Genomic DNA, 243,793 nt, shown 5'->3' on the forward strand with positions numbered 1-243,793 from the left:
TTTACCAGCGGAAAAAAAAGAACAGCCTATCGCTAATTTTTACCAGTAGGTACATAGTTCGTATAACTGATAGACATTTGGGTCTCAAGGTGCTGGGATGGTGACCTCGCACCGGAAGACGCAGGGTTAGAAGACCTCCCAGACACGGACGACATCAGACGAGTCGCAGGGAGCCGCTGGATTTAGGTGGCGCAAGACCGTGGCGTGTGGAAGTCCCTATCAGTGGATCGGTTGATGATGATGATGCAGTCACGAGTCACAAGACGACGTCACGTGTAAGACAATGACGATCAGCACAAATCACCAGTTTACTCTCAAGAAAGTCTGTCATTTTTAAAGTTACATTGAAAAAAAAATTATTTAGGCTTTTGGTTAAAAATAAAAAATACACGTTTCACGATTTGAAAATACTGCTCCCAATGGGGTTAAATAGGTATCTATTTCAGGATTTTTGAAAATAATTCTACCCCCACACCGATTTTCTAAATTCCACCCGAGCGCAGTCGGGGCGGGTCAGCTAGTCGCATACAAAAACAGAGAGAGTGCTATACTAAGTTAATTGGGTATTTGACTCCAATTTTTTCACTACTTTATTATAAAAGTAGGATAAAAATAATGACGTAAACTGAAAAAGCTAATTAAATCGATCTAATAACAAAAAAGTTATAAGCATTTAAATATTTCTGATTAGGCAGAGATAGCGATATAGCATTTTGACGTCACACCTTACTAATGCCATAGTAGCTTCGTGCGGTTTCATACAAATTTTCGTTTTGCGAGAAAGGGATGGAGGACCCTCCCACTCCAAAATTAAAATGCCTGTAACTTTGTAAATCTTTGTTGGATTTTAATATTTTTTTCAGCGTACGTCATTATTTTTATCCTAGTTTATAGTAAAGTAATAATATTTATCAAATTCAAAAGTAGGAAAACACCCAAATTGGGTATTTTCCTGGGCTACTATATCTACCGTATAGTAGGTGAAGTAAGCTCTCTAACCAAAGCTTTAAATAATTGAAAACAGTGAAAGCGAAACGGGAATCCGATACAACCTATTTGTAAAGTAATTAAAACTTGCTCATTAGGGCTAAGGAATGCTCCAACTTATTTGTTTTCGATCTACCCCCTCAACTGTACCCCTAGTACAAGTTTGAATTGCTCGAAAACTTTGATGGTTTTTTTTGATACTAAAAACCATCAAAGTTTTCGAGCAATTCAAACTTGTACTCAACTGGACCCCTAGTACAAGTTTGAATAGCTCGAAAACTTTGATGGTTTTTTTGATACTAAAAACCATCAAAGATTTCGAGCAATTCAAACTTGTACTCAACTGGACCCCTAGTACAAGTTTAAATAGCTCGAAAACTTTGATGCTTTTTAATATATTATTTTATAGGTGATGCCCGCGACATCATCCGCGTGGGCTTGGGTTTTAAAAAAATCCCTTATGAACTCTTTGATTTTCCGAGATAAAAGTAGCCAATGTCACTCTCCATCTTTAACTATCATCATCAAGCCATCACCGGCTCATTACAGAGCACGGGTCTCCTCTCAAATGAGAAGGGGTTTGGCCATAGTCCACACTGGCCAAGTGTGGATGCAAACACCTTTGAGAACATTATGGAGAACTGTCAGGCATGCAGGTTTGATATGTCAGTACTTAATCAGTTTCTCATTTCATTTATAATATATACATAGATTTAAAATTGTATGTATGCACACTGTCGTTAAGTAGGTATAGTATATGTAATTAATGTACCTACAATTTTATTTATTGTTTATTTGTTGTTTATTTATTGTTAGTTGTTGTTTGTTGTGTCGTTCTCACATTTAATTTTTGCTGAATAAAAAATGATTAAATAAAAGTTTTTCTTCTGACTACAGACATTATAAATAGGACAGAAGGGCTGGCTCATTTTTTGCGCAACGGATCAGCCTGGCTGTCCAGCGCGGAAATGCAGCCAGTATTCTTGGCACCATTCCAGGCGGTCATGATTTATATAGTAATTAGATAAGGCTAGCTTTAAGTTTTATTGTAATAATAATAAATAAAAAAAAAAATAGGTCCTCGACTTCGAATTTCGTTTTTGAAAACTATAACAACTTGTGCTAGAAGTTCTGTTTCAAGTTAAATTACTTTCAAGGTAAATATTAAGTTTGTTTATTTCTTGTTTCGTTAAAGTTAATAGCTGTTTTAATAGCGTCGCCCGAATTCTGGATGATATTTAATTATAATATTAATTAACTTTATTAATGTATTTTGTATTCGGTTATCTTTTTAATCGTGCTACAATTTTTATAGTGTTTTTTATTTTTTTTAAGATAACATTTATCATATTATTATGTTATTTAACTTTTAAGCAATTTTAAAGCAGCAGTAGTAAGAGCAGTCGAAAGTTTTTAAACTCACTTGTTATTAAAAAAAAAATCAGAACCCATCCTTTTGGATTTGCCGTAGTCGGGTAAAAAGAATCCTCCTTAGTTCGGAATACTCATTAATTAGCCGTTGTATTTTTTTCTCACTATTCAATGAAAAATTTTGTTCCGTATCTTTATGACTATTCAATTCAATAACAATTAGGTCACTAAGAAACAGTGTAGACTAAAGACAGTCGCATGTTATATCGTATTTAAAGTAGTGATAGTTTTAACCTCAGAACACGTCATGTACTAAGCTAGTAAAGTATATAGGTATAGCACATAGCTGAGTAGGCTCCTGCGGTACGCGGTGCGGTGGCGGTGCGGGAGGGTGACAGTTGTCACAAGTTGACGAATCACTGAACTCTCGCGTCACGTCATCACACCCCTCCCGCACCGCTCCACTAACGCAGGGTCAGTTATATGCGTCTTTTTAAACCCCCCCCCCCCCGATAAAAGACGCCCTAAGCACGTCCTTAACGACCCCGATAATCAAATCATGACCGACAATGCTCCTTATCTAGTAGGGCTAAACAATTCAACCTTATCACTGCGTCTTTGCCGACGAAGCATGGTCTCCAATATCTAACGTCACCCGGACGTGGACTCACGCCACGGCCTCGGGGACGTACGGACTAACCAGTAGCCTAACAACTCCACCCATCCCAACGTCATCCTAAGCCGTGGTCCGAGCCTCACAGGAGGCGCCCTTAGGAGGACGTTGCCCCCCGACCTCTTAAATTATTTCTTCGAGCCCTAGGCCTCAACCGCAGGCGGAGCTTCGCGCTCGCCACCCTCCCCGGTGACGCTGTAGCGGCCAGTAGGGCCTACTCAGCATAGTCAATCCAAAACAACACACGCATCTTTTTTCATTAGATTTTAAATTCCGTGTGATGTATACCAATATTATGTTTAACTGGCATCAACGGATTTTTTGAATGAATAGGATCGTAATAATATGGAGATCTGCAGAGTTCGGGGAAAAATCTCAAAAAACTCGTCGAAAACAACGGCAACAACTTAATATTATTCAAAAACAATTATATATACAATATATATATTATACAAGTATTATCTGAATCTAATATTTTTTGTAATATTGGCCTCACTAAATTAAATAAGCATATAAATGGAAAAGGAAAAAGTGACTGACTGACTGACTGATCTATCAACACACGGCGCAAACTACTGAAAGGATCGGGCTGAAATGTATATGCAGTGACATAGCTATTATGATGTAGACATTCGCTGAGAAAGGATTATTGAAAATTCAACTCCTAAGGGGGTAAAATAGAGATTTGAAAATGTAGTCTACACAGAAAGTGTCCCTAAAAAATTGTGCTTTAGCTCTTAGGTCGGACAAGAAAACTTTATCAGCTGTGTGGTGGGAGGCTTTGGTCGTGGCTAGTTACCACCCTACCGACAAAGCCGTGCCGCCAAGCGATTAAGCGTTTCGGTACGATACCGTGTAGATCCCAAAGGGGCAATAATAAAAAAAGCTAGGATAAATACCGTTCCCGTTAAGTCTGATTTGTCGTACCTCAAGTCTATGCAGCCTTCAGATAATTAACTGTAGCTTACAACTGCTTGGAATACAGCAAAAACCAGTAATTAATCCCTCGACGCCGACTGCGGATCCTTGTTCGCGACAGTATTCAAATAAAAAAACCATGTTCCGCCCCCGACTTCGCTGGGACTTCGGTTGGCCAAGTTTTTTAGGAGCAACCGTAAAAACTTTGTAAGGAAGTGAATTTTAACATTGTTACATAAAAAACTTTGCTAATTAACAATTTAATTTTATGGTCCCTGATTTTGTAAGTAGGTAAGCACTTGGGTTTAAAAGTGTTACGTATGTAAGGCTGGTCGCACATTGGCTGCTAGAAATTCAGGAAAAAAGAATACTTTCCTTAGATCTGTGTGGTGGGTGGCTTTTCGGTATATTTGGTGGTTATAATTTTATAACGTTGGGGTCTCAAAATACTGGAATAGTAAACTCGCACCGAAATCGCAGCATGGAAGAGAATAGAATAGATTTTTTTTCTATTGAAATATTTTTTTTATAAGAAGAACAGCAAGACACATCCGCGAATTACGTCTGATAGTTTGACAGTTCTATAAACATACCAGAAGTGAAAGTTTTGCCTTTTATACTGCAACTAGCTTATGCTCGCGACTTCGTCCACGTGGACTACACAAATTTCAAACCCCTATTTCACCCCCTTAGGGGTTGAATTTTCAAAAATCCTTTCTTAGCGGATGCCTACGTCATAATAGCTACCTGCATGCCAAATTTCAGCCCGATCCGTCCAGTAGTTTAAGCTGTCCGTTGATAGATCAGTCAGTCAGTCAGTCAGTCATTCAGTCAGTCAGTCACCTTTTCCTTTTATATATTTAGATATTAACATAATTGCTATTGCAACCGCTCAAACAAAATGGCGACCTAAACACAAAAAGCATTTAATAGCTTAAAAACCATCAACCACCCGCGTTTACACAATCGACTCAAGATGGCTTTCTCAGCACAGATCACTCGACTTCCGTTTCAAAAGGCGGCAATTACAAGTGTGATAACAGTTCAGTGTTCATTTTATTATCTAGAACTAGATACCTATAAGTCACGGCAGTCAGCCGCATCGATAATTTGTTTATTCCACCATAGTACGAGTGTGTCAAAAAGCCTGACACTAAATCATGAGACGCGAGAAACTATGTCACTTGTCCAATAAATCATGTTCTATTAGATCTCTGTCGCTGACCCGCGTCAGAACTGCGGAGTCAATATGTGACTTTTATCTCTCGCGCGGCAATCTGCCACAAATCTTTGCACTCAGTAAATTGACAACCTTTCTAGCGTAGTGGTGAGCACTGTGGTTTTTGGTGAAAAGTTTTAGCTTCGATTCCCGACATGGGGTAGTTTGGAAAATAAGTTTTAAATTGCCCGGGGTCTGGTGGGAGACTGCCCATAGCTAATTACCACCCTAACAATATTGTTGGACGTTGCGATAGTACCTACATATTTTCATAAGTTAAGCAATTCTTACCCAAATGCGTAACTGGATGGGTGATCAATTTTTTTTTGACGACCGTAGTGAGCGCTCTTGTCTTATCAGTGAGAGGTCATGGGTTCAATTCCCGGCAGGGGAAAATTGATATTTTAATTTCTAAATTTTCTCTGTTCTGTCTGGTGGGAGGCTTCGGCCGCGGCTAGTTACCACCCTAGCGGCAAAGCCGTGGTGCTAAGTTCCGGTACGACGCCGTGTAGAAACGGGGTATGGGTTTAATAAAAACTGTCACACCCCTTCCAGGTTAGCCCGCTTCCATCTTAGCATCATCACTTATTACCAGGTGAGATTGCAACGTCGCTGGTGGGGGCTTCTCTAATTCATCATCACTCTGCAGTGTGTGGTATGCAGGATTAAGACGACAGTATTACGTCTAATGTCCATACGTCATTACAGTTAGGTAGTTTCCATCAAGTTACAATCAGGGCAAAGTCATCGAATAAAAAATAATTCAGAAACAAATGCTACTACGAAGTGGAGCCAAATGGAAAGGAAAGAAAGAAAAATAGCCTTTATTTCTTGTCACACTACCCGGCAGGAATCAGTTTTCCATTAGCTCAGTTGGAGTACAAACCGATTTGCCACATAAGCTAGGCGAAGGATGAGAGACAAAAATCACACGTTGACTGACCTCTACTGACGAGGGTTGGGGAAGTAATCTAATTGAACATGATTTATTGAACAAATGACGCACTGTTTTGACGACCTTTTTACGGCAACTCCTTATATTTTTAGGGTTCCGTACCTCAAAAGGAAAAACAGAACCCTTATAGGATCACTTTGTCTGTCTGTCTGTCTGTCAAGAAACCTTCAACCAACAGGGTACTTCCCGTTGACCTAGAATCATGAAATTTGGCAGGTAGGTAGATCTTATAGCTGATATTTGGGGAAAAATCTGAAAACCGTGAATTTAGGGTTAGATCACCTCCTACCTGTGCATTCTAAAACAGATTTTTATTTATTTTTATGTATCATATTTTTTGAATTATCCTGTAAAATGTCGAAAAATACGACTGTAGTACGGAACCCTCATTGTGCGAGCCTGACTCGCACTTGGCTGGTTTTTTTCCTAATCTTAAAGATCTCACGATAGTTTATACGCTGAAAGACTTCGTTCATTTCACGTTTTTTGCAAGATAAGATTGCAAAGATTCATCATCATCATCATCAACCGATAGATGTCCACTGCTGGACATAGGTCTTTTGTAGGGACTTCAACACAGCGCGGTCTTTCGCTGCCTGAATCCAGCGACTCAATTTTTTTTACTAATTTTATTATTTCGTTTTTTGGCAGTCGTGTTTTTTAATATTTTTAATTACAACTTATTGGGAAAAACCAAAATAATGAGTGCTTTTCAAAACTCATTTTTACAGCTCACACGGGGTTCGGAGTGGACATTTTAAAATGAATTTATAAATATTTATGGTGTTAACAAAGTTCGCATTGTTCTACTGTTTTGCAGTTGCACAATTTATGTGCATACATTATTCTGTACACTGAAGTGAAATTGAGGGTAGTTCACTTTTTATTTTTATTTTTGGTATAGTTAGGTACCTACTTTTTCAGGAGATAGGTTTGACATGTAGATAGGAAATCTTAAAGACACAAAATTGCGTAAAATTTGACTCCTCAGGCGCATTTTAACTTTTTGTGTCAAATTTTATCCTTATTTTAAAGGTCAACGGTAAACCCGGTGAACCGTACTTTTGACATGACAGTTATTTACCCACACAATTACTCTCGTATTTATCCCAAACGAAATCACTACCCTTATTGGGTAGTGATTTCGTTTGAAAAAATGCCTTACTATAAAATTAAATAACGTCCAGTTTTGAAGAAGTATAATATTAAATAAATTCAGATACAACAGTGTCAGCTTAGGGCCAGAGCAAACACGATGCTTTTAGCATCAGCGATCGGCGATTTAGTTGATTTTCGTGATTAGTCCACTTCTCACACATGTAGTACGCAACAGGTCGAGATGGCAATCGGGGAGGGAACGCCTCGCCTCATACCCCGATTGCCATTTCAACCTGTCACGCATTATACCTTCAATCTCCAGTCGTAGTGATCAAATGGATTTAATTTATTACTTCAATACAGCATCGAACAAATCGTTTACGATAGCCTTACACGATCTAGTTTACTGGTCAAGTTTGCAGCGGACTTAAAGCGGCGTCCAGTAAACTTGACGGTGTATGGCTATCAGTATGCATGATGTCATGCTCACTTGCACAGTGCATGACTATCAGTTGACTGGGTGCCGTTTCAAGTCCGCTGCAAACTTGACGGTAAACTTGATCGTGTATGGCCAGCGTAAAACTCGCAATTTCAATACAGCGATTAAACGCAGAAAGACGTCAAAACGGGATGCAGCATTAATGCAGTTGCAAAATTGCCGATTGCTGATGCTAAAAGCGTCGTCGTGTCTGCTATGGCCCTTACAGATTTCAGATTATAAACGCGCGGACAGTTGGACACCCTATTTAATAGTTCTGCTACCGGTAGATCTTGTTTAATCTCAAGGTGGGAAACTTCCTTTGTCTTATCACCTTGACTTTAGTTGCGGGACGGGTTCTGGAACAACCAAATTCAGTTTTGAGAAGTTAAGCCGAGTTTCTTGCTGGTTCTTCTCGATATTAACGGCATTACGAACCAGTGGTAAATTATTCTGACGATTTAAAAGCTTGTGAAAATTTCTTTGAAAAAAGATGTATTCTATTCTATTCTATTCTAAAACTGTCACAGAAATCCAAATTCATACTTCTATAAGTATTAATGTTATTCATAAATGCAAAAGTATGTCTGTCTGTCTGCTAACTTTATATGGCCTATCCGTTTAAGTGATTTTAAAGTTTGTATAGAGATAGCTTGCATCCTGGGGACGAGCATAAGCTATTTTTAAACGACTTCCGGCCCGTTTTTTAGGGTTTCGTACCTCAAAAGGAAAAACGGAACCCTTATCGGATCACTTTGTTGTCTGTCTGTCTGTATGTCTGTCTGTCTGTCCGTCTGTCTGTCAAGAAACTGTGTTTGTCTATAAGTGTCGTAGTTTGTGTTAAATTAATGTATTGTGTGTGTTCCTAATAAATAAAATAAAAATAAATAAAAAAAAAAAACCTACAGGGTACTTCCCTTTGACCTAGAATCTTGAAATTTGGCAGGTAGGTAGATCTTATAGCTTTAGGGAAAAAATCTGAAAACTGTTAATCTGTGGTCACATCACACAAAAAAAAATTAAATTGTGGTCATAAAGTAATAATTAGTATTTTCAATTTTCGAACTAAGATAACTATATCAAGTGGGGTACCTATCATATGAAAGGGCTTCACCTGTGGATTCTAAAACAGATTTTTATTTATTTTTATGAATCATAGTTTTTGATTTATCGTGCAAAATGTCGAAACAATGCGACTGTACTACGGAACCCGATGAGCGAGCCTGACTCGCACTTGGCCGGTTTTTTTTAAATGAATGTACAGCGATTTTTTCGAGGTTTCTGGACCGATTTGCAATTTTTTTTTAATCAACAGAGGATGTTTCTGTGGTGGTCCCAAAAAAAATTCAAGATTCAACTTCTTAATCCTGATGCTGCAGGGTTACTGCCCGCCTAAATTATCAAGGATTCAGGAAGTGATCATAGTGAATTAATATAGTGTGACGCCCCGTACAACCGCAGTCGCACCCGCAAGTGCACCGGGTTAGCGCGGGGGCTGTGTGGGTGCGCGGGGCATTCCCTCCACGATTGCTATCTCGCCCTATCGCATACTATATCCCACATCCTAGACTATAAGGGGTCTGCACAACATGTCTTCTTCTTCCACTCACTTCTGTCATCCGTCAAGCATTATCCAACCCTTTTCCTCTTTCACGCAATCCGTCCTCCTTTGTTTTGAATTTGGATCACTTACCTTACGTATCCTCTTTCAGATTTCGATGATATATGCGATTTTAATTTAGCGATTTTTTTCTTCCTGCAAAAAAGTTTAACATCAGTTATGATGGTTTTACTAGCCTAATTCTGAAGTCAATGAACGTTGCGTAAGTGGGCCATTCGGAGTCAAAACCACGTCGTAGGCGGGGCATCGACCCAAGTTTTTCACGCTATACATTGCGAGGTTGAAACTAAATCACTAAAACTACAAAATTTGGCAAATGGTTATTGGTATTGGATTGTGTTTAGGTAGTATAACAATAACGCTAAGTTTTTGCTAGCGTTCTGGTTACATCCTGTATAACTTGATGTTATATTTTACAAACTAGCTCGCGACTTCGTCCGCGTGGACTACACAAGTTTGAAACCCCCATTTCATCTCCTTAGGGGTTGAATTTTCAAAAATCCTTTCTTAGCGGATGCCTACGCCATAATAGCTATCTGCATGCAAAATTTCAGCCCGATCCGTTCAGTAGTTTGAGCTGTGCGTTGACAGATCAGTCAGTCCTTTTATATATTTAGATTTGGAGGCTTAGACAACGATTTTTGTTAGGAATACATCTGAGAATGTTCTATACAATAAATTGAATCTAACTTACTTTTGCGGGTAATGTATAGTAACTCCCATAGGCGTTATTTTTTGCTTGCAAGGTCCACTGTTGCCGCACGGACATCCTTTCATAGGTTTCAATTGGACAGGGTACGTGAGTATTGGACTGAAAAATGATAACACGTAAATAAACATAAAAACATACCTAATTAGCCAGTTTTATTTGATCTTTCATCATCATCATGATCAACCCATCACCGGCTCACTACAGAGCACAGGTCACTTCTCAGAGTGAGAAGGGCTTTGGCCATAGTCTACCACGCTGGCCAAGTGCGGATTGGCAGACTTCACACACCTTTGAGAACATTATGGAGAACTCTCAGGCATGCAGGTTTCCTTCACCGTTAAAGCAAGTGATATGTTAATTACATAAAAACGCACATAACTCCGAAAAGTTAGAGGTGTGTGCCCGGGATCGAACCCCCGACCCGACCTCCGATTGGAAGGCGGATGTCCTTACCACTAGGCTACCACGGCTTGGAATTTGATCTTTAGAAAATATAAACAACCACTTAAATTAACCTTAGAAAATATTAATTTATGCTCGACAGCTCCTCATATTATGACACTGTTAAAAAAACGTACTTCATCATCATCATCAACAACCGATAGACGTCCACTGCTGGACATAGGTCTCTTGTAGACTTCCACACGCCACGGTCTTGCGCCGCCGTCCGTCAGCTAAAAACTTGCAGTTTTCTTTAATTATCTTCCCTCTCATTAATTCTATTTAATTTTTAATAATCTCATTAACTAACTCTATTTTAATTGTAATTTAGTTTCAATTCAGGGGAGAGAATGGTCATCCATAGATAATTATGAGCTTCGTCCTTAAGATCACTATGCTAAAAATCAGTACCCTTATTATAAATGCGAAAGTGTGTTTGTTTGTTGGTTTGATGGTTTGTTGGTTTGTCCTTCAATGACGTCGCAACGGTGCAACGGATTGACGTGATTTTTTGCATGGGTATAGATAAAGACCTGGAGAGTGACATAGGCTACTTTTTATCCCGAAAAATTAAAGAGTTCCCACGGGATTTAAAAAAACCTAAATCCACGCGAACGAAGTCGCAGGCATCAGCTAGTTAGGTTTAAAAACATATTTTGCGGGAGCTTGAAATGTAAAAATTGCTCGGTTTGATCCTAAATCGACGATAATTATGTCAAATATTAGGGTACGGTGACAAGAAAAATAGGGCTGCTTTAGGGCTACCTGCGTCAGATGTACTAACATTAAGTGACGCCTGCCAGTGAAGTCGAAATCTCGACATTTTGTTACAAGGGTCGTGAACTGTTTACTTATTACTTAGGTATACTCTTAGTATACCTAAATAATAAGTTTTCTCTCAATGAAGGGTAAAAAAGTAGATGTACACGGATGATGTCTTTTGTCCTAGAGTTTTTATAAATTCTTATCATTACTGTAAAGTACCTTATAAGAAACAACCAGAGAGTAATGGATTTAGTTTGGTCCGAGCCTTAGGTATACAAGAAAATTACGGCCACATTTAATAGAAGGAAAAACTATTATGAGAGCAGCACAGATGTAGTTTATGCCCCCTAAAACAAAGTTATCCCGGGCATAACTCGACATGTGGCAGTATTGACGTAGTAGCGTCAGCAAGAAAGGTTTCGGTTATGATTCTATACAAATACTGTGTTGGTGTTAGTTTCACAGTATCCTCATCTATGTCAAAGTATTCGTAAGATTTAAAAAAAGGTATCGTTGCCTTTATTTTAGCGATGCAAGTGTCTTGGGCTATATGATATGACAAGCATGACAAAGCAAATAATATGGCGGATATGACAGACAAAAATTCAAAATTATATAAAAAATACGGCCAAATTTAATAGAAGGAAAAACTATTATGAGATCTGCACAGTTATCCCGGGCATAACTCGATATGTGGCAGTATTGACGTAGTAGCGTCAGCAAGAAAGGTTCGAGTTATGATTCTATATAAATAATATTATGTTAGTGCCAGCAAATAAAAATAAAAGCAAATCAATAACAAGCATTTACGGGTTTGTAAATGACCTTATCGTTTAGATCAGTACCCTTATTATAAACGCGAAAGTGTGTTTGTTTGTTGGTTTGGTGGTTTGTTGGTTTGTTGGTTTGTCCTTCAATCACGTCGCAACGGTGCAACGGATTGACGTGATTTTTTTGCATGGGTATAGATGAAGACCTGGAGAGTGACATAGGCTACTTTTATCCCGGAAAACCAAGAGTTCCCACGGGATTTTAAAAAACCTAATTCCACGCTGACGAAGTCGCGTGCATCAGCAAGTAATATTATAATCCTGTTTCAAAAATAGCTTAAAACGAAATCACAGATATAATAATATTATGGGAACAGGAAAACTCACTCTTTCTTCCGAAACATTTTCCATTTCGACTTATTTGAAGTAATTACGTATCGCAAATTGGATAAGCTGAAAATAAAACATGGTATTTAAAAATTCATACAAATAAATACGAATTTAATACAGAACTGTGTCTATCTGTCAATTGTTACTTTATCACGGGTCAAGCGCTGGACCGATCTTGATAAAATTTGACCCAAAGATAGCTTAAGGTATTCTACAGACGGATACAATACACTTTTATTTTCAAAAAATCACAGAGTTCATTGAAAAAAAGTTCAATACACGTAGACAAAATCGCGGACATCATCTTGTAAATAAATAAATTCACTGTAGCAGTCAAACTAGACAGTAGGTCTAGCAAACGTATTGAGCTCTTTACCTTGAATTGCTAGTAGCCGTGTCAATTTTCCTGCGTCTGTATTCCTTACTACCCGCGAGACCCATTGGTGATAGCTTCCGACCTTTGTATACCGCTTAAATGTTCATTATTTCATTGTGGTCATATTGAAATGTGATCTGAACGTGTAATGTAAGTTTGGTAAAGGATTTATTTATTACATTTTACACTTTTCCATATTATTGTGAATAACTGATAGGTTTCACTGGTATGACATTGCCAAGTTTATTTTTCTGATTTTATAAGTTCAGAAAAAGTTATTACTCTGGAATGTACTAAGTACACTGGACCTCTAGTGAACTAGAGAAACTGTAGAGAAAGTAGAGAACGAAAAAAAAACGGATTTTCTCGGACTCGAACCGAATGAGTTCGTAACCGCCGTAAGGATACAAGTTGTAACCACAAAATATACAATAACTAGCGACCCACCCTGGCTTCGCATGGGTGCAATGTAGATACTAATGTGGTGTCATTGAGGTGTCATTGCCTCGGAAACTCTCAAATGAGTTAGAGAGACCTAATTCACATTATTTCAATTTCTCTAAGGATCTCTAATTTTTGAGAATTAAACTATAGCTATAAACCTTCCTCTTAAATCACTCTATCTATTGGTGAAAACCGCATTAAAATCCGTTGCGTAGTTTAAAAGATCTACGCGTTCATACATACATACAGACGCGGGAAGCGACTTTATTTTATACTATGTAGAGATTAACCTATGCACAAATACATGTTAAAGGTAAATATAGTATGAAACTTTTAGGATTTGATGAACTAGTTATCAAACAAACTTTGACCTTTGAATCCTTTGATAATAAATCGTCAGTTAGGTTAGAATTTAAAAGCAAAATAATTCGTGGAAGTGAATTTGTTCAAAGCTGTTCTCGTAACTTTATATAACTAGCTGATACCTGCGGCTTCATTCACGTGGTTTTAAGTTCTTAAAAATCCCACGAGAACTTAAATTTTCCGGGATAAAAGTAGCCAATAGTCATCTCCGGACGCAAGCTAGCTTTGTATCTTTAATCAAAATCGGTTAGGTGGATGGGCCGTGAAATAGAAGTCAGACATACAGACACACTTTCGCATTTATAGTAATCATCATCATCATGATCAACCCATTACCGGCCCACTACTGAGCCGGGTCTCCTCTCAGAATGAGAAGGGTTTAGGCCATAGTCTGCCACGCTGGCCTAATGCGGATTGGCAGACTTCACACACCTTTGAGAACATGGAGAACTCTCAGGCATGCAGGTTTCCTCACGATGTTTTCCTTCACCGTTAAAGCAAGTGATATTAAATTGTTCTAACTCCGAAAAGTTAGTGATACGTACCCAGGATCGAACCCCCGACCTCCCGAAAAGAAGGTGGACGTCTTAACCACTAGGCTATCATCGCATTTATAGTAATACCAGTATGGATATGGCAAGGGAAAAACGTACGGAACTCCTAAAACAACAGGAGTTTGCTCACTGTAACTTTCCTATAGGTTCTACCCCGCTTTTTAAACGAGCACCTCAAACAAAAACCGTGGGCGCATATTGACTTACGTGGTAAGGAAACGGCCTTGAAAAATAATTGTTCATCAGAATGATCAACAGCCAAGAATGACACGTCTTTTAACCACCTACTCTTCCACTCATACATCAAAGAGCTGTTGACGGAATCTAATAAGACCCATGGCGTAATTGATTATGAAGCAAAAATTTCCTCATAAAGGTGATCGCACACATCCGTAAGAACTAAGACTCGCAGAAACCCCAAAAGCCACAACATCATCGATATAAATGACAGGACTAGAATAGAATAGAATATGTTTTTATTCAAGTAGACTTTTTACAAGCGCTTTCGAATAGTCGGGTAGTTTTAATTTACCACTGGTTCGGAATGCCGTTCCTACCGAGGAGAACCAGCAAGAAACTCGGCGGTTGCTCTTCGGCGGTTGCTTAAGACATGGTCAAGCGAACAAAATTTTTCACGGTTTTGGAACCAAATAAATCAGCGCCACCTCTTAGATACTAATGAACGACCCGTTCGAAATCCAGACGTCACTGAGGTTGCATTGGTGCTAAAGCACCACTGAGTCGGTGCCATTTTGTTTGTTCAATAGCCCTGTCCATACGAAGTAATGCACAACACGTGTATTTTATACTAAAACGTACGTGGCTACAAAAAAATTTGTGTCGTAAAGTTCGTGAACGTAGAAAAGAAGTCCCGCCTGTACTGACCTCTGCTGACGTCAACAATATTTCTTCAGAGCGCCCGATGCACCTAAATTTTTAACACGCATTTTCATTATTAATTAAAAAAGTTTTATTGCATTTTTTCCCCGTTACTATGTAGATAACAGAACTGTGATCTCACCTGGTTTTAAGAAAAGAGACAGGCAAAGATAATCTAGATGTCATTACTTTATTAATCGACTAGTTTATGCTCGCTACTTCGTCCGCGTGGACTACACAAATTTCAAACACCTATTTCACCCCTTTAAGGGTTGAATTTTCAAAAATCCTTTCTTAGCGGATGCCTACGTCATGATAGCTATTTGCTTGCCAAATTGCAGCCCGATCCATCTAGTAGTTTGAGCTGTACGGTGGTATATCAGTCAGTCAGTCACCTTTTCCTTTTATATATTTAGCTAACACGTTAGCCATCGACTGCGATCCTATATGATGATGCAGTGAAAATAGAAGCGGGCTAGCTTAGAAAAGATATGGCAGTTTTGTTGATACCATAGCCCTAATCGACTTCTACCTAACGTGACGTCTTATCCGAACATAATACCCATCTTTTACTCGCACACGAATCGCAGCGCAAAAGCCCGTGAACTGTGCGAATATTAACGTGTATATCCTGCTGTTCGGGGATGGTTCACATGCGTTCCTGCTATGATTCACGCGCAAATTTTTGTCGGTAGGTTGCTGGCTATTGAAGCCAGACAATTATTATTATTTTTTATTCGTTTTTTGCAATCAACAGCGATATATACAATATAATTTTATATATGCGGCTTTTGCAGCTCTGGTGTGCGATCACCTTCTAGGACAAAAATTTTCTTATAAAAATGGCAGCACCCAATTGTCAATTTTGCGAAGCGTATGTGGTACGTCTTTTGTCGTTATTGTCACCTGCGAGAATGATTGATACGCCACCCACATAATAGGCGTGTGGTACAAGTCACAAAAGAACGAGAAAATTAATTTATGCCTTATCTTACAGTTATTAATGAAAAAATTGTTACCGTTAAATGGACAACTTCTAAGCGTGACACTGGGAAAACGTGCCACTAAATTTGTAGGACTATGTGGCCATTTCATTGTACAATTATTTACTAAGCTGCATACAAAAAATCAGCTGGTTTTTTGTAATTTTTATGACCTCGTTATTTGGACCTACTCGGAGTGGAGGACACTCCAGTTATACCATCTATTTTGTAGGACAATTGTTTTTCCGAGTTTATTATCGAGTTATCTCAATATTCAAAAAAAAAACTGTTATTCATACAATTTCGACACCCTACCAAATCGAAATGTTTTATACCTTTGCAGCACAATAGCTGCCTATCTCTATCGAGAATTTTAACAGTGCAAAACTTGGGCGTCTCGTCGAACCGACCGGACGGACGGTCGAACCTACTCACGAACATTCAGCCTGTTATTAATCCCAAAAAAAAAAAACACATAGCGGCTGCTGGACTATTAGATTCCCTCTGAACGTAAGAGTATCAGTCACGTAGTTTACGTAGTGCAATGCTCTCAGCTCAGTAATTCAGTGAGCCGCCTTACTTCTTATGTTCATAATAGGGTATTGGACTGTTTTATGAAGAGTATCTCAACCCATGCATTGTTTACATAACTAAAATGCTGCTAATTATAATTTCCCGCAGAAATTATTCTATCGCCTTGTGACGTCATTGATCGCCTTCCGCACAGCGTGACGTTAGTAACAAAGAAAAATCATAATTTTTATTTAAATATTCTTGCTAATAATGAATTCTAGCCCCTTAAATCAGCGCTATGCAAAACATCACATCATTTTATTAATACAGTCTAAGGCCCTATCACTCATCAGTGCTGACCAGCAGCGTTATTCTGGAACTTGTTCAGTTCTGAAAAAAAAAAACAAATTAAAAAAAAAAACGTTGATGATTTTATCCCTATTAATCATGTCGTAATAAAAAAAACCTATTGTAAAATAATTTCCTGGAAATATTTCCTTCTTTTTTAAGTAAACCTACATTAAAAGTGCTATTAAAATAAAATTAATAGCCCAAAATCATTGATGTAGTCTGTCAAAAATATCTGTGCCTTAAAAGGAAAAAGGGAGAGATTTAATTTACATTAAATCGCTAGTTTCTTATCAATTACGAGTTTGTATTATTGTACGCCGATTTTTCATAAAGACTAACAAGCGTAGGGAAGAAATTTCTTACCTTATGTATGTTTATGAAGCTCTGATATCCTAGTGGTTAGTACCTCTGCCACCTAATTGGAGGCCAGGGGGGTCACCTTTAACTTTTCGAAGTTATAAGTCCCGAAGTTTCGAAGTTATAACATGGAACCATGTCTCATTAACATCAAAATGACGTCATTTTGACGTCAGCCGAAATAAAAATATACCATCAACTCGAAATTTCAGTCCAGTGCTGACGTCACTAAAATGGCGGCCACGCGCATTAGCAATTTGCGGGACTTATATGTGCGTTTATACGCACGTAACGTGTCTATGGTATTTATATTTCGATGTATTAATGTCATTGCCAAGATCTATTGTTCTTATAAAATGCCTTCCTATCATGCAACGTGATGTGGTGATAGCTTACGGGTAACTAGAACTACTAGATGTAGTCCACGACAGGTTGAGATGACAATCGAGGTATGAGGCGAGGGGGACGCCACGTACACCCGTACGTCACCCGCGCTCGTCAGCACAGGGTTAGCGCAGGGGCTGTGCGGGTGTGCGTGGCGTTCTCCCCCAATTGCCATTTCAACCTGTCGCGTACTACATGATATCATGACTAAACGTTAACAATAGCACGTCAAATCTGGAACATAGAATAGCTGAAACCTCTAAATTTCAATCGATTCAAAGCTCAAAGCCTCAAATACCTTGACGAGCCATAGTTCACTCTGACAGAACTGATAGATATTATATTCCATTGTTTACTATTATACAAATCTCAATGGGTGCAGTTCGGTGCTTTCTTCATACAAACGTAGGAGGGTAATTACTACAATTATTTGATATTGTATGCTCAAAGTTAAGTATTATATTGGTTTGTTTTGCCATTATCTAGGTTTATTGAAACATAAAATATTGAATTTAAAGTTACGAGCCTCGGAATATTCCTATTTTAACATTAAATTTATGACAACTTTGGGCGTAAATAAATAAGATTAGGAGTGAAAATTCTAAAACAATTTAACATAATATTTTTTTATTTTTTTATTTGTTGAAATATTATGTTTACTTTGCAAACATACATTTAGTTTTTTGTTTCTCAAAAACATTTTTCCTAACCCCTTTTCGCGCGCTTGATTTCGTTGAAAATCATCGTGCCTCTCACCTTTTTCATACAATGTCAGGTGAAAAGCAAACAGGTTACCCAAGTGCGCCGCCAATTTCGGTCGAGCGTACTGCGTCACCTTAATTTACATAATGCGTGGATCCCACAGCCAAATTCTAGACTTCTTATTTTACAGTTCTACGTTCCATGTTCACTGCAATAGACGTCTTAGGTTTAAAAAAAATAAGCACAAGCTTATCGGAACTGGGAAGAGATTCAAATTAAACTTTTTACCCGATAATAAAATCGGTGCGAACTTTCGCTTTTACGGGATAAATACACGGTGTAAGTGCTCTAGCGATGTGATGCGAGTGTACAGATGATTTTTATCTATAAAAACAAAAAATCTAAATATATAAAAGGAAAAGGTGACTGACTGATTGAAAGAAAGAAAGAAAGAAAACTAGTTTATTCATCTTATGCCTAAGGTACAAACAAACTTAAAATTAATGGTTAGTAGGTAGTGGTTAGTAGATAATAAGAAGTATTGACTGACTGAATGATCTATCAACGCACAGCTCAAACTACTGGACGGATCGGGCTGGGCATGCAGTACCCGTAGTACAAGATTTTACGTCTCACCAAACCAAACCAAATTCGAGAGTCGAAATACTTCCGCGTTACAGTAAACTGGATCTTAACTACCTTGTTTTAAAGCTCAAGTTTGTCTACACTTCTACAGCCAGCGCTCCAAGCGGAAACATTGCGAAATTAAAATCAGTGGCATTGAATATTTGACATCAATTCAAGGCTGTTTAGGTCCATTTTACTGTAACGCGGAAATATTTCGACTCTCGAATTTGGTTTCGTTTAGTGAGACGTAAAATCTTGTACTACGGGTACTGATAGCTATTATGACGTAGGCATCCGCTAGGAAAGGATTTTTGAAAATTCAACCCCGAAGGCAGTGAGATAGTGGTTTGAAATTTGTGTAGTCCACGCGGACGAAGTCGCGAGTTTAAGCTAGTGTTTTATAAAGTACCATTGTATTCTTTAGAAATAAAGGAAAAATAGCACTTAACTCCATACTTACATGGAAAAGAAAACAAAGATCGATACTTTGTGTTTTATTTCCTCGATTTAATTTGTTTGCACTGCAGGTTTCCTTTTGAGGGAAAAATGTAAGTAATTGTTCCTGAGATTGGACAGCGGTGGAGGTTCCCGATATAAGATTAAAAGTCTTGCTTGCTTGGTTCTCCTCTATTTGTGTTTGATCTGCTGTTGAGAATCTTGGATCGTCTTAAATGTTTATTTTTACTGTACACCGACCATATCACGTGATCGTTCTATTGAATGGCACAGTGGTAACCTAATATCACAAAACATCGAGGCTTCAACGTCACTGGCAGGCGTCAAGTTTTATCTACATTTAACGCTAGGTAGGCTATGAAACGACTGTTATCAGTACTCTTATTATAAAAAAGTTTGTTTGTTTGTTGGTTTATTGGTTTGTTAGTTTGTTGGTTTGTCCTTCAATCACGTCGCAACGGCACAACGGATTGACGTGATTTTTTTGTATGCGTATGGATAAAGACCTGGAGAGTGACATAGGCTACTTTTTATCCCGGAAAATCAAAGACTTCCCACGGGATTTTTAAAAACCTAATTCCACGCGGACCAAGTCGCGGGCATCAGCTAGTATTTGTCATATTTGAGAAATCGTCGATTCAGGATCAACCCGAGAGTTCCCTCACCCTAGTTCACTCTGGTATCGATCTTACTTTGATATACGATGTAGGCCAACCTGCGGGGCTAACTCAGTGTCTAACACCGAATGATATTCACCGAGCTCATTTGAGAGGCGGCGCCTGCAACCCAAAATCCAAGATATTTTTCAATTTTACCAATGTATAAGTCGCGGCACGTAAGTCTAGCGCCGAACAACACGTAGAAGCGATAGCTGGAACGCCCACGCAATTCCAGTGTACAGTGAATAATTGTGTTTATACTGCTGTTAATTTTTGTTGTTTTTTTGTTGTTCTTCCAGTGAGATGTTGTTTTTAGCTAAATACTATTAATTAATAAAAGAAATGAAACAAATCCTTACGTTAGATTATCAATAGCTAAATATTATTAATTAATTAAAGTAATGATTGTATTATAAGTACACATGCGCAGCTATCCCCCTCCACGTTTCGTTCAGCGCTAGACTTACGTGCCGCGACTTATAGAACGTATTTTTAGGGTTCCGTACCTCAAAAGGGAAAACGGAACCCTTATAGGATCACTTTGTTGTCTGTCTGTCTGTCTGTGTCTGTCTGTCTGTCTGTCTGTCTGTCTGTCTGTCTGTCTGTCTGTCTGTCTGTCTGTCTGTCTGTCTGTCCGTCTGTCTGTCCGTCTGTATGTCAAGAAACCTACAGGGTACTTCCCGTTGCCCTAGAATCATGAAATTTGCCAGGTAGGTAGATTTTATAGCTGACATTTGGGGAAAAATCTGAAAACCGTGAATAATATAATTAGGGTTAGATCACACAAAAAAAATTAAATTGTGGTCATGAACTAATAATTAGTATTTTCAACTTTCGAAGTGAGTGACTATATCAAGTGGGGTATCATATGAAAGGTCTTCACCTGTACATTCTAAAACAGATTTTTATTTATTTTTATGCATCATAGTTTTTGAATTATCGTGCAAAATGTCGAAAAAATACGACTGTAGTACGGAACCCTCATTGCGCGAGCCTGACTCGCACTTGGCCGGTTTTTTTATTATTATTCAATTAAACTTTTAGAAGTGCTTTTGAATCGTCACATGCAGTTACCAGTGGTTCGGAAAGAAAATAACACCATTATCTAGTAGATAGCTAACTTCCCAATTTGTTAGCAACTTGATTCGCTAAAGTAATTATACTAAAGATTATTATGTAGGTAGTTTAGTTTATATTCACACATTTACCCAGAATGTACTCTCGAGGCACCTTATCCGAACGATATATGTCGTAAATATGGAGTGTAGTGCTCTAGGTACACTTCAGTAGGTGAACCATGTTCATTAAATGATCCACAGGACAAAGTCATGACAGTTCTATTCAGGCGTAACTGCTGCATATCACAGTGAGGCCCATGGTGTTATCCCTGGTTTTCACCAGGGATGGCCTCGGTGTGATATGTGAAAGGGGTAATAGAGAGATCTATATAAACTAACGTGGACAGACGACATCAAAAGAATCGCAGGGTACCGCTGGATTCAGGCAGCGCAAGACTGTGACGTGTTGAAGTCCCTACAAGAGACTTATGTCCAGCAGTAGACCTCTATTAGTTGACAATGATGATGAAAAGCTAAGGTATAACCTTTTACCTAATTGTCACAAAATAAATACAGTAACTGGCAAGAAATATTGTACATTAACATTTAGAATGACACATAGATCGGCTTTGTAGAGCGTTGTCTCTGTCACTCATACCTATGTGAGGTTTCGTTGGTCTCAACGACTGAGACATCGCTCGACGAAACCGCTATCTCTTTCTAAAGGTCGATGGACAATATTTCCTGCGAGGCACTGTACCTTTTTCTATCCGCAAATTTTTCCTGAAACGTGTGGTATCACCAGTCGTCTTCACACGAGCATCCACAAAGTGGCCTCAAGTGATACTACTTTGTCTTTTGTCTACAAAACCTTTATGCGACAAAGAAAATTTTGTTCTACTTTTCCATTTTTAGCCATTTTTCCCCACTTAAAGATTTAATGATAAAAATGAAAAGTTTTATGATTTACTCCCGGCCTTGCCTCGGCTTGCGTAGGCTTTTCTATTCTATACAACATGACATGATTGTAGATCTTAAAAAAATTTCTCGTGAAATTTTCTAAATGATACTTAGCGAAAACCGCATTGAGGTCCATTAGGAAAATCTTTTTCCAAGGAAAACAAATTGGGGGGTTTTTAATAACTTTAAGTTATGCAAACCTTATAGGTATCTCGCTAACGTCATTATTACGTTTGATAGATTCAGATCCCAAATTGTCACTGCCGGGAATCGAGCCTATGACCTAAGACCGCGCTCACCACTGTGCCAGGGACGTCGTCGAAAGACGAGGTGATAAATCTAATAGTAAGATTGCCTGTTTTCATCTTTAGGACGAAGGATGCCAGCGGGACCTAAAACTCCGCTGTCCGTCTGTCTGTCTGTCCGTCCGTCTGTCTGTCAGCAGGCTATATCTCATAAACTGTATAGTCGTAAAGGGTTGAAATTTTTACAGAGTGTGTATTTTCTATTGCCGTATAACAACAAATGATAAGAATTTCAAAATGGCCGCCATGCAAATTAAAAAAAAAGTGTTTTTTCTTGTACGATTGTGCGGAACCTTTGTATGTGAGTCTGATACGCACTTGACACAACAACAATATGTAACAATATGTAACTAATTTACATATTAAAAATTACAAGCAAAAGCTGGTTCAATATCAGTTAAGTCTATTTGATAGAGCTAGTAATTCAAGCAAGTAGAATGAGTATGACAATAATTCAAAAGCGCACTACCTCATTACTGGAGAGAAATGGAGATCAATTTATATAAGACGCGATCAAAGACATTGCAATTGTTAGCAAGTAGCAAGTTGGTAGAGGATAAATGACGCAATCGGTAACTCGCAAAGTTTGGATTGAGATGCTATTTATCATAGAACAGCTTATATGATAGGTTTGAATCACATTTAGAAGGGGTAATATAAAAGGCAGTCACTGAAAATCAGCGTTGGGGCGTCTGGTACCTGAGATATTTTGCTATAGAGGTTTGTGTCTGAGGGGCCCGACGTCTCAACACAAGTTGAGTGGCCTACCTGTTTGAGGTGTTGCACTGCTGTACAGGACGATATTGCCTACACCATGTAGCTGTACCTATATGATACCTCGAATAAACATTATTCTATTCTATTCTTCTATGATAAAATTGCGAATTGCCGCTGGCTCAGTGCAGATTGGCAGACTTCACACACCTTTGAGAACATTGTGAGAAATCTCGAACATGCAGGTTTCCTCACGATGCGATGGTTTCCTTCGCTATTAAACCAAGTGATATTTAATTGCTGACGCACCTCCGAAAATTTAGAGGTGTATGTCCGGGAACAAATCCCCTACCTCCCGTATTGGAGACGGACGTCTCAACCAAACTATCACGGTTATTTTTTTAAATGTTTTATTATGGAACCCTGAAAATGGTATATGCTATTTTAGCGTTTAAACTATCGTTAGTGATTTCCATTATACATATCTCACACCCGGCTTTACTCACGTATTTAGTCGACGTCAGCCCGACTAGTTTCAGACCCATCCGGGGTCCTTTTTCACAGGGAAACAGCGCACGCGTTGCAGTTAAGACTCAACTGTGAAAAAGGACCCCGGATGGGTTCGAAAGTAGTTGGGCTAACGTCGACTAAACACGTGAGTAAAGCTGGGTGTGAGATATGTTTTAGCGTTTAAACTACCGTGAGTGATTTCCATTATACTGAACTAGCTACTAGATGCTAACTAACTGAAACTAGTCGGGCTAACGTCGACTACACACGTGAGTAAGCCGGGACAGATAGTATTTATAATGAGATATGTTTAATGGTATATGCTGTCATTTCTACTATCTTATTTCGAATTCTGTGGATACCTATTTATATGAGAAGCAATTGACGCCAGCCGGATTGTTACCAACTTGTTAGAGGATAAATGATCCAATCCAATCGGTAGCTCGCAAAGTTTGGATTGAGATGTCGTTTATCATTGCATTCCAAACGTGGAAGCGAAGAAATAGGGATTTATATACCTAGTGGAAACTTTTGGTTGACGTTCCATTGATATTTGTTGGAGGAACCGAAAAATCAGTACCCCAATTATCAGTACACCTATCATAAATGCTAAAGTGTGTTTGTTTGTTGGTTTATTGGTTTTTTGGTTTGTTGTTTTGTTGGGTTGTCCTTCAATCACGTCGCTATTCGATTCAATTTCGTTTATTTCAAATTCGTATTCAATGCACGGAGCAACGGATTGACGTGGTTTTTTGCATGGGTATAGTTTAAGACCTAGAGAGCACTTTTTATCCCGGAAAATCAATTCCCACAGGATTTTTAAAACCTAAATCCACGCGTACGAAGTCGCGGGCATCAGCTAGTGTCGAATAAAAGTATCCTTTTATTCTATTAAAATCAGTAATAAATTCAACGTGTTTTAACCAAAATGAACAATCATTTCGCAACCCGTATGTTACGAATAGATTACTTTTCGGTAACGTAATAATGTCGATTTATGATGGCTTTCTGAACACAGGAAATTAAAGAACGCCAATACAAAAATTCACATGCACATTATTTTCGTTCCCTTCCTGAATATAAAATCTAAGGGTGGGTTCACATCTGATCTTTTCTCCGATCACGATCACGTAACAAAAAAGGATTTTAATGGTGGGTTCGATCATGATCACGTATTATTGTATCGAAAATAAAGGGTCGGTCCCCACTTAATCTTTTGTTGATTACAATCACATATATTAATCATACCTACCAAAAATGTTTTTAAGTTTAACAGCTTATTTTAGCATGATCATCCGCCCATTCTGCCATTGATCGCTATTGTATGGCAGCTACAAATTTTTCCTGCTTTAATTTCACACACCTATCACGACGAGCACAATATCTGAAACGCGTTGATGATTGATCGAAAACGATCGAATTTTTGTGTTGTTCGAGCCATAGTCCATAACAGCTCATTAAACTGATCGTAGTAACTATTTATTATTAGATAGCAAACATTTTATTTGTCCACCAAATCATTCACAACAATGACGGTCACAAATGGGTAAGACAATTTTACAAATGAATAGCTCAACGTGAAACAAATAAGGTTTCCCATTCAGCACGTAGCTGCATTAAACAACAACCCTGTTTTTCACGCGTATTACAAATTGCGTCCAATAGCTTGGTTATGATCGCGGTAAGAATGCGCATCGGGATCGTGATCGACGAAAACAGTAGGTGTGGACTCACCCTAATAAATTGAGGGGAGTAACAATATAATATACTAGGCATAGTGTATGAGCATTTAATTTTGTAAAAAGGTTTTGTGTCCAAAGTGTTCATAATATTATTTTGCTTTTGCTTGGAATTTAAAAGAATAACGTTACTTATCAATTCCTGATAATATTTGTGAGTGAAGCACAAAAACTCATTTTGAGGTGTGCGCTGTGATTTAATGAGCATTATCACTTGTCAGCAGGTCTGATTGTAGCCCTCCCTGGCGCAGTGGTAAGCGCTATGGTCATATTAGTGGGAGGTCCTGGGTTCGATTCCTGGCAGGGATTTGGGATACTTCCTAAAATCGGTTAAACTATTGGGTCGTATTGGGTCGTGAAAAGCTAGCAGACAGACAGACAGACACACTTTCGCATTTATAATAATGGATTAATCATTATGCCGGCTCCACACGTTGGCCCCAACGCTTGCCCCAACATTGTTCGCCTAACACTGTTCGCTTCGTTGGCGAAGCCAATTGGCTTTGCCAACGTTGGGCGAACAGTGTTGTGGCCAGCGTTGGGGCCAACGTGTGGAGCCGGCGTTACAATATTACATATACTACACATTGAGTTTTTATACCAACCCGTAAAACCGGGAGTCAGCTAGTTTGTACATAAAATAAAAAGAATTCTAGTCAAGAGGTGGACGTAGTCCTCATACCCTGATCAAGGCTTTTATATTTATTCTTATGACACCGAGAAGCTGCCTAAGGACTATTCTGAGACCTTTTTTATTCGGAATTCGGAATAATGTTTCATAAAGGGTCATTTTATCGTCGGCCTTCCTTGAGTTTTAACCATCGATATAAATGACAAGATATGCCCAAGCGAACAAAATTTTTACGGTTTTGGAACCAAATAAATCAGCGCCACCTCTTAGATACTAATGAACGACCGATCTTTTTTGTAAACTGTCATTAGTGTGCAATAACGTATATACATACACACATACATACCCGGCTTTACTCACGTGTTTAGTCGACTTAGGCCGGGTGTGACATATGTATAATGGAAATCACTCACGATAGAACGCTAAAATATTCCATAAGTGTTTTTTTTGTCACTTTGAGTACGAAACACAGAATAGGTACTAAAAACATAATAAAAACTTGTAAAATATGACGCCATTAACAAAAGGCATACAAAAGGGGATTTTTTATTTGTGGCTGTGCAAAAAGGATCTTCGTTTTAGTCTGTTATGCAAACAAATGGCGGTAAATTAATTGTGGTACCGATTTTCCCAATAAATAATTTACCAACCACAGCTCGCTCGGGATATTTTTCTCTCCAAATATTGAAGTTTGGGGGCAATTCTTTAATTTGTTTTCTTTTAATTTCAATTACTATTGCTGAGCTAGCTTCAAATATTGGTAAACCATTAGGTTCCTGCCTTTTGTTTGCAATACTGGTGACTGACTGACTGATCTATCAACGCACAGCGCAAACTATGCGACGGATCGGACTGAAAGGCATGCAGATTGCTATTATGATATAGACATTCGCTAAGAAAGGATTTTTGAAAATTCAATCCCTAAGGTGGTGAAATAGGGGTTTGAAATTTGTGTAGTCCACGCGGATGAAGTCGCGAGCATAAGCTAGTCAAAATATAAATCGGATCAGTAGTTTGGGCTACAGTGGAAAATACATTAATACGTTATACATAGACTGATAAAATCACAACCCTTTCTTTTGGCTTTACCAAAGTCGGGTAAAATTAGAAATATAGCGGCCTCAGTGACTAACGTTAGGTAGGGTTAGGGGTAAAGGGTTAAATAGATTTCGTGAGCGGTTGAAATTTTCTTAACCAACAGATCTTGTTTCTAATGTGTAAACTTGCCCTAATATGTCTCTATAAATCGTACCCGTTGTGAGTTACTGTGAATTGCGACACAACTTTTTGACCCCACTCGGCCCTACTTTATAGTCGAATTAAGAGCTTCCGCCAACTTTACACTCGACCGTGGAAAGTTTCCCTAATGGCCCCTAAATATGCGTAACAACTTACATAATATATGTATACATATAACTACTCGACCCGCGTACCTACAGTCAGATTCGTTACCAAATAAATATCCTATCAATACCCATATTATAAATGCGAAACTCTGTTTGTTTGTTGGTTTGTCCTTCAATCACGTCGCAACGGAGCAACGAATTGACGTAATTTTTTGCATGGTTATTGTTTAAGACCTGGAGAGTGACAAAGGCTACTTTTATCGCGAAAAATCAAAGAGTTCCCACGGGATTTTTATAAACCTTAATCCATGCGTACGAAGTCGTGGGCATCAGCTAGTTAGAAATATAGCGGCTTCAGTGACTAATGTTAGGTAGTTAAGGGTTAAATAGATTTCGTAAGCTGTTGAAATTTTCTTAACCAACAGATCTTGTTTCTAATGTGTAAACTTGCCCTAATATGTATCTATAAATCGTACCCGTTGTGAGTTACTGTGAATTGCGACACAACTTTTTGACCCCACTCCGTCCTACTTTATAGTCGAATTAAGAGCTTCCGCCAACTTCACACTCGACTCGAAAGTTTCCCTAATGGCCCCTAAATATGCGTAACAACTTACATAATATATAACTACTAGAACCGCGTACCTACAGTCAGATTTGTTACCAAATAAAATATATCCTATCTCTATATATAAAAATGAATCGATAAATGTGTTGCTGATCCCAAATCTCGAGAACAGCTGTACCGATTTCGCTAATCCTTTTTTTATTATATTACGAGTACTTACGTACGTACTTAAAGTACGAGAATGGAAAAATTAAAAAATTTGAATCGGCTGTTAGGCGGTACGAAGTTCGCCGGGGCAGCTAGTTACTAATGATTTTAAGCTTATTTCGATAGGCGTTGGAGTCCCAAGGTGCTGGAATGGCGACCTCGCACCATAAGACGCAGTGTTGAAAGACCCCCGCTAGGTAGACGGACGACATCAGACGTGTCGCAGGGAGCCGCTGAATTCAGGCGGCGCAATACCGTGGCGTGTGAAAGTCCTACAAGAGACCTATGTCCAGCTGTGGACGTCTATCGGTTGATGATGATGATGATGATGTTGACATATTCATCGTACGGAACCCTCCCACGCGAGTTCATCTAGCACTTGTCCGGTTTTTATTTATAGGTGAGAAGAAAGCTGATCGCAAACCTAGGTATTGTTGAAAAATTACGCCAACATTTCGTGGGTAACTTTTCAGAAATGGAGTGTAAAGTTCGTAAAAGCCGCTAATTCAGCAAAAGTAGTTTTACATTCAGCCCGCGCTGAAAGTTGAGACGGAAATCCTGCTATAGTACAATGGGCACGATTTATAGAGACAGTTCATACTTTGTTAATACATTAAACTACCATGTAGTTAAAGCGATTTTCGATGTCCCTTTTATTTACCTTCTTAGATGACTATTTTTTTGTAAATAGTAAAATAACAAAATGGTGTAAGTAAAGTATTTAAGTATGTAAATGTTAAAGTAATAGTTAAAATTAATTAAAAGTAATTAATTAATTAGTTAAAAGTAATAGTAAAATTAATAGAAATAAGTTAGTCATTTAGACTTAGATCCGAACACATGCCATTAGGCAAGTTTAAACATTTAATGAGGAAAAGGTATTCTCCCAATTGCGAAGTATGTGGTAAGGTAGAAGATGTCTCGCACTTACTATTGGCATGTGTATACACACATAGTATTGTCATAATTTGAGAGAAACACTAACGTGTGAACTAAATTAAAATTTTATGAATATTGGTATTTTTAACTGTATTTTGAACAAACCTTCGAGCATTTCGGCAGTGAAAGTGTATAAATTTATTAGTGATTCTCTTAAATTGATATAGTTTTAGGTTTAATTATGTAGTTTGATTTTAATTTAGTTTGTAACGATGGGGCTGGCATATAGATTATCTGTAAAAGCCCCTTACAAAATAACAGATTAAAAAAAAAGACCAATTTTGTTGTACACAATGGTACTGATTCTGAGCACAATTAAATTTTAGAGCATTCGCATCCTCTTCTTACTAATATTATATGAAAAGGACAGACATAGTTTGACAGTTTTAAATTTAATTTAGAGCCGTCAGATCTCGTGACTTTAGCTGCCAGTCGCAAGCGTATCGTTTAAAGTAGCGTGCAAATTTAGAGCCTTTAAATGTAAAATTCATGTGCCGTCCTTTTTTAGCAATATTAAAAAGAAGAGGATGCAGATACTCTAAATTTAGTTTAGCGAAAATCAGCGCCATTTCTCTACATTTCTCATTATTTCAATTTATTCAGATACAAGTTAGCCCTTGACTGCAATCTTACCTGGTTAAGTGATGATGCCGTCTAAGATGGAAGCGGGCTGACCTGGAAGGGGTATAGCAGTTTTTATTAAACCCATGTCCCTTTGGTTTCTACACGGCATCGTACCGGAACGCTAAAATCGCTTGGCGACACGTCTTTGCCGGTAGAGTAGTAGTAACTAGCCACGGCCGAAATCTCCCACCAGACATAAGTTTACTCTAGTTCTCCTACGAATCTCTTGATTTCTAATTTGATCACTAGAGAAACTCCAAGCATAGCTCGCTCCATAGCTCACTGAGTAACTCTGATCTTTCTTATGAAGATAGTGGCACTGATTCTGAGCAAAACCTAATTTTAGAGTATTCGCATCCTCTTATTACTAATGTAATATGAAAAGGATAGACGCAGTTTGACAGTTTTTAATTTAATTTTTAGATGGTAAAACCCGTGATTTTAGCGCACAGTCGCGAGCCTACTGTTTAAATTTGTAGCGTGCACTAAAATTTAGAGTCTTTAAATGTAAAGTTCATGTTATGTCCCTTTTTAGCATTGTTAAAAAGAAAAGGATGCAGATACTCTAAATTTAGTTCAGAGAAAAACAACGAAATCGGTGCCAGTATTGTGTCAAATACATATTATGTCATCCCTCATTACTGACAACATGCACTGTTTGAAGAACACCCGAAGACTTTTATCTCATCATGATTAACCCATTGCTGGCTCACTACAGAGCACGGGTCTCCTCTCAGAGTGAAAAGGGTTTTGGCCATAGTCTACCACGCTGGCCATGTGCGGATTGGTAAACTTCACACACCTTTGAGAACATTATGGAGAACTCTCAGGCATGCAGGTTTCCTCACGATGTTTTCCTTCACCGTTAAAGCAAGTGATATTTAAATAATTAAAACGCACATAACTCCGAAAAGTTAGAGGTGCGTGCCCGGGATCGAACCCCCGACCTTCGATTTGAAGGCGGACGTCCTAATCACTACCCTATTACAGTTTCAACTTTTATCTCAAGCACTGTGGAATTACTTATTATGATTATGATTACACAAACCATATTGCACATTTAAGAAAAAGCTCTGGTTAAACAAACAATGGGCTTTTAAATTATAATCACGATAAACGAGGCCGTATTTTTATTATTCAGACGACCCTCGTGGCGTCGTGGCCCACTTTAAAAATGGCGCACATTACGTTTTTGTCAAATTAATATGACAGGTGAAAGTCATTCAAGTTTATTAATGTGGCATCCGGCGGAAAGTTAAATAAATTAGTTTCGGCCAAATTTGATTACCTAGCTTTTAAAAGCTTTATGAAAAATTGAACTAGTGAGAATTTTCCCAGTAGTTCAACTCTTAAAAGGATTTAGATGCAGTTGGACTACTGGGACTAAATAGTGTTTTTTTCCTTCTCTAGCAAACCCCCTGATAGTCCAAGATTTTGGAGTTTTGGAATTTTGGTTTTTCAAAAATCCCGTGGGTACTTTTTGGATTTCCGGAATAAAAAGTAGCCTAGGACTGAGGCACAAGCTTTCGTCAAAATCTGTGAAAAGGTACTTAGCAGACAGACCGACCCAGCCACTTTACACACAGATTAGTTCTGATAGTATGGAAATTCCCATATTATCCTACTTTCCCTTTAATTTATTTAATTAAGCCTCATCTGGTGACAGAAGGGCTGGCTCATTTTTTTGCGCGACGGAGCAGCCTGGCTGTCCAGCGCGGAAATGCAGCCAGTATTCTTGGCACCATTCCACGTGGGCATGATTTGTATAGTAATTATGTAAGGCTAGCTTTAAGTTTTATTATAATATTAGCTGAGCCTGCGACTTCATCCGCGTGGATTTAAGTTTTTCAGAATCTTTGGTTTTCCGGGATGAAAAGTAGCCTATGTGTTAATCCAGGGTATAATCTATCTCCATTCCAAATTTCATCCAAATCTGTTCAGCCGTTTTTGCGTAATTGAGTATAACAAACATCCAAACATCCATACTCTCAGTTGAAAAAGCAGCGTCCAAACATCATACCTACAGAAATCATGTTCTGACAACCTAAAACGCCCGACAAAGGGTTTTGAAAGGTGTTAAAAATTCAAAAATACAACTGACATGGACGGGTATGGTGAACATATTTTTAACAAATACCTTTTTGAAATTTGAACAAAAGCTATTTTAGCATCTGCATAATAATAAGAGGAAAATCATGACCAAGTTAGAAAAGTTTATATCCAAAAAAGGAAAAATTGTAGCTGCATCATCATCATCTCTTCAAATCGTCTTCTAAATATATAAAAGGAAAAGGTGACTGACTGACTGACTGATTGACTGACTGACTGACTGACAGATCTATTAACGCACAGCTCAAACTACTGGACGGATCGGGCTGAAATTCGGCATGCAGATAGTATTATAATGTAGGCATCCGCTAAGAAAGGATTTTTGAAAATTCAACCCCTAGGGGTTCAATCTCGGTCGAGCGTAGCATCACCTTAATAAATAACAGTACTTGCAACTTATCTAGGCAATGAGTTTGAAATTTATGTTCCAAAACTATACCTGACTATAATATTAGTCGGTACACCTACTAGGTACACTACACAATAGAGCCAGCTTCTATAACTAACCGAATTCAGCAAGTTCACGTAATTTACGATCAGAATGTATATAAATCCTCATGTAGCACGTTGGTAGAACACTACAATACAACAGATGCTGGGCACTGTGAGTTTGTTAATGGATTTTTAATGTTTGCAGTGGACTTTAGAAATGAGTTCAGAAATTAAGCTTGAAAATCTTACAATAGGTTGAATAATTTAAACAGACCTTTTTGTTCCATTTTTAGTCGGGACCTGAACTCGAGTGCGTTTCTAAAGAAAAATTCGGAATATTTTGTTAAAAACATATCAAACTTCAGTCGAGTGCGAGTTAGACTCGCACACGAAGTGTTCAGTACCATCGTTTAAGAAATAACACTTTGTGTATTTTTTAAATTTTCATGGCTGCGGCCATTTTAAAATTTTTATGTGTTGTTATAGCGGCAATAGAAATACATTTATTCTGTCAATACTCTCCCTATTAAGTATGGCTCACAGAGAGACGGACGGATGGACGGATGGACGGACGTACGATAGGGTTCCGTTGGCACCCTTCGGGTACCCTGATAAGTAGCCTTTTACCTACCCCATTGACTGTTTTTACTAGAAACTTTCTAGACGCAGACGTTACTAATTATAAATAACTAGCTGATGCCCGCGACTTCATCCGCGTGGAATTATATTTTTTTTTTAAACCGTGGGAACTCTTTGATTTTCCGGGAAAAAACATAGCCTATGTCACTTTCCATCCCCTTCCCCATCTATACCCATGCAAAAAATCACGTCGATCCGTTGCACCGTTGCGACGTGATTGAAGGACAAACCAACAAACCAATAAACCAACAAACAAATACACTTTCGCATTTATAATAAGTGTATTGATGATTCATACTGATTCTTGTACCTATTACAAGAAATATACGCGTTTTAGATGTGATGTCTCATGAATCGGCTATTTGATTAAATTTCATTTGAAACAAACTTATTAAGTATACAGAAAGAACCATTTCCCTAACACCACGAAAGTCAGGGATAAAAGTGGTTTTTATAAAACATTATCCCGGGTCCGGAATGAAAAGGGTCCCGAAACGGTCCTTGAGGAGACGGTTGTCATAGGAATAAATGCGTTTCGTTATGGTTTAGTGGTAAACAATGGATATGAATGGTTTTGGATAGGCGTTATTTTGCGCAATTCCATAATATACCTAGGTACAGGAAAATACTAACTTAATTTGCTACCCTTATTATAAATGCGAAAGTGTGTTTGTTTGTTGGTTTGTTCGTTTCCCTTTAATCACGTCGCAACGGATTGACGTTTTAAAAACCTAATTCCACGCGGACGAAGTCGCGGGCTAGTACTTAATATAATCTGTGATAGCCTAGTAGTAAAAAATTGTGGTAAATGTAATTCCGCTAATGTCATTTGCTATACTTGATATAAGCTGTGATAGCCTAGTGGTTAGGACGTCGGCCTTCTAATCGGAGGTCGGGTATTCGATACCGGGCACGCACCTCTAACTTGTCGAAGTAATGTGCGTTTTAAGTAATTAGATATCACTTGCTTTAACGGTGAAGGAAAACTTCGTGAGGAAACCACCTGCATGCCTGAGAGTTCTCCGTAATGTTATCAAAGGTGTGTGAAGTCTACCAATCCGCACATGGCCAGCGTGGTAGACTATGGCCAAACCCTTCTCACTCTGAGAGCAGACCCGTGCTCTGTAGTGAGCCGGTGATGGGTTGATAATTTTTATGTAGGTAAGTATCCAGATGAAACTATCATCTGCTACATAAAAATGAAGGCAAAACAGAACTCTGAGATAAAAATCTAGCTGGGGAATTATGGCTAATATAATTGGCACTGAGAAGGCGCCTTCTAAAAAACAAAAAACAAAAAAACATAAACGAAAATAGCTGTGCTCAAAATAAACACAATTTCCTTTCAATCCAAGTCCGGCCAACCATAATTGGTGTAAATCCCAAGAAAACAAATTTGATAATTGTGCCAATATTTGTTCAGATGCGAAATATTCATGGAAGATTTTTTCATTGTGGAATTACGTGTTGGAAAATTCGCAGGACAATTAATTTACGGCCCTTTGTTTGGCCGGCCGACAGTAAAAACGATTTTTGAAAGGGGCCGATTCGGGAGTGATTTATCGGTTTTTGTTCAGCATTACGGCTGACCCATCCCATCAGTTCAGTAAATAATGTTGTAGACAGAGAGATGTAACATATTATAACTACTAGAGGTGGTAATGTCTCGGAAAACGGCCTAAATTTGACTGATGAAAAAGCACAGATCACACCCTATAGACGCCTAACAAGCTTAGGCAGTTGTTTAGCAAAAATAAATTTGATAATTGTGCCAATATTTGTTCAGATGCGAAATATTCATGGAGGATTTTTTCATTGTGGAAAATTAATTTACAGGACAATTAATTTACAGCCCTTTGTTTGGCCGGCCGACAGTAAAAACGATTTTTGAAAGGGGCCGATTCGGGAGTGATTTATCGGTTTTTGTTCAGCATTACGGCTGACCCATCCCATCAGTTCAGTAAATAATGTTGTAGACAGAGAGATATTACAACTACTAGAGGCGGTAATGTCTTGAAAAACGGCCTAAATTTGATGAAGAAGCACAGACCACCACCCTATAGACTAGTAGGTAGTAGGTAAGTTTCTGTATGATTGTGTGGTGACGTTTGGTATGAGGTCTGCATCTCCATTTTCTATAACCCAATGGTGGTATGGAAGGGAGGAACCGAATTTTGGGTCTTTTGTCTTTTAATCGAGCGTTTAATATTTTAATTATCTGAGACAAAGAAGTCGTTTTCACTTTGAGGTTCAGGTCAGACTTATTTTTACTTGACGCCTATTGTAAGTATCCGGTAAGACGTTAGGCCACGATTACACCTGTAAGTTTTTGTCACGTAAGTAGCTTACGTAATTAATTGACAACAAACTTACTAAGGTAAATCTTCTATATATATAATTCACAGTCCTGACTGACTGACTAACTGACTTATATACCAGTGTAGGCCGACTTCAAACCCGCTGGACCGGTGCCGCTGACTTGAAAAAGGTGGCGGAAAGCGGTTGGATGAGAAAGGCGGAAGAATGTGTTTGGTAGCGCGCTCTTGAAAAGGTCTATGAAAATAGGTAATAAATTACACTTTGTGATAGTCAGTTGTTGCATTTGTAAGATGATGATATAGTGGTGATAATTTTTACCCGAACTTAAAACTAAAGCTACGAGGGTTCCAAACGCGCCCAGGTCTGAGAAGAGCCCACAAGAAACTTTTTATACTTTATTAGATTATAAACTTTAATCTATTCCATCAAGAGAGGTCTTTACTTATGCACAGACCTCTATCTACCCTTAAAAAACTTTTACCCTTAGAATAAATAGGAATACGTACCCAAAGATTCCTATATTGTAGTCAAACAGATTTGCACCTAAGTTAGGTGAATTCGTTTTCATATAAAAACCTGGGGTATACCGATATTCATGATCGCTCGGACATCCGCCTTGTAATTGAAGGTCGGATTTCAATCCCGGGCACGCACCTCTAACTTTTCGGAGTTATGTGCATTAAATATCACTTGCTTTAACGGTGAAGGAACACATCGTGAGGAAACCTGCATGCCTGAGAGGAGTTCTCCATAATGTTCTCGAAGGTGTGTGAAGTCCTATCCGCCCCTTCCCAACCCTCGTGTGTGTGTGTGTGTGAATGGATTATTTCAATGTTTCGATATCTTCCGTGTCACTATAAGAAAGTGTCTTAAGCTTATGATATTATGTTGTATTTATCTATATAAACCCTCTTGGCACCCTATCTATAATATAAAACTTCTTGGCACCATTCCACGCGGGCATGGTTTGTACAGTAATTAATGAGGCTAGCTAGCTTTAAGTTTTATTAATACATCTATAATATAAAAATGAATAACTAAATGTGTTGCTCATCGCAAATCTTGAGAACAGCTGAACCGATTTCGCTAGTTCTTTTTCATAATATCCCTTGAAGTACGGGGATGGTTATTACGGAGAGAAAAATTTAAAAAGAATCGACTGTTAGGCGGTACGCAGTTCGCCGGGGCAGCTAGTTTTCAATAAATATTTTTTTAACAACGTTTCTGTATTCGGCCGCAGAAGCAGCATTTTAGCGGCCACAAAGCTCAGTACAGTATAATGTATGCGCATACATTTGTAAGGGATGTCACCCTGCGCGGAGTCGGGTACTAACACGCGTACTCACATACCAAAAATATTTTTATAATGCCGTAAACAATTGATTTTATTAAACTCTCATCGATGGAGCTTATAGGGCTTTCTTTTTCTCTTTTTTGCGCATTTTTAGGGTTCCGTAACTGAAAGGTGCCAACGGGACCCTATAAATAAGCCTCCACCGTCCGTTCGTCCTTGCGTCAGTCTGTCAGCAGGCAGTATCTCGTGAACCGTAATAGGTAGAGAGCTGTCACATAATGTGTATTTCTATTGCCGTATCAACCAATAAAGAAATGTTCAAAATGAGTGCCATAAATATTTTAAAAAAAATCTGTACGATGGTACGATACCCTTCATGTGCGAGTCCGACCTGAACCAACTGAAAAACTATTTATTACAAAAGTTGCCACTACCAGATATCAACCCCAGGGTCTTCCACTAGTTTTAAGCGTCAATAGCTCAACTGGTAAAGGAGTGGACTGAAAACCGAAAGGTCGACGGTTCAAACCCCGCCCGTTGCACTATTATCGTACCTACTCCTAACACAAGCTTTACGCTTAGTTGGAGAGGAGAGGGGAATATTAATCATTTAACATGGCTAATATTCTTTTTTTTTGAGTTTTGTTTTTTCGGCAAACCTCCTGATTTTTATATTTCAATGCCCTTGAGGGTAGTCGTAAGACCACAGCAAATATATTATGTCGTCAAAAAGCATATTTGAATAGTCCTATGCTCTAAACTATATTTAGAGAACTGCAGTGCTTTCATTTCCCGTATACATATCCCAGTTATATACACAGACTAATGTGTATCACAGACACGCTGCACATCATATCTCGTAATCGGACAGTCGGAGGGGAGAGCAAACAAAGCCGTCCGGAAATGGAATTTTCAAGTGCACTCTGTTCTGTATGGTTCTGTAGCTACTCTGTAGTCTAGTGGTATGGTTTACAAGGTGCTTGTCGCTACATTAATAAAGAGGTTCCCCTGAAAGGTAGAGTTGTTATTGTGTTTGAAATATTACAGGATTACGGAAAAGTTATGATTTGTTTAAATGTATGCTTACCTGCGGTTTGGCAGCGTTCAGGAAGCTTCGAGATGTCTTCTTGTCCAAAATTCCTCAGTGCTTGAAGACCAAAGTCTTCGAACAGTGCGTGTTGCCAGTGATGACATATGGATCCGAGACATGGTCGCTAACTATGGGCCTCATAAGAAGGCTCAGAGTCACTCAGCGGGCGATGGAGAGAGCTATGTGCGGAGTTTCGCTACGTGATCAAATCAGGAATGAGGAGATCCGTAGGAGAACTAGAGTAACCGACATAGCTCAACGGGTTGCGAAGCTGAAGTGGCAATGGCCATCAGGACACATAGTTCGTACAACCGATAGACGTTGGGTCCCAAGGTGCTGGAATGGCGACCTCGCACCGGAAAACGCAGCGTTGGAAGACCCCCCCACTAGGTGGACGGACGACATAAGACGAGTCGCAGGGAGCCGCTGGATCCAGGCGGCGCAAGACCGTGGCGTGTGGAAGTTCCTACAAGAGACCTATGTCCAGCAGTGGACGTCTATTGGTTGATGATGATGATGATGATGCTTACCTGCAGGGTGATTTGCTAATTCGGTGTCTAACACTGAATGATAGCCATCAAGGTCGTTTATACGAACTATGTGTGCCCTGCCAATTGCCACTTCAGCTTCGCAACCCGTTGGGCTATGTCGGTTACTCTAGTTCTACTACGGATCTCCTCATTTCTGATTTGATCACGTGGAGAAACTCCAAGCATAGCTTTCTCCATCGCCCGCTGAGTGACTGTGAGCTATGAATTAGGACTAAAATATTACTATCATCAGTTTAATACAGCATAATATAATACAACCGCACAATACCGAGTGAGAGATGAACAAAGGCGCTAGGAAGTGAAATTTTCAAGCGCAAACTGCACGTTTTCTGGTTTTAGTATCATTTTCAAGTGCTTTAGACAGTGTGATATTGTTATGTTTATTTTGTAGGGGTTGTTTCTGTAAAGGTAGGTGTTCCTTGATGCATATTATATGAACGCAACATATTAATATGCTACATTATAAACACATCAAGCTACATACGCTGAAAGCAGCTTTAGTAATAGGTGCATTATCGTTGGTGCGTTTGTACTCAATATGTCATTTCGACACATATATTTCACTAGCTTATGCTCGCGACCTCGTTCCGCGTGGACTACACAAATTTCAAACCGCTATTTCACCCTCTTAGGGGTTGAATTTTCAAAAATCCTTTCTTATCGGATGCCTACGTCATAATAGCTATCAAATTTCAGCCCGATCCGTCCTGTAGTTTGCCCTGTGCGTTGAAAGATCAGTCAGTCAGTCAATCCTTTTTTATATTTAGATATTCACGTAAAATATTTCAATAGTATTTGATTTCAGCATTTGTAACTTTCACGAATAATTTTGGCCCAAATTGACAACCGTTTGGATCAAAACATTACTACCTAAATACATATTATAGCGAGAGATTTTTGAGTCGGATTACATTTTAAATTTAATTTTTTTCTTGCTTTTTAAACTTTAAGTATCTACTTAACTAAATAGACTCAAAAATATCACTAGAGCCAATCACAACCCTAATAATATAATATAAAGGATTTTCGTAGAATTTATACCCGAAATAATAATACTAAATGAATATACATTTTAATACCAAACTAAAACGTAGATATAATACAGCCAACAAAGTAGGCGTTATGAATTATTTATATTATGTCCTACAAGCTAATCCGCCCTGGGTTCACTCGGGTGGAATTTCTGAAAACCCTTTCTATTTTTTATTCCATTATAATTAACCCTTGACTGCGATCTCACCTGATGGTAAGTGATAAACCAGTCTAAGATGGTAGCAGGCTAGGTTGAATAGGTGTAAAGATTTTTACTACACCCATACTTCTTCGGCATAGTACCGGAACGCTAAATCGCTTGACGGAATGGCTTAAAATACTCATTAATTAATGGGACGGGGGTTTGTGCGCCTCGGACGTGCGGTGGGGGTCAGTGGGTCCGCGGTGGAGGGTCCGCCTCGGCGGAAGTCGCTGGCTGGGTCGCGGTTGATTGCTTCGGTGTTCCCGTGACCCAGTCGCCAGGCGACGCGCTGGGTTTTAGTGGGTATACTCTTAGTCGGCGAGCCCACATACCTTCCCTCCAGTTAGCTGGGTGGCTTGCTAGCTGGCTGGCTTCCAGGATGGGGATGCGTCCATGTTTCAGCGATAAAAAAAGCAGTTATATACAGTTACACCCCTTTTTTTATTTTTTTATTTTTATTCAGATACAAGTTAGCCCTTGACTGCAATCTCACCTGGTGGTAAGTGATGATGCAGTCTAAGATGATAGCGGGCTAACCTGGAAGGGGTATGGCAGTTTTTATTAAACCCATACCCCTTTGGTTTGCACACGGCATCGTACCGGAACGCTAAATCGCTTGTTTCTTATTTTTTCTTATTTAAAAATAAACAAACAAACAGACACACTTTCAGATAAATAATTATTTTATCACTATAAATATCAAAATAGAGTAGATTGAGAGAGTTCTGTTATGGTAATTCGTTGGGCCTTCTGGCGATAATTCCATTTTGCGAATTGTACCTACCAGGTCCCCTAGATAACGTACGGAGTAATGGTAGGTAGGGGGTAGAAAGGGGAGGGGGGGGGAGGGGATTAAAGCAATGCCGTGTTGTTTACTTTTATTACGCCACGGAAATTTCGAGTGCTAACACGATGTCCGAAAATTTGAATACGGTATATCTCATGTAAGCTGTGATAGCCTAGTGGTTAGGACGTCCGCCTTCTAATCGGAGGTCGGGGGTTCGATCCCGGGCACCTCTAACTTTTCGGAGTAATGTGCGTTTTATGTACCTACCCAATTAAATATCACGTGCTTTAACGGTGAAGGAAAACATGGTGTCTGGTGAGGAAACCTGCATGCCTGAGAATCAGTACCCATATTATAAGTGAAAGTGTGTTTGTTTGTCCTTCAATCACGTCGCAACAGAGCAACGAATCAACGTGATTTTTTGCATAGGTATAGTTAAAGACCTGGAGAGTGACATAGGGTTTTATCCCGGGAAATCAAAGAGTACCCCCGGGATTTTTTAAAAATCTAAATCCACGCGTACAAAGTCGCGGGCACCTGCTAGTAGGCCATAAACTACACATTATGTACCACGGACGAAGTCGTGGGCAAGAGCTAGTTATCAATATTAGCCGATAGATTTCAACTGCTGCGAGAGAGATCCGTCGTAAAATTTCCCTCTCAGGCTCCGTCGCTTCCTTTGCGGAGATCACCTCCTCGCAAAAGGAGGCAGCGGCATTTCAAGCTGTCTCGTTCCGAACCATCGCTTGCACGATATTTGAAAGCGAGAGACCATCACCACCGACTGCCGCATCGAGTGCACGGCGCTGGTCCGCCCAAGCTTTACACTCCTCCAGGGTATGCTGCGCCTTGTCCTCGAGGCGGTCCTCGCAATGGTGGCCATCGGGCGATTGCTCCCGACCTATACGATGCAGATACCTACCGAAGCAACCATATTTCCGCGGGCTGATTACGTAAAACGTTGCAGTAGCGACAGCAACGCGACAGTTCATTTGCTGTCTCTCTTTTTCTTCTTCCTATTTTGCATTGTGGCTATTGCTGTCTCTCTCTAGCCGCTGTTACGTGTGACGTGACAGCAATGATCGCGAGATTTGCGCCTGTCGCAAGCCTGTCGCGAAATACGTTATCACCCCGCAGGTACGGGTCCCTAAAAATACCTCATCCATTTGTAACATTGAAATCTAACTCGTTCGTACTTCACATAATTTGGCTGTCGCAGTAAACATTCAGTGGGTACTTACCTACAGTTCGCATTTCGTCAACATTTGTCAGCGGCCGCCGGTTTTACCGTAATTATATGGCTTATTGTATGCATATTATACACATGTGTATCATTGTTTGTTTGTTTGTTCTTCTGCTCTCGTGTGCCATATTGTAAGAGTACTCTCTGTCTACACATTTTGGGAATGAGCTTTTATTAATTTATGGTGCCGTTATACCTACATTTATTGCCCGACTACGGCATATGTATGGTCTGGGGTTTAAACCCAGGCACGCATCTCTAACTTTTCGGATTTATGCTTAGCCTTATCAGCCTGGCTGTCCAGCGCGGAAATGCAGCCAGTATTCTTGGCACCATTCCACGCGGGCATAATATTTTGCATAGTAATTAAGATAAGGCTAGCTTAAAAAAATGTTAAAATAAATATGGCGGAGTCTTTAATTTTTTTGGTATCGTATGAGGCGTATCGTATATAAGTCAAAATTTTGACTTCATAAAAATCACTGATATTGAGATAAATCGCTTCCCGTGAAAAATCGCAGAAACAAAATAGTTTTATATAATGAACCAGTAAGAAACACTCAAAATTTCCGATCCCTAAGTTTTTATCAGTAGGTAGAGTTTACTTCACTATCACGACTATCACAGTCATAAAAGTGTACAGAAACTCTATAATCCTTTAGATACCGCCATACACGAAATTTCGGCGCCCGATAAGGGAAATTTGCATAGAAATAAGCGGAAAATGATTTCCCCGTGTTATTACGAAACGATGTTGTGTATGCGACTTCACCTGTGCTATTTTCAACGGTTCCGTAAAAAGGAAAAAGGAACCCTATTGGATCATTTCATTTAACTGTCTGTTTGTCAAACTCAAAAACCCTTGTTGTTGGAACGCGTGGAGATATCAAGTTGAAATGAATATAAATGAAATTCAAAAAAATATTCAAGTCTATAATCCCGTGGAGCTGTGAAAAATTAAACTTCTATCAACTTAATCAAAAGATACGGCTGTTTATCTATATATATAAAAGGAAAAGGTGACTGACTGACTGACTGACTGACTGACTGACTGACTGACTGATCTATCAACGCACAGCTCAAACTACTGGACGGATCTAGCTGAAATTTGGCATGCAGATAGCTATTATGACGTAGGCATCCGCTAAGAAAAGATTTTTGAAAATTCAACTCCTAAGGGGGTGAAATAGGGGTTTGAAATTTTGTAGTCCACGCGGACGAAGTCGCGAGCATAAGCTAGTCTATACTAATATTATAAATGCGAAAGTGTGTCTGCTAGTCTTTTACGGCACATCTGTTCGATTTTGACTAAATTTGGTAGAGAGATACTCGTAGCTTGGATGCCAGGGAAGGACATAGGTTACTTTTTATCCCGGAAAAGCCAAGAGTTCCCAGGGGATTTTTAAAAACCTAAATCCAGGTGGATGAAGTCGTGGGCATCATTTAGTGCTGCATATTTTGACACTTGCAATGGAATCAAAACATTTAGGGTACTTTCCGTTGACCTAGAAGCATGGGCTGTGCCTTAGGGAAAAATCCAAAAAATGTAAATTGTAGTTAGACACCTAAAATTTTTGCGGTTACAAATTTCTTGCAACTTGTTATTAACTAGAGATAACAAACCTAATACATTCTCTACTTTTTTATATGTACGGAATTTGTTATGCGTAGCTTTGTTTAATAAAGCCCGTGTATATATTTTTTCCCATGTTTTATTAATACGTCAAAAGTCGTTACCTATGTGGAAGTTGGAACAGATTGGGTAATAAAATGTTAAAAGATTTTTATAACACGTCATGATATGTCCACCATGCTGGATATGCTATGACATAATAATAATAATAATAAAGCATATTAGCTGATCAGCCTGCCTTGACTCGGGTGAAATTTGAAATATATACAAAGCCACAACAAAGGTCGATGTCGACAGTTAAGGTATACCTAATGAAAGTCAATTTCGGGGCAACGAAGATCGATATCGAGGTAACGAAGGTCGATATCGAGGGAGTGAAAGTCGATATCTTGAACTAACTTGTGATAAAAATACTGCACTTTCTTAAAAATAATAAAAGAAGACTAAAATCTGGTTCAACTACTTCCTAAGAATCAAAGAAAACTTTGAGAAGTACACGAATCGTTATCAAAACTAATTTAAAAGGACCAAGCCTCAAGATAGATCATTAAAGTGCATCTCAGCAAGTGGTAACTAACAAGTCGCATCAATTAAAACTTTTTGTTACGGTTCACTTGAAATGATTTAGTAAAATTAGTAAAAAATATAAAAGCGCTTATTTTAAATTTAATTACTGGAAATAAATCTAACGAAATAAATCTCAGTGGAAATTCCACTGATGTTGGTGCAGGAGTGGTCATCATCATCATCATCATCACAGTCCATCGCCACTTACAGTTCTTGCATTTCACGAGGGCGACTAATTGGTCTGACATGCACGTACACTTAAGCAATAAGTATACGACGTAACCACAAGTAAAATTCATTCGCCTTCGTGAATTGCAAGAACTGTACCAGTAGCACAGTTCACGACAGAGGTAACTTCTAACAAAACGTTGAGGAGTCGACGTCACTGTGAGGTGTCAAATGTTATAATGGGTGTAACATTTGATTGACGAAGATACAGCCATAGCAGGTAGCCAGGTAGCACTAAAGTAGGCCATTTTTCCTTTGATTTTACGTCACCATAGCCTTATTAATTGACATATCGTCGATTCAGGATCAAACCCCCTCTATCTACTCTAGTTCACTCTGCCACTAGTGAGACACGCAGTCAAGGGCTATTTAGGTTAAATGTTAAAAAAAATTAGATTAGACCTATTAAAATATAAGCAACAAATATTTATTTTTAACCGATTCCGGAATGATTCAAATATTGTTCCATCAATTAAAATTCTCCATTGAAAATATAACAACAAACCCCTCTAAACGTAAAAACAATATTTGTAAATCTCTCGGAGAAAAATGTTGCTTTTCCGTTTTGTTTTTATGTCAATCTCTGTCACATTTTTACATTTTTTTAAACTGTGGAATGGTGAAGGATGACCATGAGTTTTGAATAACTAAGCCTAGTCCCATATTATAAATGCGAAAGTATATTTTGTTTGTTGGTTTATCCTACATTCACGTCGCAACGGAGCAACAGGTTGACGTGATTTTTCCCATGGGTATAGTTAAAGACCTGACGATTATTATAGGCTATTTTTTATCCCGGAAAATCACGCTTGAAAGAAGCTTTCACTTCAAAAAAAATACATTGTCTGATCCCGTAACTTATCCTTCTAGGTTAATAAATAACGGATATCAACTACTAACATATAAGTATGAAAAATCACTGATCTCTGGCTCCCTGCCAACCATTGCAGGGACAAGAATGGGACAAGCTATAAGTCATTCCTTTCAATATTCAATTTCGTTCTGTTTGCCGGCGAATGTATTACATTGACTAATGTTAATAATTGGGTGGCCATCATTTTGGTGTAAGTAGGACCAGTATCGTGTGTTTGAAATAAGTTTGAAGTAATTTTTAAAAGAGTAAGTATTACAAGGTACTATTATGAACAATGTGGTATTATATTGACTAATTTTTATAAAAATAAAATTGAATTCGAAGAGTTTTATCCACAGTTAAATTTTTTTTTGATCAGCCTCAACAATCAAAAATACTTTGGCCTATTTTTTCATTCAAATGTAGTTTTGACCGCATATTAGTTTTTGCTTTAACAATTATTTTTAAACTAGCAAGCCCGCAACTTCATCTGCGTGGATTTAGTGTTTCAAAATCCCGTGGGAACTCTTTGATTTTCCGTAATAAAAACTAGCCTATGCCCGTCCCCGGGATTTAAACTAACCAAATTTCATCAAAATCGGTTAAAAAGTTAGGGCCGTAAAACCTAGCAGACAGATAGATAGACTTCGCATGTCGACATTTCGATATTAGTATTATCATACGAATAGTTACACCATTTAAATAAAAACTTAAATCTTATTGTTTGTGCAATTTACCACAAATGTATTGTTATGCGATAATATACATAATTTCAGTGTCCATTATAACAGATTAGGCATCATAGTTACCCCACTTTCAGCAAGCCATTCATTGGCGTTTGATTAAGTATTGCTACTACTAGCACAATACCTCCATTTTGGACTTTATTCATAGTTAAATTAGAGTTCATTTTCGATAATTAATAGTCATTTACACCATCTAAACATAATCTGTACTAATGAATGCTAACGTCCTATAACTTCAAGTTTGAACTAAGCTGTCGATTTGGCTCGAAACGGGATTATATAAATAGGATATTGATGACTTGGCTGATGATCAGCGATATATGGAGGCTTAGTGCAGGTAAATCAAATTACCATACATTTTGAATAGTAGGTCAAACTTTAAGTAAAATTAATTTACCTACCTACCTACTTATCTAAACTATTACTATTTTATACATCGAATAAATAAACAGGTCTTACTTCTAAATAAGTATGCTCTTTGTGTTATGCTAATTCATCATCATGATCATCAGCCTGTGGACGTCCACTGTTGGATATAGGCTTTCCCTAGAGAGCGCCACCACACCCGGTCCTCAGCCTTCCTCATCCAGCCACTACCCGCCAGCCTTTTTATATCATCGGTCCATCGTGCTGGAGGGCGTCCCACACTACGCTTGCTTGAACGCGGTCTCCACTCAAGGACTTTCCGGCTCCCACGGCCATCGTCGCCTCTACGACAGGCATGACCTGCCCACTGCCACTTCAGCTTGCTAATAGCTTGGGCTATGTCAGTGACCTTGGTTCTCCTGCGGATCTCCTCATTTCGAACTAGCTATGCTAACGTTTTCCATTAATTATTTATATTGTAATTTAATTAGTACTTAGGGAAAATATTAGGGTTTTTTGATGGATAATAATCTTTCATAACGTACTTATTAATATTATTGTAAAAGTGAAAGTGTGTCTGTCGTCTGTCTGCTAGCTTTTCACGGCTTAGCTGTTTATTTTATTTTGATGAACGAGCTTGCATCGGTCCAGGAAAATCAATTTCCACGGAATTAAAAACAAAACCTAAATCTATTCAGGCTAAGTTGCGGGCAGCATTTAGTTCGATTCCTACTTATAAACTATACTATCTGATGCCCGCGACTTCGTACGCGTGGATTTAGGGTTTTAAAAATCCCGTGGGAATTCTTTCATTGTCCAGGATCAAAAGTAGCTTATGTCCTTCCCCGGGATGCAAGCTATCGCTTTACCAAATTTCGTCAAAATCGGTTAAACAGACAGACAGACAGGCAGACAGACACACTTTCGCATTTATAATATTATAGTATGGATAATTATATACTTATTTTAAATTTATAAATTATACTTTATTGTTTGTAATTGTATAATTAAACTAATTCGCCCCCCATTTTGCTTTCCCGTAGAAAATAAACAGCTCAATTACCCACCTAGGTTTTGTAATTAGGAATACAATTAAACTCAGTGTTCAACTTCGATTCGAGCTCACTCTTACCTACTTACCGGGGATCCGCAAATGACTTGATTGGGACTTTTACATCCAAAGAAAATCCTACTCTAAACCTTACAGGATAAAGTCCTAAATCAAATGCCACATGTGTTCACATACGTGGGATAACCTATAGCTCTTAATCCATGGTATTAAAGTTTATAATTGCACGGAATTGGTACGTAATGTAAGTAAACATGGCATTTGTCGCTTTTGATTTAAATGCTCTGAAGACTATGTTGAAAGGTATGTTTTATTGTTCCGTGTATGTTAATGTGATTGGTTTAAGTTGTTATAATAATATCATGCATCATAATATCTTACTGCATAATGACGTCACAAAGCAGTTTGTTGTTTTGATATGTTATTCACATGTGATTGGTTTAGATTGTTATTTATTCCTATCATGAAAATGAAGCATACCTTTCTGGTGGGCAGTTTGTTGTAATTAGTGATGTTATTATGTGACTGCTTTCAAGTGTTATATATCATGTGTGTTATATTATAATGATTTTTATTTATTTTAACTTTAATTATAATATAATGATTTTTGTTACATAATGATAGTGATAATTTAGTGTTATATAATGATTTTTATTTATTTTAACTTTAATTATTAACATCATTATTTTTTATTATAACATCGATTTTTTGACATAAAAATTATGTTAAAAAAATTGAAAAATATTATCGTTTACTCATTGTGACGTCATTATTCGCTCTCCGTACAGCGTGACGTTATTAATAATTAATTGTTTTAAAAATAAAAATAAAATCATGTTTTTTATGAGGCTAGAACTCATTATTAAAGATCTAATATATAATCTTTAATAATGAGCCTAGCCTCATAAACTACCACCATACAATACGGAAAGCGAATTATGACGTCACAATGCGTAAACGAAAAAAAAAAAATTTCTTAACATAAAAATAGAGTAGGTAATTAAGTATTGCTGGAAAATATTTTTATGTTAAAAAATATAAAAATATTTGTCGTTTACGCATTGTGACGTCACTTTCCGTACAGCGTGACGTAAAATTAATTTCTTTAATAATGATAGCCTTTAATGTGTATCACTTTCAGTATGGCTTTTATTATGGTTAACAAATAAACTATTAATAAACTTAAATCTAAAAAAAACAACATTAAATTAAAACTAAAATAAATTAAATTAAATCTAAAACCTCATCGAGACATTGTACCCAAGATGCTGGCAGCATTACCCCTTTGGATGGCCAAACTAATTCTTTGACCAAGGTAACTGCCAGCTCTCGGGTAACCTTTAATAACCTCATAAACTACCACTATGCATAAAATCTCATCATTTTATTAGTACCAGTGCAAGACCCTATTAGTCAAGTAGAAATAGCCCATAGTAGAATATACGATGCAAGGTAACGGATAATCCGGTTGATTGAAACCCAAACGTGCTCTACACAGTGTAAGGGGGATAAACATGTCGTTAAGACCGTATGAAGCGAGTTGCATTTACAAGAAATAGGTAGCTTAGAACAATGTATTTCTATCTTACCTAGCAGATCTATATTATACGATTATACCAAGAAGATTATAGAGACAGTTGCAAGCTCAGAACAAGGACTAAGTATTAGAAGTAGCCCTATTGTGACACTTACTGTTAGAGCGAGATAGGTAAATGCATTTAAGCTCTTATTAGAACGTGACAAAATGATTATGTTTTGTCCTTATCACCGTGGCCACTTTTTTTTGTTTGCCAAAATATAGGTATTTGTACGTGAGTAATTGGCAAACAACGTGAAGTGTAGAAGGAATGACATTTCGCAAGTAAGAAAATCTGCTTGAGCGAGAGGGACTGAGGCACGGTAAAACATTACCGTGAGGGGGCCACGCTAGTTGCAAATCTGGACATATCTGTGGTTGCAAGTACGTGGAATTTAATATTGCTAATCTACAATTAAATTGGAACTAGCTTATGCCTGCGACTTCGTCCGCGTGGCCTACGCAAATTTCGAACCCCTATTTTAGACAACTACAAAATCAAAAGCATACAAAATAGGGTAAAACTAATAAATATTAAACAACATAGAGTCATGAATAATTTCATCGCACGCCCTGACTAGCATTAGGCAAGAAAAAGGAAAAGAGAAAAAAAAACAATTGTATAGGTACTGAAAAACAATGATATGGTAATATTTGACGAATAATACACAGGGATGAAGTAAATAATTCATGTCGTATTAGAGACGCCGTATCAGACGATGCGTGTGATGAATGAAATCTTTATATAAATGGAAAAGGTGACTGACTGACTGACTGACTGACTGATCTATCAACGCACAGCTCAAACTACTGGACGGATCGGGCTGAAATTTGGCATGCAGATAGCTTCTATGACGTAAACAGCCGAGCTGTATAGTGAGTGTTCATGATCATGATCAACCCATCGCTGGCTCATTACTGACCACGGGTCTCCTCTCAGAATGAGAAAGAAAGTAGAAGACCACAGTCCACCAAGCTGGCCACTTGGCCAGCGGATTAGCAGACTTCACACACCTTCGAGAACATTTTTGGAAAACTCTGTCATGCAGGTTTCCTCACGATGTTTTCCTACACTGTTAAAGCAAGTAATACGCACATAGCTCGGGAAAATTAGAAGTACGTGCCCGGGATCGAACCCCTGACCTCCCGAATAGGAGGCGGAGGTCTTACCACTAGGCTATCACGGCTGAGCAGTGCGTGTTTACAAGTGAACACAAATTGTAATTACTTTGTAATCCTAGCTAATAACACAATGAAACTTTAATACCCGTAGTCTGTGTGCTCAAATCTTGAGACACTCTGTAATGTCACAATCAAACCCTTCTCAAAACAGCTGCCGGGAAGATTAATACGGCCAACGATAATAGGGTACTGTAGAATAGCTCTCCTTGAGTTATTAAGGAAATTCCTAGGAACGTTAAATAACCTTAAACAAACATACTATATTTATAACAACAGAAATGTTATCTATTATCTATTTCTATTATATAATAGCTGCCCTGGCGAACTTCCAGTCGATTCAAATTTTTTTAAATTTTCTCCCCGTAAGAACCATCCTTGTACTTCAAGGAATACTTAAAAAAAGAATTAGCGAAATCGGTTCAGCGGTTCTCGAGATTTGCGATGAGCAACACATTTAGTGATTCATTTTATATTATAGAAGATTTGACTCTCGCTCTTTAATCCTAAATCACAACCAAAACAGACCTAATAAACTAAAGTCGTATCAGGGTAAAATATGTTTTCTCCCCCCAAACGAAGGCCATTAGGGAGGGAAGTGGCTTCGATTTCCTTTATTGCGCCCCGTAAAGGTGTTAAGCCAGTAGTTGTTATAATAAACGGGGCGTTACGGGCCTCGTACTCACGTTTTACGGTGGAATAGTTTTTGTAATAAACACGTATGGGGAATAGGAATTGGTCTATTATACCTATTGTATTGTAATATCTGGACCTACTACTGCCACAGCTAGATTCGGGTTGAATTTCTGATTTTCGCAGATTTTTGTAATTGCTAGGTAACTATTGCATACCACCATTATAATGGTAAATACCCTGTAACCTGTAGGGCGATTGTCTAAAACCTGCATCAATCATTATTACAATCTCAATTGTTCTGATTGGCTGAATTTGTGCGATTCTTGTTGCAACAATGCATTGTAGCCAATAGTGAGCGGGCGTTAACCAATCAGAGGTGATTGCGATCGTGACATTGTAGCTGTCAATCTCCCGCAATCGCGCAGCTGACTGCTGTACCACCTATAAAACGTGTATTTGCAATAATAAATTATGATTATGATTATGATTATGATTATGATTATTTCTTAAATGAACTCCCTGCTCCGATGTCCCTTCATTCAGTTTCACTTATGTCACCTTTTACTTCTTCCTGCATTTCCTTACTTACTGAGGAGTCTACGTTGTACACGTATTTTTAATCAGATTCTTTAATTTTTTGGGTTCCGTACCTCGAAAGGAAAAAAGGAACCCTCATATCACATGTTTTGTGATGTAACCACAAATTCACGGTTTTCAGATGTTTCCTTTACTTGTGCTATAAGACATTGCTTCCTGCCAGATTTCAAGATTCTAGGTCAAAGTTGATCATCACACTTGATTGACACAACAGACTGGCAGACAGACAGACAACAAAGTGATCCTACAAGTGTTCTTTTTACCTTTTGAGGTAAAATCTGAAAACTCCGAAAAAATCCATACTAATTATAAATACTCAAGTGTGTCTGTCTGTCTGTCTGCTAGCTTTTTACGGCCCAACAGTTTAACTGATTTTGATGAAATTTGGTACATAGTTAGCTTGCATCCCGGAAATTGACATCGGCAACTTTTTATACCGGAAAATCAAAGAGTTTCCACGGGATTTTTAAAAACCTAAATCCACGCGGACGAAGTCGCGGGCATCATCTAGTATACCTATTATAATATTATTTAGCTGCATTACCAATGGTAGCAGTACATAATGTGAAGAGCAGTAACTAGACATTATGCAAATTGCCCAACTACATTTTGTACCAATGTTATTTACCTCGGACTGGTTTGCCTAATTTTGTCATTACTCAAATGAATCCCCGTTCAGTTCGCACAAAGACTAGGCATTTATGGGCGTTTAACAATTTAATCGTTATTGATTATGTCCGCAACGCTATTAATTATTTTGTGGGGATTTGTAATAGAATAAGTACCCTTATTATAAATGCGATATTGTGTTGTTTGTTGGTTTGTTGGTTTATCTTTCAATCACGTCGCAACGGTGCAATAGATTTAAGTGATTTTTTGTATAGGTATAGTCAAAGATCTGGAGAGTGACATAGGCTACTTTTTATCCCGGAAAATTGAGGAGTTCCCACGGGATTTTTAAAAAACCTAATTCCACGCGGATGAAGTCGCGGGTATCAGCTAGTAGGATAATAGAACTGTAGATTTTTGTATCTATCTAATACAATTTTTTTATAGCTGTGATAGCCTAAGTGGTTAGGACGTCCACCTTCTAATCGGAGGTCGGGAGTTCGATCCCGGGCACGCACCTCTAACTTTTCGGAGTTATGTGCGTTTTAAGTATAAATATCACGTGCTTTAATGGTGAAGGAAAACATCGCGAGGAAACCTGCTTGCCTGAGAGTTCTCCATAATGTTTTCATTCAAAGGTGTGTGAAATCTACCAAAACCCTTCTCACTCTGAGAGGAGACCCATGCTCTGTATTGAGCCGGCGATGGGTTGATCATGATGATGATGATGAAGCTTTTGGTTCCTTGTCCTAAATGGTTAAAAAATACCTCATCCACTTGTAAGTTATGTGCTTTTTATGTAATTAAATATCACTTGCTTTAACGGTGAAGAAAAACATCGTGAGGAAACCTGGATGCCTGAGAGTTCTCCATAATGTTCTCATAGGTGTGTGAAGTCTGCTATACAAGAAGAACAAAAAAAAATCTCTTATGCTACTTATTTTAGCGTCATCAGTATAAAAGCACTGATCAAGCCCATAATTTCCCAAGCTTCTAACCACGAACCAATATCGACTCATTAATTATTGCGCTTCCGAGAGTGCTTTCAAAATAATCCGCTTTATTTCAGTGTCTAAATTATGAATCAGATATGCTTGCTTCCTTTCAAAGTATTTTATTATGGAAAATACTTGTTAAGAGAAAAGTGCTCTATGCCTTAAGTGGCTTTTTTGTATAAGCAAAATTCGATAAAATGTTTTATACAATATTGTTTTAGGTCTCGTATCTATTAGAGCGCATTCACACCTAACGTGATGACTGTCTCCGATTGTAAGCAGGCTCACTGTGTGACCCAGTGTGAACGTCAAGTCATACTGCATTTTTCGTTCACGTTATTCTGACAATAAACTGTAGTAAAATAGCTAGTTACCGTCAAATATGATTGCTTCCTTTCAAAGTATTTAACTATGGAAAATACTTGTTAAGAGAAAAGTGCTCTATGCCTTAAGAAACTTTTTTTGCGTACGCAAAGTCTAGTATCTATTCATCATCATCATCATCATCATCATCATCATCATCAACCAATAGACGTCCACTGCTGGACATAGGTCTCTTGTAGGGACTTCCACACGCCACGGTCTTGCGCCGCTTGGATCCAGCGGCTCCCTGCGACTCGTGTGATGTCGTCCGTCCACCTAGTGGGGGGCCTTCTAACGCTGCGTCTTCCGGTGCGAGGTCGCCATTCCGGCACCTTGGGACCCCAACGTCTATCGGTTGTACGAACTATGTGCCCTGCCCATTGCCACTTCAGCTTCGCAACCCGTTGAGCTATTAGCCCTCCATAAAGCTTGCGCAACTAAGCGGACACCAATGAGTTAGACCCTCCATAGAGCTGTAGGTACACATTTTGTTGGTAGGGCGACTGATTGCGCCACCACTGGTGTCCTAGTGAGACAGTGCAATAAAACATTCACAATTATTTTCTTTGTGAAGAAATCGAATCAAAAGATGTCACAACAAAATTAAAGTAAGAAAATAACAAATTCCTTTTGTAACTTTGTGAAAGTCCCTTAAAAGCTTAATGAGACCCAAACTCAGATGGGAATTAAAAAAGGAAAAGGATCCGAAAATACCTCGCAAAGAACCTTTGAATAGGAGTTGTCACTTAGCTGTTAACAACTTAGGGTGAGAGCACATTAGCGACATTTTGAATCGAAACTTTTTGTCCTATTAGAGAAAATCCCACTTTCGCCAGACGTTACTCATTTATGTATTTAAAATTATTTAGAAATTTCCTTGAAGTGTAGGTAAAACACTATAAAAATTATAAAAAATTATGATATTATGTTTATGTGGCAAATGTGTATTATAATAAATAATAATATTTATATTATAAAAATTATATATTATGTATATTATAATATAAATATTATTTTTCTAAAATTTAATTATTTTTTATAATTTTTTCTGTGTCTTTTGTATTAACAAAAATCACAAAATTATCTTGCGACTTTAAAAGTTAATAGAAAATTGTAATATTACCTGATTTTTGTATCGATTTGGAGTCATTTGTATGGCAGGTGTCAAATGTATGATCACCTTGTCCATACAAATAATACTTAGGTACGGTTGTTAAACAGAATGTCTTTAGTGTGACCTTGCTCTTAGAGTTGTCACTTGTTAACAACTTAATTTGCGAAGCACGAATTTTCATAGATGCAAAACCCGAATTAACCCGTGGCCGGGGTAAAGAGGTCATTTTAAGAATAAATAATGAGTTACCCCGGATACCTTACCAGCCTTACCTCAATTAACGTGGTGTTCAAATTAATTTATTTTCATTAAGGGTTCTGGTAGAGAACACGAAAAAGTATTTGGCTACAGGTGTTTAAAATATAATTTATTATTTTTGTTTTAACTAAGTAATGATTTTGGGCTTATTTCGTGGTTTGACTACTGGTCTAAGATCCCGCTATAGAACGACCTTCACCGAGCTGGTTAATGGATGAAACGTATTTTATATTCAAATTAATATGTCAACAAATAATTATTGCATATGGGTTGCCTAAAAAATTTCAGTCCAGTATATGATTAATTAATAATTTAAAAAAAAAAAAAACATTTCACCGGTTTGTTTAACTGACAAATTCCATAGAATATGCAAACGTTATTTTTTTCCCCGGGTAGGCAAGTACAAACAGGTAAATCTATACTAGTAACTTGCACCACGTTAATGAATAAAAGTTAATTGAAAATAAACATTATTTCAATAACCTTACGTTTGCATATTCTTTGGGCTTCATACTTTCGATTGGTATGGAATTTGTGAAATAATAAAAAAAAATTTTTTTTATTATTATTTGGTAAATTAAAACTACCTGACTATTCATGAGCCCTTTATCAGTACCCTTATTATAAATGCGAAAGTGTCTTTGTTTCTTGGTATGTTGGTTTGTCATTCAATCACGTCGCAACGGTGCAATTACGGATTGACGTAATTTTTTTGCATTTCTATAGATAGACCTGGAGAGTGACAAAGGCTACTTTTATCCAGGAAAATAGAATAGAATAGAATATGTTTTTATTCATGTAAACTTTTTACAAGCGCTTATCAATAGTCAGGTAGTTTTAATTTACCATTGGTTCGGAATGCCGTTCCTAGCGAGAAGAACCAGCAAGAAACTCGGCGGTTGCTCTTTTTAATTAAAAAGTTCCCACGGGATTTTTAAAAAACCTAATTCCAGGCGGACGAAGTCACGAGCATCAGCTATTTTATAATAAGGGTACTGATTCCTATTCTAAAATCAGTGAATCCATCCATAATAATTTAACGCATAATCTTATCTCGGGGGTGTGCCGATATCAAACCAAATCCGACCCTTTCCCGCAAGATGCTACCAACCCGACAATATTCACTCCGGGGACTCTATTATTAACCGTTTTGCTAATTTGGAATCTATTATCTTTTATATTGTAAGCTATTTTATGGACCCTCACCAAGATAATTTACTTAGTAAGGATTTGTAAGTATATTGTTCCAGAAATATTGATTTTATCTAACGAGTTGTTAAGACAAGTTTCCTATTCCATTTTTTTTAAAGAATATTAGCCATGTTAAATGACTAATATTCCCCTTCCCTCTCCAACTATGCGTCAAGCTTGTGCTAGGAGTAGGTACGACAATAGTGCAACGGGCGGGGATTTAACCGTCGACCTTTCGGTTTTCAGTCCGCTCTGTTACCCGTTGAGCTATTGAGGCTTCACAAACAAATTCTATTAACAAATAGAAATGGAATAAGAATGAAAATTATTAATTTAATTACAATAAGGGTCATATTATAAAAACATATTATTAAAAAACATTCATGATGTATTAAAAGCAATAAATTAGTTTAAAACATTAATAAAATTACGTACCTACGTGTAGAAAGTTGCCTCTACGGCGTAGGACGCGTAGGCATCCTACAAATCTCTACGAAATCGGTCTCATCCTGTCGTTCGTAGCACATATCAATATAATATCAATCTCTTTCAAACACACACTTAGGTACATCATCATCATCATCATCATCGAACGTCCCGCACACCCGCACAGTCCCCGCGTTAATCCGATGCGGGCAAGCGTAGGTGACGTGCGGGTGTGCGCGGCGGCCTCATACCCCGATTGCCATCTCAACTGTCACGGAATATAGGTACCTTTGAGAATAACTCAACTATGCAATTTTACTAACGATGTTTTGTTTCTTCACCGTTAAAAATCTAGTGATAATTAAGTAATTGTTTGAAACGCACATAATTCTGATAATTTAGATGTGCGTGCCCGGGATCGAACCCAGATTAGGAGACCGACGTCTTAACCTCTATTGATCACCATAATATTATGTCATCATCATCATCAACCAATAGACTCCACCGCTGGACATAGGTCTCTTGTAGGGACTTCCACACGCCACGGTCTTGCCCGCCTGGATCCAGCGGCTCCCTGCGACTCGTCTGATGTCGTCCGTCCATCTAGTGGGGGGTCTTCCAACGCTGCGTCTGCCGGTGCGAGGTCGCCCTTCCAGCACCTTGGGACCCCAACGTCTATCCATAATATGTGCTAGTATGGAAATAGTAATACAGAAAGGCAGAAATCTTGTGCATTTGCAGCAAATCATAACTGGCAACAATACAGCTTGTATCTCAAGACGGATTGTAGTAATCATCGCGCTGTGCATTGCACTCGCTAAATTGATAGTCTGCCTACACACGAACGTCTGCAAAACATTTAATGCAAATTTAAAAAAAATTACAAACATAGTGGTATATCTTGACTACTTTTAATATATTATATAGATATAGATTTTTTTAAATCTCGTGGGAAATCTTTGATTTTATCGGGATATTTATATACTATCTATTTATCTAATTGTAACTGTTTGTCTCTCCAAAATAAAACAAATTAAATTAAATTAAAAATAGCCTTTCAAAAAAAATTACTTTATAAAATTTTATCAATTGGTTAAGCTGTTGGGCCGTGAAAAGCTAGCAGATAGACAGACAGACAGGCACACTTTCACATTTATAGTATGGACTAGTATGGATGACCGCGTCGAAAACAAAGTAAGTATACTCTGTGATTTGTAATCGATTGGTTTATTTTAGGAAAATGACCCCCTTGGGAATCTCTGACCGAAAGTAATTATGGTAAATCCTTATCATTAAAGGTCTTAATGTTTCAAAGCCACCTTTCTACGCTAAAGGTATGGACACACAATGCCCGACGAAAATAGAAATAACCACAGAAACTGTAATAGAAATAGAAATATAAATTGCTTTTTAAATATAAATAAACTTTTACAAAGGCTTTCGAATCACCAAGTGAATTTACCACCTCATTGCTCTCGTAAAAACTTCAATTTTTCAAATTTAATGTGCCATGTACATACAATTGTACAAAAAGTATGTACAATTATTTAGTTGAGGTCTTTATAAAAATCCCGGGGGAACTCTTTTATATTCTGAGATAAAAAGTAGCCTATGTCACTCTCCAGGTCTTTATCTATACCCATGCAAAAAATTACGACAATCCGTATCACCGTTGCGACGTGATTGAAGGACAATCCAACAAATCAACAAACCAATAAACAAACACACTTTCGCATTTTATAATAAGGGTACTAATAAACTTCCATTTAATATTAAGCAGTTATCAGCCATTCGTGGCGAAGTAGCTTTAAAAAAAAGTTGGAAATGAAGGTACAATTAGTATAATGCCGCAAGTGTGCAGGCAGCCTTAAACATAATTTACAGTGGTTGTATTAAATTATTACACGAATTATGCCTCAACACTACACACTGAATCTTAACTTACAAGGAAGGTATGCTTTATTTATATCCTAAGGCTTCGCGCACACGGGCCACACGCCACAGCCAGACGTGACTGACACCACTCTCACATTGGCACCGATTCCGTTGTCTTTCTCAAAACTAAATGTAGAGTATCTGCATCCTTTTCTTTTTAACAATGCTAAAAAGGGACAGAACATGAACTTTACATTTTAAGACTCTGTGCGCTAAAATCACGGGGCTTACCATCTAAAAATTAAATTTAAAACTGTTAAACTGCGTCTGTCCTTTTCATATTACATAGTAGCTCGTTTGTGCAGGTCCTTACAATTTAATTTACAGTAACTTTTTTTATTATAGGGGCTTGGTCTGAAGCGGTACAATTAAATAGTATCAGGAATATATATACGTAGATATTTCTATTTACAACGCAGTTAGAACCAAACTAAGTTTGTATTAAAAGCTTGCTAGACTAGTTTTCTTAACTTGTCATCGAATAAATAAATAAAACTAGCCAAATGCGAGTCAGGCTCGCGCAACGAGAGGGTTCCGTATTTTTCACTATTAATCCAAAACTATTATGCATAACAAAAATCTGTTTTAGAAATTACAGGTCTTCTTCTTACGGTTAATTAATTCACGGTTTTCGGATTTTTCCCTTACGTGTGTGCCTACCTACCAAATTTCATGATTATACATATCATGATGATTATTATTTCATGATTATATTTCAACGGGAAGTACCCTATAGGTTTCTTGACAGACACGACAGACAGACAGACAACGAAGTAATCCTATTAAGGTTTCCTTTTTTCTTTTTGCTGTATAAAAAATAGAAAAGTTCCTTGTTTTACGATCAAACTTTTAAACTTATCTTACTTTATCGCAACTAAAAAAAGAGCACACTGTTAAAAAGGGGGTAGTTTTAAAGCAATAATAATTGGTATATTTCAACGCCGACAGGGTGCGCTTTTTCCTCGCGACTTCGCAAAATGCAATCGGCAATAAATTTTAAATGGAATACGAATAAAGACAGGATGAAAAAGGCTGTACGTTAACTGCAGGATAGCTGCTAATATCTCTACGTCAGCTTGACAATACCATTTTTCAGCTGTTCATCCGTACACCGTTTATGGATAAACAGGGTGTAACCAGAACGCTAGCAAAAACTTAGCGTTATTGTTATACTACCTAAACACAATCCAATACCAGTAAACATTTGCCTCATTTTGTAGTTTTAGTGATTTAGTATTTTTCAAACCCGTAGTGTATAGCGTGAAAATCTCGGGGCAATGCCCCACTTATGACGTGGTATTGACTCCGAGTGGCCTACTTACGCAACGTTCGTTGACCTCTAGTGTCAGTCGCATGTTTTATTTGCAATATATCGTGAACTTTTACAAAACTTAAGTTTTTTTTTAATATTTTACACGTTTTTTTTTTGGTATCATAGCAGTAGTCATCAGTACAATCACCTGTCTTAGTTTTTGCTAGCGTTCTGGTAACAGCCTGTATACCCGTATTCCGTATATGCTTGGGAATTTCGTAAAATAACTGTGCGCAAGTACGTAGCGAATAATTATCTGAGCTTTCAGTCTATAAAAGAAAATATTCGCACTAAAATAAGATAGAGAGAAAAATCGGATGTAACCTACCCAATATTCGATTTTTCTCTATTTTAAATTGCTTTTATAATTTTTATTTTGAGAGATAGTTAGGTATTACATGAACTGTACAAGCTTTTATCAAGTTTATACTGATTAAGGCTTTTATGCACTGCATTCGATCCGAATCCGATCTGAATCCGAGTACTCCTGACCCGAAATAACTATAATATGGTCCGACAGGCTTCCGTAAAAATATGTAATAGGACAATGGCCACAACGCTTCTCACTCTGAGAAACCCGGGCTCAGTAATGGGCCGGTGATGGGTTGATCATGATGATACAATTCAATTCAATTCAAATCATTATAAATAAGTTAAGAAATTGGTTAATAAGTAAGGCATTTTATAATATTAGTGAGTATTATTATGAAAATTATTAGTGTATGTATATTATGTAAGTAGATAGAAGATAGATTTGAAAATTGAAATGTTAAAAATATTTTTAAATGTCAAATTTTTTTGCAAACTGTTAGGACTATTAAAATTTAGTATAACACCTGAACATGTACACAGTTATCGCAATAAAAAATTTATATTCTATTCTATTTTATTCAAAGTAGGTACTATCGTAGGTACCAATATATATTTTTTTTTTAATACAATAAAACTTAAAGCTAGCCTTATCTAATTACTATATAAATCATGACCGCGTGGAATGGTGCCAAGAATACTGGCTGCATTTCCGCGCTGGACAGCCAGGCTGATCCGCTGCGCAAAAAATGAGCCAGCCCTTCTGTCACCAGTTGAGGCTATTAATCGCGGTGAAATGTCTCGTAAAAAATTTTTTGCACTAAGACTCCATGGCCCCAGGGTCTCCACGGCAAACGGCACAAAAATGTAACTCTCTATAAGAGAGGCATACTTGCGCCGCTTGCCGTTTTCAGCTGTTTCTGCTGCGGCTCCCGGTCTTGATGCTGTCTTCCTGATATGACACGGGGCCAATGTGTCAACGCAAGTTGCGTCCCACATTAGCGCCCGTCCCCGTTCCCAGGGAACCAGCGTCAATCCATCAGGTACCTACTCTTTTGATGGTTGGGATACAGATGAAAGTGGTGATAATTTACTTACGTTAATTTAAAACTAAAGCTACGAGGGTTCTAAACGCGCCCAGATCTGAGGCTGAGATCTATAGAGTGCACACCACAGTGCAGTGTTGACTTTGCTCAGACTTAAGATTGAGTTAAAACAAGACAGATTTATGTGAGAGATATAGCTCTGTCTCGTTTTAGCTCTGTCTTAAGTCTATGCAAAGTCAGAGTGCGCTCTATAGATTTTACCCAGAGAAGAGCTCACAACAAGCTCAACTGATGGTGAAGGTTTTGTAATGTATTATGTAGGGATGTTTATGGTGGCTTGTTAAATAACAAAAAGGACTTTAATTACTTAGTAACATTTAACTTGCAAGTCGCGCTAAACTACTAAAGTATTTATAACCCCCGAATGAGCCAAATTCGCTACGTTACATTAAACAGAGCTAATTTCCTGTGCCATTAGCGTTGTTGGATTACTGGGTAACTATTTATTGCGATGTAAGGAGTTACAAAAAGTTATGGCCTCGGTTAATTGGTGTTTTGGCTCCAATAAAGGAGAATATACCCGAAAAAAAAGTGCACAATACGTATACTCAAACTCTGGCGTCTTTTTAGGGTTCCGTAGTAAACAAGGAACCACGTCTGTCCGTCCGTCCATCCGTCCGTCCTCGGTTAATCTCAGAGACTATTAGAGCTGGAAATCTGTAATTTGGCATAGGTATAAATATTAATCACGCCGACAAAGTGGTGAAATAAAATTGTGATAAATATTTTTTTTGGGTAGCTCCCCTACATGTAAAGTGGGGATGAATTTTTTTCTCGTCTACCCCATAGTGTGGGCTATCGTTGAATAGGTCTTTTAAAAATACTGTGGGTGTGGGAACATCATTTTTTGATTTCTAGATCCGTTTGTAAAATATGATGTTTTAAAGTCCTAATAAAATATTTTGCAAATCGGTCCAGAAAAAAAACGGGCCGTATTGAGAACCACCTCCTTTTTGGAAGTCGGTTAAAAAGTATTGGTTGAGAACAGCATTGACCATAGATTAAATAGAAGCAAGCAAAGCTCAAGCGTTGCGAACAGGAAATTAAAGTTTGCATTGTCAGTACACGCTACATAGAAGTTGTTTCTAGAAATACAGCTAAAGTTTGCTACAATGAGCTGTACAAAGTGTACACATTCCGTTTGCTTAACTCGTCATTATAATATGGGTATTGGGAACATAGAATAAATAGAAGCAAGCAAAGCTCAAGCATTGCGAACCGGAAATTAAAGTTCGCATTGTCAGTACACGCTACATAGAAGTTGGTTCTAGAAATACAGCTAAAGATTGCGTCGTACAATGAGCTGTACAAAGTGTACACATTCCGTTTGCTTAACTCGTCATTATAATATGGGTATTGGGAATTGGTATTGAGAGCAGCATTGACCATAGAATAAATAGAAGCAAGCAAAGCTCAAGCATTTCGAACCGGAAATTAAAGTTCGCATTGTCAGTACACACTACATAGAAGTTGGTTCTAGAAATACAGCTAAAGTTTGCGTCGTACAATGTGCTGTACAAAGTGTATACACTACGTTTGCTTAACTCGTCATTCTAGGTATTTTACTCAACTACGGGAGCTTTATGATTTAATCTGTCTGTGTTTGTTTTTGGTTTTTTTTTTTTCAAACTCAAACTAAAAAGTAGTCTATGTCACTCTCCAGGTCTTCAACCGTGCAAAAAATCAGGTCGATCTGTTGCTCCGTCGCGGCGTAATTGAAGGACAACCCAACAAACCAATAAATCAACAAACAAACACACTTTCGCATTTATAATATGGGTAGAGATAATATTATACCAAATCGCCCCCACCGAAAATCAACCCCGTAACCTCCAAAATACAAGATCACGGCACTCACCACTGTGCCAGAGAGATCGTCAACATGTACCGGCATGTATATAATCTACTGATATGTATAAGCTGTGATAACCTAGTGGTTAGGACGTCCGCATTCTAATCGGAGGTCGGGGGTTCGACCCCGGGCACGCACCTCTAACTTTTCGGAGTTATGTGCGTTTTAATTAATTAAATATCACTTGCTTTAACGGTAAAGGAAAACCTCGTGAGAAAACCTGCATGCCTGAGAGTTCTCCATAATGTTCTCAAAGGTGTGTGAAGTCTACCAATCCGCACATGGCCAGCGTGGTGGACTATGGCCAAAACCCTTCTCACTCTGAAAGGCGAACCGTGCTCTGTAGTGAGCCGGTAATGGGTTGATCATGGTGATGATGATGTATATAATTGATCGGAAATCGAACCTGCCATACCCTACTTGCAAATAATCGCATGCTAAGACATGTTATAAATATCGTTGCAGCAAGCGAAAGCAGCTTAAAGAACCCATTACCGAGGCACTGTGAGTTGATGCTGGCGCAAATGGCTGTTCCTCTGACACATTATACGCGAGTTCGTTTCCAAAGAGGAATTCAATTTGTGAGCCATCATCCTAACACCTGAGATAGTTAAACACTATTTTAATCACAGATAGGACTATGAGAAACGTCAAATAAGGATTAATGCTATTTGGCAACTTTAAACTAAGCATAAAAAAGCCGCGCGTGTAACGCTTTTTGAATAACTAGGTATATAAAATGCAAATGAAATCGCGACACGCGTCGGTCCCATAGATCGTGTCAAAGAAATAACGGCACCAGCTGTTAGAGGTCAGTACCTACTTATTATTTGCATTTATTTTACATAATTCTACATATTATGAGGCCCTTAAGAGAATTCGGATGACTATTGTAAATTTTTTCACCAGATTTTCATCAATTGAATCCTTTTGATGTTCAGACGTTGTTTTCAAATTTCTAATATGCCTTATCCAGTTCAATTTTTTTTCTATTTTAAATGCTGAAATGATATTTAAAATAAATGTTGGCTGTGATAATTTAAGAGTTTATATCATTTTAAAACTAACATTCGCTCAAGTGTGGTCTGGTCTTACTTTATCACTCTTACCTATCGCAAAGATGTACCTGTTAAACAATGTACCTAAAATTTATATAAGCATATAAACGCCGATTAAAGGATGATTTATGCTTGACCGTGCGAGGCACGAGCTGTGTACGAATTTTTCCGAGCCCCATACGTGCCTCACGTTCATATTACATCGAGTGTAATATAAACATGCACGTCCGAGCCACGTCCTAGACACCGACGCATCACGGATACGGCACGGTGAAGCATAAATTGCTTCATATAAAACGTTCGTGATGTTTTGAATCCGCGCCTTGGCATAAATCATCCCTAAGGGTATATGTTTAACGAAACTGCCATGTTACACATTAGCTTGCTTAACAGAAAAGAAAGCATAAAATCGCTTTGAAATTCCACTATTCATTGGAAAAAAAAATTAAAATAAAGTTTCCATTGCCCGCTCTGAATTTAAAGAGAATCTCTACGCAATACACCTTTGGATTCTGAATTTGCATATTGAAATGAGTTCCTCATTGTTAGTGAGGTTATTTGGGGAAGACGTGCAAAATTTAAATTTTATGAAAACTTTGCGAAATGGATCTTTTAGATCTCTTCCCTCTGCTTTGGTATTCGTTAAACGTTCACTAAAAGAGCAAAAGCTTTCTCAGTCATAAACAAGAAACAAGAATAACTTTTAGTGATACAAATATTTATGGAGTAACAAAGTTTTTAGTAAACAAGGTCGTCATTAAAGTTGGCTTAAATAGTCAATTTGTGTGATGGGAAAATTTTAGTTCTAACTTGGGAATACAATTTTAAAGGAGAATGCCCAAACTCCGTAGAAAAAAGTAAAAATCCAGCGTCGCGTCGGTCTAAATCTATACTAATATCGTAAATGCGAAAGTGTGTCTGTTTGTCTATCTGTCACCTTTTCACGGCCCGTACATTTAATCCAATTTTGAAATAATTAGTATAGCTTTATGGTACAGGTTTAATAGCTTACATTCTGAAGAAATTCAAAGGCTACTTTTTATCCCCGAAAATCAAAAAGTTCCCATGCGATTTTTAAAACATTAAGCATCAATTCAGATGTAGTAATTTCATACTGATACATAAATATGTACTTAGTTTCTCCTAAATACGTTTTTTTTGTGTAGCCCGTATACTTACTGTCCTCAATAGCTCAATGGGTAAAGGATTGGACTGAAAACGGAAAAGTCGACGCGCGACGGTTCAAACCCTGCCCGTTGCACTATTGTCGTACCTACTCCTAGCACAAGCTTGACGGTTAGTTGGAGAGGAAAGGGGAATATTAGTCATTTAACATGGCTAATATTATTTTATAAAATAAATAAAAATATGTTTTTATTTGTCGATATTTCAACCCTATTGCCCAGGTCGTGGTCACGACGGGACTGCGGTGCTTCGAGAGATAAAGTTCGATCAATATCTTTCTTGTTCTCGTGAAATCCAGCGAAAAGAACAAGAAAAAGGGTAGTTCGCTACTGCCCATGACCCATGCCCTGGCGGGGCATCCTCACCTTGATTGGCATCTCGACCTGTCGCATAATTTACATTTTTTTAAATATATAAACTAGCGCTTGGCTGCAATCAGACCTGATGGCAAGTGGTGATGCAGCCTAAGATAGAGCGCGCTTGCCTAGAAGATGCCTTTTCACTTTTGACTTGAAGGTACCCTATATTATAATTGGAGGGGAATACTGATGCTGGAAGGGTGTTCCAAATCTTGGCGGTTCGAATTAGAAATGAGGAGGCAAATCGCTTCGTACGTATCCGTGGAATTTCGACTACGTGCGGGTGCTGACATTAGCTATGCCTTGCGGTACGATAGTAGAAACGTGAAGGAGGAACCAGGTCAAAAAGTTCTTCAGCACACTCTCCCAAATATATCCCGTAAAAAGTCGATAGACAGGTAACTGTTCGCCAATTTTCCAAACTTTGAAGTTTAGAATTGACCAGCGCTTCGTCACCAATGAGTCTTCTAGCGCGACGGTCCAATGAATCCAACGCATCAAGCTGATACTTGGCAGAGCCATCCCATAAATGGCTGCAGTACTCCATGCACGGATCATACTTGGCCTCATTTGGTAGTTGACCTCATTTTTTTTTTATTCAGATACAAGTTAGCCCTTGACTGCAATCTCACCTGGTGGTAAGATGGAAGCGGGCTAACCTGGAAGGGGTATGGCAGTTTATAATAAACCCATGCCCCTTTGGTTTCTACACGGCATCGTACCGGAACGCTAAATCGCTTGGCGGCACGGCTTTGCCGGTAGGGTGGTAACTAGCAGCGGCCAAAGCCCACCAGACCAGACCAGAAATTTAGAAATTATAATAAAATTCCAAATCCCTGCCAGGAATCGAACCCGGGACGTCTCACTAATAAGACCACAGCGCTTACCACTGCGCCAGGGAGGTCGTCAAAATTAGGTAGTTGGCATCATTATAAATATAAATTACTATCCAAAATGCCTATACAACTTGTACACCTTTATTACAACTTGTACGGCCGATGACTATGAAAAAAAAATCACCCCCTGAACCCGATTTTGTATACATCTCTCACGTCACAATTACTAATGGGGGTGATTTTTGTTCTTTTGTCCAATTTTCAGGGTTCCCTACCTCAAAAGAAAAAAAGGAACCCTTATAGGATAACTTCGTTGTCTGTCTGTCGTGTCTGTCAAAAAACCTATAGGGCCCCCGTTGACCTAGTATCATGAAATTTGGCAGGTTAGGTTAGACGTTAAGGGAAGGGTTACATCACAAAAACAAATGTGTTCATGAATACATATTATATATGTCATTAGTAGGTATTTTCAACTTTTAAAGTAAGATTACTATACAAAGTGGTATATTATATGAAAGGGCTTAACCTGAACATTCTTAAACAGATTTTTATTTATTTTTATGCTTAATAGTTTCTGATTTATCTTGCAAAATGTCGAAAAAATACGATTGCAGTACGGAACCCTCGGTGCGTGAGTCTGACTCGCACTTGGCCGGTTTTTTATCACCGTGTCCACCGCGTAAACTGGGCCCGGTGATTATTCATAATTACCGCGTAATGGCGGACAGAATGAGAGGCTTTGTTGCTGTTAAACTGGGGCCTAAGGCGAGCGGAAGCGGAGGAGGAAGCGACTTGCATTATCATACAAAATGATTTTTTTTAAACTTTGATACAAGTTAGCTCATGACCGCAAGAGGCAGTCCTTACTGACTTTTCATACTCAGACATCAATCAGCAAACTTTAAAGTAGCCAATCAGAAGCCAATGTTAAAGTAGTGCAGCCCTGTATTTCACAAAATCGTAAAAAATCTCTTTGTAGAAGTTACAAGAAGTTTTTGTACCTGTCGTAATTGATAAAAGTAAGGTGCTCTTTTTTATCGAAATTCAAAACAGATTTATACAGTCAATTAATTTAGGTATATTATAAAAAAATATGTTTAACAAAGACCAAGATTCTATTTGGGTCATTATTTAGGTTTTAAAATCTAGTAAAACTCTAGGCTCTGATGAAATTTTCCACTACCCGCTTTCTCTCGTGCCTCTACCATGAGCTTTATGAGTCAGTATTATTAAAACTCTACCGTTCTGATTCAAACAGTGATTTGCTTTTAAAAAATGTACTGTAATATTTTCTTTTCATATTTTCGGATATTTCGTGGTCTTTAAAAGTATTTTATGATAAATTATTATAGTAATTTGTTATAAAAAATTACTTTTATATTTACTTCACCGTCATCATCATCATCATCATCAACCGACAGATGTCCACTGCAAGACATTCGGTCTCTTGTAAGGACATCCACACACCACGATCTTGCGCCGCCTGAAACCAGCAGCTCCCTGTGACTTATTTGATGTCGTCTGTCTACCTAGTACCAGGATACTAGGTGGTAGGTACCATGTACCTAGGGTCTTCTAACTCTACGCTTTCCGGTGCAAGATCACCATTAAAGAACCTTTAGATTCTAGAACTAGTGGACGTCTATCGGTTGACTTTGATGATGTTGAATTGAAAATTACCTTATTAGGTAGCTAAACATTATCATAATAATGTTGTATTATAAATTGTGATAATGTTTAAAATAATAGTTAATCTTAATATGTAAGTACTTCTAATTGCCATAATAACTCAAATGTAATTCTTGTGACAATATAATACCATAATATGATTGAATTGGAATAAAGGCTTTATTTATTTTTATGTATGTATGTATGTATATACTTTATTGCACCACAGAAACACAAATGACAGGTTACAAAAAGAAATCTTAATAAGTAGGTACAAAAGGCGGTCTTATCGCTAAATAGCGATCTCTTCCAGACAACCTTAACGCTAGGGAAAAAACGAACAAATGGACAATGGGAGGTGGTGTATAATAAACCTAAATAGCAATAGCTAAATAAACTAAACCATTATAATAAGAATATAAAATACATATTATTAGTACACTAATACATACAAATAAAATATAACAGACATACATAAGACTACATAGATATACATAATATATACACATATAGATTTAAATAATAAACTATGCCGTTACTGATGATAGCAAAGAGATCTATGATCTATGATCTTTTATTTTATTTTAAACATTATAATTTGCTTTCCAATTTATTACGTTGGTACCTGTTTAAATAAAGTAAGCCCACTGAGCCATTGTAACATCCAGCGGGACAGGCCGGGTCAAAAACCGGGGAGAATTAAATTATTCTATTTCTTTGCCCATCTGCGCACTTTTCCCCAAATTCCTAATTGGGAGTAGAATTTTTGATTACTTTTGCTCAATCTATATAGCGCTGTTAAAACCACCGTTTGAAATAATATTAAAACTTTATTGCGCAATTTACTAAGAATTTTCGTAATTGAGAGCGAATTTGTGAGGTTTTCAGAATGGATCTAGAGTGGCTACAACTTTTTAAGAGATGTGCGCTTCAAACAAATGTATTTTAGCTCCCATTTGAACCCCTAGTTATAGTATTCTGTGGTGGTACTAACATCTCTATATTTTAACATTCAAAAATTGCGTGTGACCTAATTTAAAGGGAACAAGCTCAGTAACAAGATACGAAGTACGAACCTTTATTTAATAAAAAGCAAATGCCTTTTTAAAGTCTAACAAAGTTTGCAATCTCTTTTGACAGCAGAGAGAATTATAAATTATTTATTTTATCTCATCACTTTCATTTCATTTGCAAAATTTAAAGAAGGTATACGCGAGACACGGCTTACTCAATTTTTTTTTTCATTTTTAGGGTTCCGTACCTCAAAAGGAAAAAACGGAAACCTTATAGGATCACTTTGTTGTCTGTCTGTCTGTCTGTCCGTCTGTCTGTCAAGAAACCTACAGGGTACTTCCCGTTGACCTAGAATCATGAAATTTGGCAGGTATAGATCTTATAGCTGACATTTGAGGAAAAATCTGAAAACCGTGAATTTAGGGTTAGATCATACAAAAAAAAATTAAATTGTGGTCATAAAATAATAATTAGTATTTTCAATTTTCTAAGTAAGATAACTATATCAAGTGGGGTATCATATGAAAGGTCTTCACCTGTGCATTCTAAAACAGATTTTTATTTATTTTTATGTATCATAGTTTTTGAATTATCCTGCAAAATGTCGAAAAAATACGACTGTAGTACGGAACCCTCATTGCGCGAGCCTGACTCGCACTTGACCGGTTTTTAGGATAGTCCTCGACAGGTCGTAATGGCACGAGGCAGGGGGAACGCTCCGCACACCCCCGCGCTTGCCCGCACCGGGTTAGCGTCTGCGTCATGGAAGTCGTATTTCTACGACACCCCTGATGCTGCTGAAGTCACTTGAACTTCCAAAGCTGAAAAATGCGACTTTTGCGGTTTTCGCGGCACTCGCAGTTGCGTTCTTTGTGCTCCAGTTAATCATCACCATCATGATCAACCCATCGCCGGCTCACTACAGAGCACGGGTCTCCTCTCAGAGCGGGAAGAGTTTTGGCCATAGTCTACCACGCTGGCCATGTTCGGATTGGTAGATCTCACACACCTTTGAGAAACATTATGGAGAACTCTCAGGCGTGCAGGTTTCCTCACGATGTTTTCCTTCACCGTTGAAGCGAGTAATATTTAATTTCCTTAAGCGCACATAGCTCCGAAAAGTTAGAGGTGCGTGCCCGGGATCGAACCCCTGACCTCCCGAATATGAGGTGGACGTCGTTACTATAAGGCTATCAGGGCTTCTGCCACTGCATCATGGAAGTCATATTTCTACGGCACCCGTGATGCTGCTTTTTTTTATTTTAGACTAGCGCTTGGCTGCAATCAGACCTGGTGGCAAGTGAAGATGGAGCGCGCTTGCTTAGAAGATGCCTACCTATTCACTCTCGACTTGAAGGTACCCATATTTTATTGGGTATTTGACTACATCAAAAATAAATTATTTCTCAGTGATGATTATAGAGAATGGAAGAGGTCTTCCAAAATACGTAAAATCCACGTCCTTTGTTAGTTTTAAGTGCCATTCTAAATTATCGATTAAACTAAAAAAGTACGTCATTTTGATGTGACGTCACATTTCAGTATTTCATAGAATATCGCATACTAAGTGCATTTGGAAGTTTGATAAAAAGTTACTGATATGACTAGTTGTCAAATACCGTATTGGAGGGCAAAACGGATGCTGGAAGGGTCTCTGCTAAAGTCACTTGAATTTTCAAAGCTGAAAAATGCGACTTTTGCGGTTTTCGCGGCACTCGCAGTTGCGTTCTTTGTGCTCCAGTTACGTAACTGAAAATGAACGGGTGAATTTTTTTTACACAGATAAAAATTTCAAAATTCTAAAAAATCGACAGCGTGATTAAGCGCACACGCTACTGGAAGGTCGTTATCTGGAATCTGGAATATTCCGGCGTTTCACCCTTTTTTACAAATCTGTACACTCGCCCGTATTTTATATCTTTTTTATTGCTTTTGGATCCGTAATGGTAATGGCGAAATGAAGAAACCATCTAAGTTTTAAAGCCGGAAAATAAATTTCGGCAGTATTGGCAGAGTGAACTATAGAGTGAGGGAACTTGGTGAGAGGCTTCGGCCGTGGCTAGTTACTGCCCTACCGGCACAGCCGTGCCGCCAGGCGATTTAGCGTTCCAGTACGATACCGTGTAGAAACCAAAGGGTCATGAGTTTTATTAAAAAAACTGCCACACCCCTTCCAGGTTAGCCCGCTTGCATCTTAGCCACCATCACTTACCACCAGGTGAGATTGCACTTAAGGGCTAACTTGTACCTACCTGAATTAAAAAAAAATAACTCTCGGTTTGATCCTGATTCCTGAATCGACGATAATATTATCATGTTCTCTTATTTATGATACCACAGCGCTCACCACTGTCACAGAATATAATATAATAGTGCTAAACAGATTTTCAAAACCCATCGATTAATATTCTGCGTCACAATCATAACCCCTCCCCACAAAAATAATACAAAACTATTTGTATAAATTATCAAAATATAAACGGAACCACAAAAAATGAATATTTACGGTCATGGTGGTTATTTCAAAAACATGTGGCCGCGCCGAATGGACCAATCGCGGCGAATTAGCATTTAAAACGAACTCTAATGAACGGCCGACGTGAAAAATGGCCGCCATGTATGTAGCGAAACCATGAGTGTAACGAAATATGGGATACACATTAGGGGAATGCTCTAAACATGTTTTGGAAAATAACTACCCTTCTTTTATAACTAACTAGCTTATGCTCGCGACTTTGTCCGCGTGGACTACACAAATTTCAAATCCCTATTTCACCCCCTTAGGGGTTGAATTTTCAAAAACCCTTTCTTAGCGGATGCCTACATCATAATAGCTATCTGCATGCCAAATTTCAGCCCGATCCGTTAAGTAGTTTTAGCTGAGCGTTGACAGATCAGTCAGTCAGTCAGTCACCTTTTCATTTTATATACTTAGATGTTTTAATGCGTAAGTGTGTCTGTCTACTAGCTTTTCACGGTCCAACAGTTGAACCGATTTTGATGAAATTTGGTAAAGAGGTAGCTTACATGGAAATCGGGGTATTAGGCGCCCCGCACACCCGCACGTCACCCGCGCTATCCCGCACTGGGTTAGCGCGGGTGCTGCCCCCGATTACCATGTCGACCTGTCGCGAGCATTAGGTACGAGCCAAAATAAGTTCAAAAGCTGCCGGAATACCATACCTGTGTAAGCAGGCTCAATGCCTATACCACATCCTCAAGAATCATGGCATAAAGAAACCATGGCAAGTTAAAAAAGACATGAAAAATCTCATTCACTGGAATTGATATATCCGGAACTACGGAAAACTCAATACAAAATAATCCAATACAATCATAAAACGTTTGCAACATTTCAAACAAAGTACAGCTAATCTTGATACTTGCTCCGACGAAAGGCTCAAACGCTCGCGATGCATCAATCGCTCATAAGCTCACAAACACTACGTATTAGTTCCGCTGCAGAATGCGGCGTGAAAAATTACTCATAATGTAAGACTGTATGACAATGATAGAACCAAATCCAATAGACATATCAAAAAAAAAAAGAAACAATAAAATCGGCCTCAATTCTCAGTTCTAAACAAACATGACATTTACTGGCATTGATATATCCGGAACTACGGAAAACTCAATACAAAATAATCCAATACAATCATAAAACGTTTGCAACATTTCAAACAAAGTACAGCTAATCTTGATACTTGCTCCGACAAAAGGCTCAAACGCTCGCGATGCATCAATCGCTCATAAGCTCACAAAGGACACAAACACTACGTATTAGTTCCGCTGCAGAGTGCCGCGTGAAAAATCACCGGCAAGTGCTACATTTTTCACCTTTCATACTGAGAAGAGTTCGCAAAACAAACACGTCGAACTAAATATACTGGAAGAGCTGGTTTAAAGGACTTATTTTTATTTGCTTTTTCATGTTTTTTTTATGTCAATTAGAATCTGCTACTAAATACTATACCTACTTTACTTTTAACTAGAAACCGTAATAAGCTTGCAACTCCTAACTTCCACCTCAGGAAAGTCCAAAAGTCATTAATTGTGGATATGGGTATAACCTTTTATAACAAAATCCCGCAAATTATTTTGGACCTGCCTTTACACAAGTTTAAAAAATCTAGCATTAAAAGTATGCTCCTGACAAAAGCATATTACACAATTGAAGATTATTTGATATTTGATATATTATATTGATTATCTAAATGATAAAAGAGTGTGGATTTGACCTGCAGCTCGTTCCAGCAACGCGCAGGACTGCAAATACTTTTCTTATACATGGCATAATATTGTATATCAAATCTTTGAAAAGAGCAACCGCCGAGTTTCTTGCTGGTTCTTCTCGGTAACAAAAGCATTCCGAACCAGTGCTAAATGCATCTGACGATTCAAAAATACTGGTAAAAGTTTAATTGAATAAAAAATATTTTTATATAGGTATTTATTTATATACTGAATACTGCTCTATGTAAATAAAAGAACTAGCTTATGTCCGACCAATTTGAAACCCCTTTTTTACCCCCTTAAGATACGAATTTTCAAAAATCCTTTCGTAGTGGATGTATAATGAGTTCTAGCCCCATAAATTACTACTATAGAAAAAATCACTTCATTTTATTACTACATCTACAGTCCAAGACCTTATCCTTGCCAACTTTAGTGCATGTCTTTAGGTCCGTGCAACACGCTGTGATTTATGAAACTACCGCCGAAACATTTCAATTAGAAACCCGACGAGTCACTCAATACCGTATTGATTTATCCCGCTGCCGCTTATCGCCTAATAACTGGCTCGATTATTCATCGCTCGTGGCAATGCCATTAGCTTGCAGGAAAGCTTTGGAAAGCTTCGGGAAAAGTCGTTTGTACGAGTAAGCATACAACGACGGTAAATGAAAAATGAAATACCGAAATCTGTATGCTGTTTTTTTTTCACATAACTTTTTATACTTACATAGTTATACCTACTTACAACTGTTTGCTTACTTTTTTTTTGTTCGTCCTTTCTCTCTGTATGCTGAGGGTTATGACCCCTTCCACACATCATCATCATCATCATCATCATCATCATCATCATTATCAACACGTTGCCGATATTCCTACTTACAACTTTTTACTTAGGTACTTTCTGTTTGGTCGTCCTCTCTCTCTGCATGCTGAGGGTTATGACCCCTTCCACACATCATCATCAATTTTCAATTTCAATTTCAATTTTCATTTATTGCATTTCCATAAACTACATCATATTAAGTATGTACAAAGTATTATGGATACCCAGTTTGGGTGTCGCAATTTGGTCCTTAGACATTAGTTAGTTATCATCAACCCATTGCCGACTCACTACTGAGCCACGGCTCTCCTCTCACCCTTTCAGGATTTGGTCATAGTCTACCACGCTGGCTAATTGCGGATTGGCAGATTTCTCACACCTTTGAGAACATTATGGGCAATTCTCAGGCATGCAGGTTTCCTAACAATGTTTTCTTGCAAAGCAAATGATACTTAATTGCTTAACTAACACAAAGTTATAGCACGCGACAGGTCAATCGGGCATGAAGCGGGGGGACGCCCCGCACACTCGCACTTTACCCGCACAGGGTTAGCGCGGGAGCTGTACGGGTGTGCGAGACGTCCCCACTCCGATTGCCATCTCGACTTGTCACGTACTATAGAGATGTGTGTCCGGGTCTTGACTTAACCACTAGTTATCAAATTCTTGTTCAGTAAGTATAGTCTTTTTTTTTTTTTTTTTTTTTTTTTTTTTTTTTTTATTCATTTTAGGCGCACGCTTGACCACGATCACACCTGATGGAAAGTGATGATATGGCCTAAGATGGGACGCGTTTGCCTAGAAGGTCTTTACAATTAATCAATCATAATCCATACTAATATTATAAATGCGAAAGTGTGTCTGTCTGTCTGTCTGCTAGCTTTTCACGGCCCAACCGTTCAACCGATTGCGATGAAATTTAGTAGAGAGCTAGCTTATATCCCGGGGAAGGACATAGGGTACTTTTTATCCCGGAAAATTAAAGAGTTCCCACGGGATTTTAAAAAGCTAAATCCACGCGGACGAAGTCGCGGGCATCATCTAGTCTAGTAATTTATAAATTACTGAAAGTGTTCTTATTAATCAAAGTATTGTTTATCTCCTGAGAAATATCAGAGACCTACTTTTTAATACAAAAACCAAATCTCTCAATTAGTGACAAAAAATGTAAGCAAAAAATGAAAAATGTAATTTCCAAAGTGCTTGGTATTTTGTAAGGAATTAATATCGAAACTGTCTAGGCAAGAAATTGTTTGACGCCACAACAAAAGGAGGCAGGGGTTATTCCCAGGCTAGATTTTTAATTAAAATCTGTATCTAATTATAGGGTTAAAACTGTGGTGTACAAAAACTTGTTTATTATAGAGCTAGTTTCCTATTTTTTTCGCTGATTATAATAATTATTATCAGCTTAAGCTAATGTATTTCAGCTGTGATAGCCTAGTAGTTAGATGGTTTTCATGCTTTTAACCCACCAGTGACTTTGAGTTTGACATTATTACTACGCATTGTGATGAAAACTTATATTACAAAATAGCTTATGCTCGCGACTTCGTTCGCGTGGACTACACAAATTTCAAACCCCTATTTTACCCCCTTAGGGATTGAATTTTCAAAAATCCTTTCTTAGCGGATGCCTACGTCATAATAGCTATCTGCATGCAAAATTTCAGCCCGATCCGTCCAGTAGTTTGAGCTGTGCGTTGATAGATCAGTCAGTCAGTCAGTCACCTTTTCCTTTTATATATTTAGATTACAATCCGTACTTTCATATTTAATATTATAAATGCGAAAGTGTATCTGTGTGTCTGTCTGTCTGTTGGATTTTCACCGCCCATCCGTTAAACTGATTTTAACGAAATTTGGTACAGAGATACCTTGCGTCCCGGGGAAGGACATAGGCTAATTTTATCCCGGAAAATCAAAGAGTTCCCACGGGATTTTAAAACCCCTAAATCCACGCGAACGTAGTCGCGGGCGTCATCTAGTCTCTGATATAACCAAATGTTACAATTGTGATGTAAATAATAAATTGTGTATCAAAATTACAGCGTGGACAGTAATAAGTAAGAAAGACACAGTTGGACTGTGGCCAAGTTTTAATGATCTAATTAATACCTGGTACAGATTGCTCTACTATTTCACTCATGTTGGAACTATTAGGGTAAAGGATATCACAATTAGTGAAGCAGCAGCGAAGGCCACTTTTGGACAGTGGCCAAGTTAAACTCAACCCTTAAAATAATACCTGGCATTTGACCTATTAATCTGCTCCGTTATTTGACTATACGCAAATTACTGTGTAATATCTGCCAAATACAGCTCCGTCCGAGTCCGGTTTTTGCTAAAACTGATGGAGCCCGAGTAAAACTAAATTTCAGTGTTTTTTTTTTCTAATATTTTGTGCTATTACTATACTATTACTATTGTGTAATTTTAGTGATTTAATACTTTTCACACCCGCAATGTATAGCGTGAAAAACTTGGGTCAACGCCTCACCTGCTAGCTACGGCGCGGCATTGACTCCAAGTGGCCTACTTACGCAACGTTCGTTGTTACCTCTAGCGTCAGTCAGATGATTCATTTGCAATATATCGTGAACTTTTTTAAAATAATGGGACTTTTTAGGATATTATTTTCATCATTACTTTCACCTGTCTTCGCTTTTGCCAGAGTTCTGGTTACACCCTGTATACACAAGCCTGACTGAAATCTATTTTTGTACAATGCGCATTGCGCAGTCTCAGCCTCGTGTTCAGATTTGACTATTTGTTTTGCGCGCACTATGGATGCTTGTTCTATTCTATTCCCTTTTGCCTATGAACACCCATATCAAGTAATTGGTCTTGGACGAAGACCAAGTTTATATTGGATTAGGTAGGTGTTGATATTAGCTGACCGTTATTATTTATCGTGTGAAGATTATCCTATGATAATAACCTTAGTAGGCAACTACTACAATTATTATTAGTAAATACTGATGGAACATTTCACATGTAGCATGTGAAAACTTACGGAAAAACCTTTTCATATAATATAACTAACACTACATTTGCTTAAAGGAGCCTGAGAAAATTCAAGGGCCCGAGCTAAGACACTAAAGAGAGAGAGAGAAAGAGAGTGGGGGGGAGAGAGTAGAGTAGAGTGTGTGCTGCGACAACATGACAGCTGCCCATTGCCACTTCAGCTTGTTAATCCTTTAAGCCACACGTCGGCCGCTTTGGTTCTTCTGCTAATTTTCTATGTTGTGGAGATGAAAGTGCGAAATTTGAAAAATAACTTTCCGGGAGAAACAACCTGTGAAGTCACAATTTTCATCAAATTAAAATGATTTCAAAGTAGCAATAATCCCTGTAAGTATGCCCATCTCTATTTGTATGGCTATACCACCTTATGTTATCACATTAGCGAAGTGTTGACGCTTCTGGACCATTGCCAAGTCCAAATCCGGCACTAAATATTACCTGCATTGTATGCAGTTGTAGTCCAGTATGTGGAATCGTCTACTATTTCACAATAATCATGATATAACTTTATTACCTGGGGTTATCACAATTAGGCCCCGCTTGGAAAAGGGCCAAGTTTCAAGGTAGAACGTTATCAGTACCCTTATTATAAATGCGAAAGTGTGTTTGTTTGTTGGTTTGTTGGTTCGTTGGTTTGTTTGTTTGCCCTTCAATCACGTCGCAACGGTGCAACGGAGGGCATCAGCTAGTTACATATAATTCAATGAGTAGAGTACAGTTTACGAGGACGTAGGTACAAGTTGCATTTTATTTATTTTTATTTTTATTTATTTTTTATTTAGACAAAAAAAAGCGAATAATTCACACCACACTTCCAGACCAAAGCACTAGACAAAAAGCCGCGACTGGTGTTGGCAGTTTGCAGCCCAAATAGACCGTAGTCTGTGCTAGGGCTGACAAAGTTCATCGACCTCATTCATACTATATTATGTTATATTAAGATTTAAGCGAATACAAAAATCAACCCGAACTCCAGATCTTCGAAAAGTGGACACGTTAGGCTACAAACAAGCAATAAAGAGCAAAATCAAGGATCTACCACGAGATGACATTTACGACCCCAATCTTGCATGGATCCGTCTGAAACAAGTGATTGAAGAAGCTGCTAAAGATAATGTTAAGCCTAGAGAAGCTATGAAGGACTTTATAACAACAGAGACGGCAAATGTTATCATTGCGAGACGGAAATTAAAGGAGAGTGGTCTAAGTACACAGGAAGATCAAAAGCGGTACTCTGAACTCAGCGCAGATGTGCAGCGTCGTTGCCGAAAAGACAAGACGGATGAAATTATAAAGATTTGCGAAGAATTGGAACGTCACTCGGTGAAGAACGAAACCAAAGACCTCTTTCAAAAAGTCAAAGACCTGACAAGAGCTCGCACTGTTAAAACATGCGCGGTGAAGGATGAACGAGGAGTGTTAGTAACGGAAACTAACCAAGTTCTAGAGCGTTGGAGGCGATACTGCGCGGCACTGTACGATAACCAGACTCCAGATACATTGCCCACAAGTTGGAACGTGGATGATCAAGAACCTAACATTCTTCCGTCAGAGGTAGATCTGGCAATAAGAACATTAAAGCTGGACAAGTCTCCGGGAAAAGATGCCATCCCAGCGGAACTCATTAAGAATCTTGGCTCAGAAGGCATTAACATAATGACGAAAATCTGTAACGCGGTCTGGACCACAGGACACTGGCCAGTGGATTGGACCGAGTCAGTCTTTATACCATTACATAAAAAAGGCTCCACCATGGAATGCGGCAACTACAGAACTATCGCCCTAATATCACACGCCAGTAAGATTCTGTTACACGTGATCAATCAGCGCCTAAAAAGTTATCTTAATCGGCAGATACCCGAAGAACAGGCAGGTTTTGTTAAAGGGAAGGGGACGAGAGAACAAATCCTCAATATCAGGCAGATTATAGAAAAGAGTAGGGAGTTCAATAGTCCTGCTGTACTGTGCTTCATTGATTACAGTAAGGCTTTTGACTGCGTGATGTGGAGCAAGCTATGGATGGTACTGTCAGAAATGGGAGTGCCTCAACATCTTGTTGGCCTTATCCAGAATCTATACTGCAACAACCGCTCATTTGTAAGGATTGACACCGAGTGTTCTAATGTGTTTCCTACGAAGAAAGGCGTACGACAGGGTTGTATCCTCTCACCTATGCTGTTCAACATTTATAGCGAGTACATAATCCGCAAAACAACAGAGAATTGGGAGAAAGGGTTTCCAATAGGAGGAAAAAGAATATGCAACCTACGTTATGCCGACGATACAGTTCTCATTACCACCACTTTGGAGGACATGAAAGAACTTTTACAAAAACTAGAAGCAGAAAGTATGGATTTGGGTTTGACCATTAACAGGAGTAAGACCAAGTTAATGATAGTTGATCGCGCTGGTAAGCTGTCCAACTGTAATATAATACCATCTGTGGATGTCGTGGAGAATTACATCTACCTTGGATCCCAAATTTGCAATGATGGCAGTTGTGTGCCAGAGATAAAGAGACGTATTGCGATGGCGAAAAATGCCATGACAGGATTAATTGGGATTTGGAAGAACAGAGGCATATCACTCAAAACCAAGACCCGTCTCGTTCGTGCCTTAATCTTCCCAATTTTTATGTATGGAGTAGAGACATGGACTATCAAAGCAAGAGAAAGGCAAAGAATAGACGCGTTTGAAATGTGGTGCTGGAGGCGGATGCTACGGATTCCGTGGACTGCCAAGCGCACAAACGTGTCTATCCTTTCGCAACTCGGGATCACTGCTCGACTCTCTCCTCCATATGTTACCAACGATTACTCTCATATTTCGGCCACATCATACGGCGGGGGGACGACAGCTTAGAAAAGCTCATAGTGACGGGCAACACTGAGGGCAAAAGACCGAGAGGCCGCTCACCAACTAGGTGGTCCGACCAGCTAAAGGAGTCCAGCAGGTGTGAATTTCATCACATTGTAAAAATGGCCACCGACAGAAGCCGATGGAAACAGATAAGCCATTCGAGGGCAGTTTGCCAGGACCACGATCTTCAGCAATGAAGGAACGACCGGAGAGAGAGAGATGTTATATTATACACTATACTATATTTATACTATACTATATATATATATATTCATACATTATAACAGAAATATAACAGAATTTGTAAAAAGATTTAAAAAATTGGCATTGGTATTGAAACAATATTTAACTACTTAATAAAATCAGCCTTGTACACTTTGCCGTGGTAAACAAATTCAGATTAAACAATTATACAATTTAATTATTTATTTCATTTCCTTGCAAGGATTATTAATAGTGTATACTAAAAAACTAAAATCTAAATTAAAAGTAAAATAAACTAAATTAAATCTAAAACCTCATCGAGACCACCGCAGCGAGGCATTGTACCCAAGATGCTGGCAGCATCACCTCTTTGGATGGCCAAACTAATTCTTTGACCAAGGTAGCGGCCAGCTCTCGGGTCCCCGGTTGACTCGATAACCCTTTTCGAAATTTCCTCAAAAAGAGCTCGAGCCCCCAGGCCCATGGTAAACTGAAAAGTAAATCATCATCATCATCATGATCAACCCATCACCGGCTCACTACAAAGCACGTGTCTCGTCTCAGAGTGAGAAGGGTTTTGGCCATAGACTACCACGCTGGCCATATGCGGATTGGTAGACTTCACACACCTTTGAGAACATGAAGAACTCTCAGGTATGCAGGTTTCCTCACGATGTTTTCCTTCACCGTTATAGCAAGTGATATTTAATTAGTTTAAACGCACATAACTCCGAAAAGTTAGAGGTGCGTGCCCGGGATCGAACCCCCGACCTCCGATTAGAAGGCGGACGTCCTAACCACTAGGCTATCACAGCTGTAAAAAGTAAATGCGGAGTAGGAATAAGTAAATAAAGTATTTATATATATATTATAAATGCATGTATGTATGTATTTATATATATATTATTATATATTATATATGTTGGTATCATGACGAATATCGCGATTCGGCTTTGCCGGCATGCCTTATGATTAAATATTACTTTTTACTAGAACTCAACTTTTGAGATGCTATTTTCTCTTGAAAAATGACACTTGATGAATAAAACATAATTATCTGTGCAGAAATCAATAAAATCCTACATTTTGAGTCCAATAAGAAATAAGGCATCAGGCCTAAAATGTAAATGATGCTTTCCAGATTTAGAGCTTGCACAGCATGAAAGCTGCAATTCTCACCTATAATATTTTAAACCTCTATTTCATACGTACCTATTACACATCATAATATTATTACTACGAACGTGAAAAATGAAAGGGGCTAATAAATTTGCATGCAAAATGAATTTACTTAGGGATGATGAAATACATAATAATATATAAATTATTTACAAGGAAATTGAGTCCGTGCGTCACTCCAATAATTAACATACCAACGTGGACGGTGTTATGCTATAAAGTAACAATTTTTTTAAATTGTTGCTTGTTGCAACTAAGGGTGTTACGGATATTTGCATCCGCATCCGCAAATGCGGTACATCCACATTAATTCAGACATCCGCATCCGCATCCATTAATGCGGAGCTTTTACGGATGCGGATCTCTATTTGGAACCAGAAACGACTTGCGAAGAAATTGGACGATGCCAGAATGGCGCATGCTTCGCGCGTGTTTCCTAGTTGGATATCTTCGTTCGCTAACTGACCAATCAAAAGCGTACAATCATGGTACGCAACAGGTTGTTACGGATATTCGTGTTATCTTATTTTGTATTTGGCGCCCTTTTGAAATGGAAGTAGCATGAACTATTCAGAATAGGCCGTCGATAATAGAATAATAGAGTCGATTGTATAAATACGGGTGGTTGATGGTTTTTAAGCTAGTCTCGTTCTAACTCGAGACTCGAACGACTATTACATGCTTTTTGTGCTTAGGTCACCATTTTGATTGAGGTTTGCAATAGCAATTGTGCCCTAATCAAGTTAATATTGCAGTTAGGTCATTATAAAAGCTAAAAACTCTCGATAAGCCTATTCGCGTCGTGTTTAATATTTAACTGCACTTCTGGTATGTTTATACTCGCATCCGCAAATGCAGAACGTTTGCATTAATTCAGATTTTTCAAAATTCTAAATCTACACCAATGAATTTGAGGGTATTATCTAGGTATTAAGGTGGTTTGAATCCAGCCGCGAAAATTCAAATTTTAGTTAGTTTTTAGGGTTCCGTACCTCAAAAGGAAAAACGGAACCCTTATAGGATCACTTTGTTGTCTGTCTGTCTGTCTGTCCGTCTGTCTGTCAAGAAACCTACAGGGTACTTCCCGTTGACTTAGAATCATGAAATTTGGCAGGTAGGTAGATCTTATAGCTGACATTTGGGGAAAAATCTGAAAACCGTGAATTTAGGGTTAGATCACACAAAAAAATTTAATTGTGGTCATGAACGAATAATTAGTATTTTCAACTTTTGAAGTGAGTGACTATATCAAGTGGGGTATCATATGAAAGGTCTTTACCTGTACATTCTAAAACAGATTTTTATTTATTTTTATGCATATAGTTTTTGAATTATCGTGCAAAATGTCGAAAAAATACGACTGTAGTACGGAACTCTCATTGTGCGAGCCTGACTCGCACTTGGCCGGTTTTCGAACATAGTAGACTGATCATACATCGAAGGGTTATGGTAATGAGTTTTACGGGTTTAACATTTATGCATCTACATGTTTTTCCATAAAAACTTTGGTCAAAAATACTCATTTACTTCATATTCGTGCAAATCTGGGAAAATTCAGAAAATTATCTTTCATAGAATAGAATAGAATAGAATGTTTTTTATTCATGTAAACTTTTTACAAACTTATGAATAGTCAGGTAGATTTAACTTACTACTGGTTTGGAATGCCGTTCCTACCGAGAAGAACCAGCAAGAAACTCGGCGATTGCTCTTTTTAATTTCAGGAACAAATATGAAGTAAATAAGAATTTTTCACCAAAGTTTTTATGAAAAAAACATAAATGTTATGCGCGCAAAACTCATTATCATAAGCCGTTGATGTATGATCAGTCTACTATTTTCGAAAAACTAACCAAAATTTGAATTTTTGCGGCTGGATGTATCAATCAATTGAATATTATTTTCACTTTATGAATTTCTCGGTCCTCTGCCGCATAAAGCCTTTACAATTAACAACGGTGTGACAAATTAATGTAGCCGCTGTGTGCTACATCAAACTTATGCAAAGGCGCGCCGCCATAATTATATTGACCACTAACTAATGTTTACTTTTTATTTACTTAGGCAACGCATGAACAAAGTGAAAGTATAGTACTAGTGCAACTTAAAGAACACAAGAACAAAGTGTTTTCTTCTAAAGATAAATCAATGGACCGATTCTTAGGTATAAGTACGTTTATAAGTTTAGGTAATATAATATTACTTATTAGCCTCGCTCATAGGCTAGATTGTAATCTTAGTTGAGTACTGCCGCCAGCATTTTATGATCAACTAGCTGATGCCCGCGACTTCGTCCGCGTGAATTTACGTTTTTCAAAATCCCGCGAGAACTCTTTGATTTTCCGGGATAAAAAGTAACCTATTTGTTAATCCATGGTATAATCTATCTCCATTCTAAATTTCAGCCAAATCCGTCCAGTAGTTTTTGCGTGATTGAGTAACAAACATCCAAACATCTAATCATCCACACTTTCACATTTATAATATTAGTACGATTACGACAGGAATACAATGAACCAAAAGCTTAATTTGCTATAATCCGCTGATACAGATCAAATCTGTATGGTGCAAAAATGCAGCATGCGATATACACCGCTCGCCCTCCCAACCACACCGCGCGCCACCGTAAGCAATTTCACCCTCACACCACCTGGGTGTCTGGTGCACTTCGACCTGCCATCGTGCCAGATCCTTCTTTCCACGCACATGCAAACTGTGGAACCAACTCCCAACAGCGGTGTTCCCACTAGATTACAACATGGGGTTATTCAAGGGGCGGACCAACAAATTCCTAAAAGGTCGGCAAAGCATCGACAGTTCCTCTGGTGCTGCAAATGTTCATGGGCGGCGGTAATAACTTTACATTAGGTGATCCGCCTGCTCATTTGCTCGCTATCTCTATCAAAAAAGAGTCAGGCTCGCGCAATGAGGGTTCCGTACTACAGTCGTCTTTTTGACATTTTGCAGAATAATTCAAAAACTACGATAAATAAAAATCTGTTTTAGAATGCACATGTGAAGACCTTTCATATGATACCCCACTTGATATAGTTATCTTACTTAAAAAATTGAAAATACTAAGTGTTAGTTCATGTCCACAATTTAATTTTTTTTCTGTGATGTAATCACAAATTCACGGTTTTCAGATTTTTTCCCGAATGTCAGCTATAAGATCTACCTATCTGCCAAATTTCATGATTCTGGGTCAACGGGAAGTACTTACCCTGTAGGTTTCTTGACAGACCGACAGACAGATAGAAAACAAAGTGATCCTATAAGGGTTCCGTTTTTTCTTTTGAAATACGGAACCCTAAGCAGGAAAAGCTAGGCCACCAAGCAAGCACCACCACGCAGCACCACACAAATCCCAAAACACACTCGACGCACGTTTTGTGACGTTTACTAAGTTACCTAGCAGTTTCGCTATATCGAAACTATCATGGCGGAAAGGTACTAGAGGCCACAGTTTGCAATTTTTCCGTCCGATTGTTTGTCTGTCTATCAGTCTGTCTGTCTCTTTAAATTGGGGTGAACCACTGATTATTATATTCAGGCATAATGTTACCTATTCAACAAGGTAACATAATGCCATGAATATACCACAGACTGAATTGGTAATTGCTACCAAGAATCGATTCACCTAAAGTCTTGTAACTATGAGCATAGGCTACATAGGCTAGCAATTGTACAGTTTGTCCTATGACAATCTCACAATGAAATTTTATTTTATTCGTTTATTAGTAATCAACAGCAATACAGACAATATAATTTTACATAATATCAGACTGAAAATAAGGCCAAATAGTTTATTTGGCCTTATTTTCAGTCTTGTTTTGCTGATTTATTAAATGCAAATACAAATATATATTTGTGTGCCATCAGTTACCTTATTATAAATGTGAAAGTGTGTTTGTTTGTTGGTTTGGCCATCAATCACGTCGCGACGGTGCAACGGATTGACGTGATTTTTTGCATGGGTATAGATAAAGACCTGGAGAGTGACATAGGCTTCTTTTTATCCCGAAAAATAAAAGAGTTGCCACGGGATTACTTAAAAAACCTAATTCCACGCGGACGAAGTCGCAGGCATCAGCTAGTATCATTATAAAGGTATTTCTCTACTGAATGCTTGCTACGCAGTGGTATTAGTGTCACGACTTGAGCGATATGATATCGAAGTATGGATATATTTGTCTTTGTAAGTAACCGAATCCATCCATCCATCCGAATACCCAAGAGATACAACTAGCGTAGAGTAGCAATTGGGTATTTGACTCCAATTTTTTTATTACTTTATTATAAACTAGGATAAAAATAATGACGTTAACTAATAAAATTAATTTATTTAAATCTGATTAGACAGAGATAGTGATATAGTATTTTGACGTCACACCTTACTAATGCAATAGTAGCTTCGTGCGGTTTCATACAAATTTTCGTTTTGCGAGAAAGGGATAGAAGACCCTCCCACTCCAAAATTAAAATGCCTGTTACTTTGTAAATCTTTTTTTGAATTTTTAATATTTTTTCAGCGTACGTCATTATTTTTATTTTAGTTTATAATAAAGTAATAATATTTATCAAATTCAATAGTAGGAATATTTTTCAATTATAATAGCGAATAAGCAAGCGAATAGCTAGTGAACGTGGCTATTAATTATTCACTGCTGCTCGTGCGATCTCCCTCCAGCGACTTGGGAACTCTTTAATTTTCCGGGATAAAAAGTAGCCCATGTCACTACTCACTATCCAGGTCTTTAACTATATCGTCGATCAGTAGTTCTGCCGCAGCGTGATTGAAGGACAAACAAACGAACAAACACACTTTCGCATTTACAATATGTGTTTCCTTCCTACCAATTACAACCCGGGTATCTTTAAAACAAGAGTGATTAGGCATCTTCTGGTAAACGCGTCTCATCTTAGGCTACATCATCACTTTCCATCAGGTTATAATCAGGTCAAGCGTTTGCCAATACCTTATGAATTAAAAAAAAACCGGCCAAGTGCGAATCAGACTCGTGCACTGAGGGTTCCGTACTACAATCGTATTTTATCGACATTTTGCACGATAAAACAAAAACTACTTACTAGATCTCGTTCAAACCAATTGTCGGTGGAAATTTGTATGGTAATGTACATCATATATTTCTTTTAAATTTAACATTCTCTTATTTTAGAAGTTACAGGGGGGGGAGACACATTTTACCACTTTGGAAGTGTCTCCCGCGCAAACTATTCAGTTTAGAAAAAAATTGTATCAGAAACCTCAAAAAATAAATTAGTTTTAGTTCTAAGTATGGGGAACCCTAAAATTTATTGTTTTTTTTTTCTATTTTTGTATGAAAATCTTAATGCGGTTCACAGAATACATCTACTTACCAAGTTCCAACATATAGCTCTTATAGTTTCGGAAAAAGTGGCTGTGACATACGGACGGACAGACAGACATGACGAATCTATAAGGGTTCAGTTTTTTGCCATTTGGCTACGGTACCCTAAAAAATCGTATGAAAAATTGTCCTATCTATCACCCAACGTTTAAATATCCCAGTCAGATCCCGCTTTGAGATGTTAGATCCACAGCTTAGGATAATGCTCAGATAAACATTTTCCATTGAACTATAATATAACGTAATATTGGCTATATTATGGCCATTCTAAAACTTCATATCTATTTGAGCAGCCTAACAGATCGATGGCTTCCCGCATAACACACAAACCACCACCTATAGACGCCTAATAGCCGGGACACCCCCGATCGCCAAGCTTAGGCAGTTGCTTAGCATAAAAGTCGACCCACGCCCGTTCGGTACCCTCATTCCGCACATTGTCTTGATTACGTCACTTTTGAGTCAACCAATCACAACAAAGCATTCTCCCCTGTCCCCCGCCAACATTTTACGATTTTGTTTTCATGCAAAACCTTGCATATTATGCGTACTCTATCGCCCTCGGCAACCTGGGCGGTCTACTCGGCTTCTGGAGCGAGCTTGGATGGCTGGAGTGAAGACTTGGAGGGGCAATGTACGCACAACAGACGGAAACGTTTAAGTGCGGAAACCAGCCCAGAGAGAGAAGAAGAAGAAGATGCGTACCCTTCAGGTTGAATTCTCTGTGGCCTAACATAAGGCATATATAGAGAAAAACCAGCCAAGTGCGAGTCAGACTCGCGCACTGAGGGTACCGTACTACAATCGTATTTTATCGACATTTTGACGATAAATCAAAAACTATGATGCATAAAAATAAACAAAAATCTGTTTCAGAATGCACAGGTGAAGCCCTAATGATACTTGATATAGTTATCTTACTTCGAAAATTGAAAATACCTACTAATTATTAGTTTATGACCACAATTTTTTTTTTTTTGTGTGATGTAACCACAAATTCACGGTTTTCATATTTTTCTCCGAATTTCTGCTATAAGACCTACCTACCTGCCAAATTTCATGATTTTAGGTCAACGGGAAGTACCCTGTAGGTTTCTTGACTGACCGACAGACATACAGACAGACAACAATGTGATCATATGGGTTCCGTTTTTCCTTTTGAGGTACGGAACCCTAAAAAAAACAAATTAGCTCAACCCACTAAAACTCTCCAAACAGCGATACAACCACTTAAGTATTAATAACCATGTAATAGGCCCGACTTTTATACCCCACGTAACGTTTACGACACGTCAATATTTTTGTATGTTTTATTACGTCATAACACTTTGTGTAACACAAATTTCGGTGCTGGGGCTTCTGAGTAAAATAATACCGTATTAGTGTCGTAAAAGACGGCCTTTGATATAAATATTTGTTGTTGCTATATACCGTTTCAGTCGACTTGTGTAACCAAACGTGGATATAGAATAGATCAACTAGAAAGGTTACAACTTTTCTGTTTTTTTTTTATTTGCTTGTGATACATACAATAAGAAATAAAATTAAATAAAATTAAATTTTTATTTGCAGGAAACATTGTACCTACATATGTATACAATATGTTTCGTCAATTGACATGCAAAATATGTTATGAGTTTATGAGTTGTACGGGTTCGTCTCTACTCTCTGCTAGCAAGAAACGCACATAAAACAAGGCTTGATGGCAGGGAGTGGACCCATCTCGCCATGGTAGCCATACGTCTGATTCTGAGCACGGGTCTCCTCTCAGAGTGAGAAGGGTGTTAGAAAAGTTAGACCAAAGTATACCACGCTGGCACAATGCGGATTGGCAGACATCACACACCTTTGAGAACATGAAGAACTCTCAGGTATCCAGGTTTCCTCAGGATGTTTTCCTTCACCGTTAAAGCAAGTGATATTTAATTGTTTTAAAACGCACATAACTCCGAATGTTAGAGGTGCGTGCCCGGGATCGGACCCCCAACCTCCCGAAAAGAAGGCGGACGTCTTAACCACTAGCCTTTGAACGCTTTTTTCAGAAATGAAAATCAATACCACTATTATAAATGCGAAAGTTTGTTTGTTGGTTTGTCCTTCAATAAAGAGAAGTTTTATACACTTTTATAAACTCACGTTTTGAGTTGGTTTTTAGTTGCAATCGCAATAATATTGTTTTAGTTGCTCCTTTAAGAGCGGAGTTTAATGCGGACGTGACCACAGTGATATTTGCTGGATATTTTAGTTGCAGAAATGTTCACAAACTTTCTTCTAAGTAATTATTTTATATTGCTTGTTGAGTGGAATTTAAAAATAATGTTGAGTTACTTATTTTAAATATTATTGATGGTGGCATGATAAGATAATGTGTTAAGATACGGGTTAGATTAAAAAATTCTTGGACAAACAGACTGACTGAGAGATGGAAAACAAAGTGATCCTATGGGAAAACTTTGTTTCCTTTATCAGGGAGGTACATCTAAAAATATATCACTTGTGAAAGTTCAAGTTGCAATATTTAATCGAACAGCGTGAGAAATTTTATGCAACTAACGTCTGAGTTGTTTTTAGTTGCGATCGCAATAATATTGTTTTAGTTGCTCCTTTAAGAGCGGAGTTTAAGGCGGACGTGACCACAGTGATATTTGCTGGATATTTGAGTTGCAGAAATGTTCACAAACTTTCTTCTAATTATTTATATTGCTTGTTGAGTGGAATTTAAAAATAATGTTGAGTTACTTATTTTAAATGTTATTGTAGTATGATGGCATGATAAGATACGGTTTAGATTTAAGTACTGTGATACTGATTTAAGTTAGGCCACAGGTGCAAACAGATAGCGTTTCAAGCAGTCGATCAAATAATCACGCAAGACAAAAGCCAAGAATGAAGCAATTCACAAGTAACCTTCTAGATGGCACCATGGGCACATGAGTAAATATCCATAATCTAATCGTGTACCATGGGTATGAAATATGAAACTAGATGGCGCAATTCAATCGATAATGTTTCATGACGTAATCCCGAACAAATGTACCGCCGACAATACTCGCACTAACGGAGTTTTCTGATATCTGCACTATACAGGGTGCACGTATCTAACATAGGTACTTATAATATCGATTTCCGCTAAGGAGTTTAAGCCTTTGGTCTCATGTCTCTTTGGTTTTCTCTTGGAAACGTGAGTTCACACTGAAGTTTGGGATTAAAGGGGCGTTGCATTGACTACATTTATGCAATACCGGTCGACTGCTGTCAGTCACAACACTGGCATGCCAAAGTGTAGCATTAATAGCTCAATGGTTAGGGAACAGACTGAAATCCGAAAAGTCCGTAAGATCGAACCTTACTCACTGTTTTTATTCCGTTGTACCCATCTATTACTAACGCAGGCTTTAATATGTCTATTTATTATTGAGCCTCAATAGCTCAACCGGTAAAGGAGTGGACTGAAAACCGAAAGGTCGACGGTTCAACTTCAAACCCCGCCCGTTGCACTATTGTTGTACCTACTCCTAGCACAAGCCTGACGCTTAGTTGGAGAGGAAAGGAGAATATTAATCATTTAACATGGCTAATATTCCTTTAAAAAAAATGTCTATTGTGCGCTGATATTTTATGAAATCCCTTGGTAAATTAGAAAATATGCATATCTAGACTTTAATTATATAAATCCATAAGAAGAACCTTAACTTTGAGAAGGGCGTATAGAATATTTACTTATCCCAGGCAAACAAAAGGTGACTACGGGATTCAAAACGTAACGAATAGAATCAATTAAAATGCGAGCACGCACCTAAACACCGAATTAAAATACCTAAACCACTTAAAATAAAATACCAATTATAATACCTTGTCTAAGCATAGCTACAACTTTATAAACTGATATTAGTTCGCCATTAATCCTTGCCAGATTTTTGTAAAATACTTTTAATGTGGTTAATTAATCAATTCAGTGTGTACCACACTTAAGCTTAGAATTCCTGTTTACAGTTTTTAATATGGCGTTACGACCACAGGATCCCATTGCGGTCAACTGAATGTCCTCAGAAATGTTGACCAACTGGTTTCCAAGTCACATCACTAGTAGAAAAAATCCCACATACAAATACAAACCTCATCTCTCAGCAATAGAATTGAAAATCGTTTGTCTGATAACAGGATTGTAGGACAAGAATAGTTTGCGGTTGGCTTATTCTTTATTCAGATAGGATAAGGATGGTTTTTGTTTGGCATGATGTTTTAGAAAATGGTGTTTAAAGTGATAATAAAGCGGATAACATCAAAGCTAAGTAGCGATTACTGTTTATAAGTTTGTTATTTCGTGTATCCAATTTCCTAATCTATTTATAACAAACTATTAAAGTTTAGTTACCTAAGTGTTCTAGATTTGTGTTTTGTGCTTTAGTTGTTACCTACGTATAAATTAATGAATTTGAAATCAATCTCAACTAGATTTTGCCTCTAGGTTTGTTTACGTCAAATTTTTTACTCATTCATTTCTAGCTACGGAATCTAAAATCTAACGAATCTAATTGAATTAAATTAAGTACCTAATAATGTCTCTTTCATTTAGGACAACCCCGATATTTCTAAAAACACAATGTGATCGTTTACTCAAAAATAAATATTCGTGGTTAAGACTTTGGCCTTCTGTTTGAAGGGTCCAGGGTTGAATCACGGAGATTTTCGGAAATATGCAAATCCTATCATCTACTGAATTTTAAAAACAAAGATTTTTTTGCGTGTTTTCGTACTCTTGGGAGGCTTAAATCTTGGTTTTCCCGCGAAACGATTTCATAACAAATTGTCGTACAAAAATAATCTTGGACGGTCATAATCAAGACCTTACCTATCAACTATCATACAACTATAAGAAAATAATGATGATGACAATGATGCTTTTCTATCTATTTCTTTTTAAGTATGATAACTTTGAATGATTATAGCATTTGATACATAATGCAAAAGTATAAAGTGTGCTGCTTTGATGACTTTTTAAACACTTTAATATGGGCTTAGAATGCAAAAAGATTCGATAGGTTTGAAATAAAACTTTAAACTAGCACTCTTTCTTTAAAAAAATATTTTTTCTATTGTGATACTTTTTATATTTATATTTTTCGTCTATTGTATTCTATATTATTTTTAACGGCCAAGTAATTTATTATTTTACCAGTAATTTGTATGTAATCAATTTTTTGCGGTATCCCTAAGTGACTGTTTTATCCAGTAATATTTATTTTCAATATTTTTTGTTAAATGCACGAAATGCCAAAAATATATGAAATAGAATTAAAGTTCCCTTAGAAATAGAAATAGAAAGATTTTTTATACAATAATCTTTTACAAGTAGGTATATGTACTTTTGAATCCTCAAAAGATCCTATACTACTATACCGAAAAGAACCAGCAAGAATCCTAACTTTCTATATGTTTTAAGTATATGGGCGTAAATCATCTAAAGCCTGGACTACACGAACTTAGTTTATTTAAGGAAAGGTGGTAGATATTAAAAAACTCAAAATATACTGTCACGTCATATTTATTTTGAGAACAATAAAAAATGGCAAATAATATTCGCATGCAAGGAACGAAAAACACTATCATGCAAATTTGTTTATACAATTCAATTTAAAAAGAAAATATTTATACAGGTAGATATTAAATAAGTAACATTTTTCGAATAAAAGAAATGATAACATAATATTATTACACACAAAATGATTCAATATAGATAAAAAATATTGGTTATTTATACGTGTTTAACTAAGACAATAAAATTTCATTAAAATTCTGTATCCTTAAGATGTTTAATAGTATTCAAAAAAATCGATACCAAGTTTTTCGATACGTTAACAGTTAGCTCCCCATTTATTAATCTAGAGAGAGAAATAAAACCATCCAAGTTTTGAAACTTATCTAAACAGAATATAGGTAGGTGTAGATAACAGAATAAAATATAGATACAGAATCTTCTTCATCGATATAACATCGATTCATACGAAAAATAAAAACAGTTATGAGTCTTGCTAAACTAATGATTGTAGGTCCTATGTCGTCAAAACTATTAGAAATGCATTTTTTAAAGATTCTTTGATTTAGTTAGATTATCACAGAATATTTTTCTTCTATTATTTAAGTGATTCCACTAAATTATTTACGCTATCTAATCATTATATTTAATTTTCGTTCAAAATTTCGATTTTTCGACGATTTTTTTTACAAATTCGTAGTAATTATCAATTCTATTTTTACGTTCAGTCTGAGACATTATATTTAATTATTTTGTACGCAAAACTTTAAAAACAGGAATAAAAAGCAAGCTTTCCACATAAAGCATTCTGAAAATTCTAGCTTTTTAATTTTTTTCAATTTGTTCTCATTTAATTTTTGTGTACAAAATAATCAGTCAATTATACCTACGAATAGGTTTTATTAAATCTAAATAGTATGGAATTACTGTACAAAATAACTAAAATTCGTTAAATGTAGGGGCTATACATAAAATTATATAAATAAATATATAAAATGAAATCAGCAAACAATTGATTTCTTTCTGTGTCATTAGCCCCTATTATTTTTGAGCAATACGATACACTTCTACAATATTATCTAATAGAAAATATAATATTACTAAACAAAATACAGTTTTCTAAAAAAAATTGAGACAAAAATTACTTTCCTATAAACGGTGGTTATAAACATGAAATATTTATTTATTTACATAAAACATCGACTTACGAATCCAACGAAAGCCGAACAGAAAGAAAAAAACAAAGAAACTTTTTTTGCAATTTTTGACGAAACTTCATCCGTGTGGGACGGGCCTTATATCTTACACGTGTGTACATCTAGCTATTTACACTTCAGTCACATATTATAGGAACTTAATATATTACAATTACAACTGTAACTATTTCAAATTCTTTAAAAGTCCACTTTTTACACAAGTCTACTATTTTTACACTTTTGCTATACATGTGTCGCCTGCGTCGTGTACGTTCCGTTACCTGCAAAAAAGAAAAATAAATTAAAAAAGTTGCATAAAAAATCTAGGTTATTATTAACCTAAGTAATAAGATTTAATCCTCGTGGTTGTATATAGAAATAAAAACAGACAATTCTATTAAATAAACTTAAATCTAAATTAAAACTTTAAAAAAGACTAGTTCTAGCATTATTGATACACACAAATAATAAGAAAGTCCAATTCATCGAAATGAAGAAAATCTAATGACATTTTTATAATATTAATTTTGTAAAACAGAAAATTTAAGTTATCGATATCATATTTTTAGAACTACAATTAAGGGCCGAAATGAATCAATTAATCCATTAATTGTAATCTTATAGGTGCTTAGCTTAGTAATGTAGTTATTCGTCAAAAATTGTGTGGTATTATAAACTCGTTTTCTTGTAAGTCTGCTTGTTTATTTGTCTGCCGGACAAAATATTGCCATCGATTTTAAACTAACTTCCCGATGAGCTGAGAGAGGTTTGATAAATATAGGTTGGAATTGGATAACAATACAACAAACTTGCTTTCTTGTTTGACAAATAAAAACGTTGCTAAGTTACTTATCGACAGATTACAGATATTATATATTATTAATTTTAGTCTTAAATCTTACGAGATAATGTTTTTGTTCTTGCGACCTTTGGTAACTCTAGCGGTACTACCACTCAAAAACATGTGACTTACTATTTCTTCTAACAATAACCAACGTTGATGATATCCTGTATGGTAAATTTCCAACTGTCGAAAAAAAACATACAACTTAAATATATTTTTTTAAATTTAGATACAAGTTAGCCCTTGACTGCAATCTCACCTGAAGTGACGATGCAGTCTAAGAAGGAAGCGGGCTAACCTGGAAGGGGTATAGCAGTTTTAATAAACCCATGCCCCCTTTGGTTTCTACACGGCATCGTACCGCTAAACCGCTTAGCTGCACGGCTTTGCCGGTAGGGTGGTAACTAGCCACGGCCGAAGCCTCCCACCAGACAAAAATACTCTGAAATGCATACAACTTTAAACCTTACCATTGCCTGACAGGTCGAAATCAGTCCACTTGACTTTGCTCAGACTTAAGACATAGTTAAAATGAAAAATATCTACTAAAACGAATATATTATATTCAAACATAAAAATATTTTATTTTATTCCGCAATTAATAATTTAACATACGAGTAACATGGGATTATTCAAGGGGCGGACCAACAAATTCCTAAAAGGCCGGCAACGCATCGGCGGCTCCTCTGGTGCTACAAATGTTCATGGGCGGCGGTAATCACTTAACATCAGGTGACCCGAGAGTAGTTTGAGCCCGTATAATAAAACGAATTGTATTTTACCCTAGCTACGGATTTGCAGTTATACCTATTGATTAATTATTATTCATACCACAAAATATTAGTATTATAACAGTTTTAGCATTATATAAAAAAATCCATGCATAATCATAAAATGCTAATTATATTATTAATTATTATCATTATGTCTATTGTATATGTGCTATGCACCTAATAGTTAGATTTATAATGTATAGAAAATCACGCAGAGGGAAAGTTCTTTCTAAAAAGGTCTCTTAAACGCAGAGGAAAAGTTCTTTCTAAAAGTCTAAAAGGAATAAATAGTGGATATCCAATGCATTCATCATCATCATCATCATGATCAACCCATCAGCGGCTCACTACAGAGCACGGGTCTCCTCTCATAGTGAGAAGGGTTTTGGCCATAGTCTACCACGCTGGCCATGTGCGGATTGGAAGACTTCACACACCTTTAAGAACATTATGGAGAACTCCCAGGCATGCAGGTTTCCTCACGATGTTTTCCTTCACCGTCAAAGCAAGTGATATTTAATTATTTAAAACGCACAAAACTACGAAAAGTTAGAGATGCGTGCCCGGGATCGAACCCCCGACCTCCGATCAGAAGGCGGACGTCCTACCGACTAGGCTATCACAGCTTTCATACCACATGCTTAATACCTATCAATGCATTCTTACCACATGCTTAATACCTATGTTGAAATAAAAACTTTTCAAACTATAATTAGTAGGTAAGTATTAATTTTGCGTGCATGTTTTCCAATGCATATAACCCGTATTTACCCATGAAATATAATATTACCTTTATATCTAATCTTAGTGCTATGGATATTATAGTATTGCGAAAATTCAACAGTAGTGTTAAGAAATACAATTTTTTTTTTTTTAATCCTGAATCTCAATAGCATCCTATCTATGTATACTACACAATACCCTCTGATAACCATACTGATTGTTATAAATGCGAAAATGTGTCTGCTAGCTTTTCACGGCCCACCCATTTAACCGGTTTTGAAGAAATTTGGTACAGAGATAGCTTACATCCCGAGGAAACTGGATTTTTAGTACTTAACCGAAATTTACGTGGAAGAAGTCTCGGGCGTCACCTAGTTGGCTATATAAAAATAAATAATGACCGTTTGAAACAGTATTAGTATGAAACTTTCATGCGTGATTACCAATGCATCTAACCCGTGCTTAACCATAAAATATAATATTACCATTGTAGCTATTCTCGGTGCTATGTACCTGGTAGTGCTACGGAGTTTCGCACGGAGGAATAAGGCGGTGGTGCGGGTGTGGCCGCCGGCTTAGCAGTGTGCACTTGATTGTTGTAGCCTGGGAGGTAAGTTTGAGATATAGGATAACATAAATAATGGTAAGGTAACATTGGTTAATCATGAGGTAAGTTTTTTTTTTTTTAATAAAGGTAAAAGAGTGATCGTGATAATCTCAATCTATGTACGTTATTTAAGAGGTAAGATGATAATGAATTTGAATATTACGATGATAAGCCGAAATAAATAAGGTGAAATAAGATTCAAACTTAAGGCAGTGGTCCGACCGCCGACGATGAACGAGAAACGAGTACAACTAGAAACTATAAACGTGTTGGCGATCAGCGGGAAGCGAGTTTTGATAGTTTTGTCGCCGGGCTATAAGCGAGTGTGCATGTGCGACGAGCGATTACTCGCGCCATTCGCCCGCGGCGCTCGGTCCTGTGCAAACCTGCGCGCGCGCACGTGTTCAAGCGAGCGAGCATTACTGAACGAATATCGCTGAGCGAGTTTATTTTTGAAGGCTCGTCGCTCAGCGACAAAACTAGCAAAGCGAGTCGTCGCCGGCAGTGTAAACAGTCAGATGCATCTCTTTCATTTACACGGAATGTACATTTATTGTGCGTTTCTTGAGAGAGAAAATCACTGATAGTTAGTCGTTTTCTCGCTGGCGGTCGGACTACTGCCTACTGATGGCTAAGAAGTTTGCCACAAGTTGCGTCGCAATGACAATATTATTTTAAATTTTCGATAAAAAAAACAAACAATAAAGACTCGACAGTATCGTGAGAGGTTTACTTCTCAACCACCAAAAAATTGACACAAACTATAGTTAAGTAATCATGTAGCTATAAATAACCTAAGTGAGACAAATATGTTTTAAATAAATAAATTAAAGATAAGATAGCATTTAACGAATAAAATAATAAACGAAAACATTAATATAATATAGATAATAATTATGATTTACCTATGGAACTGTTCCTGAGGTAAGGATTTCCATACGTAGCGGCGTATCGCAAGTCGACACCACTGTTGTTCTTAGGGCCCGTCTGGGCATACACTGGGACTTGTCCTTGAGCTTGTGGGCCTGAAGAAAAACTGCTATTGTACAAAATAATCACAGGAAAACTTAAAAACATACGTGATTTTTTAACTACTGAGAAAAACAATTGAACTTTAATCTACGGAAAATCAAACAGTCAGTGAAAATATTGAAAAAAAAGCTTGAAAATTCAGTTCAAAATAAGAGTTTTTTTTTGAAATAGAGATAGCGAGCAAACGAGCCGGCGGGTTACCTGATGTTAAGTGATTACCGCCGCCCATGAACATTTGGAACACCAGAAGAACTGCCGAGTTACTACTGAATTTATTCTTATTAATAAAATATCAAATCTGTTCTAGAAGTTTTTGTTTTTTTCCCCCTAAGAAACCCCTTGAAATATTTATGTATTTTGAAAAGTTTATTAAAGAGTAAATTTATGAGTGAAGCAGTTTTTTTAATTTTTTCCGTAACAAAACTGTTATTCCAACTTACCTTCCCCACCGAGAGGTAAGCCCAAATTATTAATTGCATCAGTTTCGTCCGGTTTGTTCGTTCGTTTTAAAGAATTGTTCTGCGATCCATTGCCCGTTGACAATGGAATAGTTGACGCGGTGTCGATACTCCGCGTCAATGAACCTTGAAGCGATCTGTATTAACAACAGATAAGTTTTTAATTATTGTGACATACTTAGTACTGTTTTTTCTATAGAGCAGCTTTTTTATTTCTAACAGACTGTGCGTAGGTAAGCTTCATTAAAATTATTATTAACATTAAACCTGTCGAAATATTGAAATAATTTACAATGTACAGACTACAGACTATATATTTTATGCTTAAACCTACTTATAGAGCAAATAACCAGCAACAATTTTTTTTAAGAATTAGCGAGCAAACGAGCAGGCAAGTCGGTCACCTGATGTTAAGTGATTACCGCCGCCCATGAACATTTATTTTCGTTGTAATTATTATCTTTGCGTAAAAGTAAAATTCTTACTACAGCTTTTCTTTACATTTAAAAATCGAATTTGATAATATTAATGATAACAAAAAATGGTAAGAAAACCAAATTTTACAGATTTTTTCAAATGATTGCTTCGTTAACTTAAAATATTACTGTATATTATTCTATTCATTTTAACACACAAAATTTAACAAGTTATTCGTTTCTACGAAAACCAGGCTAAATAAATTTATGTACAATTTCGCAGACAATAGATACAAAACTAGAAAATTTCTATTTTCTATTTTCGCGCCTACCCGTCCTGAATAATTACCTGCTTGTCGGAGGCACCTCAAGTTGCGTAGGCGATTGGACCTTGAGATGAGGGGGCGGTGCGTAGCCCTGTGGGTAGTCGTAGACATACGCGGCGGGGTTCTAAATTTAAAAATACAGAAGTTTGAAAAACAAATCGTAATTCATAATCAAAAACACGACTGCCCCGCTAAAAAACGAAATAAAAAGTAAAGAATAAAAACCGGCAAAGTACGAGTCGGACTCGCACACGAACGGTTCCGTACTATCGTACAAGATATTTTAACATTTTTATAAATTAAAATATGTACACGAAAAATTTCGTGAACACATTTTTTTGTGATGTAACCACAAATTCATGGTTCTTGGATTTATTCCTTCACTTGTGCTATAAGACCTATCTACCTACCAAATTTCATGATTCTAGGTCAACGGTAAGTACCTACCCTGTAGGTTTTCTTGGCAGACACGACGGACAGACAGACAGACGGACAACAAAGTGATCCTATAAGTATATTACATTACATATATTAGGTACTGTTTTTTTTTGTGGAATATTAATTTATTACTTACATTACTAGATTATAATATAACTACTTATTTTGATTTGAAATGGCAATTTTTTTAAAACCTGTGAGAATACTTAAATTTTAAAGGAACTTACCTTGAAATAAGTATCCGCATACGTAGGATCGGAATAGTCGTTGCTGTATCTAAATTGCAACATGGGGTCATCATGACGAATGCTGGGCAGCGGAACGGGACCAGCTAACGGAAGACCCGCGGGGTTCTTGGAGTCGGAACGATCGGAGCTCGTGTATTCCTGGACAATGAAACCATGTTGCATAAAGCTGGGCACATAACATAAACATCATAATCCCGACCCATGTTATCCCAAACCTTATATGATAGTAGCTTATGCTCGCGACTTCGTCCGCGTGGACTACTGCTGTATCTAAATTGCAACATGGGGTCATCATGACGAATGCTGGGCAGCGGAACGGGACCAGCTAACGGAAGACCCGCGGGGTTTTTAGAGTCGGAACGATCGGAGCTCGTGTATTCCTGGACAATGAAACCATGTTCCATAAAGCTGGGCACATAACATAAACATCATAATCCCGACCCATCACTACCCCAATTATAAATGCGAAAATGTGTGTGTCTGTTTGGTTTATTGGTTTGTCCTTCAATCACGTCGCAACGGTGCAACGGATTGACGTGATTTTTTGCATGGGTACCTATAGTTAAAGACCTCGTGCGTGACATAGGCTACTTTTCATTATGGAAAATCAAAGACTTCCCATTGGTTTTTTAAAAACCTAATTCCACGCGTACGAAGTCGCGGGTATCAGCTAGTATATTATACTAGCTTATGCTCGCGACTTCGTCCGCGTGGACTACTCAAATTTCAAACCCCTATTTCAACCCCTTAGGTTGAATTTTCAAAAATCCTTTCTTAGCGGATGCCTATCGTCATAAATGCTATCTGCATGCCTTTCCGCTCGATCCGTCCAGTAGTTTGAGCTGTGCGTTGATAGATCAGTCAATCAGTCAGTAAGTCACCCTTTTATATATTTAGATATACGAAAGTGTGTTTGTTTGTTGGTTTATTGGTTTGTCCTTCAATCACGTCGCAATGAAGCAATGGATAGGCGGGATTTTTTGCATGATTATATTTAAAGACCTGGAGAGTGACATAGGCTACTTTTTATCCTAGAAAATAAAAGAGTTCCCACGGGATTTTTAAAAATCTAAATCTACGCGGACGAAGTCGCGGGCATATATTATATTTCATGCAATACTAATAAGTTCTCATGACGTGTAATACCTACCTTGACAGCAAATTAGTTCCAGACATAATATTTACTCGGTACAACTAATGTTATTACGTCAGCTTATTACATTCGTACATGATTCGAACACAGATTTACGCTGAATTTGCAGATAACTTATTATTCGTGAGATGTTAATTTGGAAATTTCGTGAGATAACTTGTGAAAACTGATGCTATATTATTATCGTTTTCAGAATTAAGTTTTTTTTTTAAATGTATAAGTGTAAGTAGCCGTTAGTTAATTTAATAAATAAAATAAAATAAAATGAAAAATCATAACTAGCTGATGCCCACATCGTACGCGTGGATTTAGATTTTTAAGAATCCCGCGGGAACTCTTTGATTTTCCGGGATAAAAAAAATGTCCCTATCTATACCCATGCAAAAAATCACGTCGCAACGGAGCAACGGATTGACGTGATTTTTGCATGGGGATGATTAAAGCCCTGGAGAGTGAAATTAAAGAATTCCTGCGGTATTTTTAAAAACCTAAATCCACGCGGACAAAGTCGCGGGTATCACCTAAACATTATCTGCTAATAACTGTAAAACCTAAGAGTTGAAATCTTGTTCTCAAGTGAATTTAATACAAACTTACCTAACCATTTTTCATACTAATATTATAAATGCGAAAGTGTGTCTGTCTGTCTGTCTGTCTGTATGTCTGTCTGTCTGTCTGTCTGCTAGCCTTTCACGGCCCATCCGTTCAAACCAATTTGGATGACGAAATTTGGTAGAGATATAGCTTGCATCCCAGGGAAGGACATAGGCTACTTTTTATCCCGGAAAATCAAAGAGTTCTAACAGGATTTTTAAAATCTTAAATCCACGCGGACGAAGTCGCGGGCGTCATCTAATTACTTTTTTTATTTTTTATTTTTTTATTCAGATACAAGTTAGCCCTTGACTGCAATCTCACCTGGTGGTAAGTGATGATGCAGTCTAAGATGGTAGCAGGCTAACCTGGAAGGGGTATGGCAGTTTTTATTAAACCCATATCCCTTTGGGGTGTAGAAACACGGCATCGCACCGGAACGCTAAATCGCTTGGCGGCACGGCTTTGCCGGTAGGGTGATAACTAGTCACGGCCGAAGCCTCCCACAAGACTGAAAAACTATAAATTGAAACTTACCAAGTCATAGCTCCCGTCGCTCTGAGGTAACTGCAACTTCAAGTCACTTATATTCGAGCTTCTGTCACTCTCTTTATACATGTCTCCTGTAGTTACAGTAACGTCTGGTTTCTCGCTCATTTGCCGATTCTTCTTCCTTCTTCTTCTATGGCACATGACAAGAAGAATCACAAAGCCGGAGAAGACGATTATACCCGATGTCACTCCGATTAGTATTATGAAGAGTGGTAGTGTTTCTGTATCAAAAAAATTTTTTTTTTTATTACCAACATAAAGAATGTTTAACAAATCCAATTTAGACACAGCAAAAAACCACGAAGGTTTAAAAAGTGTGTCATTCCGTTACTTCTTAATACATAATAATAATAATAGTGTTTCTATAAACAATTTAAATTATGTAAGTTATTTTCATTTTTGTGTATATTATATTATAATATAACATAGTATCTATTTTTAGCGTTTAAGCTATCGTGAGTGATTTTCATTATATATGTAGTCAGATATAGTCAGGCTTTCGACTATACACGTGAGTAAAGCCGGGACAGATATAACAGTATCTATTATGTTCTTTTCATGAACAATTTTCTATTTTCTTACTCTCTTTACAACCTCTCGCACTGCTAAGGGTAGAGATCTCTCATAGAGATAAGTGCTTCCCTGTCCACTTTTACTCTCTTTTTCTCTTTATTGTAAATGTTTTTGGTACAAATAAAAAATAAATATCAAAATATATATATATTGATATTTATTTGAATTATATATATATATTATATATATATATATATATAATAATAAAAATCTGTCTTACTACTATTTGGTACTTTAATTCCTAATAATTGCTTATTATTCAATAGAGACTTATTTTTATTTAGAAGAAAAATATTGAGAGGAAACTTTTTTTTTTTTCCCCCGCTGGTAAAAATGCTGCAGGTCTGAGAGTTCGTATTCACATTCTCAACTATACTAAACTAAATCACTAAAACTATAAAATGAGGCAAATGGTTATTGGTATTGGATTGTGTTTATTTAGTATACCAATAACGCTAAGTTTTTGCTAGCGTTCTGGTTACACCCGGTATGTAGATGGTTCATCATGATTTAACTCTTAACATCATCTAAATATGCATGCAATCACACACTCCCACTTACACACACACACACACATACACACACTCCCACTTACACACACACACACAAGCACACACTCACACACTCATACACACACACACACACACACACACACAAGCATACACACACTGTTGTAATTTTATTATTGTATATACCTACATTTATTCTAAATCTATTCTGTTAAAATAGTTTTAATTATAATTTTAAGTAATCTCTTTTGGCCTTCTGTTATACCTAGATTTAAATTTAAATAATAATTATGTATTTACGCTGTTGATTACTTTCAAATAAACAAAAAATAAAAAAATAAAAAAAATTTGACGACCTCCCTGGCGCAGTGGTGAGTGCTGTGGTCTTAATAGTGGGAGGTCCCGGGTTCGATTCCTGGCAGGGGTTTGGAATTTTATCATTTCTAAATTTCTGGTCTGGTCTGGTAGGAGGCTTCGGCCGTGGCTAGTTACCACCCTACCGGCAAAGCAGTGCCGCCAAGCGATTTAGCGTTCCGGTACGATGCCGTGTAGAAACCAAAGGGTTTAATAAAAACTGCCATACCCCTTCCAGGTTAGCCCGCTATCATCTTAGACTGCGTCATCACTTACCATCAGGTGAGATTGCAGTCAAGGGCTAACTTGTATCTGAATAAAAAAAAAAAAAAAAAAAACCACCAGCTACAATATGGATGATGTACTCACTTAACGGTTTAAGAGTGATAGCAGCGTTAGCATTGCCGTACTCATTGGTGACACTGCAATTGTACAAGCCGAAGTGTTTGGACTGACTCGCCCGAATCACTAGACTAGACTTGACGGTCCCGTCTGGCAAGCTTTCTTCCAACGTAGCGTAATCCTGCGAAAGAAAATATGAATGAAAAATCTTTAGATAGTACAGCACGCAGCAGAAAGTAATGGCCTTATGACATTTCGGCTTTGTAGAGCGTTGTCTCTGTCACTCATACCTATATGACGTTTTGTCGATCTCAAAGAGAGACAAATGCTCTACAAATCCGGTATCTCCTTCTAAAGGTCCCTATACATTATTGCTGCGTACTGTAATTGCCTAGCTAACACCCACCGGCTTCGTTTGCATAGAATTTTTTAAAATTCATACATCTATATAATATAAAAGCTGACAGACAGGTCTGACTGACTGACTGATCTATCAATATATATCACAAACTACTGAATGAATTAGGCTGAAAGTGTAGTCCATGCGGACGAAGTCGCGGGCATAAGCTAGTCTTCTCTTCTCTATATATTATACTAGTCAAATCACTTACTTTTTATCAAACGTCAAAACACGCACATGTACCTATGCGATTTTCTATGAAATACTGGAATGTGACGTCACATCATAAGACATAACGACGTAAGTACTTTTTAGTTTAATCGATACCTACTTTAAAATGGTTATTATTCGCAAATCTCGAGAACAGCTGAACCGATTTCGCTAATTTTTTTTTATAATAATCGTTGAAGTACAAGGATGGTTCTTACGGAGAGAAAAATTTAAGTAATAAATTAAATTTAAAAGTATTAAAAAATATATAAAGAATCGTCTGTAAGGCGGTACGAAGTTCGCCGGGTCAGCTAGTTTAGTCTAGCTTTTTAGATAATACCTGGGATTCGAACCCACGACTCTTGGTAACGATTCACGCCTCCAACCTTTACACAATAACAGCTTGCAACAAGTTTTAAACAATTAATCTTGGAGGAGGATCCAGTAGCACATTATAAATTACTGCTTTAAATATCAATAGCGTACCCGAATTAACAAAAGTTCATGAATATGAAATGGAATAATATTCATGAACAATTACTAACAAAAGTACGTAAGAGCTTACAACATAATAATATTATTGTACCTAATTGTAATACAAAACATAAATAATTCCACCCACTCAGTTTAAGACAAACCCCCAAGGGTCGACTACATTATATGCAAGACGTGGGTAGTTAGATTCTCAGTAGTCATAAAGTAGTTACATATTTTGGTTGATAATTTGAATATTACCTATTACTAGCCGACTTCGTTCGCGTGGATTTAGTTTTTTTTTAATCCCGAAGGAACTCTTTGATTTTCCGGGATAAAAAGTAGAGTAGGTATGTATTAATCCAGGGTATAATCTATCTCCGAATTTCAGCCAAATCCATCAAGTAGTTTTTGCGTAAACGGGTAACAAACATACACACACTTTCGCCTTTATAATATTAGTGTGATAGTTATGGAAGTACTATATTATGATGCCCGCGACTTCGTCCGCGTGGATTTAGGTTTTTTTTAAATCCCGTGAGAACTATTCAATTTTCTGGGATAAAAAGTAGCCTATGTGTTAATCCAAGGTATAATCTAATCTCCATTCCAAATTTCATCCAAGCCGTTCAGCCTATACCAGTTTGAGCTGTGTGTTGATAGATCAGTCTGTCAGTCAGTCACCTTTTGCTTTTATATAGTTAGACTAGCTTCTGCTCGCGGCTTCGCCCGCGTGGCCTACGGGAAACATTTAATGGCATTTTTTTTAAACATAGGACTTTCTTATAACCTTTTAACCCTCATTTTACCCCTTTAGACCCGTAAGATTTTCGTAAGATTTTATTATTTGAAGCTGACGACCTAAAATATGTTGATTTCACGCTTCACGTCTGTTACTTTAAAAACATAGAACTTTCAAATAACCTCCCACCACCATTCCACCCGCTTAGGGAAGGATTTTCTGAAAACCGTTTCTTAGCTGACACCTAAGTCTTATAAAGAACCTACTTTCCAAATTTCAAGTTAATTGACAATAATAAAACTTTCCCATACAAACTTTCATCCCCTATTTTACCACCCTTATTGGCAAATTTTCCAAAAATTCTGAAACACGTATTTCTTCATTCGTGACCGAAAACCCAAATACCAATTTTCGTGCAAATTACTTGAAAAATGTCGGACTTTCATACAATCTTCCATCCCCCATTTAACCCACTTGGGGGTGGAATTTCAAAAATCTTTTCTTAGTGGATACCTACTATTTACAAAGAATAGGCCCTCCAAATTTCATGTCTTTAGGACCAGCGGTTTAGGCTGTGCGTTGATATATATGGCAGTCAGTCAGTCAGGACTTTGAATTTTATATATATAGAAGACAAAAAAGTTATTGCCCTAGGAATATACTTTTTATGACACTAACGTACAAGGCGTTGGTCTTATATAAAATTGAGCCCACATCGTTTTATGACAGGAGTGCCTGTAATATGATCTATTACGGTTGATTCTTTTAAATTGATTGGGTACCCACGCAAAGCCTCCTAAGGTTTCGTAAAGGGCAAAGACCGTCTATTGAGAGAAGAGTCGGTATATTGCAAGGCTTGTTATTGTAGATGAAATTAGGAATTGTTGCTAGGAGAGAAATCATTACAGTTACAAGATACCTTAATTAATATAGAAAGTGTGTTTTAAGATTTTTTTGTTAATGTATTAGTATATTATCCAATGTTTGTTTTTAGAGTTCCGTGCCTCAAAAGGAAAAACGGAACCCTAGGATCACTTTGTTTTCTGTCAGTCTGTCAAGAAACCTATAATGTACTCCCCGTTGACCTAGAATCGTGAAATTTGGTAGGTAGCTCTTATAGCACAATAAGGAATAAATCCGAAAACCGTGAATTTGTGGTTAAACCGAAAAAAATAATTAAAATGTGTTCATAAACAAATAATAGTATTTTCAATTTTCAAAGTAAGATAACTAAACTAAATGGGGTATCATATGAAAGGTCTTTAGATTCTTCCTGTAGATTCTAAAAGCGATTTATTTTTATTTTTACGCATAATAGTTTTTGATTTATCATGCAAAATGTCCAAAAAAAATACGACTGTATTACGGAACCCTCGGTGCGCAAATCTGACTTGCACTTGACAGGTGTTTTTTATTGAAAGATAGCTTTGGGCTTGGCGAGAATCATCCATACTAATATTATAAATGCGAAAGTGTGTCTGTCTATCTGTCTGTCAGTCTGTCTGCTAGCCTTTCACAGCCCAACAGTTCAACCGATTTTGATAAAATTTGGTACAGAGTTAGCTTACATCCCGGACAATGAGATAGGCATACTTATCCCGGAAAATTAGAGTTCCCACGGGATTTTTAAAAACTTCAATCCACGCGGACGAAGTTGCGGGTATCTGTTGTATAGAAGCAGGCGTTACTTTGCGGAAGTCCATGATATACAATGAACCAAAAGCTTAATTAAGAAGAGGTTAAAGAAACACTTACTTAGGGACTCTCTAACTGACTATCATGCTTCTTAATTATTTATTTGTGTTTTTGTGTTTTCTTTGGTTATTTATTAGTAAGTTGTTAGTATACTCAATTGTGTTAGTTTATCTTTTAGTGAAGTAGGTAGGTTTAAATTAGTATGTAGTACAGTTTTTATTATAAGAATAGATATAGGTGTATGAATAGCGTTAAGGAAATATAGTAGTAAGTTATGTACTTAGTATTAAGAGCGCCACCTCGCCAACAAACTGGCCCACCAGTTTGGCGAGATAGATATGTAGGAAACTTTGTAAAATTATTATGAATAAATAAATTTAAAAAAAAAAAAAAAAAAAAATTTGCTGTAATCCGCTGAAACAGGTCGAATCTGTATGGTGCAACATGCAGCATGCGAAATGCACCGCCCGCCCTTGCCATTGCACAATGCTTTGCAATTGTGCATTGTAAGGTCTATATCTCCTGAGGATGCTCCGGTGTCGGGGCGAAACGTGCGTCGAGTGTGTTTGGGATTTGTGTGGTACTGCGTGGTGGTGGTGCGTATTGCTTGCCTGGTGGCTGCTTCTGCTTGCATGTTTAGCAGTGGGAGGGCGGCTGGTGCATTTCGCATGCTGCATGTTGCACCATACAGATTCGCCCTGTTTCAGCGGATTAGAGCAAATCAAGCTTTTGGTTCATTGTATGTCGCGGTACATTGTAGAATCTAGTGTCTAATAAAAACCAATAATGAGGTAGGTTGGAGTGCGCTTCCTAGAAGATGCCTATTCACTTTTGGCTTGAATGTATTTAGGGTAAGTACTTACCGGATCGTGGATAGCGCTGATCTCCCGACCTTCGAAGAACCACCGGATATCGTCAGGTCTTGGTACTGACAACGCTTCACACTCCACCGACACGCGATCCCCTTCGGAGCCGGTCTGTGTCCTATTTGATAGAATCTTTGGAGGACCTAGACAAAGAAATACTAGTATTCAGAACTAGAATTATGATGTCCGAGAATTTCGGTTTTTTAAATCCTGAACTCTGATTTTCGAATAGTAGGCTATATCTATCTCCAGGATGCAAGCTATCTCTGTACCAAATAGGTGATGCCCGCATAAGCATCCACATGGATTCAGGATTAAGTAAAAACCTGAATCAACATGGATTCAGGTTTAAATAAAAACCTGAATCCATGTGGATTAAAAAAATTCTTATGGGTTTTTTTTATTTTTCGGCACGAAAATTTGCCCATGTCCGTCCCTCAAACATCCAAATCCGTTAAACAGATGGGCCAGCTAGCAGACAGACTGACAGGCAGATAGATAGGCAGACAGACAATATGTATGGCACTTGGGCATAATGTAGCTATCTAACAGTGACGACGTCCCTGGCGCAGTGGTCCTGGGTTCGATTCCTGGCAGGGATTTGGAATTTTATAATTTCTAAATTTCTAGTCTGGTGGGAGGCTTCGGTCGTGGCTAGTTACCACCTTACCGGTAAAGCCGTGCCGCCAAGCGATTTAGCGTACGATGCCGTGTAGAAACCAAAGGGGCTTGGGCTAAAAACTGCCATACCCCTTCCAGGTTAGCCCGCTTCCATCTTAGACTGCATCGTCACTTACCACCAGGTATCTAAATAATAATAATAAAAAAAAGTGAAAAAAAAATTCAGAATTGGATCTATAGTTCCAAAAATTACCTAAGTTCACAAACTTTACCTCTACCTATACAGGATGTAACCAGAACGCTACTAAAAACTTAGCGTTATTGTTATACTACCTAAACATAATCCAATACCAATAATCATTTGCATCATTTTGTAGTGATTCAGTATTTTTTAAGCCCAATGTATAGCGTGTAAAACTCAGGTCAATACCCCGCCTACGACACGGCATTGACTCCGAGTGGCCTACTACGTTCGTTGACCTTTAGCGTCAGTCAGATGTTTGATCTGCAACTAGCTTATGCTCGTGACTTGGTCCGCGTGGACTACACAAATTTCAAAGCCCTATTTCACCCCCTTAGGGGTTGAATTTTCAAAAAGCCTTTCTTAGCGGAGGCCTACGTCATAACAGCTATCTACATGCTAAATTTCAGTCCGATCCGTTGAGTGGTTTGAGCTGTGCGTTGATAGATCAGTCAGTCAGTCAGTCAGTCATCTTTCCCTTTTATATAAATATTTGCAATATAATATCGTGAAATTTTACAAAGTACATGATTTTTTCATATTTTTTTTTGGCGTTTTTTTGTGGTATAATATCACTTATCATCAGTAGGTACTATTACATGTCTTCGTTTTTGCCAGCGTTCTGGTTACACCCTGTATAGTATTACTATAGAATTCAATTTCCAACATAGGTACACATCATAATACCTAAAGTTACAATATTCCTAGGAAACTGTTGCTTTAATATAAAATTTTCAATGTAAAAATTCCTCGATGTATCTAATACCTAGCCGTATTTCAGGCACAGCACAGAATACCTTTGATAAAGATCGCAGCCTCTCTTTCGATCTCCGGATATCCTTGGACGATCGCTTTTGTAAAATATTATGTACCAGCCAGCAGCGCCAGGGTTTATTATAAAAAAGTATTTATTATTATCTCATAGTACATACATAGTATAAAATAAAGTCGCCTCCCGCTGTCTGTATGTATGTATGTATGAACGCGTAGATCTTTTAAACTACGCAACGGATTTTAATCCGGTTTTCACCAATAGATAGAGTGGTTGAAGAGGAAGGTTTATGGATATAGCTTAATACTCAAAAAATTAGAGATCCCTAGAGAAATTGAAATAATGTGAATTAGGTCGGAAAAAATCGTCTCATTTGAGAGTTCCCGAGGCGTGCGGTGCATAAATGGTCAAAGTTACACGAAAACAATGTATGATGAAATTGTTTCTCTTACAAAGTTCTACAAAAAAGTCTGCGATAGCATACATTTATCTTTTAAGGTTGGCTCACAATAATCGATTTTATGGTTTTCAAATGTGATCTGAAACAAAGCCTTACATTCGAGGGTGTTTTTACTAACATACTATTAATTCTTATCAAAATAAAATAGTTGATCATCTGAAATATTCAATTAAGACCAAAGTTGGCCTTCACACCATTTAATTTAGAATAATATCTTACGAGATATTACAAAATTAAAATAATATAAAATATCCTAAAATTAAAACTAACGCGCAACACAAAGAGACGTAGGCGGCTGTGCCGCGGCGCCTGTAATCTCCTCACTGCCACCACATATCTACATTGCACCCATGTGAAGCTGGGGCGGGTCGCTAGTTATTATTATAAAGGGTTGGTGGGGCCATGGTACGAGTAGGTGTTAAAACTTAGAAATATAATACCTTTGATAAAGATGGTAGCCTCGCTCTCGATCTCGGGATATCCTTCGACGGTGGCTTTGCAGATGTATCGGCCGGCACTGCGCTGGTCTACGCACACCTTCAGGTTGGGAGCCTTCCCCTTAACCTGCTGGAAGTATTGCACGTTCATGGAAAAATGTCGTAACTAGCACATAACACAGACAATTCAACCTTTTGAGTACGCATATACAAGGTTTTGCATGAAAACAAAATCGTAAAATGTTGGCGGGGGACAAGGGAGAATGCTTTGTTGTGATTGGTGGATTCAAAAGTCACGTAATCAAAACAATGTACGGAATGAGGGTACCGAACGGGCGTGGGCCGACTTTTGTGGTAAGCAACTGCAGCTTAGCGATCGGGGGTGTCTGGCTATGGCGTCTACAGGTGGTGGTCTGTGGCACACAACTAACTAATCATGATCACCTATTGAAATTTTGTCGGATTCAACGACAGAGACAACGCTCTACAAAACTGCTATCTCTTTGTAAAGGTCGATGTACAATATTTCTTGCCAGTTACTGTAAAATTGCTGTAAGCTGTGATAGCCTAGTGGTAAGGACGTCCGCCTTCAAATCGGAGGTCGGGGGTTCGATCCCGGGCACGCACCTCTTACTTTTCGGAGTTATGTGAGTTTTTAGTAATTAAATATCACCTGCTTTAACGGTGAAGGAAAACATCGTAAGGAAACCTTCATGCCTGAGAGTTCTCCGTAATGTTCTCAAAGGTGTGTGAAGTCTGCCAATCCGCACTTGGTCAGCGTGGTAGACTATGGCCAAAACCCTTCTCATTCTGAGAGGAGACCCGCGGGGTGATTACGTATCTTGCGACAGGCGTAAATAGAGAGACAGCAATAGCCACAAAGCAAAATAAGAAGAAGAAGAAGTGAGACAGGTAATGAACTGTCGCATTGCTACTGCTGTCGCGTTGCTGTCGCTACTGCAACGTCTTACGTAATCACCCCGCCATACTCTGTAGTGAGCCAGTGTGACGTTGTAAATTTTGAACTACTAACTAGCGTTTCGCTTTTAATTAAAATCTATTTTGTTCAAAGTATGTTGGTGCCACCTAGCATCAAGGTGCAGAACTACGCGTGGGTCGATGTTCAGAGTTCATTCGAGCCACGATAGATGGCGTTTGCTTCGTTGTCAATTGTCGTAAAAATAAAACAAAATAATTAAATAAAACCATAATATCATTTGTTTATTGTTAAGTCATTAACAAAACGGTTCTTATAATATATCCTTAGGTTCCGCAAATATTCAAAAATGAATTGGCTTCATGATCAAACTAAATGAGAGCGGCCACACTCGGGTTGCGTCTGGCAACACCGATTGGTGAGATTTAGAATTTTTCTGGAGTCAACATGTGAAGACGAATTTTTTCGTTCCAGGAAAATCTCACTCCTTTTCGCCCATGGCTTCGCCTGGGAAAATACAATAGTTATAAATTTAGTCATCCTAACGTATTTCAATGTTTCATCAATTATGGTGAGTGAAAAATCAAGTAATGTGGATTCGACAAAATGGCGGTTTGGTTAGAGAAAATCCTAATTTCATGATTTCCCTTTTCAGTTCCAGTTATTTTACCTTCCCAAATAAATGAGGATAATGGGTTGTGGGTGGACTCCTGAAAACCATTGGTGGCCAGGAGTTCAATAGGTGAGTTGTGTTTGATCGGGAAAATTCCACGTGTCGAAATTTTCACACAGCACAAATTATAATCTTGTTTTTCTTTGTTGCAGGGTTTCCGTTTTAGTTTCCGTTTGCGTTTCCGTTTTTAGTTTTCGGTTTTCGTATTTATTTCTTTTGCACATTCACGTTGGCAACTTAATTCTATGGATAAGACTTGGTGAAAATCTTTGTAATGAAACATTTCGGTTGTGAAGAATCAAATAAATTGAGTTTTGGATCTTGGCCGATGCCGTCCAGCTACCTTGCAGTCTTCGCACCTACAAGTAAGCAAATGTTTGTATCCTGGAACAGTTTAGTGAACCTTCTTAGTGTATGTGTACAGTAAGAACCCTGTCTTTACTACTGAGCTTTTATTTTGAAACAATTTTATGAATTTTACTGTGTCATTGTCTATTCCATGCCAATGGCATCTTAAATTTAAAACATAGATTTTATGTACTATCTACCTAAGGCATTCTAATGTATCTAAATTAAGTCTTGGCATTAAGCTAGAATAACTAAGCATTATTAGCCATCATTATGTATTAAGCGACCCCGGTAAAAGTTACATTAAAAACAATTTGCCTAACATCTAGCAAATTTCATTTATAACACCTCATATACATTACAAGGGAGTCGACGGCTAGCTTCTATTCTTTACTAGGTAGATAGATCAGTCAAGTAAATTATTTTTTTTTCCTCTAATCTTTGTAAGGTGGTAGATTATTCCGTATCCGGGTATATTTCTATTCCGCCCAATTTACCACCCTTACAAATGGCGCCCGAACGTTTTTTTATATAGTTATTTCAGTATATTTTGAGAAATTTTGTGAATTTTATGAAATGTACTCCGCTGATTGTACAATTTTCTAAGTAGTGACACATTGCAAAGAGCACTAAGCTGTTTTTATGGTTAACTAACTAAATAATAACTAATAGTTAGAAATTTTGTTTGATAGTTTAAGTAATTTTCTGAGTATAGTCCAACATTGGTTTTTTTTTTTCTTATTTAATTAACACATTATAAATGGTGCTTATGCCGTTTAATTATGTTATCGACTTACCTTGGAGGTGTATAAGTGAATGTTTGCCTTCAGTTTAGTAATAAACATTGCTTAACTGAGTTGTTGTTGGGTATTGCTTTCAATAGTAAGTACATCTTATGTTTGAAAATTCCGGTAACCTAGTATAATTAAAGTTTTGAAACGCTATGTCCTGTTAACTAGTTACACACATACATTTATAAATACTAAGAGTTACAACTTGTGAAACTAAATATATAAACTATATTCAGAGATTACATTAAGTTCAAGTATGAAGTTATGAACAATTTTTTTTTGTCAGTGACTTGATACTTCATTATTTTGTTGAAATTTTGTTTAGAGCTGTGTTAAGGTTATGATAAAAGCTACTTCACACACAAAACATGTTAAGTTTAATTGAATGCTGGTAGTTTAAAGTGACATTTAAAAACAGATTTTGTTGTATTTTAGGTTATGTGTTAAAAGTGTAAAGTAACAGCCATCAAACCATTGCACAATCTCTTTGTTTTTTTTTTTGAAAGATAATATGCTAGTCAGAGTTCATTGCAACTTTGTTGCCTGTTTACTTTTGTAATTGTAAAGGTTGTAACACACTGTGTACTCATAAAGGTGATACTGCACCTTACAATCATTTATTCAATTTTGGGAAGTTTTATTTTGTTATATTTTGTTTACTATAGTAATAATATGTGCTTGTATTATTAACAATATTTTGGAATAGGAACATAATTGATAAAATAGGTTAGGATAGACTTAAGAATATTGTTTTTGTTGTGTATTTTGCTTGTGTATATTTAATAGTTTAAATAACTTCTTTTGTGTTTGTGTTTAACCAATTTGTATAAGGCTAAACATAGACAGTTACACAAGCTCGATATTTTGTTAAATGTGTTTTGACTTAACACAATGGAACAGACTTTTGCCCAGTTTCATTCACTTTTGAAGGACGAATTGTGTTATGAGGTATCCATTCGTTCCGAAACTCCAGCACCTACAGTGCTAGGTTTAAAGAAACAGTTAAAACAATTAATTCAGGAAATTCCTTCTGAATCAATTTTAGAGACGGATTTCACTTCTGAAAGTGAGTTAGGGGTTATTACTAAAAAACTTCAAGACTTAGAAGATTTATTAAAAAAGTGTTCTGACACTAAAGATAGACATGCCCTCTGTAGGTCTAAAGCTTTAGCTTCACATTTGTACTTTAGAATTTTGAGAATACAGTGTTCCGAACTCAGCTTAATAAGTAGGAAGAGTGAATTACATACAAAGTTGCAGAGTTTGATTTCCAGATTAGATGCTGACAATGAGTCGTCTCACGACGAATCACTGGATTCCGAGAGTACCGCCGTTGACTGCACTGGTGATAAAAATGTTGCCAAGTGGAAGTTAAATTTCAACGGACAGGGTGATCCACGCAGTTTCATCGAACGCGTTGAGGAATATAAAAGATCTTATGGCGTTTCAGATGGAAAATTATTTGTTTCTGCATTTCATCTTTTTACAGGCCGAGCATTGTTATGGTACAGAGGCAACAAATGTCAAGTTTCGTCTTGGTCAGAATTGAAAACTTTATTTTTAGAGGAATTTGATGCAGTAGATTATGACTACAGGTTGCTAGGTGAAATTCGAGCAAGAACACAAGGCTCTGAAGAACCTGTGTCTATCTATTTCGCTGTAATGTTTTGCATGTTTTCAAGGTTGTCAACACCACTTTCCGAAGAACAAAAGTTACAAATTTTATTACATAATATTCGCCCTTTTTACTCAGAACAATTAGCTCTTGTTGACATTAAGTCTGTCGCAATGTTGAAGGAAAAGTGTCGCAAACTAGAGGCTGCGAGGCAGCGTTCCGCCTTATTTTCTGAGCCTACTAACAGTAAGGCAACTTTAAGTTCAGAGTTTGCTTACAAACAAGTGACAAAACAGATAAACACACTTTCAGTCACACCTGCACCTAAGGTTGATACAAGTAAAGGCACTGATTTTTCGAAAACAAATAAACAACTATGTTACAAGTGCGGCAAGGGTAACCATTCCTTTAAATTTTGCAGGACAGTTCCGAAATGTATTAGATGTTTTTCGTGTGGACGTCAGAACTTTACAGTAAAGACATGTCCAAGTTGTAGTAAAAAGGCGATTAGTAAACCCGCTCCGGACAAAAATTCAAAAAACTAATTAGTAAGAACTGTGCAGAGACACAAGTAAAGAACTTGGTCATTAACAACAAAACATCCCTTTTACCTGACACAGTTCTGTATTCAGTGGATAAACGAGACTTTAGGCCACATTTAAAGGTTTTTGTTGACGGTTTTGAGATTACAGGTTTACTAGATTCCGGTGCTTGCGCGTCAATTTTGGGTAACCAGGCGCACAAGGTTTTTTTGAAATTCGGTTATAAATTGCATAGCAGTATTGATACCACATTTTCAGTGGCAAATGGAGACAAACTTGATTGCATGGGTTATATGTTTATTCCGATTACTTATAATTCCGTAACTCACATAATAAAATTTTTTGTAGTACCCTCTATAATAGCGGATGTTATTTTTGGCTGTGACTTTTGGAAAACATTTCAGTTAGCCCCTGGCATTTTTGATGATTTAGAATTAATTAAGGCACCTTCTCAATTTTACAATATTTGTGCGATTGATAATGAACAAATTCATACCATCACTTCTTTTGAAAACTTATCATCTCAACAGAAAGAATTAGCCCAGTCTGTAGTAAATAAATTTTTAGATATTTCTTCAGAGAAAATTGGATTGGGTAGAACAAAATTAATTGAACATGTTATTGACACCGGTGATGCCTTGCCAATAAAAATAAAACAATATCCACTTTCTCCCGAAAAGAAGGAAGCTTTAAGTAAAGAGTTAGATAGGATGCTGGAAATGGACGTAGTTACTCCGAGTGAAAGCCCTTGGAATAACCCAGCAATTTTAGTGAAAAAGGCAAATGGAGACTGGAGATTTTGCCTAGATTGCAGGAAATTAAATTCAGTGACAAAGGGGGATTCATACTCAATACCGTACATTCCACAAATTCTAGATAGCTTGAAAGAGGCAAGGTTTTTATCATCGATTGATTTAAGTTCAAGTTTCTGGCAAATTCCGTTAGCTAACGACTCTCAGGAAAAAACCAGTTTTACAGTTCCTGGTAGAGGGTTATTCAAATTTAAAGTCATGCCGTTTGGCCTATGCGGTGCACCAGCACGACAGCAGAGGTTAATGGACCAGTTATTTAATCAAAATTTTTGTAGTGATATTGAAAATGGAATAGTATTTTGTTATATAGATGATATTGTTATTTGTTCTGCTGATTTTGAAACCCATTTAATTTTATTAAACAGAGTTCTGGATAAACTAAAAATGGCTCAACTATCCATAAATTTTGATAATGTAATTTTTTTCGAAACTCTTTGAAATATTTAGGGTATATAGTGGATGAATTTGGTTTACGCACAGATCCTGGAAAAGTTGCCGCAGTTTTGAACTTTCCGACCCCAAAAACTGCACAGGAGGTAAAGATTTTCCTAGGCACTTGTTCTTGGTACAGGCGCTTTATTAGGAATTTTTCAACCATCGCTGCACCACTCAATAGACTAACGAGTAAAGGAAAGAACGCACCTAAATTTGAGTGGAGCGAACAGGCAGAGGTAGCATTTAATACATTGAAGAATGCGTTGGTAACCGCACCTGTTCTTGCGGTACCGAATTTTGAAAAACCATTCAAAATACATTGTGATGCTTCTGCATATGGTGTTGGCGGTATGCTAACGCAAGAAACCGATGGTTGCGATCATCCCATTGCGTATGTCAGTAGGAGCCTAAATAAAAACGAAAGGAATTACAGCGCGACGGAACGCGAGGCTCTAGCTGTGATTTTTGCAGTGGAGAAATTTCAGGCTTATTTTGGTTCCAAGCCAGTCACAATTATCACAGACCATGCATCCCTAAAGTGGTTCTTAAATTTAGAAAATCCCTCAGGACGACTCGCCAGATGGGGTTGTAGATTATCACAGTATAATTTTGTTATCGAACATAGGAAGGGTTGTGATAATGTAGTTCCGGATACCTTGTCGAGACTCATACACGTAGATGTAGTTGGTGATCGTAATGATAACTCTAGCCAACAAGTTTTGGTAGATGACTGGTATGACAAAACATTTAATGGCTGTAAAATCAATCCAGCAAATTTTCCGAATTTTTGTATTTTGAACGATAAACTATATCGTTACAGTAAATGTAAATACCAGCTTCTCAGTGAGTTCGACTGGAAAGAGGTAGTCCACAAGAACGACATCCTTAGAATTATGCAACAAAACCATGCAGACGCAACTGCAGGTCATTTTGGTGTGTTCAAAACTCATCGCAGATTATCCCTCAGATATTTTTGGCGTGGTATGTATAAGGACGTGGTTGAGTACGTTAAGAATTGTGATACTTGCTCTGCGTATAAACACACGACATCAGCCACTCCAGGTCTGCTAGGGAAGCCTAAAGTCTGCGAGAGACCTTTTCAGGTCATTTCGGCTGATTTAGTCGGACCTTTGCCTAGGTCTAAATCAGGATTTACATTTCTTTTTGTGGTGACGTGTTGTTTTTCGAAATATACAATGTTGTTTCCGTTACGGCGTGCCACAGGTGCCGCTGTTGTTAAAGCGCTAGAGAATTTTGTATTTTTGAACCATAGTGTTCCAGAGACTGTGATTGTGGACAATGGGTCCCAATTTACAGGATCTGAATTCCGTAATCTCATTAAGCGTTATAATATTCCGAAATTACACTACACACCACTGTACACTCCGCAAGTTAACCTTGTTGAGAGGTACAATAAGGTTGTTATGACTGCTGTAGCCGCTTTTGTGAAAGATAACCACAGGTCCTGGGACGAAAACCTGTACAAGGTCCAGTTCGCCATAAACAGTGCGGTTAATGAATCCACTGGATTCTCCCCGTTCTTCCTTGTCCACGCTAGAGAACCGGTTTTAAATGGTTCCTTCTATAAGGACACGGATAAGGAGTACGAGGCCGGAATTCCAAGGGAGGAATACGCAGGAAAGTTTGGAACTTTGGAGGACATATTTGGTCAGGTTAGGAGAAATTTGTTTCAGGCTCATGCAGAGTATGCAACGCATTACAACTTAAGGCGTAGGTCTGCAAGCTATTCTGTTGGGGATATAGTGTGGAAAAAGACCTATCCACAAAGCGACGCTACAAATTTTTCGCAGCTAAGCTGGCACCTAAGTATGAAAAGTGCAGGGTTGTCAAGGTTTTGTCACCTTTGGTTTATGAACTAGTTAGAGTAGCTGACAACCACCCAATAGGCACTTGGCATATTAAGGATATTAAGAAGTAGATATTTGCCATTACTTAGTTTGGTCTAAACTGTTTGAATATTTAAGTTATCAATATTCAATTAGGAATTTGAATGAGTGTAGTGATGTTCTGAGTTAACAGTTACATTACCATGGTTCAGTTGAGGAGGAATGTAGTGGATGTATGTAGGGATGAATATGTGATGATTGGAATGCTTGTGGTAGACCAACCGGTAGAGAAAGTAAAAATGCAAATATCGTACTTTGGGGATAACGAAAAGGGGGGGTTTTGTGTTTTGTTTTCGTTTTCCTTCTAGATAATGGATCATTTCTGTTATTTTTCCGATTCTGTTCCGAGATCTATTTTCTAGGAGAGTTATTTCGTTTTTTTTTTCTCATATTCCGATTTTGATTCGGTTTTATTTTTCCGAATGGGATAGAGAACGGTTGCCATATCAGATGGACCCGTTCACAACCAGTTTTTTCCGTATTTGTTGAGTAACAAATATTAAGATGGTAGTTTAAAAGAGTGAACCACCGTAGGCCTAGACGCATTCTATCAGTCAGCTGAAGAATGATGCCAAGATGTTTCCACTCAAGTGTCTTAGACACCATGAAGTTTTTTTTGTATATATTCTTTTTAGAAGTTAGGGTTGTGTAGTTAAGTATAATGTATAAAACCTTACACTGTTTTCAGCATATTTATTTTGTTAGACAATTTTCCTTGTTAGTAGTAGATGTGCGTTCACGCGTAACTTCTGTGTTTTTTTTGTTTGTTTGTTTCAGGCAAATTGTTAGTAGTTGTTGGATGACGCTGAGGGCAGCGTGGTTCAACCTGTTGAACCTTTTCGTAGGAGGGGAAGTATTGTGACGTTGTAAATTTTGAACTACTAACTAGCGTTTCGCTTTTAATTAAAATCTATTTTGTTCAAAGTATGTTGGTGCCACCTAGCATCAAGGTGCAGAACTACGCGTGGGTCGATGTTCAGAGTTCATTCGAGCCACGATAGATGGCGTTTGCTTCGTTGTCAATTGTCGTAAAAATAAAACAAAATAATTAAATAAAACCATAATATCATTTGTTTATTGTTAAGTCATTAACAAAACGGTTCTTATAATATATCCTTAGGTTCCGCAAATATTCAAAAATGAATTGGCTTCATGATCAAACTAAATGAGAGCGGCCACACTCGGGTTGCGTCTGGCAACACCGATTGGTGAGATTTAGAATTTTTCTGGAGTCAACATGTGAAGACGAATTTTTTCGTTCCAGGAAAATCTCACTCCTTTTCGCCCATGGCTTCGCCTGGGAAAATACAATAGTTATAAATTTAGTCATCCTAACGTATTTCAATGTTTCATCAATTATGGTGAGTGAAAAATCAAGTAATGTGGATTCGACAAAATGGCGGTTTGGTTAGAGAAAATCCTAATTTCATGATTTCCCTTTTCAGTTCCAGTTATTTTACCTTCCCAAATAAATGAGGATAATGGGTTGTGGGTGGACTCCTGAAAACCATTGGTGGCCAGGAGTTCAATAGGTGAGTTGTGTTTGATCGGGAAAATTCCACGTGTCGAAATTTTCACACAGCACAAATTATAATCTTGTTTTTCTTTGTTGCAGGGTTTCCGTTTTAGTTTCCGTTTGCGTTTCCGTTTTTAGTTTTCGGTTTTCGTATTTATTTCTTTTGCACATTCACGTTGGCAACTTAATTCTATGGATAAGACTTGGTGAAAATCTTTGTAATGAAACATTTCGGTTGTGAAGAATCAAATAAATTGAGTTTGGATCTTGGCCGATGCCGTCCAGCTACCTTGCAGTCTTCGCACCTACAAGTAAGCAAATGTTTGTATCCTGGAACAGTTTAGTGAACCTTCTTAGTGTATGTGTACAGTAAGAACCCTGTCTTTACTACTGAGCTTTTATTTTGAAACAATTTTATGAATTTTACTGTGTCATTGTCTATTCCATGCCAATGGCATCTTAAATTTAAAACATAGATTTTATGTACTATCTACCTAAGGCATTCTAATGTATCTAAATTAAGTCTTGGCATTAAGCTAGAATAACTAAGCATTATTAGCCATCATTATGTATTAAGCGACCCCGGTAAAAGTTACATTAAAAACAATTTTGCCTAACATCTAGCAAATTTCATTTATAACACCTCATATACATTACAAGGGAGTCGACGGCTAGCTTCTATTCTTTACTAGGTAGATAGATCAGTCAAGTAAATTATTTTTTTTTCCTCTAATCTTTGTAAGGTGGTAGATTATTCCGTATCCGGGTATATTTCTATTCCGCCCAATTTATCACCCTTACACCAGCGATGGGTTGATCATGATGATGACTGTAAAGTTGAATCGGACTCCCAACCTCCCGCATAGCCTTCTATGCGGGAGGTTGGGAGATGGAACCAGCTTCCAACGTTTCCATGGACCATGGTAGTCACTTACCCCGATTCGACCAGGTTCGTGGTACAGCCACCGTATCTCAGGCCGAGGTTCGCCGTCGACGTCGCAGCTCAGAGTTACAGTCGCATCCTCCTCCGCCTCAATGTTTTGAGGTCGAGTGCGGAATGAAGGGGGATCTAAAGAAATAATCATAATAATCCTAATATATAAATATATAAAAGGAAAAGGTGACTGACTTACTGACTGACTGACTGATCTATCAACGCATAGCTCAAACTACTGGACGGATCGGGCTGAAATTTGGCATGCAGATAGCTATTATGACGTAGGCATCCGCTAAGAAAGGATTTTTGAAAATTCAACTCCTAAGGGGGTGAAATAGGGGTTTGAAATTTTGTAGTCCGCGCGGACGAAGTCGCGAGCATAAGCTAGTTATCATAATAATCATAATCATCTATATATATATAAAGGAAAAGGTGACTGACTGACTGACTGACTGATCTATCAACGCATAGCTCAAACTACTGGACGGATCGGGCTGAAATTTGGCATGCAGATAGCTATTATGACGTAGGCATCCGCTAAGAAAGGATTTTTGAAAATTCAACTCCTAAGGGGGTGAAATAGGGGTTTGAAATTTTGTAGTCCGCGCGGACGAAGTCGCGAGCATAAGCTAGTTATCATAATAATCATAATCATCTATATATATATAAAAGGAAAAGGTGACTGACTGACTGACTGACTGATCTATCAACGCATAGCTCAAACTACTGGACGGATCGGGCTGAAATTTGGCATGCAGATAGCTATTATGACGTAGGCATCCGCTAAGAAAGGATTTTTGAAATTCAACTCCTAAGGGGGTGAAATAGGGGTTTGAAATTTTGTAGTCCGCGCGGACCAAGTCGCGAGCATAAGCTAGTTATCATAATAATCATAATCATTTTAGCGTTTAAACTATTTTGTGTGATTTCCATTATACATATCTAACACCCGGCTTTACTCACGTGTTTAGTCGATGTTAGCCCGACTAGATTCGAACCCATTCGGGGTCCTTTTTCAAAGGGAGTCAGTTTGCGCACGCGTCGCGATTAAGACTTCAGACGCGGTTCAGAAGCGTGCGCGAACTGACTCCCTTTGAAAAAGGACCCCGGATGAGTTAAAAATTAGAAATTGTACCGATATATCGGTATTTTTTTGACAATTTTTTTTTTTTTTTGAAAAGAATATTAGCCATGCTAAATGACTAATATTCCCCTTTCCTCTCCAACTAAGCATCAAGCTTGTGCTAGGAGTAGGTACGACAATAGTGCAACGGGTGGGGTTTGAACCGTCGACCTTTTGGTTTTTCAGTCCACTCCTTTTACCTGTTGAGCTATTGAGGCTCTTATCGTAATCTAATCTTATCGAGGCTAATATCGATATCGATTCTTTTTTAAATATCGATTTCGATATATTATATCGATATTTTTTGCACTTCCGACTTCCCTATTCTCTACAACAGCCCGCTAACAGACGGACGGACAGAGGAGACTTTTAGTAATAGGGTCCCGTTAGCACCCTTTGGGTACGGAATCCTAACAACGGTGGAAGGACTTACATGTAACGTTCAGAGTAAGCGACGCCTCGTTCTTTCCCGCGGTGTTGCTCACTTCACACTTGACCACGGCCTTGTTGTGTTTCCGGGACACGTTGAAAATGATCTGAAACAAAAAATAATTTTATTTCTCTATACTCTACCCACGGACGGACGGACGGACAGACAGACAGACATACAGACAGACAACAAAGTGATTCTATAAGGGTTCTGTTTTTCCTTTTGAGGTACGGAACCCTCAAAATGAATCAGATCATGAAAGGATCGCTTGCAGTGGTCTACAGGTTCTAAAACTTGGCACTTTGATTCGCTCGTTTAAGGTGGTTTAATAGATCCAGCCGCGAAAATTAAAATTTTAGTTAGTTTTTCGAATAGTAGACTAATCATACATCGAAAGCTTATGGTAATGTTGAGTTTTGCAGGCATAACATTTATGCATCTATAACAAAATGACAGTTATTTTTTGTGCCGTTTCGAACTTCGAAGTGCCTCACCATGCTCTCGGCATTAAATTAAAACCGAAACCTAAGTGGTCAAAGGCGCTCCGGACGCAGTACCCAGGGGAAACGCAGGTTCGAATCCTGCCGCTCGAATCCTACAATTTTTGATAGTAAATATTTAAAATTATTAAAAAAAATCCTCCCTTGGGCGGTGGTTCCATTAGATTACAACATGGGGTTATTCAAGGGGCGGACCAACAAATTCCTGAAAGGCCGGTAACGCATTGGTGGTTCCTCTAGTACTGCAAATGTTCATGGGCGGCGGTAATCACTCAACAGCAGATGACCCGCCTGCTCGTTTGCTCGCCATTTTTATTTTTTAAAAAACCCCCTTGAAGTGCACCTACCTACGTAAAATGGTAAAACACTATCGTAAAAACTATAAACTTACCATTTCATCAGTATAGTCCCCAACAACAGGATTGCCATTCAGGTACCATCTGTAGACCTGAGCGGGTGGGTTTGCATCAACCTGACATCGAATCCTGGCCTCGCTGCCTTCGGGTATCTTGTCGTTTACTGTTGGTGTTTTGATAGAAACGTTGATTTTCGGAGCGTATTTGACCTGTCAACAAAAAATTTCATACAATCATCATCATGTCACACATCATCAACACATTGCTGACCCACTACCGAGCACAGGTCTCCTCTCGGAATGCAAGGGGCTTAGCTTACCACGAGGCAAAGTGTGGATTGGCGAACTTCCCACACCTTTGAGAACATCTTAAAGATCTCTCAGGCATGCCTATGGGTTTCCTCACGATGTTTTCGTTCACCGTTAAAGCAAGTAATAGGTATTTAATTGCTTACAACGCACATAAATCCGTAAAATTTAGAGGCGTGCCCAGGATCGAATCGCCGGCCTACCAAATAGAAGACTGGCATCTTAATTTAAAAAAAAAATATACATGTAAAACGAAAAGGTGACTGACTGACTGACTGATCTATCAACACACAGCTCAAACAACTGGACTGATCGGACTGAAATTCGGCATGCAGATAGCTATTATGACGTAGGCATCCGCTAAAAATGATTTTTGAAACGTGTTTTGAAATTTATGAAGTCCACGCGGACAAAGTCGTGGAGATAAGATAGTAGTAGATAATACTAATCCTTACCTCGATATGTACAGTGGCCATCCTATAAGCTCTGTCAGCGGTATTCTGGGCTTGACACGTTATTGTCTGGTTGTGGTGCTCCTTGTTAGGCACTAACCGCAACACTGATCTGTAACGACGCATCTGGTAAATATCTATGCTATGACATGCCAGTCGCGGCATAATATTGGTTCGCGGTTCCATAGTATTATTGTATTAATATTATTAATTGTTACTTAGAAAACATATATACATATATCGCACCCCTAGATCATAACTGTTTCAACTCAAAAACATTTTGAGATGGCCTCATTTTGTGACCCCTGGCTTATTTATAGTAATTATAGTTGCAATCGGATCGAATAAATCACAAACTTAAAAGCTTTTAAAAAAGATTTGGAAGATCTCATATCTTCAGCATCCAAAGCAACCTAATTCAGACTGTAGACTGTAGAAAAACATAATTTATACAAATATGTACGTCTATTATAACAATAACACTCGTATTCACAATCATTACTATGAGGTCTCACAGTGCGCTCGAACGCACAGTGTAGGTTTGACCAATCAAATTACTGTGTCACGTCAACTTTCAGTATTATGATTGGTGGAATCCACACTGTGCATCCAGGGGCATTGTGAGACCTCATAGTCATGACTCATGGTTGTGAATACAAGTGTAACGCACCACCACCACCATGCACTATTTCTTAGTATTCCTTACCTCAATGAACCAAAAGCTTAATTTGCTATAATCCGCTGAAACAGGTCGAATCTGTATGTTGCAACATGCAGCATGCGACATGTTGCACCATACAGATTCATTGTATATCATGGATTTCCGCAAAGTAACGCCTGCTTATATACAACATTTTCTTACCTCGTTCTATACCTCTGTTCATCTGGTAAAAGTTCCACTCTGCTCTCAACCTTTTTCTTTATGACTACTTGGTTCCCGTCGACCCAGGTTATCTGTACAACAATAAAATAATATATAAATACTTATTTATATTTAGGACCCAACGGCTTCTAATAGAAAATGAACAGAAAAAGTTTCCGAAATTCCAATTCATGAGCAAAATCATGAGTAAAAACAAGTTGTATTTAATAAAATTAACTAACTTTTGTCTCCAGCAGTACCCTTCTGAATTTGAGGTAAATCTATCATGTACCTAGCACAGGTTTTTGCGGACCCATTTCGATCATAGCTGAAGCAGTAGGTAGTTTAACACTGGAATTCAAGATAGGGGCTTCTTTAGAGGACGATTCAAGCGACAAAACGACAGGGTGTAACCAGAACGCTACCAAAAACTTAGCGTTATTGTTATACTACGTAAACACAATCCAATACCAATAACCATTTGCCTCCCACCTCCTCCTTCTTTCAAACCCACAATGTATAGCACACAAAACTCGGGTCAATGCTCCGCCTACGACACGGCATTGACTCCGAGTGCCCTACTTACGCAACGTTCGTTGACCTACAGCGTCAGTCAGATATTTTATTTGCAATATATCGTAAACTTTTACAAAATATAGGATTTTTTATTATTCGCGTTTATTTTTTGTTTTATTTTCGCGTTTTTTTTCTGGTGATATACCAGTAACCATCAGTACTATCATACTTGTCTTCGTTTTTGCTAGCGTTCTGGTTACAGCCTGTATTATTCAATCTTTATGCAATGCACTGAATTGTCCTCTAAAGAAGCCCCTATCTTGACTGTGAGTTCTGATGTTAATCTGACTACATAACAGTGCTTTGAACTGTGAAATTTTCACGTCAATCGATTCATTGGTTTATGTGTGATGTGCAAAAGCATATAAACATAAACCATATCAATTTTATTACAGTAGAGATACTAATATATCACAAACCTACGCAGGACTGAATTTACGTACATACTGACGTATTAATATAAAAATAATATTTTATTAGCCTTTATAGTTCTAAACTCAGACCCGCCCACTCCGAGCGTCATCAATCAAGATTATAAGAGCATTATTAAATTCTTCAAAATCTAGGAAACACGAGCTATGGTAAAATGTAATGCCAGATACATACTTGCGAAACGTCGTCGGAATTTTTGCACAGCATAGCTTCTCGCTTGTTATTTAGTTCCGCTTTATTTTTTCATTAATTAATTTTATTTATTTTTACAATTTGAAACTGTTTCTTATTCATTTTTTGACGATTCAAAAGCTCTTTGTAAACGTTTTTTCTTATTTCGCTCAACGGTTGAGCCTTGCCGTTCAGCGAGGTAATAGCGCCAGTGTTTTGGGCACAATGCCCATAAATGACCATTTGGACGGCGTATATTTTTTGTAAATATAAATTTTTTAGTGATAAGTTTTTCTGTATGTAGATACTATATATAGTTTTTTTTTTGTTTTTTTTTTCTTGTGATGTAACCACAAATTCACGGTTTTCAGATTTTTTCCCCTAATGTCTGCTATAAGACCTATTACCTACCTGCCAAATTTCATGATTCTAGGTCAACGGAAAGTACCCTGTAGGTTTCTTGACAGACCGACAGACAGACAGACAACAAAGTGATCCTATAAGGGTTCCGTTTTTCCTTTTGAGGTACGGAACCCTAAAAACTAAAAACGCAAATCGAGAAGAAGATACGTGTGTCGGATCGTAACTGTTCGGGAGACGAGTTATAACTTACAAGTATGATTTTAACTTAAACGGTAAGCTGGCTTAACCTGTTTTCATTTCACTATAAAAGCTTTCGATCATCCTTTTAAATGATTAAAAAGACAATGAATCAGCATTAAAAGCTCGCAGACAATTTTAATTTTAAACGAACAAAGCTTTGTTTGAGGTGAAATGTGGAGAATATTCTAAATTAAATTTGGATGCTAATTAATCAAACTTCTATTAAATAAGATTTTTGTGCTGATCACGCTATTAATTTTATAATAAGCCATTTATTGACTGAAAAATAATATACCTACATATACAGATTCTATTTTTCTAGTAGCTAGTACTCACAATTTTTACACTTACATTATTTTACATAAGTACTTAGTAATAAAAATATGAAAATTAATTGCGAAAGAATTAACAGAAAGAAGAAAAGAAACGCACAGAATACGTTCAGACGTACCTATCAGTTCTCAATAAAAAAAAAATTAAATTTTTCAGAGATTAGAAAAAATAAAATAAATTGAGACCGGTTTTAGTAACTACCTACAGTGGGCAAAGAAAAATTGTACATAATATAGGAATTTTTTATGAAAACTTCGAACTTGTTGAGAGACATCTCCAATATGTTTTCCGGTAGCTTATTTAGAGTCTATTTAATTTATTTCAATTTAGGCCAAGTTAAAATCGACTCGATCGAGTTACCTCAGCCGCAGGTTTTCCTCCTTCGGAAACGCACTCAATATCCACGGGTTGGTTCTCTATTGCATCTATGAAGGCACCTTGAAGAATCCGAGGAGGGTCGGGTGCCACAAGCACTGTCAGCTGCGCATACCGCGACCTTATAGCCGGTTCTCCTGATTAAAAAAAAATATTAATTAGAATATCAATCCGTATATGACTAATTAATTTAGAAGTGGAATATATTTAATTATTTGATTTTAATGACACCTAATCCATACTAATATTATAATTAATGCGAAAGTGTATCTGTCTGTCTGCTAACTATTCATGGCCCATCGGTTTCCGAATTTCATGAAATTTGGGACAGAGATAGCTTGTATCCTGAGAACAGATATAAGCTACTTTTTGTCGCGAAAAGTTAAAGAGTTCATTGGGATTCTTAGAACCTAAATTCTCCTAGACAAAGTCACTGGCATAATCTGATTGGTACAGAGATAATTTCAATCCTGGAGACTGGCATAGGTTACTTTTATATCGAGAAAAAAAGATAATAATTTGATAGCAAGTTTGCTCTCAACTGCGATTCAAAAGTTCAACCGTTTCCCGTGACGCTAGCCATTCACAAACAACCTTACCGTGAAGTTTGCAGCGAACTTAAAGTGGCGTCAAGTAAACTTGACGGTGTATGGGTATCAGTAATTGATTGGACGCCCGCTTCAAGTCCGCTGAAAACTTGACAGTAAACTTGATCGTGTATGACTAGCGTAACGTAAATTTAACCGCCTGTCATGCAACTGGCCGTTACAGTATTAATATTTCGCTAAAAATATCTTAAGCTAAAGTTAAATAAGTGAATCTTAAAATAAGTGAATCTATTTAGAGCCTCAATAGCTCAACCGGTAAGGGGTGGACTGAAAACCGAAAGGTCGACGGTTCATACCCCGACCGTTGCACTATTGTCGTACCTACTCCTAGCACAAGCCTGACGCTTAGTTGGAGAGAAAGGGGGAATATTAGTTATTTAACATTGCTAATATTCTTTTTTTTTTAAACTTACCATTAAGACCGGAGCTAACTTGACACTGGTATCTGCCGTCGTCTTCTAAAGTCACATCTCTTATGTCTAGTGAGTAATCTCCTGCAACAAAAAACAATATTTTTTAGTTTACAACTTCGTCTTCCAACCAATCCAGTGTCTGTCTGTCTGCTAGCTTTTCACGCCCCATCCATTTAACCAATTTTAACGAAATTTGTTACAGAAATAGCTTGCATCCCGGGGCTACTTTTTATCCCGAAAAATCGAAACGTACGGTACCCTAAAAAGAGTTTTTTGTTGTAACTTCAAATACCACAGTGGGGTAAAAATAACAAAGGAAAGGAATCGAAGTAAACAGAAGCCATATTAATCAAATGAATCAGAATAGGATCCTGTAAGTGAGTACATAGAGATGGACTATTTTCATACATAGCATGTGAAAAATCATGTGAAAGGCCTTTTCATAATATGTGCCTAGCACTTGTTTACTTATTAGATTTAATAGCCTGTGAAAAATCATTAAGATGCTAGAGATCGTGCGAGCGTACGACGAAGCGAGCGACAGGGAACATTTGTAAGTATTAATAAGAGGAAAACAACTACCTAGTCAAATTAATATAGCAAACTGTAAATACTAAAATTAACTTTCCGTGAAAAACCACCTGTGTGTTTCACAGCACTAATACGGTATTTGACAACTAGTCAAATCAGTAACTTACGGATAAAAATCAAACGTCAAAACGCACACTAGGTACGCGATACTCTATGAAACACTGGAATGTGACGTCACACCATGATGACGTACTTTTAGTTTCATCGATAATTTAAAATAGTTATAACACTTAAAACTAACAAAAGGCGTGGATTTTACTATTTTGCAAGACCCTCTATTTAAAAATAACTGAGTAATAATTTATTTTGATGTAGTCAAATACCCAATTGATCATAATTTCTAGTTAAATTAATCTAGCAAACGACTGTAAGTATTATAAATCGAAAAAAATCACGTTCCGTCAAAAATCACCTGTGAAATCACCAAATGAAAATCATTTAAAAGTAGCAATAATGCCCATCTCTGGTACTTATATTATGCTATCGAAAGACCATGATCCCTTTGACGAGGCCCGCCCTTTTATTGGGGAATAAAGAAATCAATTACTTAATTAGAAATAGCTCTTAGGCCTTTCAATACTCTTAATGTATTTATTTTCTTTTATTTTGTGTTGGGAAAAAAGAATATTATGTTTTGCGTTTCCGACCCCAATATTTTCTAGAGTTGCGTAAATCTAAATACATAAAAGGAAAACCTGATTGACTGACTGACTGACTGATCTATCAACGCACAGCTCAAATTACTGGACGGATCGGGCTGAAATTTGGCATGTAGTATCTGTCTATTAGAACCGATATTTCAAACTATTTCATTGATATTTTTCAAACCCGCAATGTATCACCTACGACGCGGCATTGACTCCGAGTAGCCTACTTACGCAACATGCGTTGACCTCTAGCGTCAGTCAGATATTTTATTTGCAATATATCTTGAACTTTTACAAAACAGAATATTTTTTTCGCGTTTTTTAATGGTATTATATCAGTGATCATCAGTATCACCCGTCTTCGTTTTTGCTAGCGTTCTGGTTACACCCTATATAAAAAACTAGCTGATCCCCGCGGCTTCGCCCGCGTAGATTTAGGTTTTTAAAGATCCCGTATAGCCTATGTCACTCAGGAATAATGTAGCTTTCTACTGGTGAAAGAATTTTTAAAATCGGTTCAGTAGTTCTAAAGATTACCCCCTACAAACAAACTTAACGACATTACCTCTTTATATAATATTAACGACATTACCTCTTTATATAATACTAGCTGATCCCCGCGGCTTCGCCCGCGTAGATTTAGGTTTTTAAAGATCCCGTATAGCCTATGTCACTCAGGAATAATGTAGCTTTCTACTGGTGAAAGAATTTTTAAAATCGGTTCAGTAGTTCTAAAGATTACCCCCTACAAACAAACTTAACGACATTACCTCTTTATATAATAAAATAATACAACGGGCCGTGCAGCAGAAATCGTAATATTTTAATTTCGCCATAACTTCAAAACCAAACGTCCAATTTTAATCATTCAAAGACCAAATATTATCTCCATAAACTGTTCTTAGTGATGAAATCATTTATTTTGATAAGGATTAATAGCATGAGTAAAATAAACGCGTTTAAATGTAGTCCAAAAAAAATTCAAGATTTTTAAATAAAAAAATGGTTGCTGTGCCTCACTCGACATAGATGGGTATAGTGTGTCGCGGACTTTTTTGTAGATATTTATAAGATCTACAATTAATTAGAACATTTTATGGTTCTATCTTTTATAGTTTAGGCAGCGTACGCAAAATAAGTAACTTTTCTGGTTGATTTTTTACACCTTGTGTCCGAAAAACCCAAATATCTTACGGAACCCTATTTTTTTCCAAAATAAAATATAGCCTATGTTACTCGTGGATAATGTAGCTTTCGAATGGTGAAAGAATTTTTAAAATCGGTCCAGTAGTTTTTGAGCCTATTCAGTACAAACAAACAAACAAACAAACAAACAAACAAAGTTTTCCTCTTTATAATATTAGTGTAGACAACGGGCCGTGCAGCAGAAATCGTAATATTTTAATTTCGCCATAACTTCAAAACCAAACGTCCAATTTTAATCATTCAAAGACCAAATATTATCTCCATAAACTGTTCTTAGTGATGAAATCATTTATTTTGATAAGGATTAATAGCATGAGTAAAATAAACGCGTTTAAATGTAGTCCAAAAAAAATTCAAGATTTTTAAATAAAAAAATGGTTGCTGTGCCTCACTCGACATAGATGGGTATAGTGTGTCGCGGACTTTTTTGTAGATATTTATAAGATCTACAATTAATTAGAACATTTTATGGTTCTATCTTTTATAGTTTAGGCAGCGTACGCAAAATAAGTAACTTTTCTGGTTGATTTTTTACACCTTGTGTCCGAAAAACCCAAATATCTTACGGAACCCTATTTTTTTCCAAAATAAAATATAGCCTATGTTACTCGTGGATAATGTAGCTTTCGAATGGTGAAAGAATTTTTAAAATCGGTCCAGTAGTTTTTGAGCCTATTCAGTACAAACAAACAAACAAACAAACAAACAAACAAACAAAGTTTTCCTCTTTATAATATTATAATAATAATAATAATATAGTGTAGACAAAAATAACCACCTAGTTTTTGTCAGTTTTCGACTGCGCGATCTGGTACCCACTACATCTCTACAGGTGTGATTACTGATTAAGTTCAATACCGGTCCATCGATCAATAGAAAAAGGCAATCTATTATTCGTGTCGATCAAATAAAGTGGTTCAAAGACCGGCGTCTTGTATTCAGGCTGTCAAGTTACTAATTTTTACATATCACTGCCATTTGACCCCCGCTACCTATTAAGAGCTTAACCGGTAATATTATTACCGTAAAAGGTGTTCGCACATTTACTCAGCACCGTATACACCATATCATCATCACGATCAACCCAGGGCCGGCTCACTATTGGGCACGGGTCTCCTCTCAATATGAGAAGACCATAGTCCATCACGCTGACCATGTGCCGATTGGCAGACTTCACACACCTTTGAAAATATTTTAGGTAGAATGACAGACATGCATGAGAACCGTGATAGCCGTGATAGAAGTGATAGAGGTAAGAATGTCCGCCTCCTATTTAGGAGGTCGGGGGTTCGATCCCGGATCACCTCTAACTTTTCGGAGTTATGTGCGTTTTTAAGAAATTAAATGCCACCTCTAACTTTTCTATGTTATTATTAAGAAATTAAATATCGCTCGTTTTAGGGGTGAAGGAAAACATAATTTTAAGTACTGACTATTTGGAAATCAATTATTTTTACCCTTCTTATTCTGAAGGAGACCCGTGCTCAGTAGGGAACCGACGATGTGGTATAATGATGATTACGATGATCTCATTTATCATGATTTATGATTTATCTAAGATGCTGTATATGCGATCACCTTAATACTTTAACTTTAAATAGACATCGATATAGTGGTATTTGCATAACCAGTTATGATCGTTTTCGATCTAAATGGGATGTGCATTAATTTGTAACGTATTTTTCATAACTAGATGATGCCCGCGACTTCGTGTGTTCCGTGAAACTCTTTTTCGTCATAAAAAGTAGTCTATATCCTTCTCCAGAATAATATAAGCTACCTCTGTACCAAATAGATGATATCCGCTATGTGAATTAAGGTTTTTTTAAAATCGCATGTAAACTCTTTGATTTTCTGAGACCAAAAGTAGCCTATATACTTCCCCGGGATGCAAGCTATCTCTAACGTTACGCCAAAATTGTTAAACGAATGGGCCGTGAAAGACTAGCAGACAAATAGACAGACATAATTTTGCATTTAGCATACCGTGAAGGTATGAATACTAGCTTGTGCAACCCCCTTTACTTTTATTGGTAGTCAAAGTTTAACTCTGACCTTACCGTAATTTTAACCGTCTGTCATGCAACTGGGCCTTAGTGGATAGAGGAAACAAACTCAAAAATGTTAAATTTTATCATCTACAAAAACATATTTTAAACTTTAGATAATATAGTGACTGAAAATTATAAAAATGACTTCGTTAAAGGGTCTCGAATCTCTTATAAAACACTTAATTTTAAAGCACTGAAACTACTTTCGCTTTCACAAACTTTAATCTGTCAGTAGCTTTAATTTTATTAATTACTCAAAAGTAGCTAAATGTTTATAGCACGAAAACTATAAAAAATCCTGTTGCATTTTTTGAACTTAATTTTTTTTATAGCGAAATGTAGAATTTAAAAAAAACTGTTGAATCTGAGTATTTCTCAAGTTTATCTAATTTTCTCAATACTTATTATGATACTTGAACAAATAGCCTAGCTAGCCTAGCCAATTTATGCACCTATTTATAAAATATATAGCCTATGTATATTGTATACATATATTAAATTTAATCATTTAATCGTGCATAAAAAAGCACGATTTTCAAAAATAATCCTGTCAAAATTATATATAATAATTGTTGCGGACGGGAGCTTCGAGCCACGCGCAGCGCTGGCGATGACTGACGCTGATTGGTCGACTGCCAACACCCCCGCTCCCCGCTACGCCTTCACCACCCGCAATCGCCTTGTCTCCCGCTCGGTATGACCGTATGAGCTTGCCGAGTGGGAGAATTAGATATAAGATCGATTTTGTTGTATAGAATCACTTCGCCTCTAACTTTTGAACTAAGAAGACCTGTAAGAACCTATAAGTACTGAACCTAAAGAACATTGTGAACCTGAAAATAGTGAATAATTATTGTGATCAAGAAATACAGTCCACTGAACCCTCCGAGGAATTTGATTTTGAATCCCTCCCCAACATCTTTGGTCCATCGTGCCGGATCAAGAACCAGAAGAACCGAAGCCTCAAGATCCGAAGCCTGAAGATCCGAAGTCTCAAGAACCGAAGTCTGAAGGCTCAAGAACGGAAGGCTCAAGACCCGAAGATCAAGATGGTTCGAACTAGGAGTCAGACCTCACAACATGAAGATGAACACGACGAGCACGTTGCGCCGCAAGAACCGATCCCTCGCGCGACGGACGCAGCTCGCCCTGTTCAGATCCGCTTCATGGAGTCGTCTCCATCAACAAGTGCCGGTCTACGGCAAGAACCCATTGTTGAGACACGAAGCACCTTGTTAGAACAGACCCATCGTGTTCGGCTTCCTTCACCGACGCGATCAACCCGATCTCAGCGCTCCACAACAAGCACAGCTGCCCGTATCAAGCAGGCAGAGTACGAAGCGGCAGAACGACTAGCTGCTATTAAAATGCGCCAAATGCAAGTTGAAGCTGAACTGGTGCAGAAAAAGTTAGAGGCTGACTTAGCTGCTATACAGGACGATGACCAAGGGAGCACACGAGGGCCTGAAGAAACAATCAGCATGAACTTGCGCACAGAACATTGGTTGCGTCACGCCGATCTTACACGAGGGGAGCCATCCACCGACCGGCTACCTGCGCGAGAGACCCGAACCCCTCCCGCCACTGCACCCCCTGTAAGACCCGGCACGAACATCACCGAACCCCGATCTGAACGTTGTTACGAAGATCACCGAACCCGCTCGCCAACGCCAAATCGCTCACGAAAACGAAGCATAGAAGCCCTGGTGGAATGCTTCAACCGAATGAGCCAATACGGACCACCACCACGATCATCTACGGAGCTACCTACATTCAGCGGGTCTGAGAACGAATGGCTGCCATTCAAAGCATCGATGCGAGATTCGACTCGGCTTCACAAGTTCTCACCGATCGAGAACATGCAACGCCTGCGCAACGCTTTGAAAGGAGAAGCCCGAGATGCCGTTGCTTCGCTTCTGTACACGGCTTGTGACCCGACTGAAGTTATGGAAGCTCTAGAACAGAGCTTTGGCCGACCAGAAGCCTTGATCGATAAGGCGTTAGACGAGATCAAGCTACTACCACCCTTGGGACCGACTACAACCGAACTGAACGTCTTCGCTGTCAAAGTGAGAAACATCGTGGCTACGATCACCAATGTTGAAGGCCTCGACGGATGTCTCCAGAACAGAATGCTCACCAGAGACATCGTAGACAAACTACCACCCGACCTAAGAAGAAGCTTCGCCAGATATGCTTCTGAGAACCGTCGCCCAAGAGAACCGCACATAGTGACTTTGTCTCGCTTTCTGAACAACGAGGCAGCTATAGGTTTAGAGTTCACCTACTCTAAACCGTCAGCTTCAGCGATGTTGAAGCACAAAGAACCACATCCGAGATCCGCAAGAACTGCATCCACAACATGGAAGAACCACGACGCCAACGTGTTCAGTGCCAATGAGGAGGAGCAGTGTCAGTGCTGTGGTGGCGACCATGAACCACCACAGTGCAAGAAGATGCAAGACATGACCGTCACAGCACGTTGGGATTGGGCCAAAGCAAACAAAGTTTGTTTCAAGTGCCTAACAAAGAACCACCTACGAACCGAGTGCAAGGCGAAGCAATGCGGTGTCGACGGCTGCATTCACTCGCATCACCCGCTATTGCACGAACGCAGCCCTTCAAGCGAGGCATCACATACGAACCACGATGCCTCACAGGAACAAGTGGAGGAAATAGTAGCCTCGACATCTACCAACACGAAGACTGGACGCAATGTTATGCTCAAGGTGTGCCCGGTCGTCCTCAAGAACTCCGACGGCGTCGAAATACACACCTACGCCTTATTAGATGAGGGCTCTACAATCACCCTCATCGAAGAAGATCTAGCGGACCAACTGAACCTTAAAGGGCCCGCTAATGCTGTTAACATCCGTGGTATCAACTCCACCGAAAATGAACAAAGCAGCAGAACCGTCCAGTTCCAGTTACGAGGCAAGAACACAAGAGCGTCGCACGTCATACGAGCCAGAACTTTGCGACGTTTCCACTTGCTGCACCAGACCATACCGCTAGAACTACTGCGGTGCCAACATCTTCAAGCACTGGATCCAAGCGAAGTGTGCTACGAGCGAACCCGACCACGCTTGCTTATTGGCTCCGACAACTGGCAGCTAATCGTGTCGAAGCAGCTGCTGACTGGAGATCGCCACGAACCTGCAGCTTCACGTACCGAGCTTGGCTGGGTCATACATGGAACTGCACCTCGAACCATGACCAGCAACGAAGAAGAGCTCGTTTTTCATCTAAGATACGAGAAATCGCCAGAACCAGTCAGATGCCAGCATCTCGACGCCTTAGTTGATCCATCAAAATCAACTTACGATCCGATCCAGAAAGAAGACGAGCGAACAACGACGAACCCCGTGGAAGAAACAGCAGAACTCCAACTCCCCCGGTATTGCAATACGAGGGGAGTACGATCCCATGAACATACTTCACACGAAGTCAGAACTCCAGCCTACGCTGCAATTATACCTCCGCGAACGAAAACCACGACGAGGAAAAAGGCAGCTCTCAATTTTCTACTTTGGTGTGCTCGACGATCCACACGATCAACTGCAAGCTGGTCACATAGCAAGCCCTGCGATCCGGTCAAGCGCACTGGTTACGATGGCGAAGAACTGGTTGAGAGCTGCATACCTGCATCGACTCAACGTGAACCTGCAGTGCATTCTGAACATCATAAGAATGTACACAACGTCGTTGTGAGAACCCAAAGCTGCTGGTTTCATCGATCCAAGAGGAAGCTCGCCGTCCTGACGAAGAAAAGGAAGCAATGCAAGAGCTATGCTGAGGGGAGAAATGTTGCGGACGGGAGCTTCGAGCCACGCGCAGCGCTGGCGATGACTGACGCTGATTGGTCGACTGCCAACACCCCCGCTCCCCGCTACGCCTTCACCACCCGCAATCGCCTTGTCTCCCGCTCGGTATGACCGTATGAGCTTGCCGAGTGGGAGAATTAGATATAAGATCGATTTTGTTGTATAGAATCACTTCGCCTCTAACTTTTGAACTAAGAAGACCTGTAAGAACCTATAAGTACTGAACCTAAAGAACATTGTGAACCTGAAAATAGTGAATAATTATTGTGATCAAGAAATACAGTCCACTGAACCCTCCGAGGAATTTGATTTTGAATCCCTCCCCAACAATAATCATAATAATTAGATATAAGAATTCACTGATTTTTAATGTTCTGTAAACGACAATATAGCGCGATTTGAATTACTGCAACGCCATCTATGTCATAAGTTAAAAGTGTTTCACGAAAGATGTGATATGTATTGCTGATGCTCGCAACTTATTTTGCATGGTTAAGGTTCCGTACCTCAAAAGGAAAAACGAAACCCTTATAGGATCACTTTGTTGCCTGTCTGTCTGTCTGTCTGTCAAGAAACCTACATGGTACTTACTTCCCGTTGACCTAGAATCATAAAATTTGGCAGAAAGGTAGTTCTTATAGCAGACATTAGGGGAAAAATCTGAAAACCGTGAATTTGTGGTTAGATCACTAGTAAAAAATTAAAATGTGTTCCATAATGTTATCAAAGTTGTGTGAAGACTGCCAGTCCGCACTTGGCCAGCGTTGTGGACTATGGCTTAAACCCTTCTGATTCTGAGAGGAGACACGTTTGAGGCCGGCGATGGGTTTCTAATATATTGCGTTGATAGATCAGTCAGTCAGTCAGTCACCATTTCCTTTTATATTATATTATTTAGATTTGCGGTTGTATTTGTTGCGATGTTACGTGCCGTTAAAACAATTTAAATCTAGGTTAGAATACGAAAAACACCTGTAGACATTAAAATATACCTAAAGATCAGCCATCGCGTTCCTAATGCGAGCTTTTTAAAATGTTAAGTGCTCCTTTTAAAAACAGACAAATGCCGCATTCAGAGCAGCTTTTGTTTTCCTTTGTTTCATAAAATATGATGATAATATCGCGTTATGAAAGAAAGAAATCTTGAAAGTTTTCTAGACAGCTTTCGAAGACTGTCTTTTGCTCGCAGCATTGCCTTCGTGAAATTTGGTTTGAAAATACAGCGTTGCCAGACGTCCTGTCCTGATTTTGTCCCGATTTTTCAAGTCAAAATCAAATGTCCCGCTTTTCGGGGATAACTCATGCAGCGTGCTGAGGAAAAGTGAGTGGGTGGCACAGACAAGCCCGGCAAGAACAAAATCTGTAAGATGTCTTATTGTCTTTAAGATATCTTTAGGAGTACTATTTTCTTGTTGGGAAGTGTGGACTGGCCGCCCGCCCCCGGAGCGTACCTACATAATGAAGATAAGCGCGCGATTTTTGTTATATATTGGGGCCGATTCTCTTGTACACAACCTCTAAACTAAACTAAATTAACAGGTCTAAATCTTGTGCTATTCTTTTCCGCAAGCACCATTATGAAAGGGATGTCAATAGATTTAGACGTGCCAGTTTAGTTTAGTTTAGAGATTGTGTATAATGGAATTAGCCACAATGTCAAGTAAACGTCATTTGAATTCTAATAAAAAGATAAATATTTAAAAACTTCTGATTATATGCGTTTTTTTAACATGTCCCGCTTTCGACGAAAGAATCCCGCTTTTTTCACTCAAAAAGTTCCAAAATCCCAACTTGGCAATTAAAAAAACTGGCAACGCTGTTCCATACCTCAAAAAGGAAAAACGGAACCCTTATAGGATCACTTTGTCGTCTGTCTGTCTTAGTCCACGCGGACGAGGTCGCGAGCATAAGCTAGTATAAAATACGTACAAAAACCTAGACCTAGACTTATCCACAGTCGCTGTTTTAGTAAAAAAATTGTTTTATGCAAGTCATAGGTTAGTATTTCCTCTTTCAGTTAGTACAAGACTTTTACGAGTATGTATTTACATTACGTAGATAGTTCATATGAAACGGAATATATAATTAGAAGTCACACGCGGAGGTCATTGCCCCCACATTTTGGCTCAGGAAGCTTTAGCGATTGTTTGAAGCATTTGGTATTCGAAACGTGCGCTCAAGGTTAGCTATAATATTTCTTTTGGCAGATAAACAATTGACCAATTTTAAATTGATTCAGGGAACTAATTGAAGACAGGACACATTTAAATTCAAATTATCATATTAGTAATTGACCCGCCTCGGCTTCTCCTAGGGTCAAGGGTGTATTATTCGACGTGCTTCGGTCTTAGCGTTAACTAAAACTGTACTGTATACCCAGAGGATTAAGCTGTACCCTGTATACTATTAAACGGAAAACAGAACCCTACAAGGGTTTTGAGGTACGAGACCCTAAAAAAAATTAAGGGAAAAGGTCACGCAGAAGACGCTGGGTCGCGGGGACGGACTTTCCGTTGCCTTTTTTTTCGCTGGGAAATGCTTTTACGCATCCTCAATCTTCTCATCCTCGAAGCAACGCAGTTGACCACGTTTCTTCCGGGGAGGTATGTGGGACTCACTGTAACACACCAGAATATCCACTAAAACCCAGCGGACCCGTCAACATCATGATGAGGCGGCACAGGAACGCAGTTTGCACACTACTAGGAATGTCGGAAGTGCAAAAAAATATCGATATCGATATTAAAATTTTCTCAAAAAAATATCGATATATCGGTACAATTTCTAATTTTTAAGTAGAAGTCTTAGATCATAGATAATAATAATTTTAAAGTGATGATGTCGATAGTTTTTTTTTACGGCTCTGGGATCTAGCCTTTTTGAGCCTAATCCGATCGACCATCGATATTTTGAATGAAAATAGATAGTAAAAGTAAAAAGTAGGTAAAAACCTAAGTCATTTTGTTTGTCGGTCCGAAAAAAATATAGACTTTTATACCTTTTCGATAGTTGAAATTTTATATCGAAAAATTAAATATCGCTGAAAAATATCGATATATCGAACAAATAATATCGATACAGCGATGTGTCGATATTTTTTCGACAAGCCCTACTATGAGACAATAATATGACAAGACACACACACTACTATGCCGGGACTTTCCGTTGCCTGCGCCCGCGTCGCGTGGAGCAAAATTTCAGAAAATTGAATAATTACTTATTACAATAATTAATACCGGTTAAATTTGGTTGACAACTGGTTGTTTCAACTGGTAAGAAAATATAATCAGTATACTGGAAATAATAATTATTATCAGTATAGGTACGTGATTATATTATTTTCTCTTGCTGAAACAACCATTTGTCAACCAAATACCGGCATTAATTTTGCAATCATAATAAGGTAGGTACCTAATTGCATCGACGACCCATTGAAAATCTGCAGGATCCATTATTTAAATTTGCATTTTTTTGCACTACCCATTATTATAAATGCGAAAGTGTGTTTGTTGGTTTGTTGGTTTGTCCTTCAATCACGTCGCAAGTGAGCAATGGATCTACGTGATTTTTTATGGGTATAGTTAAAGACCTCAAGAGGGACATAGGCTATTTTTTATCTCGGAAAATCAAAGAGTTCCTACGGGATTTTTAAAAATCTAAATTCACGCGGACAAATTCACGTGCATCAGCTAGTTTATTATAAGCGTCTAACTATGGGCCTCATAAGAAAGCTCAGATTCACTCAGCGGGCGATGTAAAGAGCTATGCTTGGAGTTACTCTTCGTGATCAAATCAGAAATATGGAGGTCCATAGGAGAACCAAAGTAACCGACATCGCCACAGCGGGTGGCGAACCTGAAGTGGCAATGGGCAGTGCACATTATTTGAAAAACTGATAAACTTTGGGGTCCCAACTCCCAAGGTGCTGGAATGGCGACCTCGCACCGGAAAACGCCTGCGTTCATAACCGGTAACCCCATGGTAAAAAAAACGGCCAAGTGCGAGTCAGGCTCGCGCAATTAGGGTTCCGTACTACAGCCGTATTTTTTCGACATTTTGCACGATAATTTAAAAACTATGATGCATAAAAATAAATAAAAATCTGTTTTAGAATGCACAGGTGAAGACCTTTCATATGATACCCCACTTGATATAGTTATCTTACTTAGAAAATTGAAAATACTTATTAGTTCATGACCACGATTTCATTTTTTTGTGTGATCGAACCCTAAATTCACGGTTTTCAGATTTTTCCCCTAATGTCTGCTAGAAGACCTACCTACCTACCAAATTTCACGATTCTAGGTCAACGGGAAGTACCCTGTAGGTTTCTTGACAGACCGACAGACAGACAGACAGACAAGAAAGTGATCCTATAAGGGTTCCGTTAAAAATTATCACGAACAGCGCAGGCCGAAGTCGACTGACGTAATGTACGGTGTTAAATCTGGTTGAGCCCTTATTTCGCTAGAAGCATACAAAATATCTAGGTAAATTGCGTTGTACATTTTATTTTCACTCAGTAATACGGTTACGACACTGTTTTTGTCTATCAGCGGTTTGTAAACACGACGTGCTCTGTGGAAACTGTTCCGGGAATATTTCTGAGGGAATTAACCGCCTCTTACACAACTGATACTGGTGAATTTTGAGCAATAGTAACAGATTCTATAAAACCGGCCAAGTGTGAGTCAGGCTCGCCCACCGAGGGTTCCGTACTACAGTCATATTTCTTCGATATTTATTATGCATAAAAATATATAAAAATCTGTTTTAGAATATGCAGGTAAAGCCCTTTCATATGATACCCGGCCGAAGCCACAAGTCCAGACTAGAAATTTCGAAATTATTAAATTCCAAACCCCTGCCAGGAATCGAACCCAGCGCTTAACACTACGCCAGGGAGGTCGTCAACGTCTACCTCATAAAAAAACTATCTGCATGCCTCAGCCCGATCCGTCCAGTAGTTTGAACTGTGCGTTGATAGATCAGTCAGTCACTCATTCAGTCACCTTTTCCTCTTATATTATACTAGCAGTTGTCCGCGTAAAATTTCTGTTTTCTCATGAGATCTGAAATTTTCCCGCTGCAAAAGGCCTCTCTTACTTACCTACTCACTCAGTCTCACCTTAAGGCACGGAACCCAGAATACCTAATTTTCATAAATCACTTATTTCAAAAACATAGGATTTTCTTTCTTAACTTTTCCCCCTATTTTACCACCCTTAAAAGGGGGAATTTCCCAAACTGACTTTTATTACAGATTTTTATTATTTAAACCTATTAACCTAATTATGTCGATTTTCACGTCTCTAACTTCAAAAACATAGGACTTTCATATATCCTTCCACCCCCCATTTCTCCCCCTTAAGGGGGTATGTTCTCGAAACCGTTTCTTAACTGATACCTACGTCCTAGAAAGAACCTACTTTCCAAATTTCAAGTTTGTAGGCTTTATAGTTCCTGAGATTTCGTGATTTCAGTCAGTGAGTGAGTGGTATTTCGCTTTTATTAGATTTAGATAAACTCACCTTCCTCGTCGCTCCCGATCATGGAGTACCGCTCGTAGCCGCTGAGGTTCCGATGGGTGCCCAGACCGAAGTCGTCCTTGGTCCATTGAAGACTGCCTATCTTGTTCTCCACACGACAGGGCAGGGTCACCCGAGAGCCGACTATCGCACTCTGTGGGATAAATGCATTGATGATTCTCTAGAGTCTAGATTGATGATTGATTGATGCTGTGAGAGCCTAGTGGTTAGGAGTTAGGACATCCGCCTTCTAATCGGAGGTCGAGGGTTCGATCCCGGGCACGCACCTCTAACTTTTCGGAGTTATGTGTGTTTTTTAATTACGTAAATACCTATCACTGGCTTTAATGGTGAAGGAAAACATCGCGAGGAAAACTGCATGCCTGAGAGTTCTCCATAATGTTCTCAAAGGTGTGTGAAGTCTACCAATCAAGTCAAGAACCAAAAGAAAGAAAATGTGCCTATGTCCTTCTCCAGGATACAAGCTATTTTTGTACGTTTAAAACGGCTAAACAGATGTGCCGTGAAAAGCTAGCAGACAGACAGATAGACATAAGTAATGGATAATATTATGGACAGTTACAAAAATATTGACCGTATAGGTACGCTACCTGACTGTAGACAAAAAACATTCTCGAAATTTGGATGGTTGTTTTACTATGGTTTTTAATTTATTTTGTACCACTAGAAACCCGGTATTTTTGTACTTTCGTTGTGTACTTACAAACAAAAACACTGGTCAGAACTACTAGAACTTTCCCAATCAGAAAGTGCAAGTTAGTTCTGTATTCATGCAATGTTGCGAATTTCGGCAATAAGCCTAACCTACTACACTACCTACCTAGTCTATAATCTATAATATTGTATAATTTGACTGAGTAATTTAAAATTGTAAAATTATATAAAATTTTAAAAACATTTATTTATTTATATATATATATTTACCTAACTTCTAACATAAATGGTGCAAATGCCCAAAATATTATAAACGAATACACTTCATTTAGTTTCATTCCATTTCCGTCAGTAAAATGTGCTTTGAAAAAAATTATAAATCATTTTTAGGGTTCCGTACCTCAAAAGGAAAAACGGAACCCTTATAGGACCACTTTGTCTGTCTGTCTGTCTGTCAAGAAACCTACAGGGTACTTCCCGTTGACCTAGAATCATGAAATTTGGCAGGTAGGTAGGTCTTATAGCAGACATTAGGGCAAAAATCTGAAAACCGTGAATTTGTGGTTATATCACGCAAAAAAAATTGTGGTAATGAACTAAAAATTAGTATTTTCGTATTTTCAATTTTTGAAGTAAGATAACTATATCAAGTGGGGTATCATATTATGAAAGGGCTTCACCTGTGGATTCTAAAAAAGATGTTTATTTATTTTTATGAATCATAGTTTTAGATTTATCGTGCAAAATGTCGAAAAAATGAGACTGTACTGCGGAACCCTCGTTGCGCGAGCCTGACTCGCACTTGGCCGGTTTTTATTAAATAGGTAGTTGGTATATAATTTTTAACTTGGATTGAAAATACCTTATAACCTTAAAAACGCAGGTGCATGACCTTATTCCAAAACCATGCATGTAATTTGTCCACTTTCCATACCAGTTTCTTGTTTACCACTTTATTAAGACACAGGAAATAATATAAAAATGTGTTAACATGCTCTCTAGTTATCACATTGGTTTCTTAAACAATCTACAGTACAACTACTAGAAAATAATGTACATCGACTTTTAGACGGATTTGTAGAGCATTGTCTCTGTCGTTGAGACCGACAAAACGTCATATAGGTATGAGTGACAGAGACAACGCTCTACAAAGCCATGTCACTCTAAAGGCCGATGTACATTACTTTCTGCCACGTACTGTATTTTTTTATCTTTTTATTCCTTAGTGAACTTGATTGAAGAAAAATATTGTAAAAATTTAACTGAGATATTTAAAATAAAAGCCCCTTTAGCTCACACACGGAACCGTTTTTTTACCCGACTACGGCAAAGCCAAAAGGAAGGGTTATGATTTTGGCAGTCTATGTATGTAGGTATGTAAGTTTATATCTACATGTATACCACTGTAATGGCTAAACTATTGAGCTGATTTTGCTGTCACCTAGCCTTTTTCTTTCATAAAATACAAAACTAACAAGCAATATCAGGTACAGTTCTTACAATTCACGAAGGCGAGTGAACTTTACTTGCGGTTACGTCGTATACACGGGCATTGCGTAAGTGTGCGTGCACGTCGAACCAATCAGTCGCGAGCAAGTGCTCGCAAACGCACACATTTACTGTACCTTACTTATACCGATACGACTTACACACAAGCATGAGCCACTAGCCTTCGTGAAATGCAAGAAATGTACTAAATGGTAAGAAATTAATAAATAATATTGAAAATTATCGGGCTATCAAATTTAATTACGAACTTTACCTGCTTCTAAATATTTTATCCAATCCATTACCGTCGATCTAATACCTACGCAAATTAACAAAATAATTAGGTATTCAAATTAAGACATTTCTAATTTTATTGGAGCTAATTTATAGACGGTAGCGAAAGTCAAACTATGTTTGTTTTTATAATCATCATAACTTAAAAGGAGATATTTTTAATTATTAGATTTTATATTTAATTACACTGAGAATTTCCTTATGATTTTCTCCTTCCAAAAGCGTTTAATTTCAAAAGAGAGCATTGTTCCTTTATCAATTACCTCGGAATCGGATACTGCCAAATTCCTACTAAAATCGGGAAAGGAATATTATTCCTATCTGAAAATCAACGCATTTAGAAAGAAAAAAAGTAGAAAAAACATCAAGTCTTCCATCAGTTTGGTTTGCAAAATTTTTGATGTCTTTTTTACTCGTATCCTTCAAAACAGCGAAAAATTCACTGTCATAATAGTCCAGCAGTTTCCGAGTAATTTTTTTTGTGATTAATAAATCTAAATGCTATACAAGCAAGTTCTGCTGCCTGTATGAACGTATGGTATACAACTCTGGGGGTGTACTAAACCGACCAATGTTCAAGTAATACAGAGATTCCAGAACAAAGTACTCAAGGAAATAACAAATGCACCCTGGTATGTAAGAAATCACGATCTCCACAGGGACCTTAAGATAGAGTTCGTAAATAAAATCATCCAAAAGTACGCAGAAGCCCACCAACATCGACTTCGCCATCATGTTAATTTGGAGGCTGTGAAGCTTCCAGATAACATGGACATCAAAAGGAGGCTCAAAAGAACCAAGCCGTTCGAATTAGTGTTAAAAAGTAGGTACATTAGGTACATAAGTGCAGCGTTTGTGTAATAGTGCTTGTGCTACTTTAGTTTTCTAGGTCACAAGAACATAGTGAACTGTAAGTACGTGTTAGAATAAACTAAGGACAGTTATTGGACTGTAAATTAGATTTAAAAATTAATCATAAGTAGAAGTTTAAGCTAGAATAATATTACTTATTAGCCCATAGGCTAGATGGTAGTCGCAATAAAGCTGCCATTTTATAATGGTGCTTTATGGTAAGAAAAAAAAATCTAAATGTCGACAAAATCTTCGTGAGTAGGTTCCGTTTGACGAGACGTCCGAGTTTTTCTCTGTGAACTTTACTGCGCAGGTATAAAACTTGTCGATTTGGTGGGTTGTCGAAATTGTCTGAATAACATAATCCTAATCCTAATATTAATATTATAAATGTGAAAGTGTGGATGTTTGGATGTTTGTTACTCAATCACACAAAAATGGCCGAACGGATTTGGATGAAATTTGGAATGGAGATAGATTATACCCTGGAATAACACATAAGCTACTTTTTATCTCGGAAAATCAAAGAGTTTCTGAGGGATTTTGAAAAATGTAAATCCACACGGACGAAGTCGCGGGCATCAGCTAGTTGGATAATAAACTCGGAAGAACAATTTGTCCTACGAAATAGTTGGTATGACTGGAGTGTCCTCTACTCCGAATATGTCCAAATAACGAGGTCATAAAAATTATGAATAACCAGCTGTTTTTTTGAAGGACAAGCGGTGTAGGCTGTGCATTGCTATATAAGTCAGTCAGTCAGGACTTTGAATTTTATATAAACAGACATACGCGTAGCGACACACTACATAGCTATATTATCGCGGGATTTATGCACCTTTTCACAGATTACCAGACAATCAATAAGAGTAATTTATTACCTATTTTGAATAAATCATTTGACTTTGACTTTGACTTTGACATTATCGTTGACAAAAATGTCGTCACGTTACCAGGGTTGGCAGGGCATTAAATACCGAGTACATGTCCCCTATTTTCGACGTACTATTTGAAAATTATTTGTAACACGAAAATTCGTTCAGCTCTCATAACTTGTACCCTACGCTAATTAATACCAGTGTTTATAAAATAAAACCGGCCAACAAGGTCGCTAGGTATATTAATAAAACGGAATTCGTAGATCATATTTTGCGACTATCTAGATTTCGCCGACTTATACATATTCATATTTCATACCTATTAAATACCTAGTAAATCTTCATAATCTGATACCTTGACGTTTGATATATTTTATGGTACACCTAACGAATTCTAGGCTATTTTATGATTTACCTAGAAATATTATAACTTAGGTAGAAACGTGAAACTATGTCAGTCTGCGTCGCAACAAACCGGAACACAGAAGAAAGCTAAAATAAGCTAAAAAAGCTAAAATAAGAGCCTCAATAGCTCAACGGTTACAGGAGCAGACTGAAATCCGAAAGGTCGCCGGTTCAAACCCCACCCGTTGCACTATTGTCGTACCTACTCCTGACACAAGCATTACGCTTAGTTGGAGGGTAAAGGGGGATATTAGTCATGATAAACATGGCTAATATTCTGATTTAAAAAAATAGACTTTACTAGCTGACCCCGTCCGGCTTTGCTCGAATGAAATTTTTGAAAAAAAAACAATGAGGTGGTGGAATTTCCAAAAATCCTGAAACACCTATCTACATTCCTTTTTTTGCCCGAAACGAAAACTAGATAGGTCAGTGACCTTATGGACCCACATTTGGACCCACACATAAACTGATACACGTCCTCGTTAAAAAGAACATAAAACTTAACTTTTATAACGACACTTTTGGGTTTACGTCTAATTGTAACGATGCAACGGTTGCGAAACCAAAGTAATGAAACTGCCCCCACGCATTTATACATAACATCATCATGATCAACCCATCGCAGGCTCACTACAGAGCACGGGTCGCCTCTCACTTCCCATCAGGTGTGATTGTGGTCAAGCGTATACCTATAATGAATTTAAAAAAAAAAAAAACTTGACTCCAACTCCATGAGTTACCATGCGAAAAACAAAGGGAGATTTTAACATATAAAAAAATATACAAACAAACCTGATCTTGCGGCTCCATCGCGAACCTCTGTTCCTGGTAACCATGACAACGGGCAAACAAGATGTCTGCCAGCAGGATCCAAATGCACGCATCCGGCCATCGCTTCCTGCGTATTACCGTTCTATTTTCGAATTCGGAACCATCCCTGTGTGCGCCCGGTTTCAGTTCTAAGTCCGCCATATTGGCTCATAAGTCATGAGTATCATGGTGTGATGTTTTATACATTTGTAGGTTGCTTCTCATGTAGCTATTCGCATTATCTGTAAAGAAGAGAAGGTATATTTTTATAGTACAACATAAAAAAACTGGCACGTGCGAGTCAGGCTCGCGCAACGAGGGTTCCGTACTACAGTCGTATTTTTTCGACATTTTGAGCGATAATTCAAAAACTATGATACATAAAAATAAATAAAAATCTGTTTTAGAATGCACAGGTGAAGCCCTTTCATATGATACCGCACTTAATATAGTTATCTTACTTCGAAATTTGAAAATACTAATTATTACTTCATGACCACAATTTAATTTTTTTGTGTGTGATGTAACCACAAATTCACGTTTTTTAGATTTTTCCCCGAATGTCTGCTATAAGACCTACCTACCTGCCAAATTTCATGATTCTAGGTCAACGGGAAGTGGGTTTAGTAGTAGGTTTCTGTAGGTTTCTTGACAGACCGACAGACAGACAGACAGACAACAAAGTGACCTGAACAAAACCTATAAGGGTTCCGTTTATTTTAAGGTACGGAACCCTAAAAAACGGGAACAAAATAATAAAAAGATCCTATAATTTTGTAAAAGTTTACGATACATTGCAAATAAACACTTGACTGACGCTAGATGTCAACGAATGTTGCGTAAGTAGGCCACTCGGAGTCAATGCCGCGTCTTAGGTGGGGCATTGACCCGAGTTTTGCACGTTATACATTGCGAGCTTGAAAAATACTAAATCACTAGAACTACAAAATGAGGCAAATGGTTATTGGTATTGGATTATGTTTAGGTAGTATAACAATAACGCTAGGTTTTTGCTAGCGTTCTGGTTACACCTTGTATAATTTAATACCATGTTAAATATTCAAGTTTAATTACAAACTTTGTAATCAATTAATTAGTAAATTCGTTTCGCACTCTAACGCTAATTGGCGGACTATTAACACCATGACCAATTAATTGCTGTAACAATAAATGTTTATTTTTAAGTTATATCTAAATAAATATTTGGTTTGGCCATAGTCTACCACGCTGGCCAAGTGCGGATTATCAGACGTCACACACCGCCGAAAACATTATGGAGAACTCTCAGGCCAGGCGAAGGAAAACATCGTGTCCTCAAACTCAAAGCAAGTGAAAAATTGTTTAAATTCAAAGTCAAAAAGTTTATTGAAAATAGGTAATAAGTTACACTTTTTGATCGTCGGTTGTTGCATTTGTAAGATGATGATAATATAGTGGTGATAATTTTTACGCGAACTTAAAACTAAAGCTACAAGGGTTCCAAACGCACCCAGGTCTGAGAAGAGCACGCAACAAACTCGCCCGGGTATAAATATAATAAAATGCACATAACCCCGAAAAGTAAGACGTGCGTGCCCGGGATTGAATCCCAAACCCCCTCAATGGAGACCGACGTCCTAACCATTAGGCTATCACCACTATTATTAAAATTAATTAGTAATTATGAAAGGGTAATGTTTCCATTAACGAATGGAGTTTATCTGAACACCATTATCTACGCTTTGTGAATAGTCAACAATAGCGCGTCACCCACATGCCTGCACCATGTGGCCACGTTATGTACAGGATATATTTCTATCACTAGATGTGGCGGCCAGATCTAAGCAAAAAATATGAAAAAGATAGGTTTATTTACAACTTGCTGATGCCCACGACTTCGTCCGCGTGGATTTAGGTTTTTAAAAATCCCGTGGGAACTCTTTGATTTTCCAGGATAAAAAGTAGCCTATGTCCTTCCCCGGTATGCAAGCTATGTATGTACCAAATTTCGTCAAAATCGGTTGAACGGATGGGCCGTGAAAGGCTAGCAGACAGACAGACACACTTTCGCATTTATAATATTAAGTATGGATGATATCCATCCATACTTAATATTATAAATGCGAAAGTTGCGAAAAAAGGATGTTAGTCGCCAAGGGATGAAAATAATCAAATTAGATAGAGTTAAAAAAAGATAAAGTTTTAAATATAAACTAAGCCAATAAAAAAATCAATTGTTGGACATTTTCGGAATTGCAATCATCCACATAATAAAAAAAAAAAAAAAAAATTCATCACCGTGTCCGACAAAAACTAATATATGGCATTAGATTATTTGGGTCAGTTTTCAATCGTGTTTAGATTTAAAAACTAATTTAGATTAAAAATGCAAAAAGCTCATAATATTAAAACACTAAAACTTTTATAAAGTAATTATTATATTCATAATTATCAAATAAAAACGTTTAAAAAATGAGTAAAGTAATTATTTAACTAAGTTTTGTAATACAAAGCATCATGAACAGTCATCAAAAAATATTATCATGAGCGATCGCGTAGAGACATTCTGACAAAAAAATTACCGTTTGAGAAAAAATCCATATTTACCTGTTCCTTTTTGATGTGAAATAAAATATTCATTTCTATACAAAACTAAATTGTTATTGGTGTGATTGAAAAATTGGTGATTTTTTGTTGCCATGGCAAAACGTTATTGTTGAGGTCCCAAACTGAACTGATTCTATTCCACCTACTATGACCAAATTGTGATAACGAGTATGGTGACTTGACTAAAATTAGCGGCAAACAGCTTTCATCTGCAAAAAAATATTGCCAATTTGGTTTATTGGAAAATTAATATTATATACACAACTCTATTATTACGTTGCATATATATAATGGTCTGCGTGGATTTAGATTTTTTAAATCATGTGTGAACTATAGTCATTTTAACTCTATGGGTCAACAGCTGTCATGTCAAAAGTACGGTTCACCTTTAAAATAAGGACTAAAATCGTACTTTTGACATGAAATTTGACACAAAAATTTACAATGACGCGTGAGGAGTCATTTTTCACGCGTTACCGATATATGATTTTCTGAAATAAAAAGGCGATAAATATATCCGTTTCCAGGATGCAAACTATATCTGTTCCATATTGATGATTCCTGTAATTACACCTACGTAGATTAAGGAAATATAAAAATTCCGGTGGGAACACTTTGACTTTCCGGGGCAAGATTGATATCTTGCCCCTGAGGAAGTAAAATAGGCGGTTGAAATTTATGTAGTCCACCGGACGAAGTCGCGAGCATAAGCTAGTAACTTATATCACTCAATTTTTCAACCTGAATAGTTCACTCCTTTCTTTGGGCAATCGTGTAAAAACTGAGCCCTGACTATTCCAATGTCCCTTCTAGCAACTCTATCATACCGTATCTTTCACCATGTGGTTTTAACAAAAATATTATTTTAACGCCTACGTTTTTTATTAATTTGTGTACTTAAGTTAATTATCGCAGTCTGCGGGCAAGATGGTGGACGGTTTCCCATGATCTTATGGTTTGTTTTTTCTATAATACCGCGACTTACTCAGACTACTACGTAAACTCAGTGTGGGGGTATACCGTATACAGATAAAAAAAAGTTAGACGGAGCAGCTTGTTATTTACTCTATCCACGGAAAGAAGTTAATGAAATGGCTATCTCTGTTACGTAATTCCATACAAATGACAGACGAAAATCTCAGTGGGCGTTAACCATTTGAGTCACCAACAAATCACAAACATGTTTTCAAATGACAAACCAAATTCAATCGAATCTAAATATATAAAAGGAAAAGGTGACTGACTGACTCATCTATCAACGCACAGCTCAAACTACTGGACGGATCGGGCTGAAATTTGGCATGCAGATAGCTATTATGACGTAGGCATCCGCTAAGAAAGGATTTTTGAAAATTCAACCCCTAAGGTGGTGAAATAGGGGTTTGATATTCGCGTAGTCCACGCGGACGAAGTCGCGGGAATAAGCTAGTACATGATAATTTTGTTCGTGATTGGTGCCGCAAAATCGTTAACGCAAAAACGTTAAAATGAAAGAAAGTTAAATATCCTACCTACTAAGTATGTATAACATAAGCATACATGTATGTTTGTATGTACAATGTACTGTGCATCTACATTTTTTTTAAAGAATATTAGCCATGTTAAATGACTAATATTCCCCTTTCCTCTCCAACTAAGCGTAAAGCTTGAGCTAGGAGTAGGTACGACAATAGTGCAACGGGCGGGGTTTGAACCGTCGACCTTTCGGTTTTCAGTCCACTCCTGTACCCATTGAGCTATTGAGGCTCTGACATTGTTATTAACTCGACAGCCAAACATACAAATTAAATAATAATTAATATCATTAATAAGCTATATCAAATATCCAATTAATTGGCATTGAAATATCCCCAAATATTTTACCGTACACGTAACATTTTAGTTAACTGAACTAAAATAATTAATAAATATCATTAAATAAACACAAAATGATATTATTATGTAATCGCGCGTAAAATTATCGCACCATATTAATTATCGCATAGATCACCTCAATTTGTTCGACGCCCACAAAATTAATGTTTGTGTCACAATTCGTGTGGTCCCCTATCGCAAAACGTGTCGGGTGACAGAACTGTGCCCCACTTGTGCTAATCAATTCTATGAAAAACACGTTTTAAACACCTCTCTAACTCTCTAACAGCCGTACTCAGAGTCGCTAATCGTTACTTAAGATTGAGTTAAAACGAGACAGAACTGTCTCGTTTTAACTAAACTTAAGTAACGATTAAGCTACTCTGATTACGGCTGTAACAGGGATGTATTAACTTTGGTAGCAAAGTTCCTGGATTCGATTTCTGGTTAGAAAAATAATTGAGAAAAAGATTTTATGTACCTAGTTCTTTTGTCAATATTACGGGATGAGTCATCGTCAGACGGTTGCGTCTCACTACTGAGCACACGTTTCCTCTCAGTCTCAGAAGGGTTTGGCCGTAGCCCATCATGCTGTCCAAATGCAGATTGGCAGAATATACACACCTTTGATGGAGAACTGTCAGGCATGTAGGTTTGCTCACAATGTTTTCCTTCGCCATTAAAGAAGATAATATTTTTTTTTTTTTGGCTTAAAACGCACATAACTCTGAAAAGTTAGAGGTAGAGCCCGGGATTTAAATCTTGACCTCCGGTATAGGAGGCAAACGTCCTAACCACTAGGCTTGTTTTCATTCTAGTCTATAATTACTAGTTGTATACCTATTGCTAAATACTAATTTTCTAAATACTAATTCGTAAAACAAATAATATAACATTGAAATGATTCTAATTAAAATTGATATAAGAAAGTTAATAGCGGAATATTTTCGAAGTAAACAAGTATTTCTCTTACCATCATTATCGGGAAAACAACATAATAATACGCGCTATCGGGCATTTGTTACTTTTCCACGGAAGAATAATTAACATCTGACCTTAAACTTGTTAACATTTTCAGCAATTTAAACACAATAACAAACACACAAACATCATATTATACACTGTTATAAATTAGGTATACTTAATCTATTTTCTAAGTCTAGTATATATTTTTTTCATTAAAATTTTACTAATCTCATCAGGCTTTATGTAACAACTTTTTTCGTGAGGAAATCCATAATGGATACGGCCACGGAGCACAATGGTTATGTCGGACTACTGCCGACAAAAAACCTCACGAAGTTCCATCTTACCGTTGATGATGGAGCACAAGGGACCAGCAACTCCTCGTTACTCCGTTTATGTAACACCTAGGTCCTAAACACTATAAAATATTTTTGTGAAAAGCTGTTGATTACGAATTTAAATAAATAAAATTAAATAAAAAACCGGTCAAGTGCGAGTCAGGCTCGCGCAACGAGGGTTCCGTACTGCAAGACAACAACAAAGTGATCCTATAAGGGTTACGTTTTTCCTTTTGAGGTACGGAACTCTAAAAATCACCATCATTTATTATTTTACTTGCGAATACGGGCGGGTCAGTTAGTTATGTCTAAGATAGTTCCAATCCAAGAGCAACTCAATGTTTGTATTGTTTTAATTTTTATTGTTGTAATATGTATATCATCATCATCATCATCATCATCATCATGATCAACCCATCACCGGCTCACTACAGAGCGTGGGTCTCCTCTCAGAGTGAGAAGGGTTTGACCATAGTCTACCACGCTGGCCATGTGCGGATTGGTAGACTTCACACACCTTTGAGAACATTATGGAGAACTCTCAGACATGCAGGTTTCCTCACGATGTTTTCCTTCACCGTTAAAGCAAGTGATACCTATTTAATTAATTAAAACGCACATAACTCCGAAAAGTTAGAGGTACGTGCCCGGGATCGAAACCCCGACCTCCGATTAGAAGGCGGACGTCCTAACCACAAGGCTATCACAGCTTATATGTATACTATAGATGTATACCATACCATCTCACAATATCACTTAAGTTCTTTAAAGTAAAATTCATTCAGGAAATAAGTTAATGGCCTTTTCTTTTAAATACTTCGAACACATTAGGGCTGAGTTAGAGAATAGACGCCGGCATTTCTTTGCTTCGTTTTAATTTTGTTTCCCATTCTCTGCTATATTTGTAAGACCGTTGAACCCGATAACTGACTGACTGTAATCTCTTCAAATCCTGAAGATTTTGATAATTTTAATTATAAATACACTAGCTGATGCCCGCGACTTCGTCCGCGTGGAATTATGTATTTTGAAAACCCTTGGGAAATGTCACTCTCCAGGTCTTTATCTATACCCATGCAAAAAATCACGTCAATCCGTTGCACCGTTGCGACGTGATTGAAGGACAAACCAACAATCCAACAAACAAACACACTTTCGCATTAAAAAAAAAAAAAAAAAAAAATCTTTTTTATTCGAATAAACTTTTACAAGTACTTTCGAATAGTCGGATGCATCTACCACTGGTTCGGAATGCCTTTCCTCCCGAGAAGAACCAGCAAGAAATATTTATAATAAGGGTACCTACTGATATCCAAAATTGCGGACCGGCAGTGAAGTGTAGGTAAAACACTATAAAAATTATAAAAATATACTGAATATCTTGGTTGAGAAGTTAGTTTTTTAGGGTTGCGTATCCGAAGAGTGCCAACGGGAGCCTATTACTGAGCCTCCGTCCGTCCATCCGTCCGCCCGCGCCTGTCTGTCAGCGGGCTGTAGGTATCTCATGAACCGTAATAGGAAGAGAGCTGAAATTTTCACAGAATGTGTATTTCTATTGTCACTATTGACCTCCCTGGCGCAGTGGTAAGCAATGGGTTATTAGTGGGAGGTCCCAGGTTCGATGCCCGGCAGGGGTTTGGCATTTTTTAATTTCTAAATTTCTGGTTTGGTCTGGTGAGAGGCTTTGGCTGTGGCTAGTTACCACCTTACCGGCAAAGCCGTGCCGCCAAGCGATTTAGCGTTCCGGTACGATGCCGTGTAGAAACCAAAGGGGGCGTGGGTTTAATAAAAACTGCTATACCCTTAACAGATTAGCCCGTTCCCATCATAGACTGCATCATCACTTACCACCAGATGAGATTGCAATCAAGGGCTAACTTGTATCGGAATATAAAAAAAGGTTCTTATATGGATAAGTTTTCCAGTTTAGATGAAGATTTTCGTATGTCAAGAAGTCTCGTATAAGTCCCGCAAATTGCTATTGCGCTGGAACCATGTCTCATTAACATCGAAATGACGTCATTTCGACGTCAGCCAAAATAAAACTATACGGCTTCGATCGATCTTCGAAGCTCAGCTCGAAACTTCAGTCTAGTGCCGACGTCACTAAAAGGCGGCCACGCGCATTAGCAATTTGCGAGACTTATACCTACCGCATATGCCTAAATTTAAATATCACTTGCTTTAACGGTGAAGGAAAACATCGTGAGGAAACCTGCATGCCTGAGAGTTCTCCATAATGTTCTCAAAGGTGTGTGTAGTCTGCCAATCCGCACTTGGCCAGCGTGGTAGACTATGGCCAAAACCCTTCTCACTCTGAGAGGGGGCCCGTGCTCTGTAGTGAGCCGGCGATGGGTTATTCATGATGATATAATGCGTAACAAAAACACAAACAAACGATTCAGCGTTCCGGTTGTATATAGATAATTGACTCACCGTCGTTTTAAATTCCACACGTTATGGCTTTGACCGAGCTTTACCTCATCATGACGTAGATATTAAAATCGAAATATTGTCTTTCTAGGCCAAATAGGCCCTTATGACAGGTTGAGACTCTAGGACACTTGCTACCATAGACGTTCCTTCGCTCATTGAACCGGCAGGGATTTTTTATTTATTTTTATTTCGACTTAATGAAAAGTGAACATTTTACACCACACTTTTAGACCAAAGCACTAGATAAAAATCGACACTGGTGTTTGCAAAGACTGGTGTTAGTCGGGATGATGGCAAGAGACCTGATGGATTGACGCTGATCCCTTGGAAACGGGGACGGGCGCTAATGTGTGACGCAACGTGCGTTGACACATTGGCCCCGTGTCATATCAGGGAGACAGCATCAAGACCGGGAGCCGCAGCAGAAACAGCTGAAAACGGCAAGCGGCGCAAGTATGCCTCTCTTATGGAGAGTAAAATTTTTTTTCCGCTTGCCGTGGAGACCTTGGGGCCATGGCCCCAACAATTTTTTTTTTTTACGAGACATTTCACCAACTATTCTATTCGGGGGGTCAGCGGTTTGATCCCGGGTATGCACTCTAACTTTTTGGAGTTATGTGCGTTTTAAGCAATTAAGTATCACTTGCTTTAACGGTGAAGGAAAACTTCGTGAGGAAACCTGCATGCCTAAGAGTTCTTCATAATGTTCTCAAACATGATGTGTGAAGTCTGCCAATCTCCACTTGGCCAGCGTGGTGGACTATGGCCTGAACTCTTTTCATCTTGGGAGGAGATCCGTGGCCATCAATGATGATGAGGCAATAGCCTCCTCAGAAGGGAGGGATATCACTACCCATAATTATAAATGCGAAAGTGTGTTTGTTTGTTGGTTTGTCCTTCAATAACGCTGGAATGGAGCAACGAATCGGTGTGACCTTTTGCATGGATATAGTTAAAGACCTGGAGAGTGACATAGGGTACTTCTTATGGCGGAAAATCAAAGAATTCCTACGGGATTTTAAAAACCTAAATCATATCAACGCGTATGAAGTTGCAAATCAGCTTATGGACCAACAAAGTGGGTTTGCGTGTTACTATTTCAACAATGTATCTCGAGATATGGCAGATTCTTAACGATGTTTTCCTCTACCATAAAAACCCATGATGAATTGATAATTTTTAGAAATATGTTAACTCTATATTTCACCATTTTCATCTTGGCAACACAACACTATTCATTTCAAATCGTGCCCCAAAAAACAAAAATAAAACTCAACTAGAATAGAATATAATAACTCAACAAAAAAACGTTAATCGTTCCGCAACTAAATACAAAAATAAAAACTCAACAAAGAAAAAATAGGAAATCAACTAGCAACTTATTGCTTACCTTATTCCGTGATCGTTCGTAAAAAATGTCACCGTGTAATTTTAATGTACACTTTCGATCATATTTTGTAACAAAAGCTTCGTTTTGGGGCACGGCGAGCCGGCCTCGCGGCGTGACTAACCCGACTGGCGGTACATTTAGATTATTCTGATGCGTATTATTTTTAGAATACGCCCCCTGAATGTAAGTTCGTTTTCAGCAATGGATGTCTCGAACCACGTGGACCGTTTCCGCCGCAAGGGTGGACTAAGTGATCTTTGGTGGTTAAAAATAACCATGTGTCTCCCATGTACAGTGGCGTGCACAGGGTTTGAAGCCAGGGTAGGCACTAGTTAAGTAGGAGCCTGTTTACTGGCAGGTCATTATGAAAAATATGCATTGAGCTATTCAACTGGGGTAAGCAGTGCATTTATGCCTCTATGACCTGCACGCCACTGCCCATGTACATGATATACCCTGTCCCTAACCTTTTTTATTATCATCATCATCATCATCAACAACCGATAGATGTCCACTGCTGGACATAGGTCTCTTGTAGGGACTTCCACACGCCACGGTCTTGCGCCGCCTGAATCCAGCGACTCCCTGCGACTCGGCTGATATCGTCCGTCCATCTAGTGTGGGGTCTTCCAACACTGCGTCTCCCGGTGCATGGTCGCCATTCCCGCACCTTGGGACCACGTTAAACCGATAGACCTTCTTTATACTGGTCGAAAAATAAGCTAATAGAAAAAAATATTTTCAAAGTCAAAACTCTGAGGAAAGTCCGTCATTATTCAAGTTACAACAATAATTGGTATTTGGGCTTCCGGGCAAAAATGAAGAGGTAAGTACCCATAGTTCGCGACAGGTCAAGATGGCTGGTATTAAATATCACTTGCTTCAACGGTGAAGGAAAATATCGAGAGGAAACCTGCATGCTTGAGAGTTCTCCATAATGTTCTCAAAGGTGTGTGAAGTCTACCAATCCGCACATGGCCAGCGTGGTAGACTAAGGCCAAACTCTTCTCACTCTGAGAGGAGTCCCGTGCTTTGTAGTGACCCGGCGATGGGTTGATCATGATGATACGTGAGTAACGGTAACAAAATACATATAGATGATGATGAAGGGATGATGCCCACGAGTTCATCCGCGTGGATTTAGGTTTTTAAAAATCCCGAGGGAATTCTTTGATTTTCCGGGATAAAAAGTAGCCTATGTCACGGTAATGTTATCTATCATACTGTGCCTATGTCCTTCCTTCCCCGGGATGCAAGCTATATCTGTAGTACCAAATTTTGTCAAAATCGGTTGAACGGATGGGCCGTGAAAGGCTAGCAGGCAGACAGACAGACAGACAGACAGACAGACACACTTTCGCATTTATAATATTAGTATGGATTCAAAGTTCGGCCATCCATCCAGTTACCTCCTGACTTGAGAGTTGAGACTATTGATTTCTTAACCAGACCCTCTAATCTTTCTGCCTCTTTTAATTTATAAACGGTAAAATAACCATAAAACTGATGTTCTATAAACTCTAAACAGTTTTTTAATGGTTTTAAACATTCGACGACAGTAAGTTGAGATAAGTATAATTTATGTGTATGTGATAGTAGCCGGTGAAGTAAAAGGAAATTAATTCGAATCAGTAATAAATATGATTTATTTAAGAGTATTTATGATTATTATACACATTTAGGTTTGACGAGAGATTAAGCGGTTTGTCAAAGAATTTAGAAGTGTAAAAATCGCTACTAATATTAGAAAGACGTAAAGTTTGAAGTGTGGATGTAAGAAGTGATCTCTAAAACTAATTATTCGATTTCGAAAATTCTTTGAGTGGTATATAATTTTTAAAACTTGAGCGGTAGGTACATTAAGAAATAATGTTGTTTAATCGTTTCGTTCGCTTTTCGACTCACACTAATTTTCAGTTTCATGTCCAGAAAAGTAGCGCCTGCTTCTATACAACATTTGAATTTATTTATTTCATAGAGGAGAAAAGCTTGTGCCACTTATGATATTACAAGCTGATACCCGCGACTTCGTCCGCGTAGATTTAGGTTTTTGAAAATCCCGTGGGTACTCTTTGATTTTCCGGCATAAAAGTAGCCTATATTGTCACTCTCCACGTCTTTATATCCACGCAAAAATCACGTCGATTCGTTGCGTCCCCACGCCTCTCTATCTGCCTTCTACACTCCTGTCCCTGCCGGACTGCCGGCCGACGCCATTATTTTAATTTCGCGATATCTCCTAAGATATTATTCTAAATCAAATGATACAAAGGGCAATTTGGGTCTAAATTAAATACTTGAGATAATGAACAATTTCATTTTGGTAAGGATTAATACTACAATAGTAAAAACACCTTCGAAAGTAAAGCTTTGTTTTAGACCATATTTCAAAATCATAAAAATGATTGTGCGCCTACCGTAAAAGATAGATATACATAATATGCTATCGCGGACTTTATTGAGAGCTGGCGAGCGCGAGTGACGTGTGGATGTTCGAGACGTCCGCGTCCCCCCGCATCATACCCCAATTGCCGTCTCAACCTGTCGCGTACTATAATAGACCCGCGCAAATCGGGGGCAAAGTTTAAGGTGGCGAATTACTTATGAGTGAAGAGCGGGCTTTATGTAATTGTAAGCGGAATTTACTCGTTATAATTTACATACGTTCCCGCGTACATGAGTCAACGTACGTAAAAAATTTCAGCGCATAGTGAATCATATCAACATGTTTTCACATGTATGAAAGATTATGAAATAGTTTTTTTCAGCTTGACTATGATCTCATCCGATAAGAGATAAATGATTTTTACGGTTCCGTACCCAAAGAGTGTGTGGTTTGTTGTTACGGATTGACTATGCTGCGTAGGCCCTACTGGCCGCTACAGCGTCACCGGGAGGGATGGCGAGCGCGAAGCTCCGTCTGGGGGTGCGAGGCCCAAAGAGTGCCAACGGGACCCTATTAATAAGCTTCCACTGTCCGTCCGTCCGTTCATTCGTCTGTCAGCAAGCTGTATCTGATAAACCTTTATAGGTAGAGAGTTGAACTTTTCACTGAATATGTATTTATAGAACCGCTATAATATCAGTACCTATATTATAAGCTAGCTGATACCCGCGACTTCGTCCGCGTTTGTTAGTTTGTCCTTCAATCACGTCGCAATAGAGCGACGGATCGACCTGATTTTTTTCAAGGGTATCTATACCCTTGAAAAAAATCAGCCTATAAAGACCTGGAGAGTGACATTGGCTACTTTTTATCCCGGAAAATCAAAGAATTCCCTCGGGAATTTTAAAAACTTAAATCCACGTGAACGAAGTCGCGGGCATCAGCTAGCTTATAGTATAGTTACTATAGTAATATAATAGTAACTAGTACGAATAAAGTACTCTCATCCTGAAGAGGATGTTACGTATTAAAAATTCTCTTTTACGTTAAAGTCCGTGTATAATTAACTCGAAATCCGAAGCAGAAAATAATATTATCACTACAAAGGGAAACTAAAACAAAGTGACCGAAAAATGTGCAAAAATACACTACTGTCTATTTTAATTCTGGAAATTCAGTCTTAAAAAAGGCAAAAAGGTGTGCGAACGTCTGCCCTCACTTTTTGCATGCTTTCGTTTCGACGTCCCGTTAACGTAGGAGCTACGAAAAGGGCGGTCGAGAAGCTCTTCTTTGTCTAGTTCTGTAGTAGAGGTAATTAATCATCATCATCATCATCACGTGCCTTCTTCGAAACGAAGTTTGGAGGTCATCATGCAAAAAGCATTCTCTATTTAAAGCCGCCTCTTTTAACTTTGGGTAACTAAGCCCTGTCCACCCCCTTATATCGTTCAACCATTTGCGTTTTTGGCGACCTGGAGCCCTTTTGCCTTCAATTCTTCCTTCCAAAACTAATATTGGAAATGAAAATTGGGCTCCTCTTTGTAAATGTCCAGAGAAAGCGAGCTAGTTAATAAACCACCTCTATTCTGAGTATTCGCTAATTACGTGTTGCTGGCCGCAAAAAACTCTGATCACACTAATATTATGAAGGAGAAAGTTTGTATGTGTGTGTATGTTACTCTTACACGCAAAAACTACCGGACGGATTTGGCTGTTTGGAAAGGAAAATAGCTTTTACTCTGACTTAGCACATAGGCTACTTTTATCCCGAATCATCAAAGAATTCCCGCAGGATTAAAAAACCTATATCCACGCGGATGAAGTCGTGGATTTCAATTTTTTTTGCAACTAGAGTTTTAGCGCCGAACTCTAGAGTAAAAGTACTGCGCAGTGGGCTGTTTGGGTCAAGATTCGAATTTGAAAGTAATTCAATATTTCTACTGTTTTTCAAGACGATGACGAGAGCTGCATTCTCGTCCAGACTTTAATAGAACGTCGTTTAGTTCTACGCCGAAATTTTTCTCATACGTTTCTTAAAATATAAAAATAAAGGCATTATAAACAAAAGAATTTTATATGTTGGAAAATATAGATTGAATTCGACAAACAATTTGAAAATCACTTTATTTGAATGAACATTTTCTTCTAAATCAAGCAATGCATCCGCCACTTTAGTGGCCTCGGTCTAAATTTGCCTGCAGTGGTGCGGAATATACTTTTTTTTTTAATTTATCCAAATGACACCGAGGTTTCACGGAAAAACTAACTCTATAAATTGTACCAATATGGTGCAAATTTCATTTCCTTTACCTACTGTGTTCGGAATACTACTCTATTGCACAGAAAACAAGGTTGTATTTTGATTAGTGGTTTATATATAAGATATCTAAATATGTGAACACGTGGTTTTTAGGGTTCTGTAGTCTAATAGAATAGAAGGGTTTGCGACTACCCAAAAATGGAGCCTAATATCTTTAGAGTCCAGTGTATGTACATTGTACATGCATAAATATAATATGTGAATTTCTTAATTCCGCCATAACCTTTTAAAATCTTTTCAAGATTTGGATGTATGGGGTATCAATAGAATCTTTATATCATTCCAAGCCGTAATGACTATAATTTTTTTGAAACAAAATCAATATGGCGGCTGCATGACGCCATTTTCAAATGTGAAATTTTTAAAGTATTTTGCTAACTATTCTCTCGAGTGGGACTTCGTTTCTCATTTACATGAACAAAAAATATACGTTCAAAACTCAAACCAAAAAATAAATATTCAAAACTTCACAATTTGTTCGTAATTTAATGTATCCCTCTTTAGAGTGAAAAAATCTCAGGAACTGCATTCCGAACTAGCGGTAAATTTAACTAGTTGACGATTCAAATGCACTTGTAAAGTTTACTTGAATAAAAATATATTTTATTTTAAACTAAGTGGGTACAGTTATGAAAAAATAGATGTAAGGAAACCTACCTTTTACACAGCCTGACTCACCCTTGACATCTAGTCTAGTTTTATCCCTTTGAAAGCATTCCGGCAAAGCATTTAATTCTGGTGGTTTATGATCTAAATTTGTCGCTATTCAATTTGTTTTCTCTCGAAAGAGGGATAAATTAAAATACGAATAATATATTGTGAAGTTTTGAATAAATATTTTTTTGATTTGAGTTTTGAACATTTTGTATTTTTTGTTTATTTATCTAATTTATTCAAATCAAAATCAGAGTGAGCATGATAGCCAGTAAACTCAACTATTGTTATGTGAACCGCTGCTGCAAGGTTTAACTATTTTCGCATTATTGCCTTTCTGATGAAACCGGTATGGAGCGCATCGGTTGGATGGTTTCAAAGATTATAACGGACACAAGTAGAAACATGTTTGTGTTTTATTACCTACAGACAAATACATCAACTTTGCTACATCAACCTTGATGAAAATTGGACTGTGAAAACGCGAGCAAAGTCGGGGTTTGAAATGAGTGTTTAGCGAGTATATTTACACAGAGTAAGCATCGCATAGATTAAACTAAGATACATATTTGAACAGCTGCTGAATCAGACTGCAAGTTCAGACGGGCTTAGTTGGGGGAACTGAAATAGAAGCAGACATTATGTTGAGTGCTTTTATTTACAACTACGTACCTACCTACTGGTAGTATTTGTACAGAATGATACGGCATAAACTAGTCTGCGCGCACGCGGTATTACTATTGGTTCGAGGTCTCATTCGATGTTTTCGAGTTTTCTCGATTGTAAATTTGCCATTTTTGACTCAAATATTTTATCAACAACAACAAAGTGATCCTATAAGGGTTCCGTATATCCTTTTGAGGTACGGAACCCTAATAAAAAATTGAGTGTTTTTTATTTCAACTTGTAATCCTTTTTTAGGGCTCCGTAGGTACCTCAAAAGGAAAAACGGAACCCTTATAGGATCACTTTGTTGTCTGTCTGTCTGTCAAGAAACCTACAGGGTACTTCCCGTTGACCTAGAATCATAGGCAGGTAGGTAGATCTTATAGCTGACATTTGGGGAAAAATCTGAAAACCGTGAATTTAGGGTTAGATCACACAAAAAAATTAAATTGTGGTCATGAACTAATAATTAGTATTTTCAACTTTCGAAGTGAGTGACTATATCAAGTGGGGTATCATATGAAAGGTCTTCACCTGTACATTCTAAAACAGATTTTTATTTATTTTTATGCATCATAGTTTTTGAATTATCTAATTGTGCGAGCCTGACTCGCACTTGGCCGGTTTTTGGTAATATTGTTATTCTAATTGAATTTGTAAGTCGATCGTCAAATGGATTGACATTTTACAGATAGATAGGTATACACTCAGGTAAAGATATTCAAATACATTGACCGGTGTTCTGGCCAAATGCCCCATTAGATAAGATACCGACCAACCTGTTATTTAAAAACAATCTGGGAACACATTGTAGGTTTTATCTTAATATCTCACTAAATCCCAAGAATTGGATAACGCCAAAAGCTGTGTTCACACCAAGCGTACGAGAGAATTCAACCTCAAGAGTACGCATAATTTAATTGCATAAAACCCAAGCGCTACTAGAACCAAGCTTTACAAACGCGACTGAAAACGATGACCGTTAATCATGTTGAATTACCTTGCAACTGATTTACAAGCTAAAACCAACCTAAAGTTCATACGGAACAAGCACCTTTACCTTTGAGCAGGTTATTCATTGCCAAGGCACAATTTTATTTTGATTGAGGCACGCACGCTTTGCGAGTCAACTTATGAAACAATCGGCTCGCGAGGAGCTGCCAAACACGGTATTTGACAACTAGTCAAATCGGTAACTTTTTATCAAATGTCAAAACCATCAAAACCCACACTTAGTATGCGATATTCTATGAAATATTGAAATGTGACGTCACATCATAATGACGTACTTTTTTAGTTCTCGATCTAGAATCGATCATTTAAAATGGTTATTACACTTAAAACTAACAAAGGACGTGGATTTTACGTATTTTGGAAGACCCTCTAATTAATAATCACTGAGTAATAATTTATTTTTGTTGTAGTCAAATACCCAATTAGCTAATGCGCTCGGTGTGAACACGGCTTTAGAACACATACTCGTTTAAAATAAAATGTTTCTTTAAATAATTGATAGTAGATAGATATTAATGAAAAATATTGTATAAAGCCTACTTTAAATCGATATAGGCGTTTTATATTAATAAGTTTAAGATCGGTAATTGCTTAATTTATTCATACAGAACAACTTTGTGGTAATTAATTTATATTAATACTTTTGGTTTGTTTGGTTTTTGGTAGATATTGAATTTTATTGGTGCGACTCAAATTACATGAGGTAGCGTGAACGATTTAAATTTAATTTTATGTACCTACTAGTTTATGTTCGCGACTTCGTCCGCGTGGACTACAAAATTTCAAACCCCTATTTAACCCCCTTAGGAGTTGAATTTTCAAAAATCCTTTCTTAGCGGATGCCTACGTCATAATAGCTATCTGCATGCCAAATTTCAGCCCGATCCGTCCAGTAGTTTGAGCTGTGCATTGATAGATCAGTCAGTCAGTCAGTCAGTCAGTCAGGCAGTCAGTCAGTCAGTCAGTCAGTCAGTCAGTCACCTTTTCCTTTTATATATATAGACTAGCTGATGCCCGCGGCTTCATTCGCGTGGATTTGGTTTTTAAAAAATCCCGTGGGTACTCTTTGATATTTTGGGATAAAAAGTAGCCGTTGTCACTTTCCAGGTCTTTAACTATATCCATGCAAAAAAAACACGTCGATCCCATTGCTCCGTTGCGACGTGATTGAAGGCCAACACAATTTCACAGTTATAATTGGGTATAGTGATTAATTTATTAGTATTACCGTCTAAGGCTAGCTTCCTGTACGGAGGTTGGGGGTCAGGGGTATCCCAGGCACATAATATGAACCCCCGACTTAGTTATTAGAGGACTTATATACCTCTTATATTAATATTTCAATATTATAAATAGAGAAGTTACCCTGAGGTTATTATTATTTTTAAATTAACCCTGTAGAATTAAATGAGTACCTAGATCTTTGACTGATGTCTAGACTCCAGCTAGAATAAAAAAGCTCAACTACTGCATTAAGACTACTTGTTTTACGCTTGTGGTTTCTCTTGGCTAAGCAAGTCCATGCCATGTACATCGATTATAACGACTGACAACCCATAATAAGATTAATTGGCATGTAGACATCACTTGACCACCATCTTGGGTGAATTCCTTACGTATCATGACTTGTATAAGGTAGAGCTTTTTGAAAGCAAAACAAAGTTAGGGATGCGCATTCAATATAATCTTGCTTTAAGGCCCAAGACACGGGTCTGCCCGCAAAATTCAAATTTAATTTGATTTTTCACAATTTGTAAACTAATGCGACAAAGTAGACTTATGGCATTCTAATTTCGCCCCTAGCAATATAATCTTCACAGGTTTATATAAAAATATTTACTTGAAAGTGTCCAGTTTAAGAATTTAGTCAAAATAATGACTAATTTGTGAGTAGCTCACGAAAAACTCATTGCGGGGAGAAACTTTCAGCTTTTATAAAAAATAACGAAGGTCTGGCACGTACTGGCTCTTTCTCTTTAACAGACAGATAAGCTTTCGCATTTTTTTTAAAGAATATCGGCCAAGTTAATTGCTGACTAATATTCCCCTTTCCCCTCCAATTAAGCGTAAAGCTTGTGCTAGGAGTAGGTACGACAATAGTGCAACGGGTGAGATTTGAACCGGCGACCTTTCGGTTTTCAGTCCCCTCCTTTAACTATTGAGCTATCGAGGCTCAATTTGTATATTAAGTAAATAATAGATGAGAAAATAAACAAACCAAACCATTCATTTATTAAAATTAAATTGAATGTAAAATAAAGCAGAACCAAAAATACCGAAAATAAATAATACAATGAATTATTTATTTCGTAAATGATTATGTTGTATTTAAATAACCGTAATTTATTGTCGAGTAAATATGCCTTAAGGCCACATCTGTGGGACTGGGAAGCTGGATCGGTCGGGAAAAAAGAGTTGTTTAAACGGATGCATTAATAACGCGCGATATGTGAATAAAGCAGACTGTATTTTAGAACAAAACTAGCTTATGCTCGCAACTTCGTCCACGTGGACTACACCAATTTGAAACCCCTATTTCACCCCCTTAGGGGCCGAAATCCTTTCTTAGAGGATGCCTACGTCATAATAGCTACTGCATTCTAAATTTCAGCCCGATCCGTCCAGTAATTTGAGCTGTGCGTTGATAGATCAGTCAGTCAGTCAGTCAGTTAGTCAGTCCCCTTTTCCTTTTATATATTTAGATAAATACAACATTAACAATTGTGTTATTTGGTCTCTTTGTCGGTGCTCGAGTTCGACTTGCACTTGGCAGGTTTTTTTAATTAAAGCTACTTACTCCTAGGTACTTATTTAGTTTATCATCATCATTATGAACAACCCATCACTCACTACTTAGGTACTTAATTCGATTTAAAAATAACGATCGATGTATACCTACTCATCCAATCTTCCATCAAATAAGTAGGTAGGTATATTAGCACAAACAGCAAAAACAGGTATTTTTTAGCATTATTTTTAACATAGAGTGAAGCGTCGTAAATTAACTAGCAGCTAATTATAAAACTTGTTTGTGGAATCCGATCGACTTTTTATAGGTTCGTAACTAGTCTAAACATAGAGGTTTTGGTAATTTAAGATGTATTGGAAAATATCTTGGAATTACCTAAAATGGCCAGTACCTGCGATGGGTTGATGATGATAATAAAAAACCGGCCAAGTGCGAGTCAGGCTCGCGCAATGAGCGTTCCGTACTACAGTCGTATTTTTTCGACATTTTGCAGGATAATTCAAAAACTATGATACATAAAAATAAATAAAAATCTGTTTTAGAATGCACAGGTGAAGACCTTTCATATGATACCCCACTTGATTTAGTTATCTTACTTAGAAAATTGAAAATACTATATACATATTAGTTAACGACCACAATTTTTTTTTTTTGTGTGATGTAACAAATTCACGGTTTTCAGATTTATCCCCGAATGTCAGCTATAAGATCTACTTACCTGAAAAATTTCATAATTCTAGGTCAACGGGAAGTACCCTGTAGGTTTCTTGACAGACAGACAGACAGACAACAAAGTGATCCTATAAGGGTTCCGTTTTTACTTTTGAGGTACGGAACCCTTATAATATTGTGATTAATTGAAAAGGCCACGACTTTCATCAATGAGGAATATAACGCACAGAGAACATAACGAAGCTTTTCGTAGCTGCAATATGCCCAAAATATAATATAAAGCATATTACGAAATGTAAATTGTATACGTGTGTAGCACTTTACACGTTCTACGCGAACGAGGAAGGCAAATAGCATGTCGTGAGCGGCGACACACGGGACTTAATTGCGTCGAGCAGTTTTTTTTTTTTAGCTGTACAAAATTACTGCCGTCCTTTTTATAAACTGGTGTAACTGCCCTAAAGAACTCAAGGCATAATATACGTGACTCGCTTAAATGCCCGCGAATTCGTCCGCGCAAATATTTCCAAACCCCCCCATTTCTAAAAATCTTTTCTTCGACGGATATCTGCGTCATAAAAGCTATGTGCGTGCCAAAGCCCGATCCGTCTAGTACTTTGAGCTGTGCGTTGATAGATCATCCAGTCAATCAGTCAGCTTTTCCTTTTATACGTCATATAGATTTTGGTGTGTAATTCTGTGTGCGTTTTCATAACTAATAAAATAAAAATAAATAAAATAAACGGCAATCAACTGCAGAAAATAGAGTTATCGTCAAAAAATAATGACCCTTGCAGGATGAAATATAGTAAAAGCTATTGAGTCTAAAATGAATTAAGTAATTAATTACAATGGTTGAATAATGGGAATCTGGAAAATTAATGTTTCTAAAAAAGTTCGCTATGTAGAAACAAAATAAAAATTCACAAACACCTTGGCCTTAACCTATCATTCTCTTTTAGGAATATCAGTTGAAAATTCCCATGTTTTATGACGATAATTCAAAAACTGCTTTTCTAAAACCGTGCAAATTAATCAATATGCCATAGTATCTTTTTACGAAGGGATGTGATAACATGAATGAAGCATCATCTAAATTTTAAATTAGACAGATGAATGCTAATCATGGCTCATCTAAAATTAAGTTTAATTGTTCCTTGATGATGTATACTTATTGCACTAAATCTATTTTAATGTATGTACATAAATTACAATCACACAATTAGTTTAATGACGTGTCGAAAACGCAGTTGTAACAATAACGTAATTTCATTGTGGAATATTCATAAACATGTTGGGTAATAAAATAAAAAGAATTTGTACTGGTACATAGTTTAATTCACATATTAGGTAGGTACTATCTAAATTCTAAATTAAGGATGTCGTTGGTGATACATAGTAAAAATTAAGCCTAACGGATTCTTCAATATTTGACATAAACCTTGAAAAAAGCTTACCAATATATTTATTAATTATAGTCTCTGATAAGATTTTAATATTATTACTTTTATCATTTGTCTATGACATTTTTAAAAAAATGTGTTAGAAGCAGTATTATACGTCCATTGTGCAATAGGTAATGTTTGAACCAACGATCTTTTCCATTACAATGCACTCCCTGACCGTAGAGTTATTAAGATTTCCATCCTAATCCATATTAATTCCATACTATTAATACTATAAATGTGAAAGTGTATCTGTCAATCTGCTAGCTTAACACGACCCAGAGATTTAATCTATTTTCATGAAATATCTTACAGAGACAGCTTGTATCCCGGAGATGGACACAGGCTACCTTTTGTTCCAGAAAATCAAAGAGTTCCCACGATAAAAAATCTGATTCCACGCCGACGAATTCGTGAGCATCATCTATTATTTATTTTTATACTAGTGACCCGCCCCGGCTTCGCATAGGTGCAATGTAGAAACTAATGTCATTGAGGTGTATTTGCATCGGAAACTCTCAAATGAGAGGATTTTTTCCGACCTAATTCACATTATTTCAATTTCTCGAGGGATCTCTAATTTTTTGAGAACTCAACTATAGCTATAAACCTTCCTCTCGAATCACTCTATCTATTGGTGAAAACCGCATTAAAATCCGTTGCGTAGTTTACAAGATCTACGCGTTCATATATACAGACAGCGGGAAGCGACTTTATTTTATACTATATAGAGAAAGCTCTATAAAACTGTTTGTACGTTATAATATAATAATACACTAACACATAATAAATAACTGAAGCGACATAATATCCCATAAAAGTGACCCTAACGACATCAATGTCAGTTTCCCCGCCCGTATGTTTTATTCATAATGTTTTTCTTCGAGCCAGGCTTACGTATCTATGCAAATTGTGTAACAAAGAGCGGCCGCTGCCATTTTGTTTTTACACAACAATATACCGCTTTCTTGTTACAAAAATTAAGCTATTTAGGCTGGAAGCACACTTTTTACTGACAATTTGCTCCAGCAATAAAGTCTGTTCGCTGACGTGTCGCTACACCCGCATTTTGCATTTACTATGTTATTTTTCACTGCGTTTGATAACTAAATGTTTACTATTCTAAGAATAATATGGAATACCATATTATTCTTATGGTTATTGTAATAAAATACGAATATCTTCTCTATAATATAAAAATGAATCACTAAATGTGTTGCTCATCGCAAATCTCGAGAACAGCTGAACCGATTTCGCTAATTCTTTTTTCATAATATTCCTTGAAGTACGGGGATGGTTCTTACGGAGAGAAAAATTTAAAAAAAATCCTGAAAAAGAATCTACTGTTAGGCGGTACGAAGTTCGCCGGGGCAGCTAGTAAATAATAAATAGATATAAGTTGCGACACTATGTTAGTGAACAGACTTTACGTGGGGCTACAATAATAATCTAAGTACATATATAAAACGAAAAGACTGACTGACTCACTGACTGACTGATCTATCAACGCACAGCTCAAACTACTGGACGGATCGGGCTGAAATTTGCATTCAGATCGCTACTATGTCGATAAGAAAGGATTTTAGAAAATTCAACCCCTAAGGGGGTGAAATAGGGGTTTGAAATTTGTGTAGTCCACGCGGACGAAGCCGCGGGCACAAGCGAGTTACTTATACATATCATAATATCATTGTAAAAAGAATACTTATTTTAAAAGAGCAACCGCAGAGTTTCTTACTAATTCCTGTCGGTAGGAATTTCGAACCAGTGCGGTCCGTACAGTATTTTGACGATTCAAAAGGACTTGTAAAAGTATATAGTTTACTAGCTGATGAAATATAAATAAGTATAATTATGTCGATGCTCAAACCCCAAGGCTCAGGTGTGGTCATAATTAAGTAAGACCTTTTTATAAGCAAAAGAACAAAATAAAACAAGCCACTATAAAAACTCGATACCAATAAGAAGCCATTCACGTTACCTGCGCTAAAATCTTATTAGTTGTAAAGGAGCACAGGGCAGCCTTACATATGCGCCTTGCCTTTTCTAAGACCCACGTTGTTTTTAGGGGTCCCTTTGACGAAAGAAAATTAATTAGTTTTATAATTTTAACGTTTAAGCTATCGTGAGTGATTTCCATTATACATAATATCTCACACGGCTTTACTCACGTGTTTAGTCGACGTTAGCCCGACTAGTTTCGAACCCATCCGGGGTCCTTTTTGAAAGGGAGTCTTAACCGCGACGCGTGCACGGACTGACTCCCGGAGATATTATATATAATAGTTTTATAATTCTTGGCATAGAATTACCTACTCAGTTTGTTATTATTGTCATAATCTATATTGTGTGTTTAATAAATAAAATAAATAAAATAAAATAAAACTAAATTGTACAAAAAATACCAAGTCTGGAGGGATTTTTTCTTCTGAGAGAAAAAAATTAAAAAGGTATCAGACGGTTATTCTACACCTCATTGTTTTACTATTGACAGAGTGAATTACAGTGAGGAAACTCTTGGTTTAAATCGACGATAATATTTTAAATATAATATATAGTGTGCAAAACTCGAGTCGATACCCCGGATACGACGCAGAATTGACACCGAGTGGCCTAGTTACGCAAAGTTCGTTGACATCTAGCGTCAGTCAAATATTGATTTATTTGCAATATAACGTGAACTTTTACAAAATGTAGGATTTTTTGAATATATTTTTTCGCGTTCTTTAGTGGTATCATTATTATCAGTAATCATCAGTACCTACTATCACCTGTTTTCGTTTTCGCTAACGTTCTGGTTACGTTACACAGCCTATATGTTCGGAGGTTCGATCCGGGGCACACACAAGCTTCAATAGTTCCTAAAAATCGAAAATCGGGCATACGGGCTCTTAACTACCTACTAGATAATCACCACTCCCGTTAATCCCATCTCAGTTATTCAAATAAATATTTTAAAAAATTTAAAAAACTAAATTCTACACTAAAATCGAAAGAAGCCTTACAACAGTATTTAAAATAGTAGTAGGTACGATTAACGAACAAAGAACACCTAGCGCGCAATCCCAACTCACACTTGACCTATATTTTTTATACGCAGCAAGAAATAATTGCCTGAAAGCGATCCAATTTGGATCAAAGTAGATCGACCGTGTTTACTGTTTACCAAGATACTTAGCTGTGTTAATATAGCTTAATCTCTTTGACTCTTCAACCTAACTACTAACTTTGTTTTGCATGCTCGTGTTAGTTTGTGAACTGACTATAAATAATCTGACCTAATAATAAATTGAGCCTCAATAGCTCAGCCGGTATAGGAGTGGACTGAAAACCGAAAGGTCGACGGTTCAAACCCCGCCCGTTGCACTATTGTCGTACCTACAAAGGGGAATATTAGTCATTTAACATGGCTAATATTCTTTAAAAAAAAAAAATTACACCCATCACTACCCATATTTTCAGTATAGCTGTGATAGCCAAGTGGTTAGGCTTAGGACATCCGCCTTCCGATCGGCCAGCGTGCTAGACTATGGCCAAAAACCTTCTCTCTGAGAGGAGACCCGTGCTATGTAGTGAGCCCTATGAGGTGATAGGTTGATCATGATGATGATGAAGATGAGTATGCGTGCATTAATATTTGTCTATCACTTGTAATAGACACCGGTATAACATGTCCGACCTTAGCGCACCAAACTGTAATAACATTTATTCAAGTTTTTAGAAATGGAGAAGGCAACCCACTGTAATACAGTGTTTACTAGTGCAGGGGTTGCCCATTCATACGTCTACTAGACCTAGGTCTACTTAATTATTACTTGTTTTTTATCTGTATTATTAGTTTGTTTTTTTTGTGTTCCTCATATGTAATTTAATATGTAATAATATCCAATAAATTTAATTTAATTTAATTTAATAATTTAATTTAATTTAATTTAATTAATGGATCCATCGAACTTATCGCCAGTGTTCTCATATCTTTCTATTTTTATAGTTCCGTGTATATAACCCATATTATAAATGCGAAAGTGTGTTTCTTTGTTGGTTTATTGGTTTGTTGGTTTGTAGGGATAACTGGAGGCATAAAGCCCATTTTATCCCGAAAAACCAGAGTTTCCAAGGTATTTAAAAAAAACCACGCTGACAAACTCACGGGTATCAGCTAGTACTAAAATAATATACAAACTTCTCTATCTGGTCGTATATTAAGGCGAGTCACGTTATGTGTTTCAAACGTTAAATTTGAATTTAATAAATTGTAGAAGTCCTGTTGAAAACCAAAATTTAGCAGGTTCTGTAGTACTTAAAGACAAATATTTCCATACAAAAATTATTTGCCAAGTCAGAAATTTTAGTATTAAATAATTCGTTTTAGACTTTTATTTCGGCTTATTTCAAGATTTTATTTGATCGAGTGAAGTACTTCCTATTGTGTATCAAAGTAGCACATTCTTTAGAGAATGTCTTTTAGTATATTGTATATTTTTAGCAAGGCCATTATTTAATAGTAAATACCTAAAACATTTGATCTAGCAAACCTATTTTTTCCGCTTAGCCTCGGTGACTCGCCTTAATGTGACAAATCATGTCGGCAGCTGAATGCAAAGCTGATTGTTTCCATGCGACTTTGTCATTCAAACAATAGAACAAACAGATATATCTACACATAATAGCGAAGTCAAAATTCTCATTTTATTATGTGGTCAGATAAGTATCGACTACAGATCTAACGCAGCCTCCCAAGCTCTCTCGAGAAGTCGAGACGGCAGGTGCTAGCGAACCGGATTTGCTTAGCTTAGTAAAAAAGGTTCCATTCCCGTAGGTTTAATTTATGAGTGGTTATAAGAATAAAATATATCAGAACCATCCATGGTGGTATCAAGAATGCTCTGCGTCTCTATATAAAAAAAAAAATATTTACTTAAGCAAAGTTATTACCTACATAAAAGAGCTAACATAAAAATAATCTTTACTTTAACTTAACGGCACGGGAAATTTGGAATTTTATAATTACATATTGCTAAATTTTCTCCAGTCTGGTTTGGTGGGAGGCTTCGGCCGTGGCCAGTTACCACTCTACTGACAAAGTCACGTGTGTTTAATAAAGACTACCATACCCATTCCAAGTTAGCCCGCTTCCATCTTACACTGCATCGTCACTTAACACCAGGTGAGATTGCAGTCAAAGGCTAACTTGTATCTGAATTAGGTATTTGACTCCAATTTTTTTATTAAGTACTTTATTATAAACTACGATAAAAATAACGACTGAAAAAACTAATTAAATCGATCAAATAACAAAAAAGTTATAAGCATTGAAATATTTCTGATTAGACAGAGATAGCGATATAGCATTTTGACGTCACACCTTACTAGTAGCTTCGTGCGGTTTCATATAAATTTTCATTTTGCGAGAAAGGGATAGAAGACCCTCCCACTCCAAAATTAAAATGCCTGTAACTTTGTAAATCTTCGTTGGATTTTAATTTTTTTTTTCAGCGTACGTCATTATTTTTAATAAAGTAATAATATTTATCAAATTCAAAAGTAGTAAAATACCCAATCAGGTAATTCAAAAAAAGAACCCTGTCCTCCCGAATATGAGGCCAACGCGACGTCTGAGCAGCAAAAAACCCCAAATAAAATTTAAGCAAGTAAATTCTTTAACAACAATTAACAATGAGAGCTGCTAAGCGTGAAGCGAGAGACAACAGTTGGAACAAGACGTAATCGATTTGCGCGCCCGTGGGAAACATCGCGAAGTAAAGGCACCGCCACATTTCATTGGAACAGTAATTTGTGACAGGTGCTCGATAGACCGGGAGTGTTTCATTCCTAGAAGGCCTTTTTTATCTTGTTATTATCTTTGTATTGAAGTCTAGTTGCGCGGATCAAACAAAATAAAAATAAAATCGTTGATAGCATCCAGCTAAAAATATACTAGGTATATATAAAAATCATGATTTTTTAAAATTAATGAATTCTAGCCCCATAAACTACCGCTATACAAAAAATCACTTAATTTTTTTTATTACTATATACAGTCTAAGACCCTATCAAATTAAATTTTAACAAAATATGTTCTACATAAATATAAACGGAAAAGGTGACTAACTGATTGATCTATCAACGCATAGCTCAAGCTACTTGATGGATCAGGCTGAAATTTGGCATGCAGATAGCTATTATGACGTAGATATCCGCTAACAAAAGGATGTTTGAAAATCCAATCCCCAGGGGGGTAAAATAGGGGTTCGAAATTTGTGTACTTCACACGGACGAAGTCGCAAGCATAAGCTGGTCATTTTATAAATTAGGTAGGTATAATAAACAAGCTACTTTATGACACAAGATTAGGATAAGCAAATTACAAGAGACTAAGTTTTAAAAGCATAATAAACATAAAAATATATAATTATTTAGTAAAAATAAAACAAAATATTCCGATCATAGTTTGGATTAATTACACTAAACAAGTATTAGCATCGAAGCATCAGTGCCAGTTTTTAGGGTTCCGTACCTCAAAAGGAAAAATGGAACCCTTATAGGGATCACTTTGTTTTCTGTCTGTCCGTCCGTCCGTCCATTCGTCCGTCTGTCTGTCTGTTTCTTTGTAGGTCCTATACGATATGCGGGGAAAAATCTAATAACCGTGAATTTGTGATTACCTACATCACAAGGAAAAAAAATGTGTTCATGAACAAATATTGCTATTTTTAACTTTCAAAGTAAGATGACTATAGCAAGTGGGATATCATAACTACGGTCTGTACATTCGTAAACAGATTTTTATTTATTTTAAGGCATAATAGTTTTTGATTTATCGTGTCATTGCGCGAATCTGACTCGCACTTGGCCAGTTTTTTTAATTATTCCAAACAAGTATCGAATCTACATGTACCTACCAGTTTTTGTACTGGACGTGAACCATCTGTCCGTTGCAACCTATTACGGGTGGACCAGTTACTCAGGTTATAAACCTTTTCTATTATTAAAGTTAAATCGATGGCTTGACTTCGACTTTGATGTGTTTAAAACATCGAGTTAAGATCTTGGAGCAACAAACCTCCGTCAAGCGTCAAAAAAACTCCCCCATTATGTATTCTGAGTACATACAAAAGACATAAGATTGAGATCAATAAACATATTATGTACATACCTAATATGTTTATCTCTTTTATTCTTGTTACATCACCGTAAGAGTAGCGTCATATGATAAAGATAGCGATATTACCAGATAATTTTTAAGATCTTTTTACAGCGTTTGGATGAAACTAATTATTTAGTTTTTTCATCATCAAATAGATATTATAAGTCAAATCAAATCAAATGGTATGTTCAAAATAGGTTATAAATTACACTTTTTGAAAGTCAGTTGCTGCATTTGCAAGATGGTAATAGTGGTTATAATTTTTACGCGAACTTAAAAACTAAAGCTACGAATAAAAGAAAAGTCCTGATTCGCTCACTGACTGACACATGCATCAACGCCCTGCCCAAATCCTTGGTTAAAAACAGCTACAGAACGCTGAAATTTTATACAGGGGTTCCGTATGTATAATAATGGATAAGGCTGGATTTTTCGAGATTCCTATGGGATAGAGAATTAAGTGGGTTTTTATTTTCGCTGAGAGAAGCCGCGGGTGGTTGTTTGGTAATTAGTAAAAATACTATAATGATAAATAGTGTAATCTGTAAACCTCAAACATCCCACTCCTCCTCAGCACATCGGCCATTAAACTGAAAAGTCCTCTGTGGAGGTGCTGGAATGGTGCTATGAGGCTCTCTCGGGCATTATAAATTGTTGGGATTAGTTGTTAAGTTAAGCTAGTAATAAGTACTATGTTCCGGTCTAACTCATAATAATTATGGGTTATGTATGCCTGAAATAAAAGTCTATTTATTTAAGTGCATTGGTTTTTTGATAAAGATGCCTTTGAGATAAGTTACGCTAATGATCGATTAATCTGGTTTGACCAAAATGCCATAGGCCAGTTTACCAGTGGCAGCTGTAATACCCATTAGCCCATTAGTAAGATCAAAGTCGAACAACAATGCATATTCAACGAAAATTCTTGACACAAAAATCTCAGATAAAAATAGAATGACTATAAGCCATTCCATCGGTATCATATGCTTTAAGTAAATTTAATTACAAATTGCTACTTATGGTCCGATAAAGAATATTAATTACATTATTTAGATAAGTTCACAGCAACTCATTAACATCGACTAGAATATTAAAACTACATGGAAATTTCGGAAACCAGGTGAACAAACCCGGATGGATTATACAAAATAATACAAGACTATATTACTTTGCTATAATCTGCCTGCAATAAAAGTCATGTGGTATTTAACTATACCTATTACTTAATATTTACTTATTAAGTAATTAACTATCACTTGCTTTAAGGAAAGAAAACATCGTGAGGAAATCGGCATATCTGAGAATTATCCATAATGTTCTCAAAGGTGTGTGAACTTGATTTTGTCGCCATTTTGGCGCTGATAGCAGCAGAGAGCGTCAGAGAGAGCGTTCTCGAAACTAAATTTTAATGAGATGTCTCATCTGTCAACACGAGGACTATTTGATAAAGTGTCAATCTCTATGGTGTCAATTTTAATTCCCGGTATGCTCGGTGAGGCGCTTCGAATCGGCACAAAAAAGTACTGCCATTTTATATGGCATTCCATATCTAGTGCTACATAAATTTTTTTTTTTTAAATAGAGATAGCGAGCAAACGAGCAGACGGGTCACCTGATGTTAAGTGATTACCGCCGCCCATGAACATTTGCAGCACCAGAGGAACTGTCGATGCTTTGCCGACCTTTTAGGAATTTGTTGGTCCGCCCCTTGAATAACCCCATGTTGTAATCTAGTGGGAACACCGCTGTTGGGAGTTGGTTCCACAGTTTGCATGTGCGTGTTGTATTGTAACTACGTTTTATAAACAAATATTATTAAAATTTAGCATATATTGTTAAAATTTAGGATTTTAATAAATAAATTTTATTGCAAATGTTGATAAAGACATGTAAGATTAAGATTACATTATAAAAGGTCAAAACACCCGAGTGCAATAAATACACCATTACGATTAAACCGTAATATGTGGGAGTGTCCTAATTTCCACGGTGCTTTACAGCATGCGTCGGAACACGATAAGGCAATTATGTCGATTGTCGATAAGCGAGGGATTGACTTGGACACGCTGTTATGTAATTATCGCAACTACCCTCCAGTGCAATGTTGGGCAACAAAGTTCAAAAGTCTCAGGTTCAATTAAACGTAGGTACAAACGAATAAACGTACAAACCATAAAAATAAGGGTACATAAGTAAAGAACAAAAAAAACCTATAACAACTAGGTTATGCCCAAGACTACGTCCACATGGAGGTGGACTACACTATAAATGCCAAACAGCCCGATCCGTCGAGTAGTTTGAGCTATGCGTTGATAGCTCAGTCAGTCAGTCAATCAATCTCCCTTTCCTTTTGTATAATTTTAAGATTATGTATTACTAGCTGATGCCTGTGACTGCGTGAAATTAGGAACTCTTTGATTTTCCGGGATAAAAAGTAGCCTATGTCACTCTCCAGTGGCCCTACCGCGATTGTTTGACAGCTACAATGTCACGATCGCAATCATCTCTGATTGGTTAATGCTCGCTCACTATTGGCTACAATGTATTGTTGCAACAAAAATCGCACAAATTCAGCCAATCAGAACAATTGAGACTGTAATAATGATTGATGCAGGTTTTAGACAATCGCCCTACAGGTCTTTATCTATACCCATGCAAAAAATCACGTCAATCCGTTGCACCGTTGCGACGTGATTGAAGGACAAACCAACAAACCAATAAACCAACAAACAAACACACTTTCGCATTTATAATAAGGGTACCTACTGATGTTGCATAACTTAAGTAGAGGGCATCACTTTTGGTGCTGCGATGCAACGCAAGAAAGATATTCCGGCCTTCCGGCATCGATTACCTTCCTGATCGGTGTAGAAATGATAATATGGTAATTACGTATAATTTTTTACGGAGTTAACTTTGCATAAATTATTTACACTAGTGTAACAAATCGAGGAGAGAGAGAGAGTACAGTAAAAAATTATAATGGGGACTAAATAACAGATAATTTTTTTCGTTATTTTAGTTAAGGAAATTGTACCGTCGTCAGATGAATAATGAGCTTTTTACACTTTCCGATTCAATATCGCCGCCGCGCCCGCGCCCGACGCACCGCTGTACGACATGCGCGGCAACTTCACACTGTTATGCCCGCTCAACAACGACAAGAGCCTGCAGTACGGTGTGGTGAGTGCCACTGCAGGCTAAATTAATCAGCCGAGCTATAGTACGCAACAGGTCGAGATGGCAATCGGGGTGGGAACGCTCCGAACACCCGCACAGCCTCCGCGCTAACCCGGTGTAGGCGAGCGCGGGTGACGTGCAGGTGTGCGGGGCGTACAACCGCCTCATACCCCGACCTGTCGAGTACTATACCTACTATGAGTGTTAACTTGGTTATGAATTATTATCATTAAGAGACAAATATCACATTAGCATAAAATACCAATAATATCTTTAAAATGTAAATCGGTTCAAAACACTCTATATTCAGCGATAAGTATCCGTTATGAATTTTAATTAGTCGGTTGAGGTAAGCGTGTATTCGGAACTAAATAGATTATTACATAGAAACTAAATAGATTACTATCATTAATTCAATATCTAATGAGTATATAATATCGTTTCGGTAAATGTAAAGCGGTCGTAAACCGCTGCAAATTAGTTACAAAACATCCGAAATTCTGCGATAAACACCCGTTACAATACAATTATTAATCGGTCGAGGAAGACCGTACTAGAGTGTAAACTTTATTAATCAGTACCCTTATTAGTAATGCGAAAGTGTGTTTGTTTGTTGGTTTATTGGTTTGTTGGTGTGTTGGTTTAACCTTCAATCACGTCGCAACGGTGCAACGGATTGACGTGATTTTTTGCATGGGTATAGATAAAGACCTGCAGAGTGACATAGGCTTTATCCCGGAAAATAAAAGAGTTCCCACGGGATTTTCAAAAAACCTAATTCCACGCAGACGAAGTCGCGGGCATCAGCTAGTAGATAATAATTATTATCATTGATTCAATATCGAATGAGTTTATAATACCATTATCGTATCGTTAAATGTAAATCGGTCGTAAACCGGTGCAAACTAGTTACAAAACATCCGAAATTCGGCGATAAGCATCCGTTACAATTAACCGGTCGAGGTACTAGAGTGTAAACATTATTAATAGATTATTATTATCATTGATTTAATATCGAATGAGTTTATAATACCATTATCATATCGTTAAATGTAAATCAGTCGTAAACCGGCGCAAATTAGTTACAAAACATCCGAAATTCGGCGATAAGCATCCGTTACAATTAATCGGTCGAGGTACTAGAGTATAAACTTTATTAATAGATTATTGTTATCATTGATTCAATGTCGAATGAGTTTATAATACCATTATCGTATCGTTAAATATAAATCGGTCGTAAACCGGCGCAAATTAGTTACAAAACATCCGAAATTCGGCGATAAGCATCCGTTACAATTAATCGGTCGAGGTACTAGAGTATAAACTTTATTAATAGATTATTGTTATCATTGATTCAATGTCGAATGAGTTTATAATACCATTATCGTATCGTTAAATATAAATCGGTCGTAAACCGGCGCAAATTAGTTACAAAACATCCGAAATTCGGCGATAAGCATCCGTTACAATTAATCGGTCGAGGTACTAGAGTGTAAACTTTATTAATAGATTATTGTTATCATTGATTCAATGTCGAATGAGTTTATAATACCATTATCGTATCGTTAAATGTAAATCGGTCGTAAACCGGCGCAAATTAGTTACAAAACATCCGAAATTCAGCGATAAGCATCCGTTACAATTAATCGGTCGAGGTACTAGAGTGTAAACTTTGTTAATAGATTTGTATATTGTGCTCAATGGGGCGTTGCGATTTTATGACGGTTCGCCTGTTCTGAGGTTTTGTTCCCGAAATATTATGATAGAGAGAAATCATCTACTTATAATATGTATCTACAAGTTTACGTACTTTTTACGTAAACCAACGTATGTTACGTTAGTTTACGTAAAATGTTACATTACAGTTTGTTAACTATGGGCCTTATAAGACAGCTCAAAATCAGTCAGTGGGCGACAGAGAGGCTATTCTTGTAGTTTCTCTACGTGATCAAATCAGAAATGAAGGGATCAGTATGGGAACCAAAGTAGTACATATAGTGCATTCAAAATAAACTGGCGTGATTCCACTTGAGACCGTCTTTACTCTTTAGCAATAACAATAGGTTAACATTCAATATGCCACGTAAACAATTTGGATAATAAACCAAACACTCATAGAGCCCATTCATTTTTAAAGGAACCGGTCCAACCTCATAGTGTTGATACTTTTGAATTCACCCGCCACGACTTAATTCTATTGTTATTGTTAATGACGGTCTCAAATGGAACCACGCCAGTTTATTTTGAATGCACTATAGTAGTAGTTAGTCATCAGTACATAGTAGTCTATCTATCATGCATATAATAAGCACACTCATAAGTTCATATCTCTTTCAATTACGGATCCCCGTAGTGTCATACAGGAATTGTTAATTAACAGTTATTAAAATGTTTCCATGCGAGCAATGTAGGTATAATTGGGCGTTGCGTAATTAAGCCGTTTCACACCGCCACGGCTGAGTCAGCCATGTGATATCAAATCAGCGACTTTTTATCAAACGTCAAAACGCTCGCTTAGTAAGGGAGCTTAGTATGACATACATAGATGTAACGTCATAAACATATGACGTAATTTTTTTTTTTAATAGAGATAGCGAGCAAACGAGCAGACGGGTCACCTGAAGTTAAGTGCCGAGTGCCGCCGCCCATGAACATTTGCAGCACCAAAGGAACCGCCGATGCGTTGCCGGCCTTTTAGGAATTTGTTGGTCAGCCCCTTGAATAACCCCATGTTGTAATCTAAAGGGTTGTAATTTCAAGAACTTTTTAGTTAAATCGGTAAATAAATAAATAAAGAAAAAATACTTTTATTCAATTAAACATTTACAAGTATTTTTGAATCATCAGCTGTATATACCACTGGTTCGGAAATCGGAATGCCTTTCCTACCGAGAAGAACTAGCAAGAAACTCGGCGGTTTCTTTTTTCAATGATTTGATATACCTACAATATTCGGTACTTTCAAATGGATAGGAAAGAGAATTGGATTTTACGAATTCTGGAAGATCCTCTATTTAATAATTCCTATGATACAATTATTTATTTTTCATTCATTCCAATTTACAGCGAAATGTCAAGTGTGACGTGTCCTTACAAGCTTATGTTTTTAGGTTCCGCACCTCAAAAGGAGAAAAAATGAACATTTAATAGGATCACTTCGCTATCTGTCGTATCTGTCAAGGCCAGTAAATCAAAACCTATAGGGCTACCTAACGCGATGATCTGGAATAATGAAATTTGGCAGGTGGCAATGTCTTATAGCACGTGTAAAGGGAAAATCCGAAAAATACGACGAAACGCTTCGAGAACAGGTACGTAGTGCCCCGTCCTTTAGTTTGGCTCGTCTTGGCGGGGGCACTGCCGTGCCCTCTGATAACTCTGAATTTATTTATTACATCACAAAAAATATATTAAAAGTGTTAATTATTGTAAGATGGTACGGAACCCTACGTTTGCGAGTCCAACTCGCACTTGACTGGTTTATTAATTAATTCACGGCAAAAGAGCTAATGAGGCGCTTAAGATGTCTTTTGAATTAAAAAAAATAATGACTGCTTTATATATTGGAAAATTACCACCATTAATATTAATATCAAGTATGTTGAAGGAATGTTTGTACCTAATGTAAGTTTTTTTGCATACCTACCTAACAAGCAAAAAGTATCTTCCACGTACGCGACAGGTCGAGATGGCAATCGAGGAGGGAACGCCCCGCACAGACCCCGCCCTAACCCGTTGCGGGGGAGCGCGGGTAACGTACGGGTGTGCGGGGTGCCTCCTGCCTCGTACCCGATTGCCATCTCGACCTGTCGCGGACTATACTTGTCTTCAATTTCAAGTGCAGAGCTCATCCATATTTAGCTCTACAGTGTGACAAGGCTATCTTGGCGCGTGGCGAAAATCGGAACTAGCGTTGCCGCCAAGTGTCTCCTTTGATATTGTTTGGATATTCCCACCTTAGACTGGATCGTCACTTACCATCAGGTGAGATTGCAGTCAAGTGCTAACTTGTACATGAATAAAATAAAATATAAAAAACGCTTTTGTTCTCCAACAGCGCCCCCCTGTCAATGTCATTCAAGTGCCAAGAGAGTCTTGTCGCACTGTACCTAATCTGAAACTAACAAATTTTGTCAAATATTTGTCAAACCTAGACAAATTAATAAACATGTCGATCTACATCCTGTTTCTCTGGCATATTATATTATATTATTTTTAAAACCTACACAATATATAAACAAGTCAATGCACTTAACGATGTAGCATAAATTACATTAGAATGCAAATCTATAGGATTTCCCGTTTTGGGCTAAAAAGCGGTTGAATCAACTTTATCCCAATTCCTAGCCTAAAGACTAATATTGATATCTGTGCTAATGTATACAGGGTGGCCGGGGATGTGACGTCTAAAAGAAAAATGTAAATACCTTAATCAGTGGTTTTTCTTTTTTTTTCTTTTACTAGAGCGTTTTTGGGCATGTTTTTGTGGTAATTAATAAACATGAACTCAACTATTGCCTAAAGAATTACGGTTTACCTAGGCATTATGAAACATGACCAAAATTTTATCGAAAGTTCAAAATTATCATGCGAGCGCAGTGGGCACAAAACTTCAAGACTTAAAAAAAATGACGCTAATGGCATCTAAGTATTTTTAAAAACTTTAATGGACTTACCACTTTAGAAATAATTTTAAAAAAAAACTTAACCTTACCTAATAGGGGTTTATTTGATGTAAAAGGTCTCCGGTCAGAGATTTAGAAATTATAAAATTCCAAACCCCTGCCCGGAATCGAACTCGGTGCCTACCACTATAATAAGACCACAGCGTTTACCACTGCGCCAGGGAGGTCGTCACCTATAGATAGATTAAGTAAATAAAATGATTATTCAAACATTTGAAGATATCTATTCGAGTAGAGTCCTCGTTATAGCTATCGATTTTATTTCGATACACTTTTTATAACAACAATTGGCACCCAATTACCAGTGAAGGAAGGTCTGTACCTACTCTGTTAGAATATTCTTTGCTATATAAAGGTGAGGGCATATTATCTTTCAATTCAATTCAATTCAATTCAATTTATTTATTTATCTTTGAAGCAGTTTTATTTAAAAACACGTAGGTACTTTATAATTAATGTTTAGAGAGTATAATCACTATCCATTACTACCCATATTCTAAATGCGAAAGTGTGTTTGTTTGTTGGTTTATTGGTTTGTCCTTCAATCACATCGCAACGGAGCAACGGATCGAAGTAATTTTTTGCATGGGTAACATGGGCTTTAACGGTGAAGGAAAACATCTTGAGGAAACTTGCATGTCTGAAAGTTCTCAGAGGTGTGTGAAGTCTGCTAACTCGTACCTACTTGGCAAGCATGGTGGATTATGACCTAAACCGTTCTCATTCTGAGAAGAGACCCGTGTTCAGTAAGGATACATGGTACGGCGTACGCCACTGACGTTGTTATGCTAAATTTAATTTAAGGCCTACTTAAAGTTTTCATGATAAAAGTCGGTCGGCTTCATTCCACTCTACAGGTGTGCGATGCGCCTTAGACGTATAGTCCAAAATCAATTGGCTACGTCGTAAATACTCGTATTTTTTGCTTAACATGGCCACGCATACATTCTCGAGATTTGCGTAGGCGATTGGTAATTCAATAGGCAATAGGCATTGAGCAACACGCTTTAAAGATGACATCATAATCATCGTCAACCGATAGACGTTCATTCAGAGGCAGATTATCCCTAAGGAAAACTAAGCACATGTCTAGGGGCGCGATGTTACAAAGGGGCGCGCGCGATCACGTAGAGTTCCATTACCTGGCCTACCTAATTATCCCTACTAAAGTAATTTTATCTTGGAGTGACCGAAACTGCCTCTTTTTTAATAAAGCAAAGCGTCATGACGTCGTGATGTTCTTCACTCGTTCACATAAATAATATAATCACCAACAACTATGCAATGAGACGATTCCTCGTTCTTTTGAAATTAGTTAGTAAAAATGGGGTTATTCAAGGGGCGGACCAACAAATTCCTAAAAGGCCGGCAACACATCGGCGGCTCCTCTGGTGCTGCAAATTTTCATGGGCGGCGGTAATCACTTAACATCAGGTGACCCGCCTGCTCGCTTGCTCGCTATATCTATTAAAAAAAAAAAAAAAAAATTAACATGGCTGTTAGAGGGGCGCCTAAGAGGTGCTTGCCTAGGGCGCATCTACATTTAATCCGTCTCTGCGTCCATTGCTGATATAGGTCTCTTAGAGGGACTTCCACACGCCATGATCTTGCGCTACTGCAATCCAGCGGCTCCCTGTGACTCGTTTGATGTCTTCTGTCTACCTAGTGGGGCATCTTGCAACTAGCACTTTCCGATGTGAGGTCGTTAGTTGGGGTCCCAAGGTGTCAGGTTCTAACACCTATGGACCCCAAAGTGAATCGATTTTTCAGCTATGTGCCCTGTCCATTGCCACTTCAGCTTCAAACCCCGCTGAATTATGTGGGTTACTTTGGTTCTTCTACGGATCTCCTCATTTTTGATATTTTGTAATTTATTTATTTCCATAAAAACAAAAGATTACAATGTTGATTTCTTCGTGCTCGTAAGCGCTTGGCGGCTTGTATTTCTGATCACGTAAAGAAACTCGAAACATAGCTCTTTCCATCGCCCGCTTAGTGACTCTCGGTGTCTAACAGCCGTACTCAGAGTCGCTAATCGTTACTTAAGATTGTGTTAAAACGAGACAGATTTATGTGAGAGATATTGCTCTGTCTCGTTTTAACTAAACTTAAGTAACGATTAAGTGATTCTGAGTGCGGCAGTATGACATCATGGCAATCATAAATTAAACACGCAAATGTGTTTTATAATCCGTTTTTTACCTTTTATGGTTAAAAACGCCAAAAAAATATATATTAGAACGGTAAAATATCTCAGTTCACAGGAAAACAAAAAGTTTAAGTGAAACATTACCTTAAAAAAAAAACAAGTTTAAAGCAGGTTTAAATTAAAATTCAATACATACTAACGACAATCATACATTTAAACACACTAGCATTTTACTTTCTGGATCTTTTATTGGACCCAGTGGTCAGGTGCTTTGGCAGAGAGTGACGTTGCGTATATCGTCTCTCTTGAAGAAAGGAGCTTTACCTGACGAGCTTTAGGCGATAAATTGTACGTACATTTATATCAATCATAGAATGATAAATCTTATCTTTGAGCGCATAGAGTTTCTTTTTCTTTCTTTTATTTTTGTATTGGCGTTGCAAATTTTATTTTACGATTGTTATCTATAAGTCACGATGTTTTGTTTTTATAACTGATTCGTAAATTATTGAATTATTCACTAAAAAACATAATAAAAAGATTCCTTTCCGGTTATGAAATCGCAATTTAGTTGTTTTAAAAACTATCTAGATAGTACGAATATTCATAATTCTTACTAATATTATCATAAATGCGAAAGTGTGTCTGTCCGTCTGTCTGCTAACTTTTCACGGCCCATCCGTTCAATCGATTTTGATGAAATTTGCTTAAGAGATAGCTTGCATCCCGTGGAAGGGCAAAGGCTACTTTTGATCCCAGAAGATCAAAGAGTTCCCACGGTATTTTTAAAGCCCTAAATCAGTGCAGCGCAACTCATGTGCGTGGGCACCTTTAAACTGATAATGTGTGGCACAATTTTCAAAAAATAAACGCCTTTTCTTTCTTCTTTTTTATTGAAAATATTGGAATGTGCGAAAGACGGGGATAATCAAAGTAATAATACTGAGTTCTGCTAAGCCACAAAGGTTGTTACAAAAATGGCTTCCATGAACTAAACAGCAGAGGGACAAAACCGAGACGAAAAGAAAAAATCTCTCAACATCAAACACCCAACACCTGCCCTAATTACGTAGGAAAACGTATCGAACCTGTTATACAAAAACCGTAACCACATGTTGTGCGGCCCAAAAACTTATGTATTCGTTTCTACATGTAAGGAAATAAGGTTGAAATTTTAATGTAGGATTAGTTTCGCAACCGCAAAGTTTTGTTTGTGCTCTCATCTCGGAGTAAATCTACTTTTTGTTGCAACTACTCACTTGATCTAGTGTCTTTTTTAGGGATCCGTCGTCAAACATGTTTTGTTTAATTTGTTTTGGTCCCTATTTTACTGAAAAATCAGAATAATTTTAGAATACCTACTAGCATTCATAATCACGGTGACCGATTACTCTATGAATGAGAAGGATTTAAGCCGTAGTCCACTACGCTGCGGGAGTGCAGATTAGAAAACTTTTCAAGCGGTTAAGGTTTCTTCACGATGTTTTCCTTACTTAAACATCACTTATTATTTTACCCGAAAGCGACGAAGCCCAAAGGGTGGGTTATGTGTTCCCTGGGATGCAAGCTATCTCTGTCCCAAATTTCGCCAAAATCGGTTAAACGGATGAGCCGTGAAAAGCTAGCAGACAGACAGACAGACGGACAGACACACTTTCACATTTAGATTGGATTGCTTAAAACGAACATACATAACTATATAATACTAGCTGCCCTGGCGAACTTCGTTCCGCCTAACAGTCGATTCAAATTTTTCTCTCCGTAAGAACCATCCTCGTACTTCAAGGAATATTATAAAAAAAGAGTTAGCGAAATCGGTTCAGCTGTTCTCGAGATTTGCGATGAGCAACACATTCAGCGATTCATTTTTATATATAGAGAAGATATAGGTAGTTACTTCGCTATTCTATGATTGTATATAGTATTTGATGTCATACTAACATAGGTCCTAGTTATTTAAGCCGCACCACCTGTGCTTGGTATAATATTTCCATCATCCGATCCATCAAATCATTTCTGCTTAGCACATGTAAATTTTATTGACGAACCAACTATACCTACCATCTAAACTGATATGATATTACTTATGGAGTAATCTAAGAAGTGAACAAACAAATTTTAATCTTACTAAGCTATGCTCGCGACTTCGTCTGCGTGGACTACACAAATTTCAAACACCTATTTCACCCCCTTAGGGATTGAATTTTCAAAAATCCTTTCTTAGCGGATGTCTACGTCATAATAGCTATCTGCTTGCCAAATTTGCGTTGATAGATCAGTCAGTCAGTCAGCTTTTCCTTTTATATATTTAGATATCATCATCATCATCACCATCAACCAATAAACGTCCACTGCTGGACATAGGTCTCTTGTAGGGACTACCACACGCCACGGCCCTACGCCGCGCCGCCTGAATCCAGCGGCCCCCTGCGACTCGTCTGATGTCATCCGTCCATCTAGTAGGGGATGGTTACTTTGGCTCTCCTACGGATCTCCTCATTTCTGATTTGATCACGTAGAGAAACTCCAACCACAGCTCTCTCCATCACCCGCTGAGTGACTCTGAGCTTTTTTATGAGGCCCATAGTGAGCTAGGCCCATATTAAGATATAGAATAGATTAAACTTATTGTTTCTTGATAGAGAAAAGTCAGCAGCAAACGAGAACTATCTAAAGAAAAAAGTTTTCCTTATTAGCATGAGTATGGAACCCTAACGTATGCTTGACTTAGTACGAGATTGACCAGCTTTTTTTTTTAATTCAAGTCGAACGTCAACCTTGGTTGTCATTTTATATGTGTCTGCGGCTTTATTGTGGTTTCGTTTACTAATAATTTAAAAGATAAAGTCGAAAACTAAAACGGTAATATAGGTATATAGATAATATACGTATATAGTATAGAATATATACGTATATAACGGTAATATAGGTATATAGATATTATAATATTATTAAGTAAGTGCCTATATCAATTTTGTAGTATAAAATACTTTTAACATAAATCCAAAATTAATAAATTAATTATAACTAGTTAGGTACCTATGTTACCATACCATATGTTTTCTAAAACTCTTAGTAAATAAACTTAGTTTATAAAGTTTTAGTAAATAATCAGGTCAGACGATAAAAGTTGTACCAGTTTTACTATAGTAACAAAAATGAATAATTCATGAGTATAAACAATGTAAAACATAAAAGTTAACGAGCTCTTTACAAACTGCCAGATAATTTAATTAAATAGGTACAAGATTACAAATTAAATTATATTTAGAAAACAGTAAAATATAGTGACGTAATAACTATTAATTAATTTAAACACCTAAGCTACTTCTAATATTTCATTAATTTTTGTTACAAAATATTGCAAAATATTCAATATTTTTTTAGGTTAATACAGTCAATAGTACAAAGATCATATTCTAAGTTGTAATATTAATGCAGAAGAAATATTTTGTGAGTTGAATAAAAGTTACTTATTAATTATTAAGGTTGCAAATATGATTAAATAAATAAAATCCAGCTTTTATTGAGATAGAAACTTGATATTAAGTAATTTTAACATTCAAGCTTAGATAATTGTAAATTATCTGAGCATTCAAGATTAAAATATTAAAGTCGGGTTAATTTATGAGTAGGTAGATAAAAGCTCAAAATAAGTTTTGAAGCCTAAAACTTGATGCAACTAAAACAAAAAAGATAACAAATCGCAACAACGACAAAAAAATAAAATAAGAACACAACAAACATACCTGAAATGAAATCGCAATCCATACACAACAACAAAAGTTTGTAACACACACAACAATATTAGTTTAATTCCAATTTGGAAATATTGTCAATATCATAAAACAACAATCGAACAGAACACGAAAGCGCGCGAAACGTCGACGCGTCGCGCGGGTATCATGACATCGAGTTGATACGCGACTGGCGATGCATCGAGATGGAGATCAAACCCGCAGCATTGCAACAATGATAAGCGCACGCATCTGTTGATGGAAACTTATGACATCAGTACCCTTATTATAATAAGAAAGTGTGTTTGTTTGTTGGGTTCTTGGTTTGTTGGATTGTCCTTCAATCACGTCGCAACGTTGCAAACGGATTGACGTGATTTTTTGCATGGGTATAGATAAAGACCTGGAGAGTGACATAGGCATAAAAAACCTAATTCCACGCGGACGAAGTCGCGGGCATCAGCTAGTATTATGTATTTCCAAATGAGACATTTTAATTTGTATCCCACTTTTTGAGTTGCGTTTATTATGAAAGTGATAATATAGGCACCTGATTGGGCATTTGTTATAATACTAGCTTATTCCCGCGACTTCGTCCGCGGGGACTACGCAAATTTCGAACCCCTATTTTACCCCCAGGGGTAGAATTTTTAAAAATCCTTTCTTAGCGGATGCCTACGTCATAATATGTAGCTATCTGCATGCAAAATTTCAGCCCGATCCGTCCAGTGGTTTGAGCTGGCGTTGATAAATCAGTCAGTTAATCACTTTTCCCTTGTAGGTATAATATTATAGAAAACAAGAACAAAAACAGTTTGTGATAGGAACTGTGCAAAAAATTTGCAAACTCCTGTAATAGAAATTTCCGTTGTCTTGCCAATTGTAAAATTGCAAGAATCTACTAACAATCGATAGAGCTGGCACTTGTAACACTGCACATTCTGTGTAACACCTCTTAATCGAGGCATAAAAGAAGTCCGACACGTAAACACGGCATTATTATGGCAATTTCCCTGTAGTAGAAATTGCCGTTGTCGTGCAAATTGTAAAATTGCAAGAATCTACTAACAATCGATAGAGCTGGGCTGGCTTTTTGAGAAAATAAACTCTTTAAACCTAAACCTAATTTCCCTGTAGTAGAAATTGAAAAAAAAATTAAAAATCTTTATTATTCTCTTAAAATTTAAAAGTAAAGAACGGTAACAACTGCTTTAGTTAGAAACTGTGTTACAGTTGTTAACGCCCACCTCCAGATTAAGAAATTAGGTACAAAAGAAATAAAAAGAAAAAGCACAATGTTAAAAATCAATGATAATTATGTTAGATTAATATATATATATGTGTGTGTGTGTGTGTGTGTGTGTGTGTGTGTGTGTGTGTGTGTGTTTGTATGTTTTTATGTGTATAAGATGTGTTAATTCCCGTTGTCTTGCAAATTGTAAAATTGCAAGAATCCACTAACAATCGATAGAGCTGGCATTTGTGGCAATGCACATTCTGTGTAACGCCTCTTAATCGAGGCATAAAAGAAGTCCGACACGTAAACACGGCATTATTATGGCAATTTCGGTCCATGGGAACCCAATGGCAAGCAATTCTCCGAGTAACAGGCGACATGCCGCGCAAACCGATCGACACTGCAGTCTAAAGCTTAGCCCACACCTGCGACTTACATTTTTTAATCCATAACTAAAAGCAAAAGTTGAAGCGTTAAAACGGCTACCGAAGACGCAACTTGTTATAGATACTTACTTAATAATAATATGTAGGTAATTGTTTTTAGATTAACAATTGATAAATTGTAAACCCTCAGAAAAAAAGAGGTTATTTATTTATTTATTTATAAAAGGAAAATCTGACTGCTTGAATGATCTATAAACGCACAGCTCAAACCACTGGACGGATCGGGTTAAAATTTGGCACGCAGATAGCTATTATGACATAGACATAATAGCTATCTGCGTGCCAATCAAGAAAGAAACGCTAAGAAAGGAAATTCGTGAAAATTCAACCCCTCAGGGGGTAAAATAGGGATTTGAAATTTTTGTAGTCCACGCGGATGAAGTCGCGAGCATAAGCTATCAGCCGTTTTGAGGCCATCACCTTTTATCGAGATATCACCAAGTACGAGTAGGTCCATAGATTAAATTTTTACTGCGTGACAGTTATGAGAAAAATCTTTTGCCGGCTCATTTTCAAAAATTTGATCCCACGTGCATTTAGTTTTACTTCAATCGCGGGTAAAGATTACACGCTATATCTAAATATATAAACGGAAAAGTTGACTGACTAACTGACTGATCTATCAACGCACAGCTCAAACTACTGGATGGATCGGGCTGAAATTTGGCATGGAGATAGCTGTTTTATCACGTAGACATCCGCTAAGATAGGGTTTTTGAAAATTCAACCTCTAAGGGAGTAAAATGGTGGATTGGTAGTCCACGCGGACGAAGTCACGAGCATACGCTAGTATTTTTATATATGCCATGTTTCGGGCAATTGACAAACTCAGGTGTGGCCGTACCTTAACTGTTTGGAACCTTTCCATTCATTTATTTTATTCATGAAGTACCAGGAAACCTGCGATCGGGATATTTGGCAGAAGATAAAGTGGGAAAAAAGACACTGCAATATTTTCATGTACCTTATTGTAACAACCTACCGCAAAACTCTGTACCTACGCGACCGAAAGTAATGTACATCGGCCTTTAGAATGACATTTCGGCTCTGTAGAGCGTTGTCTCTGTCATTCATCCATACTAATATTATAAATGTGAAAGTGTGTCTGTCTGTCTGTCTGCTAGCTTTTCAAAGGTTGCCTGGTAGAGATTGCTGTGAGCAATAAGGCCGCCTTTGCATACAATTTTTTTTTTAGTTTTAGTTTCTTTGTTTTTGTGATGTTATGTAATTTTTTTGTATGCAATAAAGTATTTCTATCTATCTATCTATCTATCTATCCACGCGGACGAAGTCGCGGGCATCAGCTAGTCTAAAATAAGTAGGAAGAGAAATCGCTACTTGCTAAGTAAGTGGCCGCTCCATCTTCCTTGAACATAAGACGCGATCTCATCTCACGCCCCCAAAGAAACTGTCAGATCATCTCTGAGGACAGGTTTCTTCACACCACATCATTACACAACAACTTATAAGTACCTAATAAGCTAAGTACCGTACTGACACAGACTAAAAGATATTATAGAACTCTCGCAGACAGACGTGTTAAAAAAGTGAGGCCAATTGTGTGTCTTGCACTAGTGTATACCTATACAAACTTAGGTCATAAGGTCAGGTATCTAACTGGCTTATTTTTACCTGACTGCGGCGAAGCCCAAAGGAGGGTTATGTGTTTTACCTGTATTTTTTTATTTTTAAACGGTTAAGCAAGGTACGATCACATTGAAACGATTGCGGATTAAAAAATATAAAATTATGTCTTACCAACATAAATGTATTGCGGTGCATGCAATAATGTAATGCACTTTAGTCATATTGTTAGGAATAACGCAAGAAGCATTGTGAAACTCATGATTACTGGCAAAGAGAGAAAAGTCTTTGTCAAACTGGACTAGAGAGGCAACCGACATGCATAACTGTAATGATATTCGCAAGTTTGGAACATCGTTGCAAAGTTGCCTGTCATCGGTGTTCTTCAGGATAATATATTTCGGAGAGTGTGCCGAAAAACTTTTCAACCTGGTTCCTCCTTCACCCTTCTACTATCGTACCGCAAGGCATGGTCAAGGTCTGATTCCGTACGTAGTCGAAATTCCACCGATACTTACAAAGCGATTTGCCTCCTCATTTCTAATCCGAACCGCTATGATTTGGAACACCCTTCCGGCATCAGTTTTCCCCTCCAAGTATGTCGAGAGTGAAAATTCATCTTCTAGGTAAGCGCGCTCCATCAAGGCTGCATCATCACTTGCCAGGACTGATTGCAGCCAAGCGCTAGTCTATAATTTTTTTGGAAGGCTTTTAATGGAAAGAAATGGCGGATGTTATGTTGCTTGGTAATAAAATCGGCTTCTTTTTTCCTACTTCGTTTATCAGCAGACATGCAGTAGTAGATACGTTTTCGGTCTATTTTTTTGCTTAATCTGTGCATAATAATAAGATGTGCGTAATGTAGTAGTACTGGTCATAGTCAAGTTACAGCATAGCATGACTGAGTATCTAATACTCAGTAATTTGTCTAACCTAAGACTTAGAATAATCTTCAGAAAATATAGAGCTAAAAAGAAAGCTAGCTTTTTAATAGTTATAGCCACTGGGAGAAAATTGTGACGTTAGACATAATCACTACTCATATTATAAATGCGAAAGTGTGTTTTGTTGGTTTGTCCTTCTATCACGCTCGTATCGAGAGAACGACGCTCTTAATATTTTTGGTTTTATTTATGTATAATCTCTTTATATAAAAATGAATCATTGAATGTGTTGCTAAGCGCAAATTTCTAGAACAGCTGAACCGATTTCATTAATTCTTTTTTTTAATATTCCTTGAAGTACGAGGATGGTTCTTACGGAGAGAAAAATTAAAAAAAAATTGAATCGACTGTTAGGCGGAACGAAGTTCGCCAGGGCAGCTAGTTGACTTATATATTACATAAATAAATAATAAATAAATAAATAAAAATCTTTTTTATTCGTATAAACTTTTACAAGTACTTACGAATAGTCGGATGCATCTACCACTGGTTCGGAATGCCTTTATACATACTTCGTTTGGACAGGGACACAACAAACAAAATGGCACCGACTCAGTGGTGCTCATGCACTACTGCACCAATGCAAACTCAGTGACGTCTGGATTTCAAACGGGTCGTTCATTAGTATCTAAGAGGTGGCGCTGATTTATTTAGTTTCTAAACCGTGAAAAATTTTGTTCGCTTGGGCATATCTTGTCATTTATATCGATGATTACCACCCAGATACTGCATTCATTGAAATTGTAGGTCATTGTTATAGTCATATGGAAACGATACCGTTCTTACATCAACCGATAGAACAGGTAATGGCGAAGAAAATACACGTTTTTTGTACTACTGGAATTAAAAGAACTTCTACATTACTCTGGACTATTTTCACATCCTACTTTCGATCATAATGGCATATCAAGACCTTCAATGTATTGCGTACAATAATATGTAGGTAAAAATGTACAGGTCGACATGGCAATCGGGGAGAGACCGCCCCGCACACCCGCTTAGGCCCCGCGCTAACCCGGTGCGGGCGAGCGTGGGTAACGTGCGGGTGTGCGGGGCGTAAATAGGTAGGTCATATAGCACAAGTAAAGGAATAAATCCGAGAACCGTGCATTTGTGGAAACATCACAAAAAATATTAAAATGTGTTCATGGACAAATAATTAGTATTTTTCACCTTTCAAAGTAAGATTATTTATTATACCAAGTGGGGTATCATATTATTATAAAAGGGCTTTACCTGTTGATTCCAAATCAGATTTCTATTTATTTTGATGCATTATAATAATTAACTTAGTTATAGGTGAGAGCAAAAGTAACAACACCTATTTCAAAAACGTAAAAATGGCGTTAGAACATTGTTGTTACTTTTTGCTATATTTGCTAAACGTTGTGACAAAATATACAAAAACTATACAATCTTGGTGTATTGAAGAAATAGGTAGGTACTACTTACGTAAAATATACCGTTCCGGGTACTCTTGAGTTACGAACGACAAAAACTGTTTTGGTGTCGCAAATTATTTCGCAGTGTAGTCCCAACTTTACACATTCTTTGTTCATACGAAATGTTACCATAACTACATCGAAATAAATACTATATTCGTATGTAATTTGATTCACATAATACACCGGGTGTTACCCGTTATTTGACACAAACAAGGTCGGTATAGTCCGCAACAGGTTGAGATGGCAATCGGAGTATGAGGCAGGGGGGCGCCAATTTTATGATTCTAGGTCAACGGGAAGGACAGACAGACAGTCAACAAAGTGACCCTATTAGGGTTCCTTTTTTCCTTTTGAAGTACGGAACTCTAAAAATGTTTCAACCTTTGTCCGTTATATACTTTGAACCATCCAACCAATTTGTCCAAATCCAAAACAATTTCATTAGAAAGGCAATAATGCGAAGACGGGTTTAGACCACTAAAACAACGCATTAGGAATATTCTTTTTTAGCGTAGTTGCAGTAGCGCACGCTGTGTATCCGGTAGTTTCTATAAAATTCAAAAATAGAATTAGGTAAGTATAGGTTCCTATTCTGAAAAAATCTAATCAAATTCAGCGAATCAAGAAAGCATATTCGCACGCCTTCGATATTCAAAATTCGCCATCTGGCACCCATTCGGCCATCTTTAAAAAGAAAACTGGCCAAAGAATGTACCTCGGTCAGCCGACTTTTGCACCTGTCACTTATCTCCGAAACCAGTCCACAACGGATGTGTCGAACGTTAACCTAGAGCGAACGGGACAAATATATAAGCGTGCCGAACGACAGAGATGAAATATATAAAACTAAATGTGTTAAAAAGAGATGAGGGTAACGTCGCGTGGCGTAAGAATAAGATGGAAGTTATTGGTAATCCTGCTTTGCTTGTTTTATTAAATAATCCAGTTATAATAAGAAAGCGCCCCGCTCTTGTGAGGCTTCCTAAGGAGTTGATACAGATTATAGCCTTTATTAGTATTGGGAAAAGGGTTATAAAGTGAGGCTATAATGGCTCATGTGACAAGTTCCCAAATATGGTGGGGTCTTGTATTGTAAACAGCATTCGATGCGAATCTTTGTGGTGCAGTTATAAATGAATGGTGTTAATGTTTAAAAACATTACCGATTGTGTGGATATTTTCTGTGGTAGATTTGATTTTTGGACATAGGTCCGGCCTTGCGCCGCTTGAATCCAGCGGCTCCTTAGAACTCGTTTGATGTCGTCTGTCCACCTACTGTCGAGCTTTCCGGTGCGAAACCGCCATTCTTGGCACCCTAAGGGCTAAGGTGCTAGTTACTAGAAGTCCCGCAAATTGCTATTGCGCTGGAACCATGTCTCATTCACATCAAAATGACGTCATTTTGACGTCAGACGAAATAAAAATATACCATCAGCTCGAAACTTCAGTCTAGTGCTGACGTCACTAAAATGGCGACCACGCGCATTAGCAATTTGCGGGGTATAAGGCATGGAGTTAGTAGGTATCAGTTTTTCGATATGACCCTTACGGCGCTTGTGCACTCATCCGTGATTTTACGGATCCGTGAAAAAAGTACGAATCGAATGTACGTATTTGTATGACGGCCACTTCGAAGAATCACGGAAACGAACCGAATTCTCATATTCTCAATCTGAAAGAATTTGTTGTGGGCTCTTCTCAGACCTGGGCGCGTTTGGGACCCTCGTAGCTTTAGTTTTAAGTTCGCGTAAAAATTATCACCACTATATCATCATCTTACAAATGCAATAACTGACTATCAAAAAGTGCCTACTTTGACTTTAAAGTACTATTATATACCTATTCTATGCTTTTACTTTGACTTTGGCTAAGTAACTATTAGCTCAACTCATCTCTAAATAACCATCGGATGACTGCCTTAAAAACGCACCTAGCATACAAAACACAGATTTGGTGTGGAAGTGCATAAGGCAAAGAAAGAACACAAAATTCCAATACTGTATTACAAATCATGGCAAACGACACACCTGGGACGCAACATGTTTTGATCAAGAATTGTTATTGTGTTGAAAATATACACTTTTAATGGGCTTTGTTTGCACAACAGTCCTATTTTTCAGAAGCACAGTAACACAAGTCGCGATAGCCGATAGGGTGTCACCGATTCAGTTTTTCGAGTAGGTAAGGGAGATTTAGGTTTTCAAAAATATACTGACTGATCTATCAACGCAAAGCTCAAACCACTGGACGGATCGGGCTGAAATTTGGTATGCATGTAGCTATTATGACTTATTTTGTACAGAAGCAGGCTTTACTTTGCGGAAGTCCATGATATACAATGAACCAAAAGCTTAATTTGCTGTAATCCGCTGAAACAGGTCGAATCTATATGGTGCAACATGCAGCATGCGAAATGCACCGCCCGCCCTCCCACTGCTAAACATGCAGGAAGAAGCAGCCACCAGGCAAGCAATACGCACCACCACCACGCAGCACCACACAAATCCCAAACACACTCGACGCACGTTTCGCCCCGACACCAGAGCATCCTCAGGAGATGTAGACCTTACAATGCACAATTGCAAAGGTGTTACTTTGCACCATATAGATTCGACCTGTTTCAGCGGATTCCAGCAAATTAAGCTTTTGGTTCATTGTATTATGACGTAGACCTTCGTTAAGAAAGGATTTCTAAAAATTCAACCCCTAAAGGGGTAAAATTAGGATTTCAGCCGACGCGGTTCGTCCTCGGGTATAAACTAGTTTAAAATAAATGAATAACGCTTTAAAAGCAATACCTATTGAAACGAATAAAAAAGAAGCATTTATAGAACATACAAACTAGCAGCAAATATCTCCGGTGCACAATAACACCTCGTTGGGTCGCGCCGCATCCCAGGTGTATAGTTGCAGTGATTTGTTGCATTGCATGCCGCGCGCAATTTTGTGTTCTTCCCACCTCACTACATTTTCCAAACATTTTAAAGAAATGAGTAAGTAGGTATGAAGTTTTGGTCTATCTAGTCTATACTTCTATACTAAGTAATATTATAAAGAGGGAGAATGTTTGTAAGTTTATTTGTAGGGGGTAAGTGGTAACCTCTGGAACTACTGAACTGATTTTGAAAATTCTTTCACCAGTTACATTATTCCGGAGTAACATAGGCTATATTTTATTTTCAAAAAAAGAGATCCCGACAAAATTGTAAAAGCTACCCGTGCGAAGCCGGGGCGGGTAGCCAGTTCGTCTGTATGTTTATCAAGCGATCGTAATCCTGACTAAACCCGGATCAAACGCTAACTGCGTGTGCTGAGAATAATTTCCATATATTTGTGAGCCGGTATCGTATTTAGTCGCTGTAAGCCCTCTATACAGGTTCTATGGGTCAGGGTGTAAAGGTGGTGACACACTCAGCTCGTCGTAAAATTATCATATTTTATTTTATTTATACATCTAAATATATAAAAGGAAAAGCTGACTGATTGACTGGTATGGATTGGTATGACATAAATAAATACGGAATTTTGAAAAGTCGTAGAACAAAAGTTGTTGCCGAGAGCTTTATGTCATTTTTTATTTAACCCTGTATAGGTAAATGCGAATGCGGAAGTGTGTATGTTTGGTAGTTTTTATTCTTCAATCACTTCGCAACGGATGACGTGGTTTTTTTTATTATCATCATTATCATCATGATCATTCCATTACTGGCACATACAGCACGGGTCTGATTTTTTTACAACTTACAGTTCATTTTAATTTAAATATTCGAAAAAAAAAATATTCATTGATTAGAAGTTAAAAATTTAAATTTTACAAATATACAGATTTATACATTATATTATTTTAATTATACAATAAACAATGTCAAAAATTCTTAAAACTAAAACTAAAATGTACTTAAATTATTATTATTTAGTAACAACGTCGTCAAAAAGGCCACCTCTGGTTGCCCCCTGGGCCAAAAGTACGCTGAATGGCGATAGCCAATCTTTGGATCAGGTAGGCCCCAGAGTGCGGATCGCAGCCTCTTTCTCTTAGGGTGGAATTTATAGAGCGCACTCTGACTTTACTTAGACTTAAGACAGAATAAAAACGAGACAGATGTATATAATTGAGATGTATTTTAATTGAATTTACTTTTTTTGGCAACAATTTGTTTTTCCCCCGTAGTCTTTAAATAAGCTTTCGTCTTGCTCTCGGTGTGTCACGTGCGTGCCACTAATTTCAGTTTTAAGCCTCCTACCAAATGGCTTAACCATATTTACAGGGAAGTTTCGATGTTTACTCGGATACCTATGTGTAGTTCATGTGTGTTATGTGCAGTTAGTGTGTAGTTTATGTGTAGTTTCATGGGGACCCTTTGCACAGAGTTGTCTTAACATACAGAGTGTAACCAGAACGCTGGCAAAAATTTAGCGTTATTGTTATACTACCTAAACACAATCCAGTACCAATAACCATTTGCTTCATTTTGTAGTTTTAGTGATTTAGTATTTTTAAAACCCGCAATGTATATCGTGCAAAAGTCGGGACAATGCTCCACCTACGACGCGGCATTGACTCCGAGTGGCCTATTAACGCAACGTTCGTTGACCTCGAACGTCAATCAGATGTTTTATTTGCATTATATCGTAAACTGTTACAAAACTATAGAATTTTTTACCTAATATTTTCTTCGCGTTTCTTTGTGGTATCATAAAGAGCTCCTGTGCCTGTGATTTTTTTCGGTAATACTTATCTCACATTTTCAAGTATAAAATACTAGCGACCCGCACCAATATATTATTACAATTTTCGTAGAGATCGATAATAATTTATTTGAAAATAAAATATAGCCGGTTACTGAAGAATTTGTACTGGTGAAGGGATTTTTTTAAATCGGTTCAGTAGTTCCAGATATTACCCTCTACAAACAAACATACAAACTTTACCTCTATTTATATTTACCTTGACCTATTAGTATAGATTAGAGCTGAGGAAAAAATGCCCGTGGAACTCAATTCAGATTCTCTGAGTATCGTTTAATAAGACTTAAATAAACCCATATCAGTTCCGTAACTCCCGAAGTAGCGGCACTCGAATAGATTTATATTTAAATTCCAATTGCTCTGTATTACAGTCTACAGTCGAGATTTTATGCCTTCTTCGCGATAGGGCGCTGACAAACGCTCGTTTTTGTCTCTCAATACTATAAACTGTGGCTACGTGGTTGCTCCAATAAGACTCCGATCACATTGCATATCTTCTTCTATCTATAAATATATAAAAGGAAAGGGTGACTCACTGACTGACTGACTGACTGACTGATCTATCAACGCACAGCTCAAACTACTGGACGGATCGGGCTGAAATTTGGCATACAGATAGCTATTATGACGTAGGCATCCGCTAAGAAAGGATTTTTGAAAATTCAACCCCTAAGGGGGTGAAATAGGGTTCGAAATTTGTGTAGTCCACGCGGACGAAGTCGCGGGCATAAGCTAGTAATATATAAAAATGAATCGCTGAATGTGTTGCTGATCGCAAATCTCGAGAACAGCTGAACCGATTTCGCTAATTCTTTCTTATAATATTCCTTGAAGTACGAGGATGGTTCTTACGGAGAGATTTTTTTTTTTAAAAAATCCAGTAAAAGGATCGACTGTTAGGCGGTACGATGTTCGCCAGGGCAGCTAGTAGGTATATAATATACTAGCTTATGCTCGCGACTTCGTCCGCGTGGACTACACAATTTTCAAACCCCTATTTCACCCCTTTAGGGGTTGAATTTTCAAAAATCCTTTCTTAGCGGATGCCTACGTCATAATAGCTACCTGCATGCCAAATTTTAGCCCGATCCGTCCAGTAGTTTGAGCTGTACGTTGATAGATCAGTCAGTCAGTCAGTCAATCAGTCAGTCAGTCAATCAGTCAGTCAGTCACCTTTTCCTTTTATATATTTAGAAGATTACCGCGCTCGACCGCACCGGGTTAGCGCGGGCGTGCGGGTGTGCGGGGCGTCCCTCTATGATTGCCATCTCGACGTAGTTACTATAGTTTATAATGACAGGGGCTTAAAGATTTGTATGTACTTGAGACCTGATATGTACTTTGAAACTGAATTAAACGGAACTACATAATATTTTAACGGAAATCTGGAATACCACAGACACGTCGAAGTGGAATACGCGGCAGAAAGTAATGTACATCGGCCTTTAGAATGACATTTCGGCTTTGTAGAGCGTTGTCTCTGTCACTCATACCTATATGACGTTTTGTCGGTCTCAACGACAGCAACAACGCTCTACAAAAATCTGCTATCTCCTTCTAAAAGTCGATGTACATTCTTTCTGCCGCGTATACAGTATTTGCTTCAAGTCAGTATTGGAAGTGAACTCTTCATTACTCTACTACTACTTCATGGTAGGTACAATAGCCGGTAAGAAATACTGTACATCGACCTTTTGAAAGAGATTTCGGCTTTGTAGAGTTGTCTCTGTCATTCATACCTATGTGTAAGTACTATCCAACACACCTAGTTTCTCCTTTCACCAAAGGTTGCCTGGTAGAGATTGCTGTAAGCAAAAAGGCTGCCTTTGCATACAATTATTTTTTTAGTTTTAGTTTCTGTAATAGTTATGTAATATTTTTTGTGTGCAATAAAGTATTTCTATCTATCTATTTATCTATGTGACGTTTTGGTCGATCTCAATGACAAAGACAGTGCTCTACGAAACCTCTGGAACGCTATCTCTTTCTCGATGTGTAATATTTATTTGTGTCTTTTAGTTATAAATCTCTTTTCTAGATCGCTATTTAGCGATAAGACTGCCTTTTTGTACCTACTTATTAAGATTTCTTTTTGTAACCTCTCATTTGTGTTTCTGTGGTGCAATAAAGTATATACTATACATACATACATACATCTCTTTCTTATGCAAATACTTGTGTATGTGTGAAAGTTTGTTGGTTAGTCAAATGAAATATATAAAAAAAAAATCCTGCCGGGTACCGTGAGGCCGCGATTGGCGGCATCAGTCTTGTTGCGCGTCCTCGGGAGGCCTAAACCCGAACTGAATACGATTTGAAAGCCAAATTCAAGTGTAATGGGCGATTTTTTTATCTGCCGACATGGCGAAGATTTTATACGTTAAAGTTGAGCTTGTTCGGCATTCAATCCTTTTTTACGGACTAGAATTAAGTACGTACCTACCTATCTTGGTCGTCAAAAAGTTAAGATTTTCAATCTAGCATTCTAGAACGCTGAAGCGTGATATTCGGGTTCCTTTTTTTCCTTTGAGGTACGGAACCCTAATAAGTATTATTTCTTGTACGATGGTACGGAATGCACGGAATCCTTGGTGTGCGACTCGCACTTGACCGGTTGTTAAGACGCTTTTGGGCTTGAACTGTTGGTACTACAGTTTAATTTAAAAGTCAAAAGTCAAAAGTCAAATGATTTATTTAGAATAGGTAATAAATTACTCTTTTTGATAGTCAGATGTTGGATTTGTAAGATATAGTTTAATTAAAGTTTAATATAGATTAATTTAATTTAAAACAACTTTATTGCATTACCAAAATTACAGAGAGTAAGAATACTATCATCATCATCATCATGATCACCGGCTCACTACAGAGCGCGGGTCTCCTCTCAGAGTGAGAAGGGTTTTGGCCATAGTCTACCACGCTGGCAATGTGCGGATTGGTAGACTTCGCACACCTTTGAGACACATTATGGAGAACTCTCAGGCATGCAGGTTTCCTCACGATGTTTTCCTTCACTGTTAAAGCAAGTGATATTTAACTAATTAAAACGCACATAATTCCGAAAAGTTAGAGGTGCGTGCCCGGGATCGAACCCCCGACGTCCGATTAGAAGGCGGACGTCCTAACCACTAGTACTAGAATTACTAGAATACTATACACTGAGTACTAGAATACTATAGGATACACTTAAAAAACAAAGGGCGACCTTATCACTAAAGACTTAGTGTAATTTGAATTAACCAAAAAATGTTTTTTATATTTTATGCATATTAGTTTTTAGAACAAACTTTTTTCAAACTATGAAACCTATTTGTTTATTCAATGTAATGATAATATTATTAGCATATTTTGTCAAATAGCTCTCCGCCATTTTGCACGATGCTGACTCACGCTAGCATAATTTCCTGTGCGAGGGCGGTAACTACGTTTTTCCTGCATAGTAATGTGAATGAAAATTGTCATATTTATGAGGCTGTTGTAAGGATTTTACTTTTTAGCTTTAATAAGGATTTTAGTCAACTTCTTTAGCCTGTCCAGTATTATTTATATGAAACTAGATGATGCCAGCGACTTCGTCCGCGTGGATTTAGGTTTTCTTGAAATCCCGTGGGAACTCTTTAATTTTCCGGGATGAAAAGTAGCGTGTGTCCTTCCCCGGGATGTAAGTTAACCCTGTACCAAATTACATCAAAATCAGTTGAACTGTTGGACCGTGAAAAGCTAGCAGACAGAGAGACACACTTTCGCATTATAAATCGTATCGTAATCGCCTCGCCTCGGGACAAACCTTCGAACCGTGGTGTGGTACGTGGTCAACTTGCAGTTCGCGCGCCTTCGGCTCGGCCCCACGCTTACGTCGCTCCATACACGACCATGTCTCTTGGTCCACGCTTGCCCCTCGGAGTGATTACGTAAAACGTTGCAGTAGCGACAGCAACGCGACATCAGTAGCAATGCGACAGTTCATTTGCTGTCTATCTTCTTTTTCTTATTTTGCTTTGTGGCTATTGCTGTATAGAATAGAATAGAATAGAATGTTTTTTATTCATGTAAACTTTTTACAAGTGCTTATGAATAGTCAGGTAGTTTTAATTTACCACTGGTTCGGAATGCTGCTGGTTCAGACGGCTGTCTCTCTGTAGCCGCTGTTACGTGCGACGTTTGACAGCAATGATCGCGAGATTTACGTCTGTCGCAAGCCTGTCGTGAGATTCGTAATCACCCCGCCTTTCATCACTCCCGCAGCCTGCTGTAAGCGTGGCGTGCGTTGTCGCCTAGCCGTGGCCTGTAGCCGAGTCGACATACCTGTGGCCCTACCGCGGTTTTTTGACAGCTACAATGTCACGATCGCAATCATCTCTGATTGGTTAATGCTCGCTCACTATTGGCCACAATGCATTGTTGCAACAAGAATCGCACAAATTCAGCCAATCAGAACAATTGAAACGGCATTCCGAACCAGTGGTAAATTAAAACTACCTGACTATTCATAAGCACTTTTAAAAAGTTTACATGAATAAAAAAACATTCTATTCTATTCTATTCTATTGTAATTATGATTGATGCAGGTTTTAGATAATCGCCCTACAGAGCTACTGATCCGCTTTTACACTTTGACGCGTGGGGTACGTAACTATTCCTTTCTGAGTTGATATGACTGTGTGCTATGACCTTTATCCGCTAGAGATGCTGAAGATTGTCCTCACCTCAGAACAAACACCTGTAGAAGTAGCCCTATTGTGTCTCTTACTGTTAGAGCGAGATAGCTAAATGCATTTAAGCTCTTATTAGAACGTGACGAAATGATAATTTTTTGTCCTTGTCCCCTTTTTTGTTTGTCAAGATGTATTTTGTACGTGAGATCTTGCCAAACAACGTGAAGTGAGGTTATGTTGACTGAAGAATTTTAAAGAAATAATTGATTTGTTTTGTTGTTTTTTGTTATTGAAGTTATTGTGCAATGGTGGGTTGCAGTATACTAGGCTACAATAGCCGAAGCGAACGTAATAAAGAAGGAATAACATTTCACAAGTAAGAACAGTACGCGGCCGAAAGTGATGAACATCGGTCTTTAGAATGACATTTCAGCTTCGTAGAGCGTTGTCTCTATCACTCATACACATATGACGTTTTGTCGGTCTAAACGACCGAGACAGTGCTCTACAAATCTGCTACCTCCTTCTAAAGAACGATGTTCGTTACTTTTGGCCGCGTACCTCTGCTTGAGCGAGAGGGACTGAGGGGGCCACGCTAGTTGCATATCTGTAGGTATATATCTGTGGTCCTCACCCAAAATGACACATTCCACGCGCGTTTGCCTTTCAAATGTCACACACACACAAGGCTAGAAATTAGCACTAATGGTTTACGAGGGTACGGAGCAAAATTATTATTTCAACATGAAAATGTTCCTAGTCTTAAACAAGTGCACTGTAGTGCTCTAAACTTATAACTCAGTACTCAAGGAAAATTTAATGGGGACACACGAGACGAATTTGTGTCACGAAACGATGAGTCTATTAATAGCCGTCCACTGCTGGACTCTCCCAACGGGAGGGTTTGCCCATAATCACACCGCTGGGCAGATTTTTTTTTAATTTATAGACTAGTGCTTGGTTGCATTCAGACCTGGTGGCAAGTGATGATGCAGCCTAAGATGTAGCGCGCTTGCCTAGAAGATGCCTATTCACTCTTGACTTGAAGGTACCCATATTATAATTGGGAAAGCAAGGTTGGTGATCGCAGTAGGCACAGAGGACGTAGCAGTAGCCTGTTCTCAGTTATGCATGTTTACAACCGACTGTGAAGAGAACTATATTAAATAGACATTGATTAATTACTATACAATTTAACCAAGCAGCATGCTTGTTTACCAAGGAGAGGAACAATATATAATATACTAGCTGATGATCGCGACTTCGTTCGAGTCGATTTAGGTTTTTAAAAATCCCGTGGGAACTCTTTGATTTCCTGGGTAGCCTATGTCAGGTCTTTAAATATACCCATGCAAAAATCACGTTGATCCGTTGCTCCGTTGCGACGTGATTGAAGGATAAACCAACAAAACAATAAACCAACAAACCAACCCTCAAACACACTTTCGCATCTAAATATATAAAAGCGAAATACCACTCACTCACTGACTGACTGACTAATCACGAAATCTTAGGAACTATAAAGCCTACAAACTTGAAATTTGGAAGGTAGGTTCTTTCTAGGAGGTAGGTGTCAGCTAAGAAACAGTTTCGAAAATCCCCCCCCCCCCCCCCCAAGGGGGGGAAAGGGAGGGTCGAAGGTTGTATGAAAGTCGTATGTTTTTTAAGTTAGAGACATGAAAATCGACATTCAGGTTATTAGCTTAAAATAATAAAAATCATGGGGGTTGAAAAGTTATATAAAAATCCTATGTTTTTGAAGTTAGAGATATGAAAATTGGCATTTAGGTATTCTGGGTTCCGTGACTTGAAGTGAGACTGAGTGAGTAGGTAAGTAAGGCCTTTTGCAGCGGGAAAATTTCAGATCTCATGAGAAACCAGAAATTTTACGCGGACGAAGTCGCGGGCAACTGCTAGTTTATAATATGGGGAGGTACTGATTAAAAAACCGTAGCGAGCGCGTTCACAATTAACGTCCGTATGGTTTCATACTTAAATGTGCTCTAACTTCATGGACGTTAACCTGTTAGGCGACGTCAAAGTTCAGTACTGTGTTAGTGCAACAATGCATGTTTTCAACCGACTGTGAAGAGAACAGTACTGAGATTAACTAACTCAACTAAAGGTTTCCACAGTGAAGCACAGTGACTCTTTTTGTGGATTTTAGGGTTTTTACAATTTTTTTTATGAGTTTGGAGTTTAAGTGGTGGTCAAAAGTACTTTCAATCAATCAGCCTGTTTGCGTCCACTGCTGGACATAGGTCTTCACCACCACACACTATCCACTGCCTTCCTCATCCACCCACTTCCCGCTACCTTCTTAAGGTCGTCAGTCCAGCGGGTTGGAGGTCGTCCTACACTGCGCTTGCCGATACGCGGTCTCCACTCCAGAACACGTCTGCCATAGCGACCATCGTTTCTGCGGCAGACGTGGCCTGCCCACTGCCACTTCAGCTGGCTAATTCATTGAGCTATGTCAGTCACTTTGGTTCTCCGAATTTCTCGTTACCTACGGATTTTGTCCCTCCGAGAGACACCCAATATAGCCCGCTCCATAGCACGCTGAGCGACTTTGAGCTTGTGGACAAGGCCAAACTGTCAATGTACACTCGTCTCAACGCCATTCGTCATCACAGGTAGGACGACGGTAGGACACACTAGGTTTCAAAAGTACTTTAGGTCTAACATAGGTAATAATATTAACTACGCATATTATGCAAATATTGTGAACACATTAAAAAAACTCTTGGAATTAAAAAAACCGGTCAAGCGCGAGTTGGACTCGCGCACTGAGGGATCCGTAGGTACTACAGAAGAAGTAAAACGTTAAGAATCACCGAACCGTAAAACTAGCTTTGTTTGTAGAGGTTTATTATTAGTATACAAGAACTATGATAGTTAGAGAAATATTAGTTGGTTTTATTTTTTCTCGTCTCGTCTGATGTCATCCGTCAACCTAGTGAGGGGTCTTCCAACGCTCCGTCTTCCGGTGGGAGGTCGCCATTCTATCGGTTTTACGAACTATGTGCCCTGCCCATTGCTACTTCAGCTTCGCATGTATGTCGAATGTCGATTACTTATTATAGTTCTCCTTCGGTACTCCTCATTTCTGATTTGATCACGTAGAGAAACTCCAAGCATAGTTTTCTCCATCGCCCGCTGAGTGACTCTGAGCTTTCTTATGAGGCCCATAGATAGCGACCATGTCTCGGATCCATATGTCATCACTGGCAACCATTTAGAATTTAGAATTTAGAATTTGTTTATTAATCACTTGGTACACAATCAATAAATTTACAAAACCACTATAATAATTAATAGTCAGTAAAATAATATGTGTAAACACAAAAATAACACAATCGATTGAACTGCATTAGTGAAACACTGCGTCGCAATTCTAATATGTCGCAATTCTAATATGTCGCAATTCTAAATTGGTTGGTTGATCATTGGTTTTCAAGCATGATCTACATCTCATTTAAATTTGGTATAAAATACCTAATAAATGATATAAAAATGCTATGCTTATCCGAAGTTATGTCACATCCTAGGCTAGAATATATGAATTCAATGTATTCCAATCCATGCAAAATACATAGCTGCAATGTCGTTCGCAAATAAAATTCACTCTGCCATTACGGCGCAGAGCCTCCAATACGTCTTGCCAGGCGACAGGCTTCCGACGTGAGTATACTATAAAAAGTCTTCACACTCGCATCGTTTTTGAAGCGATTTTTATTATACAGGATGTAACCAGAACGCTGGCAAGAACGAAGACAGGTGATAGTACTAATGATCACTGATATGATACAACAAAAAAACGCGAAAAAAAAATAAAAAAATATCCTACATTTTGTAAAATTTCACGATAATATTGCAAGTCAAACATCTGACTGACGCTAGAGGTCAGCGAACGTTCCGTAAATAGATCACTCTGAATCAATGCCGCGTCGTAGGCGGGGCATTGACTCAGAGTGCTAGATGCGGTTACCATCCTAAACCTCTAAAAAATAAATGTTAAATTTCTGGTCTGGTCTGGTGGGAGGCTTCGGCCGTGGCTAGTTACCACCCTACCGGCAAAGCCGTGCCGCCAAGCGATTTAGCGTTCCGGTACGATGCCGTGTAGAAACCAAAGGGGTATGGGTTTAATAAAAACTGCCATACCCCTTCCAGGTTAGCCCGCTATCATCTTAGACTGCATCATCACTTACCACCAGGTGAGACTGCACCAGGTGAGTCATGGGCTAACTTGTATCTGAATAAAAAATTAAAAAAATCCTACGGCAAAGACCCCCTACTGACGATTTAGCGACCCGCATACAATGCCGCGTAGAAATCGATTATAATCATATTCCTTCTAAGTTCACCTTCATCTAAGACTGCATAATCATTTACTACGAGGTGAGATCATAAAAGCATAAACCCAGGATTAGAACCAGATAAATAAATACAGAAAATAATGTACATCTGCCTTAAGAATGAGATTTCGGCTTTGTAGTCACTCATGCCTATGTGACGTTTTGTCGGTCTCAACGACAGAGACAATGGGGCCAATTCTCTGGTACACAATTTCTAAACCTAAACTAAATTAACAGGTCTAAATTTAGTCTATCCTTTTCTGCAAGCAACATTATGAAAGGGATAGCTATAGATTTAGACGTATCATTTTAGTTTAGTTTAGAGATTGTGTACAACGGAATTAGCCACAATGTTCTACTATACCGCTATCTCTATCTAAAGGTCGATCTACATTATGTTCTGCCGCGTGCTGCAAGCGTTTATGCTGCGTACCGTATTAACATGGCTTTACAGCAAAGCGTAGCTTATTTAGCGAGAATTTATGTTTCAAAAGAATATTTTTAAATTGCGCGAATTGAGTTTGCAGTAGCAGTCCTCTCAGTGCCGTTTGGCACTAATGACGTGTTTTAGTTTGTGTGTTACATGCTATGCCAGTACATACCTATTGAAAAAGCATTCGGCGAGTGCCGGCCAATGTGTAAACGCTGTTTGAAAATTGCACCACGATCTTTTTGAAACAGAAATAGAATACAAACATTTTTTATTCAAATATATTTTTACAAGTAGGTACTTTTGAGCCGTCAAATGCATCTACCACTGGTAGGAATGCCTTCCCTACCGAGAAGAACCACCAAGAAACTCGGTGGTTGCTCTTTTCAACGATTCGATTTACATACGGTGTTATGTCATGTATAAAAGTAATTGCAGCCCCGTGCATTGCTGGAGAGAGACGTGAGTCTATTGTCAAATTCATGCCTTTTTGTCATATCGCTTGCTTATTTCAGGAGCATACTTTTAATAGATGTGTAGTGTATGTGTGTACAGTCGCAAACCTATTATTGTATAATATCATCATTATCAACCCATTACTGAGAATAGCTCTCCTCTCAGATGGGCGAACAAAATATGCAAATTCGCCTAAGTCCTCTCGAACACTTGGCGTTACTCAGTCAAAAAACGTCAAAATACATTGGCGCATTTTGCGTGCAGCGTTTAGGCATTAGTCTACGTTAGACAAATGAATGCGGCGCCACCTGTAACTATCGAGTTTTACAGAATACAAATGATCAAACTTATCGCAAATTCACTTGTCGAATTACAAAAAGGGCTTTACAGCCTTGCTGAACTGTGATATAACATAAGTTTGAGCCTAAATAGCTCAACGGTTGAGGAGCGGACTGAATTCCGAAAGGTCGGCGGTTAAACTATTGTCGTACCTACACGTAGCACAAGCTTTACGCTTAGTTGGAGGGGAAAGAGGAATATTAGTCATGATTAGCATGGCAAAAAAACACTGATGGATGGTGGTACTCTATGGTACTGAACCTTCAAAAGTCGACAAGTCAGCTAGCGCTGAAAATATACGCCAAGTGACTCGGTACATTCGCCCAGATCTTTTGCTGAAAGCGTCAGGTCAATATGTTCGGGAGGCTTTACAGGAACATGGTCAATTGCATGTGGAAAGGTGCATGTTATTAATTTACAGGGAAATTATACTTTTCAGTTCACATGGTGACATTTTGATGGGCACGCAAATAAATAGGTTTAATGACCTGTGGCACATTTAGAAATAGTTTTGACTTTTTTTGCGAATAACGAGCAAACGAGCAGGCGGGTCACCGGTCACTTCATGCCGTAGGTCCTACCTAATAACCGTCGTTCGTGAACATTAAGTATATTTTCATGTTTTGTTCTTTCAATCAATCAATCAATCAGCCTGTTTGCGTCCACTGCTGGACATAGGTCTTCCCAAGAGCACGCCACCACGCACGATCCTCGGCCTTCCTCATCTACCCACTTCCCGCTACCTTCTTAAGGTCGTCAGTCCAGCGGGTTGGAGGTCGTCCCGCACTGCGCTTGCCGATACGCGGTCTCCACACCAGAACGCGTCTGCCCCAGCGGCCATCGGTTCTGCGGTGGACATGGCCTGCCCATTGCCACTTCAGCTGGCTAATTCGTTAGGCTATGTCAGACACTTTGGTTCTCCGACAAATTTCCTCGTTACGTATTTTGTCCCTCAAAAAGACACCCAACATAGCCCGCTCCATAGCACGCTGAGCGACTTTGAATTTGTGCACAAGGCGATCGGTCTACAAGTTCAGTTTTGTTCTAGCTCCTCTAATATTCTTCGTCAAAAATCCATGTTTAGCATAGTTTATCGCCGGTTCAAGTTAAAAACACACATTCTGAAGTTCGCACGGCAGCCTTTGTCCGGAGCACGCCGCTCGGCAAATAATGCAGCACAAAGTAGCTTTTGTTAGCCAATTTTAGCCAAAGTTTGTTGTTTTAAGGCAATCTTTTGTGATATTCAGAGCCTGGTATGCAGTACGTACATGAGAGAGCAAACATTATTTTTTACTAGCTGATGCCCGCGACTTCGTCCGCATGGATTTACATTTTTCAAAATCCCGCGGGAACTCTTTGATTTTCCGGGATAAAAGTAGCCTATGTAGTATCTAGGGTATAATCTATCTCCATTCGAAATTTCATACAAATCCGTTCAGCCGTTTTTGCATGATTGAGTAACAAACATCCAAATATTCACACTTTCACATTTATAATATTAGTAGGATTATAATTTATAAGTCCCGCAAATTACTAATGCGGTGGAACCATGTCTCATTAAGATCGAAACGACGTCATTTTGACGAAGCCGAAATAGAAATATACCATCAGCTCGAAAATTCAGTCTAGTGCTGACGTCACTAAAATGGCAGCCACGCGCATTAGCAATTTGCAGGACTTATACCTACTAGCTTATTCCCGTGACTTGGTTCGCGTGAACTACTAATTTTAACCCCTAATTACCCCCTTTTCTCTGCATCGAATTAGATACCCATTGGGATAATATTTTATCCTAAATCCTTCCGCATACGACTCGACTAAGAGAATCTACGAGATTTCGACTCTTTGGTTTAACGATTATTATTAAAAAGAACAATTCCTGAGTTTTATGCCAGCTCTTCTCAGTATAATATGCTTTCCGACCCGGTGGTAGAGTCATGTGGTAACGTCTTGATATCACTACCCATATTATAGAAGCGAAAGTGTGTTTGTTTGCTGGTTTATTGGTTTGTCGGTTTGTCCTTCAATTACGTCGCAACGGTGCAAGGGATCGATGTGATTTTTTGCATGGATAATAGTTTAAGACCTGGAAAGTGACATAGACTACTTTTTATCCCGGAAAATCAAAGAGAAGTGGCGGGCATCAGCTCGTAATATCATAACTGGCACGCACATGCAGTCCTACATGAAATAAATTCATTTAATTTGATAACAAATGTTAGTGATAATAATATTCGGGACCAAAGCTTCACGTGTTCTCCAAGGTACTCTCTCTGGTTCACTTAAACTTTGCAAGTGGGTACACTGTACTATAATTCCTATTAATTGAAAAGTTAGTTCAAAGGGCTAGCGCGAAGCCCTTTAAAGCAGAATTAGCGCAACAGACATATTAATTTCGCAATCCTTGTGGATTACAGTGCTAAGACCTGGGATTAAGTTACGTGGGGTCAATAAGATTTAAGAAAGTACAAGCTTGCAAAAGATATAACATACTTAAACATATAATATATTTTGTGAAAATTTATAATTTTGCTTTTTAAAATTCATAATTTTAACAATTTTTGTAAGTATGTTTATGTTAGTTTGTACTCGTAGTTTAATTAGTGTAATTGACTTTATGGCCGTTCTAATTAAATAATAAATAAATAAATAATAATAATAATAATAATACCAACTACTTAGTTAAGCAAATTAATATAATTTTCACTTCTCATGCTCGTAAAGTTCTTCTTTATACTGGCTGTAAACCTATGCAACCTCATAGAATTTTACTTTGGGCTTGTACTTATTATAACACTAGATGCCCGCGACTTCATACGCGTGGATTTAGTTTTTAAAAATCCCGTGGGAACTGTTTGATTTCCCAGGATAAAAAGTAGCCTATGTCACTCTCCAGGTCTTTATCTATAGGTACTGTAACGATACTCAACTGGCATACTAAAATATTATAAAATTTTAATATGCAAAATAGTACAAAATTTTTGCTATAAATTTATCGAAATTAGGTTAGTACATATCGCCGTCCCCGGCGAATAAAATGATAACCGCTATTACCATAGTTTTAGTGTTATGCGATTTTTGAGGTCTACGGCGCCAAATACATCTACCTAATTTTTTTGGTAATTTTTCTGCCGTTATTTAAAAAGTTATTAAAAAATACAACATTATTCCTATTTTTTTCTAGTACATTGTGTAAATTGCAAGACAATGTTAGTAAAAATTTTCTATACTTATCACATGGCAAACGCTTTTACAATTATATTCTCGTTCAACGAGTTGACAAAATAATTTCTAAAAGCAGTTATCATTTTGTTCTCGTAAATAAAAGTTTAGGTATGACGACTAATATTTCTTTAGTAAAATCGTTTCATTAGTACTGAGCAGCAAAATATATTGCCATACTTTTCCGTCATACAGACTAGATTAACGATAGATAGTGATAGCGGGATATGATGATGGTAATGTTTGTGGTACGCGAATTAGTACACTCGATAACGTGCATAAGCAATTTTTTGACTTAGATACATTTTTTAAATAAGAATAGCAAGCAAACGAGCAGGCGGTTTACCTAATGTTAAGTGATTACCGCCACCCATGAACGTTTGCAGCACCAGAGGAACCGCCAAAGCGTTGCCGGCCTTTCAGTAATTTGTTGGTCCACCCCTTGAATAACTCCATGTTGTAATCTATTGGGAAGGGAGTTGATTACTCGGTTAACATGTGCGTGGAAAAAAGGATTTGGCATAACGGGCGGTCGAAGTGCACCAGGCACCCAGGTGGTGAGGGGGAAATTGCTTACGGTGGCGTGCGGTGCGGTTGTAGAAAAATCAGTCAGAAACTCTTTAGCAATGTGGGCCAGTGTATCATCCGGTTTGCACAAAGATGAAAACGTGGAACTAAAGAAGTTGCCTTGTATGGCTTTCGACAGGGACCGGAACGCGTAGAAACCAGGAGGCATTGCGACCAATTCTATCAACGTGCTTGAGTTTTGCCCTGGCAATGGTATTTTTGAGGATCTAGAGCGGGCATTAATTTTTTTAGATTGGCGGGGGTTTGGGTGGTAGTTGCATTGTGCTGAACACCAGGACTGGTTAAGGTTGGCAGCTCTCTTACAAGTTCCGTTAAACCATTTCCGTGCTCGCTTCCCGGTACGTGTTAAAGAGTTGGGAATAAAGCAACGGCTACAGCACAGATGTTGGGGCCATTTTCAGAAAAACAAAGCTGCCCTCATAGGTATGAGGCGTAGAATTCAGGGTAGGTCGATAGACCATCCCAGTCAGCTGATTTATAGTGCCATACTCTACGGCTACCGGTACCACGCGTACGAACGGATGATGGAAGCTGCACGATGGTCTGTACCATTACCAAGCAGTGACCAAAAGTCCCTAGTGGAGCATCGACACTAACTTGGTAGCCGTTAGGGTGAGTGTTGAGGGAAAGATTGAGAACGCAGAGGTTCAGCGTTTGTGGTCAGCAATATCGGGAATCCTTGTTGGTACAGTAACCAATTGGATAGCCAGGACCAGATTATGCGCACACCTCCCGGTATAATCAGTATCCTACGTGATCGTAGTCATTCCACACGGTGGGAAATAAAGTTACCTAGGATCATCACCTCGGCGGAAGGAATATGCTCCAAATACATAGTCCACCGATATTTTGACGTGGTCAAAGAGTCGGCCCGTCTCTACAGTACCGCGCTATGGGATCTGTACAGGCACGCGTAGACTCGGGTTTAACCCCGAAGTCCACGCGTAATCAAAGAAGAGACAGGTACCCAACCTCTAGGCCGTAGAGGCGTTGACCGCAAATATTCCCCTAATATACACATACACGCCAGCACGTGGCCAAAAGACGTGTTGTAGTTTTTAGCCGGGGTAGGTCAGATAAGAAGTATCGTCGGGGGTGAGATTTGGGTTTCAGTTAGAAAGAGTATAGATGGTTTTGCCGTTTCAAGGTGGTGGCAAACGGCGTTTAGGTTGGAGTGCAACCCTCTAATGTTGTAAAAGTTCACACAGAGTGTGGAACGAGGCACCGCTGTAGAACGATTCTTTCTTCTACTTTTTGGCATCATGTGTGTATACTAGGTGACCGGGTTAACGAATAATGCAGCAATGGTTGTCTCCTGGTCAAAGACATGGAGTCAGCCGCTCTCGATTACGTAGATAGAGTATGTTACTGGCACGGGGGACGGAAGGGTCACCAACCCAATCCGTTAAATGACCGGCGGCGGCGGGACAGCCTCCTAGGTCGGGAATACTAGGTTCGGACCCCCTACGGACCAACGCGTGGCCAGCGGACACCCGTTTCATCGGGTCTCCCATCGCGTGCCAATATATCGCGCCTATGAATACGAGAAGGATTAATTAATCTCCACGATGGAACCAATGGCCACAGTAATTACACCATTCGGGAGATGGGAGAGGGAAAGTCTCTCCAGCTCGCAGCCGGAACGCATGGAATGCTTTGCGGCTGGATACGACTGGAGTGTGGTCCCTAGCCAAGCGACTCAGCCAGGTAGAATCCTACCACGAAGCAGACATACCTTAGAGATTACGCCGTGCGGTATTAAACACAGCGACCCATAAATGGGACTGGCAGCGCCAGCTCCTCGTTAGATAATTGGCAGGGTGCACCACGGGCAGGTGAGGTTGACTTTGGCCACTAAGGTGGAATTTGGGCCACTTCCAACCCAAAACAGTAGCTTACAGTGGACCTCTACCACTAAGCAAGGCAGCTTACACGCTGATCTTATGAGTCTTTGTAGGATAGAAGTCATCCCCAGTTATTATTATCATGTATTTTACGATTCCTTTACCACTGACGATAGTTTTGATTGCAATTTTAATGATTATGATGAGGAAGATCAAGAAGATTAACTTTTTGTTTTAAATTTTTAACAAAGCAATAGCTAGTTACCACAATTTTGTTTTATTGACTAAACCAGAATAAACGTATAAGGATGTAATACTATACAAAACATATTCAATATGAACCAGAATAAAATGGCAAGCTTTCATTATTTTCATTATTTTGGTTCCGAGTATGCATAGAATATAATTGTAAAGCAATATAGCAATATTTGCTGTCTCAACAATGTTACGCGAATAAAATGGTAAGTGTACATTAGTAAATTTAGACAACATGATAATTTTATTAATTTCTTAAATTTGAAATATCATTAATAATATTAAATCTAATTAAAATTTACCAAAATATAACGAAAGCTAAAAAAATTTGCTCTCATTTGAGCCATCTATCTCTATTCTGAGTCTATTGCTTTGCGAACAATCGTCAAAAATCAGTTTTTTATTTCTCCTGAATAGTTGAGTTTTTCCGATTACCATTTTATTCGCCGGGGACGGCGATATCAGCAGTAAAGTATTTCATATAAGAATATAAAGGTTCACTTTTAAGAGTTTCAATTTTAACTCATAACGCATAACGTTGGTAAACATTGGGAATCGAGGATTTACGCCGCACGGGTTATTGGGAGCGAAGACAGACAGCGATGCGCGGGGCCGCGTCGAGGCGTTGTGTGCGCGCCGCGCTGGTTAAAGCGTAATAGCGCTCGGAGCGTTCATTGCTGAACTAGCGTTGCGTGCGGCATCGCGCGCGTCGGTCGAGACGGTGAGTGTGCGCGCTCGTCGTTGCGTAGTGGCGCTCATAGCGTGCTCTATTCAAACGGCGATGTGGAGATACAAAATATAATTTACTTATTGTAACTTATGTGCTGGGGCGACACATGAGGTTTATAATAAAGAATACTAATTTGAGAATGGGACCACTTTGAGTACAAGGATACATTTCTTATATTATAGGGCGATACTTTCTAAAGTCTAAGAGCGATTTATGGTTGAACTGACAATTTGGCTGCTTAGGCGGAGAAAACCGCGCGTCCCTCGGGATGTGTTTGGTGAATCTTTGCTTGAGATGGCTTTCAGTGTTATTAGTGAACTATCTGACATTCTTCTGAAGACTTCTATCATTCCGTGGTGATTGCAAACACTTACAAGGTACATAAATGCTGAAGATGGGATTAGGCCTGTGGATATAGTCTCCCTCGCTTCGGCGTTTGTATCGCAGTGCGCCTGGCTCTGTTTGGCGTCTGACTATCAGTTAGATGTTAGATAGGGATTAGGCCTGTAGATCCCATGGTGAGCCTTGTTCATTCTTGACAATAGTTTGCTATGTTTGAATTTGTGATTACATCGGCGTGCGTTCACACATAGTGCGAACGTATGTTAATGGGGTTGCATTCAAGTATAGTGGATGTTAAATTGAGTTGTAGGCCCATGTACTAAATCTGCAGTGAGCCTGGCTCGTCTTTAGGATTTAATTACATTGGAAACTAGAATAGGATTGGCTAGCGATGGCAGATCATACGGCTATTTCTGGTTTTGTCTTGTTCTGGTATCCTGTGTTTACTTTTGAATTATTTGCTGGTATGCGTTGGAGCGCGTTGGAAGACGCTTATGCGAAGGAGACCCAGTGCCTTTGATGCTTTGTGATTCTTATATGAAGGAGAACCTAGTATCTCGGGCTTTGTGAATCCTTTGCTGAGTTGATTCTAGCATGCTTTAATAGCTACCAATCACAGTGGGCAGGTAATGCTGCTGTACTGTTTGTACTCTGACATTCGTTGGAATGCTTAACCACCTTGTGGTGTTTACTGAATACACGCACAATATAAATGCAACATTATTATACCAATACATAAATATTGAAGGTTGGGTTAAGGCCTGTGGATATTCCCGCAGTGAGTCTGACTCTCCTTGAAACCTATTAACAGGTCTGTAGTGGGAGAGCACCACTCTAAAAATGCTGTATCAGCTATGGCTGCATCGTGGGATCATAAGAGGCACGCACCTCTTTCTAAAGTATGCTTGCATACGTTGCGCCGTTTATCAAATGATGACGTTGTGGGGGGGGGGGGGGGTACTGTTCGTTGGTATTTTATGGACTTAGTGTCATAGGATACCAAGGGAAGGCAGAAGCTCACCGTACATGGCGCGGTGGGGCTATGTACCATCATTTACTTTTCATTCTCCAAGTAAATGATGCCATCCCTCCAAGCTCCTATCCCGAAGGGATAGTTGGTTGGAACTACACGTCTTGACAACGTGATCTCATCTCAAGGTTAGAGAACTCACTCTTACAATATTATTCAATGTATCCTACGAACTTCGGTTTTCCGAAAGATTGTATTTGACTCTATTAATGTGATACGTCTTGTGAGAGCAGTCTCTTGATCCTACCATGTTCAAACCGTTTCTATAAGTGAACAGCCACTTTGAATTGAGCAGGGACGGGTATTCGTCTTGTCCGACCAAATGCTTAATAAGTATTTATACTCGAATACGCAAACCCCACAACCGTCAACGCACAAAGTCGTTGGGCCTGATGAACTCATAATTTCTGACGCTCTAAAAGTTCTTGGTTTATTATGGACACAACATTTCAAGCGGTCTTACTGCTATACGATACACGTGCCACTTTAGGGGAATTAATTTATATCATAATCTTTGGAAAGATTCGAAGGAAAAATAGGGTAGAGGTTCTTAGGACCTCGTCAGTTTAGTCACAGTACCCATGCAAAAAATCACGTCAATCCGTTGCACCGTTGCGACGTGATTGAAGGACAAACCACCAAACCACCAAACCAACAAACAAACGCACTTTCAGCCGTACTCAGAGTCGCTTAATCGTTACTTAAGTTTAGTTAAAACGAGACAGAGCTACATCTCTCACATAAATCTGTCTCGTTTTAACACAATCTTAAGTAACGATTAGCGACTCTGAGTACGGCTGAAAGTGTGTTTGTTTGTTGGTTTGGTGGTTTGTCCTTCAATCACGGCTGTTTGACATTTATAATAGGGGTAGTGATTATGTTATTGTTTTATTTCCTCGCAATCGAAGTGAAAAGCAAATTGTATACTCGGTCATAAAACCCATTTTATCCTCGACTTAAATATCTGGTTAATCGGTTAGGTGGTGATAACAGACAGAAAGACAAACAGACACAAATAATATTTTATTTAAAAGAATTAATATTCTTGTAAATAAATCTTTCAAAATATCGAAATCGGTAAATATTTTATCTTTGAGGTTTCCTAAATGTACCAATCATGTACCAAATGTCTTCAAATAAAAAATTCAATAGGCACCCATTTTGCGCGAGATTTATCCAAATTAATTTCTTACGTCACCATTTATTCCCCCTATTTAGGGTGATCGCATACCAGGAGACGATTTACAAGGCGCAAGAGGCGTAAAAGCCGCAAGACAACCATACCGCACAGTCCCAGATTCGATTCTCAGCAGGAGCAATCTGGAAATTTCATTATTTTTAATTATTTTTTATTTATTTAGATACTAGTTAGCCATTGACTTAGCAACCTCACCTGGTGATAAGTGATGTCCAAGATCGAAGCGGACCGGAAGGGGTATGGCAGTTTTTATTAAACGTTTGGTTTCTACACAGCATCGTACTGCAACGCTAAATCGCTTGGCGGCACGGCTTTGCCGGTAGGGTGGTAACTAGCCACGGCCGGAGCCTTCCACCAGACCAGACCAGAGTCAATTTTCAGAAAACATAAATTCCCAAATTGCCCCTGCCGGGAATAGAACTCCCATTTATAAGACCACAGCGCTTACCAGCGACCAGATCGGATCCAATTTAGAAAGTATAGATTTCCAAATTACCTCTGTCAGGAGTCAGGACCTTCCATTTATGAGGCGATAGGGTTCACCACTGCGCCAAGGAGGTCGTCACGGTACTATAAAATGGCGGCTCTTGCCTACCTCTACGGCTTTTGCGGATCGTACGGCTCTCAAAGCTCCTGCGAGTCATAAGGATCTTACGACCATGAACGATCTCCTTCACGTCCCCGCGATCGCAAATTTGAAATTTAAATCCGCGATTTGGCAAATTGAGAAATCCCACGAAATAGGCGTCGGTTCTTAGTCTGATCGCTATTTTCGATTATGTCTTATCTTCAAATTACAATTTCGTAACGTTTTGTGCGGCTTCTCGGTTTTAGTTATACGTGTAACTAAATTAGGTTTATCAATACGAGCTCGAAGAAATCAATATTGTTTTTTTTTGTGTGGAAAAAAAACCCTTATATAAATGCGAAAGTGTGTTTGTTTTTTTGTTGGTTTGTCCTTTGGGCCTTTATGATGCCTTATTGAAAACCTGCCTTAAAAAATAAATCACACTCCACTCCTTTTTTAGGGTTCCGTACCTCAAAAGAAAAAACTGAACCCTTATGGGATAACTTTGTTGTCTGTCTGTCGGTCTGTCAAGAAACCTACAAGGTAGGTACTTCCCGTTCACCTAGAATCATGTAGTTTGGCAGGAAGGTAGGTCTTATAGCTGACATTAGGGGAAAATCTGAAAACCGTGAATTTGTGGTTACATCACACACAAAACAAATTGTGGCCATAAAATATAATAATTAGTATTTTCAATTTTCGCAGTAAGATAACTACATCAAGTGGGGTATCTTATGAAAGGGCTGTACCTGTACATTCTAAAACACATTTTTACTTATTTTTATGTATCATAGTTTTTGAATTATCGTGCAAAATGTCGAAAAAATACGACTATAGGACCCTCATTGCGCGAGGCTGACTCGCACTTGGCTGGTTTTTTGGCTAGTAGTGTAAAGATCAGGTTCTATTGTATCTTAATTAAATTTAAAATTAAAGCATATATCTCCAAGGAGTAGGTACGTACATAAGGAGAACTCGGAACTGAGTTGTTTAACGACGACATATAGGGGTAATAATTAGCATCTGTGGGAGATGAGATTTATGTACCCCGTGCGACCTCCATTGCACTGTTTGTACCGAGTTAGTCAAGAGTTTGTAACGTATGTTGTAGCTTCTACAAGTCTCTACTATAGCTACCTACGTTTCAATAGAAATAGAAAGATTTTTAGGGTACCGTACCTCAAAAGAAAAAAAGGAACCCTTATAGGATCACTTTGTTGTCTATCTGCCTGTCTGTCTGTCCGTCTATCCCTCATGTCTGTCAAGAAAACCAACAGGGTAGGTACTTCCCGTTGCCCTAGAATCATGAAATTTAGTAGGTAGATAGGTCTTATAGCACAAGTAAAGGAATAAATTCGTAAAGTCTTGCTAGATAACAGAAAGTCATCAACCCCATTCATCCTCATGATCAACCCATGAGAAGGGTCTACCACGCTGGCTAAGTACGGATTGGCAGACTTTACACACCTTTGAGAACATTATGAAAACTCTCAAGCGTGCAGGTTTCCTCCCAATTTTTCCTTAACCGTTAAAACAAGTGATATTTACTTGAGGTCTTTTGACTTTACTACTCAAGTATTAGAGGCGCCGGGATAACCTAACCAGGTCTAGCTGGTAATGTGTGGTACAGCCTTAAAAAATAAACGTTTTTCTTTCTTTCTTCTTCTTTCTTTAATTACTTAAAACGCACACAACTCGGAAAAGTTAGAGGTGCGCGCCCGGGATCGAACCTCCGACTTCCGATTAGGAGGCGGACGTCCCAACCACTAGGCTATCACAACCTACAACCCCATTATAGATATACATTTTCATTGCATTACTCCCAATACAGTTGTAGCAATAAATTTGTATTTTCGATGTAGCCCCTAACAGCAATTCTAGATGGGAACTGCGATTAGGGTTGCCAACTTTCAGAAATAATTATAGTAGGTAAATAAAATTAATAAATAAAAAACGATCTCAACGACAGAGACAATGCTCTACAAAACTATGCAGGTACAATATTAGACTAGGTTGAATAGGTTGTTGGATATAATGGCGCCGATTCTCTTGTGTTTCTCTAAACTAAATTTAAAGTATCTGCATCTTTCTCTTTTTAATATTGCTAAAAAGAACGGAACATGAATTTTACATTTCAAGACTCTAAATTATTTTAGTGCACGCTACAAATAAAAACAGTAGGCTCGCGACTGGCAGCTAAAGTCACGAGATATGGCAGCTCTAAATTGAATTTAAAACTGTCAAACTGTGTCTGTCCTTTTCATAATACATTAGTAAGAAGAGGATGCGAGTACTCTAAAATTTAGGTGTGCTCAGAAATAGTAGGTACCATTAGATCTCTGGCAGGGACTTATACTGGTTACAGTCTTGCACCGCCTGAATTCAGCGGCTCCTTGCGACTCATTTGGTGTCGCCTGTCCACCTAGTAAATTATAATTACCTTATGAATATAGTATAATTTATAATATGAATACCTGGCTAATGCCCGCGACTGCGTCCGCGTGGATTTAGTTTTTTAAAAATTCCGTGGGAACTCTTTGATTTCCGGGATAAAAACAAGCTTTTGTTACTCTCCGTTATTTCAACTGTCTCTATGCCAAAAATAAAGTTGATTGGTTGCTTAGTAGGGCGTGAAGGACAAACACACTTTCGCATTTATAATATTGGTATAGATTAGCTTATGCTTGCGACTTCGTCCGTGTGGACTACACAAATTTTAAAACCCTATTTCACCACCTTAGGGGTTAAATTATCATAAACTTTTTTTTAGCTGGTGCCTACGTCATAATAGCTATCTGCATGCAAAATTTTAGCCCGATTCATCCAGTAGTTTGAGCTGTGCGTTGTCAGTCAGTCAGTCACCTTTTCCTTTTATATATTTAGATTTGGGGAAAATTCTGTAGAGTTGTCAGCCCTAGCAAAGATGCACATTTCAATGGCCAGAATGCATTTCCTTCCAATCCATGACCACTGTGTCGATTACAATTCGGTTTATCTGCTTCTTTATGTGTTGTTAGAAATCCTCTCAGTTGGAGACAGTTCATATTTAATGTCTAAACGATTTTCAATAATCTAAATACATAAAAGGAAAAGGTGACTGACTGCCTAACTGACTGATCTATCAACGCACAGCTAAAACTACTGGACGGATCGGGTTGAAAGGCATGCAGATAGCTATTATGACGTAGGCAGCTGCTAAGAAAGGATTTTTGAAAATTCAACACCTAAGGGGGTGAAATAGGGGTTTGAAATTTGTGTAGTCCACGCGGACAAAGTCGCGAGCATAAGCTAGTATCTAATAATTCTGAACAAACAAACCTTCCATTTTTATTTTTATACATATATCTGTGGATCGCTTAGCATATTATGTTAAACATTTTAAAAACCTTAAAAAGAAGTACCTACCTGGAATAATTGTTTATAATAAACTAAATTACTTATTTATAATGTACGAAATTTCATCAAAATCGGTCAAACTGTTAGGCCGAGAAAAGCTTCCAGACAGACAGACAAATAAAGACACACTTTCGCATTTATAATATTATTATGGATACGGATGGATGGATGGAAAGAATTTGCTTTTGGATTAAATTGCCCAAAAGTCCTATTAAAAAAACCGGCCAAGTGCAAATCAGACTCGCGCATTGAGGGTTCTGTAGTACAATCGTATTTTATCGATATTTTGCACGATAAATCAAAAACTACTTACTAGATCTCGTTTAGACAAATTTTCGGTGGAAGTTTGCATGGTAATGCACATCATATATTTTTTTTAGTCTTATCATTCTCTTATTTTAGAAGTTACAGGGGGGGACACATTTTACCACTTTGGAAGTGTCTCTCGCGCAAACTAAACAGTTTAGAAAAAAATCATATTAAAAACCTCAATATCATTTTAGAAGACCTATCCATAGCCCCCACACGTATGGGTTTAATAAAAAAAAATTTAGTTTCAGTTCTAAGTATGGGGAACCCCAAAATTTATTGCTTTTTTTCTATTTTTGTGTAAAAATCTTAATGCGGTTCACAGAATACATCTACTTACCAAATTTTCAACAGTAGGGGAACGGAAGGTATAACGGACCCTGTAGGTAAAACGGACCGGGCTTATAACTTCCTAACTGTTAACGCCATCTATAACCAGCTTGCGTCAACTTGACAGGGGCCTCTCACTCAGAGTAGGACATTATCCCTAGAGCGGCCATGCAGCGGCTCACGTTTTTATCAAGGTAAGTTAAGTTTTGCCTATTTTGATGTAAAAACAGCTAATTTTGATCAGCCTTTAGTATAATTACGTTAAAGTTATCAGCAATTTAGTGTTATTGCTTGAGATATTGTTAATTTTACTTAGTTTTAACGATAAAGAAGGCCAAGTTCTCCTCACTCTTAACCTCAAAATAATTTATTGTTTACATGTCTACCGAAAAGGCAAAACGGACCGGGCAAAATGGACCAGTGGTCCGTTTTACCTTCAGTACAATTTTTTGTACTTATATAAATAAATTTGATATTTAAAAGGTTTTTTTTTTCAGATGGTTAACAATTATAAAAGAAAGTCGGACCGACAATCTTGGCGTGAGGAGGACATGAAAAATGCTATTGAAAAAGTAGCCACACGCGAGATGGGACTTAACAAAGCGGCCGCCACATTTAATGTTCCCAAAACTACACTAATACGAAGACTTAGCAAATATGAAAGCACCAAAGACTTAACTATAGCTACGGAAAAGAAAATGGGCAGGTATCAAAAGATTTTTAGCGTCGATCAAGAGAGAGAACTAGCATCCCATGTCAAAAATATGGAAAGTCGCTTCTTTGGTTTAACCACAAAGGATCTTAGGCGTCTCGCATATGAACTAGCTGAACAAAATAATCTGCAACACAACTTCTGTCACGAGACAAAAATGGCTGGAAGAATATGGCTCGAAAATTTCTTAAAGCGTAACCCCGACTTAAGTCTGCGAAAACCCGAACCGACTTCAGCAGCTCGAGCGTCCGGCTTCAACCAAGTTCAAGTTAAACGATTTTTCGATTTATTAACAGATTTAATAACAAAGCATAAATTGACACCCGATCGAATCTTTAATGTCGATGAGACGGGCATGACAACTGTACCAAAAAGCATGCCTCGTATTCTTGGTACAAAAGGAAAAAAACAGGTGGGTCTATTAACTTCTGCTGAGCGAGGCCAGCTTGTTACTGTTGTTTGCCGCTTTGGTGCGGACGGATCTTACATGCCTCCCATATTCGTGTACCCTCGTAAAAGGATGAAACCCGAATTGATGCTAAATGCTCCACGAGGATCTTCGGCGTTTTGTCATGAAAGCGGTTGGATACAAAAAGATATCTTCACAGAGTGGTTCAAGAAGTTCATCAAGTTTTCAAGGGCATCCGTCGATAATCCAGTTTTGCTTTTGCTCGATGGACATGCTAGTCACACCAAAAATTTGGATATCATCGAATTAGGACGGATTAACGGTGTGCATGTGCTTTCATTTCCGCCTCACTGCACACACAGACTGCAACCTTTGGATGTAGGATTTATGAAGCCTTTTTCAACTTATTATACCGAAGCTGCAAATAACTGGCTAAGATTTAATCCGGGAAAAGTAATAACCCAATTTCAAGTTGCAGAGCTAGTCGACAAAGCCTTCCAAAAAGCTGCGACTTTGTCAAATGCTTATAACGCTTTTAGAGCCACCGGTATCTGGCCGTTAAACCCTGACGTGTTCACAGAAGCAGATTTTTTGGCAGCAGCGACCACTGACATTGAGATGCCAGAAGAAACGCCAAGGGATAATGAACATGGACCATCATTGATTCGACCCGAAGAAGCGCCCCCCATCGACGAACTTGGATTATCAGTGACTAATGATCATGCAGCTTTGCAAATAAACATAACACCACCTCTAGTCAACGATGAGGCAATAACAGCGCAACCTGGCACATCTAGCAATGAAGGTGTCACTGAACCATTGTTATCAATAACGTGTAATGAGAGCTTTTCCAAAAAGTATCTAACCAATAATGATGAACAACAGCCATCAACGAGTACATCCTTTTTTATTGCTCCAAAGGATATAATGCCCGTCCCTAAAACTACTAAACGGACTAGACCTAATATAAAGCGAGGAAAGACAGTCGAAATAACATCATCACCTTATCGCGAAGAATTAGAAGCTACTAAAAAAGCACAGGAAATGAAAGAAAATGCAAAGCTGGTAAAACAAAATCTTTTTACTGAAAAAAAGGGGAAAGGGAAACAAACAAACACGCAAAAAGGAAAAGGAAAAGGGAAGTCTACAAAAAAGAACACTCAAAAGAAAAGAAAGGACTCATCTAGCGAAGACGAAGAAGACGTACGATGTTTCTATTGTTCCCATTTATTTTCTGAATCGACAGAAGGCTGGGTTCAGTGCCCCGCGTGTTCTTTATGGGCACACTGTTCTTGTGCCGGTGTTGAAGACGATGACGAAGATGTTAGATTTGTTTGTGAAAGGTGTGACGATGAATAAATAGTAGATATTTTTTTTAGTTCTTATGTTTATGCCATAGGTCCATTTTGCCTTCATGCCTGGTTCGTTTTACCTTCACGTGTAGGCAAAACGGACCAAACCGAGGGTTTTGGAAATCATCCAATATTTTCTGTATCTGTGATTTTATGCAAGTGTTCCTTAGTAATAAGTTTGATTAATAAATTTTCAATTATAGAATAACTAAGAAAGAAGAATAAAGCTATTATTTTTTGTGTGACATTGATTTTTCCTTAAGTGGTCCGTATTACCTTCGCTTCCCCTATAGCTCTTATAGTTTCGGAAAAAAGTGGCTGTGAAATACATCCAGACAGACAGACAGACATACAGACAGACAGACGTGACGAATCTATAAGGGTTCCGTTTTTTGCCATTCGGCTACGGAACCCTAAAAACAGTGTAAAGAGCAGTATTCCGGGTATCATACTGATCATAAGAGGGCGTAAAGTTTAAAAATTCAACGTCCAATTTGCGTTCGTATCTAGATGCTGATCAAAAATGCGTGCAATTTCCGTGTTGCAGTAGTTGTAACGTTGTAACGCGGCAAAACTGCCTGCTTATTCCGTGTTATAGCCTCGTTCACTTAACGTGTATTACGAAATATCAACACGTTCTTTTGTTGCAACAAAAATATCCGGTCTTTGAATTTATTTTTTGATTTTTTTAGGATATAAAAATTATATATTCAATTATTATATGCAAATGAAAATACAATAAACAAAAATACCAAACTTATTCTAGAACATAAAAATTACAGATCGAAAATATCATCTAAACCACCGCAACGAGGCAGGGTGCCCAGAACGCTGGCAGCGTTACCTCGTTGAATGGCCAGACTAATATGCTGACCGAGGTAACTGCCAGCCCTCCGGTCTTTGAATTAAATCTAAATATATAAAAGGGAAAGGTGACTGACTGACTGACTGACTGATCTGATCAAAAATGCGTGCAATTTCCGTGTTGCAGTAGTTGTAACGCTGTACGCGGCGAAACTACCTGCTTGTTCCGTGTTATAGCCTCGTTCACTTAACGTGTGTTACGGAATAGCAACACGTTCTTTTGTTGCAACAAAAATATCCTGTCTTTGAATTTAATCTAAATATATAAAAGGAAAAGGTGACTGACTGACTGATTCACTGATCTATCAACGCACAGCTAAAACTACTGAACGGATCGGGCTGAAATTTGGGAAGCAGATAGCTTCTTTCTTCATTCTGAGCTGGTTTCCGCACTTAAACGTTTCCGTCTGTTGTGCGTGAAGCAGATAGCTATTACGGGTGGTGTCACAGATGAAAATGTTACATTTGTACTTTGTTTTTATCTGTGACACCAACAACAAATAAATGCATTTTCTTTTTTCTTTCTTTTTTTTATGTCGAGGCATCCGCAGTATTTTTGAAAATTCAACCCCTAAGGGGGTGAAAGGGGTTTGAAATTTGTGTAGTCCACGTGGACAAAGTCGCGAGCATAGGCTAGTACAATATAATATGTATTAAGTATAACGCATAGTACGTTGATGCTTGTTCTACATAAAACTATATAAATATAATAAATAATTCGCAAAGTAGTTATTTACATTAGAGTTCCGCTCTATTTAGTTTGGGCCGAGACAACAAGTCCTCGGAGTATTATAGGTCCATTTCCCCGGAATCCTAATTCTGTATCGGGCCCAAAAGGACCCTTCTCACGATACGGTTGATTTGCCGCCTCGTACGATATTCCGCTTTCTGTTCAATGGGAATTTTAAGCTGATTACCTCCCTGGCACAGTAGTGAGCCATTATGGTATCTTAGAAGATCCTGACTCCTGACAGAGGTGATTTGGAAATCTATACTTTTTAAATTGGATCCGATCTGGTCTGTTGTCGATCATCTCGTTTTTATATCCGGTGAAGTGGAAGCTTTTTTAAAACTTGCATCCAAGCAACGAAGTCGCGGCCATCATCTAGAATCTAGAATCTAAATATATAAAAGGAAAAGGTGACTGACTGACTGAATGACTGACTGACTGACTGACTGATCTATCAACGCACAGCTCAAACTACTGGACGGATCGGGCTGAAATTTTGAATGCAGATAGCTATTATGACGTAGGCATCCGCTAAGAAAGGATTTTTGAAAATTCAACCCCCAAGGGGGTGAAACACAGGTTTGAAATTTGTGTAGTCCACGCGGACGAAGTCGCGAGCATAAGCTAGTCATAATATAAAGTAGGTAGTCTACATAAAACTATAAAAATATAATAAATAATTCGCAAAATAGTTATTTACATAAGAGTTCCGCTCTATTTAGTTTGGGCCGAGACAACAAGTCCCCGGAGTATTATAGGTCCATTTCCTCGGCATCCTAATTCTGTATTGGGCCCAAAAGGACCCTTCTCACGATACGGTTGATTTGCCGCCTCGTACGATATTCCGCTTTCTGTTCAATGGGAATTTAAAGTTGATGACCTCCCTGACGTAGTAGTGAGCCATTATGGCATCTTAGAAGGTCCTGACTCCTGAAAGGGCAATTTGGAAATCTATCCATACTATATTATAAATGCGAAAGTGTGTCTGTCCATCTGTCTGTCTTAAAGCATATCCCTCCCCAAGTTTATAAGAAAGAAATGTACAGAAACATGAGCTCTAAAATAAACTTTAAAATAAACCTACAAGTTTAAATGACCACCTCAAGAAATAAACACAAACAAATTAATTTTGTTTATTAATTCAGGTACAAGATAGCCCTTGACTGCAATCTCACCTGGTGGTAAGTGATGATGCAATTCAAGATGGAAGCGGGCTAACCTGGAAGAGGTATGGCAGTTTTTATTAAACACATACCCCTTAGGTTTCTATACGGCGTCGTACCAGAACGCTAAATCGCTTGGCGGCACGGCTTTGCCGGTAGTGTGGTTACCAGCCACGGCTAGAAATTATGAAATGGAAATAACACAACACCCTGTATATCTATAGCCTATAACACCTTCTCCCTAGTTGTAGCAGAATCGAGCTGCTATATAACAAGCCTGTCAGTTTAATTAACTAGACACTATGACCTGACGTCGCTTCATAACTCACAGGTGAATATTGACAGCAAGTGATACTAATCTCGACTAATTGACTAGCTTTACACCGTTGGCCACATAAATTGAACACTTAAAAGATTTATTTATTTCTTTTTATTTATTTACACTTTATTGCACACAACACAAAGTAAACATTGAAAAAACACAATACAGGATCTTAATCTAATAGCTGTAGTATGCAAAAGCGGCCTTATCGCTAAAGCGATCTCTTAATGGCAACCTTTGACTTAGATTATAAATAATTTTCTTATTTGAGGTCCTAAAAGTCGATACAACGAAATTACAGCTAACTAATTTAACCACATAGGCTATAGAGCTATTCAACTATATTTTGTTCGAAGCTAGAAACTAGTAAATCAAATTTCATACAATACGTGATTTTTGCATGGATATAGTTAAAGACCTGGAGAGTGACATAGGCTATTTTTTATCCCGGAAAATCAAAGAGTTCCCACGGGATTTAAAAAACCTAATCCCACGCGAACGAAGTAGCGGGCATGAGCTAGTTTTTCATAATGCCTTGGAACTAGCCAAAATCATTAAAGAATGATTAATGGTGCATTTATTTGCAAGGGAGTGTAAGTGCTCGAACAATGTCACTTAGCCAGTGTCTCAATTCATAGTAGTTACAGTACACAGTGTGTCAGTCATTATGATCATTAGTTTGAGCCGACATTGTAATATGTACGAATTGTCAGTTTATTTAAGTAACATAAAAATGCAACTCCTCAATATATCGAATTAGGTTGCCTGCACATCGGATTGAAAGAGAGGTGATGCAAAATTATGTAGGTTAGGTCGTTAAGCAATAAGTTTAAAACAATAGTATGTAAGATTTCTTTATTAGTATTGTTAGTCCATAAGCGAGAGTAGATCATAAGCCGGCTCTCAATAAACATCTTTCACCGTTGCCGCATTTAATTATTACCATACGGCCACAACATATCTCATGGCGACCCTTGCCAGTCGGTGCATGCCTAATCTAAGTGCGTGCACCGGCTGGGCACCGATCAAGATGAAGACTACACAATTTTCAAAAGAATATTATCAAGATTCAAGACTCAATTAGAACAAAAAGAAGAAAATAATTCCACGTCCTATATTAAAAATCAAGAAACACTAACATCAAGAAATAAGCCAAAAAAAAAATGAATCGCTTATGAACAGAAGACATCTCAAGCTTCATTGATCGGCCCAGCATCATCGTGCGTCCAGGGTTATCCCGGCCAAAACTAGGAGGTGTCCAGGGTATTCCCGGCCCAGTTCGAGGAGTCCAGGGTTTTCCCGGCCCATTAAGATGCAGTAAAGAAGAGGCACAGACTCCAGACCTCCGGACCTGATGACCAAAACCAGTCCTGACGACGACGGCGACTACACGGCGGTCACGAAATTGATTGATAAAATGCGTCGCTAACAGTTAAAGTAAGTGCAATTTATCTCTCGTAATGGGCAAATAGGTAGAATGTGTAGCTATTGTAATTTTTTTTCTTGGGTACCTAGTTAATTTAATTTTGTACGTAGGTTAGGTGAATATTGGTTTTTTAATAATAAATAATACTTGCTCCACTATCTAATAAATTCCATTCGTGCTGTATTTGTAAGATTTTATATAGTGTGTAGGATAGTTAAAACTAATAATAGATAATAATTAATAAATGAATAAGTAGGTAGGTACTAACTTCTTTCGTAAATATTCGGTGTTAAAATCGAAATATAATAATTCAGAGAATTATAACGGTGTCATCGCGTGGTCAACGACACACGCGTACCCGAACATTTTGTATTGTTATACGAGACAATGGTTTTGCTCGAGATGCAATTTGCAAATACAAGGAAATGAATTTGAAATAAGGAGAATTTTTTCCTTACAGACGTTTTTCGTCTAGTTTCGTGCTTGTTTTGACGATTTAAGACTTTATTCGGCTTTAACAAATTAGGACTCTGCAAACCAAAGGCTTGATCACCCTTCGGCTGTAGAAGTGCTATAGGTATAAAATATACAATATTTATTTTGGGATTGAGACATACTGACGTAGGAAGATGATTGTTATTTATTTATTTGGACGCGATGTTTTGCGCATATTTAGTACCTCCTCATTCAACTATATATTTGTCTAGACTCTTGATCATTATCTACCGCGCTGGTGTTAGTGAAAGACCTAGAATCTTTATGAAAAGTTGAATGTTATTGAAATACTTATTGAAAGAAATAAGTTTGATGAAGACTATAAGTCTTATGAAAAATGCTTGCAAGCATGTTATGTTAAATATTAATTAGGAGAGTACGCGCCGCGTTTGTTGATTTGTTTATTTATTTGTATTATGTGAAGAAGTAACTTGAAAGGAAGATGAAGACTAGGAGAGGTTTATTTTGACTGTCCAGGAAATATGAATACCTGAGACGTTTACTTAATAATAGGTATTATTATGGGTTTTAGAATAGAAACCTTAAGTATATTTACCGTCTTACGACGATGCTATACGACAGCTGTATACTTATGATGACGACGATTTGATAGGTCAAAGAATCTTTTGAAGTCGATTTATGAAATCGATACCTCAGCTTATACATATCTAATACCTATGATGCTATTTTGAGATTATTTTATTATGATGAGATTTTTTCGAAACTTTTGTATAAGTTAAATCCTTGACTTTGCACTTAATAGATAACGATTTTTCTATTTATAAGTAAAGTTGAAAGTATGCCCATACGAAGTAAGAGATAAGATAAATTGCACTTGAGCACAGGAAGTAACGATAAAAAAAAATGTTTCCTTACATAATTTAATTTTATTTAGCATTAGATTTTATTTTTGTGATTGTCATCATCTTTTCTTCTGATTCGATGTAGCGTCTAACATTTTTTTTTCTTTTAAGGGGAGGGGTAACCGCATACATTTTCAGGGGAGTTGTAATATGTACGAATTGTCAGTTTATTTAAGTAACATAAAAATGCAACTCCTCAATATATCGAATTAGGTTGCCTGCACATCGGATTGAAAGAGAGGTGATGCAAAATTATGTAGGTTAGGTCGTTAAGCAATAAGTTTAAAACAATAGTATGTAAGATTTCTTTATTAGTATTGTTAGTCCATAAGCGAGAGTAGATCATAAGCCGGCTCTCAATAAACATCTTTCACCGTTGCCGCATTTAATTATTACCATACGGCCACAACATATCTCAACATCAAGTTTAGCTTGAATTATGCATGACTCATTCATTCATTCATTCATGTACGAATTCATTCACAAATTGCAGAGCTGTAAGAAGTTATAGTACGCGACAGGGTCGAGATTGCAATCGGGGAGGTAACACCCGCACAGCCCCCGTGCTGACTCACTGTGTGAAATCACTGTGAAAAAAATTACATCATCTACCCATAGACGGCTCACTACAGAGCACGGGTTTCCTCTCAGTATGTGAAGGATTTGGCCTTAGTCAACAACGCAAGTGCGGATTGGCAGACTTCACACACCTTTGAGAACAATATTATGAAGAACTCTCGAGCATGCAGGTTTCCTCACGATGTTTTCCTTCACCGTTAAAGTAAGTGATATTTAATCTATTAAAAAGCACATAACACCGGAAAGTTAGAGGTGCGTGCCCGGGATCGAACCCGTACCACTAGGCTATCACGGACGGAAAAATAATATTTTTTTCACCAAATGAAAATCATTCAAAAGTAGCAATAATGCATCGCTACTAGGCAGGCATTTTGTACGGAGTCCGAAGCCCGATAACACGCTGACCGCAGGCATTTTGTGCACGTGCATTGAGAAATACCTCTGTAGGTATTGCAAAAACGTCACAATGTGACCATACCAGTACCATACCTTTGAAGTTCGAAGTACGGAAGAACTTTCTATATAACGGCAAATGTACTTTACGCCTAGCTTTGATCTTAACCTCGATTATACATAATATCTCACACCCGGTTTTACTCACGTGTTTAGTCAACGTTAGCCCGACTAGTTTTTTTAGAGATAATATGTACCTACTTATTATGGAAATCACTCAAAGTCAAAGTCAAAGTCAAATGATTTATTCAAAATAGGTAATAAATTACTCTTATTGATTGTCTGGTATAGTGTTAGATTTGTAAGATAATATAGTGGTGATAATTATAACGCAAACTTAAAACTAAAGCTACGAGGGTTCCAAACGCGCCCAGTCACGATAGTTTAAACGCTAAAATAACCTAGAATGGTTTTTTTTTTCGAAATCTAGAAGATGCTCGTGACTTCATGCGCATTTTTCATGTTTTTTAAATTTCTTGTTACTAAAATATAAGTATAATATAAGTAGTACGCGACAGGTCGAGAAGGCTGTCGGGGAGGGAACGACGCGCACACCCGCACAGCCCCCCCGGCTAATCGCGGGAGACGTGCGGGTCATACCCATTGCCATCTCGACTTGTGGCGGACTATTTGCCTAGAAATTAATCTATATATATAAAAGGAGAAGGTGACTGACTGACTGACTGACTGACTGACTGACTGACTGACTGGCTGACTGACTGACTGATCTATCAACGCACAGCTCAAACTACTGGACGGATCGGGCTGAAATTTGGCATGCAGATAGCTATTATGACGTAGGCATCCGCTAAGAAAGGATTTTTGAAAATTCAACTCCTAAATAGGGGTTTGAAATTTTGTAGTCCACGCGGACGAAGTCGCGAGCACAAGCTAGTCTACACTAATATTATAAAGAGGCAAAGTTTGTAAGTTTGTTTGTAGGGAGTAAATCTCTGGAACCACTGAACCGATTTTGAAAATTCTGTCACCAGTAGAAAGCTACATTATTCCTGAGTGACATAGGCTATATCTTATTTCAAAAAATTAGAGATCCCTATGAAAATTGTAATAAACTACCCGTGCAAAGCCGGTGCGGGTCACTAGTTAGTACCCTTATTATAAATGCGAAAGTGTGTTTGTTTGTTGGTTTGTGGGTTGTCAACGGTGCAACGGATTGACGTGATTTTTTGCATGGGTATAAATAAAGACCTGGAGAGTGGCATAGGCTACTTTTTATCCCGGAAAATCAAAGAGTTCCCACGGGATTTTTAAAAAACCTAATTCCACGCGAACGAAGTCGCGAGCATCAGATGGTTTTAAATAAATTTCCACCTTCCAAATTCTCTGGAAAAATCCTTTTCCAATCTCCACCTACCTACCGACAAGCGGTAAACTGCCTTGACCTCGCGAAAAACCTAAAAAGCTGAAAATCGCCCAATTATACCCTCTACACCAATTAAACTCTGCCCAAACTTTGTGTGGGATGAATTTTCATACACATTTAGATAAATATTAAGTGGAATTTAAATTTTAAGCACCTTTAATGTTATTTAGTATAAAATCTAGGTTAGGTATTTAGGTTAGCGGAGGCTTAGTAGGTAATATCATCATCATCATGATCAACCCATCACCGGATCACTACAGAGCACGGGTCTCCTCCCAGAGTGAGATGGGTTTTGGCCATAGTCTACCACGCTGGCTATGTGCGGTTGGGTCACTTCACACACCTTTGAGAACATTATGGAGAACTCTCAGGTATGCAGGTTTCCTCACGATGTTTTCCTTCACCGTTAAAGCAAGTGATATTTAATTAATTAAAACGCACATAGCTCCGAAATTAGAGGTGCGTGCCCGGGATCGAACCCCCGACCTCCGATTAGAAGGCGGACGTCCTAACCACTAGGCTATCACAGCGTAGGTAATATAAGGGTACGGAATCCTAAAAATTATAAATTCCCAAATTTACCGACTTATTTATTTATTTTATTTTTAAATACCCGGTGCGGGAAGCCCCTCCACCTCATATTCCGATTGCCATCTCGACCTGTCGCGGGCTTATTCCGGCGCTTTTTAGGGTTCCGTAGCCAAATGGCCCTTATAGATTTTTCCGCTTGAGGTCTCTTGGCCTTAATGCTCAAGTGTAAGAGGCGCCGCCATAACCAAACCCTAGGCAGGAACAACAGCTGGTGATATTGTGGTATAAGTCCCGCAAATTGCTAATGCGCGTGGCCGCCATTGTAGTGACGTCAGCACTAGACTGAAGTTTCGAGCTGATAGTATGTATATTTTTATTTCGGCTGACGTCAAAATGACGTCATTTCGATTTAATGAGACATGGTTTCATCGCAATAGGAATTTGCGGGACTTGTACAACTTTCAAAGAATAAACGTTTTTCTTTTTTTTATCACAGACAAAGATATTTGTTTCTAGAACGTGTCTATTGAAATTTCAAAGATTTGATTGCTTAATATTCAAATGAGAACCAAACTGCGTTTGTATGGAAAGTGCTGGAGAGCATCTAGGGATAGGTAGGTACTTCTCTTAACTTAAATTATGCCTAATTTACAAAATGGCCGCCTCCAGTCCGGTGGGGTGGACTGTTGGACATAAATTAACTAGTCCCTTTTAGTTTTAAAAGTATTTCGGTGTAATTCTGTGTTTACGTGAATTTATAAGCAGAGTTTAGTTAGGTAAGGGTCCCTACTACAGTGCTTTATGGCACAAGCCGTGTTATAGTCTTAAAATAAATAAAAGTTAGTTTACGTTAAGGTATCTTCTCATAGTACGACATAGCAGGAGCAAAATAAATTCTTCTCAATAATACTTAGGGTCTTGGACTGTAGTAATAAAATGACGTGATTTTTTGTGTAGCGGTAGTTTATAGGGTTAAAATTCATTATTAAAGAGAAAAATAAAAAAAAACATGTTTTTTATTAATTTTAAATAAAACATTATTAACGTCACACTGTACCTACGGAAAGCAATTAATGATAATGACAAAATATTTTTAAGTTTTTAATTATCGTTCTGGTTACACCTGTATATCTCTTCTACTCTATACGATTTATCTTCTGTCTTACTTGTCACCAAGCACGAATTTTATACGCCATGTCACCATGTAATTTGCACGAAATGTCATTTATTTAGCGGCTTTCTTTTCTCACAGTGATATCTCTGGTGGACATGCAGCTTAATGTTGGAAAACTTTGCAACCCTCAGATAACTCAAACCGAACTGAACAAGTTTAACTGTTAGATCGGATGGTATACCCGGCTCTATGTAAGCCACGTCTTAGCACTAGTTTTGGACTATCGGAAACCGCATTCGATTTGTGTACTTACTATTCTTAGAGTGGAATTTGGATAACATTAGGTATGTTAAAACGTAAACCAACTCTACAACAACAATCCTATTACAATGTAAAGGATTATTCAATCAAAGGATCTTCCACGCTCGTACCGTGAAAGATGGGCAGGTCGCTTGTTTGGGATGCAACTTGTGTAGACACTTTAGCTGCATCCCACATTCAGGCGACCTCCTCTATGGCGGGTGCAGCGGCCATCAGCGCCGAACAGGCCAAGAGGCGCAAATATGAAAACCTCGATGGAAGCTTCGTATTCGTGCCTTTTGGTGTGGAGACCTTGGGGCCGGGGGCTCGAGCTCTTTTTGAAGAAATTGTGAAAAGAGTTATCGAGTCCACCGGGGACCCGAGAGCTGGCAGCTACCTTGGTCAAAGAATTAGTTTGGCCATCCAAAGGGGTAATGCTGCCAGCATCTTGAGTACAATGCCTCGCTGCGGTGGTCTCGATGAGGTTTTAGATTTAATTTAATTTATTTTAGTTTTAATTTAATCTTGTTTTTTTTTAGATTTAAGTTTATTAATGAAATGAAAATGAAAATGAAATGAAAATCTTTTTTATTCGTATAAACTTTTACAAGTGCTTACGAATAGTCGGATGCATCTACCACTGGTTCGGAATGCCTTTCCTGCCGAGAAGAACCAGCAAGAAACTCGGCGGTTGCTCTTTTCAAATATTTGATATAGGTACAAGATTATGCCATGTATAAAATAGTATTTAATAGTAGTTATTTATAGTAGTTTTTATAGTAGTTTAATAGTAGTTAATAGTTTATTTGTTAACCATTGATAATATTAAAAATAAATAAATAAATTCCTCAGCACACAGTAGTAACACTACGCATAAAATACTCATACATAGATATGCAAACTGCAAGATAATCCTATGGTTTAAGTTGTATGACCTGAATGGAGCTACGCGCCCTGGATACATTGTATATCTTTGGCAGCCACCCAGGTGTTAATCTTTATAGGAACGATTTGGTATGCATACGTTTATATATGCAGCTACTGGATTAGTTGCATTCAAACTAGATTCGGTGGTAGCTTTGCTTAGATTCAGGCAGATGCGGATTAAATGTCGAGAGCGCCCTAGGCAAGCACCTCATAGGCGCCCCTCTTAGAGCCATATTAAATTTTTTACTAACTAACTCCGAATGAACGAGGAATCGTTTCATTGCATAGCTGGTAGTTGATGATTGTACTATTTATGTGAACGAGTGAAGAACATCACGTCATGACACCTTGGTATATATTAAAGAACAGGTTGGTTTGGTCACTCCAAGATAATATTAGTAGACATAATCAGGCAGGCCATGTAATGGAATTCTACATGATCGCGCGCGCCCCTTCGTAACGTGCCTAGTTTGCCTTAGGGATAATCCGCCTCTGGATTCAGGACTAAAGATGTCAGAAGAAAGGTTTGTCTGGCTTTGGCCGTGGCCAGTTACCACCCTAGCAGCAAAACCGTACCGCCAATCGATTTAGCGTTTACGGCTTATATTGGCAGACTTCACACACCTTTGAGAACGCTATGGAGAACTCTCAGGCATTTAGGTTTCCACACGATGATTCTTCACCGTTGAAGCAAGTGATATCGTAAGTCATTTCGTAGTAAAACGCACATTACTCCGAAAAAAGCCAAGTGCAAGTCAGGCTCGCACAACGAGGGTTCCGTACAACAATCATATTTTTTCAACATTTTGCACGATAATTCAAAAACTATGATGCATAAAAAATAAATAAAAATCTGTTTTAGTATGTACAAGTGAAGACCTTTCATTATGATACCCCACTTGATATAGTTATCTTACTTCGAAAATTGAAAATACTAATTATTAGTTTTATGACCACAATTTAATTTTTTTTGTGTAATGTAACCACAAATTCACGGTTTTCAGATTTTTCCCCTAATGCCAGCTATAAGACCTACCTACCTGCCAAATTTCATGATTCTAGGTCAACGGGAAGTACCCTGTAGGTTTCTTGACAGACAGACGGACAGATGGACAGACAGACAGACAACAAAGTGATCCTATAAGGGGTTTCCTTTTGAGGTACGGAACCCTAAAAATTAGAAGTGCGTGCTCGAAATCGAACCCCAGACCTCCCGAATAGGAGGCCGACGTCTAAGCCACTTATATCGCAAAAGTCAATACCTATCATCATAACTCATCACTTTTTACGGCTCCCACTAAAAACCAGCGCTGCAGCTTGCTATGGATATATGGCCATGGATGCAGTGGCGTGCAGCTGATAGAGGCATTAACGCACTGCTTACCCTCGTTGTAATAAACCAATGCTTATTTTTCATTACAACCTGCCGGAAAATAAGTTCATACCTAAATGCATACCCTGGCTTGAAATCCTGTGCACGCCACTGCATGGATGACATTATAATCATAGATAGGTCACGTTCATATTAGATGCTTACATAAAATCCGTGCTTGCTGATGAGTAAAACAGAAGATACAAAACGCACGAGAGTAAGAGAGATGGATATCTACGAATGTGACCCAAATGTAATTTATGTATTTTAAATCTTCACTTTAAAGTTTAAACGCGTATACGTAACGCATCAACTTCTCACATTATTATACAGGATGTAACCAGAACGCTAGCAAAAACGAATACAACTGATATTACTGATGATTACTGATATGATACCACAAAAAAACGTGAAAATAAAAACTTATATTTTGTAAAATTTCACGACATATTGGAAACAAAACATCTGACTGACGCTAGAGGTCAATTACCGTTGCACAAGTAAGTCACTCGTAGTCAATGCCGCATCGTAGGTGGGGCATTGACCCCAGTTTTGAACGCTATAATATATTGTGGATTAGAAAAATATTAGATCACTAATACTACAAAATGAGGCAAATGGTTATTGGGTATTGAGTTGTGTTTAGGTAGTATAACAATAACGCTAAGTTCTTGCTAGCGTTCTGACTACACCTGTATACGCTATTTTTTGTCACTGTAATTTCCTAACGTAACACAAAAGTATACCTACTTTCAATTTGTAAGACAGCAATAATATCAATTACCCCTTTATTCCACTAACAATAACTTCAAATTCAATAGACCTTCAAACAAATAATACCACTTTATTGATTACGTAATATACCTCGTTAAAGTAACGCTTGTTAATAAATTGCCTTCCAATCTCCAGTGTATTAGGTAAGCTTCGAAAAAATGCCTTTGATGACGATTTCGAATCAAACGGCTGTAACTGGCCAAAGGGATTATTAAAGTTGGGCTGTATGGCATAAGTGAGAAGCGGAATGCCGTTTACAATCTGTCACCCGTACTCAGAGTCACTTAATAGTTACTTAAGTTAAGTTAAAACGAGACAGAGCTATATCTCTCACATAAATCTGTATCTGTATGTAATAAATCGGCGGAAGAGTATATAAAACGAAAAGGTGACTGACTGACTGACTGATCTATCAACGCACAGCTCAAACTACTGGTTTGAAATTTGTGTAGTCCACGCGGACGAAGTCGCGAGAATAAGCTAGTATTGTATATAAACTTAAATCTAAATTAAAAGTACTTAAAAATATTAAATTAAAATATACAAGACACATATTGTATATTACACTGGATATTGCAATAATTATACTATATACTAATACTAATCTACCCTATTTTGCCTGAATTTTTGCTGAATGTGTTTCCTACCAATTACAACCCGGGTTAGAGTGAATAGACATCTTCTAGGTTAACGCGTCCCATCTTAGGCCACATCACCACTTTCCATCAGGTGTGATTGTGGTCAAGCGTTTACCTATAATGAATTCAAAAAAAATTAAGTATCATACAAACACTAAATCAAGTGACTGTATTGTGAATGCTTAACGGAAAAGTGAAAAAAGTGAAGTGAATAACACTTTACTTTTATTTATACCCATATATAGCACTATATAAAATTTAAATCGCTATAAGTGTGTAACTTGGAACCGTTCTAACTGGAACACCACGGATCATATTTTTTTTTTTTTTGGACGGATATCAATACTAATTTACCCTATTTTGCCTGAATTTTTGCTGAATGTGTTTCCTACCAATTACAACCCGGGTATCTTTAAATCAAGAGTGAATAGGTATGTTCTAGGTAAACGCGTCCCATCTTAGGCCACATCATCACTTTCCATCTGGTGTAATTGTGGTCAAGCGTTTACCTATAATGAATTTAAAAAATATATCATAAAAAACACTAATTCAAGTGACTGTATAGTGAATGTTTAACGGAAAAGTGAAGTGAATAACTCTTTACTTTTATTTATACCACTATCACTACATAAAATTTAAATCGCTATAAACCTGTAACTTGTAACTGTGCTAACTGGAACAACACACCACGGATCATATTGGACGGATATCAATAGGCAATAATCCTATCTTGTATCGCTGCCCAGACAATTACCCCGGCTAATATTGTATATTGTATTGGATATTGCAATAATTATACTATATAGTATACACTAATACTAATTTACCCTATTTTGCCTAAATTAATTATCATAAACACGGCATACATAAGGTATGATTCCGAACCACGCTGCTGCGTGCATGGTTGTTGGCTGCGTGGTTCGGAATTATACCTTAACTAGCTTATGCTCGCGACTTCGTCCGCGTGGACTACAAAATTTCAAACCCCTATTTCACCCCCTTAGGAGTTGAATTTTCAAAAATCCTTTCTTAGCGGATGCCTACGTCATAATAGCTATCTGCATGCCGAATTTCAGCCCGATCCGTCCAGTAGTTTGAGCTGTGCGTTGATAGATCAGTCAGTCAGTCAGTCAGTCAGTCAGTCACCTTTTCCTTTTATATATATATAGATTCAAGTGATTGTATTGTGAATTTTTAACGGAAAAGTGAAAAAGTGAAGTGAATAATTCTTTACTTTTATTTATACCACTATCACATCGAATCATGTATATTTTAAAATGTTGGCAAATGATTAATTTAGGTGAGGTACATAATGGTCAATTTTAGCGTTTAAACTATCGTGAGCGATTTCCGCTCAACCGTTGAGCAGTCTCATCCGCGACGCGTGCGCAAACTGACTCCTTGAAAAAGGACCCCGGATGGGTTCGAAACTATCGGGCTAACGTCGACTAAACACGTTTAAAAGAAAATACGTAAAATAATTCTAACATAATATTGCATGCCTTAGTATATAAGGTATTTGGCTGTACTTACCACAATGTATGACTAAGAACCATTGTAAACCCAAATAAGCAATAAATAATTTGATTTGATTTGATTTGATTTGAGTAAAGCCGCCTGTAAAACGTATTTAATCCATACTAATATTATAAATGCGAAAGTGTGTCTGTCTGTCTGTCTGTCTGCTAGCCTTTCACAGCCCATCTGTTCAACCGATTTTGACGAAACTTGGTACGGCGATAGCTTGCATCCCGGGGAAGGACATAGGCTACTTTTTATCCCGGAAAATCAAAGAGTTCCCACGGGATTTTTAAAAACCTAAATCCACGCGGACGAAGTCGCGGGCATCCTCTAGTATAATATAATGGTGAACTTAAAGCTACGAGGGTTCCAAACGCGCCATATTTCGAGAAGAAGTGTTACCTACCGGAACATTAGACTATGCCTTCGAGCATTCCCTACACTATCAACTGGTTTTCAAACTAAGTCTGTGCGCCCTGTCTATGTGCCACATCTAAAAAAATACCGAATAAGAAATTGAATCGAAAATAAAAAAATTAAGAGGACCCATGTAAAAGATTATTTCGCCTTCCAACTCTATTTATTCGAAGATATTTTATCTCACAATAGTCGATAAGATATATCTTAAGATTCGAATCACGTGCTCCCCACAACTCGGTCTGAACATAAGCTATGTGTCTCATCTTATATCAGCGGATGGCTAGTTTATTTGTCTTTGTGTTCCGATAAAGCTCCCAAACCCTTATCACTAAATTGAATTGCTACGGCGCACAAAAGGCCTCGATGGGTCGCCAAAAATATAGGGTTGTCCATTTTCTATGGAAATTTTATGATATTTTTATGAAAAGGTTTCTATCGAAACTGAAAGGAAATATTATGATGTAGTTTCAAAATTGTATTTTTACGCTTCACTTCTCATTTCCATGTATCAATTGAAACGTTTGGTACAGTACGCAGCCGAGAGTAATGTACATCGGCCTTTAGAATGACATTTCGGCTTTGTAGAGCGTTGTCTCTGCCATTCATACCTATGTGACGTTTTGTTGGTTTCAACTACAGAGACAGTGCTCTACAAATTTGCTATCTATCTCCTTCTAAAGGTCGATGTACATTACCCGCGTACATTCGGTCGCGTACTGTAGCTTCTTCATTTCATAATAGCACTCAGCATTTCAGTGCACGCAGTGCATGTATGGTCAAAATAGTCCAGACAATGGCACCGATTCCGTTGTCTTTCTCTAAACTAAATTTAGAGTATCTGCGTCCTTTTCCTTTTAACAATGATAAAAAGGGACAGAACATGAGTTTTACATTTAAAGACTCTTAAATTTTAGTGCACGCTACAATTTTAAACAGTAGGCTCGCGACTGTGCGCTAAAATCACGGGTTTTACCATCTAAAAATTAAATTTAAAATTGTCAAACTGCGTCTGTCCTTTTCATATTACATTAGTAAGACGAGTATGCGAATACTCTAAAATTAGGTTGTGTTCAGAATCAGTACCAATGTCGGACTATGTTGCTGCACGGCGTAGCGTAGGTAAATAAAGCTTTAAGCTAACTATTTTACAAACTTCATATTATTTTTCTGAAAAATACGAAACTGTAAACTGATTTTAATTATCAGGTAGATACAAACAAAACTGCGAACAAGGTTACAGTTCTTTGTCCGTGCTCACGGCGGGGTTGTGCCACAAAAGTTTTTTAATCTAAAATCACTATTGTTCGTGAGAGACAACCCTAGCTTATCGGGCGCATGATTAAACTCTCGAGCAACTTCTTGCAGAAAATACAGGAAAGCTCCCACTTTTCTTCCTGCACTACTTTTTATGCCATAAATAGTTGTAGGGTGGGCAAAAAAATGTTGGAATATTAATTTATTTTAATGTTAAAATCCAGGCTAATATCATATTCGGGTCTCCTTTTCGGGGGATTCCGGGTTCGATCCCGGACACGCATCTTTAACTTTAAACAATGAATATAATTTCTTACTTAAAATCTTGCTCTAACGGTGAAAAGTTGTGTGAAGTC

The 243,793-nt window shown here is 37.9% G+C and overlaps 3 protein-coding genes across 7 annotated transcripts; 1 reads left to right on the plus strand and 2 right to left on the minus strand.

Moving 5' to 3' along the window:
* Window positions 1–10,010: 10,010 nt before the first annotated feature.
* On the minus strand, window positions 10,011–12,839 carry LOC117993977 (uncharacterized). Its single transcript, XM_069507280.1, has 3 exons — window positions 12,775–12,839; window positions 12,396–12,461; window positions 10,011–10,131 (listed from the first exon to the last, which is right to left on the minus strand). Exons 1-3 carry the CDS (start codon window positions 12,837–12,839, stop codon window positions 10,011–10,013), a joined length of 252 nt encoding a protein of 83 aa, XP_069363381.1.
* A 78,794-nt stretch (window positions 12,840–91,633) lies between these two features.
* LOC117993806 (irregular chiasm C-roughest protein-like) lies at window positions 91,634–189,583 on the minus strand. 5 transcript variants are annotated; one of them, XM_069507134.1, is made up of 21 exons: window positions 189,392–189,583; window positions 146,988–147,247; window positions 141,604–141,754; window positions 127,754–127,834; window positions 126,718–126,869; window positions 124,243–124,334; window positions 123,384–123,492; window positions 122,656–122,829; window positions 121,768–121,870; window positions 120,210–120,343; window positions 109,702–109,828; window positions 107,165–107,310; window positions 102,808–102,961; window positions 100,988–101,223; window positions 98,683–98,841; window positions 98,041–98,141; window positions 97,258–97,412; window positions 96,691–96,810; window positions 95,692–95,781; window positions 93,812–93,865; window positions 91,634–93,119 (listed from the first exon to the last, which is right to left on the minus strand). In XM_069507134.1, exons 2-21 carry the CDS (start codon window positions 147,165–147,167, stop codon window positions 93,082–93,084), a joined length of 2,556 nt encoding a protein of 851 aa, XP_069363235.1. In that variant the 5' UTR covers window positions 147,168–147,247; window positions 189,392–189,583; the 3' UTR covers window positions 91,634–93,081. The 5 variants fall into 5 exon arrangements, with proteins under 5 accessions (XP_069363235.1, XP_034837561.1, XP_069363233.1 ...); XM_034981670.2 differs by lacking the exon at window positions 189,392–189,583 and adding an exon at window positions 156,576–156,699 and having other exon boundaries at window positions 109,702–109,825; XM_069507132.1 differs by lacking the exon at window positions 189,392–189,583 and adding an exon at window positions 156,576–156,699.
* On the plus strand, window positions 178,749–226,314 carry LOC117993978 (uncharacterized). Its single transcript, XM_034981856.1, has 2 exons — window positions 178,749–178,811; window positions 224,332–226,314. Exons 1-2 carry the CDS (start codon window positions 178,749–178,751, stop codon window positions 226,312–226,314), a joined length of 2,046 nt encoding a protein of 681 aa, XP_034837747.1.
* The last annotated feature ends 17,479 nt before the right edge of the window (window positions 226,315–243,793 follow it).

Source organism: Maniola hyperantus, chromosome 25, assembly GCF_902806685.2.
Source record: "Maniola hyperantus chromosome 25, iAphHyp1.2, whole genome shotgun sequence".
NCBI lineage: Eukaryota > Metazoa > Arthropoda > Insecta > Lepidoptera > Nymphalidae > Maniola > Maniola hyperantus.

Coding starts and splice junctions, on each gene's coding strand:
- LOC117993977 (XM_069507280.1), bottom strand. CDS start 12,839: ATGGGTCTCGCGGGTAGTAAGGAATACAGACGCAGGAAAATTGACACG. Junction 12,462..12,774: donor ACGGCTACTAGCAATTCAAG/GTAAAGAGCTCA, acceptor TTTTATTTTCAG/CTTATCCAATTTGCGATACG. Junction 10,132..12,395: donor AAAATGTTTCGGAAGAAAGA/GTGAGTTTTCCT, acceptor ATCATTTTTCAG/TCCAATACTCACGTACCCTG.
- LOC117993806 (XM_069507134.1), bottom strand. CDS start 147,167: ATGGCGGACTTAGAACTGAAACCGGGCGCACACAGGGATGGTTCCGAA. Junction 98,842..100,987: donor GCGACGGGAGCTATGACTTG/GTAAGTTTCAAT, acceptor TTCATTGTCCAG/GAATACACGAGCTCCGATCG. Junction 93,120..93,811: donor GGTTATTGTTAGAAGAAATA/GTAAGTCACATG, acceptor TCTTTTTTGCAG/GTAACGGAACGTACACGACG.
- LOC117993978 (XM_034981856.1), top strand. CDS start 178,749: ATGCGCGGCAACTTCACACTGTTATGCCCGCTCAACAACGACAAGAGC. Junction 178,812..224,331: donor AGAGCCTGCAGTACGGTGTG/GTGAGTGCCACT, acceptor TTTTTTTTTCAG/ATGGTTAACAATTATAAAAG.